This window comes from Amblyomma mixtum, chromosome 5 (genome assembly GCF_055824585.1).
Source record: "Amblyomma mixtum isolate Tamu chromosome 5, ASM5582458v1, whole genome shotgun sequence".
NCBI classification, from domain to species: domain Eukaryota; kingdom Metazoa; phylum Arthropoda; class Arachnida; order Ixodida; family Ixodidae; genus Amblyomma; species Amblyomma mixtum.
Window position 1 is genome coordinate 24,792,396 of NC_143016.1, and position 262,500 is coordinate 25,054,895.

A 262,500-nucleotide genomic window follows, 5' to 3' on the forward strand; every position below is an offset into this window, starting at 1 on the left:
TTAAGCGAACTCCGAGCCATGTGCATAATCACATGACCACATCTGGCGAAGTGGTGGTCAGCGCACCGCGATCGGAGCAGTGGCGCGGTGGCGGACGGAGCAGCGGCAAGTCACGTATTCTTACGTCACAGCCACACCTCCTGCGCTCCACCTGCTGAAGATCAAAGTGTAACACCTGATGACCTTGGCGAAATTGGAGTAGTGGAGCTCTCGCTCCAAAACCGCAGCAGGTTATGTTAATCTGGAGTCCTTCACGACACCGTCCATAATATAGCCCCTTGTCTACTCGACACGTTAACCCCGAGGTATTATTACTATTACCAGACAAAAGATGAAAAAAATGGTGCAGCTTCTTTTTTAGAATCGGAATATTCTTTTTCGCGCGTGACGGAAAAAGCAAGGAAAGGCGAGCGGTGGAGATATAGTTACAAGAAAAAACCAATTACATAAAAGGGCAATGCGTAAATGCATGCGCTCGCTGGCACGTGATAGTGATTACGCCCAGAAAGATGCTACTGCAATGAAATGTAACAGTGATGGAATGATTTCGTTACACCGATTCGCTGAATCGTTCTGCTTATATGCAACGTTCCCTGATTATGAATATCACATTGAGTTTCCAATGGATCCGATAAGGTTTGATTCTTTTGGTATCATTAATATCATTGACAACCTAAAACGGAGTTCATCTCGTGGCCCTGACAATATTAACACTAAAATATTGAAGAACACTAAAGTTTACACCGCTATCATATTATCTAAAATATTCGAACAGTCGATTGAGCTCGGCAGGTTACCAGAAGACTGGAAGATAGCTAAGGTGGTTCCACTCCACAAATCTGGTGACAAACACTCATCAGCTAACTACCGCCCAATATCGTTAACCAGCATTTGCTGCAAAATCATCGAGCATGTCATATATTCTCACTTGGTAAAGTTTCTTGAAAACAACTCATTTTTCACCCCTATGCAACATGGCTTTCGTAAATTTTTTTCTTGCGAAACACAGCTTCTCACTTTAACTAATGACATTCAATGTTTTCTTGACCGCGGTTGTGAAGTCGACTGTATCTTTCTAGATTTTTGTAAAGCATTCGACAAAGTATTCCATAGCTTGCTTCTTTATAAACTCAGCAAACTGAATATTGACCCTAACGTACTAGCGTGGATTAAATCCTTTCTAACGAACCGATCACAATTCGTGCACGCTAACAATCACAACTCTTCGTTAATTGCAGTAACATCTGGTGTGCCGCAGGGATCGGTGCTCGGTCCCTTACTTTTTCTTGTTTATATTAACGATCTACCTTCCAACCTTTTCTGTTCTATGAAACTTTTTGCTGATGACTGTGCTGTTTACCATGTGATTAAGAATTCTAACGACGTTGAATTGCTACAAACTGACCGGGGCGCAGTCTCTATCTGGTGCTCTAAATGGCGAATGACCCTTAATGAAACTAAATGCAAAGTGATGCGCTTCTCACGTCGTAAAATGGCTAATACTCCAGTCTATTCTATTAACAATACATCTTTAGCACCAGTTACACCGTTTAAATATCTTGGTGTGTATCTAACCCCAAACCTCACTTGGAATGATCATGTCAGCCACATTGTCGCCAACTTTAATCGCATGCTGGGATACATAAAAAGAAATTTTTCTCTCGCTTCTTCTTCTGTCAAACTAACACTCTATAAATCTTTGGTGCGTTCTAAGGTAGAATATGCTTCTTCAATTTGGGACCCCCAAACTAAATCATTGATAACAGCTCTTGAAGCTGTACAAAATCGAGCAGCCCGTTTTATTTTTTCAGACTATAATCGTTCACATAGCGTGATACTCATGAAAAATGCATTGTCATTACCACCCCTTGAGACGCGCAGAAAAGTGTCACGACTGAGCCTTTTCTTTAAAATTTTTCACACGAATGAATACCTAAAAAGAGCACTGTTCACTCCACCTACATACATTTCATCACGCGTTGATCATCCGCAGAAGGTCGGCATCCCACTCTGCCGCACTACTGCTTGCTTGGCATCTTTCATTCCCAGGACGTCATCGGAGTGGAACCACCTACCTGCAGCCTTACTTACTACTAACAACATTGAAGAATTTAAAAAACGGTTGCGGGATCATTTTGTCGTAGATTAGATAAAATGGTCATTTTATTTATTTTCACGTTGCTATCCTGTATACAGCGATTTCGCCAATTTTAAACATGCATTTTCGTTATTTTCGCCGCTTACTGTTGCTAACTGTGTTGTCATTGCTTTGTATTATAGCTTGTGTTATGAGTATTTCTAAATGACCTTATGCCTTAACACTACTTTGTATACTTTTGTTTCTCAAACCTAAAGTTTTTTCGCGTTTCATACTTTTTTGCAATATTGTTTACTTGTATTCTCTTAACATCGAAATCTTGTGTAATGATGCTGCTAAATACGCGCGTTAGCTATTGTTTTAAATAACCCGTTGTGTATATATTCTGTACGTATTTGTAAACTGCTCACTGCCTTCTCTAATGCCCTCCAAGGGCCATGAAGGAACCTGAAATAAATAAATAAATAAATAAATAAAAAAATTGATGCCAGTCGCTAGCGAGCGGCTTCGTCACGCTGTTCTCAGACTGCTGGATCTTGAATTCTCTGTCTAGTGGTTTATATCTACTTCTCGCTGTCATACTTCCGGTTCTTGGTGTCTGAGACGAAAGGCTTACGTTTGTTGGCATTTTTTCGTAGAACGCTTGGGCGACGGCACACGTTCAGCATTCACAACAATCCACCTCGGCTACATCGGGTACAGGTGGGTGATGTGGGCCGAGGGACTGGTGAAGGTGAGAAAGGAGGCTATACTGCTAACACAGTAAAAAAGAACAACTGAAAGAGCATGCATCTCCGAGTTGGTTTCGTACCAATGGCGGTGCAACAGAAAAGCTCCGTGTAGAGATGTCTTAGACTAGTCGGTCGTCTCCGAGGCTTCTTTTTATCATTGTTGCATGGAATATTAGGAACTTCTCTTACCCTCCTCGTGCTTTGTTTGATCTCGTCGAATTCAGAGACCTCGGCATAAGTTCTTACGCCCCCATGACTCCCTTACTCCGCCCGCACATCAAAATTCCGGAACCAGTCAGGAGGATGAACTTGTGCAGCATATGCTTCCTGCGTTAAAGGGCATTGTCCTCTGAACACTGACCTCGTTGAACGCGGCGGTTCTGCGTGTTCATCTATCATGCGGATTTTCCAGACGCTAGGCGGTCCTATGAGCACGGAGTTCACACGGAATTCTGGAGTCTTTCTTCGGGTACAGAAATGTTATAGTGAAGTGCATGATCTCATTATCTTTTTTAAGAGACTGCTGAAATATGTCTACCCCCCCCCCCCCAATCGAAAAAAAACACACACAGCATAACAACAAAAAAAAATAATTTTACTGCTCAATGATTTCTCGTTGCTCACACAGGTAGCAATTCACTGACCACGGCACAAACGCCTCCTTGGCGCGAAAGTACGGCTTAACGCGTAAAGTTCATGTTTGAAGCGTGAAAAAGGTTTTTGCGATCGACTGAGAGTCAAGCGCATTTATAACGAACCTGACGGTTACGTGAATTCCGTTCTTTATTTGCGATGTTCGTAGTAAGTGGACTCTCCGTATAACAGCCAAAATACTAAGGCCACTAAAAGTGCCGTTTATCTTTACAAAACTGCGGTATGCGCGCCTACTTAGGCAAAGCACAGCCTGCCGCGGCTCATTCCAGGCTATCTAGGGCGGTCATTTAATCCTCGTCCAGATGTTTGCTGCTAACTATCAAATTTAAAGACGGGGTATAACTAATCGTGGTCGAAGTGTCCACGGGAGGGAGCTGGCGGCAGGTCGGCCACATAAGATTCCTGGCAGTACGGGAGTGCTCGTACTTGGTGTTCAACGTCTTCGTCAGAGTAAACGCTTCGGCGATTTGTGGTCCGCAGGAACGTAGTTATCCGAGGAAATATCTAGCCAGCTATGGATCACGAAGCGTTGCACAAATCTATATGCGTCTGGTCACGTGAGTTTTCGAGCTGCTTCTGTCATTCCAGGGCTCATGCAGCGACTAAAATAGCGCAGCGATCGTGGCAGAGAGTGCATCAGTTGCACTGTGTGCTGTATGACGCTGCCTGGACGTGGTAGCAGCGCAAAAGATGCAGCCAACTGGGCAGGCTATGCATACCACGTGACCAGCATAGCTAGTAAGGCTTTGAAATTCTCAAACCGCTGCTGTTAGTTGATCCACGACCATGGTCAGTAACTTCGCTTTGGACGACTACCCTTTCTCAGCGCACCGCGCTTCTACTTGGGATGCTTTTCCCAGCCGGCGAACAAGCAGGCAATCATTGCCCTAGTGGGCCCTCGACGCGGGCTTTGCCGTCGGTTACATACTGTCTCAAAAATAGTTATAGCATATTGTTACCGTGTTTACGTTACCGTTTACGGTGTTACCAAACGCCGGACTTTCCGGTTAGCGCTGCGCACGACAGTGGCGCCTTTTTTTTCATTTTTGGGTTGACATATTCTTTCCGGGGCGGTGTCGTGAAGGTTGAGAGGCGCTTATTCATCTCCGCACTTACTGGAAGCACGATCTCTTAAACTCCGGGGGCAGTTTATGGCGCCTGCTCGTTCGCTATAACCGGTGGTGCAGCCAAAGTTGTTCGCTGCATCTGTGACGAATTGCCATCGCCATTATGCATATTTTGACGGCAGCACCACACCCGTTCGTAATAAGCGAGACTTCTTTACATATGCAGCCGTTATAACCGGGCTCGGCTACATCCGCTGAATTCTCTTTAGTACACTGGTATCAAGGAAGGCTAGGTAAGGCTGCAAATGTATGGGTAGAAGAAGTAATGACCGATCGCAACCTTTGTCATCTGCTTTGTGGAGAGGTCGTGCAGGCATCCTAAGGAAAAGCGAAGAGTGGGAAAACCGAATGTATCAGCACAAAGTTCTCTCAGAGCCACGTCCAGAAAAGACAGTCGAGCAGTTAGTCGCCTATTAAGCACAGCTGGCAGAAAGGGGCTGTTTGCAGTTATGAAAATAAATGCCCTGAAACAAGTTGGTGGACAATTGGTGCACAACCAATTCACCAGAATCTATCAGGGGCGCAAACAATTCTGTACACGCACAGGTTCCCTTTAATAGCGCCCCCGAAAAAGTTACAAACATCCTATACACTGCAATATACATTCTTCCTAGCTGTATGCTGCACTTGTAAGAATGTTGCAACGCAACATCCCAAAGAAGGTGTTACCAGTTTGTGTCCGTGCAGAAACGAAGCGTTCTCAACGAGACCAAGCGTGTTTTTTTTTTATCGTAGTCTTTTTATCAGAACAAGACAGGTCGATGTCATCATAATAAGCCAAAGTCGTAATTTCTCACTGTACTAGACAGAAGCCACGATTAGCTTTGTTTTTGAAGATACTGAGCTATAGGGGCTCAAGATATGTAAAGGGAATCACAAAAGTGTTATCGAAGAGGTGATTTAAATAAAATATGCTCTGCGATTTAAATAAAATAGCTCTGCGTGTTAGGGAGAGCCAGTGCTCCCACGAGGCTCTCGTTGGGTGGGGGATGGAGGGTTGAAGATTTCTCGCATATTCTCGTACCATGTAGGAAAGGAGAGGGTGACTGGCAAGTCGGTTTCGGGATGACGGTAAGGTGTCTTTCTATACAGGTGCCGATACATGACAGCTTCGTTTCTCAATAGTGCGCGGGAACGTAGAGGCCGCGTGCGGCGGTCACATCGGCGCCCGCGTAAGTGCACTGCGTACGAGAAATTCCCGACTGACTCGAGCTTCAGGGATACCAATTACTCGCGCGACGGGGTCTCCGAAACTGCTCAAGCCTAAAATTTTCGTAGGTGCAAAATCACCGGCTTTTGTCCTTACACCTCATGAGTCGGATTGCAGCGTAGACATAGCCGATTTACATTAGTTTCGAGTTGATTTCATTTTGCGGCTCTGGCCGTAAATTCTTCTTTTTGCCTGTGCACCATAAAGTGGGTACAGTGAGAACGGCTCGCATTAAAGAAATTTTTCCATTTTTTATTTTATATAAGGTTGCGCCATAAAAAGTAAACAGCATAACTAGGCTGATTAAAACCCATTTACGTTTTATTTTTTTCTCCTGAACCCGTTTGAACCCGTTTGAACCGGTTCATTACGATCCGAACCGGTTCGAACCGGAACGGAATGTCACTCTGGGGCCGAACCCGGAATTGAACCCGAAAGGTGTGAACTCGAACCTGAACCAAAGCCAAAAAAATTCAGGTTCGACACCCTGCTGTGAGGTCCTCTTAACCCTGCGGCCCATAATGATAGCGTCATGGTAGGTCGCAGGCGTTTAAACACTATATTTCGTTGTTCCCAAAACTCGTCAGGGAAAATCACGTCACGAAAAAAGAATTCGGCAGTGATACTTAATGAAGACTGCTTACGTGTAAGAATGCGAAAGCATTACTATGCCTGGATGCAATGACGTATTTGCGTGTCTGCGTGACGTATTTGCTTTAGCGGCACACTTCCTTCTGGAACCTCGCCATTTCCTGTTCCATAGAAGAAGACGCACCCAGTATAGCACAAGGAATGCCGTACACTTTTTCCGTCAGCTGCAAACACTTCAGCGTCCGCTATTGTAATCACAAATTAACTTCAATAAAACATGGTGCTGGGCTAGTTGGTAATTCATACTTGGTGGGAAGAAATCGCAAAAAACGACAACTACAGGGGAGGACAAGACACAAAAGACACAAAAGCGTTCTTTTGTGTCTTGTCCTCCCCTGTGGTTGTCGTTTTTTGCGCTGTCTTCCCACCAATCACAAATTACAATTTACCGCAAGTTTCATTTACGACAGGTAGGTAATACCAGCTACGATAGGAAAGGTTAGAAACAGTTCAGCGATCTGAGAGGACAGCCTTTGCTAGATTAGAGCACACTACTTGTATTTAAACTGCGTTGCATGATAGCGGTTGACTGTGAAGAGGCTCGAGTGGCGTACCGACTGCCACCACGATCATCGAAAACGTGGCTGCTGCTCTCGCCCTACAATAAGTATATTAAATTCATGCATAGTTGCCTTTTAAATTGAGGAGAGCCGAGCAAGCTCTGGAAAGGAAACTGGATGGAATAATGTTAAAGGGCTACAGACACGATGTTTTTAAGTGTCCTTTTTTCATAGATGCCACGGATCTAGTAATCATTAAAATGAGCTGAAAACATTAGTGCGCAGCGTGAATAATTGATTCCTAATTATTTGGTGCACGTAGTTTCGGTGTCGGTCGGCGCCAGTGATAAAGTGCCCCTTAACGTCACGGTCGACAGGCGAACCTGGTCTACAACAACACTGTTGACGTCGGCCTCGCAGGCAAGCCCTGGTTGTTCACGTGAAGAACCACTGGATAATCTACAAGAATGCCGTGTCGTCGCAGAAATTGGCGCACGTGCCTACTGGCGTAATTTGGCATGGGTGGAAATGCCGAGCGACTCTTCGAATAACATTCAAAATCGCGGTAAATTACGTTCCACTCAACGCCAGCAAATATAACTTGCTGGACGGCATGTCCGTACGCCCATGAAACAAATCATATCGTTTGTTTGCGTTCAAAATTGTGCGTGTGCACCCCTTAAGAGATGGGCAAAGGTCTGAATTGGCTAGGTGATAGACGCGAGTTAAAGGGATATTGAAGCAAACTTTTGCAGCTGCAGTTTTCGATGCAAGCAAACGTTAGACTGCTAAATGTTTGGTTTTATTTATTGGGGTGTAATATTCGAAAGCAACACAGGCTATGAGGGACGCCGTAGTGAAGGGCTCCGTAAATTTCGACCACCTGGGGTTCTTTAACGTGCGATGAATACGACAAACTATTAGTGGAAAAATGATGCAACTATAATGGACACCTGTGGAAGCTAGAGATGTCTAAGGAAGAAGAATGAAAGTACATTATTTAAGCCATCACTGAAAGCTATCTTGGTTGGCACTTTTGAAAACAGTTTATCACACATTCGTTGCAATAACTAAAAACGAATAAATTAATTTCTTAAAAAAATTACCACACATTGCGGCCTTCAGGTTGTGAAATGCCCTTTTTATGTTTCAATTTTTCCCAATGAGGAAGTACCATTTTTTGTTTTGCTGCTACCTAGGCATTCCAATCCCACAATGGATGTCCAAGAGTAAGAGAAGTACAGTAAGGTGACTGAAGGATACTAAATATTTCCTGCTTTAAACGAAGAGCATATCTTTCGAGAGAAAAAATTTGTGACTGCGGGCATTACGTTTGCGAGATCCGTGGCAAAATCTCCGTGTAATCCGACGTCATCTATTTTCGAGAGCTCTATCGGTTCTTGCGCATAACATGCGCTTGGAAGAGCGGTTGCTGCCTGGTATCAGAAGCGGCCCATCTCTCCTCATCAAATGTACTTACGAACTTACTCCCTCTACTACTTGCTTCAAGTTTTCCGGGCTCCCTTGAGCTTTGCTCGTTGCATTTCTTCACCTCTCAGGGGAGGAGACCAAGCCTCTTGTCGGTCTAAACTTCATTCAAATGAATCATGTCTAAAAAATTTTCGGGGGTTGCCAGAACTCCTCTAACAAGGCCAACTTCTAAGCTCCTTTATTCAAAATCCTCTTTCCTCTTAGCAACCCCCTCAGTAAGGATAACCGCTGCGCTGCCTCCATGCTGAAAACAAAACAAGACAGAGAAGCTGTATGCATGCTTCAAATTATCATTTGAATCTCCTATAAATTTTTTTTTATATCCGCCAACTGAAGTTCTTTAATGCAGCGAAAAAATGAGGCTCACTGTTGCGCCAGAGTTGTGGCTTAGCTAAAATTTTCATTCAACATTTGCAGCCTACTCCTCTGTACGTTGAAATAAAAAAAAGTCTATATGACCTCACTTTGCCGCATTGCTGATACGGTGAAGAGGGGGAGCTGTGACGGTGGCTTCGATTTCCCAAGCCAGCGCCCGTCGTTGCAACAGCTCAGCTCCCGAAAGTGAAAAGCAGTACAAAACAGGGGACGGACATGCGAGATCCTTCACAGCAGCATGCTCGTTACTGAAAGAATGAACTCTGAGACGCAGTAGCGTTATTCATACAAATACAGAACGTAAAGTACGAGAACCGGTGGGCTACATGAGCATCTCTAATAGTATTCTTAGCGGCATTGCAGCGCCTTCAATTTCGGTTATTCGTCATTGGCTTCCGGAGTGCAGCAGTCTTTTGAATAATTTGTATCAGCAGAAATGAGCTTCTGTACTGGCTTGTGCGAAGCACAAGGGTAGAGAGCAAGTTTGACAAAACGAGCGAATGTAAAAAGAATACGTTTTTTTAAAAATAAAAGTTTGTTGAGACGAAAGCCTGATAATTTTTTAAAAGAAAAGTTTGTTGACAAGGAAGCCTGATAAAAGAAAAAATGAGAACGAAGAGCAGTAGCCAGGACTAGTTAGTCGCACGAAATGAGAAATAGGAACAAAGAAGCCAATTAAGACAGCGCTGCTAACCTGCATGCTCTCTCTAAGTTGTGTAGGGTTGCCATCAGGGATATCTAAGGAAAGCTGTGGCATAAAATCTAAAAATATACATTAGTATGAATCAAAACAAAAGTAATCCACTGTTCGAGCACTACCTAAGAGCATCCAGAAGATATAAAAAAAGAGGAAAAATCCAACAGAATTGTAACGCTAGAACAAGTAGAATACAATGGACTTTTAGTGACTGAAGCAGCTCTGCCATTTCTGCTTGAAGGCGTAGTGAAGCCATTAAGAAGCAGGAATCTGGATATTTATTTGTAGAAGGAAGTTAACAACATTTCGCATCAGCAAGGCTGCATGCAGGTCCGCATTAAAAACAGTGGCTTTTTTTTAAATCTGCCGCGGATAAAATATAGGTCGTTATTTCATTCATACAGTTAGCAATAGGCTAATGATGAGAACGTATATTGTTCATGGGCGCATACAAAAGAACATTGAAGGAGGATGCTGCCTGGGCGATTTGGTAATAGTTCATTGTAGGTGACACAGCCGGAAACAGAAGAAATACAAAACAAAACGACAGTGCTCACTACAGCGCTCGTCCGTGTCATCTTCTACTTTGTCTTTCATCTGTTATGAGCTGTACCACCTACAAAGAAATACAAGAGCAATGATATACGGCTAGGTGGATATTAGTGCCCGTATTAAATCTTTTCAACTAAAGGCCGCCGTATTTCCAAACCTCATTGTACCGTTTTTTATTGCGAAAGCAGTGCTAAATTAAAATTAAATTTCGGCGGGTTAAAATTCCTCAAAGTGTCCTCATTTGCTGCACACGCGCAAAATGAAAAATGGAGGACAAAGCCCCAGAGTGCTTGCCAACGTTTCGGCAAGAAGACTTCTCTTCGTCTGGGAAAAGCGCTCATCATTTGCGGTGTATAAAGAGGCCCTTCAATACGAGGAGGAAGGCCTTGGGAGAGGGAGGAAGGTGTGAAGAGAAAAAGATGTTAAAATGGGGAGCGTGAATCTTGTCCATGCATGATGGCTGCTAAAGAGGATTAACCGGTTGACCTGCAAGACTGTGAAAAGAAATAGGCCAGCTTAGCAGGAAATAATCCGGGCGTGTGGAGCGTGGAGATATAGCGTACGTGGGCTTTCATTGAAAGAATTATTCCAAACCTGGAAGATATTGTGACGAAGACGAAGCTGGCAGTGGCGCGGGACAGAGCGCCCGCGCTAGGCCAGCGGCCATTAAATCATCTCATAGCCATCGTTCACCACGCCTCATTCTTCGGCTGTCCGCCACGTTACATTTGGTGTGAGGTGCTGGGATCCCTTCATCGCCATCCTGGTCCCGGAGCTTCGGTGTCCTGGGCCTGCCGTGGACGTCGGCCGTGAGCACCTGGTCAGCGCCGCACGGCCGTGCCCCAGCCCGCCCGACCTGAACCGACCTCGCCGCTCACCCCAGCCTCGTCCCCCGCCCGGACCACACGACACAACGACCCAAGACCTGACGGACCCAAGACCCCACCGACCCAAGACCCCACCACCCAAGACCCCACTGACCCAAGACCCAGACGTGAAGACACCGCCCCCCTGCCCCCGCCGTTCGGTGCGTCCAGAGACCTCGGCCGTCAGCTCCTGGCACTCTACGGCACGGATGCTTCGTGGACCGGGACTCATTCTCTCATCTTTCTCATCGTGGCGGCCAGCACTGCACCATCTTCTACATATTGTTCGATCCTTCACTCAAGACCATCGCCATTTCGTCGTCTGTTCGTCACCGATCGGGACGATCGCTCGGAGGCCCGGGTAGTGTGACGAAGACGAAGCTGGCAGTGGCGCGGGACGGAGCGCCCGCGCTAGGCCAGCGGCCATTAAATCATCTCATAGCCATCGTTCACCATGCTTCATTCTTCGGCTGGCCGCCACGTTACAATATGAGCGCTACTCGCGTAAGCTAGTAGAAAGCGCAAAAAGGAAAAGCCCGAAGTTCAGTATAATTTGAGCAAACGAGCAAAAATTATTCCCTCCTCGCAGTCTTACTGCTACAAAAGAAAGCCATGCAACTTTCTCAGACCTTCAGAACAGAAAAATGAAATCTCTCCTCTGAACTTTCTATATAAAGCCCAAGAATTAGGACTTCAAAGAGAACAGGGCACGAGTCAGAAATTCTACCGGAGAACAAATAAATGGGCGCCAGAATTTGTAAGCATTTTGTGTGCAGTTAAGAGAATCTGCTGGTTTCTAGCATGAAATACTAAAGACATAAACCAACTGAATTCAACGCACAGCCCCTGGCGCTCGCACCAAAGGGGGAGATCGGGTACGGACAGAGTAATCCTTAACCTTCTGTGTTTACCGCTGCTAGGGAATGTGCTGCCGTTAGCTCCTTTTCTTCGGCACGTGGCCGAGGCTGGTCACGTGAGCCGCTAATGTGCTTAGTCACCGCATTGAAGTGCTTCTGTGTTTCATACGGGGCTATGCGTTCAACGTCTCGCTCAGCAATTGCAAGCATTTGGGGGTGTGCCCCGGGATCCACGCCGGTTACCTTGGCCATGACACGCATAGCCGAGAAACTTGAACACGACACGACCGCCCGATTCGTTATATATGCTGATAGTATTACTGTTTGGACTGAGACAGCTGATTACGCCGAGAAATATTCTATGCAGTCTGAACTCCAGGCGACCCTTAATATTGCGAAAGCATTACATGGCTGTGCTGACGCCGGAAGTGTCCGCAAAATGTCTCGCCGGCAGTTGGTGTCATGTGACGTTACCGAGGTTCTCGTTCGCCAATTCTGATAGGGATAGTTGCTATAGCGATGATGATCAGTCATGATGATAGAAAACGATAGTGATAGCGATGATGATGAGATAATAGTGATGATAATTATAGCAACAGTGATAGCCGGTTATAGCAATGATAATGATAGCGATAAAAAAGGTTGTGGGTTCGAGTCCAGCTAAGTTGTGGGTTCGAGCCCCATGAAGGTCAAGGGCACCGAGTCCTGTGAAGGTCGTGGGATATGAAAAAGAGGAGAGAGAAAGACAGGAAAGGGAAAGGCTTTCGCTTTAACGCTCTTGAGCAGACAAGAGCAATGCTGTAATTTTTAGTCTTGAAGACACTGTGACCGAAATTGGCTGGTGAGTAATTACTCCCTTAATACAGACCTACTCCATCTTGGGGGATTCCCCAAAAAGAGGAGAGAGAAAGACAGGAAAGGGAAAGGCTTTCGCTTTAACGCTCTTGAGCAGACAAGAGCAATGCTGTATTTTTAGTCTTGAAGACACTGTGACCGAAATTGGCTGGTGAGTAATTACTCCCTTAATACAGACCTACTCCATCTTGGGGGATTCCCCAAATATCGCACAAAAGACCATAAAACATACATATTAATCGCCGCTTGAGTCCAAGACGTACAAGCGGGCTTGCATGGCCTATGCGTACCGTGTCTGACTCGCAAAGCAAGCGTGGCAGGTTCGAATACCTACTGAAATTCTTGACTTTTTTAAAACGCAAATCACTTACCTCATAAGGCTACATGATTTTACACTTGTGGCGACGTTTAATTTGCATTAGATCTCATGTTTTCAATCACTTTCATTTCCCAGATCCACGTGTGAAGGGTTTCGCTGCAAAGCTCAGACAGGACGACGACGCTTTTTCCGCGGAATGAGGCTCTTAAAGCTATCGCGTTAATAAAGAGAAAAGCCGAAATGAATGCGACTCAACCGTGCGTTTTAATCATTTGGGAGCAACACATACAGGGTCTGTTCTGAAAGTAGTCGGACTCAGTTTTTAAAATAAAATTTATTCATGAGAGTAGTAAAAACGATTAAAATTTTTCAAAGTGGCACCCTTCCGCACCTACACGCTGCTGCTAATGAGTTTTCCAGTTTTCGTACGCCTCCAGGAACGCCTGGAACGGAATGCTGTTTAGCTCCCTCTTCACGGCCTGTTGAACCGCCTCTACCAATCCGTAATGTTTCCTCTTGAGCGTCGATTTTATTTTCGGGAATAGAAAAAAGTCTGGCGGGGCCAAGTTGGGGCTGTAGGGGGGCTGAGGCAGCGTTGCCGTCTTGTGCTGGGCAAGAAATCGGGGTCCTCATTAACATGATGAAGAAGATCCTGGCAGATCGCTTTCCGGTTGGCCTTTTGCTCCTCTGACAACACTCCCGGCACCAACTTCGCGCACACTTTCCTCATGGCTAAGTTTTCTGTCAGGATCTCAAAAACTTGGGTTTGGGGAATGCGCTAGTCATCAGCAATCATTCTGATGCTCATCCTACAATCACTGTTCAGTAAATGTTTCACTCGCTACACATTTTCGTTGGTCTTGCTGGTCGAAAGGCGTCCTGAGCGGTCGTGGTCTTCCACTCTTTTGTTACCTACTCGGAGCATCTTGCGCCACTCAAAAACTACCTGGTCTATCTATGGCAGCATCACCGTAGGCCTCCTTAATCATGTCGTGAGTCTCTTTGCCCGTTTTACCAAGATTTACAGAAAATTTTTTCGCGTATCGCTGATCCGGTAAACGCTCCATGATTTTGCGTGACGAGACGTTTCGACATGGGTTCACAGTACAAGCGACCTGCTCTCTTCAACGGCCGAGAGCCGACTGGCGATATTCCCCAGCATTCCCAATATCCCCCTTCAACGATTCTGCACGCGCAGACCGCCTCTCGTCCGCCCGTTCGCCCAGGAAAAAACCAGTCCTACTACTTTCAGAACAGACCCTGTATAAGTTACTGTTAGTAGCGCGGACATAGCCTCGGAAACAAGTCTCATGCATAACGTTAAAGGTCTACTTTGCACATGTTCTCAGTTGTTTTCAAGAACCAAAGGCAGGCGTTTTCTTTTAATACGCGGTGCTTCGTTCATAACTTCCGATCGAAGGTTCTCTCTTTGTCAGGAACTGTGCGGTCGATGATAACCTTTTTTTACACGAGATCCCGTTGCGTCAGCTTCGATCGCGCAATGCTTCAGCGCAGAACTGCGCTGGAAAATTCTAGCTGCACCAAGACCGAGAAGCCTGTGTCGAAAACGTCGATACCACCGCACTCTAGGGCCGCTTCTTTCCTTATCGCTCAGTCAGTGGCATTTAAACGAGCGACAAAACTGAGCAGGAACCGAAGCTCTTTTGGGGCGTTTCCCAGTAACGATGGCTGCTTCCGGCACTATTTGCGACGCCCATTTATTAAAACTTTTGGAATTCAAAGTCGAACAACTGCAGTTGACACGCCATTTGGCTTCCGATACTTGTGCTGATATTACCCTTTTGGCCTGAAATTCAAAGAAAGGTTTAGGAACGCATGGCGCTAATAGCATCTCAACCAGACGTGAACGCCAACTCTCAAACTTTTCTATGCGTGCATTTGTTGTTTCAGTACTGTACGTACTGTAAGCAGTACGTAACGGCGGGAGGCCGCAGACTGCTCTGTTAGCTTCTAGGCTCTTAAGTGCACGAAATAAATTATCCGCATCGCTGAGATCTCTGGGCACAAAAAGAACGTTCCCCCACAGCCCTTCACAGATGACGCCCGATTTCGTGGCGTCTCACTGTAACCAGTTTTATTCCTTGCGGCGTGGTCGAGGAGGCTACTTAAATTGACGCAGTTACTGCAGCTTTGATTTCCATACAACTGCCTGCGCTGCCTAGCAACAATCACCTAGAAACATTTCAAAAGGACAGAACATACGGAAGTAACACTTCTATTACTTGCCACAGGCTTTCGGATTAGTGTCACTGCATTTTTTTTTAATGCAGAATTAATTTATTGGGCATCCGCTCGCACATTTCGCGTTCACGTCCGGATTCTGAGCATTGTCGCAAGTTCGTGGCTTCAAGGGTGCCTAGGTGCCGCCGTCTCTTTTAAATTTTTGTTTTGCATTACACTATAATGCCTGCCTGCAGTATTGAACGGTTTCATTCCTGAAATAAGCGAATACGCTGCTTTTAGAAAGTATATTTTTTTTTGTCCTGCGAGGACAAAATGCTACACTGAATTTCCGTTCTGCGCCTCCTCATTTGAAGGGCTAAGTAGTGCGCACTTGTCCTCTTCGGCGTGTTGCATTTTTATTTTAATATTTCTTATAATTATATTATACATTTTTGATTTTACAAGTGTACAGTATCCTTTTCGTCATTAGCTCCTGCAGTTATGCCTGCCAGCGCTGCAGAAATATTTAATACGCAAATACACAGCAAGATACACGTTATCAATATCATGCGCCTTACACCTTCGTGCCAATTATTTGCCGGCATTTAGTTTTGTAACAAATGTTCGGACTACGCGACGCTTTCATTCTTTACTTTATCTTTAACACTGCGTCTCGTGTAAGCGGGGCCTCTAAATGGGCAAATTTAAATCCATGACAATTACGCTAGCCATTGGACAGTCTGTATAGCCGACCTATGTTGTGAATGTAACTTCATTAACACATTAAAACAATCACGATTTTTATGGTATTCAGTTTAAATAATCATTTGCAGCGACACGTCTTGAAGAACGCTCAGGTTTCAGGTGGTTTGCCCAAATTTCAACACGAATTTTCTGTAATAAGGGAGTAATTACTCATTGACATCCACCCGAGCGCAGCCATACGGCCACAAAGGAAAGCTATACAGCTTTCACAGAAACTTCGTAGTTAAAGAAAAATTCGTCCTGGTCCGGGGTTCGAACCCGGAACCACCGCCACACCGGAGCAGTCGCTCTACCAATTGAGCTAACCGGGACGGCAAGCTTATGGTAGGGCGAGAGCGAATTGATCTATAACTCGAAGTGGGAACAGTGTTGACCAAATATTTTAGGGGAATCCCCCAAGGTGGAGTAGATTTGTAATAAGGGAGTAATTACTCATTGACATCCACCCGAGCGCAGCCATACGGCCACAAGGAAAGCTATACAGCTTTCACAGAAACTTCGTAGTTAAAGAAAAATTCGTCCTGGTCCGGGGTTCGAACCCGGAACCACCGCCACACCGGAGCAGTCGCTCTACCAATTGAGCTAACCGGGACGGCAAGCTTATGGTAGGGCGAGAGCGAATTGATCTATAACTCGAAGTGGGAACAGTGTTGACCAAATATTTTAGGGGAATCCCCCAAGGTGGAGTAGATTTGTAATAAGGGAGTAATTACAAATCGGGTTGGATGTCAATGAGTAATTACTCCCTTATTACAAATCTACTCCACCTTGGGGGATTCCCCTAAAATATTTGGTCAACACTGTTCCCACTTCGAGTTATAGATCAATTCGCTCTCGCCTTACCATAAGCTTGCCGTCCCGGTTAGCTCAATTGGTAGAGCGACTGCTCCGGTGTGGCGGTGGTTCCGGGTTCGAACCCCGGACCAGGACGAATTTTTCTTTAACTACGAAGTTTCTGTGAAAGCTGTATAGCTTTCCTTTGTGGCCGTATGGCTGCGCTCGGGTGGATGTCAATGAGTAATTACTCCCTTATTACAAATCTACTCCACCTTGGGGGATTCCCCTAAAATATTTGGTCAACGAATTTTCTGCTTTTCTACTCCCAGTCATCTCAGTCACTTAATCATCTCCAAGAACTTGTGTGCGATCTTTGTACCTGTTGGGCGGGTCTTGACCACCGCATGTGCGGGGCGTGAGGGGATCTACAGACCTCTAATGTAGGCAACCTGCAATTAAGTTTGCTACTATATGAGGCGCCACCTAGCTGCCAAGAGTATAAACACAGGCTCGTTTCTCTCTAACGATCGTTTCTTTCCGCGATCCCGAAAATTTTGCAAGTATAATATGACAAAAGCCATTATTTTTTGAATGGGCGTTTTTTTTTGTTTAATCGTGTCGATTCTATGTGGTTGCTTTTTGTTTCTTTGAAATAGATTGGAACGCACTGGGAGAGCAGTTTTGAAAAACAAGGTTTTAAATGGGCGGAAAATATATGCGCTGGTGAGTAGAGGAAGAATTTTCAGTCATATATTCTCTCTCTTAGGTCCCAACCTGAGTGAGCTTGAAATTATGCAGGCTACATTTTCACCAGCGTAGTTGCAAAACAACTTCGGCATATAAAATGGGGCTTTCGCGCTCAGCGCGCGCAGAATGTATAAGATATATTATTAAGCTCCTGGCGGGCAGTAATGAGGTTTGGCAGTTTTAGAGCGCACCCGACGGAAAACAAAGACTGAAAGCACTTTAATGTAAGGCCGATTGCGCTTTTGAGCAGCCATACTTTCGGTCGTATCACGAGGTAGTTTCATTTCTGAGCAATTTGCTACGAGTGTTTCGCGAACATTGTGATATACCCGGTCTCCCTGTTTATCAGAGTTTAAGGAACAAGGAAAATCGACGCAGAAAGGATCGACTACCTTATAGCTCATTAATATGTTAGGGACTCTTACAAAACAGAAGGTTTTGAGACGTCAACTAAGCTTCCGGCATAGGAAACCTTTAATAAAGAGACGCCAAACCTTCCATGATATTTAGCTGAAGGCAGGAAATAGAACTTTGTTTTAAGATGTCTTCGAATAAGATCTTCATTATACGCCTTCGATGGCTTTTATAGGCTTCATTCATTACGTACGACGGCTTTTTTAAGTGTGTTTATTGAAGGAAGTACTCTTCCTGTTTGAAATATTATCTATCCCTTAAATATAAAACACACGCTCGCAGACAAGAAAGGAAAAATATTATTCACTCAATCTTGGCAGTTTCTTACCTGCAGGCCCTAAATATTTTATAAAACAAATTTTATCGGAAGAAAGGAAAATGCGTAATGCCTGAAGCGAAACTCGTGAAGAGTTTGAATATTGGGTCGCAGAAGATTGGATGCCGAGAAAAGATGTAATATAGAGCTTCGTTTATTTTCGCTTCATAAACTACGAGTGAAGAAATATTGTTCAAAAAATGGATGTTTCGCCGGTATACTCTGCTGGCCATAAAATTGCACGAGACATTAAGTTAAATTGTGCAGAACTTAAGGACTTGAAAAATTTTTTTCACCTCATGTTTTCAACAACAGTTCATAGTCATGATCATGCTCTGTCTACCAGCAGAGTGATTTAAAACGGATCGAGCGTCGTAACCTTTATTCTCACTATTTTCAGCATTAACTACGCCACAAGTAAGTAATAAACAAATGCTTGCTACGAAACTCGGTTCTTACAAAATAAACATTTTGCCAGTAGCGGGGCTAGTACGACAGTCTTGTTCAAACGGTCAACTGCGTAGGGCACAGGCTTCTTTGTGGACTGCATGCTTGCTTGGCGAATAGAGGAACACGATTGTGCATTACAGTATCCGAGCTACTTAACCACCTGGTTGCGTCGCCTGTAAAAAGAAGCACACCATTATTTAGTTTGCTGACTGCGCGAGAGCTGTACGCCTGTTCCATAGAACTTTCCCTCTCCATTTCGCGTCCTGTTTTGCTCTGTCTCTGCTGGTGCGGATTGGCAATGAGCATTTTACCGAGCCCCACCGGTCTCTGTAAAAGCAGTCACGGGCATATGTTAAGTGCTGGTATTACCGCATCGCTAGCAAGTAGGGGCTGCCTAAGGTAGGAAAAGTTGCGTTGCGAAAGTGAAAAGTTGAGCATTTGACAGAACGACTGACAGAAAGTAGCTGCAAAGAAAGTTGCTGCCAGAATTACATTGTTGACACGTTAACAACATATCACGGAGGTTTCTGGAAAGGAAATTAACCAAGAGACGAGCCTACTCTTTTTTTATGAGAAAAACATCTCGGGTGGTTGAGGCGGAGAATCTGTGGCTGCGCTGTGGCAGAAGTTTTGAGCAAGGCGTTTACTATGCTGGCAGCGCTCAATGTAAATTAATTAAATTACTCAGAAAGACGTATTATTTAAACTTTAGTGCAAAGGCCAGCTCCACTACTCACTTGTTTTCGTAATTCAGAAAAAAAAAATGGATCGAAACTCCATGAGAGAACTGTGGCACTCTGCCTAGGGCAAACGTAGGGATACATTGAATTTGCAAAAACTATCCGGCATGGCCGCTCAGAAAAGAACATGTAAATGACAGATACCGAAAACGTTATCTGTCTACATCAGTAAAAACCGGGAAGCAGAGTAGAAACTTGCACTGCCGTCCCGCACTTGGCAAAAATGGTAACTTGATAAAGCAGGCCGTTAGAAGGTGTAGAAAAAAATGGTTTTCGTAATAAAGAAAAGGACATAAAGAGCACCATTTACGAAGGGCAGACCTTAAACAGGTTAGTGAGACCCAAGAGAGAGGTTTGCCTAGGAGCCCAAAATATATGGGCCTTCGGTTTCTTGCATGACTTGCTTTCCTTTATAAATCCTAACCCTCTCCGCCTGCTTTCCCCTTCACGGCATGAAAAAGATCACAGTGCAGGCTCCGCGATGTTTATATTGGACCGTAAATGCTCCCCAGTTTCTACTCCTGCAAATGTAATGTCAGTGTTTACGCTCTTGTCACCTGCTAACGGCGTCTCGCACTCATTCGGACGTTACTTATAAGTATTGAAGAGCAATGTTCACCTAACGACCGGGCGCTGACCGGATGCGATGCGTAGAATGGCTTGTACGACGGAGAGAGAATGTTCCCTAGAGGCAATGACAGGTACTGCTCTAACAATACCCTGATAGCAAAGCGTAGGTAGCGGCGTGCCACCGTAAAGACGCTAACAAGGCGACGGAGAAGGCAAGACAAAAACCGAACAAAAATAAGCAAGGAGTTCACTGCCCGGTTTCGTTTTTATGTGCGGAGTTGTTAACGCCGCTGAGGAAAGGATCGCAAACAGGAGCCTTAGCACCACCATTAGGAGTGGACGAACGTTTAAGCATTGGCCACGCACGAAGTTGCCTCACCTCTCCCTTATATATACTCAACCATAAATAGAATGCTTTGAAAAACTGCTGTGTCTTGATGGACTCGTGGGTACACACAAAGCAGGAGTGACAATTGTTAAAGAGACGCCAGCGCTGGAAAGTTTATACCCAGGAGCATCGCTTCACGTGGTGCGCTGGAACAGGTAAAGAAGTTATGAATTTTATAAGAAATATCTTAGCACACGAATACAAGTAAACCTATAAAGCTCATTTGAGTTTCTTTACATTCACAGGAAAAGGAAGGTGTACAAACGCATGATTGAAATTCTGGTCCTTAAAAGGAAGATCCATGTAGATGCCCCTTCCTGGGTGGCTTGCAAAGCACGAACTAAGATTGCCTTTTGTGGAAATTGGTTTGGTTTGGTTTATGGGGTTTAACGTCCCAAAGCGACTGAGGCTATGAGAGACGCCGTAGTGAAGGGCTCCGGAAATTTCGACCACCTGGGGTTCTTTAACGTGCACTGACATCGCACAGTACACGGGCCTCTAGATTTTCTCCTCCAAAGAAATTCCAGCCGCCGCGGCCGGGATCGAACCCGCGTCTTTTGGGACAGCAGCCGAGCACCATAGCCACTGAGCCACCGCGGCGGCTTTTGTGGAAATGCAACGACAAAATATGAGGTAATTAGAAAAAGAGACTACAGGCTATTACGTCAGCCAGGATTGCCAAATTTCAGCGCATGCAGCTCTTCACATGCCTCCGGCCACCGCTGGCTGGTCGCATGTTGGTCTGCGAGCCACCCTCCGGGATCTTTCCGTGGCTGCCACCTTCCGGTTGTCCTTTCCTGCACTTTCTACATGGCATGTCGCGTTTCGCTCTGCTAATGGGACAATCGGCTGCGTCGACAATGCCGACGACTACGTCGACGTCGACTATGACATGAAACACAAGAACGGACGCCTAAGGGCTCTAAAACTACACATCTTTTTTCATAATAGCGCATATAACAACTGATAATCATAAGCATCATCAGCCCGATAGCGTCCACTGCAGGACAAATGCCTCTTCCATCTCTTTCAAATTGACTCAATCCTGTGCCAACTGCGACCACCTTATCCCCGCAAACTTCCTAACCGCATCCGCCCATCTGATTTGAACTGGTCTGCTACGCTTGCCCTTTCATGGTATCCACTCGGTTACCTTGATGCCCATCGGTTATCTTGCCTTCGCATTGCATGCCCTGCGCATTCCCATTTCTTCTTGATTTCGACTAGGATACAGTTGCTTGCGTTTGCTCCCTGAGCCATCCTACTCTCTTCCCGTGTCTTAACATTACACCTATAATTTTGTTTCGATTAGCTCGCTGAACTGTCTCAGCTTATTTTCAAACTTTTTCGCGTGTTCCCACCCCATGGGTGATAACTGGCGATATACATAATTGTTTGTACCTTCTTGAGAGATACTGGTTAGGCGCTATTCATAACCTTACAGTAACTAGCAAATGGACCCTACCATATTCTTATTCTGCTAGTTACTTCGCTCTCAAAGTCCGAGTTGGCGGTTACTTTTGCCCTACGTAATGTAGCCCTTGACAACCTCCAGTGCTTCGCTGCCCATCTTAGATTGTTGTTTCTCTCCAATACTATCGAATGCTAATTGGGATTTTGCCACGTTCCTCAATCATGCTTTACATTTCGTCTGTTCAGTCACTAGGAAGGCAATGTGATGAGAAATTTGTAGATTTCAATGGTATTTTCCACTGCATTTTATCTCCACTGCATTTTATCTCCACCTCTTCCGGATTAAGGTCTCTGAATACTTTGTGTAGACACGTAGTGAATAGTACAAAAGAGATCATATATTCCTGCCTGACACGCCTTGCTGGGTAATCGCTGCACTGCCGCATCATTTCAGCACATTTTTTAACGTTTTAACCCTAACACATAAGTGGTTATCTATTGAACGAATGCGTTCTCTACCTTAGATTTCATTATAATTAACCAGTGTTTGTTCTTTAACCCATGCTACTCGATTTCTGAGCATTAACTTTACCTCTATATTTTTCATTCCCATTGCTGCCTGCGCTGTATTATATCAAATTTCATGCTCTTCGCCAGTCTCGGCCCAATACTTATCAAACTTCTTCCCCATACGTATCACGCCACTCATACATCCTGCCAGCGCTCATCTGTGAGGGCGCGTGGATTATGCCACACATGACCTATTCTCATTGTGCAGGCCACCAACCAGCGTTACCCCGATAGCCGCCTGCGTTAACCGCGACGCTACGAGCAATGAGCATGAAAGCGCAGCGCGAGCCGGGCAGCAGTTGAGAGCCGCGAGTGTAACTTCGTCAGTGACGCAAGCGGCTTTCTGTAGACCGTGCTGCGCTCTCGTGTTTCTGTTAACAAACAGGACTTCTCTACATTGAATACTATGCCCCTGCTCAATTTAGAACCCACTTTCCTTGCTGACCTACCGACTTTGCCAATGATTACTACATCTTTCTTCGCTCCAAGCAGCACTTAATCCATCAAGGAGATTTCCGACACACAAGCAGCGCGTACATAAGAGTCTCCTGGCTACACGCGTGCTGCGTGTAGAAGGACATGGAGTGCTATGACACCAGAGGCGAATGGCACGTGGACGTGTTAACGTAGTGCGCTTAAGAAGACTGTGTGCCTCCAACCCATCCTTCACACTCACCACACGTACACGCTGTGGAACACCCGGATGTCCATATCGTGGAGAAGAGTCTGCAGAACGTTTCAAAGGAGATCTACACGCATAAGTACCACTTCTGCCTAAGATCGCCTAAGAGCTGCCGGCTTCGGCCGGCATTCAGGCGTCCTGGATACTTCTGTCTATGATAGTAGGTGAATAATCATGGAGAAAACATTTGCGTCCCAGTTGTGAAAGTGGTTGTGGGGAAGTGGTTTTTTCGGACAAGAAAATAAATAACTATAGTTCAATGTTGAAATACACAACACATCGTTATCTTCATACACAACACTTTATCTTCATACAAATACACAACACATCGTTAGGCAGTCGGCGGCAACCTTTTGCTGCGAACTGACTGCAATCTTTGTGTACGACAGGTAACTGCTTCTGACGGCCACCTGATACCATTATCCTGCGCATATCGTGGAAGAACTGGACAGCTCGGCGCAGCAAATCAGTCCACTTCGGGACAGCGTGACCGGAAGGACCATCACTGCCAGGCTTCCTGGAGGCGGCACTGCTGCCGCTAGACAGCTATAAAACCGTGGTTCACCTGGTTCACCTTCGCAGTCGGCGGCAACCTTTTGCTGCGAACTGACTGCAATCTTTGTGTACGACAGGTAACTGCTTCCGACGGCCACCTGATACCATTATCCTGCGCATATCGTGGAAGAACTGGACAGCTCGGCGCAGCAAATCAGTCCACTTCGGGACAGCGTGACCGGAAGGACCATCACTGCCAGGCTTCCTGGAGGCGGCACTGCTGCCGCTAGACAGCTATAAAACCGTGGTTCACCTGGTTCACCTTCGCAGTCGGCGGAAACCTTTTGCTGCGAACTGACTGCAATCTTTGTGTACGACAGGTGAGCATTGCTGAAAACTCATCACTAGCCTTTTGTCTCGTTATGCCGCCGACTGCAATCTGTGCAACTTGTACCTTGTCATACCGTGTGCTTTGCTACACCTGCTAATATTATTCTCGGCTGTTCACAATGGAACGTTGTGGGGTTTGTAATGAGGCTCTACGTACAGATGGAAAACGAACTGTTTGCTGCGAATGTAGCATTGGGCACCATCTCGGTGACTGCTCCGGTCTTTCCGAGAATACATTTTCATGCATGGGACCAGGAAAACGTGAAAAATGGCGATGTCGCGTGTGTCGCGGGGAGTCACTTCCCGTGAAATCCAATGATAAGCCAACTGAAGAACCATCGGACGTTTTTAAAAAAGTGGCTGCGTTGGAAGAAAAATTGATGGTTGTTTCTGAACTGAAGATAAGCATAGATAGCCTCCTGGCTCTGCCGGCGCAACTCGAGAAGCTTGTCATGACAATTCAATACCTGCAAACGACAGTTACTGAGGTTCAAACATCAGTAGAATTCTTGGCATCCAAATACGACACGCTCCTTGCGACTTGCAACGATGCCGTGCAGGCAACAAGGACGCTTGAGCAAAAGGTTTCATTTCTAGAAGGGACTATTGACGAACAGGCTTCGATGATTCACCGAATTCAGTGGGAACTCAATGAAAGTGAACAGTACAGCCGTCTGTCCAATCTAGAGATAAGCGGACTGCCAGTTCAGCCACAGGAAGACCTGCGGGCTGAAGTTGCGCAGACGGCTGAAACACTTCAAGTACGTGACTTCAACCAATCTGAGATAGCCTCCTTGCACCGTCTATCATCGAGACAAGTGAAGATTACGGTCGTATTGGTCAGGTTTTCGTCCCCGAGCTTACGGGAGAAATGGCTGCAGGTAAAAAGCAAACTTAGAACGCTAAATGAGTCCCACAAGCTCTCCTCCGTTTTCTTCAATGAAAACTTGACCCGTATGAACAGTGAGCTGTTCTGGAAAGCTCGAATCCGAGGAAAGGAAAAAATCTTTCAAATTTGTCTGGGTCAAGAATGGCAAAGTTTTCGCCAGAAAAGAAGTGGGGGCTTCCGTTATCAAAATCGCGTCTCTTTCAGACATTGACAAAATGACGTAGGGAAATTCACTATTACTGCTATGGCTTCTTTTTCAAGTTTTGACGTCTGTTTCCAATCGTTCTATCCAGTTTCTTTGAGTTCTCTTACAATTCTTTACATTAACATTAGAAGCATTCGAAAACATTGGAATCAATTTCTGGTAATCGCACAAGACCTTTACCAAGTAGTAGACGTATTTCCTTTCACAGAGGTAAATATTGCTGACAATATTACCTGCATGTTAAAGCTTCCGGGTTATACGGAGCATTTCCTTACCCGCCAAATGGGTAAGGGTGGAGGAATTGCTGTTTTCTTCAAGGATTCATTATCGGTTTCCAATATCAACATCTCCATCAACGCTGCAGAGGCAATGGGATTTGAAATTTCGTACAGCAACATTTCGAGTCATCTCCTTATCATATACCGACCACCGTCTGGAAACGTGGCTAATTTTATCACAGCATTGCATGACGTTTGTAAGCAAAGGTTTAGCCAAGGTAACCTATGCATAATGGGTGACTTGAATATTGATCTGTTGAAGCCTGAGAGAGCATCTGCACAAAGCTACCTAAATGCCCTTGCGGATCATGGTATAGAAACGCTACTTTCAGATCCTACTAGAGAAGAGATCGTAAACAACAGTTTGTGTAAAACTTGCATAGACCACGTTAACGTACGCGCGTCGGACTTGTCTTATGTTATGGCAGCTGTCATTCGAAAGAAATTAGCGGATCATTACTTTACACTATGCCACTTTGCTAAGGTCGATTCTGCACAGAAACCTAATGATAGCAGGTGTGTTATGACTATACTAGATTGAAAACTATTTGACAGTAAGGTGTCATCCTTCGACTGGAACTCATTTATATCACGAAATAACAAAGATACCGCCTACGATAACTTTGTTTTGGTTCTTAAAAATTTAAAAGAATCCTGCAAAAAAAGTATCATTGTCAAAAAACGAAATAATAATTGCTTCTGGCTTACAGCTGACATTCTCGCAGCCATTAGATGCAAAGAAGCGCTGTGGTCAAAATGTCGCGCTTCACCAAAAAATGCAAACTTACGAAATGAATTTCGGGCTGCTAGGAACAAAGTAACCGCTCTTCTTCGGTCCTCTAAAAGGCGTTACTATGCTAGCCAGTTTCGCAATTGCCACCATGACGTGGCCAAAACTTGGGCTATCGTGAACGAACTGCGTGGGCGTAAGCGTAGACCGGTCAAGGACGCAATAGAGCATAGTTTTGGTCACTTGACGTCCTCTTTGGCAAATGATTTTAATAACTTTTTTTCTAAAGAACAGCGCATTGCCCGTGCCACATCACGTTCGCCGTTACTTACTGCTTCTGTGATTGACTCAGCATTTCTTCCACACATAACAGAGCCAGATCTTTTCAGCATAATCTCCAGTCTACGGCATAACAAATCGGCTGGAATTGATGGAATATTTATCAGCGACCTTTCCAGAAACTTCCAAAGCTTGAAGTGTGTCCTTCTTTTTATGCTAAATGATATGATTGAAAGTGGCTTCTTACCATGCCCTCTTAAACAAGCGCGTGTTATACCACTTTACAAGGGTGGCAAAAGAAATGATATCTCGAATTATCGCCCAATATCTATCGTGTCGTGCATATCACAAATTTTAGAAAAACACGTCTTATGTACAATGTCAGCATTTTTGCTGAGGCATAACGTGCTTAGCCCACATCAATACGGATTTGTTGCTGGTTCTGGTACCCAAACGTTATTAGAAAAGATGTCGGATTCCGTTCATTCTAGTTTTGATCAAAATGAAGTGGCATTTGGTCTCTTTCTTGATGTCAGGAAGGCATTTAATACTGTTCACCATGATATTCTCTGTGAAAAGTTGTTTTGCTATGGTTTTCGTGGTCCTTTTCAAATGTTACTAAGAAATTATGTGTCTCAGCGATCTCAAATGGTGGAACTTGGACCTGTGCAAAGCAGAATTATAGACTTATATAGTGGTGTTCCCCAGGGATCCATCTTATCACCCCTCTTATTTAATCTCTATGTTAATGACCTCCCCAGCATTATAACTTCATCACAGATTTATCAATATGCAGATGACACCCTCCTCATCTCATCTAATACAGATTTTTCTTGCGCACTCCGTCAACTTCAACAGGACGCTACTAATCTATATGATTGGTTTCAATGTAACCTGATTGATATAAACCCCCAAAAAACTCATCTAGTGTGCTTTAGAAATGCACACAAGCCAATCCCGAAAAACGCTGCGGTTTTTTTGCACAGCTCCAGTTGCACTGCATGTTCTTGCTACCCCATTACATGTGTTCCGTCCGTGAAATACCTTGGCATTTACTTTGACAGTGATTTATCCTGGAACACGCACATGGCACACCTCAGTAAGAAGCTTAGAGGCGTCGCATGCTTGCTCTATGCTCTAAGGGCCTACCTGTCATTTGCCATAAGACGTTTAATTGCACAGTCTTTGGGGTATTCTCTGCTGAGATATGGCATGTGCTGTTTCTTCAACTGTTCTGCAACATGGAAAAATAGGATAAACCGTATTCTCAAGAATATGGCTAAGAGTGTCATCTATTCAATACCCCATAAACAGCAAAGTGTATTCCTTTCTTCAGGTCTGCCTTCCTTTGACATTGTGTTCAAACAAGTCACTGTACTCAGATATTTCTGGAACTCTGAATTTCGGTTCCACAACGTTAAACCAATCCCATTAAGAAAAGTTTCTCGATATATTGTCCCTGCAGTGCGAACTCATTTTGGTATGTCTATGAGGTCATATTATATCCCATGTATATTCAATGAGATGCCTGATAATGTTTTCAACTTGAACACTCGCAGACAGTTACGTGATGCTATTGCCGAGCTTGAACAGCTCTCGTGCATATGTTTTAATGTACACAAAACAAAGAATTGATTTGGTAACACAGGTTGTTGCTGCTGCCGGACGGCACCCTACAAGCCCAATTGAGGCTTTGGCGCGTCCGCGTCTTTTATTGTTTCTTTGGTGTGAATAAAGTATTTATTATTATTATTATTCTATGCATTCAGCAGCCAAAAGAGGCTTCTTGAAAAAACAACAACAAAGTAAACATACAGGTCGAACAATATCCAAGCTATCTCATTGCGCTTCGGAAGCATTCAGCTGCTGGCAGCAACCAACCTTCTGTGCTCGCGGACAATTTCACCGGAGACTGCAAACGCATCAGGTCTTTCCAGGAGGCGGACAAAAGCGACTAATGAGATTTTTTTTTTTTGCCTTCGTCGTGCAGGTCCTCTACATTTTGTTGTTCCTACCAGCACCTCACGAATCACCTCAAGTACTCCCGGGGATGTGCACACAATTTTCTTGATTCAGCGTTTGCTGCTACAGCTTTAAGAGACTCGGGGAAAAAAACAAGGCAGCATTCGGTCTCCGGGATACTGTTTTCTCATTCATCACGGCCTGTTTCACTTGCTGTCCTGCCTAGAGCTAGCACAACAGCGCAAGCCTCCCCTGGATACCGGAAAGGTCAATAGGCCATGTATTTCTAGTGATCCCGCTGTTACCTTCTAGTCTTCAGAGAGTGACTCTTACGGAGTGCAGTTTTACACGGAGGTAAAAGGCGCAAGGAGTAAAATATAAGTAGAATTTTTTTCAGAGCTATTTAGATCTTAGGCATTAACAGTGGACCCCGTGTTGACAAACTGAGGAATTTTGTTGTAATGCGTTAGCAATTAAACCTTCTATTAGCGATTTCGCCGATCTTTCTGTGAAGCCTGTTTGACCTTGAAGTAAGGAGGGGGGGGGGGGGGGGGGGGGAGTCTGCGTCACGGAGTCTGCGTTACATCATGTGCACGTCATGTTTCACATCACTTAGTCCTGTGTCGTCATAGGAGAATCCCAAGTTTGAATCAGAGCGGCAGGAAAAACTGTGCAACTTCTTATCCAAATTTCTTAGAAATAAATGAATCTTTCGCTTGCGGCCAAGTGGCAACAAAGCCGTGAAATGCCGAACTATCAGATTTTGCTATAAAAAAATATTAATAGAGCTCTCCTCACTGTCCCTTTAAGGCGGAGCTAAAGTTCGATTTCATCGGTTTTTCTCTGACACCTGCTCGACCTTGAAAGCCTAGCCTCAAACCTCAAAAGTCGAAATTCTCTCTCAGCTCAGCCCACTTGTTCATGCGGGGTCGCTGCTTCTCACGAGTGTCCTTCTCTTCATACTATGGGCCTGAACTGTCGACACTGGCAGCTTATTCTCCCGGAGACATATATCTCCACCATTTCCTTCCGTCTTCTCTTCGACCCCCCCACCCTTTTCCGTTTTATGTCTGCCTCTGACATTCTCTTCGAAGCGTATCCTTCATACAGCCTCATAACATTATTATAAAACTAAACCTTGGCTCTTTTGGTTGACAAACATTTTGGAAAACCAGTTTTACATATGGGAACGTATCCTGATCTCGCATAATTGAGACCATGGAGGAAAATCGCGGCACACAACTTGAAGGCTGAATGATGTATGATAATACTTCTGAACAATGAAAGCGGTATGCAGTATATGCTCCATAATCATATTTGTTACTGAAATTGAGATCAGCTTTCACAGAAGGTCCATTATTCTTTGAACCTGGGGGCTAATTATTTACAAAGAGCGGAAAGCTGCACTGGTTTTTCTTGGAAATCTGCAAATGCAGCAAAGCGGAACCGCAAAAATAAACAGAGAAAAAAAAACGAAATAACAGCTGCTAGCGTTGTTTTCCAACTACGTTGCGGGGAAGGTATTTTTATAGTGATTTTTTTTTCTTGCGGTAGGGTACTCTGTTGCTCAAACTTGCTTTCAGGCACTATGACGAAACATTCGTTCAGAGCATGCGAGAAAAAAAAAATTTAGAAGCCTCGACTTCGCGTTTTACATCTTATCAAGGCACTCAGCTTAGCCTAACAGGCGTAGGAGGACGCACCGTTGTGTTAGAGACAGTTGCATTTCTCTTAGTAGGTAAGTCAAATACTTGAGCGGCGTGACATGGCAACAAATGTCTTGAGATTTCCGCTATTTGATTTTTTTTTGTGCAGTTATGAAGTTCCGCTCAGAGGACTGAGAAGTGGAGAAGGCTTCTATTAGTTATATGTGTTCGCCTCTTTGGTTGTGATGGCAAGTCTATGGGGTCTAATGCACCCTTGATTTTTTTGCGTTTTTCGCGCGCTCTGTGCTCTTCTCTGCCAGTGCTGTATGTCACCTGCAGAAATGTTACGCTCAGACGGCTTGCGTCGTTAAAGTTTCGCCTTGAGCGGTGAGCTCCAGTCCGTCAGCGGCTTGACGTAACGCGGAATGTTATTTCAAGATTTCTGCGCTGTTGATTCTTTCTTTATTTATGCCTTTACAGCACGTGTCCTGCAGGAACGTTACGCGAAGGCAGCTTTGCTCAGAAAAAATATAAGTAGCTGAAATTAGAGCCTGTTCGTGAAAGTTGTTTTTCCATTTCTCGTCGTCGCATTTCCGCTCCGAGGTGTCCAAGCGTGTAATGCATGACACCCCTAGCAACCCACCTTCATATCGGGAGCTAGTAGACAGGAATTTGTAGCTGGAAACACCTAAAACATAGAATTACCTAACGTAATGCACCTAGTGAATTCTATGCCGATACACTCATCGTTATGAGCCTGCGAAAGTTGCCAGACAGCACACTGCTCTGCGCGAAAACCCTCTTGTACGTTGGAAAGGAAGTACGCAGAGAGAGACAGCCCGAAAGGATGGCTACCAATGTGCAACATGAGATTCCTTGACGAAAGTTGAGGTCGTTTTATTTCGTCATATATACTGAGGTAAATAATTTGATGGCAATGATGTTGATGGAATTTGATGGCGCAAGGTCAGTTTCATCGAAAGAGCATTATGGCACAAGATATATTTTCGTCTACTCAAGGTGGGGAAAGAGATCATTTCTGAATCATTTCACCCCTTGTGTCCAACTCCCGTGGTATACTGTATCTAACGAACTAAAGGTTGTAGGGTCCGCTCGCGGGCCCACTCAAATCCCGCGCCTCTCACCGCGGGTAGCCTCGACAGCCCTTCCTCTCGAGTGGTGAGGCAGGGGGAACAAGGCTACGCGGGGGAGCCTACTTAAGAAAGGCGCGACCGCCTAGGCGCTCTCGACACCTGCCCGAGGACCACCTGACCCTGCTGCCCCAACGACGCCTGACTCCTCTGCCGCGACAGAATGTGAGAGTAAATATCTTTGTTACAAAGACCTGCCTCCAGTCACTGTCTGTCCGTCCTCGCGCAGAGGAATCGCCCACAGATAATGGCGCCCAACGTGGGGCTTTAATTAGCACCGATGTGGACGATTTCTCTGCCGATTTTGAGACGTGCAGACAGACTTGTGGCAGGCGCTCTTTGTTTGGGGGCCACGCTGGACCGCTATAGTAAGGGAGCATGTCAGGCGGAATGTTCGCGGGGTAGCGGCGTGTCCAGTGTTTTAAATTTGTTGGGGGTTTTGTGTTGTTTATGTAGTTTTCGGGAGTTTTCTGTTGTATGTTTCATGTGCTTGTAGATAAATGTTCGTGTGTTGTAGATAGATTTTTTTTTGTATATGAATTCCTTTGTTCGTTTGGTTGCCGTGAGCTGTTAGCCGGTACGACCGGACAGCTGAAGCGGGGTTTCCTGCAACAGTAGCGCGTAGGGTAGATCCTCGCATTCTCCCCGTCAGTTAGAGAAAACCATGCCTCCCAAGAGGGATATTTCAGCCGCGGCCATGGATGCCGCGGCAGCCGGGAGTGAGGCGAGGAATGCGGCAGAGCCCGCGCACATTCCCGACGCGGCGGCTGTAATAGGCCAGGTAACTGAAATGTTTGCCACATTAGCTCGTCAGCTCGGTTCGGTGGCTGGCGCCAACCAAGCCGCTGCGTCGGTATCATCGGCGACAGCATGGCGCCCGCGGATAAATATGCAGGCCCCCTCCTTTTCCGGGTACACGGATGCGAAATCAGACCACGAGTTTTTACAAACTCGAGGACTATCAGAAGGCTCTGGGCGCCCCAGATGACGTGATGCTAGGGCAGGTCCTGCCTGTAGCTCTCGTCGAGAGCGCGGCGCGATGGAGGCGCTGCCAGTCGACCTTAGAGTCGATGGCGGGCTTCAAAGATCGCTTCCGCGCCGAGTTCCTGCCGCCTGACTATGTGCGCCGGATGCTGGAGGAGCTCGCGTTGCGCACCCAATACCCAGAGGAAAGCCTCCTCGAGTACATACGCGCAATGCAGGAGCTATACAAGAGGGCAGATCCGACGGCAACCGACTAAGATCAGGTCGCGCGTCTGGTCAGGCAGTGACATCCACGCTTCCAGCCGTATCTGCGGGGCTGCGGTTTTACAAACCTCGAGGCCTTAGCACAGGATGCCAAGATCATGCAGGCGGATTTACTTGCCGAACTACGCTACCAGCCACCCCCCAGGCCAGCCGAATCGCTAGAACCGGGATGCGCATGAGATGGAGGCCGAGAATATGCGATGAGGGCTCGGCGCGCCGAGGTAATGGCCGTGGAAAGGCAGGCGGAACCCCCTGTTGACCCTCGCGTGCTTGACCCGTACGCGTTCGAGCAGCGGCTACGTGGCGGCCTCATAGGCCGCGCGCCGAGCGAGCGTCAGGAATGCGCGGAGAAAGGGGAGAGTCGTCCCCAACCGCTTCGTGGAACGAGGGGTCCTCCGTCCACGCAGCGGGTGAACGACCGGCTTTGCTGGAATTGCAACCAGCCCGGCCACGTGTCACGCGAGTGCCAAGCTAGGCGTATGCAGGGAAACGCCAGACGCTGGCGTTGATGACTAGTGGCACCGGCCTTTCACCGCCAGCGGGAGAATTTCATGGTGGTCAAGGCGCTACTCAGGAAAAGAACTCCCGCGCCGTGTCGCCTGCTCGCCGCGCTGGCGACGGAGAGGCCTTTGTCCCGCTCGCCTTTAGAGCTCAGGGAGCTGTTCCGCGCTCAAGCCCATTTATGCTAGTGCAGTTAGCGGGTCGATGCTACTGCGCACTCGTAGACACGGCCTCACCGCTGTCACTGGTCGGTGACGAGGTGTTCGAGGCCTGCCAGATAGGTAACATCCGTGTCAGACCGGCCGAAACTCCGTTAAGCTTAGCAGCTGGGGCGGGAAAGGCAAAGGGAGCAGTGCATCTTACGATGAGCTTTGACGGCAGAAAGCGGAGACATCGCTTCGTCTATCTGCCTGGCTTGTCGATACCAGTAATTCTGGGAAGAGATTTCCTCTCGAGCGAAGGCATTGTGCTCTACAGGGGGAGGGGGGGAATGGCTATCGTTACAGCCCGCTCGCCCCCGCTCGCCCCCCTCATTTCCTTCGAAAGCGCACCCTTGCCCGGCTGTCCTGCAAAAAAAGGCGGGTGTGCACGCCTGTGCACAAAAAGGCAGGGGGCTCCCTCGAGATTCTGAAAGACGGTGGCCCGTTAGATGCAATTATTGCGTCTTTCTCAGGACCCAGTTGTCAGCGCCGTAGGCTCGCGGAAACTTTACTCTCGTTTTCGAAGTGCTTCACGGAGAAACCGGGCTGGACCGACCTGCTTCAGCACGAGATTCAAACAGGTGATGCGCGCCCTTTGTGTAACCCGAGGCCGTTAAGTGCGCATAAGAGGCAGCTTCTAGACTGTGGCCTTTGACGAGATGATCGCTACCGGTGCGGTGAGACTGTCACAAAGTCCCTGGGCGTCACAAGTGGTTCTAGCACCAAAGGAAGATCGATCAGTCCGGCTGTGTGTTGATTATCGTAAGCTCAAGTCACTGAAGCCTACGGTTGCGTACCTTTACCAGTCGATCGAGGCTGTGGTGTACGCATTAGGGAACGCGAGACTCTTCACAGTCCTAGATGCAAGCAGAGGGTACCTGCAGATTGAAGTGGCCGGAGGTGACATTGAGAAAACTGCATTCATCTGCCACCGCGGGCTCTTCGAATTCACTCGACTCCAGTTTGCTTTGTCTAACGCCCCGAGCACGTTCATGCGACTGATGGACATCGTGCTGGGTGATGCAAGGTTCAACTACGCCATGGCTTACCTCGACGATGTTGTCATATTCTCACAGTAGTTCGAGGAGCACATTATTCACCTGAATTCTGTTCTCGATAGAATGAGACGTGCCGGTCTAACCATCAATCCAAAGAAAGTGCAGTTGGCATCAAAGAGAGTGAACCTCTTGGGCTTTGTCGTGGATGATGGCACACTGAGACCGAATGATGACAAACTGCAGGCAATTCTGAACTACCCCTGCCCCATGGATGTGAAAAAATTGCAGAGGTTTTTGGGGATGGTTGCGTTCTACAGGCAATTCATCCCGCGCTGTTCGGAGCTTGCAAGGCCGCTGAACCTGCTGTTGCGTAAAGGCTCGAAGTGAATCTGGGGCAAGGAACAGAGTGACGCATTTGTTTCCTTGGCTCGCGCGATACCGGATACCGCTAGTCTGCGCCTCCCAGACCTGAACAAGCAGTTTGTCTTGCAGTTGGTGCTGTTTTTTTGCAGGAACACCAGTGCAAACTGCGCCCTGTCGCGTTCGCTAGTCGCACGCTCACATCGGCGGAGCGGAATTACTCCGTGACCGAAAACGAATGCCTGACGATCATGTTCGCATTGTCCAAGTTCGACATGTACCTAGACGGAGCGGTCTTCCCCGTGCAGACAGATCACCTGGCATTGTCTTGGTTAAAGAGGCTCAAGAACCCCGCAGGCAGACTCGCTAGATGGGCGCTGACGTTGCAACGTTACGCGTACACCATCGAGTACCGCCGGGGTAGCTTGAACAAGGTGGCCGATGCTTTATCGCGCGCACCGTGGAAGGCTGGCGGAAGCGCTTCAGCGGCTCAGCCCAGCACTATAGAAAGCGATGTCACCGCTGTTGGAGAGGAGGAGAGGGCGAACGGGAGTGTCGCGCACGGTTTGGCGAAAGACCAGACGGACAAAGGTCCCGCACGGTGCTGTGAGGGAAGGAAAGCACAGCAGCTCGTGGCGGCAACCGCTCGCCTGCCAAGGAGCGAGGCTGGGGAGTAGCGGTAAGTAGAGAAGAGCTGATCTAGGCCCAGAAAGCAGACGGTCTATGCCAGCGGGTGGTGAAGGAGCTTGCGAGCAGTGCAGCTTGCACTGGGAACGCTTAGGGCAAGTAAGACGCGTATCTGCTGGGCGATGATGGCTTGCTGATCCGCTATATCCCCCAACTTGACGAAGAAGAGGCGATAGCATCCCCTTTCCGAGTCGTGGTCCAGAGAAGGTTGCGGAAAAGGTTCCTGCAGTACTTCCATGACTCAGCGCTGGCAGGCCATGGCAGCGGCAGTAAGACTTACGACAAGTCATGCCGCCTCGCGACCTGGCCAGGCACGAGAAAGGATGTGCTGGGATACGCCCGTACCTGTCCGGTATGCCAGGTAGCCAAGCCTCGGGCGTGCAAGCCCGCTGGCATGATGAAGGCGGTAGTTAGCAACTATCCGTGGCAAGTGGTCGCGTGCGATATCATGGGACCCCTCCCTCGGTCCGAGCGCGGAAACCAATTCATCCTGGTAGTAACGGACCACTATTCCAAGTGCGTTGAGGTTTTCCCCGTTAGGAAGCTTGTGTCGGAACGTATTTGAGAAAAACTGTTGGAGACTTTCACTCGTTTCGGTTTACCTTCCGACCTGATTACAGGGAATACTTCCTATTTCACAAGCAAAGTCTTTGAAGACACTTTTCGGGCGCTTCAAATCCGCCACAGGAGAACGAGTCCTACCACGCTCAGAGTAACATAACCGAGCGGGTGAATTGAAATCTTAAGAGCATGCTGGACGCGACGACCGAGCAGCACAGAGATTGGGACGCGCGGCTGTTCGAACTGGCGTTCGCTACGAGGACAACAGTGAAGAGGTCAGTGAGTATTACACCAGCTTTCTTGAATTTTGGGAGAGATATCGCTTTTCCGCTAGAGAATGCCCTACTCGACGCGGCGGGGCCCGCGCCCTCCCGCTTTCGCAGTACGTGGCAAGGCTCCGGGAGCGCCTGGAGGCAGCGTAGCGCGCGGCTCGCGAACACCTCGATGTCGCGCGCATGGACCAGGCAGATCAGTACAACAAAAATCGCCGTCACGTCGTTTTCAACACGGGCGACTTAGTACTTAAGAGAACTCACCATGCAGCGCGTGGTTTCGCCGCGTCGCTAGCGCATAAGTGGGCTGGACCGTACGAATTGTTACGGCACGGACTACGCCACTCACCTACCAGCTGCAGTTGTTTACAAACGGCGAAACCGCCGGTCCGGTGCATGTCGCGGATTTGAAGGCTTTCCACCTTCGCAAGGACGACGACTGCGAAGCGGTGGAAAATCAGCGCGATGCGGTGATCTCACCCACGGGAGGACGAGCAGGTAGCGGTACTGTTCGCAACCGACGCTACAACCTGAGGGCCAGGTAGCACCCGTGTCTCTCGATTAATAATCACTCGCAATGCTCTCGCCCTCTCAGCATGTATTCTAGGAAGCTCCAGCGGACCGACACCCGTGGCTCGGACTCCGGAAGGCAAGGCAGACTACCATCGAACGGTGGCCGCCACCAAGGTGCGCCAGCCGGCTGGCGGCAGGAGCCGCGCGATTGGCGCCGGTTGCACGGCAGCGGTGGCCCCCAGCGCCAGCCTGACTGCGTGGCCAACCACTGGAGGGCACCTCCCAGTGGTGCAGGCCAGCGCAAGAGGGCCAGGGATCATCCAGCCCAGGGCCCCCCTCAGCACCCAGCCGGCGCTCCGGGCGCCGAGCAGCCGCAACCCAAGCGGCCCAGGGTCCTGCGGCACGTGGCCACCTGGACCACGGTCGCCAACGGAGCAGCCGTCTCTTACTGCGTGAGCTCCAGGTGGCGGGACCAGGCGCAGCCCATTCGCGGCGGTGACCTCCAGGCAGTGCCACAGCCTTACCGCGGCCTGACCCTGGAGGATCGGGACCAGGAGCCACCGGCCGAGTATTACGACGAGGAGCGGGCCGGCCTGTGCTCCCCCTGCGGCACGCTTGTTGTGCACCGGCTCAGCCACGAGGCCGGTGCGCTGCACAAAGCGCGCAAGGAAGCGGCGGAAAAATGCGTGGCGGCTGCTGCAGCCTGCCCCGCTCCGCCACTACGGCCACTGCAGAGGGGCAGCCCGGAGTAGGCGGTCCTCCGCATCCTCCAGACCGGCCGCCCAGAGATGATGTCCCCGGCGGCCGAGGAGCTCTGCAAGACACTGCCGGCAGGGCCCCCAGTGGAGCCGGGCGCCTCGCTCCCTCAGGAGGCAGGTGGTGAGCTGATCCATCCAGCGGTGTGCAGGCCCTCCGGCGAGCTCCCCTCTCCCCTTCGACGAAAGCTTGGACGCCGACTCGGAGGTCTTCGAGCGCCTACTGGTGGACCCCGGGACGGACGTTTGAGGGGGGAGGGGGAGATGTAGGGTCCGCTCGCAGGCCCCCTTAAATCCCGCGCCGCTCCTCGCGGGTAGCCTGGATCACCCTTCCTCCCGAGTGGTGGGGCAGGGGGAACAAGGCTACGCGGAGGAGCCTACTTAAGAAAGGCGCGACCGCCTAGGCGCTCTCTTGACACCTGCCCGAGGACCACCTGACCCGGCTGCCCCCAACGACGCCCGACACCCCTGCCGCGACATAATGTGAGAGTAAATATCTTTGTCACAAAGACCTGCCTCGAGTCACTGTCTGTGCGTCCTCGCGCAGAGGAATCGCCCACAAGGTGAAAAAGCACGCGCCTACTACGGGGTTATAGATAGCAGGCATAAGTGAATTGATGAGAAAAGAATAGGGGCAAAACGCCCGAAGAAAATTTGCCAATAAAAGCCAATCAGAAAGAAAAAATGGCGGACATTTTTAGTCCAGACGGAAAGTAGGTGCGCTAACTATTCAATTCCTGTTCGAGGATTGTTCTTTATGGTTAAGCAGGCTTCAGACTAAGATCAGTGAAATCGGACTTAAGCTCCACCTTAAGCGTATGGCACGATTAAGCTAGCGGGGCAGCCCATGTGGGGATGCGGAAATGGTTCTTCTCTAAATTACAATGACAGATCGCAGGGAGTCCTCATACCACTCCTGGTGCAGAAATGGAGCTGTTAAGCGGTGTGGCACTGCCACCCAGGTTGCTTTTCGCGAGCGACCACTCATGACCAATCACTAATTATACTGCCACCTGCCCTCCGGTGGACAGGTTTGGATGAAGTCAAAAGGTCACGTGACTCAGGTGGCCCGCCTTTCATTCAGGACGTCACCTTTTGAGAATAATGAGATGCAGGAAGAAAAATAACTCCTCTTCTGGAAATAAGGAGCTATGCTTCAGAGGGGCTACGAGCCCAGGAAAAGCAGAGCAACTGTCTCACTCGGGGTAGACGCCTGAATCGTGTCTTGAGGGTAGGGATGAGTTAGCAAATGATCGTAGCTTCACAGTACACCATTAAAGTTGTCTTCAACAAGATTTGCGAGCTAAATTCTTTAATTTAGCACAACCGTACATGTTAATGCAAATATTCGAGAGCGGTGTCTATTATTGAGGACACAATATTTTGTTCAACTTTTAAGATCTAAATTTGCATCCAGATGTACTCCTAGTACAATGTTTTACTCAGGCAACTTTCCTTCTCAAAGGTGCGAATTTCGGCCTAAAGAAGCTTACCGTTGGGGCTTAGATTGTTGCGTGTGACCTGCTGATAAGAAAGCGGGAGGAAACGGATAATTACGCTCCCACAGAAATTTGCTCTGCTGTTTTGCCATGAAAGAAAAGTCTGTGGTATGACTCGGGTAACATTGGGTATCAGTCTCTTTGAACACGAGCTTCTAGGACAAATTTGAGAGGAATGCTATATGGATTTCTAAATATGGCTGCTTGCAGGTTTCATATACGTTTCAGACATGCTCATACCCGTCTTCAAGTGAAGCTAGGAGATCGCGAGGTTTTGGGCCTTAATATGCTTTTAACGGTTTAAATTATGAGCGTACTGCATTAGAAGTGAAATCAATGGCTATATAGCTCTTCGGAACTGGAAGCCTGCCACGCTGGTCATCTTGCTCTGGTGCTCCGCTGCGACCCCGCAAAATCTTCAACAGTGCTTACCCGGCGAACCGTGCCTTCTATCCCAGCGGCGTCCTAGCATGGCGAACTGGCAGGACCCAAGTTTTGACCTGCCGCTCCCAGCGTTCCGGCCTGCAGGCGTCGGCGGGTGGTTCGCCCAACTGGAGGCTGCGATGTACCTGAACGGCATTACCATCCAGCCGTTTAAACACGCAGTCCTTTGCGACATCCTCCCACCCGACCTCCTGCGTCGGCTCACCTACTCTGCCTTCGGCTGCCGGCCATACGATGAGCTGCGTGCGGCCGTCTTGGCTGACTTCGGCGCCTACTATGCTCCGCCGCCACTCTACGACGCAGCGGACCCGTTTTCGCCGCCGCCAGCCTCTGGCCCTGCACCAGCCTCGCTCGGGCCCACTCAGCCTCCATCAGAACCCGGCCCGCCTCAGCAGCCCCTCGCCGCCTCGCCGCCACTCCTGCACAGCGCTTCCAGCCCGGCCGTCCCTCTCGACGCCACACCAGGTGGGATCCGCACGAGCTTCGCCTCGCGTCCTGCTCCCACTACTATCCTACCCGCGTCTCTGGCCCTGCCTCCTTGCGCTTCAGTGGCGTTGTCGCCAGAGCCTCCTGCAGCCAAGGACGACTCTGCGGCAGCAGCCGTGCCGAGGCTTCCGGCATTTCCATCTACCTCGTCACTACCGCCAACAGCTCTGCAGGCCTCTGCTGTGAGGTTGAAGCCGCCGCCCGCTGATGCTAAAGAGCCCTCGACAACGACCAAGCCTGCTTGTCACACTCCCAGCCCCTCAGAAGGTCCGCAGAGCACTAATTCAGGATGAGAAGGCCAACCCGGTGACAGCAGTAACAAGCATGGCGGTTGCCACCAGCCCCACTTTGCCTGCGGTGTCAGCGCTTGCTCTAAAGCCCGACCAGTCCACTGATGTGGGCCCTTCTTGCTCTCCGCCGGTGTTTGCATCTTCAGAGCAGCCTGACCCCGCTAGCTGGGCCGCTACCTCATGCCCATTCCCGCCACCCACAGCCGACCATGCCCACCCGCAAATCAGCACTGGCCAGTCGCTCCGGACTGTCACTCCCGTTTCACCCAAGCACCTGGCATTGAACCGAGCAACTTCTTCCGTCATCACCACAGCTGTCACCGTTGTCTCGTCGGTCACACCTGTGCCAACCCTAGTGGCCGGCCCGCACTGCTCGCGCCCTACATCAGGGGCACCTGAGCCATGTAAGCCAGCCATTGCAACCTACTTGGACGACTTGAAGCTGGCGCTACAGCAGCGACACGACAACACGATAAAGACCACATCGGTCCACGGAGCCGTTTCGGCCGCTCCCTTGCTTGTGACGGCGTACTCTGTGTGCCAGCTTCCCGCCGACATCAGCTGCAATGGTCCAACACCAATGACACTTGTGCCAGCGGGCAGCACTACAGTCGGTGACGGCCCGACCATGGCCTCCTTTGCCCTAATATCCTTTGTCAGCTCGGCACCCTGCATCATTCGCCCGTTGCGCAGCAGCCAGGCTCGTCCACCTGAGCTCGCGCACTCCACCCGACGGCTCTTCCCGGCCCCTGACATGGACTTACCGGACACTCCATCGTGTGACTTTCATCTCTACCCGTCGGCGCGCACATATCGACGTCCCGTCTAGGCGGGGGGCCCTATAGCGCCCGGCGACGCTATAAAGCGCAGGCGCTGAGATCGGCGTTCCCGCGATAGAGGAAAATAAAGAAGGACAGCGCTTGCTCGGAGCGCACGCCCGGCACGGGCTGTTCGGAACTGGAAGCCTGCCACGCTGGTCATCTTGCTCTGGTGCTCCGCTGCGACCCTGCAAAATCTTCAACAGCTATATGTAAACCAGCTCTTGGTTAGCAGTACTTGTAGCTTCTATACATTATCTTTCACTGGTATCAGCGGTGGAGACCACAAAGGTATAAAATTTTACCGATTGCTTAAGCTTGCCGCGATTAAGGTGCTCAGACAAGCACAACATATGTTTTATTCTGTTCAACGAAATTATAATATTGGATTGAGAACAACAGGAAAATTATTACGTCAACCAAGACAAGCAAGTATCATGCTTTAAGGCACCGCGAATAAAAAAAAATCATGTCTAGAAAAGGTTTTTCAATCTTTCATCGTCAGCCGTACGGCTGAAAGGCAATGGTTTTAATATCTAGGCAGAATATTACGTGTCCCAGCGCTATCCAAAATGCTAACATCAAAATAACTGCGGTAAAATGCATCTACCCTGGGATTGTTCAGTAATTAAGTTCTTACCCAAAATCGGCTGCGTTTAGATTGGCGCTTTTATCTTGCTGAAAAATTTTCGAGTAGTCTTCAAACTTTAAGCTAATATTTCCGTGCTTTTAAAATTGTGCGTTTCTAACCTGCGCATTTATGCCCGCAAGCAATCAAGGTGTAATTTTTTTTGGATATCCCTTATAATTGGGAGTAAACTGTGAAATAATGTAAAATATTGCGAACATATCGATAGGAATGGTCTAACCACCCGGTCCTCAACAGAATTTAGCGTTTCAAGTTCCTCTTGCGCGCACCGAGTAGTAGAAGACTGCCACAGATACCAATGGGCTGAGTTTTTGACAATAATTGTGAGGCAGCTTTGGAATTATACAAGATTCTGTTATTAGCATACTGATAGGAATGATTTCATCTCTGATGAGTAGCGAAACCTTCCTTTTAATGTTTGTCCAGCACTCGCACCGAATAGTAAGACTGCCGTAGAAAGCCAATAGGGTGCCTTTTCACAGTAAATAGCAGAAAATTACAGGCATCAGAAGGAGCGGCTGGCGGCTGCATTTATCGCTAAGGAACAAACTTATATTCGTAAACAACTTCCCTCTGAAAACAACGCACCTGTCCAGAATTTCCGGGTTTGCTTCTTTTGCCCGCCGAGGTGCGCTCAGTAACATGCAAAGATGTTTTACCACAATGCGTATTTATACCTACTTGTCGGTTTATGCACTTCCATCCAGTTTCAAAAATATTCCCTGAAATTCAGTCAATTCAACAGCTTGACAGGATTACCATTCGAGTACAGTGCTGAAAAGCCAATACTGGGGTACTGTGCACTGGAAGCGCAAACGCATATAACCATTGCCTAAAAATAATGGATCTACACCTCTTACCCCAACTTTAACCCCCAGAAGAGCAACCCACCTCCAGCCAGCTTGACCTTTCAGTTTCTATCCAATTACAGGCTCTAGTAGGCCGGGAATCTAATTATCCTGCTCTAACTTAGAAGGCCTCCACAGTAGCAGCGCTTAGGCTGCGTATATACTTAATAAATGCCAGGCGAGTGCTGCAAGAAACACGGAATACATTAATGACGAACGGGAACTATTGCCGTATATGTCCCGAGGAGAAGTTCCAACATTCCCAACTGAAAGAAAGAATATGTGATACTGCCTAAAGGAAGAGACAGACCGGTGATTCCAACATAAAAGGTCGACTGGCCTTGGATACTCCTTTGGCTTTACCGTTTGCTCATGCATTGGTTTCAGAAGCATCAGCACGCACGCAATCGCGTTCTCCTGTGGAAGCAACGAAACGAAGCTTCAGCTCGGCACTGTCAACGGAGGTTTTCTTCTCCTGCACGTTAAATGGTGTAAATATTCGCTTTTCATATATTTGGAACAAACTCTTTCAGCCCCTGAATAACAGCACAAGGATGGCAACTAGTAATTTGCCTAGAAGGATTCCAAATGTTGTTTGCCAAAAGGGGCGTCCCTCCTTTCCGTCGTCGCCAGTACAGGCTGTGCCAGTGAAGAGCGTAAATATGGGGGGGGGGGGGGGGGGGGGGGGGTTACGGTACTAGCAATCTGATCTGTTATTCAGTGTTCGCGCTATGAGCTTCCGCAGTTATCAGAGGAGAACCCACACATTTGATCTGCGGCAATGATGTGTGCCTGCGACCATTAGGTTACTTCTGTAGGCAGGCCACCCGCATATTTCATTAGCGTGGTGTGGTTGATATTGCAAGAGGAGACAGCAGCTGTCCACTATAATACATACACTCTGAGGGGCGCAGACACATTCCAATAGGTCGGCTAACATAAAACCTGGGCTTATCAGCTAAAAGAACCATAACTTCCACTCTCTTGCAGATCACATGCACTGCAGGCTTTCATTCAAGTCGTCCTACAGATGAAAAACGAGCAGATTTCTACCCAGGCTCAAAACAGAAAAATCTCTGCCTCTCCCGTAAACGAGAGTAGAGTAAGCATGAAATGTTTACGGGCCTAATGTCATCTCGGTGGACACCCGAACCGCACCGTAAAGGAAGGGAGGAACGCCACCACCCGTTCGGCGCGATGCCTTGCCCTTTGAACGCAGCGCTTCTCCCCCGGATCACGTATGACAACGAAGTGTAACGTGGCATTTATGTGCTTTTTGCACGCGTTATTAGAAATCAGAAATTATAATTCCGTGCATTATCAAACCCACAGCTCCACTGATATCTTGATAAACATTGAGAAGGCACTGGCAGCAGTTATTTTTTGTCTCGTTTGGAGACCAACCGGCGCTTGCATGCCGGTCGCGTAGGAGGGCTTAGAGAGTCTCGTTAAATCTCAAGTCTCGTACGGTGCCCGGATGTTTTCGTTTCAGAGCCCGGATGACTGGAATTCAGTGCCCGGATGAGTGGATTTCAGTGCCCGGATGATGGCTCTCGGTCTCGGCGTGACGTCACCACACTGCCGACAACGGGAGCTAAAAGCATTTCATGCTTAATAAACCATAAATTGTCCTTTTGTAGTAAACCGAGGTCATATTCTTATATTCAGCTTGCTTCCAACTGTAACAAAAATGAAATAAAATAGCTTGCCACTCATCATCCCAGAGATAATAAGCAGCTATATCTGCAGTAATTTCCGCCAGCCACATAAAAGCTGCGTTATCTTTGAACGTAAGCAAAATATTCATTTTGGTCGTTACGTCGGCTCTTTATATGAGACGGAAATCAAAGTCCGCGATCCTCCCGTTGTGCTTTATAGTAGTCGAAATTCTCAATACTGTATTTCTCTCTCTCACTCTCAATACTGCGTATTATTAACAGGATGATTGCAGCGCTGTTGCACTTCTTTATTATTATCATTAGACACACAGTCATTATGAGGGCCAGCAATAGAGCCGGTTCTTGCATGCTAGAATTTCTTGATTAAAGTGTAGGAGCAACGAACCTCGATGTGGTATAGCATTTGCAGCGAGCGCTGAAAACGTGACTTCCTCTGCGGCCATGAGTAAAGTTCTGGATAGTTTATTCTTTCGTTGTGCATGGGTGTGCAATCTAAGACTGGTCAGCTTTCTGATTTAATGTGGTAAAGTCAGAAGGTATGACCGAAAGAAGTTGCAGGTAGATAAAAACACGGCAGGACATTAGCCGAAGACACCAAAGGTTGAGTGGCAAGAACTTCGACGGTGAGCCAACGCTTGTTTTGTTTTTCTTCTTCGGGAATTCTCCCTTCAAGCTGCCCATCCGAATGTGACGAGTCATATGCACTGAAGGGCAAGCCACAAGGCTGTGATGACATTTTGGACAATAAGCGGCACCAAAACGAACCCTTTACTGGGGCTAGCGGTTACCCACAAGGAACAGGTTAACTTGGCGGCTCAAATAGTGGCAAAACGAGTGAAAGTAATAAGTCGAAGAAGATATTAATTATCGCTTTCAGCGTCACTCAGTTTAAATACCGCAGCGAACTTTCGAGATCAGGTTCTTGACGTGCCGACTACAATCTGGAACATCGTAGGAAATGCCATGCATGACCGAGTTTCAGGGCGTTTTGGTCGCATCTCGCGCAGCAATAGCGAAAGTACAAGAAAAAACACACAAAAAGCATCTTAACGAACAGGTTACCAAAAGGTTTTACGCATGTTTCCGCCCAAGGATGTATGCAGATAAAAAATTTACTACAGTAAAGAGTTTAAAATTATCGTTCAAAAAATGTGACCCTTGTTAAGTCCAAAAATTTGTTCATTATTTTTGTTTTTTATTTGTTCTTTAATTAACGTAACCACCCACCGGTTACGCATTCCCCTGCTCTGGTCATTCCCTCCTTCTGCCAAGGTAACCACCATCTCGGTGGTTTCCATGCTAGCCGTGCACAGAAGCGGCCACACGCCAACTACTACTACTAGTACTGCTATTACTACGACACCGACGCGAAACCTTGGAACGGGCACCTGTCAGCTATTGCTGTAAAACTATGAACACAGTGATTCTTACTGCAGCACCTTCATTAGGAATACATTCTTGGCATGACAAAAGCGCTAGACAGCGGAACTACCTGCTGTTTGAACGCGTGATTTAGGCTTTCCGCGCCTCTCAGTATTCCTTACAACCAATTCACTCTGCATGCATTGAAAGTCGCACAGCCGGAACCAATATGTCAGTGTGCGAGAGAGGTCGGCATCTTGTTTTCTCCTGAGCTTTGTTCGATAAACGCGTTTGAAATAAATTTATGCTTCTCTTTACGCGCTTCAAGTTTCTAATTGACGCTATTCGCTCAAGTCCAGAGCTAAAAAATAACACCCATCAATTTTAACTATTTTTTTTTATTTATTTATTTGGTACCTGCATCGAATGGGGGACACTTTCATGGGGGACACTTTCACATTCACAAAAAAGAAAATATGCACTTAACGCGTGAAAAGAGGCTTCATTTGGTACAACATTAACAATATCTGGCGGAAAAGCATTCCATTCAGCACTGTTCTCAGAAAAAAAAACAAATAGCAGAGTACGTCACCGTTAAAAGAGAATTCATAAAATTTTAAACTCTGGTCCGTTGGCTTCGAAACATACAAAGGCGGCTTCAAGTAATTTGTTCCATCTATATTCGCCTTGGAATAGAAAATTTATTAAAACTGTAATCTCAAATTTCATCTTCGAGTTTTAAGGTCTGGCCACTGAAGATTGCTTTTGCTTTCTGACATACTAAGTTTCCTGTCCTAATATCCAAGGACAAAGCCGACTGCCCCGTTTTTTTGAATTTTTTCAGTTGACCAATAAGTTCTTGAGCGTGTGGATACCAGCACACTGACGCATATCGAGTATCGACTTTGAGAAGCTTTGAAAGAAGGCTGAAATTTCTTCTTAACAAACCTAATATACCAACAGCTTTCTTCACAATGTAGTTAACATGCTTCGACCACCTCAGGTCAGCAGTAAAATAAACGCCGAAGTATTTATAATTCTACCATTTGTTCAAGGTGACCTGATTGATAGTGTATGTATAAGATGGGTGGAAGCGCTTCCTCGAAATGGGGACGTGCACACATTTTTTTAGTATTCAGTATCATGTCCCAATTAGTACAAGTCATCTTGCCCAATTAGTACAAGTCAATTAGTACAAGTAGTCAATTAGTCAAGTAGTCAAGTCAGTCAAGTCAGTCAAGTAGTCAGTTAGTACAAGTACAAGTACAAGTCCCAATTAGTACGTCATCTTGCAAGCAGAACCGAAAACTGGGCGAGTTGGTGACCGTTCAACATTATGTACAGCGCGAAAAACTAAGACAGGGGAAGAAACACGCAAACAAACAAGCGCTGACTATCAACTGAAATTTTATTAGGAAAAAGCGTGGTTATAAAGGCTTCAACCCAGCACGCGCAGGCGCACAAAGCATTAAACAACAAAACAACAGAAACAGCAAAACAACAGAAACAGCAAACCAAACCACACGTGCGCATTAGCCTCATTTCACTGCAGCAGTACTATCACTATATTCGAGTTCTACCTGGTATAACGCCACCGAAGGTTTTGCAACGCATGGAATGCGCGATGTGGCGATCAGATACGCCTCTACTATTTCCCGGCACTTCTGATCCCTGTGCCTGAAGACAACGTCAGCACGCCCCAAGTGTTTTGTTGTTTCATGCTTTGTGCGCCTGTGCGTGCTGGGTTGAAGCCTTTATAACCACGAGTTTTCCTAATAAAATTTCAGTTGATAGTCAGCGCTGGTTTGTTTGCGTGTTTCTTCCCCTGTTTTAGTTTTTCGCGCTGTACATAATGTTGAACATCTTGCAAGCTTTGCATGTCAACTGAAGTATCTGTAACTTTAAAAATCACGTATTCGTCTGCGAACATTCCGAACGAAAAAGTAACATCAGCATTAATATCACTTATGCATAACAAAAAAAAAGAAGCGGCCCAGAACAGAGCCCTAGGGGACGCCCGAAGGGACAGGACCATAGTTCGAGGAGCGATTACCAACTAAACACTGCTGTCGTAGGAAAAAGTAATCAGAAATCCACAAGATGACCCTTTAATACAAATTGTAACCGTGCAATTTAAAAACAACATCATGAGCAACAACATCAAATGCCTTCTGGAAGTCCAGAAAAATACAATCAGTAACCTTCTGGTTATCAGTAGCAACTGCTAGATCATATGTAAACTCAACCACCCGTGTAGAGCAGGACAAATCTTGACAAAGCCATGCTGAGCGGGGTTAAGTAAATTATGGTTGACGAGGAGCGACGTAATACAACTGTAAATTACATGCTCCATTGTCTTTCAAGCTACATTTGTTAGAGACGCTGGCCTATAGTTTTCTACAAAATTTCTCGGTCCACTGTTATAGATGGGCACATCGCGAGCCAATTTCCTGTCTATTGGCAGAGTGTCTTCTTCGAAACTTTTCAAATATTCAGTAAATTACAATGACAATATATCATCACATATTTTGATAACTGCTGCTTGCAAGTCATCTGAGCCGCTTGCAACCGTTGGGTTCACATTACACAATCTTGCGAGTACCCGCTATACTAACGATAACTTCTGGCATCAGATCAGCACTTGTTGGAATCTGCAGAACTCGCGAGTGGGATGAAAGAAATACTGGCGAGAAATATTTACTAAAGGTCTCAGCCTTACATGCATCATCTTCAATCAGTACATCACCAGTCTTTATCTTTGGCATAGAACAATCATCTTTCCCGCGACTGCGAACATATTTCCAGAGTTGTTTTGAATCCTGTACCAACCTGTTTCGAAGTGAGGAAAAGTAAGAACGTTTCGCTGTTCCTGCTAGTGATTTAAACTCTAGCTTCAACCTTTTTAGTTCAGCCATATTCCCAGGACAACGCCTTTTCGTGAGTTTATCTTCAGATAGACTCCGTTATTCTTTTGTTTACCGCGTGGTGGTCGTGATATCTTTTATTATTAGAAGATATAGTTTGTGTGGGGATGAACGCGTCTTGTAGCTGTAGAAGTTTTTCTTTTAAAATGGTTCATAACTGTTCAGAACCAAGTTCTCAGCCAAAGTATCGAAAACCAAAAAATATAATTCTATTTCTATGTTAATGCTATTATAATTTCTTTTACTAAATACATTGAGTTTTCGCGCGAGTTTCTTTGCGACTGGCAAGTTACCAATAGATTTGTTAGCTATATTTATATTTTGATCACTTATTTTCGGCAATACCTTAAAGGTCTCTTAAAAAGTGTTGGGTATTACTCAGCAATAAATAAAATATTCCCAGAACCACCATTGCGATACGCATCATGAATGTACTGGTGGAAAGAAAATGAATCAACTAAATAAAAAAACGTCAAGTGCAAGGAATCTTGAGCACTGTCTCTCGGGGAATTGGCTGACCAATCTATGCCAAGGAGGTTGAAGTCCACTTCCAACAAGATAGGATCACCCTCAAAAGTATAGAGAATATCTGCTAGATGCTAAAATTCTGCTCGCGATGAACTTAGTGGACAATAGAATACCTCAACATTTTAAGGCAAAGGCCTTTAATGCCTCATCGTTGTAAGCAGGAGTTGTCGACAGAAATGTCACGCTTTTCACTTGGTCGAAATGGCCGTGACGTCACAGTGCGCGAATTTCAAACGGAGCCAATGGTACTTCGGCTGGTAACCGTGCAACCAATTGAAGGGATGGTATAGTGATACTCCAAGTAAGTTGGACTAAGTTAATGAGTTCATCAACCAATTACCTAATTAACCTTTCTAGTCAGACCAGAAGAATAAATAAAACCGAGTAGGAAATTGTTCGAGTTGGGGAATCGAACCAGGGTCTCCGGAGTGCGAGACGAGCACGGTAACCACTCCGCCATGCCAGCACGATGGTTTGGAATGAACAAAGGCGCATCTAGTGAATACGGTGTCTTCGTTCACTCCCATCTTCCTCCGTTCCCTTACGGCGATGTTCAGGTGTCCACCGAGAGATTCGAGACATACATTTCCTTTCCTTTCCTTTCCTTTCCTTTCCTCAAAAACCAATTTACCGACGAGCAAGGCGTAAAGCCGAACGGGCGATGGCGTTCTGTGGACTCTGGCAGCGTTGCAAGACGCTGTCGCGTTCTACTCTTAGAGGCGAAGCTTAATTTCTTAACTACACATCAGTGACACAAGGAGCAACGCCGCGCTTAAGGCTTTCGCCTCACCGCACTTTAGGTAAACAAAGTGCCCCCCTGAATTTTAGCTCTTTCTATTTGATAATCTTAATTTACAAAACACAGACTCCGTGATAAGCAGAAGATTTCACCAATGCAAATGATATTTCCGTAGCACTGAGAATGAACGCACCCCCTCTCCCCTCCTGTGCAACGATCACGACAAAAACACTGATATCCGGGAGGGAAAACCTCAGAATTCAATACAGACGATTCGAACCATGACAGCTCCAAAAGGAATTGATGCATTAATAGAGTGAACAAGAAGACAAATTTCATCAATTTTGTTCTTAATGCTGTCGCAGTTGATGAGCAGTAAATTCAGCAGCCTTGTTTTCGGGTCCAAACCTAGCGACCACAGCTGGACCACACCCCATGACTCGCTATCACACCGATAACGTTTTCCGTATAAGTGCAGGGTATCAAACTTTAGCAAGGGTTTCTTTCCTTCCTGTTTGCTCCTGTCTGCGCAATCCCACATCTGTCTCTTTTTGCATACTGGACGTGAAAATCTTCAGATACGCTGTAAGAGGTGTCCTTCCGCTCATGCGCACTTGAGAGCACCGACTTCCGTACCTTGAAAGAGCAAAATTTCGAAAAGGCCAGCCGATCTTTGCCAGCTTCAAATTTGCTGGTGAGCGCTTTGAATTCCCAGTGAGCGAAATGAAAGTTCGGAGGCGCGTAGATTAAGAACAAGTTCTTCTGTTTTGGTTGCGGTTTTGTTCTCAGAGTACTCGACGCCACAAAAATATCAAGTTATTCCGCCTTCGTCTGTTTTTTAAATTTTCAATTTCAGCGCTTCATGATCTTGGCGCTGAACTGAAGAAGAAGGTAAGGCTTTGTTCATGACATCCATTTTTGCAACGTGTTTTTTAAGAGAACATAGCTACTCTTTCAAGACTGGTATAGTTTCGCTTCTACTGATGTTAATTTCGACATCACGTTTTTCTGGCCTTCGAGTAATTGAGTCAACTGTTAAGAGGGACCTGGGTTCAGTTCAACATCGCCGCAACACACCAGCAAAAGTAAAAAATAGAACGCAGGATTTCGAACAAAGATAGCTGCCACCTAACATGAACATTCCGCCACGGCACACTTTTTCGATGTGATGACACAATCAAGAACAACGTGTGGGGTGGAACCGGCAGCAGGAAAGCTGGGCGGCTAAGAGAATGATGAAGAAAACCAACCTGCATCAACAGCAGAACAGTCGAGATATGCATCACCGTGTCGCTGGTTCCACGCCCCGTTGGTGTAACGCCGGTTCCACGCCCCGTTTGTGTAGCGTCGCTTCGCAGCATTTGCAGCCGCAGATCGTTGACGACCAGTGCGCATTGTTGCAAACACAACGTTAAAAAAAAGTTCCTATGTGTCCGTTGCTGGGCACACTTGATTGTCGAACTTGAAAAAAAAAAAAAAGGACGCAGATTTCATCCTTAAGCCGGCACACGTCGTCCGCGAATGTAGGCTCTGAAGACGCTCTTTCAGTGATTTGGTAGGCAGAAAAAACCTGCATTAATAGCAGAACAGTTGAGATGGGCATCGCCTTGCCGGTACAGATAACCGCTGGTCCTTAAGGGTAACAGAGTGGATTCCAAGAGAAAGCAAGCGCAGCAGGGGGCGGCAGAAAGTCAGATGGGCGGATGAGATTAAGAAGTTTGCGGGCACACGGTTGGCGCAGCTGGCTAAGGACAGGGTTAATTGGAAAGACTTGGGAGAGGCCTTTTCTCTGCAGTGCGTGTAGTCAGACTGATGATGATGTCGCTGGTTGCCCGCCCCTAATTTTTGATAAATAATTCCACTGTTACGAAGAGAAATGGACTTCTATTTCATCAGGAAGGTCGCAAATAAACCTGTTCAAGTAGAAATTTCACGAGATGGACCAATTATTTCTTTCTTTTTTTGCATTCATTATCTTGCCGTGCATGACAGTCAAGTTATGGACAGTCAAGTTAGCGCTCATTGACTGCAGAGAAACATGGCCACACTCTACTGAAGAAAACATCAGATGAAGTAAGCCCCCCAAAAGCGTCAATACTGATTACAGTATTGCGCATGATATCATTAAGTATTTGCGACGACTCTGCGACTGTTTAAGTTCCCAGAAACTGATGCCGGCTAAGCTTCGTATACTGAAATCTCATCATTATCATCATCATCAGCCTGACTACGCCCACTGCAGGGCAAAGGCATCTCCCATGTCTCTCCAATTAATCCTGTCCTTTGCCATCTGCGACCACCGTGTCCCCGCAAACTCCCGAATCTCATCCGCCCATCTAACTTTCCGCCCCCTGCCACGCTTGCCTTTTCTTGGAATCCACTCTGTTCCAGTTCCAGGCTGTAGTTCCAGTGCTGCCCAGTTCATCTTTTTGATGGCAAACTTCACCCATGTTTTTTTCATCACGATTATTATCGCCACCGATGCCAGCATTGTCTTCTCTGCCACGCTGGCTCTGAATAAGATCATGATTCATTCATACTGGAGAGCTCCACTCCGATCAGCCATGTTCGCTAAGAAATGTTAACAAACTTTCAGTGACTGCAGCTGCTGAAATTCGGCTGGACATCTCACCTGTAGACTTTTAATCTGCAGGTTAAAATTTTATACATTTATATGGTGTATAAAATATGAAACGCTTTATGAAAATATAGTCAAAGATTAGTTCCGGGAGCTGTTAGTGAGTATATGTTCACTATGCCGCGCACGCTTGGATGGGAACATGAAAAATTTTGACTAAGAGCTACCTTAAGGTTCGAACAAATTAAAATGCGCAGTAGGATCAAGTGCAAATTGTTCGAGGCGACGCTATGTGGTAAAAGGAAGAGCGGGCCTCATTTTATGAAGCAGCACAATGGCGTAGAATGCAAAGGAAATACGTGAATAAAAATGCATGAATCACTTATACAGTACACAACTCTGTACACAACATGTTAAAGGACTCCCAAAGGTTATTTATTTAAATTTGACAATCTGCTGAGAACAAAGAGGTACTACTAAGAAAATAATATATCACAAAAACTTTTAAAGACGATTTCTATTGGCGAAGTTTACCAATGCGCGAATCTCTCATTCCTTTTCTTTTTTTTCGCTTTTCTGCGTAGGCCCATTACTGTCGGCTTAGGTGCGCGACGGTCCGGACTCTGCTGGCCATTTCTCTTTGCTCTGCGACCCCATTTGGAACTTGCTGTTCATAACGCTCAAAAAATTCGGTCTATGGTTGCTGTTTAGTAGCCGAAAGAAAAAAAATCGCTTATAGAAATCCCACTGAGGACGAGATTTCAAATACTCGTGGATGCAGGAGATGAAAGTAAATTTCGGGCCGACATTCTTAGCTTTTTCTTTTTGAACATTGATCAATAATTTTTTATTATTCATATATTTATATTTGACCCAGGTGTCCCTAACAAACAACTGCAGTGGTTTCTTGAAAACGTGCAAAAACTGCTGCAGACTTCCTATGTGGCAAACTCCATGGTGGATCAGTAGTTACAGCCTTCAGCAGTACAGCACTTCCATACAATTACAGTGCCTGGACTTATATGGAGGCTTTAAGCAGAAACGACTTTTAATGTGACACTTAAGGGAATTGGAGCATCCCAGGTGGTCAAAAAACTTTAGTGAAGCTCTCATGACACCGTAAGTGCATCAATGCGAAAGCATTGACTGGCGCAACCGCGGCTCTCGTCGCCTGGTGTTTAATGGCAGGTGCATGTGACTTCACCACTCGTACAGGAAGTCGTCAGTAAGTTTCGGTTTCGGATCAGTGGAGGCTCGTGTTGGCTTGCTATGGCCTGTTCCGGATTCTGTTTGACTATGGACTTCCAGATTCAACTGTGTACTTTTCTGGATTTTCTGGATTGGATTATGGACTCCTGATATGAATTGGCCAATATTTCGATACGTATGACCTGTTTAGGCAGTTTAGGCAATGTATGGGTTGTTATGTGGCTATTGTTGGATTGGCTGTGAATCTGTCTTGTCGGACGAACGCCACTGATGAGTCAAGAAATACTTTCGCACTAAAGTGAATCCAAAGCCCTCGAGTACAGTACACGTGTTAACTTGCTGTTTTGCTGTGGCACTAAACAGCCATATAATGAGTGCTCTCTTTCTGCGTACTGTAACTTGTACCAATTCCTTATACAGGCAATTAATTTTAGATCGTTAGCTTTTATTAGCTGGTTCCTCAGTTTCGCGCCATCGTCGCCATCGGCGGCCACAATGCCGCCTGCCACTTTCCACCTGCCTCGGTTGGCAGGTTGTCAAAGTGGATAGAGGGATGGAGAGGATGGGATGGCATAGGAGAGAGGATGGAGGGAAAGAGGGAGGTAGGCGACGGGTGGCCAAGCGGCTTGAGCATCTGCCTCGACGGCGGGAGGTGGCTGGTTGGAATACAACTGAAACCCACTGCAGAATATCAATGCTGTCCTGCGCAAGTTCCAATTTACCTCCGACTGTTTGATTTTCCTAGAAAATAAGATAGAACCAGTCTGCGCAAAAGCATTTGCTGTTACACCAGAGCTAACGCTCAAACATTCGCGTTGGATACTCGTAACTATCCAGTGATTTTTCTGTTCGCATCACGACAGACGAGGCACTGATGTTGATGCTGTCAAAGAAAACAGTTTATTATTACTACTCCATTCTACACGACGTTTGTTTTAAAGAGCTATATTACAGGAATACTTCCAGCGCCTTAGCACCACATGAAATTCGGAACGGAGGGATTCCCCCATCGCATGAGATATTGGCACAACATTTATGAGCAAATTCTGGAAAGTTACAAACACTATATGCGATGAGCAGAACGAGTGTAACAATGTGTTCAACACTAGTGAAAGCCATCGGCGTGAATTCAGATTTACGCCACACAACACTTTCACGCGGGCATATCACTTTTTCCCAGAATAAAGCTACCTTTGCCGCTCTTTCACCCAGGTGGCCTACAGGAAAGGAGTTCCAATCGATGGAAGCAAAAAAGGGTCTAAAAACAGTATCAAAAATAAACTTGAACTTTTAACGTGCATGCTCTATCCTACCTTACTTCAGCCACATCGAATCAGCCATGACCTGCTTTACCGAATTTTTGTGATCTTCTCTTCTACAAGAATGCATGAGCGAACAGTCGCGCTGGGAAAAAAGCAGCGAGAAGAGGACAAGGACTGAATAAGAGGGACAGACACAGCGCTGTGTGTGCGTGTGTCTTTCTCTGTCCTCGTCTTTTTTTCCGCTTCGTTTTTTTTCTTCTGTATCATGAAATAAACAAGCTCAAGTATCTACCCTTCTTAACAGTCGTTCTTACCGCTGACCCCTTGTGCTGCATGTTGAATTTATAAGTTAAATTAATAGTTGGTGAAAATATACTTAAATACAGGGTTATTTCAATTTTTTAAAAGGCAGGTGATTTTAACTAGGAGACTTCGAACTTCTAGTAAGAATTAAAATCAATGCTTTTGTCATTACTGCGGGACTTTCTCATGAAAGATACAGCTCGAAATGCAAGCATCTGGAAGTCATAACGTAAAAACAATAGTTGCTTTAAGGCAGAGTACGATGTCAGTTCAGAGATAAAGGGGATCAAGTTGCAGTTGTTTCGCCGACCATATTGAACGAAACTGACGGCATGCCTTAAACGCTGACTCTTTACCAAGCATTTCTCTTTCGTGTTTTATGCTCCATTATGCGACCACTTCCAATAAAACCCGACCACTTCCAATAAAACCCGACCCTATCCTTGTACTATGCACTATCAGGTGTGTTTACACCGGCAGCATGGCACCAGGCAGAAACGGCACGGCGCAGACCATCACGATGTGTGGGCGCTAGAAGACCTGTCACGGCTGTTTATGAATTGCTCCTGTTGCGGTTTTCAAATTGCGTGGGTATAAGCTAGTCCTATTATGTACGAACCGCACAAGATATGCCTATATTCGGACACGTTAGTTAGGCCTGAAACATTTCGGGCTATTTTTTTAAGGCAATTTGGCGATGCAACGCAATAATTGCTGACATAACTGTTGAACACATACTCGGCTTGATATATGCGGAGTCCATCAATGACTATGAGGCGCTGCTCTGCGATGCACAGAGTTACAGGTCCTGTTCTAAACTGTGATACAAAGGAAGGCTCTGCAGGTTGATGACGTAAAGTGATGTTTAAAAATCAAGTAAATCGCAGTGGTACCTATGTGATGCGGATTGAGCTATTCACATTTCACTATTCAGCTCTAATCAAGAGACCTGACTTCCGTATGAAGAAAGTACAAATCTCGAAATAAAAAGTGGCGGTAGCATCGAGGCACGCAAGAACTACTCGCTCGACACAATAGAAGATTTCACGACGTCTTCGTCATCTCGACTTACGCTTGTCAGCACGCCCAGCGACACCCCGTACCGTTATATACTATAGCATGACTAGGCTCAGTGAAACAAGCTGATTTTATCCCCATAAAACATCACACAAGGCCTTTTTTTCAATATTTCTATAATGACATCATAAACAAGTTAACTAGGCCATTAAGAAAGACGAGAACGTAAAAGTCTTTATTATTGCATGTCCTTAACAAAAAAAAAAACGAGGGCCTCGACGAGACTAAAAGGCAGCAATCGTTGTCCTAATACTGCGTTTAACGCTTTGTGGACGAAGGTTGACGTCGTATAACATTGTTTATAGTGTTCCTCCGATAGCTACATTCCATTGTCTCCATGCGCCTTCAACTTGTTTCCAGAAGAAAGCATTGCCAGCACGAGTGCCTCACGGTGGAAGTAAGCAGGAGTGCTAGGCTGCTCGCGCTTATATACTATGAGGTTTTGCCCTTGTGATTGTGCAAGTCTCGACTTTTTCTTCACCCATGCGTTTCCATATTTATAAGGCTAACGGAATTGTGCACAGTCCCGAAGTCTAATGCTACCTGTTGGAAGTTGGAATGATTCAGAAATCACTTCACTTTTCCATGGCTCAGGGTCGAAAAACAGAGCAAATCCGGCACCTACAGCAGAACTAATGTTGGAATAAAGTTACTTCTTTTCAACGAGAATTAAGTTCCAGTGGAATGCTTCATTTTGAGCTCCAACCCAAAAACTAACGCAACATTGAATTGCCATTCTTTGAGGCTCTGTTTCATCCTTCTAACAACTGCCGCTAGAAGGCCTCCAAAGGAGCTGTTCAGCGATTGTAAATTTAAAGACAAGTGCGGGCTACCGCATAAAACCGCTATACCTGTTTCTATGCAGCGACTATAAATCTTGCGAGCGAGTAGATGTAAAAGCTTTATCTGGTGTGTCACCACTGTAAAGTTAAACGTTTTCTGAGAAGCCCATCCAGTAATCGGCATTTGACACCTGACCAACGTCTCAAATCTGTGACGACCGCAACCCACGCTGCTGTCTTGGTGTTTTCGTATTTTAAAGCTTCGTTTGCCAATGGAACAAATAGACCAGTTCTGTGCTATTGTTATTCGCTCGGGCCGTCTGGAAGCACGCGTTGTATAGCTGTCTATTACGACGTGCTGCGTCGATCATTGCAGGTAACATAGATATAAAAATCTGGAGATAAAACTAGAGATAAAAAAAAAACAGGGGAGTGGGAGGAGAACAGATTCGACAGCTGCTCAATATTGGGCCCCTTGCACCTGTTTATGCAATGAAATGAAAGAAAACAGAAATTAATTGCACTGGTTAGCACAGTGAATTATTACCGAGCGTTAACTTCTATGGAGACTGGAATTCCCGTCAGCGTGCTTACATTGATTTCGAGCAGAAGGAAAATGCCTCTTCAGCAACTACAGTTAAACAAAAGATATGCTCTGAAGCCAAAGCAAGATGCATGATCTGTAATCAGTTCATTCCGTTTTGTAAATGGTAGTTGCTCTTAAATTCTTAATTGTGATTTTAGCGCCCTCACGTAATTAAACTTCATGCCTTTGTTGTGTATCTTGTACTGTTGCTTGCGATAAGGTCATTGTCCTAGCTAACGCACTGGTACGCAACATTTTAACTTCAAAACAGTTATAGTTCGCTTAGAGCTGGGTTGCTGACACAGGTGCATCGCATACTCTCTTGCTTAATAATAAATTTTAGCGGTAAACACAACCTTGCTTAAAACGAATTGATCGGCAGACTAATGTACTGTTAGCCTAGTACATTAGAAAATATCGTTGAATTTTCGCTTGTCCTTCAGCGAGGCTAAACTGACAGAAACACCCCTGAAGATCAATCAATTCTATCATAAATGAGCACGTTGCACCTGACAGGTCTCAGATATAAACAAGCACACTTCCGACATCAACCAAAATCAACATGTCAACACCGTAGAAACATGTAACGAATACCGCGAACGTTTATAAGAGCTGGAATGATTCGTTTTTAACACCTCTGAATTGTGTTGAAGAATGCACAATAATGAACTTAGTTTTTTATGCTCAAGACATGACGGATCTTAAACGTCGACGAACACTTTGTGCTTCGCGCACATTCACCCTGGTACACCACACAAGCTATACACACAGCGTAGTTCGAGACTGCCAGTTGTACTGGTACAATTTCGGCGATCTTCTCCTTTATAGTCCACGGTATGGAAAGAACTTCAAGGAAGGATTGCCTTCAACAAGTACACAACACAGCAATACCAACAGCACAACAACAGCTGTTCATAGGCTGCATGGGTCTCTGCGGACAGCACTCCTTCCAGTATGGCAATTGCGATCGTGGCAGGGACCACTGTTCTGTAGCACCGTGACAGCACTATTCCCGTGGCTCCTGGTCGAGTAGCTCCTGGCCTTCCAGAGAACGGAGCAGTCACCGGTGTCTTCGGTAGTTGTCGTATAAGCACCGCGAAGAGGTGGTGATGGACGGGAACTGCAATATATTTGGCGTTCTTGCTCTTGCGCAGTGGCATCATGAGGGACACACAGTAGACAACGTTTATTGATGTCGCTTATAGGTTCAGCGACCGTCCTGTTCGACGGTGGCTCGCGGCTGGCAGGGCGGGATGCCTGCATTGGCGTTTGCGTCTTGGCGTACTGTGGACAGCATCCTCCTTGCACCTTCCGCAACCAACAGCAAGCCTGCGCGAAGTAGTGAGGAAAACGCATGTTCAGTCTAAAATCAGGCTTTACGGAACACACTAGGTCAGCTTTCGTTTTTGGAAGACGCAAGAATGTTCTTGCATCAGTGACACTGCTTCCGCATATAAAGTGAAATAGCGTGAAGAAAGGGACGGAAGTAATATGACACACGGTGGCGCTGTAAACCATCTTTCTTGCCTTCGGGTGAAAAAAATATAAACGGGGTATAGGGACACAGCAAGGTAAACAAAAAAATAAAGTAGGCAAAATTATCTCATTAACTTCAGGTATTTGTACCAAGACATCCAGAAAGATACGCCAGAGCGTTATCGAACAGATTAACTGATATAAACCTTATTAATGCGGCAGCATTACTAGGCTATGTCGGTGGGGTCGTGTCCGCAAAATTTGTCGGCAGCAGTTGGGGGCGACTCAGAAGAAGTAGCGTCAAACGAATAGTTGTAATCGAAAGAGGATGATGTGAGGACGCTGGCCACAAGAAAAATTTCGAAATGGGATGAATAATTAATTAATTAGAGCCAAAAATGTTCAAAAAGCGGGCGAGGTAGTGCAAAAGAGGCGCTAAATTTGAAAATGCCGGAAATGTGGGACCCCGTGACCGGAAGTGTGGGCAAGGCAACGCGTGGCGCCAAATTTGAAAGTCCGGAATGAATACTGAGATGAAAGGAGGGAAAATGTGCAGTTAATCGAAATCCAATAAATAATAATTGATTACAGAAAGCGTGGAGAGTGAATTAAGGTAATTCAATTAAGAATGAAGTTGTATTAACCTGGTTTAAGTGTGAATTAATGTACATTAATGTGAATTAATTGCAGATTGATTGCTAATTAAGGTAAAATAAAAATAAAATAATTGTGAACGAAGGGTAATTAAGGGACCAATTAAAAAACTAGAATTGAGGAGGCGCCATTGTTTTCGCATTACTCAAATGTAGGTCACCGCAGTGATCTCAAATTTTATACTTATAACTGATTATGCTGCAGTCCTGGCAAATATTACAGGTTGTCTACGTTTTGGAACGCATGGGATGAAATTTCCCGAATTGTAGAGCGCAGCCACAATTTCTTGCAATAAATTTCTATGTGGCTTTTGTTTTTCGCTCTCATACAAAGACATACTTCTGCAATCAAGTGTTCACATAGACATCAGTCTGTTTCGCCAAAATACACATCCCGAAAGGCTAGATACACAAAGGTGAGGTCATACACAACCTGCTGCAACAATCGGCATATTTTCGGGTACAATTTTTTTAGAAAAATAGTTACTGTTGAAAAGATGACGAGGAATAATGTTTATTTTTAGTCATATATTTAATAGGGGTCGGTGAACACGGGTGCTTGCTGCGCCAGGGCTCGTTGGTAAATTGGAGGTTACGGAAAAAAAGAGTTTATTGAGGGCGTGGATTTTATGGCACGAGCGCTTCGCATTGAAGATTCCGATGAAATGAAGACTCCACCACACTGCACTCGTGTCGTGTGCTGCGCATCCCTTTTGCAGCTAACGAATACATTTTTCGCGCTGTTACTGTTCATCACGCATCAAGTCCAACTAGCACACCAAAATGCTTTAACAGATTCATTGAAACATTTCCTTTTTAAAAGCCCTCAAGAAGGTTCCCATATATATGAGAAGCATTGAAAGGCACTGCGCCAAACTCCAAAAGAGGATGCTGTGTACTGGCCTGTCCCAAGATGCGTTTGAAGCTCTTGGTGTAGCTGCCGTAGACGAGCGGGTTGACGCACGAGTTGGACACGGCGAACATGAAGAGCGACGACTGCAGGTAGTCGTTGACGCCCTCTGCGCCGCTGGGGTCGATCTGGTACCAAAGCACCATGGTCACGTACGGCGTCCAGCACAGGAAGAAAGCCAGCACGATGACGATGGTCAGCCGCAACGTTCGGTTGCGGGCCCGCAGCATGTGGCGCATGTCGGAGCGCCTTAGCCGCAAGCGGCCAGGCGTGCAATCACCGCCGCCTTGAGCCTCGCTGCCATCCTCACCTGCACAGAAGCACAGTTGTGACGTTCCATATCGCTCTTAAGCATGTGGGGCGGGGCTAGAGGCGCACTGAGAGGTTCCTTGTCACTAATGATCACCGTCCAGATCTCGATTTCGTCAGATCTCGATTCTATGCCGTCAATTGCAGCGACGGCACAACAGAGTGACCAGACCTTTCCTCAGGTGACAAACTGAAAATGGTTACCGCTCTCATGAAAAAAGGGGGGTCCAGTAGTGTTACTAGAACGCTAATTGTTTGGTGGTTAAACCAAAGGTACTGGATAATGGTTAACAAATTTCTAGGCGCCAAAGCAGGGCTGCGGAATTCTAGGCACATTGTAGTGAAGGCCTTCGGAATACTTTTCACCACCATCCCTATCTCGATACGGATGGCTTGGATAAGGCGAAAAAAAAATGGCTGAGGCTTAACTTGGTTAAGCCTGGAGAATGCGAAGCATCATCGTGTCGCGTAATTTGGAGGCGCACAACCACAGCGACGGCGCGAGGTGGGCCCCCGTTTCTTTACTGTCATGACGTCATCGTGTCACGTGGTGTGACGTCATGTATCACGTGATTTGGAGGCGCACAACCACAGCGACGGCGCGGGGTGGGCCCCCGTTTCTCTACTGTCGTGACGTCGTCGTGTCACGTGGTGTAACGTCATGTATCACGTGATTTGGAGGCGCATAACCACGGTGAAGGGCTTAAGTGGTAGCTAAAGTAGTATGTTTTGCATAAAAGTTACAGCAGAGGCTACAGTTTCTAATAATTGATTTTTTTTTCATTCTATTTTGTTCTCTGCTATTAGACGCTGCTCTCCCTGACGCAGGCAAAAGGGAGAGACGTCACGCTTGCCGAGACAGAAAAGGAAACGCCCGTGATGCCATTTATTTGCATTAACGCGTCCCAAGCCCACGTCGCGCTGGCGGGCCGGCCCCGACAGTGATGAACGATCATGCAACATGACGACGTGTTTGACGCGCATGACGAGCTTTACTGGCGCTAATCCCGGCTCAGCATACAAACTGGGCGTAGTTTGCGCGACGAATTGGCGCACCGTAGTCCGTGTTACTCATGCATGTTGGATGCTGCGTCATTAGGGTGGCCAGCGGAGGCATCACGAGCAGACTGGCTGCGCAAATGGTCGGCCCTTTGCTTTTCCACCTGGTGTTGCTTTAGTCGCATCGACGACGTCAGGGCCACATGAAATAGAGAATGGAATGGATCGTTACAAAACACGACCCCTCCTTTGAAAGGCGTATAAATCTTGGGAATCCATTTCTGCACAAATTTGGGGCTAGCTACTAAAACGTAGCGAGGGTTACATAGCGTTCGAAGACGAAGACACACGAGAGAGACACGGTTTTGGTTTTTGTGCGCTGTGCAAAAACATCGGAGGCAATGGAATGTTCGCCTTCCCCTTTGTCGTGCGTCGCATTTTGACACCGAATTAATATCGATCGTAGAGGATGGTTACTCGACTGGACGAAGATGACGGCCGGTGCAGTTGTAAACTTAGTTTTTTGGGTGTTTTTCGCAGCTTCGCAAATAGCGTGAGCCAGTGCGTCAACATTTACGTGACACTCATGTCACTGTAGATTTGTTTACTACCAGACAGTTGAAAAAATAATTTAGTGCGAATACCATTTCCGCAATTCGGCCTATTAATGCTTCACATCCCTCGAGATCACCCGGAATTAATCACTTTTGAAACTTTTTATCCTTGCATCAGGCACCGCTATAGTTGATCACAGCCGTCACGGCACGGCAACGTTTGCTAAGCAAAGGAACTGCGCTCAAAAAACGTTTTCAGCTTCACAGCTGCATTAGGTTGCCATTTTTTCCTCAGTGTAAGAGATCACCTTCAGAAACCTTCCGTCATGATTCTTTGTTTTCCAAGACATTTTGAGTGACTTTCGTTTGCATAAGTTCGGCTTAAGAATGCTTACTTGATTAAGCGATGCTTATCGCTTCTTTGCTTCTGCGACGTGTTTGAGAGGAATTTTGGATCATTACCAAAAAGCAGACATTTAAGACAGCTTTATGCTGCATTAGGCATCTTTTGAGCATTCTTGTTTTTAACTTATTTTAGCTTCTTTTCCCCCAACAGTTTTTTATTCAACGCTATTCTCCTACATACCCGGAATGACTCATTTGGTTGCATGCATGAGCGCAAGTAAAGAATTCAACATCTTCTTTCAGACCCGCAGCAGCAAAAAGTGAGAGGCTTTTTCCTGGAACTTTTCCTTGCACTATAAGAATGATAACACATTGTCACGACACATTATCCCGTGTTGTTGCTGCTGTATTATTCATCGTGGCACACCCGGTAATGTTCTATCGGCTTAAAGGGCACTCGATGTTATAACCCTGTTCAAATATGTATTGCTCCTATCCCTGCATCGCCCAAGAAGGCTGATAGCTAGGAGCCTTTTTTCTGTCTTCCCTGCTAGCCGTCTCTATCCCTAGTAGGCAAAAAGCTTTAGGGCCCAGGTGTAATTGGGCATTGTCTATCTGTATGGCGACACTTTCTCTCATATGCGACTGGGATAAAAGAGCAGCATCTATGCGTATTCACCCTTGAACGCCATAGCTGGCGCAGGGGAGTCAAAAACGATTTTCAAAGCAGCTCGCATGCAACTGCAGTTCCAGGCTGGCTCATTCCGGTGACATCGACTAACGGTACAGCCTGGCGCACAATGTTGGCAATACAGGGCCATCATGCTTCGTTCTAACACACGAAAAGCTCTGAGACATTAACCATTAATTCGGTGATGCCAGGCGTGGTTGCTACTTCAGTGTAAGGGAACCTTGCGACAGGGTAGAATGAGGCCTAGTTCCGCATTGGTAGGACGAACGTTTCTAACCTGTTGGGCTTGACCTATAGTGAAGACCAGTTGGTGGTGTTGTTTGGGAAGCGATTCTGAATTTAAGAAGAAACGGCATGACCCATAGTTTAATCTTGTTCTTTGTGCTATTTTGACACATGCCTACGAGAGCACGTACCTTAGAGCTGCTGGTTGGATTTCCAACAACTTCAGAGAGAAGAAAGCTTTTACATCGCAACTATTAATGCCGCGTTGGCTGGTTAAGGGTCGGCGTCCTCTGTGAGGATGTAGCAAGTTACGTGACCCTACCTTTGTTATCTTTGGGTGGAGCGCGTGCTCACCCATGATCACGTGATCGCCGAACCTCTTCCCCAGGTTCAGAGCCTCCCCCCGCATGTAGGCAGTACCTTGCATCTCGCTCATCATGGAACGTTCGCTGTCACTGGCTTGGGTGCGCGACAATGCCGACAAACGCTCAGAACAACCGGTGGGACGCTCTGCGCGCGTCTTTGTAAGAGTTAAACCCTAATAAAAGGTTTGGTACAGCGGCTGCACACCTGGACGGTACCGCGAAAGAAGGAATTAAGAAAGAGATGAAAGAGGCTCAATTACGATACTCGGCAATGCGCAATTAAAGCGAAGATGAGTTAAACTCTCAAGACAATTACGACACTGTGTAAACGTCACAGTAAACGCGCCGCCCGTGCAGAAGCGCAACATGGTAGCGATCAAAATCCAGCTCTGAAGGCTACTTCAATTCCTTTGGTTTGCTTGTAAAGACACATACGCTCCAACGCAGAAATCACCTGCAAGTGATGCGCTGTAATAACGCAGTACCGGTATCATTCCTATTCCGTGAGGCATCATGCCACACCAGTCAATAATGGGAACTTCCCTTGAGCTTTGTGAAATATATTTGGGGGCGCTGCAACCTAGAGTTTCTGGAGAGTTCCAAAAATCCATGCACACAGACATACGAAACAAACGTAGCTGGCGGAGTTCTATGCTACATTGCGTCACTTGCCTAACAGCTCTCTATTATTTTTACGCTCGCAACTCATTTCGAAGATAAATAGTAAGGGCACAGGTGAACGCCGTGAGAACTGGCTGGTACACTTCACCGATGAGAACAACCTTTTCGTGATCCTCGCCCTACTGAGACGTTCCAAATGAGCCGCTTGTAAGGAATTATGAGAATATGGAGTCGATAACGTATAAAAATATATGGAAATGCATATCTTGTCTGCACAATGTCCACAAGCATTCCACATAATGTTTGTTCGATTTTCATACAGCCTATATGACGTCATAAGGAGTCCGTTAGTTTCCATATATGCTTCTACATAGTCCATACATGCTTCCAAATAGTCCTTATCACCTCCATATGCTCCATACTGACTCCATAAAATTTCTTTTGGGAACATAGCACTCGTCATGTGGAAACTTGCAGTAGGGCGGCCATTTTTATTGAGTTTTATTGGCGGTACGTCAAATGCTTTAAAACCCTAGATGTCCACCCGAAGAGCAACAATGGACAGTGGGAAATGTCGAAAAGTGAATTCATTGATTCAGATAGCACACTTCATCTTTGATGATCACCAAGCACATAAATCTCGTCTAAAACTGTTAATCGCTTCAAGAGGATGCTCAAAAGCCAGCCTCACATGGAGCTTAAAATCCCCGAACAACGCGCAGATATTCTCCTAAAGAATATCCACTGTGCAACGTAGGCCAAGATGCCTGAGAAAAACTACGTGGATTGAAAATACATCATGCGCGCAGTAATGAAAAGCTTTGAATTCCAACGAAACGCAAATTTCTATAGTTCTTTCAAAATTAGATAGACGAACTGTTAAAGTGCATTGATATGAATGAAGCGTACAAGGAAAAATGAAAAATGACAACGCTTTTTCTGAAACAAAAACTTTCAAAAAATAAGAATTTTTTAATTAAAGTGCGCGAACCTTTGTCACTTCTTTCGTTCTGCATTTTTCATGATTACATCTTTCGAAGGATCACGTAGAGCCAAGTTTGAGCGGCAAAAATTGGCGAAGTTTTAATTTCAACACATCCGGTCGGTTACAAAGCTAAACCACATCAGCTTAAAAATAACGTTCCAGCAGGTATTCTTCAAAACAGCTTCGTCACAGTAGCTTCTACGCAAAGTGAACGGAGCGATTCTTGGCAGTCCCTGCGCCTGACAGTAGTTTTCGCGAACTGAACGTAGCTTCTCGAAAGTTTTGAAATGTGGCCTAGTTGGCAGTTTTTCTCATGCGAAACTAAATATTCCGGCAGCCTGGCAAGTTACGCAGCAAGGCGAGTTACCTTCCAACTTACAGTGCGGCATTGGCGAATAAAGCAAATCTGCTGTGCTGCTCCTGTCCCCTGCTCTGGTCCTGTTACTCTCGCTATTCCCGTTATCCACGTAACAACGTTCCGATGGGAAAGGATATTATTGGCAAACCGTAACGGCAGGCCGCTGCGTTGTTTCGGCTGCAGTAATACATAAAAATTCGGAGAGGGAAGTTCCTGCAATGCCTGAAGGGAATGCAAGCAAATACAGCAGGTATTTTGAAGGTTCGCGGCCAATGCGGTACCTTAATCATAAAAGTAATAGTTCTTAGGAAAAAAACAGTAAAGAAAAAAATATGCATGCTAATTTGGCTGTCGTAACGAAGTGGGCAGTGGAACGCGCTAGTTCATTTGTTGTCTTATGTAATGTTTAAAAAAAAGAAACACTCCTCAGAATTTTCAGAAGAGAGAAAATATAGCAGCGGGATGACGCGCAAAGCTTGACTGTCATTTCTAAGAGCGGTAATAATTACAAACTCAATAGGGACTGTAAGGAAAAGAACAATAAACATTTTTAAGCTCATTCGTGTGTAACAATTTCGAATACGGGCATGCAATAATAGATCCTTTCTATCCTGCTAAAACCCATCTGAGTAACTTTTCCTCTCTTTCTTGATCGATTTATGTAGGTTTAATGCAATCCTTTGTCGAGCCTGCCCAGTCACGAACACCAGCCACAAGGCTTATGCCGACTAATTATGTATAATCTGTACACTTATGTATAAGCTCATTATTTTATTTTAGGATAGAATTGTTGCTTTACAAGAATAATATCACTCAAAAAAAGAAGCATTTCTGATTCTATCGTGATAAAATATTTGTGTGCGCATTCACACCTACTGCATCAAAAAGCGATGAAGAATGGAGGTGACATGAAACGATGGAGACGTCCAGAAACTGAAGAGATGTGAATGTGCTGCATAAAATAAGAATAACGCGACAGTCGTTATACACGTGTTTCTAGGCATTACGCTTTCTCTCCCGTAAAGTGAATCATCAAATGCGAAGCTAGCAAACGCGTTGACAGCTGCGGGAGTGCAGCGTACCTTGTCCCTCCTTGGACTGGCGCTGGATCTCCCAGAAGATGCGGCTGTAGCAGAGTACGATGGCAGCCAGCGGCACGCCGTACAGCGCCAGCAAACAGAGCAGGTTGTAGACCTTCTCGTGCGCCGGCGAAGGGAACGAGGCGAACGTCACGCACTGGTAGAAGCCCGGCCTCCCTGGGTGCTCCATCACGTGGAAGATGAACGCCTGCGATCAAACAGGCGTCGCTCGCATAAGCGCTGGAAGGCTCATTCTCACAGCCACGTGTGTGAATGCTCCAACAAAAGGAATGCGCGCTAGCGTGCTTTGCTGCCCCTACTTCACTTAAATAGTTTCCTTCTTGCTTAAAAAGTGCACATTACAGTAGTTTCCGGACCCGAGGCTTCTATACGTACTGTGTCATGAACGGTTATTTAACAATAACCAGTCCTCTGGGATGTTATTGAACATCAACGGCATGCAAGGCAGCTGTCCGCAGGATGTGAAGTGCATGCATATAACCCCACAGAGGCGGTTTGTTCGTGGTTATTAGTCTAAGTGCAATGTTTCCAGCAGCGAAAAGCCTTTCTCTCTTTAGTTAGGTCGCAGGGCTCAAAATATTCAGAAAAGAAGAACTCGAAAGCTGACTCAAGCCAGGGACGCGCTGCCCCTGCTAGCCACATAGAGTTAGTGCTGCTTTAATGTGAGCAACTAAACGAGTTACGGAGGACAGTGTAAAGGGAGCAAAGGGGATGAGGAACGAACAGCGACCGATTCTTCTCGGTAGCTTCAAATCGTGGAAGGAGAAAGCAGAAGGAACAGCAGGAAAAGAGATGTGATGAAATATGCACGAGCTGCGCGCCCGAACGAATATCGTCGGACGTTGTCCGGCCATGTTCCCCTTTTCCGCCACGTGTCTGTTTTTCGAAAGGGTACGCAGGCTTCCGCGGAAATTTCTGCTAGGCATTCACTATAAGTGTCGCTTAGGGGCAGCAACTGATGCAATGAACAATATTTAATGGGCACTTGTTTACTTAATGGCCGTACGCAGAAGAATTTGTTTTGGAACAAGTACTCGTCCGAAAGTGATAAAAAATGATCCTGTAAAATGTCAATATAGGCCGACTCGCGGTCCAATCTTGTGAGGCCTTGAGCTGCACGTACGCTGGCATCAGTTCAGGTCTTTTAATTTCTCTTCTTTCTCAGTTCTCTGCAGCTGTTTCTATCCTTTATTAATCCGAAAGTATTAGATGGACATGTCGCGTCATCAAAATTGTCCGCACGATTGTGTCGTCTAATAAACATAAATGGGTAAAAATCTGATTTTGTTAGAGTGCGTGCCGAGATCTTTGTTTGTGAAATGTTTGTTCATGAGGTGTAATTAGTTAATTAATTGCACGCGAAAGCTACACCTAGGTGTCCAAATAGCCATGGACGTCGATATAGTATATGGACGTCAGAATGGCCACGGACGTCGTTATAGTACGTGGACGTTTTGCTTTTGCATTGCTCCAATGTGGGTCGCCGCAGTGATCACAAAGTTTTTTTTTTATATTATGCGCGTTACTACGTAGCAGGTCTTTGTTTCAACAGGTCATTCGGTGAATACCTAAACACTGTTCTTTAATTTCTTTATTTCGACTGAAAGAAGTATTTTGCGAAGATTTTGAGCAAAATTCCAAGAAAGTTATATATCGAAGAAGGCAAGCATTAGATAGACGTCTGTGAAGGTTCATCACGTTTTCTCTTATAATGTGTCTGCTTTGGTTTCGTCCTTGACCCGGTTATCTCTTTAGCAGTACCATAATTTCGATCATGCAGCACACAAATTCACCATGCGGCTCAGCTGGTAAGTTGTTCATCGAAATAGGCTCGCGGGTTGAAATGCAAAAGCGTCCATGTGATGTTCGATGTCAGAGCTCGTTAAAGAAGCTGAGAACTTTGTACAGTGCCCTCCCTGTTGGAAGTGCCACAAAGTGATAGCTAACAATTCGGGCATTATGACTTAAAATGATAAAAGCATTAAAAGAGTTGGGAACGATTTCTGCCTACATTTCTTCCCCTAAAGAGATAACAGAGAGGCAATAAGCTTGCGCTTTATCAACTGTTTTTGGATTGGAACGAATCAAGGTCCATAAAAAAGCTTTTCCTTCCATCTCCTCATGTACAAAATATGAAAAACAAATTCAAAACTTGCTGCAGCCAACTGCTACATTGTGAGCAGCCGCTTTTATAATTAGTGGCTGTAAAGCGCCGATTCACGGAGTGTGTTCCATGTCGATATACCCTTAGGTCTTTCCGAAATAGCTGTATAATTCTCAATGTTCTTTGTTATTCTGTTTTTGTTTTCTCTAAGATGTAGTGCATATATTGTCAGCAGTTGTGATTTTCTACCCACTCCTGTATGAGCCTGTGAAGGCTTACATCATCAATAAAAATAAAAAGGCATATCAAGTGCTAAACGTGAATACCCAGAACGGAGCAGAGCAAATCGCCGTTCTAGTCCTTAGATCTGCTGTGCGGCTGAAGGGCACTGAATCGCTTAGCGAGAAGCTTTGCTGCCGCCACTTTATCAGACCACTAATGATGGTGCGACATTAAGTGAAAATGGTTTCATGGTGGTTCCCTCCTCGTGGTTATCTGCCTTAATAATGCAAACCTTTGTAACCGCTTGATCGTTGTCTCTCTAAGTACTGCGGCTTCTTACCTGCTAAAACATGTAGAAAAAACTGCAATCGGTACATGTGAAATCGAGTGAACATATAAAACGTAAAGCACTCTGCGCGAGCATTGTTCTATTCAGGCATCAAAGTCCTATAGGCCGCCTCATTAACCCTTGTTCTCACAGGTTATTCTATACGTTCTCACAAAAACAGCCACCACATGTTCATCAGAAACAGGAGCTGATAAAACAATGCACCACTGGGTCGACACGGTAACAGGGCCTCCAACCCGTTCACTGCGAAACCAGTACTCTCGATGAAATTTTGACATTTTTGTCTCTAATTAGTTAACTAATTACTCTAGAGTCATCAAACGTGGCTCCTAGGTTTATTTTTTTCTGCTCTATCTGATGCAACAATTTATTGTTTCATATCATTTTTAGTTCCCAAGCTAACATGAGCTAAACGCTGCCAAAGGTGTGACCCTCTGGTAACGGACGGCTATATGAGCCATTAAATGCTTTCGCCTTAAAAACCTCTCTGCGGACTGCTGCGGGTGAATCTTCTCCGGAAGGCTTCGTGTACGCGTATCTTAGCATTTCAGGCGTTTATGATAACGTATCTGCGAAAAATGGCGCGATCGCGGCGATGCATACAATGTGGTGAACGCCTTGAATGTTTGAGCTCAGCTCTTCGCTCTGTTACGTGCGGAGACGCTAGGGGGCAGCCGGTGTTTGCCAGACGTGCGGCGCTTTGGCTCCGTCATTTTTTGGCAGGAGCCACGGCTCAAGTCATCGGACCCCATCAATTTTGTTCCCATTGGATTTGGCAAGTTCATCGGCATCTGTGGACACCAATTTCATCTAGGTGGGCCCACTTGTACAAATTTTAGAGCGGTTTTTCCTACCCGCCTCCGGCGCCGACGCTAAGCCTAACAGCTGCGCCGGCGTTCGGCTGCAAGGGAGCCGCTTTCGGCAAGATGGCAGAAACGCTTCTGCAACGCGGCTATGACCCGGACGCCATGTCTTGGTCGACCGTTCCCGTCACTGTGGAACCCAAATCGGCGCCCGCGGACCCGATCCGCAATGCATCTCTCCTCCGTCTACTTGAGCGCCGCTCCAGACGAGAGACCAAGGTAGAGGCGAACGCCACGCCAACCACCGGCAAGGCTGCTGCTACCCGCCAAGCTGGCCGCAAACCCGTGACCAAATGGAGGCCCAAGCCTCTACCAAAATTCAACCAAGACGACTTTGTCATCGTCATCAAGCCCGGAAATCATTGGCCATACGGGACGCCTTTGAATACGGCGAACTCGGTGCAGCGTTCGGCGCTTTCCTCGGGGCGCCTAACGCGGCCGAGTTGAGCCTCCTCCAATGCAAGGAGCAAAATTTCATCCTAGCTACCACCCGGAACGCTCACGTCGCAGACCGTCTGCTAGGCGAGTTTTCCATCAAATCGACCAAAGGAGATGTGCCTCTCGCCGGCCATCTGAAAGAACATCAAGAGGACGTCTGCTATGGGGTCATTACGGTGGCCAACCAAGAGACGTCTGAGTCTCTCCAACCTTGCGTGCAGTGGAGGAGCGGCACTTTACTAGATATCCGCAAGTTCGGCTCCTCAAACAAGGCCAGGCTTACCTTTGCCGGCACGATGAGGCCTCGATACGTGCACTACAACTCCGAGATTGTCACAGTGCAGCCATATTTCCGCACTATTCCGGCCTGCAGCTTGTGTGGAACTGTCGGCCATCGGGTGGACTCTTGCCCCAACCCAACCCAAGACACGTGTGGCTTGTGTGGACAGCAGGCACCCGTAAAAGAGGGGGTGCGGACCCCTCACGAGTGTCAGCCAAAATGTGCGGTTTGTGGTGGTGGCCATGCCACGAACTCGCGGGACTGCACTGCAAAATATCGCCATACCAAGCCAGCCGCCCCTAAGGGCGGGAAATCCAGCGGGACGGGCAGGCAGCCACGTCACCCAAGCAGCATCGGCAGCGATGCTTCAAATCGGCAGACGCCTACCAGCGGGAAGGACGCCAAGAGCTGTCAAGTGCCACCAACGCCCCCACACGGCGGCCAGGAGAAGCAAGCCCGCTCCCAAGACAACAATGGCGCGACCGGCTCCTGGGCCAACGCCGTCAAAAATGGCAAACAGGTGAGCGGTTCAGGCAGGGTTGCCTCCTCCTCCCACCTCCTCTCCCCTCCCCCTCGCTCGGCGGCTGACGCTGAGCTCCACAACATTGTAGCTTCTCTCCGGGCACAAAACGAGATGCTACTTGCCAAAATTGAAGCCTTAGAGGCTAAAACAACTCCCCCTCCCCCTAGTAACTCCGACACGGACGCTATGGAGAGCGAGACGGCGGCGACGCCGGCTCTGGAACCTTCCCTTGCCGAACTCGAAGCCCGTCTAAATTCCAAATTTGACTCCCTGTTGGAGACAGCGATGGAACGCCTCATCGCTAGAGTCATGGAGGCTATCCCCTCTATGATCGCTCAACACGTCGCGACTAACACCCGCCTTTCTCGCAGAGCCGGTCCTCTTAAGGACGTATCTGGTCGGCCCTCCAGATTGTCCCGCCGAATAAATGACCTTGACGATGACGAAGACAGCTGCCCCCCTCTAGGTGCTGAGCTTCAGCCCCTGGTATCTGGCTCGGGGGCAGCCTCACTTCCACCTCTCACCTCTAAATCTGAGCATGGCGGGACACCCCCGGTGTAGGCGCTCCCCCCTTTCCAAATCGGCTTCCCCCATTACGATTACTCAGTGGAACTGTCGGGGGCTCCGGTCCCGTTCCAAGCGGGCCGACCTACGACTTTTCCTTTCAACCTTTGAGCATTTGCCAGCCGTGGTTGCCCTCCAAGAGCCAGGGAAAGGCGCCGCACTAACAAATTATACGACGTTCCAGCAGGACCCCTCGTCTTGTCTATTAGTCCATAGAAATTATACAGCCAACCAGGTCGACTTAGACATACAACTTGAATACTCCTATGTAATGGTGACCCTCCTCCCACTGCGCAAGCAGGATGCACCGCTACACATACTCAATGTATACTGCAATCCGAAATTGCCGAATGTATCATTCGCGGACCTCTTTAGCCGCGCGCTGAGAGTTGCGGGTCGGAACCCCCTCCTGATTGTGGGCGATTTCAACGCTCCCGCTCGGATGTGGGGTTACTGTCGTGAAGAGAAGCGGGGACGCAAGTTGGCGGAGCTTGCGTCAACGCTGGGCCTCACTCTTCACACTGACCCAGTCCACCCAACTCGTATCGGCAACTCCGTGACTAGGGATACCTGTCCGGACTTGACCTTCACCCGCAACATTCAGTATGCAGACTGGGTCAACACCGAGGAAACCCTCGGCAGCGACCACTGCCTCCTGAACACAATGATTAGGACCCATCCTTTCGCACGACCAACAACGCAAGCCCGACTCCCAGATTGGACCAAGTTCAGGCAAAATTATAACACTACCACACCCATACATGAGCAAGGCTACCAGTCTTGGTCACAACATTTGGTCTCTTGCCTTCGCTCCTCCGAAACTCAAATTCAACTCTCAGAGGCGGTCTCGGATGTGGACAACCACCTGCTCCACCTCTGGGAGGCCCGGCATTGCCTCGTCCGTCGGTGGCGCCGGCAAAAGCACAACCGAAAACTTAAAGCTCGCATCGCCGAGCTCACTCAACGAGCGGCTGAGTATGCGGCCCAACTCGCCGACTCCAACTGGGTGCCCGATGCAATACGGCCGCGCGGCAAATGTCCAGCCGGAACACGTGGCGGCTCTTTCGCGCCCTAATTGACCCAACGCAAACACGCATGGAAACTCAAAAACACCTCCAAAGAGCAATACACAGCTTTCAGGGCAACACAACTCAATTGGCGTACAAGCTCCGGGACCAGTACTTGTGCACCACACAGGACCCCCACGGGCCGGCGTACTCTTATGCAGGTTCTGAGAACGTTGAGCTGGATCAACCGTTCCAGCTCCACGACCTGAGGGCGGCCCTGGCAAAAATGAAACGCGGCACCGCTCCGGGTCGGGACAAAATTACAGTCAAATTGTTAGCCAACCTCCCCGACCTGGCATACCTGTCTTTATTGAATTACATTAACTCAATCTGGCTTGGGGAAGTGCCACTCCCCATCGAGTGGAAGACCGCCCTGGTCACCTTCATTCCTAAAGCTGGCAAGGCCATCAACACGGACAACCTCCGCCCCATCTCTCTGACTTCCTGTGTGGGCAAACTCATGGAGACGATGGTATGTGACAGGTTGTCCGAGTTCATGGAATCCAAACACCTTTTCGCAGACACCATGTTCGGGTTTCGCCCACAAAGATCTGCACAGGATGTCCTGCTACAACTAAATCGGGATGTCCTCGACCCCGTCGAATGCCCTCACAATGACAAGGTCGTACTCGCCTTGGATTTGAAGGGTGCATTCGACAACGTTACCCACGAGATCATTCTCACCCACCTCTCTCAAACTAACTGCGGCAAAAACGCCTTTCAATACATTCGGCAATTTTTAACCGACAGACAATCTTACATTCGAGTCCAGGATAAAGAACATGGCCCTTTTCATTTAGGAACCAGGGGTACACCCCAGGGCGCGGTGCTGTCTCCCCTGTTGTTCAATTTGGCTATGATGCGCCTACCGGCCCAGCTGGGCGCTGTCGCCGGTGTGCAGCATGCGCTGTACGCCGATGACATCACCCTGTGGGCTACACAGGGTTCCCTTGGAGACATTGAGGCCAACCTGCAGGAAGCGGCGACCATAGTGGACCGTTATGCTCGCCGCTGCGGCCTCCAATGCTCCACCCAAAAGTCTGAATTTGTGCACATACGCCCCTCACCAAAGTGCACAGCCAAAATTTCATTGTCTCTTGAGACAGGTCCAATTCCTGAAAATATCGAAGTCCGGGTACTGGGGCTCTTCATACATCAAAACAGACGGTCAGAAACAACATTGACCAAACTCCGTCAGGTGGGGGACCAGGTGGGCCGCTTGGTCCGCCGGGTTTCTAACAAGCGCGGGGGGTTACGATGTAAGGACGCCTTGCGGCTGGCGCATGCATTTGTAACCAGTCGAATTCTATATTCGACTCCATACCTCCACCTGCGGAAGCAAGACGAGGATTCACTCGAAGTCATCCTCCGCAAAATTATGAAGCGAGCTCTGGGCCTCCCCGTGAACACCTCCAACAAGCGCCTCCTGGGGCTGGGCATGGTGAACACATTTCGGGAGCTCCGGGAAGCCCACTTGACCAACCAATACACACGTCTCTCAAAGACATCGTCGGGTCGCCGCCTGCTTGCCCGACTGCACATCCAACACACCACTCTTATGGAAGAGCGCGTACGTATTCCATCCCAGTGGAGATGCGCCCTCCACGTGCGCCCTCTTCCCGCGAACATGAACCGTGAAGACCATAATGGCCGGCGCCTGGCGCGGGCGGAAGCCCTGGCCCGCCACTATGGATCGAAACCCGGCGTATTCTACGTGGATGCCTCCGGCCCCCACCACGGGGGATGGTACACGGCCGCAGTCATCCACCAATCCAAAACAGTGAACGGCCTTACTTTCCGAGCCCGTGACATAACACACGCGGAGGAGGTCGCCATTGCGTTGGCTGCATCTGATTCCAATTCAAAAACAATTATTTCCGACTCGCGAGGGGCATGTCGGAACGTCGAGCAGGGCTGGGTACCATATCTAGCCTACCGCATTCTCCAAAACAGCGTCTACACCGGGGACCCCGCGCACCGGCGTATCGTTTGGGCTCCTGCTCACATGGGCCTTGAGGGAAATGAGGCAGCTGACGCCGCCGCCCGCGCGCTCTCTCACCGGACATTCCCCTCCGACCCCGACGATCAGGAACTCGAATTCACTCCCGCTTACTCCTTTAAAGACATTGTTTTACATTATCAATCTGGCCATGGTCTTTATCCCCGCCCGTGTAAAGGTCTCTAAAAGGCGGAGGAGCGGCTTTTGCTTCGCCTGTATACCAATACTTTGCTGTGCCCGGCAGCTCTCAAACACTTCGACCCTTCTTTCTCGGGCAGCTGTCCGCACTGTGCGGAGAAGTCTTCGGACATTTACCACATGGTGTGGGCCTGCCCCTCCAACCCTGCTATCCCCCCTCACCCCAACCCAACCCGGGAGGACTGGGAGGCGACCCTGCTCGGCTGCTCTGACCTGCAGGCCCAACGGGCCTTGGTCGCGCGAGCCCGGGCGGCGGCCGACGCCACTGGGTCCCGAACTAGGGACCTCCACCTAGTACTTGTAAGGGCTGGCCCCCTCTGGGTCATCTCATGCAATACCTCCAGTAGTGCATGTGTAAATAAATGTTTTCCACCACCACCACCTGTTACGTGCTTCTCTGGCACGCAACAGCCGACAACGAGGAGTTGAAAACGGGTGATATGCTCTGAAAGAGGCAGCTAAAGAACACGAAGTTCGAAAGCACACAACGGCTGCTGCCGTAGAACCTTCCAGAGGAGTAAAAGTCGTGCTCACCTTTGTATTCTTTTTTCTCAGTATCGTTTTTTTTTGGCTTCTTACTTAAATTGCGAAACCAATTTACTCGCCACTGTTTTGTTCATTTTGATGGTGTTTGTTTCCTCGCGCTCCTAAACATTCCTGGTTTTTCGATGTGACGCCAGATCGTTCCCGTGGCTATATTGATACCAATTTTTCCATCTAATTTGACACAAATCCGACGTTTTCCCGACCATTCTGTGACAATTTTCACTATGCCGTGACGACTTCCGGTGAATAGGACGTCACACCGTTCCCGTGGCTGTATCGACGTCCACGTTATTTCGACGCAGTTTCGACATTTTTCCTGTAATTAATTCATTAATTAAACTACAGTCATCAAACATGGCCTCTAGATTCATTTTTTCCTCCTCTATCTGAAGCAACCATTGCTTTTCTTCTATATTTTTTTTAGTTCCCGAGTTAAACGCGTGTGACACGCTTTGCTAACGGGGGCCAGTACGAGCGATTAAAGGCTTTCGCCTTGAAATTTTGTTCAAAAGATTATGCTAAAGCGCGGGTGCGTCGCAGTTTTAGCTATCTACTGCCCCGAGAAAAGTAAAAAGTGTGAGTTTTTTTTTCATTGTACCGACTACGGTACTTTAGCCAAATCAGCTTTAATGCGAATAGCCTGATTATGAGATTTAGGAACATTAGCTTTATTGCAAATGATTTAGTTCTCACATAGGATGCTTTCAAGAATATTTTCACACCTATGACAATAATTCAAGCCAATCTGTATGATAATGGCCCCTTTTTTGAGTGGTTATAAGGAAGGCCTACGAATGAAATCAAATTTAGAATAGAATCAACCATGAGCTCTGAAGTAGACTCATCAAGAGAACCGTGTGTGGATGGAACGTCGCAAGTAGACGGTAGATGGCTTGCATTTCCCAATACTATGCAATTTACTGAACACCCCTTTGCTGCAGTTGGAGGAAAGACTCAGAGACATGCATTGTGGCAAACTCTCGCGTCTTTAAAGTTCATTAATGTTCACTGTTTAGTGCAACGAAGAAAGTTTCCTACTTTTTACCTGGTTCCTTCCGTGGGTCTTGCTTGCACAATGAAGGTAAATGGCCCCCCGGCATTTACACTGCCTCTCCAAGTTTCTTATTCTGTTCGTAAGTGGCACGCTGCCTTCAGGCATACTGCGAGCACATTAAGTTGCAGTCCGCGTAATGTTACGTAGTTGCTTGAGATGCGAACCGATGGTTTCCTAATCAAATAGAGAGCTCATGCACGACTGCTCGCTAAACGTATCACGCTTTGCGTAGCCTTCAGCATTACCAAGCAAGCAGCGGCACTAAAGGACTCGAAACTGGTGCACTGACAATTTGTTTTAGTTTCTCTTGAACGCATTGTTGCGTAACGCCTAGCAGTGCGCTTCCGGCCACTTTTACTTTGTGTAGAACTGCACGGAAATTGCTTGAACCACAATGAGGTCAACCGCTTCCTTAACCTGGCACCGAGGAGTCCTTCCCCGGGGAACTTAATTATGCGTGGCCACGACGCTAACACCCGAGGCCATCAGAGGCGGTCGGGTGCGCAGAGCCCCGCTAGAAGCAGCGAAAGAAGAAACGACACTGGTGGTCTTAACGGGGAGGCCCACTAACAACCGCAAACATGCCGTCAGCGGTACTCTTCGCAGGGGACCAATTTGACCTCAACGTACTTTTGTGGTGGGTCCGGCATTAACGACGGACATTTAGAGGTTGCGTGCGGTAATTTCGGAAAGAAAAAATATACTATGCCCCGCTAATTACCTCTGGTGGTTACAATTGTCCTTTCTTGCGTCACTTTGTTTCTGGCCTATTTTTACACTGTTGTTGCCCATCGCGGGGACTGAAATGAAAACTTCACTGAAGAGACCTGGAAGCATGTACTTCCGAATCTTTATTTTTCTTGTGCACTGGCTGCATATAGGGTCTGATAACGGTAGAGGCCGCTGTGTTTGCAGTATTTCTTCATGCATTGTAGCGGCTGCATTTTTGTGGTTTTTATGAGAAAGATGAGAAAGAGACGTCCAGAACTCGCCTCGTAAATAACACGAAGGAACAAGCCCAACAGGTTCCAGCAAGACCCATCGACTCACCTGCACACACTTCGTAAGTATATGGCTCCCACTGACCAAGCATGCGTTTCTTGGAATTCAGCAATCTACGTATGAAACTAAGGCTCTAGATGGTATACATTTATGGACAGCTAAACACGCCACTGTTTCGATTAGTCATCCGCGCAACCATCTAGTATTAGCTTCGCTTTAATTGCTTTCAGTGCGTTCAAAGCAAACTACGAGACAATAAATGCGATTTTCTCCTGAAAGCTTTCGTCCAAGTAAGCAAATCACAAGAAATGCGGCAGAACCGGCAGCGCCCTTTCGTCGCCAGCACCAACTAGCTGCACCGGAGAGCTTTGTTCGCCAACAGACTCCCGGCAACAGATAACGTAAGTACAGAACTCCGGCGCTAGCCTTGCGACACAATGGCCGAACACTAAACAGAGGCAACGGCGTTAACACGCTCCGAAACCCTCTGTCGCAGGGCCGAGCTTTTGTTGTGGCACTGCCTAGCGCAATGCGGCATTCAAGGCATTCTTCTGTCGAGTTCGCAGCTGCTGCAGTCGCTGCCGTGAGGCGGAAGTTTCAAACGAGATTCTGCGCGGTTGAGTGTTCAGCTCAGGACACTAAACGCTTTCTGCATTTTATATCGCCCTACGGCTAAAAGCCCAGTTTGAGCGCGGCGCTGATTACAGCTAGTTGCCTTCATGGCCGCGGGCAGCAATGAAAATGGGCACTGATGCATGAGTGAAAATTGGGAGAAACTTTGGGCAAGATCGCGCTCACTGAAGATTCGCAGCAAGGGATCGCAGTTACGCTGAATGTAAACGTACAGGAGAGTATGTCTTCGCTTTATGAACACCTTTTCTTCCTATCACTGTTATTTGCTAAAACACATTTATGTGAGTTTATTAACATGTACGTACACCTCCCGTCAAAAGTATACAGCCCTAGGGGTTTGCTTCGAAGCTGTTTTGCGTTACTCCATGGCGCATCAAGCAGTCCAAACCTTGAGAGCATTGAGGACGCAGCACCATTCCTCTTTCCATACATTATGGTCACTGAGGATGCTTAACGAGACATGCTGCAGGCCTCACAAGGAAACCGCTTTTGCTGTATAGTTTTGACGGGGGGTGTACATGTTGTGTTAATTCGCGCCTTCCTGCGTTACTGTCCGTGTGTTTCAAAAACAGAAAGAAAACTGTAATGTGTTTTACTTTTGCAGAGACGCACCATGTCGCAAGGACGGGGTCCTTTTTTAGTGGCTTTCATGAATAGCTGGGAAATCTCTCCCCTGTCTCTCTCTCTATGAGTAAAAGCGCGAAATGCAGTGGAGGCTCGTGGCCTAGTCCACTCAAGGACCAATTTGGAAAGGCTTGTAGCGCATTGCAGCTATTCTCCATGTGCCATCCCACGTGTACCGGCCGTTCAGAGGCAGTATGTGCAAATACTTCGGCGAGCACAAGCTTTCAGCCGCTGACGACGGCTTCTGTCGAACGCTGACGCACAGTTTCCATCGGGATTCTAGAGTGTAAACAACTATGCATTGACAACGAGGAGAAATTGGGACACGAGTACTCATACACGACACAATACAAACGTACACTGCAGACACACGTATACATGCTTGTGTCTCCACTTGCCCTGGTTTTATTTTTTATGGGGGTTGTTTAATTTTCTACAGTCCTGAACCAACTACTTCCGCCAGAATAACCTGTGTCTGCTGCTTTTGCTGGCACTTGAGTTGGAAAACAACATCAACATAAAAAAAAATAACTTGCCGAAACTACAGTGGCTTCATCTCATATAAGCGTCAGGTCTCATTGAAATCGCAGCGCTTCATGCTCATTGCAAAGTTCCGGGACTACTGTCAGTGCATAGTTGTTTCTTTAGCCACTTTTTCCCCTCGTAAATAATCGGAAATTAACGAGGCACTAACACTAGTTGACTTTCATCGATCTCTTCATGTTATATTTCGGTGCACTGGCATTATATCAAACCATGGAAACTGAAAGCGCCTCTATACATGCGCAGGAGCTTGCTCATTGCTTGTGCTTACTTTGGCTACAGGTTGCGCATGCTTGAGGTCACATTCAGTTAAGAATTCGTTTCCATGTCTGCAAGACTAGTAGTCCTCAGATGCGAAGGTCTTTGCACCGTGGCCTCCCTGCTCGATCGCACAGGTAGCCATTCGAGTACTGCTGTTCAGTGTACTTGAAGTTTACGGCCGTCTGGGAAAGTGTGTAATGTTCGCTCTCATACGTGACATTCTGCTTTATGTTCTCTTATCTGCCGCTATTTTCCTAAACTTCTGTATTTTCACCTTCTTCTCCCTCCGCAAGATTGCCAACTGCACTACAGTCTTCTTAACAACCTCGCGATTTCTGTCGCTGCTGCTTTCCTTTGTCATTTTCATATTTGTGGCTTTAAGGCAAAACATAGTGAGAACGCAGACGCGAACGCAGTTTCAAGAAAAGAAAACATGCATGCACGCACATGTTAGTTTTATTTAGATTGCTTTGTGGGAGCTTTCAGAAAAGTTGACAACACTGTAACGAGGGCGCAGTCGTATATATTTGGGGCTGTAGGAGAAAGCAGCTAGAACACAAGTATTTTCTTTCATTGAAACTCCAACTGTGCATGTTATTTTGGCAATATAGCGCCGACTTGCATGAAATTCACTATATGGTGCACATATGGGGTGCACCATGCACATATGTGGTGCACATATGTGGTTCACTATATGTGGTGCACATTTTCCCACTAGTGCACCAACATAAAAGTGGTCTGATACAGTTTTACAAAGAAGTTTTCAAAAGCAGCAGCCTTTGAAACAGTGTAACGTTAAGCGACTGCGACATGGTCTCGTGAAAAATGCCGCCCGGAGGCATTGAAAAGGGTGGCTATTAAACACGGCTTTAAGGCAGCCGCTGCTGCATAATAGCAACGTGGAGATGACAAAGGGGCTCTGCTGCTCCTCGCAGGGCTGCTATGGCGTAAGATGAAAGGAGACCGCAGGCATGCTCGAAAACTGCAGCGTAGATAGCCCTCTTAATCATTTTCATACGACGTATATCCAAAGCTCGGCAGCTTGGAGCAGAATTTCAAAACAATTTCAAAACAGCGAGCGAGTCAACCCTTTCAACACGTATCAGCTGTGTTTACGCTAATCCTAGAAGTGAGGCAGGCTTTCCTTATCTGGCGGTTCTCTACAACAGGTCTTGACAGGAAAGTTTCACAACCTATTCAGACGTTTTCAATTTGATTGAAATCAGACACAATAAACAAAGTTTTTTCTTTCAGTTTTCCTTATCTCTTTTAATGTTAGTTTACCATAACGATTTTTTGTCTTCCTCTTTTGCATCTCCTTCGGTGGTATTTATTCAACGTCATTCGTATCTTGCTTCATTCCTTCGCACCCTCTTTCTACCCTTTATCGCTTTTACCTCCCGGCATTCTCACTCTTTTTTGGGACGTATGCTATCTGCAATCTCGTATTTTGATACACGCATTTTGGTCTTTCTGATACACACTCACGTCGCTAATATAATTTTCTTTTTATCGCCATTAGACTGATCTAGCGCAATATTTCCTGCATTGTCCGCAGTTCCTTTCGTTAAAGCAACCCACTTTCTCTCATGTCCTTCTTGACACACTTAATCGCACGAGTGCTGAGATCGAATGTGACAAAAACTGAGCTTCTGCATTTATGAAAAACCGCGATAAGGACTGTGAACACCGCGATAACAGATCTGAAGGAACATCGGAGGCAATAGCAAGACGTTACACTCTTGTGCGTGCTGCTTTGCTAATGCAGCGCTCATTCACGTGTCTTGGAAGCCGTGATTCCTGCCAGGTGCAATAATTTGAATTTGATAATCACAACAAGGTGTAAAGAGCTTAAAAATGAGTAACCTTTATTAGAATACCCTGATCTCTAATTCGCCCAACATAAGGAAACACAAAGTATTATGATATTTATTGTTTCGACATAAAAATAAAGAGGAAAAACCCTGATAGCTTACCAAGAAACGTTTAAAGATTAGAAGACCTCGCACAGCAGTCACTTTCACCGCAGAAAGAGATGCCGACGCGCTTAAGCGTGCGCGTGTCCGCTGTGGTTGGAAGTGCCAGTATGGGAAGCGAAAGCGAGAAGAAAACAGAGTACATGAGCTGTTCTGTTCGAGCTTACAGACTACGCCCAGAGGAAGGAAGACGAGGTAGCAAGAGACTGAGATTAGGGACAGCGTGAAATTTCATTACCGCCAGGCGGAAATCTCCCGCACTGTCATTACGGGACATCACGCTTTACGCCACTCCGTGAAACCTCATAAAGAACAAGACGAGAGCCCATTTTAAAGTACAGTCTACCAAGAGAGTCGAGTTTTAATGTGCACAGTCGTCGAAACAGGAAACGGGCTGTAGTCGGCTTATCGAGCTTCCCTCTCGATCTTCGTCCGTGTTTCTTTTGCGCTGCCCCTTTTCATGATGGATCACCGACTAGCTCGCACCGAGACATTATTCCCGGCAGAAAGGCCCGAGATAGACACTCGTAAAAGCTGAAAGCTGTTTCTAATTCTCTGTCTTCAATATTTCTGGAAAAAAAAACGCAGTCATTATTACATGTACACATTAAAAACGTTCCCCAAACCCATAATTATAAATACATCTACAATTACACTCAACTAGATTGAAATATTTTTAAAAGCTTTTCAACTGCTCATATTGATTTCTAAGATGTGCGTGAATAAAATATCTGCGTTCTTCTATCGCAGTGCTATCGTTGTAAGAACAAGCTGAAGTGTCAAGGATAAGGCGGGCGGATGGACTGTTTTATGCTATCCTCCCCTGATCATGGCAAAGACTTTTGTTTCTCTCAAAGCTTCATAACACTCAGTAGATCTCTTTTTCTCGTGCTTCTTAGATACTAACAGAAACATGTCACCTCCCTGTGGCAGTTGGGGTGCCAGGCAGGGCTGCTATTTCTTGAACGAAGCTTTCGTTTCCCGCTGCTCTGTTTCCGAATCACTGCAGAAGATTAGTCTGCGCGCGTCCTTCACCCAGACCTCCAGGTACGAACTATACACACCAAACTGCAACAGGTTACTGACAAGCTTCTGCTCTTTATTTAAAGAAAGATGCACGGAAACGCTTTTGCAACTGTATAGTATTTCTCAATTTTTGTAAATCAGTCATACTTGAAAATTTACTGATTTTTCCTTCTCCACCAAAGTTATGTGTTCTCCTCTATAATCGCTCCTAAACGCGCACAGCTTCCTCAGTTCAGCTACTGATATTGTGCTCATAGCAGATTGCATGACTTATATAATATTCCTGTAACTCGGCTGACATGTTATAGTACGCTTCTGACCTCTTTTTTGCACTTCAATGTTTAAATTTATTTCACTGAAAAGGTGTTTTATTTTAAATGACTATAGAGACCAAATTTTTGCTTGCATATTGTCTTCTTTCAAGCGATGTTTTAGATATTGATGTATATTGAGCACCCCGTGGTATTTGTCAGCGACCGCTAAACAATCTACAATTGACTTTGTTCTTGAGCTGCTTAAGTTTTGGTTTCAACTGCCAAACGATGGCTAGGACGTGTAGTTGTTTAGGTCATGTGAGGAATGAAAAATTAACTGTATAATTGCTGATAGGTCGTTTTTTTGTCATTCCCCGTCTTGAAAGTGTCTGTCTGAAGTGTTGTAGCGAATTAAAACTACGTATCAATGACTATATTAGTGTTTTTCAGTGAATCACGCAGCCTAAACACCGACTATACGTCACAGCCATCGTTCGATTGTTGAAGTAGAGACCGAAACAGCAGACGAGAAGAAATTCAATTATAAATTATTTAGCGGTCGTAGGCGAATACCACGCGGTAATCATGTATTGTAATATCTAGCGCATCATTTTGAAGAAGAAAACACGCAATAAATTTCGGCGTCCTTAGTCCTTCAAACTTTTAAAGTAAGGTATAATTTTTAACTCTAATAATACTGTGCCTCATTTTCTATTACAAAAAGTACCATATTTCATCGTAATAATAGATTTGAGGTGGGTTCTTAAGAGGATAAACGAGTAAACTACTAGCTGGTTGGGTTTCCGTCTTGAAACAAGCAAAGTAAATATATAGGGCAGCCATTCTGTGTGTCATTATTCTTGCTGCTGAGCTTGTAATGCTTGTAAGTGAAAATATAGACAAAGTGGACACCTCACACACATACACAAAAAATTATCCGCTTGCTTGACCATGTCGAAACAAACGACCGTAAGTATCTCATACGGAAGGCTCTTTACAGCGCACTTCGCGATATATTTATAGATGCCCGTTTCGTGTCATTACTTTTTCTTTACCTGGTGTCTTCCAAGAAGGTTTGGTTTGGTTTGTTTTGGTTTGGTTTGGTTTATTGGGGTTTATCGTCCCAAAGCAACTCAGGCTATGGGGACGCCGTAGTGGAGGGCTCCAGAAATTTCGACCACCTGGGGTTCTTTAACGTGCACTGTCATCGCACAGCACACGGGCCTAGAAGGAAGCTTCTATTTGTTTTCTTACCAGTTTCATTTCTCAAAATATTAGTTCCCGACGGGTGTTTCCAAAAGATAGCACTTGTTGTTGTTTTCTTTTAACTTTACGCAACGTTTCTGAAAAAGACCACTCTTCTGGCGCTCTCATGATTCAAGCTGCCAATTTCAACTTCTAGCGACTTTTAATCGCCTTTCGCAAGCCTTGAACGGCGACTGCCTTTTCCTCCAGCAGATACGATGTGAACGCCATCAGCTGAAATCGCTAGGGAACCATTACTTTCGCCTTCCAGGTGCTATGAGTGCTTTATAGCTGTTCCGGCCGGCAGCCGAGGTGATCACGAAAAATCAGGGGGAGGAGGGTGGGGGGTATCGGCGTTTACACAGACGAGAGCAGATGCCATTCCAGCTTTCTGTGCCTATGCGCCCCGGTGGTTTCGTCCCATAGTGTTCGGTGGCTGATAAACACAGGCAACTCACTGTATCCTGCTTTCTGTGATTCCACCATGACCTACTGTGCTACGTTATTCCGTCGTTGAGAATGTGGCGTATTAAAATATATTTATATATTTTACACTCCCCTCCCCAATTGCTCTGTTTAAAGGGTAAATGTATATTTATTTATTTACAGAATACCTGCGTCGCCTCGAAGTCATTATCGCAGGGGAGACAGTTTCAAAACAACGTATTCATTTTCACACAACAAGCAACAAGAACATTAAGCGAAGTTAACATCAAAGTAAAACAAAACAATAAGTGAACATTATTAAAGGTAACAGAAATCTTGAACAATAGTAGGAAAAGATTAGATTGTCAGGAATACAGTCGACAGTAAAAATCGCGATTATCAAAGACTGAAACACACTCTTCCGGCAGCAAGTTCCAGTCTTTCACAGTCTGTGGAAAGAATGATTTAGAAAAACTGTTTGTGTTAGTATTGTATTCGCGCAACTTCTTGGAGTGGTCGTGCCGAGTCGAGACGTAAGTTGGTTCCAAAAGGTAGTTACGGCTATCAATTCCTGTTTGATTATAGAAGATGCGGTGGAAGAATTTAAGTCTCAAATTTTTTCTTCTGATGTTTAACGGTTCTCAGCCCAGCAGTGATTTTATCTCAGTGATACTTTGGAAGGGATACAGGGAAGATATGCATTCCCTGTACTCTTATCACTCTGGTGAATACGCACTTAAGCATGGGTAATTATTTAAGCTTTCCTTCAGCAAGCATACGAGCCAAATTTCAGTTCTGTACTTCACCTCTCTATGTAACGTCGTCGACAAAGTGCGAAGCTGGGCACAGCTTCTTAGAGAAGTGAGGTATGTTCAACGCTGTTTTCTATACATTCGATGTTCGTTTTGGTTAAAACACTATTGGAGGAAAAAAGCATTTCATTATTATTAAGTTTGCGCATTAAAGCGGTGTACAGATAAACTGTTAACAGATTGGAATCGCCGTTTAGTTCACGGGTAAAGTCAGTCCTCTACTGGCAGCTAGTGTTTTCCCAACCAGTCGTTTCCTTAGCCAAGTGTTCAACCAAGGAGACTTAGGTTTTCACTTCTGTAGATTGTTTGAAACAAATTCTTTTCAAATAAAATAAATATCGTACAGTACAGAGCGAAGGAGTTATACCATGTTTTGTTTTGATGTAGAACACGTGCGGCAGTATTTTGTGGCGAGTTGCAACCTAACCCCCGAGACAAAATTCCTAAATCATTCAGTACGCACCGGCATCTGCTCGCACAAAGTCACTTGGCAACTTTTCAGTCATAAAAAGCTGACAGGCCAGTTGGGTATGTGTTTTGTCTAATATCTTAATTCCACTAATCTGGTTAGGTAAAATTTTAATTTGACTAATCTGGTTAGGGGACCTAATTATATGGTTAAAGAATACGCACCACAAATGTGACAGGACAAAAACTGCGGCGCAAGTGCTATCTGCGGCATGAAAAAGCTTTGATGATATAACCAGCTTCTGTAGGCACTTTAAAGCAGCCCATTGGACACTTACTGAAATCAATTCAGGTGTTAGTGAGATCTATGAAAGAGACAAGAGAGCACATCCAATGGTATAGCAGTCACCATACTATCTTTTTGGGCCCGCGTTATTTGCCTTCTTTCATGTACAAAGGAAAGCAGCTGTTATTGGTATGTCACTGCATAGAAATTTCGTCAAAAAACAGGCCATCGTAGCTGTACCGTATAAAACAGAAATCTGCACAAAAGGCTCTTCAATTTCGTTGATATTCGTTACGACTGTATGGTCCGTCAACAGCGAAAGTGTGCTGTTTATCTCACATCGCATTTGCCTGCGAAATTACTCGCTGTTGCGGATATTCTTTAAGCGGTTTTCTCAAAGAAGTCGGTCCCACAAGTCCAACAATACGAAAATTTTAATGCTCCGTCGTCATTTTCTTAACTCCCTAATTTTTCTTTGAACTCCGTAAACGTTTCGCCGAAAAGAACGCATGCTTTAAAGCTGTGTGCCTTTGCACTAAAGCTACAGAGCCACTATTGGTACTCTCATTGGAGAAATGACACCTTTTTTTTTTTTTTGCCATCACAGCTCCGCCTCCAATGCCATAGCAACAGGGCTTAGCCATATCATTGATGTTTCCGTATCTGATTCCCGAAGCCTGTTTCATCTCGAAGTTTCTCCCCGAAGCGGTTTCCTATGAATTAGTGTTATCCTCAACGCTACTGCCTTGGTACCAGCGAATGGGGGCCTGTTTCTCTTCTCTTGTAGCAACAGCGACGGGGGCAGAACGTTTTCGTGCCTCGATGCGCTCCTCTGGTGCGCCAATTCATTACTGAAATGGCTCTTCCTGACGTTATTTTCTCGTGTACGAAACTCTTGAACAAAAGAAAAAAGTTCTTCCGGAGTTCTCGAAAGATCAGCAGAATACCCGAGGAAGTTCAAGCGGGTCTAACATTTTCTTACTTTCCGAAGGCGCGCGCAGTCTTGTCTTGGTCGGTGCCCTTGTCCTGGTCTTAAGAAAAGATTTTACGTATACAGAATGACCAAGTAGGCAGTGCACATTGATAATGCAGTGATTTTGTGATTTAACTAGCTTTAAGCCTATCAGCAAATGCCACTGCGGTGTGGTTGGACTTCTAATCGAGCCGTAATGTTAAAATTTCACGCGCTGCCGAATCCCTATTTCCGTTTAGCTTTTTTTTTTCTTCTTCCTGCTGTGCTTCGCTCATGAGGTGTAGAAAGCTGGGAAAATGTTATGTCCGCTGTTCTACATCGTCCTTTTGGCGACATAATTTCTGCCTTGAAGCACCAATACATAGAACTGGTGCTAGGAAGCGAAAAATGGATGCACGAGTAAAAGCGCCCCAGGATGGCACTAAAAGTGCGTCGTGGAAACGTGGATATGAAGCTGTCGTCAGAACGCAACAGTGCGCTGGTCTTCTAGCTAGCGCACACCTATAGTGGCCTTTTTTCCGGCGTTACGTCATAATCTTGTTCATCTCAGCCAGCAAGCTAGATAGTTTGAACTTAAAAACAGTGGGTTTTAACTAGAAACAATACTGCGCTCGCAAAACTTTTTGTACCAAGAAATGCAGCCAGTTCGTGAAGTCGCTAGGGTGACAAGGGAAATGAAAATCTTGCATAATTTGAAGCTAGGGACCGCAATGTTGTTGTAACCTTAATGATATAATACTGAGGACTGGTAAAGGTGGCATAGAGGATTTTGAGGGCAGCATATAAGAATGGTAAGGCTGAGATCTGGGCGAGTTGGTATGCATTCATACGGTATGTGTTATGTTTTTGTTTTTGTATATATACCCTTCCGTCCTTCAATAAACCCAGTTGATAGTCAGCGCTTGTCTTGTTGTTGTCCCGCCTTTTTTGCGCTGTTCACCAGTATGTATATAAGAATGGCGATTCCATGTTTGGAGGAATTCCGAAGTTTGCTTTTATTGCGGAAAATTGCTCAAAATGCACGCAACATTCACTTCTGAAATTGGGGAATTTTTAAACTTCATGGGTGAGGAGGCAATAATTGCATGTTAGCGCGGCTCATAACGGAACCAATAATGCCAAGACTTATTTAACGCGGGTGATTAAGAAGTCTAGGGATCAAGCGGTGGCCCTTATGCAGTGAAGCGAGCGGCGGCGGTGATGATGTTTGACCTATACCGCTTCTCTTTCGCGAGCTACGAAAAAAACTTGTTCAACAAATAGAACCTATGCAACCTTCAGTGCCCCGAAAATATTTGTACTTTCAAGGGATCCTGTGATGCGAGCAAGCAGGGCCTGTAAACATAAGTGTGGGGCTTGGTGATTGTTTACCAGCGGCTCGTCCACCACCGAATGCCTACCGCGTTAGACAATCAGGCACCAAGAGAAAATGGCCGATATTAACATAACCCTTCAATTAAGACGTTCGCTAATGATGAGCAACCTGCATTGGCTGTTCGTACGCAGCACGATTTGGGGGCTTCGATTCCAGACCCTGGTTTCTTCGAATTATAAAGTCATTTCGCGTCGGTACTCGCATGAACATTACACTGTGTAATCATGGAGGACAGGGTTAATTGGAAAAACAAGGGAGACGCCTATTGCTCTGCAGTGGGCGTCGTCAGGCTTACGATGGTAGTGATGATTAGTGTTTTGTTCAAACAAAACAGTGTATCGGTAAAGAAGGTTGGGCTCGTATGTTCATCCACAAACCCACATATTGTGCAGCGAATGATCTTCCCTGAAAGCCGGAGAGCCGTTGTTGTGTTGTCATTACAGCGGAGCTTGCAGGTAATCATTTATTTAAGCATCCTCAGAAAATATTATGAACTTTATTCGATACGTCTCAATAAGGCTAGTGCATTAATCTGCCTGAAAACTTTCTTTTTTCATGGTGACAAAGGTCCGAGTATACTGAGTAGAACTTATTAATACACCCAAAACTGCAACAACTCTTTTTTTTTTCGATGCAGTTACAAAAGCTTCCCTTAGCGAGCCCCTTACCAAAGAGTAATGGACGACTTTCGGAGAAAAAGAAGAGGTCCCGTAGTCTTTAGTGCATTCAGTGCAAAGCTAATTACGCTTACAGAATGCAAACATTAAAAAAAAAACATTTGGGTACCCCTCACTAGATACAGTGAATTGGGATTTTTGGCCAATATACATGCTTTCAAAATGCTCAGCTTGAAGCGCCATCGTCGTTAAAGCGCAGTAGTAAGGAATCGTCGGTACCTGCTTTAATTTTGTTTAAGAGCTTGCGAAAGCTGTCTTATATGTAGGGTTGTTCGTTTTCGGATAAAACCCGATTTTACCCGATTTTTGCACCCCGAACGTTTTCCTAAAATATCGGGTAAAACCCGATTTTTCCCGATTTCTGAAACAATTGTGCCCACGGAATTGCTGTGCCTCCAGTTGGCGCGCAGGCGAGAGGCGGCCAAGGCGGCCGACAGACAGACAAGACAGCGCCAAAATCTCCACAAAATGGGACTGCACTTTGAAACGGAACGTCTCAGACAAAGAACAAAACCAGTTAACATTGTGGAAACTGGGAGCCGCGTACTCGATCCGTTCCAGAAGCGGCTCCTGAGTCAGTCGTTTGATGACTACCGACCGCTCTTTATTTCCGTGATGGCTGATGTAGGCTTGCTTCGCGAGACGTTTAACCAGTACTTGCTGGAAGCAAGCCCCACAAATGAAGGTGTTCAAGTTATGGTCTATTGAAACGACGCAACTGTGCGTTACCCAAGGCTAGCAAATGCAGCGTTGTCATTGTTGTGCCTAGCTAATGGCAGCTGTGACGTTGAGCGAACGTTCTCTGAGCTAAGGTACCTACAGAGATCAGACAGAACTCGGATGGAAACGAGATGTTGGGCATGCAGATGATTATGTATGTTAATAAGGACGTGTAGAACGTCGATGACCAGCCCTCGTGAATAAAATGTTTCTTTTCTCAAAACTAACCGTTGCCTCTCACTGCAAATAATAATTAATTACCAAATAAACGCTCAATTTTGCAATACCTCCTTGAATGCAGCCCAAAATATAGCCCTAATTGTTACCCACCGGTTACAGCAAATCGAACAAATTAATAGTTTGCAAATTTAACCCGATAAAACACGAGTTTCGGAGTTTTTCCACGAAAAACCTGATTTCTGCCCTATTGTCAAGCCGAAAAGTAACGCCCGATTTTTACCCCCCGAATTTGAAAAAATACAAAACCCGAAAACGAATAACCCTACTTATATGTAATATTCATGTGACTACTTCTGTGGGCAGTCCGCCCGACAACACTTGCTCTCTTAGGCGCTGTGGACACAATTATTGGTTTTGTCTAGAAAGGAGGCCGATGAAGACGAAATTGACTAATCGTTTACTCTTTTTCATTATATGTAATTCGAAAGTTTGCGCAACCTTCATTGAAGATTCCAACTCCATCATTGCAAGTAGATTCAGCGTAGCGTTACGCTTCTCTGGCTTGCACGGGAGTTAACCTAGTCGTGGCATCAAAAAGCTGATGAACAAGCAGGGTAAAAAAAAAAAACGCGTGTGCATAGGTCACGCTTACGGAAAGGATAGAAATGGATACAGATTGCTCGATAGAAGCCAGAGCAAGGAGAGGAAGAACACTTTACTGGAGTAAATTGGACACGACCAACTGACACAAGAAGGAGACAGGACACGAGTTGATCGCAAATCTTGTTTAGAAACATCACCTAGAAGGTTTCATGCAAAAGCTGTATCGGCAAAGAAACACGTTTACCTAAGCCTTTTTTTCCTCACTATACGGAAGACCGGTCGGAGAAGATGAAGGCAGATGTGAGCGACTTCGCATCACTGTTACTGCTGGCCTCAATATTTATGATCGCATAAATATATATAGCATATGCATTTTGATGCTTGGTTTTCCCCTACAAGGAGCAATGGTCGCAATAACACATATTTCTAACTTACATTCTGGGGTGATGCACGGTCGTGTCACTTCGTGAGACAAACCGATTCGTAGTGAGAGCACAGACCGACCGGCCATGTTTGCTTTCGAGCAGCTGACATTTTGTTTTTATTTCTGCCTTTCTAGTTTTTCGAGAAAGAAAGCCGGAATAAATGCAAAACTGAATCCACTCTCCTCCGAAACTCTCGAACAAGCTCAGCTGGCTCCGTGTTATCTGAATGTTCTTGGTCTGCGTCGCTTTTCAGCACCAGCAGCGCTCGTCAGCTCAGTCGGCAGCGTCGACGAACGTGTGCATGACCAAGTAGCAGAATATGGCAATCTCAGCTCCAACGTTCCGATGCTACTGCCATAGGCAGAGGCAACTATTGAGTGCCTTTTTACTGCATGCTTAGACGGAGGCAGTGGCAAGATGATGTGCTGACTCGACCTAAGAAGGGGGTCGTGCCGCATTGAGCGAAGGTCCAGTAGCACTTGTGCAGACTGGAAGCAATTCTCTTTCTGCAAATTTAGTCCGGGGGTGAAAACAATCACCAAAATGTCGGAAATGTCGCATAACGGTCAGGATTGATTTCAAGAAAGCAAATGTTGCATTCTATTTTGTTCAGGAAAGAAATTAAGCCTGGATTTGAACAATACATGTAAGGTAATTGCGTCGTACGTATTGATACTTATTGCGCGCTAAAAAAAAGAACTGTGCTCAAAAAGATGAAGGACAAAAGTAAGAAAGTGCAGTGGTTCGGGCACTCACGGGCAGATGTTTTTAATGAAAAATTTACCAGGATTAAAAAAAAATAAAGAGCGAATGCTATTTGCCGTCGCGGGTCGGCAAGGAAGAAATCGTCAGGGATTCGAGAAGCATAGATGCGATGTGTCTAAATTCCCTCCAATGCGACGTGATCGACAGTTGGAGAACGCCGTTCATTTTTTTTTTTCATTTAAGGTAAGCATGTGTTTGGCTTCATCGTGCGAAAATACATGCGCTCTCGAATACATGAAGGCAAAGCAACCCCTACAGTGCATGTATCTAGTCTATAAAGCCAAATTTTGTCGAGCTACAGCGGTGACGGTAATTGCGTTTTCGAAATTCTAAAAACTGATTTGGCTATTACTAACTACCGGCTACAAATATCCAGTTGCAACTAGGCTCCTAACTGTGCTAGTTGAAGAGGTAAATGTTAAAAATTAGTTAACCAGCTTACCACTTAAGACGGTTCACCGGTTTTCTAGCGTCATAAACACTGGTAAAACTGTGCCGCAAACGTCATATTTTTGCCCCAAAAAGCCTGTTTTTTAAATTTTTGTGGAAGTTGACCCCCTAAATTACACCCTACATTAAATGTTTATAGTACAATAGTACAATAATTCGGTGGCTGCCAGAAAGTGCACATATTTTAGCCCAAACTGGTGCAGCTAATAGCCAAAATTGTTTTTATTTAGTTTCACTTTTAATCACTCTAAACTGCATAGATGATGTGCTGGAGGAAGTCGTGAGAGAGAATTCTTTGGGCGGGGGGGGGGGGGGGGGGGGGAGCTTTCTTTATTATACTCTTCTTTAATATACTTATACCAAGGCTATTTAGAAAGATATATTGCAATATAGTTGTTCTCTTCATTGGGTTTGTCTTGATGATATTTGTAACTGCTGGAACATCGTTGCAACACGAACCTGCCCTGCGTTGAAAAGACCCTTTCACACAAATTCCAGCTTGCCGCATGTTTGGTGTGCAATCGGATAAAAACGTCGCCGCATTCACATCGCCTACGTCATCTAAATACGTCCCTAGTCTGCATGTACGTGTATACACACATACGCACAGACTAGTGACGTATTTACACGCCGTAGGCGATGTGAATGCGAAGATGTTCTTTCTTTCTTCCGACTGTGTATGTGTGTGCACACGCGCACGCACGCACGCACGCACGCACGCACGCACGCACGCACGCACGCACGCACGCACGCACGCACGCACACATCTCGCAAGCTTGTTAGCCGCCCAGTCGTCGAGCACGAATGCCCGTCGGCGAGGAGTAATTTCCCAGAAACTGTCTTAGAGAAGAGCCTCCATTTCGCCATAAATGGCTCCACCAAGCTTGAGTGCCGTGATGAGACGCGCAGCTTAGACTCTCTAGGTTCCCGTTAGCCATTTCCTTCGTCACTCGCGGCCTTATACGTGGCTGCAATTCCAAAGCATCTTTAGGCCATATGTCGCCTGAGGGTAGCCTCGTCTCAGCGGCCACGGGGAGCTGTTGCTCTTTTCGTTCTTTAACGCTTCCCGCGATGGCCTTCATGACGGCAGGACTATCAACAACGCCGCAGACTTCACAGTCCAAGAAACAGCGACCATTCCACAGTCCACCCGCATGGATGGAGGGTGTTCCCGTACAAGCCAAGCTTCTATTTTTATTTTTGTATGTTAAATGCTGCTTTTAAATGCGAAAAAGAAGAAAAACAAAAAGTTTGCTCAATTACACTTTTTGACAACTAACTGCAGAGAAAAGCGCTGCACTGAACTTTTTGTTTTCCTTGGGTGAACTGTTATCAGTATTCTCGAACAGCACAATGGCTTCAAACTATTTGTTTGTTTCTATAATTTTTATTTTGCCAGCCCAGTTGCATGTGCACCTAGGATTTATATCGTCTGAAGCTGCGTTCAATCAAAAATGCATTCCAGCCCCGGATCATAGCCTTTTTTCTAAAAATGTCCTTGGATCGTCACCTCACTGGAACGTTAACATCCAATGCAACACGATTAGAAGCATAAAACTTTGTTGTTCTCATAACAAAGGCGAATCCGAATAACACCAAAGTAATGTTATACCGGCTACATAATTTATCATAATGTTAGGCGGAAAGATCGTTACGTGACAAGTCTATCCACACTAACATTTTTTGAGCCGATTCTTGGCATGATACGAGCATTCATATCAGATGAGAGGCTGCCAAATATAGAAAGACTTCAGCTGCCCCATCTGCTTTGCATGCCATACGGACAGCAAAAAAGGTGCAAAAGTAACTTTTCAAAGTCTTTGAAACAGGTCTTGAAGATGCTTAGGCACTTGCGAACAGAAACGCCGAACACTGCTTTGGTGCGCTCGACCCACAGTGAGAACTTCAGTTAGGATATGGAGCATATAGACGCTCCAATGTGCACTGAAACCGCAAGCAACTCAAGAGTCGACGCCGCTCAAAAATAAGATCACAAAACAAGTTTTCACTGTCCTCATGCTTTCGTCTTCATGTAGAAGAATCACTCCTTGCCAGATTAGTTTTGGCTTTATATTTATGAGAGTTTAACGTCCCAAAGCGACTGAGGCTATGAGGGACGCCGTAGTGAAGGGCTCCGGAAATTTTCACCACCTGGGGTTCTTGAACATGCACTGACATCGCACAGTACACGGGCCTCTAAAATTTCGCCTCCATCGAAATTCGACCGCAGCGGATGGAATCGAACCCGTCTCTTTCAGGCCAGCAGCCGAGTGCCTTAACCACTGAGCCACCACGGCGGCCCCCTTGCCAGGTTAAAAGCTCTGTCCGCTTGCATTGCATTAGTTTGAACAAAAGGCAAGAGGAGTGCCAGTTAGTGCTCACAATCGAGTGCGCTGGCAAGTCTTTATGAGCAGAAAGAAAGGCTTTATCACGATAAGAAAGTGCAAACAAAAGAAATGTCTCCTCCGCGACACTAAATAAGGCATGAAGCTATTAATAGTTTAAATTTTTAATTTTTGTCACTGCCTTTCCTGTTCTCAGCAGTGTGTTGGAACTCTCTTTTGACTTAGCTCTTTAACTCGCCCCAGTGTTCAACTTGTTCGGGAGCTTCAGTGAATGCTGTCTTCTTGCACGAAAAGGAGCGAAGATTGGTTTGTACAACGTACACTTGTTGCTGTACTCGTTAGTATAGCCCATGCAGTTGCGCGAGGTGAGCTCAGTATTCAGAGCACAAACTCTAAATCTTACTCGAGATAGTATGATCGCATTGAGCCGTTCACAAAATGAAGCACCATCCGCGTTGAGATGTTTTGGCAGGCCAGTTACTTCGGCAGCATCATGAAATTAAGAGAACGAAACGAAGCTCACACAACAGGAGGAACAGGAGAAAGGTCACAGCGCTGTCATGCAAGGACAGAGTTCCTAGCCAGCGCTGCTAAAAGCCGGATGTCGGCGCTCACTAAGCAACTAAAAAAGCAAGTATAATTGTGACCAAGCTTTAACTATGTCCCGTCACATGTTCTGTGTGCGAGCCGGTTCACCCGGTAAGCTTCACTGGAGCAATCCTAGTGCTCGCAGAGAGGAACTTAAGCACGCTCTCAACGAAAATGCCTTTCGCACTCATATTCGATAACGCACTGATGGGCACTGCGCGGGTTGTCACAGGACACGAACCCAAAAGCGAACGGTAGCTGAAATCCGACTAAAGCAGGCAGAGGCTATGCTCTCTTCTCGGATTCCCCGCTCCAGCCACACTTCCGCTCTTTTCTGGCGAAAGTCGAGTGCTCAGACGCCGCCTTATTGGGTGGCACGATGTTCGCCTTTTGTCGTTGCTTCTTTGCCAAGCCTCGCGTCGTTCCCCTTCCGGTTCTTGAGTGGTTCGGTGCCGGTACTCTTTCGGGCTTTCGAAAGCATGCGCCCGCTCCCATTTTGCTTCTTGTTACATTCGTCCTCCTTATGTCAAGGAGGACGTCCTCCTTATGTCAAGCCTCCCCCTACCCCTCCCTCCTCCCCAAGTGACCTCTGGAATTCTTCCCAACAGCCCCTGATCCCCAGGCATCAAGTCGCATTTCTTTCTTGAGGAAAAGAGCTCTAGCTGAGCAGCCCCCACCACGAAATCTTATCTCAATGTCGTCTTCCTCGCATGATGACAGCAGACAGAGGCGTTGTATGCTGGACTTAAAACAACAGTTAGCGACGTAAAGTGTACAACAACGTGCCACTTGGCTTCTTGATCCCACCAATCACGAAATTTTCTACATGGCCCATGTATTAAATTCGATTGCCTTGGGCCTTAAGGGTAAATGTCTTATGGATAAGGACCTTTAGGGCGAATGCCTTCAGGGTAATTACCTTCAGAGTAATGTATATAGAAGGCATTTAAGTCAAATGCCTTTAGCACGCAAGGGCCTTAAGTGCCACCATAACTACTGATGCTGCATGATATTCCATTCCTATCCAGGCTAAACATTCTGCTTGTTTTTCTGATTTTTCAGTTCCACTCTTCTATCAAGGTTGCTGTCTAGAAGGTAGGTATCGCACAACTCGGTGTGCGCGTAGTGATGACGTCACAAGTTTACATGACCTCTTCCGACGAATGATTAATTTAACTGGCACCTGCCACGGTGGGCAGGCTGCACAAAAACGGGTGGGCTGGTGGCCATCCTCCACGGTGGGGATGCTCAGAAAATTTTTGACACCGAAAATCTTGTCGGGGTGGAGGGGCGGTGATTGGCGCTACAACTCTAATGCTATCAGACTAAGGTGCAAGATATAATAGTCCAAGAGAATACGCACTAAAACAAGCAATGCATTTCAGTGTTTCTGAAGTTAATGACGACAACGCCTAGGCGACAAATCCTATTTTCCTCTCCAAGCTCGCGCCTCCGTCTGGTAAGCTCCGCGAAGTGGCCGCTGGGAGTAGCGAGCTTTCGAAGTGGAATTTCGCAACTGGCATAATTGAAGCGCTGTGGATGTGCAGCCTTACATTCCTCAGCGTCTTGTTCTTCGATCCCATCACTCATTTTTACTTCGCAATGGCCATTATGTCCTCCACTTGGATTATTATTTGTACTTTCAATGCTCAATATAACCTGCGCCACATATTGGCGACTTTCACGACCTAGAGGGAGTGCCTGACTTGATCCAATTTGGCGGCGTAATGCCGGACTGCAGTCTGCAATGTCACTAATATGTGTACTTGTGATGTGTAATGACGCTTGTTTTAAAATATCGTGACAAACTCAACCTTTTTTTGTTGGTGGGGATAACCTCGTAGAAGCCAGTCTATTTTCTATATAGACTAACAGAATAAGCGGGAAACAAGGAAGCCATCGCTCTCTGGGGTTTGAAAACCGCTGCCGTGAATGTGACAGAGGGTCGATGCGGGCATTGGCGAAAACTCATAAGCAATAACATCACTGATTAAGACATGTACAGCGGGTGAGTGACAAAATCAGAATATCAGTTACGCAAGCCTCACATTTTTCAATATGTATGGCGCTTCGCTAAAAACAAGCAAGAAAAGTCACGCATTTATTGTCCTTCGAATTTAGATGAAAAAGCTCCGCCCTTTTGCGTTATTGAGGCGATAGCGTGAAGGCTTCGTTCGCCTGAAAATCCGGTGTCGGCGTTGCGAGCGAAAAATCACAAGCATGGATTTGGCAGGTGGTCCCCAGAGAGGAGCAACCTAGGAGGCAGTTGGGTCACCTAGGTCACGTGACCTTGCGACGTCATCACAACCTGCCAACCAGATAGGGAGAAAATTGTCCTCCGCCACTCCTTGCAGTTAATGATTGGTCGCTTGGGAAAGTTGAGAATGACCTTGCACCTACACGGGAATTACTACATTACGCTATCACGTCATATCCTTAAGTGTCCTCTTCAATTATTTTCTAAATCATTTATTTTATTAACATCGGCTACTTAAAAAGTGCATGCAATTCCAATCGTGCGTCCAGGTCGGAAGCTAGAACAATGAGTCCGGTGTTTTTCGGGCAGTTCTTTTTCGGAGCAGTAAAATGCGCTTTCTGTTCTCGGTTTGTTCGTTTGCAATGCATGCAAAACATACAGTGAAGCATACAGTGACGGTGTTCTGACTGCCACTTCAAACCAAGCAAAGTGGGAAGTGAGGTGCCAGAGGAGGCGCTGAACGAGCCAAGCGAACGTGCTGGCCGGTACCGCGACAGCGGGGCTAAAGCTGAGAGCGCACCAGTAGCAGACCCTGCAGGAGTGCTTACTACGACCTCCGGGTGTTGCGAGCTCACGTTTGAAGGGAACTGTGCATTCCCAAAGGACTAAAGTGTAAACTTGATTGTGTTGTCGAAGGAGAGGACAGTGTGGAAAGGTCGGAAACAAAAACAATGAAAAGGCGTTTTAGAAGACAGCAGGGGCAACGGCTCAGACGTCCCAATGTGTTTTCTTTCGGGAAACAAAAGGATACGAGCAACGTCGTCCTTCCCGTGGGACGGACATAGCTACGAACCTTGGAATGCAGCGGCTGTGATGTCTGAAAATAAGGGGAAATGCTCGTCGGTGCATTCCAAGCAGAGGATAGCTCGGGGACGCCTCAAGTAAAGAGGCTGAAAAGTTATTTCAGTGAAGTGAAGGAACTTTGCTCAGACGCGGCGGCAGTATACAGCCCGACCGAGAGAATAGAGCACTGATACGCCCCTTAGGGAAATCAGCACATCGTGGCCATCGCGTGGTTCCAGCAAAGATAAAATAGCTAAAAGAAGCTGGTAAGACGTGAGTCACTTTCCCAAACAGGAAACCGTTCTCTGGGTCAGCACCAGTGCAGACGTGCGCTGTGGAGGACGAGCAGATTGCTATGCGAGGGGCACTCACCGCACCGCCAACCTCACAGCGAGCAAATGAAGTACAGTCACTTTGCTCCCGACAAGGGGGCTATTTGTACGAGCGGCCAGGTTGCACCTGCGTTGTGCGCAGTTCGACGCTGGCAAGGGTCAAAACAAGAATCTCCGGGCAGTACCCGCCTTCCTTCGCTGCGCGCCAGAAAGGTTTGGTTTGGTTTGGTTTATTGGGGTTTAACGTCCCAAAGCAACTCAGGCTATGAGGGACGCCGTAGTGGAGGGCTCCGGAAATTTCGACCACCTGGGGTTCTTTAACGTGCGCTGACATCGCACAGTACACGGGCCTCTAGAATTTCTCCTCCAAAGAAATTCTAGCCGCCGCGGCCGGGATCGAACTCGCGTCTTTCGGGTCAGCAGCTGAGCACCATAACCGCTGAGCCACCGCGGCGGCGCGCCAGAAAGGGTACGGAGAAACCTCCGCAGAATTCTTCAAGACCGTGAAAGAAAAACCGCGCTCCCTTTAAATAATTCCCACCAAGCCGACGAAACAGCAAGATGCCTTGCGGCGATTTCCCGTTGATGCGAGACGTTTGAACGAAGGCCTTCTTTCTGATACTGGAATGGTCTTTCGCGTCGTCTGAATCAGTTCCGAGATATGAAGGAAAGCACCGTGTAACGACGTACGGGGAATTCTGTCTGAATTCAAAACATCAAGGAAGATACGAGACTAGTGCTGATTACATTACCCGCAACCGAATGGTGTGATAATTTCTTTGTGTTATCGAGTTCCCCTCTTCAACTCTTTCTATTGACTGTGCAGTATTACTCTACTTACTGTGAGTGATAGTGCTTAGCGATGCTGCCAGTTCTGAGATTCTACAAGTCCGCTGGACCGTTAGCGAATGCGCTCTCTCCGAGTGTGAAGTGAATGTCTTTCAGCTTCACTTTCTTGCTCGGCGACACGTGTTTGCTATTCTGAAAAATATTCAAAAGCAAATTGCACAAATATCATGCCTGCACATTCTTCCTGTAGAGGTAGTGTTGCAAAGTGCGTGGCTGCCCCCGCCTTCCATTAGGTTGCCCGTTAAGGACGCATCCAAATTCCGGAACCCGTCGCGAAGCGAAGCCCATCCCGTGGAAGGTCCTCCTGGCGACCCTAGCTGGTCACCTGTGGACAATCTCCCGCAGTGGGCTTTTCGATAGCAGTTCGATAGCATTCGATGTCAGGTTGATAGCGTTCCTGGGCAATTTCAACGTTATCCCGCAGGCGACAAATATATCCTCCTCCTCTGAGAGATAACTGCCTTGCTCATCAAGGATTACTTGTCTTACACGATGGAAAGAGAAGGAGATATTGCGGAAGTTGGAAAGAGAAAGCGAAGAGTAAAGGTGATAGCGGATACTCCGGTGAGGCAGTAAGCCTGCGCCGCGCTGCCTCAGCCGCAGCAAGCCCGCTGGCGAAACGAACGGAAAGCGCCTAATTCTTCGGCATTCGGAGCGGGACACGATCCTCCTGTGTTCGCTTGAAAAGCATATAAAATACACCCTGTGGCATGGCCTGACTGGAGGGGCGGTGGTGCATCATAGCCCGCGCCACCATCCGTTTAGTCCGGCCTTGCCAGTAAGCCGACTACGCTTTACTACGCTTTTCAGACGTGCCCAGAAGCGCTTTGCAATGAGGTCAGTGCTTTATTGCATCTTAAGGGCCCCACTGAGTCTTGTATGGAACCTTTTTATGTTGAACCTTAAAGAGAGCTTTCTATATGACTTGCAGCGTCATTGCATACAACCTACCGAGCCGACATCTTTAGTTCGATACCATGCGGACGTATATTTTGGACGAAAATCAGCGTTGAAATTTGGGCAGAATTTTTTTTCTTACCATTTTTTTCTCAGCGCAAGAGGTTTCAAGCTTTTATTGGTTTAGCTGGTCACAATGCACAAGTTTAAAGTCATACTTCAGAATGGACGCCGAGAGAAAGAGACCTGTATAAGGAAATTTCTGTGATGACTGATGATTACCACATTCTCGGCGAATACCTCCAGCATATACGCGTGTGAACCTCTGAGAATGGCAACCACGGAACGAACTCGAGGACAAGTTTACGTAGCTATGCACTAGAAGCGACGAGAGAGGGTGGGGTGAATTCTACAAGAGCGCTCTTCTCTGACACTCATGGGCCAAGCACATAAGTCCGAAACACGTCGCATCCCGCATTTAGCTTTCAGCGTTTGTCTCCAGGAAGCAATGCACTGGAACCTGTATTTCAACGGCGCAGGCGCACAAAAGCAAAGTTTATCGTTCAATCTGCAAGACGCCTGCCGGGTAGTACAGCCGGCTGACATTGCTTCGAATGTGCGCGCACGGTGAGGAAAAGGCCTTTAAAATAAAAGATTAGGGTGCCATGTGCAAGAAAGTGCTGAATCCTAACTTCACCTACCGTCTCTTTATCACGAGCTTCACTCCCTGCCTTCGTAATAAAGATAGATTGAGCTGAGCCCCCGCGCAAAAGTACTTGTGATCCTGGCTTGGCTCAGGCAGCGCCGTGCACACTTAGAACTTCCTATTGAAAACGGCACCCGGAAATTCGAAGCCCGGGTGTGAATTGTGTGCGAGCTGCTATGGCGACAACAAAAAACCAGAGAGGAGTTCAGACTCAGTATATAGATGTCGAACATGGCGTAAAGGCTGAACCCTAAAGTATATTTCTGGTCGAGGAAGGTTTTTAAGAAGAGATAGGTTCCACTGCCGAATAAACTCTACTCATACAGCTGCTGCACTCTCTTCCAGCAGTTGTTTGTTCTTTTATAAAAGCTGCTTACTTCGTCTAAATTGCCCACAAAAATATATACCAGCGTCACCGCTTTCTTCAGCACTCCTCTTGAGGGCGAATGGTGTTGGAGGGTAAGTATACACTCTCCACATGCAAATATACCAATCGCGGTTTGCTGCGTCTTGCATGTCTAAAATATTGTACAGTAACTGATTCCGCTTGCTCTAAAAAGCGACACCTACGTTTTTAGCGGCAGGAAGATAAGGACGTACCTCAGCAGACGCCCTCATTAAGTACAATTTTGCGACTTCTAGCACTTGCGAATACAACTTCGAAGAGTATTCTCTCTTAGTTAATTCACATCCTGAGCCACGATTATAGATACAGTGACAAGTTAAAAAGAATAATTTTGTGGCTATGTTTGTAGGGAGTCGCATTCATATAATTCATTTCTCGTAACAGCAACCTTACGAAGGAATAGGGCTGTGAATGAGCGTCCGACGTTTCGGCTCAACCAAAATATTTCCGATAAATTCCCGTGCATCCCAACTATTTCCTTCGAAATGTTACATGAAATGTTTAACACTGCTGTGCAATTCCGGTGTAAATATCACGTACGTAAAAGCAATTCAAGCTTCCCAGTGATGTTCAAAGTTAAGCATATGTATTCGTTTAGATACGAGAGTGGTGGCGAATGGATAACGTGTCAGGCCAAGCAACTAAAATCTGCGGTTAGGTTCCCTGCTCACAGGCTGTCTTTTCTTCTTTTCATTGGAACCTTCCATGGAAGCATGCGTTACTCCCAAGATACCCCCTTGCTTAGCAGCACTGCGGCCAGTCTCGAAAATGTAGTGAAATATAGAAGAAGCATTCACTTTTTCAAAACGAATAGCTGAACCTCGTCTACTTGAAGTTAGGTACGACAGATACAAAATGTCAGCGCTTCCTTTTTGTATGAAGCTAAGTAAATAAAACAGTACTAACTCCAAACTTCAAGTTTCAATTCTTGGAATGTAGAGGTTTTAGCTTCTGGGCTGACTGTGTGTGTTACAATTTAGAACGTGTGAAATTAATTGCACTATTCCCCGTTTTATTTTCCTTTCAAATTTTATTTTGTGACTATTAAGATGGCTGCTTAATTTTTTTATTGCGAAAGCAATACTACTGTCACTTTCAGCTCCTCGAGTGGCGAGGCCGCGTTAGCTACCATTCACCTTTAGCTTGACCTCTTCTATGGCGTCATACCACCTGCCGCAAAAACCAGGGGCCCAACTTGTGCCGTCGCGAGGTGAGGTCGCGCTTGGTAGCTGCTGCCTAACTGCTGCGCCCGCCGCGCGCGGCGCGCCTAGCGGTGTGACGTCACAGCTGCAAGAGCAGGGCTCCAACTTGTGCCGTCGCGAGGCGAGGCCGCGCTTGGTAGCTGCTGCCTAACTCTGGCGCGCGTTTCAGCGCTCTTCATCACACACCGGCATAACGGTAATCTACACACGACCACTTCAGCATTGGATTGGATCGGATTGGATTGAATTTGATTGAATTGGATTGGCTTACATTGGATTGGATTGCATTGGATTGGATTGGATTTCAATGGATTGGATTGCATTGGATTGTGTAACCGATGCATCACCTCAAGTCTAACCACAAGCACCACCACCAGCTGAACCATGGCGTAGCTACGGATATTGCTTTCGCAATTACTGGGCTTAACCAAGCTAAGCCAAAGCCATTTTTTCTAAATAAATATGAACACTGCACTAGCTTTCCTTCATGCACGCGCGCTTCCTGAGATACCTGAGGGCTGCAGAGAAGTTAAACGCACCAATAGCTTAAGGGATTGCTTGAGTATTCTGGCCGAGGCATGCGCATGTCGGGAAAACAGATCGCTGGGAGGATCATTTGTTCTTCAGTAGATTACAATATGCTCGAAGGGCCGCCCTTTAAACACAAGCCCTGAAAGAACCGATATCGTTCTCTAGTAGACTTCCTGCTCCTGCTGGAATAACGCAGGCTATCACAAAATTTTGCTTTTCGGTACCAACCAGAAGCGCCTCTGTCTTCAGTCAGGGTTACTAAAAATAAGTTGCAACAGGGCGGAAAGCTGAGCTAGTTGGACCATCGTTGTTGGAGTTACCGTCCGCGTTCAGCGAAAGGGTTGTTAAATTTTGCGTCAGCACACTCGAAGATCATCAAGGATGGTATCGCGGTTTCGTGTTTAAAGTCGGCTGCATCAAAGTCTTGCCACCATCGCATGAAAGAAATTGTCGAGTATCAGGCGGAAAGACTGGTTAACGGCGGATGTCCACGTTACGTGATCAGCAGAGCCAGCGAGAAGGTTATTCGCTGGGTAAAAGGCCAGGGGAAAAACGACAAGAAAGAAGAACACAGCAAACCCGTGATAGTACCGTATGTGCATCGAATTTCACATCGGATTTAGAACGTTTCTGGCAGGTATGGCATTCGTGTTATGTTTTCGGCGCCCAAAAAGCTGTCATCGATATGCCGTGCGATTGAAGCTAAGACGGAGCAGGGCGGAAAGAAAAGAAATGGAGGTTGTGCTGTGAGACATATTTCACTGTACGTCGCGTGCAAAGTGGGCACAGTGTACAAAATCCCCCTGTCGTGCGGAAAAGTGTACTTAGGCCAGAGTGGTCGATGTTTGAATGAGCGGTTGATAGAGCATGCCGGAAATATGGAAAAAAGTGACACTTCAAACAATATGGTTATTCATTGTCGTAACTGCAGCAACCGCAAGAAGAAATGTTCTCCCATCTTTTCCAAAACGTGTGTTCTTTTTCGTCACCGAGAGCGTGTAACGCGGGAGGCAGTTGAAGCCTATCATATCGCAGAAATGGGGCATACATGTGTTAGTGACCCTTCGGTTGTCTTGTCTGGTAAAGAGAAGTTTTTTGAAAGAGTGATTGAAAATCGCGAGTTAATCTTTTCCTGCACATCGGTCGGCATGTGGCGTGCGATTACTCTAGGTTTGTTTTGGTTTTTGTTCCATATATAGAAGCTTCTGAATAAGAATTCTTCTAGTTGCGAGTAAGCGCTGTGTCCCCTCTGTGTCTTTGTTTGTTAGCTCCTGGATTTTTCATAATGAGGGTTACTAAAATTTTGGCTGTTTTTGTAGGTGATCACTTCGACCTGCGACGATGAGCTTTCAATGAATAATGCAAGTAAGAGAAAAGAGCATCAGTGAAGTCTTCGAAGACCCACCAGTATGGCTATTTGCATCTAACTTAGTGGAGAAGCTGCATCAATATCAAGAAAAAGAAAACAATAAAGCTTTTTTATTTTCTTTCGGGGCTGTACGAACTTTCCGTACGTATACCCAGTTGGGTGCTCTAATAAATTACCAAAGTTTACAATACAGTCGTGCAGTACCTGCTATTAAGGATGTTATTACGAGGTTTTCAGCTAATGCGATCTGTAACTAAGGAAAGAACGAAGAAAGACTAGATAAGAAGAAAATTGTCTTTTGTCGTTAGCTACTTACTGTTTCTTGAAGAGCGTGACTCTTAAGCCTTCGTATAGCAAGCATGAGCCAAGAAGCTCTCTGTGTCCTTCTTTATCGATTGACAGCACCTTATCGAAGCAGGACGCCTCTGCCTTCCGACTGCGTTTCTTATGTCTGAACAAAACAGACGTCAACAAGCTTGAAGAGTTCGCTGCCCCTCTATTAGTCCTTCACGAGGGAACGAACCGAAGAACCGAAGCAATAAGATTCGGCAGAAGAACAAAGACCGAAGTGAAAGGAGCGTTAACTCGACCGGTCGATTGAGCCTGGTGTTTCTCCGAACAGCTCCGCCAAGAACGACATGTGCATCTTCGTCCTTCTCCGTGTAGCTGAAGGCAATTTGCCTCGACGGTGCGTTTATTACGTTCTCTTTCGGACATCTCTTGCACCCGTTATTCGTCAACCTTAATGGCGACACCGCAATAAGGCGGATTGTTGCGAAAACACATCCGACGCCGCAGCCAACGCCAGCAAAATGACCGCAATCACCAGTTCTTTGTGCCGCGAGTTTCGAGGAGGCTGACATGCTATTAGCGCTATTAGTTATTGCTTCTTTTTGTGGGTATCTCGCGCTCAAAAAGTAAGGAGAAAATAAGAAGCGCGCCTCTTCTTACGCGGCCGTCCCCAACTTAGTTAAGGATGCCCGCTTAGTAACATGTGAGGCCCTTATTTCCCTTTCTCTGATCCAGATGGCGCCCTTTTTTCCATCTGCTCAAGGCACAGGACTGACCATGGAGAAGATCGAGAGCTACGGAAGGCACAAACCATTGTCTTTACCATTCCCACGCGTCCCTACCTCTACCACTTACGACTCGATCCGACTTGCACAAACGGTCTGTACATAGACCCCAATTTAGACCACAGTCTTTTTGTTTGTCCTATCGCTACTCAATCCCCTCATTACTCTCAGTCTTCCCCTGTCTCTGGGGGTGTCTGGCTGCAGTCTTCCGCTCCGGTGACTCAACTGACCTTGGTGCGCCAAGCCTACAACCCCCTGGGCACCTAATGTGCTGCAGAAGTGAAGTGTAATACTACTTCTACTGCTGCGTAATGGCCTCACGCAACGACGCACGAAAAACCGCTCACCGTCCAAGTTGAAGCAAATTTCGCCACCTGGAGGCACTGATGGTCAACTAGCAGCGTTTCGCAAACGGCTAGTCAGAAACTGAAATCATCCTCCAATAAATCTCCTAAACATAGCTCCAACATGCCGCACTACTAAAGGATTAAGAGGCGCTTGCGTGAAATTATTTCTTGCATCCAAAAGTTCTCAGGTGCCGGGGTCTTCTAGAAACTTCCCACGTGTACGTAAAGCCGGTGGCTTAGAAACACGAGGTACGCCTTTGAAGGTACATCTCGTCGCTATGAACTCAGTCAGATTAGTCCGCACTTGAGTTGTTGCTTGAGTTATCCAGTTTCCCGTTTAACCTGATTGCTTGCTCTTTTAATCGTTGGGAAACGCAGAACTGACGTGCTGGGTTTAAGGGCATGCACCTGCCTGTAGCAAGGTTCTCAAATACGCTTCGTCGGACAGTTTAGGGAAGCATGTACACTTTAGTAGATAAGCCCTTTCCCATCACTGCAAACTCTGTAAGCCAACAACAGCATTAACGCGAATCGAGTTGTTCGTCAGTCTTCTGCATAAAATTTTTTTCAGACCCCAGTAAGGCGTTAGAGACGCCCTTCATGCTGATTACATTTTCGCTGTCGTTTCGCAAGTCGGACGAGAAAGCTGCCACTACCAATGAGCTGGTGTTATAACACACGTAAAACTGATTGTGGAACTCAAAGACGACACAAGCATAGCTTGAGTTCGAGCGAGATACATGATGCCCTCGCTCTCTCAAGCTAATTTGGTTTCTCGTAACACGGAGAAGCCCGCTGTTGCGAGCTTTTATGCGTCAAGGGTATAAGCCACCTCGCAAAACTTTGAGCTTTGCCATCAGACTTGAGACGCGGAGGGCATTTGAAAAGAAGGCGTGGGATTATTCTGACGGTATTCTCTTCAGGCTGAAGTAATGCTGTCACAGAAGTGGCGGCATCCTGTAAATGACTTACGTTTATATAAAACTGATGCGTCCGCTTTTCTTTAAACATAGTCTGTCCATGTAGCCTGTATGTGTTTCTGGCAGGGCACGACTACATGCACGCTGTTTCAGTAGACAGACAACCACCTCGCATTGCACAAGCGGGGATGTACAGCTGCAACGAAAAAAGATTAGCACAAGCGACTCATGACGGGAGCGGAAAAATTGCGAGACGCGGCGCTATTGTAGCCGTACGAGCAGATAGCGAGAGTGCCTGGCACATTCCACTTTACAGAGTGGGGGTGGCCGACAGAAAGCAGCCCATCCGAAAGCAGGCACTGCCACAGTGCGTCCCCACTTTTGACAGTGCTTCCCTAGCACATTCTTCAAGGAAAACGGTGATAAAGATAACGTTGCTCGCCACACCAGCGCAAAAAAAAATAAAAAAAAATAAAAGCGAGATTATGTGCTTAGCCGCCTTAGCACATGGTTTGGCTGATAAGACATGCATCTAAAGGCGTTCGTTTAAGATGTTGCATTTCTGATGGGCGAATGTCTAGGTGGGCTGCTTTCTGCCGGCCACCCCCGCTTCAGGAAATGGAATGTTCCTGGCACTCTCGTTATCGGTGCACTCGGCAACAATAGCGCCGCGTGTCCCGATTTTTTCGCTCCGGTCGATTCACTTGTGCTATTCTTTTTCCGTTGCAGCTGTACGTACTGCTTGTTTTGTGTATATTTTACTTTTTCCCGGCTGAGGGTCATCCCTACTACTGCCAAAGTCTTGAGCTGCTTTTGTGCATTCTTAAATTTTTCTCGTCTGTAGGGTGACCATCAGTAGGACGGAAGCTGTGGGCGTACGTCTCTGCATTTTTGGTTGTGTTTTACTTTTTGAAGCTCCAAGGTCACCGAATCTAGAGTCGAAGCCTAGGGCTTCTTCTTAGGTAACCAATAATTTTTCGTCCTCTAAGATGGCAGCCATGCAGTGTCAAAGTGTAGGTGCCTACGTGCTTCCTGTTTTGTGTGTGAACAACTGGTGCGCTTTTTGGTGTTTGATTTTTTGACACCGACTCTGGTGGTGGTGGAAACTTTTATTGCCAGTGATGTAAATCGTGGGGGCGAAGCCCCGTACATGGCACTTGGATGCCTCCTCAATGTGAGGAGGAGGCACCCTTACAACGCGAAGGATAGCCCCTGGAGCGCAATCCTTCTGTGAGCGCTGGAGATGATCCGGCGCTGGTCTTGAGCGGACGAGCTGGTCAGAAGAGACTCCCAGTAAGACTCCGCCGCGGTTGGTGATGGGGGATGAGGGAAGGTGGGGCATGTGAGGAGGGTGTGTAAGAAGTCTCCTGGTTTGCCGCAAAGTTTGCATGATGACGGGAATTGGTCTGGGTATCGGGCATGCAGCAGTATTGGGTATGGAGCAGTTCGGGTTTGTAGTTGTCGCCAATGTGCAGCCTGCGGTATGGTGAGGGATGGAGCTGGGGGTGCGTATTCCCTTCGTTTGTCTCGGTAGTACGAGAGAATATCACGGAATGAGAGCAGGCGCTCTGAGGCTCGTAGAGGGGGCTCGACTCCTGCCCGGAATGTGAGACCTCGGGCTAGGGAATGAGCCTCCTCGTTGCCAGGGAGGCCAGCATGTGCTGGCGTCCAGATGAGGGTGATGAGGCGCCGGGGCTGCCAGAAACGTAGTAAACGAGCAGCGGTGCTGGATATGTAGCCCTTAGCATAATTTAAAATTGCAGATTTGGAATCGGAGATAATTTTTGTGGTAGATGTAGAAATGAGAGCAAGCGCGATGGCTGCCTCTTCTGCCTCTGTGGTCGAATTGGTAATGATTGAGCTGGAGGTTAGAAGCTTTGCATCATTGTCGGCTACCGCCAGGGCCATACGGGAGCCTGTCGTATATTCCGCTGCGTCCACGTAGACCACCTCATGGTCCTCGCTATACTGTTTGTGAAGGGCCCGAGCCCTTGCTACTCTGCGTTCCCTGTCTCGCTCAGGGTGCATGTTCTTGGGGATGGGGGTTACTTTGAGGTTAGAGCGGAGGGTAGCAGAAATGGGGACCCCCTCGGTAGGCTCTGTAATTGGGGTCAGGCTCAACTGGGACAATAAAGTACGACCAGCCTCTGAGCTGGATAGACGGGATAGTTGTGCCATAAAGGTAGCTTCTTTTAGCTCCTCAAAGGTGTTGTGTACACCTAGTTTGAGAAGTCGGTCGTTGGATGTGCTGGGGGGAAGACGTAGAGCCGTTCTCGTGCAACTACGTAGGAGCGCATTAACCCGGCTCTCTCCTTCTGTTTGAGGGGTAAGTATGGAAGGGCATATGTTGTGCGGCTTATGATGTAAGCCTGGGTGAGGCGAGTCGTGTTTCGCTCGCGGAGGCCAGCCCTGCGGTTCGCTATGCGGCGAATCAATCGAGTGGTGTGTTGAGCGTGTGTTTGAAGTGTCTTTATGACTTCTCCGTGCGCACCGTGGGATTGGAGAACCAGTCTTAGCACGCGGATTTTGTGTACTAGTGGGATGGGATGGGTACCTAGGGCGAGGGAGATGGGTGCATTGACACCGACTCTGTGCGCGCCGTGAGTGCCTCACCCACTAGCGCCCGAGGCCTTTAAAAAGGGGCCGTATGGGCACGAACTTCAGTCCGTTCGTCGGTGGAAAAGCCGTCGCCGCGTACTCCCGGGACTCCGAGCAGCGCTGCACCGCGTCCTCGAAACCGCAAGCTGCTCAGGAAGGACCGTCGCCTTTGGGGGCCGCCCTGCATGCGTGTTTGTGGATGGACTGCCGCCGCGCTCCCCGGTTAACTGTATGTTCGTTCCCCTTCTAAACTTTCATCTGTAGCTAACTGGACTCTCGCGTTTGTTCTGACCTGTGTGGACAAGTATTTATTCCAATGTATAACTTAATTCAGTGTGTATTTAATGCGATGTGTTTTCTAATATTTGTTTCGTAGGATGTACATAACGCCTCTGTGAAAGGTCGTATTCTTCTTATGGAACTTATCAACGTTGTTTTGTTGTTGTTACCTCTTAACACGCCTCTGTCTCATTCACTACGTTTGCTTACCGGCTACGCCGGGCATCGAACGGCCACCCCATCATTGTCATGACTCGGCGATGACCTCGCGTAATCACCGAACCCGTGACAAATGCATATATGCTTAGTCCTTGGACATATAACAAGAAAAGAATGACGCCACAAAATTTGGAGTCATCATTAGCCAAAACTCTGTGGCTCTTCGAAAATTCAGCCTTCAGTCACCGTTTTCTTAAACTGCTTCAATAGGACGCTCAATTGCCTGTCTCCTTAGTAGGCTGAGCATAGCGGGGAATAGGAGAAATGCACCGCCTTACAAAGGTAGAAGACGTGACCTTTGCAGCAGAAAAGACAGAGCTAGTTACGATGAGGGTGCCGCGAAGAACTGGATAAGTTACACGAACAAAACGAGGAGCGTTTCTTGTTAATTGGCAGTGTGTAAAGAAACAAAAATCAACAGCGCATGGCTCACGAAAGTGAATGAAACTATAGCAGCGTTCCTTACATTAGACATTACATTAGATTTGTTTAGGGCAAGGTCATTTAGGACGAACAAAAACTACGTAAACAATTCTGGAACCTATCGCGCATCGCTCAGCACTATCAAGTCGATCTGCTGTTCGATCGATCGAGTCGATCGGTTGTTCTGCTGATGCATTTTCCAAGACTTCTTTACTTGGAGACCAATAGTAACTTCGGACACAATTTTGGCAAGATGATGGAGATACCGCAGACGCCGCCGTCAAAGGCATATCTCCCGTGAATAAAAACTTTTGAATTCCCGAGGACCGAATAAGTGATAGTCATGTTTGTGCCAAGCATGTCATCAAATCGTGCGTCTCTATCGCCATCCTGTTTGCATCAACACCGAAGACACAAGCTCCAAACGAACCACTCCTTGTCTACATGTTCAATTAGGACAGGCTAGATAGGAGGAAAGCAAGGAAAAGGGGAGACAGGGGGATAACCAGGGGTTCAACCCGAAGTCGAAGGGGGAAAGAAGAGGGACAAAGTAATGACCAAGTACATCAACTGACGACGTACTTGCGGCAAAGTCACAACCTACCGCAAGAGCCCGAAGCCTTTCGAACCTGGTCAATGGCTAGAGCTTACGATCGATGTAGCCATCGTCCGAAGATGCAGCTCACCAACAGCTGGCGAGGACTGAAGGTAGTTTACATGTGCATGAATTCAGCGATTTGCAAGGCAGTCGTTTTAACTGGGTTGTGTTAAGGGCCCGTGTCTCAGAAAAGCCGGCGTCCTTGGTCATGTGACCGTGCAAGCCAGATTGTGAGGAAACTGCCTACCATTGCAGGTGGCGTTTATAGTAATAATTTACTGCAACAGGTTGCTCACACGAGAGTCTCAAAAAACCCTACCGATCGCAGCGTCTACGATCGCACGGCAGCGGCGCATCGTTTAACCGGTGCACCACTGCGCCAAGAGGGGTATGGAGACTCCCGGGGATCTATGATTGTACAGTACAGAGTGACCAATTCCGCATATATGGACGTTAGCCCATGAAAAATATCGCATTGTACCTTGAAGGCGGAGCTTAAGTGTGCCCTCCAATTTTTCCGCAGACTGGCTGAAATGGCAAGACAGATGCCCGACGAAAGCCGAACAAGAATTATGACTATTAATTTAGAACTACATATTTTGCTTTTGAGGAGTACAAATCAGCCCAAATTCGTTAAAAGCGAAATTATGCTTGATAATATATGCACAGAATCTGTGGACAATTGCTGAGCTCCAATGTGGTGTAGTGTGGTGCAAATGTCCGGGGATCACTGAGCATGGCTACTTTCTGCTTGGGGTTCCAAGTCGTCATTCTGCACGGATATCTGCTTAATCGGCACTGCAGTAGATGTTTGAACGAGATTGTTAGCGTTAATTTCAAAACTGGCAGAAGCAGATGGAATCACAGTGGTACACAAAATAGCGTGTTCTATCAAATGAAAGACGAGGACGTGCAACATGTTAATGAAATCGCATGCTCAGAAAAAGCCGGTGAAAGCTTTCCCAAACAGCTCATTCATTAGCAGCGGAGCTTAATAACGACCACGTTAATTCCTTTCCTCGCAGTGACAAGCTCTCTATTATAGCACGTCACCTAGCACGCCCGAAAGTAACTGGGCCGAAAGTTCTGAAGCACACTCGTTTTTCTTTCTCAAATAAGTGTCTGTTGACAGTGTCCGGAGAAAGTGCCATTTGGCCTAAACTTTTTCGTGCATAACCTAAATCGAGTTTTTTTTATTCATTTTGATGTAAGGGTCTTGAAATCGCATGGATTATAAAGCAGTTACTGGCTGATTAAGATTATAAAACAAAATGGCATGCATGCGCCGCGTATTTTTCAGGAAAGGCGTTGCTTGATCTTTCCGTTCTAAAAGAAAGAACCTGCTTTAACGTTGCACAAAGACAGTAACCGTGCATCAGCGATCAACTTTTGTCTCACTTTAAGACAGCTAGGCACCATTTATCACCGGACGTCATTTCAGTGGAAAGCGGACTGCGATTTGGAAGCAACCCCCCCCCCCCTCCCCCCCCCCCCCTTTTCATTTCCGCAACGCGCTGGGAGGAGTCGCTGCATGGAAGTTCTGGTGTTCTCCTCGACTAGCTTTTAGGCCATCGAACCCCACTTACGCTGGAGCTGCTGGTGGCAGGATATGAGCGAAGTCTGTGTGAGCTGCTAAAGGCAATATCGGCGAAAAGGCCTCTTAATAGAAACAGGCTCTTCAAACCAGAGCTTTGATCAGCTTCTTCGGTGGTAATGACCGTATCGGTCATTGTCTATGAGGCCTTTGTGCGTGTGCGGCCTCTTGCAGGCGCATGCATGCATACCCCCGCTCACTTCTTTTCAACATGTTCAATATTTCTTCACGTCAATGAGAAAGCACATGCGATATATTATACCGCCCTAGACAATGTTGAATTACGAGAGTATGAACAAAAAAATGGTACAGATTTACTTGAGTTTACAAGGGCGCATCATGCTGGCCGCGTTGTCTACTCTTAACCTATTAAATTAATGGCTTCAGTAAACCCCCGGTCATTATTCAACACAATAGTGGAGAGGCGTACTACGCATTACTTGTTCCGTAGTCTTGCGAGAACAATGGCTATCATGCGCAGGTGCGCAGCGTACAAGATTTCAGAGTACGGACTATGTCAGAATAAACAACTACTCCAGAATTAAACTTCGTCTGGGCCTTAATAGCTGCGTATGCTTTTCTTCCTTCGCCCACGCATGACACGTGCTGCGAAGTGATGAAACCATAACCTTGTCGGCGAAACTCGACAACACGAGCCGTTATTTATGTACGCTGTCATAAAAACGCATGAAATGGCTTGCGCTTTAGTGAAAGCGCTGCTTCACGGTTGTTATTTTAATGCGATGCCGTTAAGGCTGCCGTTTTGCAGCAAATCCGGTGTCCACGCCGTCGGCTTTTTGAGTGAAAACTCCCCTGAGAAGCAACCTAGATTTGGTGTTGGTTCTTTTCTTTTTATGGGGGGGGGGGGGGGGGGGGGGCAGTTAGAGTCTCAAAGCGACTCAGGTTATGAGAGACGCCGTAGTGAAGAGCTCCGGAAGTTTCGGCCACTTGGGGTTCTTTAGCGTGCACTGACATCGCACAGTACACGGGCCACGAGAATTTCGCCTCCATCGAAATTCGACTGCCGGGACCGGGATCGAACCTGTGTCTTTCGGGTCAGCAGCCGAGCGCCATAGCCACTGAGCCACCGCGGCGGCGCAACGTAAGTCATTGAGCGTGCGTCATCACAGCATGCCCGCCGCATTGTGAGCAAACTGACCAGCGTGACACGTGGCAGTTTAAAATGATTGGTCGCAAGGTGGACAGACCTCAGTCTCACAAGCCACATCGATGGCAGCACCTGCCATCGCAGGGCCATCGTTTAACCACTGCACCACAGCGCCAGGAGTGGTATGAAAACTCCCGGGATCTATAAAAGTAAAGTCGAGAATGACTAATCCTCATGCATGGACGTCAGTCCCTTAAAGCTATCGCGTCATACCCTTGAGACAGAGCTTAAGTGTCCGCTCCAATTTTTATTTCGCGTGCTCTTTGGAAGTTAACTGCGAGATCGCGCTCACCCAAATGAGCTACTTGATGGTTAAAGCACCTCCGCCGCTTGTTTTCAGTCTGAGCACAATTAACCAAACGTCATTTCTGCCTATGTCGACTAAAACACAAGGACTTGACATTACACGAATAGAACTATCAAAATAGGATTCTGAGAAAGAGTGCTGACATTCAGAGCTCCTAGCATGTTGTGTTAAGCATTCCCTGTGGCCACATTTCGCGAGGTGCGAATTTAATTGCCGAATTTTGTTGATTCTTGTTAGCTTAGTGAAAGATCACCTTTGGGACACTAATCTGACCTTCAATAAAGTCTTTTTCACTCTTTCTTTCTGTCTAATTTGTTAAGCAATTCCGTGGATGCCGCTACAATCCTGCGAGACTTTTCAGAGACTTCTGAGGATTGAGAGCCCGGAGACAGCGGACTCTACGCGATCTTGAGTGCAGACATCAGAAAATGATAGGTCAGGTGCCCGGCCTCAAAGCGCTCGTGGTTAAACGAGGAGCCGTAGCTCGCTTTGTCGGCAAGAAAAGCGCTAATTGCGTCCTCGTACTTGAAGAGAGATATTGAAGACCCCACAAAGAAGCATTACATGTATATGATGAGAATAACAATTTTAAATGAAATAAATGAGAATCGCTATTCGTTGCAATTTGAATTTGCAGAATATTCGTTAAAGAGAAAATTTATACAAGTTAGTACGTACGAGCGCTAGAGAAAATATAATGCTCCGAGTCCTATCGGAACGTATCCGAGCTCTATAAAAGGAATGGAACCATTTATGGAGGTTGCTAGAGCTGCTGTTTTGGCTTAAGTGTGTGCATTCATAATTATATGACATTTTGAACAATTTTGTTTTCCTATTTTGAAGTCCTGCTTTCGTTCAAATACTTTATTTAGCAGCCAACAGTGTTCAGAAGCTTCCTGTAGGTGTATTGCTTTATGAAAGCAGGGAATTGTTATGGCATCTTTTGACTTCTTTGACCATCACCTGGTCAACCTGGTCAACTTCCTTGGCAATCCCCACTGTCATGCATGTGACACCTACCCTGCCAATACTCATGCATATCGGTCCTGTTTACGTGCCAGCCAGTCACCGCACTACCTCCCATGAAAATTAATAATACCCCCCCCCCCACCCCCCGCCAACTCCAGCCCCAGGAGCCTTATTCCTGGTAGGAGTATGCCACCCATCCAGCAAAACTACGACCAATGCCGCTTCCTGTGCTCTACAGTATCCACGTGTTGGGCAACCATCATAACGCACTCCACTGCAGCCTCAACCTACCCATTTAGAACAGCCACCTGGAGATGGGACGCAAGTAAAAAATGTTTTATATCACTCATTGCACTAAGACCCTATTCTTTCGTTCTGTGTTGCTTCGTCAGAAAGTACGAGAGATCATTTTTATGCGACATTAATGAGATGCTCTCTCGTTTACAACCGGTCGTTCTTTAAGCCCCGTCGTAACCTTTCTTGGTTTTCATCGTTATTTATGGTCGGCCGTGAATAACAATTTCTCGTGAGAACAGAATGCTTGTCCCAAGCTAGAAGCCTCGCTGCGCCTCACAGAAAAGCTGCAGTTGGTGCATACGTGACATAATTACTGAAACACATCTTAGAGAGGTCATTAATGAATCATGGCTGAATGATGCCTCGCCTAATCAGCTTAGAAGAAGAATTTAAAAGAAGAAAAATGATGTTCACGCCAGATTCAAAGAACAACCTAACTTATTTTGATATAAAACGCGCTCGCGGATTCGGAAACTTTCAACTTCTTTTACCCGCAAGTTTGTACCAGCGCACAAGCTAGTAAACGTGCTCTGAAAAGTGTATGAACCTAGGTAAGTATAAACATTTTAAAGTTTTTGTTGCTCAAAACTTCAAAACCCACATATCTTTTCTGCTAGCATCAAAGCTCTGAAGAAGCTCATGTTTTCTAGCCGCTATCTGCATTTTATATGAACGCGAGCATATTGGTATCATGAACTCAGGCCAAGCGAATTCTTGACGTCTTTCCTACTTACTCTTTCTGAACCACTTAACCATAATGTCTTTCAGTCACGTTTGTGCAGTGCTCTCGAAGAATATTGTGCGCACTAGCAGCAACTCAGTTCCAGCACTCAGAAACACACGGAGAGCTATGGAAACACTCTAAAGGCGGGTACTCTTAAGGTAGCGGACGATGAGTCGCACGAGGCCTTTTTATGGGGGGATACATGCTAAAGAAAGACAGAAACGAAGTCAGTCATATTGCTGTCATCTCTGATGCCACAAGTTTCGAAGCAATGTAAAATATTGCGCACTCACAGTCATAAGTTTATGGAAGGATATTTGAGCAAAAATCTAATTTAATCACAATCTTTGTATGCGGCATAAAATAGTCTATGCAGCCTAATGGTCAGTGTGCAAATCACAAAATGCGTCAATAAATCTCAAGCTATGTGTCCTAGGTGAGTTGAAAATTAATTTATTCCACAAATTTACCTTATGTAAATTTATGACAGCGGGCGCACAGGCAGAACTCCGTATATGCTCTTAGCAACGTCTCCAGCGTTTCGTTTCTCACATGCAGTAAATGGTCTTTTTGACATAGCTCACGATACAACCAACTCTATCCGCATACCACTAACAAGAGCTGACGCAGCAAGGCACCTTCAACTACTCACCCGAAGCGTGACTCTACAGTCGTGGTCTACCCCTGGAGGTTGGGCACCCCGCTCGCACCACTTCGACCGCTTGCTTCAACTTCATATACCGTTATGCCTCCCCCGAGGTGATACTACGCTGTTGTGTCGCCTGTGGCTGGCAGTGGCGTTCACAAACGCCTATTTCAATTTCATCGAAATGGCAGACTCTCCAGCGTGTGAGCAGTGCGGCTGCGATGAAACGATCGGGCACCTCCTCTGTGACTGCCCTCGTTTTGAGAGAGAACACAGTTTCCTGACTGCTACTCTCTATCGCTTGGACTTGCGTCCTCTAAGAGAGTCCAAGGTTCTGGGGCCTTGGACACAACCTTCCTCACAAAGGAAAGCGGTGAAAGCGCTCCTGATAATCTTTAAGATTCGGGGTTTTATTCCCGTCTATGATCTTCAAGTTGTCAGTGCGCGCCCTCTGTCCCCTTGACATAGTGGTCGATGGACACTTGGCAGACTCATTTCTTTGGCGTTCTTTTTCCTTTTTCCCCTTTGTTCCCCTCCCCAAGTGTAGGGTAGCCTACTGGTCATCGCCTGGTTAACCTCCCTGCCTTTCCGTCCATTTCTCTCTCTCTCTCTCTTGACATCGCTTTTTGTCTAAGTAAAGCGAATGCAACACAGGCAGCTATACAAATGAAATAAAATAGGAAACTTGCTATAAGATGACAAAAAAAAAACATTTCCAATTCTAGAAAAAGTGGTTACCGCCCGCTTTCATCCGGCGCAATCCAAGCTTTTATCGAATATTAGTATAACAACCCACTGGGAACGATGCAGACTTGTCAGGTAACGGCTTCGATCCGTTATTCCTGCCATTGTACGGTGATCATTATGGTCGCTATGACCCACTTATCGGAAGCATCTTTGAAGGAGAAAAAGCAGAGAGGTGTCATTTGTGTGGGCAATGTCGGGAGAAGTACTTTGAGGCCTCATGGCTTGCAGAATGTTTGGCATTGAGTTAGACGGGCTTTAAAGAACCGGATATTTTAGACGCCAAATGGGATCTGTACGTTTTTCGTACGTCTTTTGTTACTGTGGGCTAGAATAAGGACGGAAGCAGAGGCTCGAATTCGTGCATTAAGTGGTAGGTTTTACTCAATAATTTTTGGCCTGCCTACTAAAGGGTTGGTTGTATTTGTCCAAACCCTTTCTTCTCTCTCTGTAACATTATTTCCAATTTACTTCATACTAGCCTCCTATGAAGCCAAAATGGCATTCGAAAGGGTTTTAGTGTGGTTTCTGTACAGTACTGTTGTAGCCTCCCCACTGACTCCATTTATTCCCCAACAAAGTTCCTTGTGTCGAGTGAACGGTATAGACAACACCGAACATGAAAGAGGCGGGAAAGGATCCTTTACCGGTGAGCGGCACAACATTAGTTGGTAGTTCCACCAGGAACGAGCATCCGTAGCAAGAGAAAGCCGTCGCTAAAGCCTAGGTTAGTTTTTTTTATTTTATGCAAAGGATAGTGGACGAAGCAATAGAAGTGGGGAAAAAATGCACAGCCGAATAGCAGGACACGCTGCTGCCCTTTTGAATGTTGGTGTTCTATTTCATGCTTATGGGACCAATTACGTCTCCCTTGTAGCGTCGAGAAGAAGGAAGCTTCACTGATGCTGCATATAGACTGGTTGCCGTAGCGTAATAGCCCTGAACTATTGCTCGCTAATGGTTCTTGGTTCCGAGCACTCTAAATGCCACAAATGACCAATCCGTATGAGCAGTCGGGTAACATTTCTGAGAACAAAATAAACGGCCCTAAAGGTTTCTGGTGGCAATTTCCTAATATTTCCAGAGTTAATTTCTACATTTCGATTTTCTTATATGTTCTATAGGCATTTTTCGCTGCCAGGTTTTTCTTGTGACAAGAGCATGTTCTATGTGGACGGCTCCATACAGTTTTCATATTTGCCATGTTTGCTGCTTCACTCACGTCTTGTTTTTTATGCACTGTATATTGCTGCATTATCATTTAATTTATACTTGTAACACTCCAATGTTTGTTAAGTTTGCCTGTGCATTTGATCTCTGTGTAAACTGTTTATATGTGTGCAACTGTTCATTCACTTTTTCTGCAATCTGATGCACTTCAAATTATTATTTCTCTTTTGTGTATCGAGTGAAAACCACAATGTTTATGTAAAATGCACCCGATTGTATCTTATAGAAAGATGAACACGGGCAGAGGCCTCTTCAGGCTGTGTTAGCCTTTAGTCCCGATCTCTGCCACAGGAAATGTCCTCGAAAAAAAAGTTTTCAGGTAGAGTTGGTTTGAAATATATTCGCATCTTGAAGGCCAAAGACGAAAGCAAATAGCAGTGCTAATTCTCTGCGACGCAGTGTATGGTCGAAGAGCACGAGAAAGCAGCTCGAAAAGGCGAGAGTAAGGTCAAAGGTGGAAAGGCCAAAGGCCATAAATACTTATTTTGCCTTCCTGGCTGCCATTTTTTCATCCCTCAGCAAAAATTGAAAAATAGTAATTTTCTGTAAGCATAGACCTTTACTTCTTGTCCATTGTGTCTGAGTATTTATATTTTTGCTATTCTCTTAATGAGTCTTCATATATTTCCTTTCAGCACACGCTGACATACGAGCTGGTGAAAGAGCTTCGAACGAAATGTAAGCTCATCGCCGAGCTTCTCTTGCGGCATGACATAACAGCGCGGCAAAGGGGCACAAATAAACCAAGAAAGGCGTCAAAAAAGCTGTTTGAAACTAACGATTTACTCTCAGAGCAGCCTTTTAGCTGGCTCTGGTGGTTTTTCCTAAAATTCCTAAATTACCATGAATAAAAAAATGTTTAACAATGGACATCATTGTCGTGACAGGTACACTACAATGAGTCTTAAAAAAACTATCAACGAGAAGTAGCGAGCCCTTAGTTAGTTATTTCTTATTAATTGCTTAATAAGACGTGGCAGACATGCTTTGAGATCGGGGACTCAAGTCACGTCGGAGTGTGACTGATCACGCATCACATAGTTATATTCGTTTAGCATCCCACCGTGTGAAGAATAAAAGCATGCTTTCTTGCGCCACTTACCTACGAAGACGAGACCAATACACCTGCGTATTATTGTTTGTTACCACTTATTACTTTTTGTCATCGTCATCAACCTGACTACGCCCACTGCGGTGCAAATGCCTCTCCCATGTCTCTCCATTTAACCCTGCCCTTTGCGGCACTCTACATCCACCCAAATTTTCAAGAGCGTATAGTAGTTATCTCATGGTGGACCAAGCCACGCCCTTCTACTTTACCTCAAATGGATTGCACCATGAGGGCTACACAATTTTGTGCCCTTGCATTTTTTACAACCGACTCTTCAGTTATCTCGCGTGTTCTAAAATTTACCAAGAATTCTGATTTTTTATAATTTACAATTAACTCTGGTGTACTAAGCCAGTACTGTCATAGCAACTGAGAACTCCGCCTTTTATGCTTGATCTCAGTGTTCTTGCTGCCAATGTAATTCCTTCCTGCTTTTTTTTATCTTAAGACTGCTTACTTTCTGGCGCTCAGTGTTTCATCGTGAGAAATTCATTGTTCTCAGGAATCAAATGCGGTGCTCCAGCCGAGCGAAGCGGGTAGCTGGACGGGTCGGTATTTCTGCTGATACGGCTTCTTTTGACTGCTCTAGTGCTGTGCCCCTACAACTTAGTTTTAGCCTAAAGAAAAAGCGTAGTGGACAACGGCGTGCGATGATCAGTAACATTATTATCACCGTTCGCTACCCTTCATGAATCAGTTCCCTACCCTTCATGAATGACATCTCCTGCTGTACTCGTGAGTTACTGCGCTAGGCCAAATTTCCTAGTTATGTAACCTCAGCAGTTGAAACACACAACGAAGAAAAGCTGACATTGCGATCCCGTAGCGTTGTCGTTTATTCTCACTCCCACTTCAACTCGCACGCCGACTCGCCTGAAAGTACGACAGCAACATATCGTGTAGCATGGCGGGCGCGTAGCTCCTCGAAAAGAAAACCGCCAAAAGAGAGTGCGACTCCATGCTCTTGCCATCAAAGTGCACCCCCCTTGATGACGTAAAAACGCGGATATAAACCAAAGCTCGCTAAGAAAACGTACAGCCGATAAAAGCTTATACTTTTTTTTGGTAACCATTGCCGCACGTGTGCGAGGTAATAAAAAGGGAATTGCGCGATAAGATAAGAGTGCGGATGCCTTCCCATAGGAGTCGTTACCGCCATGTGCGGAAGCGAAACGAAGTCGTGACTGTGCGACGCGGCATTTGCTGCTGCAGGATATGTCGAAATATGCCTCCTGGCCTCTAGCTTTTGGGATGTATCAGTTTCGTGTTCAGAAACAACAACAGCAAAAAAAGTTGCATGCGGTGGTTCAAAAAAAAAAAGCGAACATTCAAGTAAGGCCACTGAGACAGAACACACATAGGAAAGCGCCAATTTGGCTTCGAGGGTATACGAGAGTCGTGGCAATGCAAATAGGTAGTTTGGTTTTCGAAAGCAGCATTTCGTGTCGTGCACGTAAGCCATTCGTTTTCTCATGAGCATGCCGTACTGGGACGCCTCAATGGCGTCTTTGCTCATGCTCCTCTATACGCATTATAAAGTGAACTAGATAAGAGTTCGTTAACAGGAAGTTTGCTAATTGTACCCCTGCAGCTTTAAAGTGTGGGAAGATGACCGCACTTACAGGGCGACCATGTAAAGGAAAAATTGATGAAGGCACTTAAGGTCCCGCCTCAAGGGTATGACGAGGTAGCGTTAATGAATTAATGCCCATTTTTGCGGAATCGGGCTTTCTGTACTTTACATTCATATATCCCTGGGAGTCCTCACACCACCATGGCGGGGTGACGATGGCTAGTGGATCGGGCTTTACGCGAAGCACTAGCCCGTGGACTCCTGGACCAGTAGGGGACCACCCTGGAAGATTTTTTTTTGTGTGTGTGTAATAAAATTGTTTCCATCCATCCAAGCGGTTAGGCGATGCGCCACTTCCCTGCGACGGCAGGTGTTGCCAACGGCGGAGCTTGTGTGAACCAGATTGCTCTTCCTTATCATTATTTTAACTGCAACCTGGGTGGCCACTAGGCGGCCTGGGTGGCCACCCTACGACGACTCATTTTTCGCTCACAACGCCGGCGACCACGACGACGGATTTTCTGAAGAACAGGAGCCTTAATGATATTGTTTTAATAATTTTAGTACAGATCATGAATGGCATAAAGTAAACAAATTAAACCATATTGTAATTTTTGTGCGAGATCAATGCAAGACCGATCGAGTTTTTTTGGGGCGGTCACTGAATACACATCCGCAGTTTGACTTGTTCCCGGCACTCAATTTTCTGCACCACTAATGCTTGTACTGATTCACTTATGGCTGTGCATCCTTTCAGATGGTAGGCCGCATAAACGTATCGACTTTCAGATTGCAGCCTTAAGGCGCGTTCCTGCGTTGAACGGCGTGCCTAGGGGCCGGCCTTGGTGCAATCGAGCAACGACCGCATCGAAGGATAAACGAGGGCGAATGCAGAGCGCGTAGGAGGCTTAAAGACGCCGATAGCGAAGAGAGACCAAGGAGGAAAAAGGCAGCGAGAAGGAAAGTCATGCGGTGAAAAGAAAAAGAAGGCAAAGATTGTTCTGGAGCACGCTCGAAGGCTCGGCGTCCCGCTAGCGATTCTGAGCTCACGGCCCTGGTCCTCTCCCCGCGACTTTGGTGAAGCGGCGGGCGCGGGCCTACGGGTCGAAATGGTTCCAGCCATTTCGAGAAGTAAGGAGGAAAGAGACGCAACTTCACGTGAGCTACTGCATCTACTCTCTTTCTGGGCGCCGCCGCCCGCTTCCAGAAATTTCGTTCTTTGTTTTTCGACAGCGCTATACAGATCGTGCACACGCTTCACCGGCTTGGTTAATGTGCTGCCGCCTACGGCGCGCGGCGATCATCTCTCCCCTCTTTCCGCCAGTCTTTCTGAATGGATTTCTTGTCTAAATGATAATGCAGAAGGGCAGCTGTGCCGGCCGTTGACCATGGCATTCTGCCGCGCCGTTTTGAACAGCTTGTGCGAAATGGTCCTCCTCCTGCTTACGACCGTTTTTACTCGGAGATGAGTGACATTTTGTGTGAAATGGTCTAGCGTAAGAGCAAATAGTGTGTGTTACGTGAGCACCTAAGGGCACGATTGATGACCGATGTCTTGAAATTGAAGTAATCTGGTTTGGTTTTGGTTTTGTGGGGTTTAACGTCCCAAAGCGACTAAGGCTATGAGAGACGCCGTAGTGAAGGGCTCCGGAAATTTCGACCACCTGGGGTTCTTTAACGTGCACTGACATCGCACAGCACACGGGCCTCTAGAATTTCTCCTCCAAAGAAATTCTAGCCGCCGCGGCCGGGATCGAACCCGCGTCTTTCGGGCCAGCAGCCGAGCACCATAGCCACTGAGCCACCGCGGCGGCACGAAGTAATCTGGAGGAGTGGAGGGGAGGCGGTGAATTAGTGACTGAATTGTGCTGCGTAGCCTATTGAATCCCTAGAAACTGCAATAGCCCTCTGTCAGGGCTATTGCATATAATGCTATTTCTGAAGAATGACATCAACCTGAGTTGACATCTTTGCTTGCGTCCTTGTCACGTGACTAAAGCTGTAATGTCACTTGGAAATGTTTCCAGTAAGGAAGAATCCACGAGGAGAGGCGAAGCTATAAGCTCAGCGGCAGCGGGCCTGGCGTCGATATTACTCGGGTTAAGCTCTGATCGAGGTTGAGCTGATCTGCTCTGTTCGCGCCCCAGATGGAAGTTGACGAAGACGACGATGTGCAATGTACAGTACGGTCCATTGTTAAAGGGAACATGCGATCGCGTGGCCTCGATATGCGGCGTGAGGCGCACGCGCGGAAAAACCAGCCGCTGTGCTTACTGCGCATGCGTCTTGTACCGACAATTCCCGCAAGTTCTCGGCGGCAGCGCGCCGCGAAGCGCGGAGGCTACGCGATCGCATGTTCCCTTTAACAGTGGGTCGTACTGTACAGCAAAGTGCCCTCGTGCAATGGCCAGTGATGCTGAGCTGTTCGCGCAGCCGCGGGTTTGAAACACAGTCACGGCAATACTATTTTCTCTTTGCATAGGTTATTGCTACGCGAGGTTTTGACAACGTCATTTTCAAGGTCAAGTTTCACGTTAACTCAGTGGACCGGTTAGACCTCGTGAAGTATTGCTTATTACGGCGGTTTATGCTGGCTGGATTTCAATTGTGCTTTCTCGGTTAATAGTTTTGTGATTTATGGCGCTGCATAAATTTAAAATTTGATTTATGTGCCTCACGAGTGACCCGCTTTGCAGGCCAGAACATGCGAATCCTGGCGTCTTTCACGGGAGGCGTCTGCTTGGCCAACGCGTACTTCAGGATCTTATCCTTCTCAGGCAGCTTGGTGATCAAGCGCCCGAACCTTGGGTTTCGCACGCGCCTTACGTTTGTCCTTGACCAGCGAATTCTGGAAGCACAGAAGGCGTCTGCACACCTCCTGTGATGTCAGCGCACTTTGGTCGGTTGAGCTTGCCATGCCGCGCTATGTCATGCCATACCATGCCATACCATACGGTACCAACCATACCATACCATACCATACCATACCATACCATACCATACCATACCATACCATACCATACCATACCATACCATAACATACCATAACATACCATACTATACCATGCCGTACCATACTAAACCATAACACACCATAAAAAAACGTACCGTATAATATTACATATATCATATGTCATATAGTATATCATATCATAGCATATCGTATATCATATGTCAGATCAGGTCATATCTTATCGTCCCCGCCGCAGTGTCTAAGTAATTAGGGCGCTACAATGCTGAGCCTGAGGTTCGAACCCAGCCGCGGCGTCTACGCTTCTACCGAGGTGAAACACAAGGGGCCGTTGTACTGTGCGGTGTGTGTGCACGTTAAGGAACCCCAGGGATGTAATAGCACGCCTCCCGTTACGGTTTCCTTCATAGCCGATGTCACTTGGGGGCGTTGAACCTTATATATCATACTTTATGGACCATACCACACCGTACAGTATCATACCTTACCGTACCGTACAGTACCGTACCATACTGTACCATACAATACCACATAATATACCATACCATACCATGCCGTACCGTACCGTACTATACCATATCGTACCGTACCTGTGTTTCCTCATGCTGCATGTGTTTCATGTGTTTTGCGTGTGGATGACACGCAAAATCGTGAAGCGTTATACATTCTTTTTTTATAGCCGCCGCGGTGGCTCAGCGGTTATGGTGCTCGGCTGCTGACCCGAAAGACGCGGGTTCGATCCCGGCCGCGGCGGCTGGAATTTCTTTGGTGGAGAAATTCTAGAGGCCCGTGTACTGTGCGATGTCAGTGCACGTTAAAGAACCCCAGGTGGTCCAAATTTCCGGAGCCCTTCACTACGGCGTCTCTCATAGCCTCAGTCGATTTGGGACGTTAAACCCCAATAAACCAAACCAAACCAAACCATTCTTTTTTTAGAAAGAGGACACTCCATGTGTCGATGGATCTGTACTAACAAGCCCGGAGTGCGGCCTGATCTCGGTGAAAAGAACCGACAACGCACTTCCTCACAAGAGCAGGATTTGGCCACCCTGGTGTAGTACTTGGCTGCAACCTTGTATGAACAGCCCAACCAACCCTCGGCCCTCAGTCCCCAGTGGCTGCGGAGGAGATGACCGGGGTGGCGGTCAGACCTGTGACGCAGCGGACGGTGCTAAGAATCATTGACTCCGGACAGGCCGCCATTGGAAAGTGAACCTAGCAACGTTTACAGCAAGAACTTTAGGTGGGCTGATGATGATGATGGTGATGCATGTGTTTCCTCTGCTGCTGCCATTGTACTGGGAATGAGGGCCTTTCAAGCTGCTTTATGCAGCTTTTGCCTCAGTTTCCACCATTTTCTTTAAATGGGAAATCAATCAATCAATCAATCAATCAATCAATCAATCAATCAATCAATCAATCAATCAATCAATCAATCAATCAATCAATCAATCAATCAATCAATCAATCAATCAATCAAGCCATACCGTGAATTTAAACCGCAAGACTCGACAATTGATAATCCCTAAAGAAATAAGCCTAGGACACGCAGTAGCTTGAGGCGTTAAAATTATTAAGAAAAAGAGCATCTTCCACCATTTTTCCTATTAATTGGAACGAGCAATTTGATTTGAAAATTTGGCAGGCTGGACATAGGAACGTTTCAGCCTATATCTACGCGGATGCTCCTCTGCGTGGTTTCATATTCGCGCATGAGGTAGAAGGCATCTAGGCAACTATAGGGCGGTTGGTACGGGTACGAATGTCCTGACTCTTTATTTTACTTCTTACTGTGATTATCATCTAACTCTGTAGATTATTTTACTCCAATATGAATTTTGCATTTGATGGAAAAGAAACAAATGCTTTTATTTTCCTTGGCTGACACCCTTTAACCATATTGCCTTTCTGTGCGCTCTTTCCAACCTGTTGGGCGTCTGTTTCCTGTTACTATTCTAAGAGTACTAAATTGATGTCAATGAACAATTTTTTTTCTGTTATGATTTCTCGTTTTTGGAGGACTAAGATTAGCACCCACACTTTTCATATTTTGTTTTCAGTTACTTTTCCAAGTAGGGAAGGGAGAATGCTCGTTATTTTTTGTTAGCGTTCGCGAAAAATTTCTTTCGAAACGACATTTGAGTAGGTGTGCGGCGATTGCAGTCTCTGAGCCTCAATAAATATTTTCTTGTTCTCTTCTTGTGAGCATCCGCTCCAATCAGGACACTACTTTTTTCCTGTTATCTCACACCACATATTCCCTCGGAACCAGTAGCGAAAACCTGCTGAGAGGAAAGAAGAAGAGGGCGACATTGGCCCAAACGAATGATCTAGGGTTGCACTTCATGGAGTTCACACTTGACGCGCGACATGAAAGCAAAAGTCCCTCCGGTATTTTTTATTCGCTTGCACGTGTTCCTACACGATCTAGAGAAAAAAATGCAAACGCATCAAGAAAATGCGTCCAAGTGAAGCAGTGACGGCCATTACCTCTGCCGTCTATCCATCGACGCTTGCACTTACGTCTTCCTATTACGCACAAGAGATTGGCTCTACAGATTGGGCCCTGCATTCAGGCTGTTCTAAAGAAGTAAGGCAAAGAGCTGACGTTGCATTAAGGCAGCGGGTTTTAGCTCTCATAAAATAAAATAGACATTGATGAGCTACTCGTACATGTAAAGGCATGTTGTAATCACCTACGCCTCCACATGTCACGGTGACAGCGTCAGGAAGACAGTGAGGATAATAGGAACCGTCCTACGGATACCCTCCTATACACGTCCCTGGTCGTATTTCATTACGAAACCGAGATGGCTTTCGCATCGTTCTTCTAGTTTTTTTTTTGTGACAACAGTTTTGTTTTCGCATATAAAGAAATAACCAGAAAAAAAGGGGCTGCGCTGCCGAGATGAAGGTGATTCACATTTAAAACGTATTGCTCAATCGGCATATAATTCACATTAATTCACGTCACCATTTTTCAATCTCGTCGGCTGCCCGCCATGGTAGTACATGCGGGTTTAAAAAGCCAAGATCTTCCACCCCATCCCCGTCGTAAGGCTTCCCGTCAGATAAGTTTTGAGCACTGTACGTGACAGTGCACTGCAAAGTATATACACATACATATATATGCGAAATTGAGAAACGCTTTATTAAGGTAAGCATTTATTTCGAGCCAACTTATCGGACAGAGTCTGTCCTTGAAAAAGGACAGGCTCTGTTCGAAACGTCGACTCGCAATAAATGTTTACCTAAATGAAGCGTTACTCAATTTCGCATTTTAACTCTAGCCCACCAAATAAAACTTTCTCGCGTGCTAATTTTCAACTTTAAAGCTTCATTTTGCTACAGCACCAACCTTCACGCAACAGGTGTACATTCCAAGAGTTGCTAGCCGGGTAAGTTGCTGAATATGCAGTGCTGATTGCACTGCTGAGATATCATGCGTGAACATGAGACGAAGAAAACAGCGTCCTTCCAGCTTTCAGCTTTGTTCTGAGCTTTTTTCGCGCAGAACTGCTTTCTACTTTACGAAGCCGCTTAAGAAATCCATTTCAGCATATGTAGTCCGCCAAGGTGCTTTAGTCACGGAAAAACGTAGTCATTCCCCTTGATACCATTCCGGAGACGAAGTTCGTTTTTTTTTTTCATCTTGTTGCAGAACAGTGCTAACCGGGCGCAGGAAACCTTATGAAAGACTTAGCGTAAACTCCTTTTTTTTTTACGTTCCTTCTCTTAGTGTGGCATACGCAAGGCTGCTTTCCTTGGTTTCCCCACACAATACGCCTCGCCCGCACGTGTGAAAGTTCGCACACCCACGCACGCATACTGAGCACGACGAGCCCCGAAAAGCTTCTTTCTATAGAAAATAGAGAGACGCTCGAGTTGTATGAATAGCTTGGAGGTGATGAAACTTATTTTAACATTTGTTTATATACGCTTCTATTTTAACCCAGGGGAGGAAAAGCAGATTCTTCTACGTTATAACTTCCAAAAGTTTATTCGTCTTTATAACTGCACACGTCTACCAAGAAGGCTCAAGTATAAGGTGGCTTGCTATTTTTCACAAGCCACCTACTTGTTCTTTTCTGTGTTTTATAGCATGAGCCAGTTCTTATGTATAGCCAAATATTCTCGGCAGCTCAGTGTTCCAGGCACGAACGTTGCGGTTAGGAAATACAGCCTTGGACGATAACTAGCCTCCGGCTTCATAAGAGGCATTTCCAAGCGTAGGAGTGGAATATATTATCGTACAACGGTTTTATGGAGCGGAAACTTATTTTTTCCAAAGCGCGGCTGCAGTCATCTGTCGCCGTGAGCGATTTTAATTTGCTCTATATCTGTTTCACTAAAAGAAACCCAGCTAGCATTACAGAGTTATAGCATATCGTTGCATTTTGCTAAGCTAAGCTCGGCTAAGATAAGCTGAAAACCGTCCTAAGGCTGTACGAACTGCTCACGGGCAGCCATTTCTAGGGTGCGGGTACTTTCGGGGATCTCTTCTAGCGAAAAGACAGCGAAACCACGCAAACTGTTTGTAGACGCACAGCTATTCATATAATATAGCGGCATGCTGCCCACCCAATTTGGATCAAATACAGTGCCACCATCGCATTGTTCGGCGTGATATCTCGCTCTAATTGGTAGGCATACGTCAAGGTATAAGTGACAATTAGCCCATGTTGCTGAGATCAATTGGTGGATTTCAAGCTTTTAAGACTAACTATGCCTTGTACATAGTCGTCATTGCAAATACAATTTAGTTCTTCAGCTTTGTGTCAGTTTCAACATTTTTGTCTATTTTCACTTTCATTTGTTGAAAAAAAAAACTGTCTGGTAATGCACTTTACATTTCACAAATATCCGCCGAAAAAGTTTCTTGTACCCCGGCGCGAAAGAGTGAGCGCTCGCTACAGCGGCATGGCCCCAGGCCTAACTAAATGTGCCGTGCTTCCGCTATGGCGTGGTTTACAGTAGGGTTTGCAACGCAGTGAGCGCTACGTGTGTAGGCTTACTGCATACGGCCAACTAAGTGCTTAATGACAACGGTATTGCCAGGGAAGGCAACGTGGCTAGCTTCACTGGCGCATTTGGAAAGCAGCTGAGCCGATCGTTAGCTGAAGCTTAGTATGCACTATCGGCCATAAACGATTGCGGGATGCATGTTCTCCAAAAAAAAAATTGTTATTGTACTAGCTTGCGATCCAGCCACCTGGTAATATTAAGCTGATGAAGCATACACGTTCGCGCACACATCCAGACATTTCAGGCAATTGGCATGTGTGACTGTATAGGAATAAATTTTTCTGGCACACCCGCATCCCGTAAACATTTGAGGCCCATAATCCCTATTTATATGCATAGATTTAGATTTTTGAAGCGAATCGAGTATCTCACTGCATATAAAGCAGATACATACTGTGTTACTGCAACTGAAGTCCGAACGGCGTTTTCACTGCATAAGGATGCTTTGCAATGCGTGCGTAATATATGTTTGCAAAAAGTGACTGGGCATTTGCCATTACCATCACTATTCTTTGCTTTGGGAGACAGGCTATGCTGAAACGTCGTTTGGTGTTTTAGAAGCGCTAAACGGAAAGTCCGGCGCCGGGTAAAGCGGTCAGAGATAACGGGAGCATGGTAACGAATACTGGCACTGACATGTATTCGAAAGTTGAATATCTGGATATAACTGCTTATAAATCAACTCTTTCTTTAAAACTGAAGCTCTTCTTAGAAGTATAGAAGTATCAGGATTAGCGCTCTTAATACCGCTCCATTGCTCTTTTGTATTTCGGGAACCAAACATATAGACGAAAAAGTTATTGGGACGTTTATCGCACCTTAATAGTGGAATGCGACAACGTTGCAAGAAATGTTGCGGCTGCATGTTTAAGTGTCTGCGTACCATACGCACAATGTCGTCACTAGCACCGTATCTTTATTTGCAGACATATAATCATGCACTGAGTGAGTGCGTCGAGAACCTGTTTCAACCTACTTGTCTCAGCCTTTCCAGGTGGCGCGCTTCTACCTTGTTTTTCACTTCAGAATTTTCGTGCCGCAGTTGGAAGGTGTCAAGTACATTTCCCACCTGCCACGATGGGAAGGTTGCGATGACACCAAGAGGTCACGTGAGCCCTTTCAACCAATCAGGGACTTTTGTGACCGACGCAGGCACCTTCTATGCCCGGAGTGCACCTGACAGACAGGTAGAGGCAGACGAAAGCGGACTGTACTATTAACGCAGTAAGACGATTTGATAGAGGGAACCCGACAAATATTTCTCTTGCAATAAACTGTTCCAGCCGGCATCCCTGCTGCTCTTGTGAGACGGAATTTATAATATTGAGAAGACGGCTGCGAGTACAAATGTGAACTTACGACGACGGCGTGTATTTGCATTGAAAAGCCAAAAATCATTGAATGTAAGAAGCTATATAAAGTGAGGATCCGTTTTATTAGCCAGTAGTTATAGAGTGGGGCTGCGAATCTGGCGCAACATGTATGTATGCTTAGTGGCAAGTTGGTCCTCCGGCCGGCGGCAGTGGCTGTTCATCTAACGATTACGGAAGTGCTTGAACCTCGAACTAGGCATACTGTCAAGTGACTTCCGAAGTTTTGCAGGAATGACTATTTGGTGAGTCGTTAGGGCGGAGGCGAGTATAACGCAGCCGAAAAATTCAAACAAAACATTTCTCAATTTGCGAAACGTTTTGTGCAGGTAGAGCTGTGCCGAAAGAGGTACACCCTTTATTCACCTTGGTGATGATTACCGAAACCGCCAACCTCTTGAGATAAAGCGGCGGCTTTAACCACAGAGAAAAAAAGCTTGGGTTTTTCAGTCGGAAACCCTTCAACACTTAACGTTAACAACTGACGCTCGTTATAGTTTATTAATGAGAGAATAACTTTTCAAAAAGTTATTAAATCACTGTATTATTTCTCGGAATTTCGCGCTTACGAAAATATTTGCGATGCTTATGTGGTACTTCGGGTGACTGAATTTTAATTGTCGAAAGAAAGAAGAAAAAGTATAACCTGCATCGCGATTCCTGCAGACAAAACTCACTTGGTAATTTTTATCTTTTCGTGCAATATTATTTAAAGCCATGCTTTGCGCTTTATGTTCACAACGGCAGTCGTTACCGCAGATGATAATGATGATATGGCGGATTTTCGTATGTACACCCACATACCACGCCACACGCATGCAAGCGTGAAGACACATTGAACACAAGCATAAAAAAATACAAGGATTTTCTTTTAGCGATACAATCACACGAAGAAATTACAACTTTACCTAAGTATGTTTAAACTAGCGAAATTTCGGCAACTCGCTGTTAAATTTATTCATTTTTTTATTGACACCGCTGGTCAAGATGTTGACTCAAGGAGGAGGTGTTGTCCCAAGCACAGTGACAGGTCAATCACAATGAAAAAAACAGAAAACAACTACAACTCAAGAAAAGGATGCAGCCTGTAGCCATATTACTCATCATCTATTGAATGTTACTGAATTTCTTTAGCACAATAGTCACAACAAAAAAGAAAGGTTGAATTAAAGAACACAAGCGGGAAAACTGCTTCTCAAGCGACAATAGAACGCAGAACAAAAATAATCACAAAATGTAGGCATTCCACATGCAAAACTGAAAGTACCTGCAAACACTTCTTAAGGTTGCAGTAATTCAAGGCAAAAGTATTTTTTTGATTCTCGTGCGAAGGTCCTTGATTGTAACAACTCGACAGGGATAAAATTTTATTCGTTTATAGTACGCGGTAAAAGCTTTATGGGAGATTTTGTTTTACAAAATATTGACGAAAGGTAAAATTTGTGCCGATGTATTGCATTTCCGCCACTAAGAGGCTTTAATTAATAAGACAAATGCTCCTACGCGCAGTTCTACGTAAAGTTTTACGCCGGCTATCTTTACGTTTGTGCTAAATTCTACTGATTTTGTTCTTATGCATTAGCAAAGACTGGAAATCGTCTATTTTATGGTTTCCAAAGATAAATTGGACGGCCTTCGTTTGGACACGCTCCAATTTCATATCCTTTTTAGTTTAAGAGTCAAAGACCACTGGAACATATTCCAATTTTTCATCGCAGGAAAATATTATATAATTAATTTGGTATACACAGGTGCCTTTTTAAGTTTCCTTTTCAAAGACCATACTTTCCGCAAAGCTGCTGTGCATATAAGCTAAAGGGGTTGACGAAGAGAAGGTGTTAGTGAGTGTCACACTTCAATTTTCGGATTTTCAACACAAGTTATTATTGTGTTTCCTTTTTTTTCCTTCCCTTTTTTTCGTGTTACTGGTAAACAGGCTCTTTAGTGTACACTTATTTCTTGCCCAAAATTTTATACGGATCCTAAATAGCGATAACCGATTATTGAAAACATTCGTGATTTTCATAAAAATTACGCAATCATCCACAATTATTCGTATGCACAGCATCTCATATTTCTACTGGTACATAAACTCGAACCACAAAAAAGCGTGAATAATAGACAAAGGAATTGATCGTGCAAAAGTAGATTGCTTGCGCAGAGATAGTTTCTCACTAATGAACACAAGCAAACATAGCGGCCACCTGCACAGTGACTTTATCAGGAACTACTTTGTTGCTGGGGCTCCATAAATTTTAATTCCTGGGTCCGTTTTGCGGCACCTCGCTATTTACGCGCGGTCACTGCACAACCACGTTACGGGTCCCGCGTGTCTGCGTCACTGCGTCTCTGTGTCTCTAACTCGCCGTTCTGCTACCAATAGCATGGAGGCTGTACGCCTTGCAGCAGCTTGAAAATAGTGGGTAGAAAAGCACTGCTAAGGTCTCGCTTGCGTCAGAGGCATCCAGGCGGCCACGTATGTGCTAATCTTCACTCTGAAAGAATGATTTATGTGTCGCAAATGACGTAATGCCATGCAAGCGTTCTCACAGCGATAACGACGTAACGCCCACCGGACTGCTAGACACGGTAAGAAAGCTAGCGCCAAAAAATACTGGCGACATGCAAAGCCGTCAGCGGCTTTCAACTTCAAAAACCAGGGCTGAAGGGTCCTCTGATAAGTGCATCATTTACTATATACCTTCATCCTTACTCCCCTCATCGATCATCATCTCTTAACAAAAATATAAAAATAACAAGCCTATGCACAGCTTTCTGTCGAAACCTTTTGCAAAGTTCGTTCTTTTTCCCGTAGTTCACAGCGTAGAATAACGAAGAAGGCAAGCGAAAGGTAAGACTAAAAATGTGGCACTTTCGATGCAAGGTTTCAATGAAACAGTGCATGTAAAGGGTTGCTCAAAAGTTCTCAAGGCATAGGGTCTGCTTTTGAGCCGGGTCTGCTTATACAACCCAAGCTAAAAGTCTCTTTAGGGTGAGGAGGAGTTTCCTCCTCCTCTCTGAGAACCTTGGTAGCTTCATGGTAGCTCTGCTCAGAAGCAAGTCTTGTGGGTTGAGAACTTTTGATCAGCTTTCACATGGGGCCCTGGTGACGTTGCAACAGGCCATGCCGACAGTACTCTATCCACAAACACCGCCTGACGCTCCTGAATAGTGAATGGCGGCTTGCACCTGCTTGTGGAACCTCCTATAAGAATGCAAAAAGGCCTAAAGTAACTTAGCTAAACTAATAGTTAGACTCTGGTGTTCACCGCCGTAGTCGCTCAGGTGGTTATGGTGCTCGGCTGCTGACCCAAAAGACGCGGGTTCGATCCCGGCCACGGCGGTCGAATTTCGATGGAGGCGAAATTCTGGAGGCCCGTGTACTGTGCGATGTCAGTGCACGTTAAGAACCCCAGGTGGTCGAAATTTCCGGAGTCCTTCACTACGGCGTCTCTCATAGCCTGAGTAGCTATGGGACGTTAAACCTCATAACCAAACTCTTCTGTTCAAAGCGAACTTCACTGTCGTCAGGTAATACCTTAGTCATGTTTCGAGCAGCGCACGCCAAAACTGGTCGCCGGCGTCACGTACACAGCCGATTTATTTTATTTTCTGTGGCGCACATTTAAACAATGCCATGATTGCACAATACTATTATAGCCGCCGTAGGAGAGGGGAATGTGATAGACTGAACACTTCTTCCATGGTATAAAGGGGGTCTTACAATTGAACGTAAATCATGCAGGCATCTTCTATTGACCAACAATCTGTTTCTCGGATAGGTTGACCTGGTAGGCAAACTATTTATTTGTACATACTGTCAATACCATCCGGAATTTTAACAGGAAGGGCATGAGTTGAACAATCGTAATAAAACTAAGCAGAATAATGCAAGTTAGCATTGCCCACACAGCGCCGTGGGAATAAGGTGTTTAGAATATAACTTACAATTAGATGTAATAGAGTACTAACTTTCAATCACACATAGCAACATTGAAAAAGGAAGTAACGAAAAGAAAACAAGCACTGGATGCAAAGGGCTCGGCATACTGGAAAAAAATGAGTACAGTGGAATATGACAAAGCGGGGACGCCTTGGGAGCGGTAGTATCTGCGTCTTGCATATGTAAGCGTGTTAAAAAACCTTCGTTGTCACCTGCTATCTTTCCTTTTACTTTTTGTGCTTGGTTCGTTATTTATTTACAATACTGCCAGTCCCAGCAGGGACCATAGCAGGTGGGCGAACAGAAATGACAAACATGATAAAAATTTGAGAAGTGCACTCTGGAATTAAATAAAAAAGTGAATACAAATCAAACACAGGTGAACAGAAAGGAACAAGCAAAATAAAAGAAAAGGTAAAAATTAGCAAGGAAAAAGAAAAATACATGTCTAGGAGTCGGATGGAGCATTGCCATAAGGAATTCAATTAGAGCACATGGGAACACAGCAGCGGAAAAAATAAGAGACTTTCTTCACGATTAATTAACAATCTAATGAAGTGATGAAAGACGGTTGAGTATGTCAGTGAAACTGCTTTATTCGTTAATTGATAAGGATTCTATCCGTGACGTGAACTGAGATAATGTGGTTGCAGTTATGATTGAGCGATCAAGGCGATTCCATTCTCTGATCACGAGAAGAAAGTACGAATACATGAACGTGTCGTTATGGCATGAGTATTCTGTTATCGCGCGTGCGTGTTTATGCCTCGACGGGCGTGATTGCGAGAAAGATATGTATTTTGATACGTCTATCTTGTAGTAGTTGTGCATCAGGTGAAATAAAAATTTTAGTCTTGCTTGTTGCGCTCTTGATGATAGCGTCGCTAAACCCGAAATAGCCGCGAGGTTAGTTGGTGAATCTGTGCGCTTATATTTGTTGTGTATAAACCGCAATGCTTTACGCTGTACTTTTTCTAGTTTTGTTACATTAGTCACTGAATGGGGGAACCAAACTGTGTTAGCGTATTCTAAAACTGGTCGAACGAAAGTAGTATATGCGAGAAGCTTTGTCGATGTGGGTGCAAGGCGCAGACATCTTCGAAGAAAAAATAGTTTGCGTAATGCTTTCGAGGTTATGCTAGCAATGTGCGCGTCCCATCTGAGGTCAGAAGTTAGTGTGATACTTAAGTACTTATGCTGGTGAACTTTCGTCAGTATTCTGCCATTAACAAAGTACGGAAAATCGTAAGGCTGCCTTTTTCTTGTTACCGTCATGCAAACAGATTTAGTCGTGTTTACCGTCATTTGCCATGTTTTGCACCATTCGGTTATTTTGTTCAATGAATCGCTGAGTGAAATGTGGTCTTCGTAGCTGTTAATTGTTTTATAGATAATGCAGTCATCGGCGAAGAGTTTGATGTTAGAATCGATATTGTTGGTTATGTCGTTGATGAAAATTAAAAATAACAGTGGCCCCAACACGGATCCTTGAGGTACACCTGATATGACGGGTACTGTCGCAGATTCCATGTTCTGAAACAGTACGAATTGTGTCCGGTTTGATAAGTCTTCTGAAATCCAATCTAAAATTTCCCCATCCCCGATGGCACCCCGTAACTTTGCTATTAATTTGTTATGACAGACGCGATCGAATGCTTTAGAAAAGTCCAATAATATAATGTCAGTCTGGCTACAGTTATTGATGGCGAATGCAAGGTCATGCACAACCTCTGTAAGCTGTGTGACGGTTGATAGCCCATGCCGGAATCCATGTTGATTTGATGATAACAGATTGTGAGTATCAAGGAAGTTTGTTAGGTGTTTAAGGATGACATGCTCGAGCAACTTGCAAGCCGTGCTGGTGAGAGATATTGGTCTATAATTCGATGGTAATGTGGTGTCTCCTGTTTAGTGTATTGGTATAATTTTTGCCTTCTTCCAGTCGTCGGGTAAAGTTGATGACGAGAGAGATTTACGAAATATCAGACCCAAGTATCTGCTGCACCCTTCTGCGTATCGTTTCAAGAAATCGTTTGGGATATTGTCTGGTCCGGGTGATTTTTTAGGGTCAAGCGTGAGTAATAGATTAAAAATGCCCGCATCTGATATGATTAAAGGGTCAATGCGTGATGTCTGATTGCCGTAAAAGTCCGGGAGATTACCGACATCTTTTGTGAAACTTGAGTGAAAAAACGTGTTGTATGCATTAGCATTGTTAGCTCTATCCTCAGGAGACAAGTCGGATAACGGGTTTTTAGTTGGGCGGAAATGGTTCCAAAATCTATGCGGGTTGTTTGTCCGAAAGTTAGGCAGTGTTACATTAAAATAGTGTTTCTTGGCCTGTTTGCCTATCTCTCTGAACTTTGCGATTGCGCACGCTAGTTTTGTAGTTTTAGAAGGACATGAACCATGATTTTTGATAGAAATACGCAACCTTTTCACATGACGTTTGGCGTGTATGACATCCCTTGTTACCCATGGACTGTTTCTTTGTGGACGCTTGGTTTTTAGTGGAACATGATTAGTTATGCAGTGTGAAACCATAGTCTTAAAATGAAGCCAAACCCTGTTAATATTGATTGAGGGGTCGGAGACCATTTCACTGAATGCTTCAAATTCATGTGCGAGGTAGGTTAATATGCTGGCATCATCAGCCTTATCGAAGTTCAGTGTCGTCTTGACATCAGATCGTTTTTGTATTGAGCAGTCTAGAGGTAACAAACATAATGGTATGTTGTGAACAGAGATGCCTTCGATGATTTCTGTCTGCGCTTGGTGTACTGGAAAGTGATCACTGATTAGTATAAGATCGAGAATATTGTTTGCTGATCCTTGCTTGCGCGTTGGTTCTAGGATAATTTGGTGGAGATTAAAGGAGAGCATTAAGTCAAAAAGAGCTTCTGAAGATGATGATGTGTGTTGCATAGTTATCCAGTCCACGTCCGGAAGGTTAAAGTCACCCATGAGAATGATTCTAGTGCTGCAAGCATATTGTTGAAGCAAGTCATGAATGACAGAAATGCACTCATCTCCTGAAGAGGGGCTCCTATACAGACAGCCTACACAGACAGTAGTATTGTTGCAGAGAAGTCTGCAGAATACGCTTTCAGCACCTGACACATCTGGGAGCGTAACAAACGGCAGGGTTTTCTTTATCAAGAGAGCGACACCACCGCCACGGGAGTCTCGGTCTTTCCGAATGACTGAGTAGTTGGGTGGTGCGATTTCATGACTCGAAATTTCTGGTGAAAGCCAAGTCTCCGTGACGGCGACAATATCAGGTTCCCGATAAATTAATAGGTTTTCTAAAGATTCTACTTTGTTTACTATGCTCCTTGTGTTTACATTTATGATGGTCAGTGCTTTAATCGCGCTCTTCCGCGTGTCGTTCGTGGGCTCCTTTTTTTGACTGTCTCCTCCTGCTCTTCGTTTTTTTTCAGCGGAACTTGCTCGTTCGTTTCGTCATCCCAAACAAAGGCACAGCTGTTTATAAATAATTTGTCGAAGGCAAGCGAAACTTTGTCCCCTTTTTGTCGATTTACTTTGGCACTGTTCCACAGTTTATTTCTGATTTCTCGAATTCTCGGAGAGAAATCTTCCCCAATGGCATACTTCGTGTCTTTAAGTTTAAAACCTTGCTTCAGTATTGCCGACTTGTTACGGGCATCCAGTAGTTTAAAAATTACCGGTCTAGTCTTATTAGCCTGCGGCCTGCCTAACCGGTGAATACGTTCAAAGGCAACTGGATCGAGCTTTAGGGTATCTTGAATGATACTTTTGTTGACAGCCTGCTCCAGAGTTTCGGTTGATTCTTCTTCATCTTCTGGTAGCCCATAAACAATTAAGTTGGATCTCCTGCTCCTGTTCTCAAGATCATCTATTTTTTTCCAGTATTTCTATTACGTGATTCATTCATATCTCTTCTATAGTTAATGAGCCAAGAGATAGCGCTGGTTATTTGTTGCCGATTTTGTTTTCTCTTGTTCACTTGTGATTGTTTCAAATGAGACCGAAAGAACCACCTGTCGTCGAATCTCAATATCTGCTCTCCTGGAGAAGCCCTCCTTTAGACCCGGTGGACCACATTTTAAACAGAAAGTAGATTGAGGTTGAAAGTAACCTCGCCCGCTCCACTAAAGTACCGCGGGTACAATTTAAACAATCAAAGAAGGCAGTAGCACGACAAAAAAAAAAAGACAATAAATACATGCTATGGCACAAGCTTAAAATATACTTCAACTTTTAACCGCCGCCTCTGTGTACTTGTACTGCTCTAGGATCATTCAGGTACGCTAGGTAAGCTCAGTATAAACTGCGCGTGCTTACTGACCATTTACAATACGTTGCCTTATTTTCTTAACGACGTCAGGAAAAAAATGACACTCCCCGAAGCAGATGCTAGAGAGCAAGCTAATAACCAACTCATCCTTAATTTCTATGAGATGATCTACGCAGACAGCTTTATGAAGTTGGGGCGATGTTTAGATACCGCCTCTTGCTGCACTGCAGCTTATGAAAGCCCAAAGCTTTTCACGCTGATATTCATGACTTGTGGGCTCTCGTCTCGTTCGTTGTCCGGAATGGCCAGCCTTCGTGCGACGACCAAGCATGCGTAACTCTTACGTAAGAGAAGTTTGCGGCTGAATGGCGGACATCTTCGCAAGGAGACCGGCAAACTGGCTGGAGATATGTCCGCCCGGCTTTCTCGGAGTCCGCGAGTGCTGTATCTGATTCTTACCGCCGACTTCTGCAAGATAGCTGCAATAGCAACTTAGGGCCAGGCGCTGACGTCCTACATGAAGACGCCGATGAGCACGTGACATTATGTGCACGAAGTGCCACATGGACGCAACCCCGACTCTGGTGGAGCACATGTCGTGGGATTGCTCAGGTCACAACGATATCTTAAAAAGCCCTCTCGAGCCCTACGCGTCACCCGTCATTGCCGGCAATGGACTGCCCCGAGGAACAGCGCGTTAACCTGATTCATGCTTCTGCACGTCCCTCTGGGAATGTATATAAGAAGTGGGCACTGACCGTCAATGGTAACTTCCCTTCCCCCGTTCCTATTAGTTGCCCTACATCTCAGCCACTTTTTATTAGGGCTATTCATAAACTGATTCCGAGCTCCTACGCTGATGAACGAGACTCCCGTTGCCGTTATTATGTTTCGTACAAGTTTATTGATTACGGCTCCGACACGGTATGGCACTGCGGCCATATTCTTCTATACGTGGGCTCTGAAGACGAAGGAGCGTTATTTACCCAGCCAGGCATGGAAGCAGACCGAAGGGAAAGCAAGTCAGCTTGCGTAACTTCGCGTGGGTTCCCTTCGCAAAGCATTTCTCTTGTGTCCGAAAGCCTTGAGGTCGAAACGAGGACAATACAGATTGCCGACGCTACGGTATTTAGGACAGGGATCACTTTAGAAGCCATAGTTGGCTCTTATTGTGTAAAGAAAGGGGCATCATTCAGCGGATTTCGATAATGTGTGGTGTCCTGGCATCTCTGCCTTGCGCAAGGTCTTTCACGCTCCTCTGGGTGAAGTAAACCTCGCTTGAGGGCCTGCTTGTGCTATGTTATGCGAGAAGTTTGGAAAGCCGGAAAAGAGGAGCACGATTTTTTCGCTAGACTGCTTTGCAGCTTGCAAGACCTGTCCAGAACATGCTATTGCATGGTCCGAAAAGTATTAAGGGGCTATGTAATATAATCATTGTTACACCGCACACAATGTAAGTGAATTTGATAACAAGAAAAAAATACTGAGTTGGATTTCACCGTCATTTTTTCGTTCCGGTACTGCGTGCCCTTCTTGTAGTTGACGGCCTTTTGGAGTGTGGTGGTGGGTGTGTGGAGCTTGTGAAGGGTGTAGTTGCGCGATGGGGGCTGCCATGTGTGCGCGCACCGGACGATTCCTCCAGAAGACGGAAACGCGGACAGGCGCGCACACAGGCGCGCACACACGCGCGCTACACACGCGCCACACACGAGCGCATACACTCCGCATACACGCGCGCACGCACGCGCGCACAGACCATGGATTTTATGGCGAGAGAAGTACGTACTGCAAACGCACCTTCCCCATGCCTACCCAAACCATTCAGTTTGAACGACGTCACGAAATGGTCAATTCTGTACATTCCGGGAAGCATCTGTACAAGGGACACTATTCAATATGTTTAAAAAGGAACTGCACTTCAGTTTCGCACTCAGTTTTCTCGGCAGCTATACGAGGAATTATTTTTAAACTTCACGTGAAACCTGCTACCGAGAACCGATCCCGAAGAGCGTGGCGTCCAAGGTGGCTACTCTTCGTCTCGCACCAACACTGCACAGCAACAGCGGTATTTTTTCGGTCCCGCAGCATCGACAAGTGACATTGCTGATACAAGCGGCGGCTTTGTGAAAAGTTGACGCCAATTTCTCTGGTCCCAGTTAGAACCGGTATCGCAGTTCCGCAGCTGCCTATCTGCCACTTTGGTATTGGCCTTTGCCGAAGACACTGGCTACTTTACGATCCTCTCTGAAGGTGCCAGGAATGTTCTGGACGCTTCCTTGTCACCAGAAGTGATACAGGTCGCGTTTTCTTCAAAGCGACCTATGGTTGATCGTGTGACTTCACTCCGGAGTAGCCCATTGCGCTCCATGCGAGCAATCGACTTTTTACTGATCGGAAAGTTTTGCCTAAAGAGTTTTGTATCTTTGAATACTCGTTTGAGACTTAGTTGTGCATTTGAAGTACATTCTATAAATTTATTTTAGATATATTGATTACGCGGGTGAATTTTCGTGCGTCTGAAATTTTCTCAATCGAGGATTTTTTCTGTTCGTATTTATTACATATCATTTTTCATCATGCTATTATAACAGAGCTATATTACGTACACTATAACATGCTCCAATTCAACAAAATGTTAAAATTTGCCGGAGAAAATTTCGTTTATCCAAATCACCGCTGTAAGAATTCAGGAAAGTGGGATCCCTGTAAGAACTCGCACAAGGAACCAATGCTCCGTTCAAGGTTACATAAATAGCCCGTTGTTGCGCTGACTCTGTTAAAACCGTGGAACATAACTGGTTTTGCAACTCGCTTAACAGTGTTATAGACCAATATTTATAATGAAGCCGTGGTTGGCTGGGGGTGCGCTTTATGACCAGTCACAGGGACTGCAATAATCTACAATCAGAATGAAATGAAACGCGAACAAGATAACTGAAACTTATACTGCTAAGTTGGAACATATTACACTAGGAGGCAGAATACTAGAGCTGTTTATTTTCGCATGCAAGACTTAATGACGGCTATTCGGAAGTGCTAATAGGCTGCGCCTGCATTGGATTTCTAGCTGATAGTTTTTTTTTATCTCTTTTGCTCACGTTTCAGTTGTTTCGTTCGCCTTTCATTTGACGCTGATGACACGTACTATTTCTACGCCAAAAATAGCATGATGCCATGCTGCATGAGATACAGTGTATATATTACTGCCCAGTTTACATTTCTGTCGGTGTCGGTGTTGTAAGCGAAAAATCTGCAGCCTAAGCGGTACACCTAGGTCGAGTGACCTTGTGGCATAATAATAACCTGCCCACCAGATTGTGAGCAAACTGACCACCGTGGCAGGTGGCAACTAAATTAACGACTGGTTGCACGAGCAGATCAGACTTTAACGCAGCCCCACCGCTGGCAGCACCTGCCACCGCAGGGTAGCGACGCATCGCTCAACCGCTGCACCACTGCACCAGGAGGGATATGAGGACTCCCGTGGATCTATGATGGTAGAGCATTAAATGGCCTATTCCGCACATGTGGCGTCACACCCTTATGATAAAGCTTAAATGTCCCCTCCAATTTTATTTTTTATTTTGATAAGGCCAATAAAAACTCATACTACCCCTCCACTATGAATTCCAGTGACCTACGAAATTTCGCAGTTGCTTCACAAGGCCGAAACTATTTTAACGTCAAGTTAACCCTCTCGGAAACCTCATACCAAGGGCCTGCTGGAGCACTCGTCAGTTTTCGGAAATAAAACGCAGTGGTCTACTGCCCAGCGCGAACATCCCCAGTCGAAGCTCTGTGTAGATATGAACTCGCCTTGCAGAAATCTTCCAGCAACTGCACCATCTCATAATACCTTGAATCCCAAAACTGCCGAGTAAATATAACCGCCGTATCCTCGCAATTTCAAGTCTGCCGGCTCTCCCCTCTTTTCCATCGTTCTCTTCTTTGTCTCATACTCGTAAATTTATTTTTATTCTTTTTTATTGACTGTCTATTCAAATTTTGCTTTTGCTGGTCCAGACGCAGCCAGGTTTTCTTCCACGAAAAGGCATAAACCGGCTGATGCCTTCGGAAAGAAAAACTGCACTTCAAGATATTCCTGTCTCGTCGATGGAAAACTGTTTTCATATCCAAATATTAAACTTTTCTGACAGCAGCATCGTCTACGCAAAGAAACATCAAGGTAACCGCATTAAGTAGGCAGCAATGAACATATCTGAAAGAAGATTCTCCGTTCGCCCGATAACAGGAAGACGTCAATAAGATGAATGTAAAACTAAATTATGCAGGTCTGTCTGTCGAATAAAATCTGCCGAATAAAACCAAGACAAAGAGGAAGCATAGAGCGGACAGGACCAGACCGCATACTTCACCGTTTCCCTTCTCGCTAGATCACCCCCAGAGTACGTACAGGAGACCACAAAAGACACACCCCTTTCCATCACTCTACATCACCCACCTAATGCCCCCTATCCTCCTCCAGCTGGCTGTAGAGTTTCACCTCCTGCCCCCCCCCCCCCCCCCCCCCCAATAATTAGCCTCGATCGTTTCTCCTGGGAGGCAGTCCTTCTTGCCAAAGGGCCTGCCGACCACCCTCCGTCTGATTAGGAGAGAATTCTTGCGCTGCTGATAAAATAAAGTTTTTTCTTCCTCCTCCTGTCTTGACGCTTCGCCATCGCTGGGTTAATTTCGACCCTGTCCTCTCAAGCCTCAGGAGAGCCAAGATGTCCGACAGTCTGCCTTGCTGAGATTACGAGACTCTATGAGTTGCCTTCTCATTGCGTTAACTGTGGATATTTTTTTTAATTGTGTAACATAAATTACCCCTGAAGATTTAGCGTGTAAAGGTTTCTTGCAGAGTTTTGTAGGAAGTAGATAATGCATGGTTTCAAAACCAAGCGCCTTAGCCGGGGAGAAAAGAAATATATCTTAGAAAACGCAATACGAGGAAGCTTCTGGGCGGCACCAATAAAGCAGCGTGAACACTGGGGAAAGACACATCGTCGCAGCTTAAGTCGACAAGCAATATATCGAAGTGACTTCAGGCTTTATTGACCCCATTCCTGCGCTTCGCTAAATCCTACGAAATAAGCCTTTCTGCGTCATTGGGCCGCTGACCTCGTTGATGGCGACGAAACCACGAAGGGAGTAGAGCGATCAATTGTTCCCGTAAATCGACTGACTTTCCTGTGGTGTCTTTTTTCAATTATTTAATATCGTTGACAATCAGGGCGCAACTCCTTCACAGAAAGTAGGACAGCAGAACAAGGAGGAATGCCATACGAAAGCGGGAAATGGTTCACAAGCATTATGCCACCGTTTAGGGCCAATTTAGAAAAAATGCGGCACATTATTGGTGTAAAAGGCACGGGGGCAGAATATAGGGTACAAGCCTCAGAGTTGCGTTGGATGTTCTTACTAGCCAACTTTATTATTACTCCTTGCGGCTCAAGCAGCTAACACCTCTCTACGCCTGCAAAAAGAAAAGATACTAAAAAAACACCTAAAACATTTGGTTCAATTATTCCGGTAAATCTGAATTCAGAACTGTTCACCTTGCTCACCCCCAAGTAGCCCTTAGCAAGCCTGCACCGTTTCAGACATAGTGGTTTTAATGGACAGTTTCTGTCTTTTCTTGGCGTCATATCCCCCGAGCTGATACGTGCCGTTTGGAAAAGGTACAAAGCAACGCAGACTTCGCATTGAATGCAACAGCGTACTCGTACAACAGGGATGCTTTTTCGTGCTTCTGAGTACTCCAACTGTATGGCTCGTATTCCATGCCAAGCGTTTCTCATCATGAAACGCGTGCATCAGGAAGAGGTACTCCTTTGTCCATTATAAAAAAAAAACGCTCAATCTCGGTCTTTTCGGAGTTAAATCCAGTACCGCAATCATCTGCCACCGGTACCATATTTATTATGGAAGAAAATGGGGTGACTTATCTTTACGCATACGTGAGCGCATCAAATGAGGAAGTAAAGAACAGACACAAACAGATCGAGCCCTGGAAAATTGCCAAATAGTGAGCAAGCTTTTATTAATGCGGAAATTTTACAAAATTCTAGGCACCATGCCCGCAGACAATAATAAACTGCTGACACATCAGTGATGCTTCAAGTTTATATGCATTTATATATATCATTATGTGGGAGCACCTGGCCCTTGCGGGAAGGCCATTAAGTATTAACAAATGTAAATACATGGAAATGAATTTTTCAATATAAAAATATCGCACCTAAATGGAATAAATAAAACACTTATAAATATAGACATAATGCGTACATCAACTCAACTTGCACTAGCAAAAATAACAGAAAGGAGGGAGAAAATGCAGCTGACCAAATCATACAAAATGAAAGAGTTAATTCAACGAAAACGGCCGTACTGCATTTTCAAGAAGGAATTAGATAAATAGAACCATTATTAAGCAATTTGGTTAATGAAAGTATTGTTAAATGTGCTAGATCGACCATTACATGCGGTTATTGATTTAGGGTGGCGAAAATTTTCCCTGCACAACAGACAAAACTGGCCTTTCCACAGTCACTTCAACAGAGTAAAGAAAAAGTACTGCTCAAAAGAATTATGAAGAATACAATTCAAATAAAGAATACTCAAAAGGAACTACTCTGTTAGGCTCGTTTGTTCAAAGGGAGAAAGTATAGTCTTATGTATCGATTTCTCCGCTGACGAAGTCAAAATGCGCAACAGTGTTAAAGTTCGTTTCTCAACCCTACCTTTTTTCTATACTTGCAAGATTTGTCGAAATCTAGAGCTCAGCCATCGTGTTAGTTTTTTATCCCAGCAGTCATAACTCCAGCAGGGCGAAAACTTGTTTAATAGGATTCGAGCGTGGATGTTTCTATGATGCAGCCGGAAAATTCGTTACTCAGGTATTCAGCAATTTCCTGATCACGTTGCTCGGCAGCGTCAGCATTGTTCTTGTGGTCGATTGGGGTGCTCTCGTTGTTGATTATGTATAGGAACATTGCCATTAATTGCCACTCTTGCGCTAATACAGCAGTCACAGACAACTAAGACGACGGAATTAGTTCCTTGCAGATATTGTCCTCCTTTTCACACAGAGCTGCGCCTGCACGCGTCCTTAAATGCTTCTGGGAGGGGATGCTGGAAGGGGATGACCCGTTAGCTGCTCAGAATCAAATACTTTGTTTTCCTCGAGAGATAGATAGGGTGCTATTGATTTTGCTGCTTTCGCTATTCACTGACCGGTTGCCTTTTGTTACTTCTCTCTCGTGCTGCGAGAAGGTACAAAGCGATTTCTCTTGTGCAAAAGTTTCTACTTGATGTTTACTTTTACCGTCTTACCACTATTATTGGTGCGCAATGTGCACGCGTCACAAGAAAAAATCATGAAATTTTATCAGAAAGAACCAAGCAACCTTCACACGAATCAGATTAATTAGTTGTTTTTAAATTTTGATAGCACTGGTGTAAGGCATAACTGCAATGTTTCTCCTTATGTTTATATGGCATTAACCTCCCTTTATATTTTGCTGAGATTTGAATAAAAATAGAAAGTAAGAGCAAAACATAAGAGGGTTCAAACGCAGCTAAAACGAGTAGACATGTAGTATAGCATGTGTTTAGCCTGGTTGTCTCATGATTTTGCTTTGCTGGGTCGTCGGCACGTCTGCCGACGATGTTAGACTCAGGGTATGCTCTGATCGAGGCTAATGCGAACTGTCCGCGCCGCAGATGGAAGTTGAAGAAGACGACGATGTGCAACACACATCTCAAGAGTGAGTTGCAGTTTAGCACTGGGCGTGATCGGCTGTGGCGGTAGCATAGTGCCCTCATGCAGTGTCCAGCGAAGCTGATCTATTCGCGCCACCGCGGTTCGAAACCCAGTCAAGAGAATTTTTATTTTATTTCTGCGTGGGCTGTTGCTATGCTATGTTTTGCCAAGGTCACCCGCTAAGTTAAGCATCACACAAACTCGGTGAGCCGGTCACACTTCGACGAGTAGTGCTTTCGCACCGAAAGTGATAGGCGAGAATAAAACAGTAGAAGAACTGAGGACTGGGAGAGTTGGTGGCGACCCATCGTATTAAAAACCAGCCTAAGAAATACAGACAGAGGACGAGACGAGACAAACTGAAAGCGCTGAACTTACAATCGAATTTTAATGAGAAAGTAAGCAGTTATTTTATACACTCAAACACACATGCGTAAAGGCGTATTGTCAAACAAAGATGCACTGCGACCACCCACATGCGATAAAACCGATAAAAACTGATGAAGAAAGAAGGAACAGGAAAACCACTTCCAAGGCACGCGCGCAATTATATCAACCCCGCTACTCATAGTGAAGCATGCTCATTTTCCTGCATGACAAGTTAACCGCGGTTTTGCTCACGCAGAACTTATAGCAAAACATACTACGTATCTACCAATTTTTTAAGCAGTTTGATCACAATCAATCTAATATCGTGAAACTCCTAGAATACTGCGCATATAAATTGCTGGGACAGAGAAAAGTATGCCAAAACTTGCAAATAAAATTTTCAGCTTAGGATACAAGATCCAATAAGAGGCGATCTAGTGACGAAGTTTGATGCTCTCTTTGCCTTTATGGCGTAAGAGGCAGATATGTCTGTAATGTACTGTCGAATAACGGTGGAGCCATATTTTGCTTGCTTCCCTTGAAAGAAGCAATAATTTAGCACGCAGCTACAGATTACAGCCCCTCCAAAACGACCTTCTGTATACACTGAGTGAGGGTTAGTGCAAACCAAGACGACGTACAAAGAAAAGATACACACACCACAGACGCTAACTTCAAACCGAAAGATTCCCAGACGATCAAGACGAACTTGACATGAGCCACATGCGCCGGTTAGTCCCCTCATGTCACGTTCGCCTTGGTCGTCTGGGCATCAGTCGGAAATTAGCGCCTGTGATGTGTGAATCTGTTTTTTATCCGTCGTCTTGGTTTGTGCTTCCCCTCATGCCATGGATAACCGATACGAACTTGACCAAGTTTTCGCCCTTCTCTTCTATATACAGGCTGGCTGAGGTAACACATTGATTCCTATTATACGAAGGATCAATGACTGGTTCTGACAAGCAGCAGTCGGTGCTACACTTGAGGTAAGATGTCGGCAGCTACTCAGGGATGCTTTCAAGAAGCGTAAAATAAAAAGGCCTTTGGGCTAATTGAGAATAATGGGACTTGAAGCGCAGAATCTTGTCCGCCATAAAGCTGTCGCGCATTTTTTCTGGTTTGGCATTGTTATTTTTGAGCGTACTCTCGCTTAATTTCGACGTGCTGCGTGAATGCCAGTCGCTAGACAGCGTCCCTTCCAGAGATGCTTGACTTCTCACTTTTATGTAAGTTAACTGGTAGTATACTGGGCTAGCCTATGTCAAGAAATGCTTTATTCCAACCACTAGTAGGGATATTGGTAAGGGGCTTCGAGGCCTAGCGTCACGCTCCCTTTATCGAAGTGAAAAATGTCGCTTTACTGCGCATCCGGCTGCCTCCTTCAGCACTCCCTCGTCCCTTGAAGCTCCGTCGTATCCGGTGCAATTTAAACGGTGGTTCTAAGCGACTCACACGCAATCTTATTCTTTCTGTACTAATATACCTAATAGTCTAGTCTGTGGCTGCGAAGACGCCGTAAAGCACTACGTAACTCGGCCTGGCAATGCTAGGAGAGCCGGCTTATTTCTACGGAATAGGCACAGTCGGCTTATGCGACAGAAGAGAGAGACGAAGTAATTTAATGAAAGGAAAAGTGACAGAAAACGATTGTTCAGCATCAAGCCCGCTACACGCCACCTCGTGAAGTGACACCGACTACTGACGTTACGCTACAAAAATTCTTGAAGTGTCTCCTGTTTCTTTTTCAATGGATCTGGCTCTTCCCAATGCCCCTCACCGTGTGCTGCAGTTTTTACAGGCGGCTGTGAGTATTCTATGCTTCGTTCTTTCACTTCATGATTTCTCGCCATTTTCACTTCCCCCTTGAAGGCAGAAAACTTGATGGTTTTCTCTTAGCCTACCTGCGTTTCCGGCTGTGGAGGCCTGCAGCGCAGAAGCCTGTAGCGTTCTTTCTCAAGTCCGCTCAATTTTTTTCATCCGTTCTTAGAAGCAGAGAAACCTTAAGTAAGTGTTCTTCCTAGGTGTTGCGAAAACTTGCAAAGAAGTGATGTAGGCCATGAATGCACTGCCACTTCCTTTTTTCGCAGTTATTGCAAGCTAAGTGACTTAGCGACGAAAATTAAATTAGTCCAGCACAATGTTGCACTATCGATACGAGCAAAGATGAAATTTCCTTGTAAACATAACCTCCCTTATTTTACAAAGATACACGAAGGCGTCAACCATGCAAGCGCTAACTTTAAGTCTAGCGCAATGCATTCAGGCGAGTAATCACGGTTATGTCGTTGTGAAAAACCCGTTTCTTTTTTTGTCTGCGTCTCCTACGCCCCTATGGGTTTCTTTGCCAAAACCTGCTGATATGAAACCTAAAGGAAAAATTCGAGGGGACGCTTAAGCGACAAGCTTAAGAGTAGGGCACGATAGCTTAATGCGGTAATGCCTATAGATGCAGAATTGATCATTCTCTACTTAACATTAATAGATCCCTGCAAATCCTCATCACTCCCCTCCCCCCCCCCCCCCCCCCCCCCTCCCGGCGAAGTGGTGCAAGGGTTAAGCAATGCACCACTGCCCTGCGATGGCAGGCGCTGCAGCGACCGGTGGGGCTTGTGCGACCCAGGCTGCCCTTCCCGAGCAACCTCTAGTGACCGATCATTAATTTAGCTCGCAGCTGCTACGGTGGGCAGCTTGCTCACAATCCGGTGGGAAGGTTTCGATAAGGCCGCAAGGTCACGTGACCTAGGAGGTACATCCGCCTCCTAGGTTGCTTATCTGGAGATTTTTCGTGGATTTTTCGCTCCTCACGGTCAACGACGCCTACGACGTCGAGGGCGCGGACGTCGAATTTTCTGCGACACGAGCAGCGTAGCGCTTTCGCGTTAAAAGTGTCCTCCTCAAACTCTTGGAAAGTCAACAGCTCGATAGTGCGTTCTAAATGCTGCACCAGGCCTCAGAATAATCAATAAATGCCTGAAGCCTAGCGCTGCCGCTCTTGCAACTCTTCCAACGACACCTAAACACCTGTGCAAGCCAGTCATTAAAACCAGCGCAGGAGAGCGCTGTGAGGCATTTAGCACGCAAGAAGGCGAGCATACTCTAACACTATTTTCCTGATTTGTTTATAGTTAGGCCCTAAAGCCTGTTTGCCTTGCAGACTAATGGGCAAATGGTTTTACCGACCTCGTAATTGGAGTAAAAAAAAATAAAAACGTAAGGGTTGTTGCAAGGATTGGTAGAAAGTCTACCCCATGAATTTCTTTGTTAGCGCAATCTTCGCACTTGGAGCAACCGCGCTCTTCTAACGCTTCGCGAGTCTCCCATTATTTATGTGTTGGCTTCGATTAACGCTCTGTTTAGAATTCGCTTATCTGCGCCTGTAGGAACGCCGATGTAACCAGACAAAAGTTCCTCGAAACAGACTGAAGCTTCTAACTCGTTTGCAATGGAAATAAACGTAGCTTAAAGCTTAACGAGCGTTTTTCAGCTAGCCTATGCGGCGGTGGAAAAAACACACTGTCATGGCGACCAAGGAGAGCGAGGCCGACGCTGTGCGGCTAAGGAGACGGGAGAGACTCGAGTCGTCGGACCCCGAGGTTGTAGCCTGGCAGCTAGCCCTCCAGGCAAGGAAGAACGAGTGGCGCAGGGCCAACAGAGACGCGAAGACACAGGAGCAGAAAGAAGAGCGCATCGTCAGGCGCAGACGCCAGGACTTGGAGCGGAATCAGCGGAATGCCCTGGCCCTACCACGACGATAAGGAAAACAACTAGACGTAACCAGGGATGTATCCTACCTCACGCTACGTATATCCTGGCATAGCTGAGCTAAGCCACTGCCAATTTTTCATTCTCCAGTTACTGAGAGGCTGCCACAGTTGTTTTCATCGTCCTCTTGAATTACATCAATGTTTAATTTGAACCACTATCGTTGCGTAAATATTTCATCCGCTTCAATAAAACATGGTGCTGGGCTAGTTGGTAATTCATACTTGTTTTTTTTTTCGCTGTCTTCCTACCAAGTATTTCATCCACTATATGCAGGATTGCTGCACTAACAACTGATTTCTTTTTTTTATTCAGCATAGCGGATAGACGATAGAATACATATGTATTCGACACGGGGTCAGATTATGCGGTCTTGTGAGTTATACAAAAGCATGCAAGAATAGTAGCCTGGGGCGGATACGAATGCTTCCGTCTATTATACCGATGCACGAGTATTTTTTACGCATGGCTTTTCCGTCTGCCTTAATGAAAGAATAAAGTGTTTGGGATTCATATTAAAGTGAACATTGTACTCTACCAGAAGAAACTCGGGAGTCATCGCTGATGCGAGCTTTGAGAACGCGCCATGTTCTCTGATGCCCAGTTAGAGAGCAGCCCTGCAGATATATAAACCACGTATAAAACTTTATAGTAATGAGAAGGAATACCCTACTTCGTCCGTAACTCTGTCGTCCAAAAATTTTATGCCATTAGAGTCCGGCCTATGGGGGAGCTTTAGAATTTTGTTTTGGCGAAAAGAATTCAGGGGTGTGAAGAAGGCAGGTTTAATCTATATTGTATACGTTATACGGTATTCGCTGTCTAGACTGATGATGAAGATGATTTTTTATGGCGCATGAGCATCTTTGGCCAAAAAGCACCATGGCGCAAGGTTGTTTCTTTTACTCGAGGTGGAGTCAGAGACCCATTTCCCAAGCATTTCACCCTGATTAAGCCAATAACCAGGCCAGGGGAAGCTTGTACCCATTGTATCACCGGTGGGCACCCGGCGGCGCTGGGTATCAAACCCTGTACCTCCCGCATGTGAGGCGGATGCTCAATTATTAGGTCACCGCTGTGGTTAGCTGCCTAGATTAAGCATTTGTTCGAGTCTTATTGGGTGATGACGTTATCACCATTCAAATAGATTTTGCGCTTCATATCAAGGGAAATATATGGCCTCCAATCGGGGTGGCAGACATTTTTTAACATGAAAATATTCACGCTTGTTAGAAAACAATACCAAAAACAAAATTCCGCCGATCACTTTTCACGCTTTGCTTCCCGAAGCCCAGGACACGCAGCAACATTACTACGCATTAAAGCATGAAGACGCCTTATACTTAAAACAACGCGTCTATGTAAGCCAAGTGAAAAGACGACGCTATATGGCTCAGTGGCGCCCAGGGATATTGAAAAGTCAACTTGACGCGGCCTGTCGTGTCACGTTCTCGTTCAGACTTTTCTCAATTTTGCATTGCGTCAAATATCAGGAACTCGAACCAAAGGTAGAAATAGAAAAAAAAATTAGTATGGGAGCTACGGGATTCGAAAGCTGTAATCGAACTTCATGTCAAATAAGCTAACATAGCAGAGTCCGCGCATGGTGACAGCTGGTGTTCGTGCCAGCAATGCACACACTGCACCTCTTCCGAAGTGGGCATGTGTCAATAGGCGCCAAAAAAAAAAAAACAGTTCGGACAGTCGTTACATGCTTGACTACATTTCGGTGGCTTACAAAGGGAAACAGTCAACTCATGGTACGAATTTGTGCAGCAATTCTGTAGGAAAAAAAAAAAAACTAAGAGTGTCAATGGTTCAATTTATTTTCCTCTGTGCAAAAAAAAAAAAATTAAAAGCGCCCTTACCACAAGCGGCCCCGAATCTACGCACTCCGCTCAACTAGAATGGGTTGCAGCAAAGAAATATAAAGACGTCATTCTGTCGCGAGGACGTTGTTAAGCTGTCACAGACCGGCGCTTCTCTAAAGGTCATGCTGTCTGCTCTACTGACAGTCTAGAGATAACTTAGAAAATCCAAAGGCTGTGCAATTGGAAGAAGCCACTTTGTGATCTCCTTCTTTTTGATCCCTTCAGAGAAGAGAATAAAGAGAAAGGAAGAAAGTTCTGAGGATTTAGGAAGGTGGAGAAGGGTATCCTTTGTGCTGGCGGGCTTTCAGATAGGCAGGGTCAAGGGGCGAGTGTGCTTGTCATCGAAAACAGCTCTGGTCTCGCCTTTGGACGGGTCTGGCTGGCCATGGGAACTGGTTTCGACACGTCTATAAAAACGCAGCATAAAGGCAGGCTCTTCACCAGGAACAATCATTATCAGCGCACTGGTAGCGCTGTTTTGTGTGATACCTACAACGCCCGCGAACCATGTTAATATCTCGTTTGGCAGAACAAATTCACTACGACAGATTTCAACACCACGTAAGCGGTGAAGATTTCGAGCGAAATCTAATTTCCAAGCGGGAGAACTGAACAAGCAGAGAAAGAAAAAAGATTAAGAAATCTCCCGCTACGAAGCTGTAAGCGTAATAAAAAGGATAAAGGAGCAGATTGCGAAACCTAGTTGTTCCTGAACAGCCCGCATGTTGTTGAGACATCCCTATTCGCGGCAGGAAGTAAGACGTGTTTGCAACGACTTCATCTTGTCACGATCTTCTTCTCCACGTGGCAGTCTTCAAGAGGTACCACCCGAGGCTCGATCCAAGAAATCGGATCCTATCTTTTCTCCTCTGTCTCAATCTGAAACATTACGCACCTTGTTTTCGTCTTCGCTCCCTGCGTTTATTTACGCAACACATTTGCGCTGCTCACTCCCCTCCGTCTCTATACTTCCGCCACTGACATGAATGCTCTTGACCTAAAAACGTTAGGGCTTTACTAACTATTTAAGTATCCATATATTATGCAAACTACCTGACCCAATTCGACAGTGCGCCCCTACGACTGCCAACTTAAATAAGGAGTCTGAAAAGAACAGCGAAAAAACGTGCAATATGAATTGCTCAGTCGTTTAAAACACCGACGCCTCAGTTTCGCAGAGACAAGCTCATGTTCCAAGAAAAGCTAGGGTAAGTGTCTGGCTATTCGACGAGGATGCGATGCAAAAGCGTTCACAAGGAAACAGTCTTCATTGCAACACAATAAAATGCAGACTTTATATTGCGCATGTGCGTAGGGCGACATTATTTTTTTGTTGTTTTATTAGCGACGAAAGTAATATATGTATACTGTGCAGTAAGCTTTCATGGGAGAGATTGTAGTAGTCGTGGAAAAGCAGTGATAGGCAGGAAGAGTCGCAGTATAGTAGGGAGATTTAAACCAAGACGGAGCCTATCGGACAACCTTTTCATCAAGCTCCTTACCAACCTTTCCTTAAATTGTGAAGCAGTCAAATACAAGCGCTTTTAGTGCCATGTTTGCATTTACTTTTTTCCTATTTTCTTGTGAAAAGCGGTCTTCCTGCCCGCCCAAAATGTTGAAACTTTCTTGCCGTTTGCTAGAGCTGTAAGCCTTTTTAATACTTAAGTTCTTTTCCAAAGAACATTAGGAGGCCTGGGAGCACTCCTATAGTATCGAAAACATTTTTCTCGTTTTTGACTATGGAAAACACAGATTTTGTGATACATTACCATCCACGGCCATGCAGGGCGAGGTTGAAAACGTTCTATAGCTCTATTCGCGCGGCAGGACTTTCCAGAAATAACATCTTGAAGTTCGTCTTTCTCCAGCTGCTTTAGTTTACTTCATAGTGCTATTTTCAACGTACACAGTTATCTTCACTGGGTCAAATACGTTTCTTCTTGAATGTTTAAGGTTTCTTACCCACTTCTCGCTCGTGCCTTGCTTTTTTGAGATATCTGCCTCTTTTTCAGATTTGCAGCGCTGTTCTGAAAAAGTAACATGACTTACAACGAAGTTTTTGTGGTCGAGATGGCGTTGAGTATTTGCGGTATTTGCATACGTTTTCAAAAAAGAGGAATTACATTCAGAATTTCCAAGTAGCTTCTTAGTTTGCTTTGTGATTAGCTGACGTTTTGACTGTGGTCTTGAGCAATAGATCAGGCTTTTTGCTAGCACCCTGTTGCATCACGAGTTTTGTAACATCATTGTTGATGCTAAATAAAATAAATTTGAATTTGAAATTTGAAATTGAATTTGAATCAGTGCAGTGGCGCAATGGCGGATGAGCCCCCGCGAGCCCTCAAGCGTGCACCATCCCGCATGTACGCGCGCACAAAGCACATTGGACATTCAGTAGGAGCATCTTTTCGGGTACGGTCCTGAATCGCAACAGGGATGGTCTATGTACACCTATCACAGAAGGACTCGGCTGAACAAAATATCACATCTTTTTTTGCTTCTCCTGTTAACCCCTGCACGAAAAGAAACGGGCGTGAGTTCTGTCATGCTTTCAGCTGCACCGTGCAAAAGAACAAAAAATTCATACTTGGAAGGTAAGCTTTTTTCGAGCAATACTCTCGAGCGCCGAGGTTGCGGAACGGTGGTGGCTGCAACGCAATAGACGGCAGGGTCGCGTCAATGTTTTCTTGACTGATATTCTCTTAAGGACTGTCCGTCGTGTTTGCCGATCTTTTAAGAGCATTAAGACGACCCGTTTGCAGAAAGCTGAAGCACTCTTTTTTTAACAAGAATTGCTATGACTGCTCTGCCTTTTTTCCACCAATTTATTTTGAAACAAAGCTGGTGCCGCTAAGCTGCCTGGCTCGCACTCCGAACTGGTAGTATACATCTCTTTGCTTGACTTCGGAAATTATTTTCCTTCATTTTGTTTTCGTGAGAGCATCTGGAAGCACTATGCACTCTCAATGTTGGCAAGAATCAGCGCGAGAAAAAAAAAAAATTGGAGCCATTGCAAGTGCTTCCATATTTTCCCGCGTCATTTTCTGCTCCTCTGTCAGGTTTCCTTTCCATCTATTCACCTTTCACAATAAAAATACCTTGGTTGCCTCACACGCTGCAGCCATCATTCAAAGGAATTATAAAATTCACCTCAGGGAAGAGCTGACGTAACACAGTACATGCAAGTAAAGCACAGATAAGCTATCAGGAAAGAAAACTGACGCCATTGTAAAGCACGTGCCGAGTTTCCGGGGGAAATTCTCTTTTCTCAACAGCAAAAGCTTTCATGCGGCAATTTTTAGAACTCTGACCATGTTATTTTTCTTTACTGATCGACTCAAGAATATTTCAGTCTGAATGATGAATGCCAACATGGGGTTTCACCGTACCGAGACTCGCATTGTGCGCAGGTGGGTCAGGAAGCTTGACATCCGATCTCCATGTTGATCCATGGCTTGTACGCAACTTGATCGAATAGAGTAATGACACAGATGGGATTTCTTTTAGCGTAGTACTGTTCAAATGTACATGTCGCATTTCGTGCCCCGTACATACTGTCACACTAAGTGAAATATGACAAGACACACTGAAAGGGCAGAGCAGTATAGTCGTCTGAACTTTTATGCGCAAGGAAAATAAAAGGGTAAACAAGCTATGAAGCTTCTACTATGAATACAGGTTACCCAGTACGACAACATATATATTCATCCAAAAGCTCCGCATGGAAATGCACACGAATGCGAGATTCCATTTGTTGGCGTATACAAAAGGAGCATAAAAATGTGTTGCTCAAGCACATTCAGTAAAATTCAAACGGTAAAATTACGCTGAATTTTAAAAAAAAAGGTTATGCTATCATTCACTCAGCCAACACAACACAGTTGTTTGAATAAGAAATAGTTTTCCACGCAAAAACTGGAAATGTATGCAAGCATGTCTCTGAAGAATAGACAGTGTTACCGAATGTCTAAAAATAAAAAAATTCTACACTGGTGATCAGAATTTTGCAATTGTAAAGAGGAAGATCATCAGCAGTCAGAGCAGCAGAACCGAGGCCAGGCGCGAGACGAGAAGACGACGATCGGCAGCTGAAGCAGCAGAGCCGACGCGCGGCGCGAGACGAGAGCGTGAACTGTTCCGGGTCCGGACCTGTCCTTGCTCGCTCTAACCGGCCTTCACAACTGTCAATAAAGGCCGTTACATCTTGGTGGAGGTGCGGGATTCCGTCCTGGAGCTACGCAACCGGACCATCGCTACCCCCATGCCTGCCAACGCCAACCAGCCAGCCGGCTCTTCGCCGGCACCCGTTGCTTGGCATGGTGCGCTCCGCCAGCGCGACCCGGCCGTCTTCAGCGGCACGGACGACAACGACGTGGAGGACTGGCTGTCATCTTACGACAGGGTGAGCGCTCATAACCGATGGGACGACAGTATGAAGCTTACCAACGTAATCTTCTACCTGACCGGCGTTGCCCACCTTTGGTTCCAAAACCACGAATCGGACTTCACCACTTGGACCGAATTCAAAACCAGCTTCTCTGACATCTTCGGCCGTCCGGCGGTACGCAAACTTCGCGCCGAGCAGCGTCTTCGCGTTCGTGCACAGCAGAGCGGTGAATCATACACTAGCTACATCGAAGACGTCGTCAATCTCTGCAAGCGTGTCAATGCGTCCATGGCAGAGACCGATAAAGTTAAACACGTCCTTAAAGGAATCGAAGACGACGCTTTCAATATGCTTGTGGGCAAGAACGTCACCTCTGTTACCGATATATTCGACCACTGCCAAAGCTACGATGAGCTTCGCCGACGGCGCGTTTTCACTCGGCAGCCGTCTCCACAGACAGACACAGTTACTAGCATCAGCATGACGACAGAAGACAGCTCGCTACTGCTCCAGATCAAGCAGTTTGTCCGTGAGGAGGTTGCGCGGCAGCTGTCGCTTCTTCCTGCTGTTCCGAGTCCTTCTAACCTAACTCCGACACTTCAGCACGTCATTCGGGAGCAAGTGTCCGAAGCCCTGCCATCGGTTTCCTCTTCGCCTCCCGTCGCTGCGCCACTTACCAACGCCGAAGCCGTCAGACGTCCCCGGCCAGAAACGTTCGTTTCGTACCAGCATCAACCGCAGTCGACACCATTTCGTCCTGCCCGGCCACCACCGCAACGTTTCCGTCCATGGCGGACACCGGACAACTTCCCCATTTGTTATGCCTGTGGCATTCCTGGTCACGTGATGCGTCACTGCCGCCGCCGAGTGTTGTCCCCTGCTGCCGATCCCGACCCTCGAGGTTACGCCTACGCCCCTCCCCAGCCTTTTCACCGCACTATGCCTTCTGAGACCACTGCTTCCTCCGATCTCAGCCCGTCTATTCGCCGCCGTTCTCCATCTCCGCGTCGCCGCTCGGTTTCCCCGATGCGCCGTCGTCCCTCTTCCCCTTCGGAAAATTAGTGCCCGCAGTTCCGGAGGCAAGAACTGCGTGCTCGTCGCCAAGCTCAAGACCTCGACTTTCTCCGACAAATTTGATCGCGGTTTCTGTGGAGGGCACCGATGCTTTCGCGCTTGTTGACACCGGTGCTGCTGTATCTGTACTCAGTGAGAAATTGTGCCGCCAGTTACGAAAAGTGATGACTCCGCTATATGGTTTTATGCTTCGCGCCGCTAATTCGCAAATTATCGCGCCTTTCGGGGCAGAGCAGCAGAACCGAGGCGAGGCGCGAGACGAGAAGACGACGATCGGCAGCTGAAGCAGCAGAGCCGACGCGCGGCGCGAGACGAGAGCGTGAACTGTTCCGGGTCCGGACCTGTCCTTGCTCGCTCTAACCGGCCTTCACAACTGTCAATAAAGGCCGTTACACAATAGGAAAAAAGAAACAACTTGAAGATGTGGATTCCAAGAGAGCGCAAGCGTAGCAGGGGGCGGCAGAAAGTTACGTGGGCGGGTGACATTAAGAAGTCTGCGAGGATACGGCGGCCGCCGCTGGCAAATGACAGGGTTAATTGGACAGACATGGGAGACGCCTCTGTCCTGCAGTGGGCGTAGTCAGGCTGATGATGATAATGAAAAAATGGTGCTTCAAAGCTCAGAAGACAAAGGGCATGCAAAATATTTCACCTGCAACAACCATGTTCCCGCCGTCCACGTGAGCAGTGTATCATAAGCAAGCAAAATAAAGATCTATAGATGAAGTGTATAGCTTAGGGCTAACCTTAAAATTAAATAAAGGCCTGCAAATCTTAAGGTAGGATTCACTTAAAATTGCTGAACGGAAAAAAGGCACAGACTGCCGAGCATCAGTGGCGTTCTATTCGGGGATTTTCTCTTCTCAAGGAATTTGAGATGCAAAACTTAACGAAAAGATTGATTTGGTTCTGTTTGGTTTATGGGGTTTAACGTCCCCAAGCGACTCAGGCATGAGAGACGCCGCAGTGAAGGGCTCCGGAAATTTCGACCACCTGGGGTTCTTCAACGTGAACTAACATCGCACAGTACACGGGCCTCTAGATTTTCGTCTCTATCGAAATTCAACCTCCGCGGCCGCTTTCGAACCCGCCTCTTTCGGGTCAGCAGCCGAGCACCATAACTACTGAGCCACCGCGGCGGAACTTAGTGAAAAGAGAATTAATTTTGACGCATATTAGGAAATTTGAAGAACTAAAATTAAACTGCCTCACTATTTCAAAAATTGCCGTAGTTTTCAAGCTGCAGCAGGGAAAGAGGTACCCATATCTATTTTTTTTTGTCTGAGAGAATTTTTATTTACAGCACTGAACTTCATTGCCGAGCGTTAAATGTCGGAAAGGTGGTTTATAAATTAACCGTCATTCTTAGAACAAACCCAGAGGTGTTCGTAATGACCGTAGATGACCATAAAAGCCGAATGGGTTCGCATTTTCTCCTTCAAGCTTCCTGTCTAAGGCATCAGCATAACACGCGGAGCAAATCCCTGTTCAACCTAAACTTTCCGGGCGAGAGGGTTCTGTACGCTTTCCATTACGCTTTCTTTCTTCTTTTTCTAAAAGGATTTCATTCTCGGGCCGCGCTGAGTATGAACTCAGACTGCGGTCCAGTGAAGGCAGCAGAGCATAACGAATGAGCGCCAGCAACTCGCTAAATCCCAATTTGAGCATCACGGCCCCCGCCTTGTCTTGGGTAAACTATGCAGCCACTTCGGGGGCGGGACAGATTAGGACTCAGACGCACCGGCTTATTCCGGCTTTCTTGAAAAAGCACGCCCCCATACTTGAACCTTTATCTTCATGTACGAAAGAATGCCTAGTTGGCCTGAGTCACCGACATTGTCTGAATAGTGCGCAGCTGGAAGCTACTTTACAAAAGCTCTGCCCGAGTCTGCCATGCTACCCACATGCCCCAAGCGATTTCATTCTATTGCAGACCAAGTACCTCGGGACCAAGTGTAAAAAAAAAAAAACGCAACTTCAGGCTAAGGGTGGCTTTAGCCAGGCGACCATAGTGCAAGAAGAAAGCGTGCCCTTAGAAGGCAGAGAGAAAGTGCATCACTCCTTGAAATCGAGTTCATTCAGTGTCGTCAATAAGCCGGATGATGGCAGTGCAATACCATTTAATTAAAGAAAGCCGGTTTTGCTCAAGACTTTATTTGAACTCGGCACTGCAGCTTCATTATGAGAAGACCCCGCGGATCCAAGTGTTTTTTGGCGATTGATTTCTGCCGTGATGAAAATTAAATGAACACAACTAACCTAAGAAGAGATAAAAGTTTAATCCGGGGAATCAAAGCCTTACTATATTTTTCTTTTTTGATGGCTTATGGAGTTTGTTTTGAAGGTTGTCGCTGCGAAATTTGACCACTTGAAGGGCCCTTCAACTTCAGTTCAAGAAATCAGTTGCATTCTTTCAGTTTTTTTTCGTTATTCCAAGTCAGTGTGCTTTACAAGAAGAGCATTAAAACCTTGTATCAGACTGCGGTTTACAAGAAATATTAAAAAAAAAATCAAATTGTGGACTTTACTTCAGCAATCAATTGGTCGGTTTTGAAGGGCGAGGTATGGAGAACAGTTCTGTGGTTATTTCAGTTAATTGTCGGTTTTTTTAACATTATTTAAACCCTGATTGCGCATACACACTCACTTCTGCATTTAAGATGAACACGTCCGGGCATAATCCACTTGCAGTTTCAAGCTTTGGAGGATGTAGCTCACCATGCTGAAAACCGCCAATCGTAATGGAGAAAGCAGAACATTTTCTCTGAACGCCCTGAAAAAGTGGCAAAAAATATAAGCACCTTTCTTTCCACAAAGAAACATGCGGATAGCTGTGTGAAGGTCTAGCCATACCAAAGGAGAAAATAATCACAGGGCAGTTGCGATAGTGTAACGCGCATATCTGCCGCCTGCCAACTCTGGCAGATGGTGCTGCTGAGTGGCACCAATCACAACGGCACGAAATTCAGAAACGAGCTAAGAATAGTGAACGCTCAAAAGCACAGCAACATAAATTGAAGTATCTGAGAGAAATCAGCGGCATTCTAATAGAAAAAGAAATTCTGTGGACCAAAAATTTTTTTTAGCTCCTGCGTGCATATACATTTATTTCTTCCCCAGCATTCATTGTTGCCCGTCGAGAGCAGTTAGTGAACGAGCACATTCGTTCTGAGTGTACCCTTTTCATGAACATTTCGTGTTCGTGTTCGTAGGGGAATGCTCAGACGTAGTAGCTTCTATGGGATGTTTCCTAACTTACTTATTGATCTAGCCTCCGTCGCGAAAGAGTGAAGGCCAATGACCCTGCTCTCACAAAGGCAAATGGAGCGTCTGCTTGTTGAAGATAAATGGTAAAAATAAGTGTAAAAAGCCAGCCCAAAGCCTTTACATGGCGAATAGAAAGAGCCAATAGATGGCCGCATTTATCTTCGACACCATCCGAAACTCCGTTCCTTGCGCGCAGCTTACCAGACACAACGCTCACAGAGAGATGGTTGCAAATGGTTTGAATCCTCGTGTTTGCAAGGCGGCAGCATTTGTCTCACGGCTACACGCGCCATAGAACGCGTCGGCAACCGTTTCACGCTTCGGCTTGCCATTTCTCTTTCTTTATTTATTTCGCTCTTCTCAGAGTTTTGCAATACAGGCAACGGCCCATTAATTTCTGCGAGGAGCAGGCTGAGCCTTCGCTTGCATTTCAGAGCACCCGCTCTCTCCAGTCTTTTACTTTGCATTCCAGTATTACGAATACGTCGCTTGTTGGAAACTGGCGAGATAGCTGGCGAAGAAAAGACCTTATACGATCTAGATGAATTCATACCTTCATCTACATGTTGTTCATTCCTCGCTAGTCCGGTCTCTTATCGACATGGTTGGGCATCGTAATTTAGATAAGGTGGTCTAAAGAGTGACAATTTCATTATTTGCTCTACGGAATATCTCACATTCACTCCACCCCTCCACATGCTTCGCTGACATTGGAGAAAGCTGCGACCAGACATTGATTTTTGTTGTAATGCAAAAATGTGACAAGCATGTTCTTCTGTTCCTTTTCTTTAAAAAAAATTCTCATGCTTAAGCGGGAGAAAATTTACCTCGAATAAAGCGCATCTATTACGAGGCCATCCGGGGAGTAAGATAAACGTCGTTAGGTGCGGAGTTAAGTTAGTCTTAAGGCTGCACGTCATAGCCTGTAACCTTGACAATAAAAGGTCTCTCCGTTCTCCCAGAATTAGGACTCTAAAGGGCGCTCCTTCGTAAATGAGGCCACGCGCCTTTCACGCGATTAGTATTTCTTCTCTGATTTCCTCTCCAGGGGTGCGTACAAGGCTATTTATTGAGTTTTACCTATTTGAGCCCTGCTTTTCAGTGCCAATCCGTAGCTCAACAGAAATCCAGCTTTGATCGTATTAGTAGCGTTGCCAAAGATAAAAAAGATCTAGTGAAACACGCCACCCTCTTTGCAACCTTTTCCTTAACGTGCATCAGGCCCAATCTTCCCTTATACCAGTTTCGATGTATTCTGTCGCCAATGCGAAGGAAAACACTGGAGGCTATTTATAGCGAAAAGTTTCGGAAACTCAATCTTATGATGCTGCAGCAAGCAAAAAATAGCCAAGGGTAGTAATGCGTGGCAACTCTCTCTGTCTGCCGTCGAAGTGGTCCATCACTTCAGCGCCTTGCGTCGGGTACCTCTATTTCGCGCTCCGCCACACCTAATCCGTTCTTTCGAAGTTTCAGCTCTCATTACGAGCAGAGCTAAAATTTACCGCCTTGCCATTCTAACGGGCGTTTTTTTTTTCGGGATTTGAGTTAGCCCAGACGAGCATTGCTAAATCTTTAAGCCGGCGAGCGCGGTGTACAGGGATGACGTATGTGCTGCAGATCTCAAAAGAACTGGGGTAATCATGCACCATCTTTCGTGCACACTTTTACTCTGGTGAAAAAAAAAAAACAATTAATTACAGTACTGCCTACTGTGCAAATTTATTCCTCTCCATGGCGCAAAGAAATACGGAGGTCACAGCATCAAATCACAGCGCATTCCTTTGCAGCAAAAAGCAAAGGAGGTTGTAGATAAGCATGTCTGTCATAGAATAGTGCGAGAGGTAAGAATTCCACTGCCGCAGCTTCAGAGCAAAGAGAGGCAACTAGATAACATCAGCAAAGCAAGAATTGAAACGAGAGTCCCCGTTGTTCAAAACGATTCCTCTCATAATTCATGCTTTCGCCTCTGTACCATTAGTACACCTGCCATGTGTGACGTCATTGCTCACAGTAAATAACTAAAGCCATTCGCCGCCTCGGATTTCAAAAGCGGTGCTTAGCAAAGGCAATAAAAAAAATTGATGATTCGTTTTTGGCATCGTTCGCGAACATGGCCCTAGGTATTAAGAGATCGAGATTTGGACAAGAGTTAGTCTCATCGGAAGCAGCTACGCACCAAGCAAATTTGACCTAACCTTCTTTTTAGCTTGTGAGCGCATTATTATAAGCTTTGGCACCCTCGACGCGCTTTTTTCAATCTTTTGTTTTGGTTAAAGCCATGGGATGCGTCCATATGTGTGATACTTCCTGGGGCGCTATGCCGGAAGGCCCGAGTTTGGCGCTCGCCCGAGTTTCATCCGAGTTTGCGATGACGGCAGTCAGTGAACGAAGATAGCGCGGAACGTGCGCAGGCAGCGGACAATAAAATGTAGAGATAAAGCCGCGTAAAGGCGATACAAGCGCACCCTGCGCACCTGTTTCACACTTCAAACACAATACACTGCGCAATACCAGGCCGCAGCGCTACCTGAAGTTATCAGCGCCATATCAGCAATCGCGAAATCGTGACTTCTCTGCCATCTATCTGCACACTCGCCGCTAGCTGTTTGACACGCCTTTTCGGGCACGTCAAAGGCGTGTCTTCTCTTTCAGGCTCTATCTGTCTCTCCATTTCCGAAGACGAACAGTGCGCACTAGGTGCACTCTTGTATCAACCTTTTCTCTTGTCTCGAATACGTTAAAAGGCAACAGATAATATTATGAACATTTTGTTCATTTCCAAATGTATTTTAAAATCTGAATCCAATAAAGCGTTGTTGAAAAGCATAGCTTTAGGAAATTGACAAAGATTTGACACTTTCTGCCGCTAGAGGCGATAGTGAGGCCATTGCTTGCAGCGTGGCTTGCAAACGAACTAGAGCGGCAGCCCACCGTGTCGAAAACGAGAGAGCTCCTGCGCACGCCACCGGTAGCGGGCCCCTCACCAGTGTATGCCAAAATGTGCGGTTTGTGGTGGTGGCCATGCCACGAACTCGCGGGACTGCAGTGCTAAATATCGGCATACCAAGCCAGCCGCCCCTCAGGACGGGAAATCCAGCGTGACGGGCAGGCAGCCACATCACCCTGGTAGCGTCGGCAGCGACGCTTCAAAACGACAGACGCCTACCAGCGGGAAGGACGTCAAGGGCTGTCAAGTGCCACCCTCGCCCCCACACGGCGGCCAGGCGAAGCAAGCCCGCTCCCAAGACAAGAGTGGCGCGGCCGGTTCCTGGGCCAACGCTGTCAAAAATGGCAAACAGGTGAGCGGTTCAGGCAGGGTTGCCTCCTCCTCCCACCCCCTCTCCCCTCCCCCTCGCTCGGCGGCTGACGCTGAGCTCCACAACCTTGTAGCTTCTCTCCGGGCACAAAACGAGATGCTACTTGCCAAAATTGAAGCCTTAGAAGCTAAAACAACTCCCCCTCCCCCTAGTACCCCCGACACGGACGCTATGGAGAGCGAGACGGCGGTGGCGCCGGCTCTGGAACCTTCCCTTGCCGAACTCGAAGCCCGTCTTAATGCCAAATTTGACACCCTGTTGGAAACTGCGATGGAACGCCTCATCGCTAGAGTCATGGAGGCCATCCCCTCTATGATCGCTCAACACGTCGCGACTAACACCCGCCTTTCTCGAAGAACCGGTCCTCTTAAGGACGTATCTGGTCGGCCCTCCAGATTGTCACGCCGAGTAAATGACCTTGACGATGACGAAGATAGCTGCCCCCTTCCAGTTGCTGAGCTTCAGCCCCTGGTATCTGGCTCGGGGGCAACCTCACTTCCACCTCTCACCTCTAAATCTGAGCATGGCGGGACACCACCGGTGTAGGCGCTCCCCTCTTTCCAAATCGGCTTCCCGCATTACGATTACTCAATGGAACTGTCGGGGGCTCCGGTCCCGTTCCAAGCGGGCCGACCTCCGACTTTTCCTTTCAACCTTTCAGCATTTGCCTGCCGTAGTTGCCCTCCAAGAGCCAGGGAAAGGCGCCGTACTAACAAATTATACGACGTTCCAGCAGGATCCCTCGTCTTGTCTATTAGTCCATAGAAATTATACAGCCAACCAGGTCGACTTAGACATTCAACTTGAATACTCCTATGTAATGGTGACCCTCCTCCCACTCCGCAAACAGGACCCACCGCTACACATACTCAATGTATACTGCAATCCGAAATTGCCGAATGTATCATTTGCGGACCTCTTTAGCCGCGCACTGAGAGTTGCGGGTCGAGACCCCCTCCTGATTGTGGGCGATTTCAACGCTCCCGCTCGGATGTGGGGTTACTGCCGTGAAGAGAAGCGGGGACGCAAGTTGGCGGAGCTTGCGTCAACGCTGGGCCTCACTCTTCACACTGACCCAGTCCACCCAACTCGTATAGGCAACTCCGTGACTAGGGATACATGTCCGGACTTGACCTTCACCCGCAACATTCAAAATGCAGACTGGGTCAACACCGAGGAAACCCTCGGCAGCGACCACTGCCTCCTGAATACTACGATTAGGACCCTTCCTTTCGCGCGACCAACAACACAAGCCCGACTCCCAGATTGGACCTAGTTCAGGCAGAATTATAACAATGTCACACCCATACATGAGCAGGGCTACCAGTCTTGGTCACAACAATTGGTATCTGGCCTTCGCTCCTCCGAAACTCAAATTCAGCTCTCAGAGGCGGTCTCGGATGTGGACAACCACCTGCTCCATCTCTGGGAGGCCCGGCATTGCCTCGTCCGTCGGTGGCGCCGGCAAAAGCACAACCGGAAACTTAAAGCTCGCATCGCCGAGCTCACTCAACGAGCGGCTGAGTATGCGGCCCAACTCGCCGACTCCAACTGGGTGGCCCGATGTAATACGGCCGCGCGGCAAATGTCCAGCCGGAACACGTGGCGACTCTTTCGCGCCCTAATTGACCCAACGCAAACACGCACGGAAACTCAAAAACACCTCCAAAGAGCAATACACAGCTTTCAGGGCAACACAACTCAATTGGCGCACAAGCTCCGGGACCAGTACTTGTGCACCACCCAGGACTCCCGCGGGCCGGCGTACTCTTATGCAGGTTCTGAGAACGTTGAGCTGGATCAACCGTTCCAGCTCCACGACCTGAAGGCGGCCCTGGCAAAAATGAAACGCGGCACCGCTCCGGGTCGGGACAAAATTGCAGTCAAATTGTTAGCCAACCTCCCCGACCCAGCATACATGTCTTTATTGAATTACATTAACTCAATCTGGCTTGGGGAAGTGCCACTACCCATCGAGTGGAAGACCGCCCTGGTCACCTTCATTCCTAAAGCTGGCAAGGCCATCAACACGGACAACCTCCGCCCCATCTCTCTGACTTCCTGTGTGGGCAAACTCATGGAGACGATGGTACGTGACAGGTTGTCCGAGTTCATGGAATCCAAACATCTTTTCGCAGACACCATGTTCGGATTTCGCCCACACAGATCTGCACAAGATGTCCTGCTACAACTCAATCGGGCTGTCCTCGACCCCGTGGAATGCCCTCACAATGACAAGGTCGTACTCGCCTTGGATTTGAAGGGTGCATTCGACAACGTTACCCACGAGATCATTCTCACCCACCTCTCTCAAACTAACTGCGGCAGAAATGCCTTTCAATACATTCGGCAATTTTTAACCGACAGACAATCTTACATTCGGATCCAGGATAAAGAACATGGCCCTTTTCATTTAGGAACCAGGGGTACACCCCAGGGCGCGGTGCTCTCTCCTCTCTTATTCAATTTGGCTATGATGCGCCTACCGGCCCAGCTGGATGCTGTCGCCGGTATGCAGCATGTGCTGTATGCTGATGACATCACCCTGTGGGCCACGCACGGTTCCCTTGCAGACATTGAGGCTAACCTGCAGGAGGCGGCGACCATAGTGGACCGTTATGCTCGCCGCTGCGGCCTCCAATGCTCCACCCAAAAGTCTGAATTTGTGCACATACGCCCCTCACCAAAGTGCACAGCCAAAATTTCATTGTCTCTTGAGACAGGTCCAATCCCTGAAAATATCGAAGTCCGGGTACTGGGGCTCTTTATACATCAAGACAGACGGTCAGAAACAACATTGGCCAAACTCCGTCAGGTGTGGGACCAGGTGGGCCGCTTGGTCCGCCGCGTTTCTAACAAGCTCGGGGGGTTACGATGTAAGGACGCCTTGCGGCTGGCGCATGCATTTGTAACCAGTCGAATTCTATATTCGACTCCATACCTCCACCTGCGGAAGCAAGACGAGGATTCACTCGAAGTCATCCTCCGCAAAATTATTAAGCGGGCTCTAGGCCTCCCCGTGACCACCTCCAACAAGCGCCTCCTGGGCCTAGGCATGGTGAACACATTTCGGGAGCTCCGGGAAGCCCACTTGACTAACCAATACACACGTCTCTCGAAGACATCGTCGGGTCGCCGCCTCCTTGCCCGGCTACACATCCAACATACCACTCTCATGGAAGAGCGCGTACGTATTCCATCCCAGTGGAGATGCGCCCTCCACGTGCGCCCTCTTCCCGCGAACATGAACCGTGAGGACCATAATGGCCGGAACCTGGCGCGGGCGGAAGCCCTGGCTCGCCACTATGGATCGAAATCCGGCGTATTCTACGTGGATGCCTCAGGCCCCCACCATGGGGGATGGTACACAGCCGCAGTCGTCCACCAATCCAAAACAGTGAACGGCAGTGAACGACATAACACACGCGGAGGAGGTCGCCATTGCGTTGGCTGCATCTGATTCCAATTCAAAAACAATTATTTCCGACTCGCGAGGGGCATGTCGGAACGTCGAGCAGGGCTGGGTACCGTATCTAGCCTACCGCATTCTTCAAAACAGCGTCTACACCGGTGACCCCGCGCACCGGCGTATCGTTTGGGCTCCCGCTCACATGGGCCTTGAGAGAAATGAGGCAGCTGACGCCGCCGCCCGCGCGCTCTCTCACCGGACATTCCCCTCCGACCCTGACGATCAGGAACTCGAATTTATTCCAGCTTACACCTTCAAAGACATCGTTTTACTCTATCAATCTGGCCATGGTCTTTATCCCCGTCCGTGTAAAGGTCTGTCAAAGGCGGAGGAGCGGCTTCTGCTCCGCCTGTATACTAATACTTTGCTGTGCCCGGCAGCTCTGAAACACTTCGACCCTTCTTTCTCGGGCAGCTGTCCGCACTGTGCGGAGAAGTCTTCGGACATCTACCACATGGTGTGGGCCTGCCCCTCCAACCCTGCTATCCCCCCTCACCCCAACCCAACCCGGGAGGACTGGGAGGCGACCCTGCTCGGCTGCTCTGACCTGCAGGCCCAACGGGCCTTGGTCGCGCGAGCCTGGGCGGCGGCCGATGCCACTGGGGTCCCGAACTAGGGACCTCCACCTAGTATTTGTAAGGGCTGGCCCCCTCTGGGTCAGCTCATGCATAACCTCCTGTATTATACCTGTACATAAATGTTTTCCACCACCACCACCGGTAGCGCTGCCTTCGACTGGAAAGACTGGGCAACTACTACACGCTGAATCTGTCTTATTTTTCGGCCATTGCGATAATATATTTTATTGTGTCGCATATCAAAGTATAACAGTCATGCATCTTCTGGCTTGCATAATAAACAAAAGCAAAAAGCTGAACTTCACTGCACCCCCGCGTCACTGCTGCTCTCTGCAGCGACTTCAGGTGGAGCTCTCCGCTGCTACGGCCGCTGCCGCACCCCGCTATGGCCAACCATGGCTTTTAGTACGCTCTTGGCGAGTCTCAGCGGTAGAAATTGGCCGTGCGAGCGGCTGTGATGCGGTGTGAGAAAAAAAAAAGCTGTATTCAATGATTCATTACGTATGCCTGTTGTGTGTGACGCCTCTTTAGTGCACTGCGGATGCGAAGAGCGTGCTACCCAGCGACACAACTCATCCTATGTCATCAGACGCTGACTAAAAGCTGCGAAGGGGGTGGCGCGCGTATCTGCGTAGTATTTCTTAACGTCGCGCACTTCAAGGTTTTGCGGACTGGTTTGGTCACTAGCGTCGATCGCCGTTGTATACCGCAGGGACATCGCATTAATATCATTCGGGCAGGTGAGGGATCCTGTTTGTAATAACTTATAACAGAGAAAGGTGTTACGGTTGTGAAGTACGCAGTGCTTGCGTGCTGGAAATTACAAACACTTTATTGCACTGGGTCTGGAGCAGCGATCGTTTGTCGATCCCAGATGTGTTTGACACATTGATGCTGAGCTTTATCACCGATAAAAGGACGGCCAAACGAAACACCTGTGGTGCGATGTTGTTGGAGTAGGACGTGCTCCAAGCACCGGTTCGTCGTCGTGCTCCATGTTTGACGCCTTGCAAGCAGGTGTGACGCGCCTTCAGCGTTGTGCTGTGTCTTACGTGGTTGCAACAGGCTATAGTGTTGTGCAATCTTGGTATGCGAGCGAAGAAATCGACGGCTTTCGCCACTTTGCGTGTCCTTCGCAGAGGTGCTTAGATTTATCAGCGATGACGTCCGTTTTGCCTGTTATATTTCGATGGTCAACATCGTCGATGTCTGTCAGCAATCAGCGCAGCCGCGCAGCATACCTGTAGCCGGCAGGGATGTTAGGAGTGGTCCACCCATAGCGCGTACGTCTATAATTTATATACGGCACGCCGGGGGCGTGACCAATGGTTTTCATTGACAGGTGAACTCGGAGCTAAACTCGTGAACGGTGAAGTGCCCCGAATTCATCTCGGGACTGTCATGGCGTCAGCAGCAGCAGCTTGGGTAATCGCTTCCTCTGACGGCAAATGTCAGTACGGCCGGCTGGACACGCGTTTACTGCCTTGGCCGACGACGAATTCCAGCGACATTTTTGCCTCTCCAAAAAATCGGTACGATGGTTGTGTAAATAGTTAGGCGACGACCCACGCCTGCGGAGAGTGCGTACCGGGCTTCATTCGCTTTCGGTCGAAGAGCAAGTCCTCTGCGCCCTCCGGTTCTTCGCGACCGGGAGCTTCCAGGGCAGCGTCGGCGCAGACCGCTTTATTGGACACCAATAAAGCACTGTGAACCGCTGTGTGAGGGACGTCTCCGACGCGCTTATCGACGCGGCTGTGCAGAAGCGGTGGCTCGCTTTGCCCACGACTGCGGCCGAGCGTGCGTATGTTGAGGAGCGTTTCCTTCTGCGCGGCGGCATCACAGACGTCGTGGGATGCGTCCACGGGACCTACATTGGCGTAAAGGCCCCTTCGAAGTCCAGCCCTGACATGGTGAAGGCCAACTATTTCACGAGGGAGGTACATTATGCATTGAACATTGCAATCAGTAAAAAATAATTGTTCTCGCCAAGTCCTTTGGGCTACTCTACAGCACAGTGCCAAAGTCGGTCCCAGACTCTTTTGGCGAAGACTGGATCAGCTGCTAACCGGTTCCACAGAACAATTCATAACATGCCAGGTACCTCAAGAAAGGCCCACAAAAAAAAAAGTGGGCTCCTCGGCAACGGCGAAATCGAAAGTTGCAGATGGCCACTTGTTAATCGGGTCACTGCAGAGCACTCACCACTGTGCTAATTAATTAAATCCGACGAATGAATGTCTTCTTTCGTACAAACCTCTCACTTGCATCTGAAAATTATAGTCACAATGCTGCAGAATCGGGAAGATAACCGCCACTACTGACCAAAAGCCGGTGCGAGCTCATTGACAACGAATTTCGGACAACTCACATTAACGGGGTATGCATGAAATGAACAGATGCATGCAGTTCATTTCAGAACACGGCATAATATTCAAGCGATTCTGAACAAAACGAGTTTTCTCATTCAAGTCACGCGAAATTCAACTTGCGATGAAAAAAAAAAATGTGAGATAAAAAAGTCACCATGCGGGATTTGAACCCACGCGCTCTCATTGCCTGTCGACTCTCCGGAGCGACGCGTTAGACCACACGGCCACAGAACAGCGCGGAGTGAAACACCGCTCTCTATTTTTTTTTGCGGACTACTTCCGTAGCCTTCACAGCGTTGCAAATGTACCTCGTCGCCATTGGCGGTCAGCTGATGGCGGGCGTTGGTAGCGTTCCCTCGCGGTACAAAGCAAAATTTAATAACGCATAAATCACTCCAAAGCGCTTTAAATCGAAATCTTGCATACTATAAAATGCTTATAAAGGTGTATTAAGTGCATTATAAAATTCAACAAACCTCGTTTGTCTAATTGCACACGCAGTGCTCTTGGTGGAGCGACACACAAAAGAAAAGTGCACCGGCGGTTGGCTCACGTGATCCGTTCTTTGTAGACCGCCCAAGAAGCCGATGAGGTGGCGCCGATGTGATGATAAAGCACGGAATATATCCAGATAACCCAATGAAGTTTGAGGCGTGACGAGGGCGGGATTTTGTCTTGCTACCATTAGTTCACTCACCTGAGGGCGTCGCCAGAGCTCGGGAAGATTCCGAGTTTCAGCAAACTCGGGCCTTCCAGCATAGCGCCCCTGCAGTGGTTGCACGTTCGTTTCGTAATTCTGGCTGTAAAAATAGCTGAGGCAACCGGCACCCAGAAATGGAACCATCTTTAAGAAGAAGCTCAAGAACCCTGCTAATCTGCAAATTACGAGCGAAAATGCAGCCCGTCAGATTTAAGAAGCAGAACACTTTGCTTTCTCAGTGTTCCGCTCCAAAGACCTAGTGTGCTTGCCATGAAATTATGCACATGTGAGGCCTGTTTAACATCATCATCAACTCTGTTATCTTTACGTGTGGTTTGGGTTTCCTAATCCTCTACGCATTTCCACCATGAATAGCCCGAGTGGAGTGTTAGGGCGATTAAAACCACTTGCAGTACGGCTCATAGATTCTCTTGGTCAAGATTTTGCGCAACGAGGGAGCCTAGATACACCACTTCAGGGCACTGCGTGGGAACCGAAGAATGGCGTCGCAAATTGATGGTATTATATCCAACGCTTTCTCTGTCTCTAAAACTTGACCGCAGAGTGTCAGCCTTAAGGTGTGCCAGTTAATCATGGGTCTAATTTGGATTCCTGTTCGCCACTTAGAATCGCTCATGATTTAACGGCACCTTGAGTATTGCACACTACATTTGTCTACAAAGTTCCTGTGCACGAACCAGACACGAGCTCCTGGGACGTGTGAGGAGCTCAGAGAATTTGGATGCTTGTTAGTTGATCTCAGCTGCAGCTTCTGCAGCATTGCCAAGTTTTAACGAGACAAAATGCAGAGACCCCGCTTGCTGCGTTAATAGAATAGTAAATCGTCCGTCACTATGCCGACATGGTTGCGCAGACTGCCTAATTAGAAACTTCCCTGAAGCGGCCCGACATCACCGTTGCTGGCAGATTACTGTGCTTGTTTAAATCTTGCGTCATTCTCTTCTGCAAGCAGCTCTGAGATTGCAAGCAGCTTTCAGTGATTTTAGGGCACTAAAGTTACAACGTGTTCTTTAAATCAAGGCCGAGAGTGAACTTACTGAAACGTCTCTAAAGTTCCTGGTGTTTGAATCTGCAGGTTTTCCCTGGACAACAACTTGTGCTTGCAAGAAAAAAAAAATCTCTTTCAAGACTAACGTCTCCCTGGCTGATTTCACTTACTTGAGATTTTTGTTTTGTTTGTTTCAAGAACAGCGGCTCCGGCAGGCGGAGTTGCAATTCTGGCCACACCAACTGCATGCGGCTAAGGTATCTAAATAAATAAAAAAAATTACGAGGAACTTTAGCGGCTAAAGTGGTGAAAGGCGAAAGCCTGAGTGCTGCATTCTGCTACGAGATTGTTCACTGCACATTTTGTTCGTGCATTAATTAACTGCCAATTAATGACGCTTAAGCTTCGCCTTTAGGAGTGGAACGCGACAGCGTGTTGTAGCGCTGCCACGGAGGCAATAAAGAAAAAAAAAGTCCAAGGAACGCCACCATCCGTTCGGCACGATGTGTTGCCCTTTGAACGCAACGCTTTTTGAGGAAAGGAAATGGGGCTGTAATTCTCCGTCATCTCGGTGGACACCTGAGCCGCACCGTACAGGAAGGGAAGAAGTGTGAGTGAAAGAAGACAAAGAGGAGCCGTAATGAAGAAAATGAAAATTGTATTTGAGGAAAGGAAATTACGCATTAACTGTCACATATCTCAGTAGACACTAGGCGAAAATTGTATTTTAGGAAAGGAAGTTGCGCAGTAACTGTCTCACATATTTCGGTAGACACCCGTCAAAATTCGCGCGCGGTGACGTCACGACAATTTGGATCAATCTAAAACGCGGACAAATACGCCTTGCTCGTCGGTAAATTGCTTTTTGAGGAAAGGAAATGTATCTGTCTCTCATATCTCGGTGGACACCTAAACTTCGCCGTAACGGGAAGGGAGGAAGATGGGAGTGAACGAAGACACCGTATTAACTAGACGCACCTTTGTTCATTTCAAACCATCGAGCTGGCATGGATTGTCATGAGCCAAAGCCAGGCAATAAAGAAAAAAAAACAGCTGGCATGGCGGAGTGGTAGCGTGCTCGACTCGCACTCCGGAGACCGGGGATCGATTCCCAAGCTCGGCCAATTTCTTACTCGGTTTTATTTATTTATCTGGTCTGACTATAAATGTTAATTAGACTAATTCGTGAAGTAAGCAATTAACTAAACTAAGTCAAACTTACTTGTAGCATCACTATAGGATCCCTTTAATTGGTTGCATGGTTAGTAGCCAAAGTACAATTGGCCCCATTTGAAATTTGCGCACTGTGACGTCACGACCGTTTCGACCAATTGAAAAGCGTGACATTTCTGTCGACAGCTCCTGCTTACAACGATGAGGCATTAAAGGCTTCCGCCTTAAAACTCAATCCTCATGTTTCGCGTTGTCCTCTAGCAAAGACAGGGGGAGCCGACCTGCTTTCGTCAGGCTCGATTCTTACTGAACTTTCCGTTTGTACGAAAAAAAGTGGTACGGAAATTTTCTGTATGTTTTTTATTTTACATTTTCTTCAGACTCTTCACTCCATCTTTGCCTACTTTGCTCGCTTGGCATTTCTACAGTCATCGCAATGGAATCTCAGTAGACAATGGCGCAGGGCAAGTAGTGGGACTAATTTGTTTTGGTAGGTTTCGTTGTTTTCGTTTAGGAGACAACAAAAAGCGTAGACGCCGAGCAAACAGTCGCTTGAGCTCCTCGCACGCCTCAGGTTTTCAAGCAAATAAGAACCTGTATTGCATGTAGAAAAGCTTGTTAAGGTTGATGCTTTTAACTGTACTCTTTGGAAGCCGGGAACACCGCCGCGCTGCAGCCACACCATTTCAATCAACTTTACGATCAGAAAAGAGCCTTCTGAGAATTTAAACCAACACATGCAGGTAAGTGACATCCTAGTCGAAATCAAAAGGAAGAAATATTCTTGGGCAAGGCATATAATGAGAAGGCAGATAACCGTCGGTCTTTATGGGTAACGGAGCGGATACCAAGAGAATGCAAGCGCAGCAGGGGGCGGCAGAAAGTTAGGTGGGCGGATGAGATTAAGAAGCTTGCAGGGGTACGGTGGCCGCAGCTGGCAAAGGACAGGGTTAATTGGAGAGACATGGGAGACGCCTTTGCCCTGCAGTGGGCGTAGTCAGGCTGATGATGACGATGGTAATGCATAATGTTTTGCCTGCCAAAACTGTGCCTACGACCAAGAGGCATGCCATGCCGGAGGGCTTCAGATTAAGTTATGCTCGCATGAAGCCTTCGTACGCAGCAGCTTAGTAATCCTAGGTAATGAGAGTTTTTGTAGGGATTGTCAAGCAGGCGGATCAGGCTGTCTCGCTTCCTTTGAATCCGCAGCATCGCCAACTTCCACCAGGCTGGGCGCAAACTCTTAAAGTTTGCTTAAAGTGGTGAAGGCTAACGGGTTCGCGAGCGAGAACGCATGAACTTTGTAAGCCGGCGAAAAAAAAAATGAACTCGAAACCAGTTCAGCATCGCGTAAACTAGCTCCGGAACCTACGCAAACTTAGGTGGACACGGATAGTTAGTCAGTCGCGTTTTCCAAACACAAACAGGCATGAGAGACTCTCTCGCTTGAGATGCAATGCAGCGAATTCTGGCGATGTAAAGTTAAGTGCTTGCGGCTGTTGCTGGCCTCGGTAGAATGCGCGTCAGCAGCTCCACGCCGATTTATTCTTCGTTTTTTCTCAACATAGCAGCCTCAGTGACGCGAGCTCTCACCAGCACCTGGCGAGTGCTTGCACGGATCAACACGTTTAACAGTAAACCAGCTGTTTTATTCATTTCTGGATGGCGGAAAGAGTGAGTGATTCCATTCTCACGAGTTGTCTTTGCCAACCCCGCTTCTAAGTGAGCAGTGCTTAGGCTTACTTGTTTTTTTATTTTCATCCCAGTATCGTTCTTTATTGCAAACTTACCGCCTCCAAACAAGGCCTGCCTTTGGTTCGTCTACACCGGAAGCTATTGTACGGGACAAAAATGGCGTAAAACTATCCACATTGCATGTACATGGTGCTCCAATCTGGCAACTTCAGTTGTAATTATCTCAGCAATGAATCCTTATCATTCAACTCGGTCAAAACACTGTCTGTGCTTCCAAAGGGTAATCTGCAGAAGTGCAGCTTATTGTTTCCTTTATTATGCCAATTTAATATTCCAGACAACGAGCGTTCTTCTATTTCGCCACCATCGCAATGCTGCATCAGTGGCGGAGCTCGAATCCACAACATCGTATTTAGTAGCAGAACACGCAGGACACGGAGCGACAGCGTCGAGTAGAGGTTCCGAAGGCTCAGGGACGGGCGCATAACCCAGGGAACCCAGACACGGCCGTTCTGCGCAAGTACTGCACAATGCATCCGCCGCTGGCGGCCGTCAAAGATTGAGGCTTCACACATACCTCGGGTTTTTCAGCTTTGCTAGTGAAGAAGTGCTTTCGTGCTAAAAGAGGAACGCAGTGAGAAGAATGTACACGGAATTATGCATGCCGTACATCGTCGCCACATAGTAGCCCAACTTGGCGCTGTTCAAAAAGTGGCCACGGAAAAACAGGCTGGAGAAGCTGGTTAAGCGGAGAGACCGTGAGGGAGACGGTTTTTCTCACGGAAAAGTTTAGGCCTCGTGAAAAGCAGCTCTTCCGTTGAAAGTTCGGCGAGTTAGAATGAAGCCAAACAGTCCTGGAAGGACGAAAACAACGCGGAAGAAGAAAATGCTGCTGGAATACGAAACGAAAGCCTGGTCGCACGAGAAGTAAAGGGGACAAGTGGCCAGAAAGGAAGAAAAGAACACCTCAAGGTCAAAGAGAAAATGACGAAGAGAAGCAAATAATCTGCATGTCCGCGTGGTGTGTGTGATCGGTTTCCGTTCGGAAAAGACGTGTGTACTAACGACTTAATCCATTAGGCTTCTCCGACTCGCCATTAATTTTTTTTCTTTCGCACTAGCGTATCCGTAAACATGACAGCTTCTAACGTATGAGCGAGATCTCCTCAACCTTAATAATGACGTTCAGTTTGGGCTTGCTCCACTGCGGCCCTTTTCTGCGGCTCCTGGCAGCGAGCCAGAGATCCTGATGCAGTGTTTTCTGTGGCGCGTGCAGTGAAGAACTACAACACTGTGTTTCTTTCTGTGCCCAGCCATTCAGTGTCTTTTTTTTCGTGCATCGTTAACTAGTCTTCATGTTAGACCTTCGCTTTATTTCCTTGAACTCGCCTAGTTGAAGGTCGTTTCCAGGAAGACGAGTTACTTATCATGTAGTTTGCTTTATTCGCTACTCTCAGGTTAGAAGCTCGGAGGTTTTTCTACCGGATTTGTTCCTTCTACTTCATTTAAGCATGAGGTAAACAGTCTGAGCTCCTGTACTTCGAGCAATATCGCCCCAACATTATTCTGACGCTTGTGGTGCTTGCCAAAATGCTTCCTACCGAACAGCATGCAGATTAGGCCGCGCTTCCTTTCAGAAATTCTGTGCAATGCACTTGAAGTTGACGCTGTAGTTTGTTCACTCCAAAGGCAGTGCCGGCGAAAGAACTGTGCCTCACTACCGCTGCGCGCTTTCTTTTTCAGTGTTATAAACGCCTCTTCTTTCAATGCATTCAGCTCAACCAAACTGATTTAGTCGCAGTAATAGAATCTGTCATTCCAAGGGTGCTCACATTTCGGATTACTTCGTTGCACGTAAGAGCAGTATTTCTTTCGGCCAACGTTGACATGTTTAACATCGCGTGGAACTGGGTTCGCCCATGTGTAGACTGCGACGATGACGCCTACCATCCTTCATAGGGAGTGACAAGCGTTGCCAGCCAAGCCATGTGGCTAACTGTGCTCTAGATGAAGTGAAAGTGTTGAGAGCTTACAATGTGTACTAAGCTAAAGTTCAGAAAAATACGCAAATCAGCTCCGCAATGACGTTATTTATCAACCGCAAGCGTGCTCCTAAAACACACGGGGTATTTCAGATGACTTAAGCTTAAAAACGCGACAGCGTCGTGTATAGTTATAGGCAGTCTTTTTGTGAAGGTCCGTATTTTTTGGTTTGTGAAATGTGTAGTAGAAAACAAAAATAATTTAAGTCATTAGCTAATGAATAGTTACACCTTAAGAAATAACCTAACTTTTTCACTGTTAAATTTAGTGAAATATTTATATACAAATTTTTTCAGCAAATTGATAAATGACCATTTGCGCTGTTTTCTTCTAATTAGCATTAGCATGTTTCGTTTCTTTCCAGCTTACAGAAAAACCAGCGAGATTTTAAAACTGTCACACGACTATGCGCTGCCGCATCGCGATGTTAGCACCCTCAAATGTGCCCCCTTTAAAAGAAACTGATTACAAAAAACTGAAAATTGTGGGTACTTTCTTCAACCCCTCCACGCATGGGGTCAGTACATAGCGCAAGAGTGGGCTTCCTTACATGTCCCACTGCGTGGTTCGAGCACCGAGCCGTAAGGGGTCCGGTCTGCTCTTGCCGCGCTCGTGCGCTGTGAATCCAAGAGAAGTAGCACGTTTGCAGCACACGTATTTATTGTGCAGACAACTACGATACACACATACACAAGCACTGCATGCGGCACTCCTTCAACCCGTGCGCACCTGGCATCCACCGCCACCCGACAGCGGGCCGCAGACGATGCGCGCGCAGACCGGTGCGGCGGGAAAACTCTAGTGAGAGCCGCGGCTGACTCGGGTCAGCGGCGGCGGTTACTCGGCGGATTTCGCCGGGCGCTCGCAGGTTCCGCAAGGGTGGGGCGCGAGGCTCTCGGCTTGAGATCTTCGGGACATGTGCGACAGGGTAAGCGAATGCCCGTCAGCAAAGGCCTCGGGGACAGCGAATATCGGTCGCTCACGTACCTTGCCGCTTGCGTCGGTCCGTGTCCCGCCCTCGTCGCACGCCCGCCACCAACTTCCCCTCGCTCCCGCAACCGGCTACCGAACAGCACAACTTCGCCCCTACGTCACACCCCGCAGCCCAATCAGCGGACCACGTAGCAATGATGGCGATTCTTGGTGAGAATTGCAAACACAGTAAACAAGGGGGAAAAAAAAGAAAATAATAATAAAACAAAAAACAAAAAAAGAACGGCTGAGCATGGTGGCGGTTGCCACCGCCCCGTTTCAAAGGGGGCGCTCCTATCCATCCATCCATCCATCCATACGTCACGGATGAAAAGCTGCTGAGAAAATCGAGTGCCGCCAAGCAATACCTCGCGCAAAAAGACCGCGCAATGTGCAACGCATTCTTGGCTTAACCAAGCTAAGCCTGGGCATTTTTTTTAGTCATTGCGGTATTGCGTAAGTGTTTTCCTTCAATTGGAGTGCATTTTAGTGTGCTGGCATCTCCACGTGAGAGTACTGAGTCATCTGACAACTTTAGTATCTCGCGGGCTTTACTGCAGCTCGAAGAACGAAGCACGCTAAAGCTTATATTAAAAAAGAACAACACAGATGGGCATAAATTGTGTAGCTCTGCAACTGTTAAATTGAAAATTTTGTGGTAAGGACAAGAACTAAAATTAAGCTTATTTGTTTTTGCTCATTACCAAATCAGGCGCCTTAACAAAGTAATGTGACCAGAACAATAACTATATCCTGGACCAGTCGTTTCTTAGCAGATCGCGTTGTCGTTGTGATACCTTGGCTCAAGTTACCTGAAACTCGCTGCAGATGTAGTTGGGAAAATAAGGTGAGTGCTAGTTACCTCCAAGGGGCGCGCAGTATGAATAAATACTGAAATCGCTCTGCGAGCGATGCTTTCGTCTACATTGCAAACTAAGCTTTAGAACAGGGTAATCGTGTTCTCCTTTTACGTGCTGAAAGCTTAGTCAGTTCGACCCCGTTATAATCAGCCGTCCTTCGTAGCCTTAATGATGCTGCGTGTCTTTACAGTGATGTAGATTGTAGATTAAATTAGGTGTGGTGTTACCAATATTAGACAGTCCTGTATACGGCCAAGTCCGTTGTGAATATTCATAGGCTCTGACTCTCTGATTATGTCCGAAAAAATAATACTGTATGTAAAATAAAAACAGCATTGATCTATTTGAGGAAATCACAGTGATATGGATTTTTTTATCTTCTCTCAGCGTAACACCGTATATTCATTTTATTGAAATGACACTGATTATGACGCTAGGTCGCTTTATGGCCACCAACCTTCGGTTTTATTTTCACTTATGTTTTAAGTTTCGGAAGGATAGAATAATTAGTATAGTAGCTTGAGAGGCTAATGTTATTTTACATCTGCACGTTTCGGTGTTTATTCCAGTCTACTGCACAGAGATTTATTTTTTATTTCTGCAATAACAGCTGTGATTTTTAGCGTTTTATTCCTGGGCCTTTGTTGTATCTGGAGTGATGCATGAAAAATGTAAAAGCTGTTTTCTTCCACCCGGATAACCCCATTTTTTTCAAATGCAAAGATTAGTGCAGACTAATAAAAGCTGTGAAGCTGGAAGCCCACTTCACCGAAATACTTGACATCGAAACAAAACACGCTCGTCTTAAGCGCGGTATTTAACAGGAGAAATTAAGGCCATCCTCTCGTCTTATAAAAGCGAAGTCTCGTTCCAAAGCGAGAAGTGGTACAGGAATAATGACGAGATGGGCGTGATAATTTTGACTAGCATGTTTAAAATTTTTGGTTGTGCCTTTCAGTCGCACTAGTTGTATTCATGCCAGCTGTCTCGGTGTGTCGGGCAAAAAATGTAATCTTCTTAAGTGCTCATCGCCGAGATAAAACGATTACAAACCTGGGAAGACATAGAAGCGTTGAGTGGGTCAATATTTGAATCCCTAAAATGAGGTTTCTTTAAGTTAAGCACCAACACCCGTGGAATGGCTTAATTTTTATGGGCTTCGCGTGCAAAAAAAAAAACAAAAAAACAACGATATCACGAAAGGTCTCGCGAACAGTCTGTTATTGACAGCACTTCCTGTTTTTACATTTGCGATTCAAAAGACCGGATGAGGAAAATTTATCGAAGAACAAGAAGAGGGAGTTAATAAAAATGGAAGAACGTGATTTCTCTCTTTCTTCATTTTTTTTTTAAGGAAAAAGTACTAAAAATATAGTCCGTAAGCTTACCGAAGTACACGAAGACGCTATAGTTTTCGCCAACACGGAGAGTGAAGTCGCAAAATTGGGCACAAAACAGGTTAAGCTGGCTTCAATACAAGCTGATTTCTTAATCCTAGGCTAGAGCCAAAAAAAGAAAAAGAAAACACTGAGACAACACAAATGCGCCACAAGATGTTTCATCTCGTTGAAAACAGGGCTTTCTGAACCTAAGAGGATTAGAATATTTCGTTCATTGGTATCTAGAGGATTATTTGAAGAGGTGGGCCACCCATCACGCAGAAAGTTCCAGCGCTTTATCCGCGCATGTTCTCGTATGCCGTGTTGTTGGTGCAAAGAAATGAGCTCTGCCTTACTTGCTTCGCACTGATCCCTGCTGACTGAAGGCGGCACATGGAGGTTAATCAAACGGGGAACAGTACAAGAGGAAGGGCTGGAAAGCATCCCAGCCTCCGAGCTACATTTTTTCTAGGACTGTTCTTCAATTTAATGAAATACCTAAACAGTGATTCTTGCTATGTGCGCACTTCCCGGATTACGCACCAGTGCCACAAACTATACGCTGTCACAAGCCGCTTGTTGCACACAATTAATGAACCACAAAAGGGCTGGATTGCTTAGCGTTCTTTCGTTTTGGTGTATATTTCTGCTCATATGTAGCTCATAGCACGGTTTTCACGAAAACAAACCTACAGAGCTAGCCGTAGCTTTAGATCTAAAAGAAAACCTCCTGCAAAATTGTGAGCCCAGCCTTGTATCTTGTTGTTTTCGTGCATTATACAGAGGCTTTTGATCAAATTAATTAAAATTTGTGCTGTCAAAGCCTTCCCGAAGGCTACAGGAATGACGGCAGGTGCGCAATTCCCAACGATCGCTGCTTATTTAGGAAGCGCGCGGCTTAAGCATACAGTGTTCTTGCGAGGATTCATTGTTATTTTGTGGGACAGACCATGCACTAATGGCGGTAGCACTACCTTCAAGCTTACATTATCGTTGGGAGCGCCGCAGTGGCTCAGCATTCCTTCCCAAAATACGCATACAAGTTAAGCTGAGTACTCTAGCTCTATCCGGTCGACCGTGGCCACTTAAGGTGGTGGGCTCGATTGCCGTCCCATAGGAAGCAATTTATGACCCTCTATGCTTGTGCGAATAATGGCCATGAATTTCCTTATTTTTCAGTTTCATGCCTGAATAGGAAAATTTGTCAAGTATCCTGTTGTCTTATTTTTAATTCCTTTTCGGTTGCCCCAACCTATTCTTTGTCTAGACTATTGCATTGGAAACCTCAGAAAACAAGTACAACTTCAAAGTACTACACACAACGTGGCCAAAAGACATAAGAATGGTGCACAGCATTTTCGAAGGCATATATATCGATCACATCATTATGTAATTCAATTCTACACCACCAAAGCTCAGTCAGAGAGGTTTCTCCCTTTTCCTGATCGGAAGTAGCAGTGCCATGTCATCTCCAACTGTAGTCTCAATCACAGATGAAGCTTTTTTTGATATGATATACCGACGCGACTAGTATTAGCTAAAACATGCATCGTAACCATACCATTCTACGGAATCAGACTGTAGGTTGCTTCCGTGAAATTCCAGTTTCTGATTTCATGAAACTACGCTTGGTTACGAACGCTGTGGCTGTGTGTTCTTCGGCTCGCTTTCAATCTGACTTGACCCTAGAAATGTCTGCACAGTTACTTTGACCGTGTTATTTGCATTAACCGCACACGTCATAGAATGGAAGTTTGCTGAACAAGCTCCTCTCAATTTATCACCTCCGAAATATTCTGTTTGCCGTCGGTTGTTTCTTTCAATGAAGAAGGTACAATACTTCCCAGGTTTCCCTAGCAATACTGGCGACAGCGCCTGTAGAGCATCGCTTGCCCGCAAGAATCCATTACGAAATTTATTCCCACTGGAAACCCTCGCTGTTGGCCGGACTTGCAGTACGTGCAAAACACTTGGAGTTTGGAGTCTATTTACGCTTTTGAAACTCGTCTAGAACAGCAGTGGCGACGTCAGCATTCTGTTATTTCTGCACTGACGATGCAACTTCAGCGAAACGCTGTTGAAACCGCGTCAGGCATCTTTATAGCATTTTTGTGGCTCTTTTTCCTTCGGCGTATTGGGTGAAAGTGGGTCGTGTTGTGTCCGGTTTTATGGCGCATAGGCAGCTAAGGCCATCATGCGCGAAGCTCAAGGTATAGGGTGAAAGGGGGGAGGGAGGGGTTCGGTATTGTTAGCTCCTACGCTCAAACACTACGTCAACGTGCTTTGCATAAAGAAGAAGCCACTGAACGATAAAAGCTGATTTGGTATTTTGTGTGACTGCGTCTACTCTTGGAAACGACCTTGGAGCTCGATATACAGATTACTTTTCCTTGGAAATCTTACAAGTGACTGTGCATTTTTGTCGTAATGGCCCTGTACTGTATTGTACCCTTCAAATATTCCACTTCAGCTCATCGGTTGAAGAATATGTTCGTCAGATGAGCCTCAGAAAATATTAAGGCGGAAGCCTTTAATGTCTCATCGTTGTAAGCAGCAGTTGTCGACAGAAAATGTCACGCTTTTCAGTTGGTGGAAACGGTCGTGACGTTACAGTGCGCGAATTTCAAACGGGGCCAATTGTACTTTGGCTAGTAACCATGCAACCAATTGAAGGGATCGTATAGTGATGCTCCAAGTAAGTGGGACTGAGCTTAGTTAATTGATTAATTACCCAATTAGCCTAATTAGCGTTACTAGTCAGGCCATATAAGAAAATAAAACCGATTAAGAAATTGGTCGAGCTCAGGAATCGAACCCCGGTCTTCGGCGTGAGAAACGAGCATGCTATCCACTCCGCCATGCCAGCTCGATGGTTTGGAATGAACAAAGGCGCGTCTAGTGAATACGGTGTCTTCACTCACTCTCATCCTCCTCCATTTCCTTCCGGTGAGGTTTAGGTGTCCACCGACAAATGAGAGACAGATACATTTCCTTTCCTCAAAAACCAATTTACCGACGAGCGAGGCGTAGAACCGAATGGGCGATGGCGTTCTATGGACTCCTTGGCAGCGTTGCAAGACACTGTCGCGTTCCACTCTTAGGGGCGAAGCTTAACATCTTAAGCACACATCAGTGACCACACTTTAGGTCAAAAAAGTGCCCCCCTGAATTTTGTGAGACAGTTACTGCGTAATTTCCTTTCCTCAAATACAATTTGCATTTTCTTCATTACGGCTCCTCTTTATCTATCTTCTTTCACTTCCAATTCCTCCCTTCCTCTACGGTGCGGTTCAGGTGTCCACCGAGATGACAGAGAATTACTGCGCCATTTCCTTTCCTCAAAAAGCGTTGCGTTCAAAGGGTAAGGCATCGCGCCGAACGGGTGGTGGCGTTCCGTGGACTCCCTGGCAGCGCTACAACGCGCTGTCGCGTTCCACTCCTAAAGGCGAAGCCTAATTGTCATTAATTAGCAGTTAATTAGTATTCAGGCATTAATCAGTAATTAACCATTAATTAGTGATTTGTCATCACTTAGTAATTAGTACTCAATTATATGTGACGCCACCAGTGCCACAGAAACAGCGAAGGTGGTGCTGAAAACGCTTCCGCCTATACCCACTTTCTACAGTCAAAGTGCCCCCTGAATTTTTTATCTATCTGTTGATTGCAAAGTGGAGCAATCACCGGTAAACATGGCAAACTTAAAAAACACTGAGAGAGCGCAACTCAGGACACCGCCCGTTTTCGTGAATGCTCTTGCTCTCTGGAATTCTTAAAGACAACCGCCTAGACAAACAAAAGAAAGAAAGACGTAATAGACAGTTTCATCCATACTTATTGCAAAAACAATTTACAGTCACTGACCAAGTCCAACAACGTGTCATATTTTTGCCAAAGGACCAAGTCTGATAACGCGGCTTCCGCTTGAATCATCCTTCAAGCAATCTACGACCGGGACCACGGCCGCAGGGCAGGAAGCATGCCACAGATCTAAACCCAGTCATTACGTCACAAACTTCGCATTTAAAATGTCATCTGCTTGTCGTGTCCCACTAGTCGTGATCAAGAAACCCGTATGAGTTCAGAAGAGTTTTTCTCTGTTCTCTGACTTGGTCACTCCTACTATGCCTGACCAGACGAATTTTCTTCGAATATTCTGCAATACGCAATGTGGTCAGCCGAAGCAGTTTGCTTTGGCCTCCTGCATCAGTTCTGAGCAAAATGAAGTGTAGGAGTTCACTAAATATAGCAGTCTGCCTGTGCCAAGTTTTCATGTTACTGCGAAAGCCACAAGTCGCCTGCTTGCGGCTAAGTCACACAAATGAAGGATTCGTAGCACTATATGCACCTTTGAAAAATTGCTATATGAATGAAATTGCCTTATTACACTGCTGTATATAGGGCAAGTGAACTACAGATTGCACACATTTATTCAAAGGGTTGAGCATGGGGATCTATATAACTGCATCTTTTCGCAGCTTAGTGTGAACCCGTAACATTTGCTGGAAAAAATAAGTGTATTATAAAATTTAACAACTTTGACTTGAAGCAACTTTTCTAGTATTTTGTAAAGAAAGGGTAGAATAGAGAATAGAGCTTACTATAATCTTTTCACAACGAGAACAGAGAAGAGCTTACTCTACACTCGATAGTGCTTGCGGCGCGTCGCTTGCCGACGTCAATTCATAAAAAATTTATTCACATTGGCAATAATTACGGTTGGCCAAGCTTCAAGTACATGTAAGGCACTGAAAATCAGTGTATTTTTACTTTTTCAACATTTCTTCAAAAGCAGAGCCGATGTCAGCACTCTGTTATTTCTCCCCTTATCATGTCATTTCAGCGAAGCGCTGTTGCAACGCCGTCAGGCAACATCGAAGTATTTTTGTCGCTGCTTTTACGCCATCATGTTTTCATAAAGAAGACGACACTCAATAATAAAAGCACATTCTGTATTTTTTCTGACTGCATGCACCCTTTGGAAAGACCCTCTCTAAGCTCGATTTTCCGTTTGGTTTATCTAGGGAGCCTTAAAGGCGATTGCACATTTCTATAAAATGAATGACCATTTATTGTATGCCCCCTTAAAATTTCTCTTTCGTTCATCGATTCAAGGCGCGGTCCATCAGGTGAGCCTGAGAGCACAATCAGAGAGAAAAAAAAATTGGAGAACAGGCAAAGCTCCGCCTTAAGGTTGTGACCCTACGGCGTAATGGGTTAGTTCCCATACATTCAGGAGGTTATTCTCTGCTTGATATTCTTGGATCGCTGAGAGTCCTAGTACCCCTCCTGTCGCTGTGATGCAGTGATGAAGCGATGCGCCACTGCCCTGCGAAAGCCAGCGTTACCAGCGGTTCGCTGATCTTCCTGAGTGACCAATGATTAATTTAAATACCACCTGCCACGGTGGGCAGTTTGCTCACTATCCGGTGGCCAGGTTGCGATGACGCCACATGGTCACGTGACCTAGGTGGCCCACCTGCCTCCTAGTAAAACTCTTGTGTGGGCTAGCTGGTACATGAGAATTACAAAGGAAGGCAGACCGACAGACGAAGACCGGTCCTGCCGTTTCGTGTCTCTCCTTTGATGATGATGATGATGATGATGTCCTCAGGCTTATTATTCGCCTGTCATGCCGTCTTCTTCTGCCTCCTATGACTCTGGGGACCACCTGCCAGAAAGGAATATTAATTTTTTTTCCGGAGCCCTCCACTATAGCACCCTTTCCTTCCCCTCTTTTCCAGCCTTTCGGCTGAAATCACAGTGTAGTAATTAGGAAGAGCCCATCAGGATTTTTTTAAATGTTTTATTCTTCTCCGCTAATGTCTTTATCCACTCAGAGTCGTACTCGTGATGTTTCGCTCACAAGCACGACAACGCCGACGTAGGATTTTCTGGCGACCTGGACTTTAACGCAATCGGGTTAAAATCTCTTTTGTCTTCAAAACAAGGGCGCACAATCACCTGTAAGCTTGGTAAACTTCAAACGCCGCAAAAGCGCAGCTCTAGTAAAAAAAGAAGAAACGGAAGACTCTGTTGAGGGTATCATTCGTGCTTCGTGTTCTGCGACGGGAGTGTTTGCTGCGCTCTGCTGCACTGTTTCTGAGTAAAACAATTTGCAGAAGTTCACTAAATATATTGGGCACCTAAACGCATACTTCATGGTAGTAACGGACGCCACAAGGTGCCTGGCTATAGCTGCATACAAAGGAGGACCACGCAGAACTATTATCGCATTTGAAAAAATTGTTATACTAATGAATTTTGCATAATTATATCACCGAAAACACAAGTCAGCTGGAGATTGCACAAAATGCTCCAACTTGTTGTACACTGGGCGCAAGAACATAACAGTAGTATTTCGCAGCCTAGTTTCAGCCCTGAACATTGTGTTGGGAAGAAACTAATGTTTAATTTTTCCAAATGGCTAATGTAAGAGGGTTGCAAAACTAGCTTGGTCCATTGAAAGTTACTGCTTAAGCTTCTAAAAAATATGCATTCTCCTCGACATCATCATCAGCGGCAGCATACCATCACAGTCCTCATATCGCCCCGTTTAAGCCATCATCACGAGTACTAGAACTTGAGCATACATCTCTAGCTGCCAGTCGTGCCAAGGACCATCGACTTTTGTACGACGAGTAAACACGTGCTTTGTGGTCGTCAGCGCTTATAAAATGGCTTCTTCAGAGACTCGCGCCTTGTTCAGAAATGGGATTGTTTAATCCGACAGGACTCTTAGCACGGGAAATATCTCTCTCAAGGACCTCTTTTTTGCATGTTTGTAACATAGGACAAAATATTCATCACGGTCGGCAGTATCCAACCACACTCGACATTGTCTCTCATATTTGCGCAAATAGAGCGCTCCGCACCAAGTGACTTTTCGCTTTCGAAGGAAGAAAGGCAGTGAGAAATGGGGAGCTTCTTCAATTGCTCCGATTCCGGCGTCCTTTGCCTAGCTGCACTCGGGCCACGATCAAATCAGTTCGTAAAGAAAGTTAATGGGTTTGTTCGACTTGGTCCTCAAACACACGCGGTGGCTCTCTCTTTCCTAGCAAAGCTGCAGGGGAATAGATGAGTGCGCCCACCTTTTCAGACGTCTTGGCCTACTTAGCTAATGAACTCCTCTGGTCAGCCCGCTCAAGTATTGCGCGCGTGGGCTCAAACCTGCGCGATCTCGCTGCACACCGGTCTGCACAGCTTCAACACGAGGCAATATCCGCTCTGTTTACGGAGCACTCGAGTCGCTGTAAAAGTTACCGTACAGCCTTGGCGCACAATCTGGAAGTGAAAAACAGCCTTTTTTGCTCCCACACTAAGGCTTAGACTGTGCTGTTTTATTTCCGGCTGTGGAAGGCTGCTGGGACGAAATTCATGTTTCGATCGACTTGCATGCCCAGTAAACTGACGCGGTGTCTACATAGACGAACGGCTATCAGTGCGTTGCTAGCCTTAATATATGCAGCTGAGAACAGGTAATGTGCATATCCTAAGGTGTTGCTAGCTGGAAGAAGGTAAAGTGAAGCTGGCTTAGTTTAGTTTATGAGATTTAAGGTCCCAAAGCGACTCGGGTTATAAGAGACGCTGTAGTGGAGGGCTCCGGATAATTTAGACCACCTCGAGTTCTTTAATGTGTACAGATATGGCACAGCACACAGGCCTCTAGCATTTTGCCCCCATCAGAATGCGACCGCCCCCGCTGAACCCGCGCCATTTGGGTCAGCAGTCGAGCCCCATAACCACTGAGCCCCCGCAGTGGCAGTAAAATGAAGCGTTATGTTGGAAATAGATTTTCGTCCAAAAAAACGAACAGCGTCGACATCTGTCATGAGTACATGAAGGGTATTCGTGCGTGGGAGGTGGGCCGTCATATGCTGGCAAACGAAGGTGAGCATCTATGTAAATAAGCGGCAGAAACTCTGTGGCAGCTCTTCAAGGTTCTATGGTATCGAAAATTAGTATTCAGTCTTTAAAAGTGATCTTGAAAAAAAAAATTGCCAAAGTCTGTGCATGTTCTCGGCTCAAATTGTTGGATTTTCAAATGAAGTAAACTTTGAGTGCAATGCAGTCACGAAAAAATTTTGAAGACGACCCCATACGAGAGCTCACATTCCGGGTGTTCGTGGATTGGGAGGGAAAACTGGATCTACCACTAGAACCTGCAGCAGGTAGAGCAGGCGGCAGGTATGAAGTGTTTTGTTATCATGGGTGCAGTGTAATCTTGCTTCTAGGTTAGAGATTAGCTTATCTATTGCGTTTTCTATATATTGAGATCCTCTTCGAGTTTAGTATATCCTGGGAAGACTGCAGTCTTGCATGAAATCAATAAGCATTGCGTTTTGACGAGTCGGTTCTTCATGCTTTCAGAAATATTTGCGCACACACAGGATAGGACACGAACGGGGAAAGACACCTATTTTGGGACACACATTTGTGTGTGCCCCTTTCATGTATTGTCTTTTGTGCGCGTAAATACTTCCTAAAGCGCGAGATGCATTGACACGCTTTGACCGTCGCCGCTGTGCTAGCCGTAAACACGCTCGAGCTGGCTTCTTCAACAAGCACGACATTCCTCACTACGGCATTCCATTTCGCTTCACAGAAGAAGCATTACGACGGGCCTTCTAGGAAGAAATTGGGAAACGGAGCTTTAAAGTCAAACGTGCCGTGAGCCTTTCGATCAATGTAACGTTTGGAGAGAGGTACAATCATGTCATTTCACATTCACGCAGTGTGCAGTTGCCCTGAAAAGTTACGATGCACTCAGCGAAAATTGTGGGACCGTGTCGTCACAAAGAGCAAGAACGTCTGGCCTTAATAAAGTATGCCGTAAAAACAGCCCTGTCAAATACACGGCACCTATTTCTCACTTTGTCTCTTTTCCGTTAGAAGCAGCAGTGCTTAACACTGCGCAGCGTAAAGTGGTAAGCGGATGCAGATGCATTAAGGCAAGTCCATCATTCAACTACTTAGTTATGGAGCTCTTCATGCTCTCTGGGCACGACGAACTGGGGCACGGAAAACAACCTGAATTCGTTTCCGGTTCGCAACGATCCACATAAAAATGTTGGAATGAAAACCATGGGGCATGTCCAGCTTCTGAGATCTAACGAATGCGTGTAGTCATTCCTTAAGAATATGCCAACCGCCATGGCACTCATAAAGGCTTGTGCTGTGTTTTTGTGGTGCCTTAGAGATCTCTGCTTTGTTCCTCTTTGAGAAAGCCCTTCAATTTTCAGAGTTTTTCGGGGCATTGTGTTGTACAGTTTACAAATTTATTTCCTTTCGCCGTATAATAAAACAGTATCTGCAAGTTTGAACTGATAGAGGGCGTGTGCTATGCATACTATTTTTAGTTTTTTTTAGCTTCTCTTATGTAGCCACTACCCCATCAAGTCCCAGCTTTTGTTCGGATATGACGCAACCGAAAGCGTCAGGAAAAATGGTTTTCTCAACGCTCTCACAAATGGAATACAAAGGACGTAAAATTGCCCTGTACTCGCCCTTTAGCCCCGCCGCCAGCCCTAAAAGACTGTCGACTGTTGGAAACCTTTAAAAAATATGTGTTCTCAATACGAAAATTTACGAAATGTTTATGACGCGATTAGGGTCCAGTGCTGATATATACGGCCGCCTATTTTGGGCAACCGCTATCAAGGGAGCGGTATAATAAGGCTTTTAAGTTAGCCTTCATACGCTACTTTAGAACGTGTGCGAGGAGTTTGCATGTCTGAGTTCGAGTGTAGTGTCAACTTGGTACAAAGTTACAACTTGGTACAAGAGTAATTTTGGACCCGTCCCCGTTGTCACCAGAGAAGGATCCGAATACTAAAAAGAATTGCGTTCGCCATACGCACCATGTGCCGGCGTTAATTCATTAATTCAGCATCCGTTTACCTTGATAGATTACTAGTTTGTTCGGCAGCGATTTAGCTGGCTTGCACTCTACAGGAGCACGTTGTAGATTTAGGCATCATTTCGAGGCGTTTGAATGCATTTGGTTTATGAAACATTTTGATTTACATTAAATACGCAATATATAGTTACAAGAAATCACCTTTCCCTACCATCTCCCAAAAGTTGTGCAACAACAGCAAATAGTTTAGAGTGTTCTATTTGATCGGCTTTCAAGAGCTTTCCTGTTAGCTGGCAATATATGTAAGAAAGAAGACAGCAAACAGGCCAAAAGAATATGAATGCCTGAGGAGAGCAGCGGGGGTAGTTGGTTTCCGTCTACCTACATGAAAAAAGCAAAGATTGCGCTTACATTTTTATACATCCTTGTACGCATGCGCTGCTCCTCTTGAAAAAAAAAAATACAAAAACGTGAACAGCTATGCGTGCGCGCACTTTTTACTATGTTACAGTCATCTCGAGTAGCGTTGCTGCGAACGGTTTTGACGGAGCGCGAAAACGGGAAAAGGAACAGCTCAAACGCTCTACAAACGCATACGAATGAAGCTGCTCTCCGGTAAACCGGCTTAATCCTACGGATGGCAAGGGACTCCCATCTCAGTTGAATGGCATGGCGTCTGGCTGTGCGACGAACAGAGGCGATGCCTCCTGGATCCCGGAAGCTCATTCTGTAGCCTTCGGGCTGCGGTATGCATCGCTGTATTGCTCACTCACGTGCAACTGTTATAAAAATATCAGGGGCCTTTGGAAGCTTCACTTGGTTTCGCCGGTGTTCTCCGGGATCAACCTGCTACCTGTCCATCACGCTGGTGAAAAGGTTTCCGGAAGAAAAAAAAAATTGTACCCACTTACTACGGGCGTTTTTTGTCTTTTTATTTGTTTTTTTTTTTAGATTCCAATTTTGATAACCAGGCTTGTTTTATGAATCCGACTAGATTGATCGGGTCAGGCGAGGGCTTTCCGATTCGCAGATGCATTGCTCTCGAGTTGAGGCAGTGATGATAGTGTTCGTTCCCCGCTTCGACGAACGTGGTGTGAGCATGCAAATACAAAATAAAATGAGGTACGCAAGGTCGTGGCGGGTGGCCGCTGTTTAATTTGCACTATGGATATAGCACTGAACGATGCAACCATTTCATCACCACCACCAATAAGGTTATGTGCTTGGTGGCAGAAATGTGCCTCCCGATGCTCTTAAAGCATTGCAGTTCTGCGCCACATGCGGCCAAATATTCCGATAAACTTCCTCCTCTCATCTCTTCTCTGTTGACGCTTCCATTCATTTTGAGTAACCTCGTAACACAATATCGCCGAACTTTTTGCGAGTGTCTGCTATTACGTGCTGTTAATGTGATATCTTCGCTCTAAAAGAATTAAAAGCCGGATAGAAAATGGGATTCACCAGCGAATCACGCAAGCCTGCCCACTGGGACTAGGAGGGTTTGAGCCGAACCTTTCTCATGTGCCCCACTTGACGCATTTACATTTACAAATTTGACAACCTTATCTTGTCTCGCTGGCGAGCTTAACCCGATTTCGTGACTTCATGTGATGATTTCATGTCTTAAGACTGGCACAATATATCAGTACTCACCGTTAACAGCTGCTGGCACCAAAGGCGCGGGTTAGATCCCGGCCGCGGCGGTCAAATTTCGATGAAGGCGAAATTCTAGAGGCCCGTGTACTGCGCGATGTCAGTGCACGTTAAAAAAACCCCTGGTGGTCAAAATTTCCGAAGCCGCTCACTACGGCGTCTCTCACAGCCTGAGTTGCTTTGAAGCGTTAAACTCACATAAACCATAAGCCATCTCTGTTAACAGAAGCTGTTAGACAATCGCCTGCGTTCGCATTAAGCTATCCGCAGTTTTTATCCTCGAGTGGGCGTCTACACTGGGCCATCTGTGCTGCTGTTTTTTTTAATTGAAAACCTAATTTGTTTTATAGGTAATAATAGATCCAATTACTTTCTTCGTACAGGGGGAATGAAAAACAACTTGGGGTCCTATTTTCTTTAGTGTAATCTAAACTGCAGCGGCAAACAGTGTTGAAGGTCGCCTGCGGTAGCAAGGAATTTTAACGTACAGTACTACCAGTTAGTAGGCGCCCCAATTCTTTTGCTCTTGGAAAGCACGAGCTACTTCATTACGGCTTCTGGCACGAAATTACTCGTGGCAAGCGCCATCCCGCCGTTAATTGCTTAAGCGTACCTCCTCTCGAAACAAATCTCGAGTTTTTCCACTAATCAGAGAGAGCGCTCTTGAGCCTAATAAGTTCTTCGGCCTTCATGATTAACTTAAGGTTCTCTCTCTTTCGGCACTAAAGGCATCTCTGGATCGCTGATCCCCTCTTAGGGAATGTTAATGAGAAAACTTGCCCCAGTTTGGCGGAGTTCCAGAGGCCTTCAGACTATTTATCTCCCCAATCGCCTTTGTTCACTTTGTAATACTTGTAGCAATGTTCGTGGAAGCGTGATGAGGAGTAACGAGACTTTCCGCCTATTCATATTACATGCCGTAATGCCATGTCAGGTAGAAAATGGCGGTGTTTAGCAAAGCAAAACCCAAAGCTGACAGAGCCGTTATTACTTTGTGTCTTTTCTAGAGTTAACGCTTGTTTTCCGTTTATTACTAAGATCACAGCAGTTGCTGTACACTGTTACAAAACGCTCACACCCCACCCCCCTCCCCAACCCTCTTTTTTTTAATTAGCGTAATACATAGTATTCATGAAAAAGCTAAATAGAGTATTAATACGAATCGAATTTGACCTACTTTAGGATATCGCCGCTCCCATGCCTCAAATGAACACTGTGGCTACTCAGAAAACGGGACGATACCAGCGTGGTCATTGCCAGTCGTGATGTTCCTGGCAAACGTACAATTGTACAGAACGTTATTACTTTATTACTCTCGAATGAGACTGCAGAAAGGGAAAGAAAAATAACGCGCGGTCTGGACACTCTAGCGCAGTACACTTATTTCAAATGCGGTCACTTGCATTTTCAGAAACGGTCGGTTGGGTTGGGTTGGGTTGGGTTGGGTTGGGGTGGGTTGGGTTGGGTTGGGTTTGGGTTTGGGTTTGGTTTGGTTTGGTTTGGTTTGGTTTGGTTTGGTTGGGTTGGGTTGGGTTGGGTTGGGTTGGGTTGGGTTGGGTTGGGTTGGGTTGGGTTGGGTTGGGTTGGGTTGGGTTGGGTTGGGTTGGGTTGGGTTGGGTTGGGTTGGGTTGGGTTGGGTTGGGTTGGGTCCGGTCCGGTCCGGTCCGGTCCGGTCCGGTCCGGTCCGGTCCGGTCCGGTCCGGTCGGTAGGTCGGTCGGTCGGTTTATGAGGTTTAACGTCCCAAAGCGACTGAGACTATGAGAGACGGCGTAGTGAACGGCTCCGGAAATTTCGACCACCTGGGGTTCTTTAGCGTGCACTGACATCACACAGTACACGGGCCTCTAGAATTTCGCTCCCATCGAAATTCGACCGCCGTGTCCGGGATCGAACCCGCGTCTTTCGGGCCAGCAGCCGAGCACCACAACCACTGAGAAACCGCGGCGGCTGTATTTAAATAAATGAGACCTAATGAAATTCGAGATCGAAAACACTTCTTAAGTCAACGGCTGCAGAGAATTTTATTTTTCCGTACTTCGAAACCAGTTGGCAGCGAGAAACGAACCTTGCATGAAATCACGTTTCTTCTTTCGGGACAACATAGAGAGCTAATTATAACAATTCTATTCGTCCATATCGCTGTCACCCGCTGAGAGGCCCCTTTTTTGCGCCTTCATTACGCCGCGCACAATTTTACTTTATCGGTAAGCCGCACTGATCTTTTTCAGTGGAAGAGCCCAGGCTGCTGACGGCGCGAACAGATCAGCTTCAGTAGCCACTGCACAAAAGGACTATGCTATCGCCGGAGCCGTTCATGTCTCTGGACACTCTAGCGCAGTACACTTATTTCAAATGTGGTCACTTGTATTTTCAGAAACTGTCGGTTTGGTTTGGTTTGGTTGGGTTGGGTTGGGTTGGGGTGGCTTAGCTTAACACACACTAACACACACTTAACACACACTAGCGCCGCGCATTGCAGATCGTCGTGTTCATCAACTTTCATCTGTAGCGCGAACAGATCAGGTCAGCTTAACTTCGATCAGAGCTTAATGTGAGTCTAATATCGTCGCCAGACGTGCCGAGGACCCAGCAAAACAAAACCATGAGCCAACCAGGATAAACACTTGTTTTCACGCGTCTGCTTGGTTAAGCTACGTTAACACCTGGCTAATTCTTTTTTATTGCGAAAGCAATACTACTTGCACTTTCACGCCTTTGCCGTGCCGCGGCGGTGACCACTATCGTGCCGCGGCGGTGACCACCATTAACCTTCATTTGACCTTGACTACATAAGATTGGATTAGATTGGATTGGATTAGATTAGATTGTATAACCGATGCATCACCACAAGAACCACCACCAGCTACACTACCAGCTGTACCATGGCGTAGGTACGGATATTGCTTTCGCAATTATCGGGCTTAACCAAGCTAAGCCACAGTGAATTTTTTTCTCTTAGGCGCCCGTTCCTGCAATCTGAGTCATCCTCGGCGTCGGCGTTGCCGGCGTAACCCATTGTCCAGGTAGCAGAGCGAAACGCCACCAGGAAGGTGGCTGCCGAGGGAAGATCCTGGAGGGTGGCTAACACCTTAGTGCGCTAGTGCGCCACCTGCCAGCGTTGGAAAGTGGCGTGTGCAGAGCTACGCTCAAATCTAGCTATTACTGACTATCGTAACCGCCTATCTTTTTTTTTCTTTTTCAGAACACAGGCAGGCATAGCAAGGTATCGAGAATAGACCTCCACAGTTATACATAAAAATCATCGTTCTAGTTCACAAAAGCAAAAAAATATTTTTAATTCGTGTCTAAAGCTGTGTACAAAAAATTGGCGCAGAGCAGTGGAGTTTATTTGGAGATAATTGACAGATCGCGGAAACGCAAAGCGGAAAGGCCTGAATGAGGAGACGATAACTATTTCAGAGCACAAGTGCCTCAGCAAGGACCATTTCTGCAGGAATATTTCTTCCTCCTCAGGGGCAACAATGTATATGAGGTCACATTTCTCGTCATGCCTCTAACAAAATTTCGCAGCCTCAAATCCATCAAGAATTTGCAACACGCAGTACCCAACGTCATACGCACTGCCACATTCCAGCTATCGCGGACAGCGTCAGCAACGTTTCGTCATTCTGGCTGTTTCATGACGTTGCGCTATCTCGAGTCATGGTTATGGTCATTTTGAAAAATTTGCAAAGTGGCCTGATAACCAGCGTCCGCCGCATGTGTGGGCTGCCACACAGGCTCCAAATGTTCTCTCAATGAAAACTATATGAGATTTCCTATGAGGATATTTTTTTTAGGGCTGCTTGAAGCACAGGAATGCCGGAAGATGTGAACTTTGTATTTGGCTTGGCTGCTGCTTGTCCGAAACCGTACAGGCTCGGCTAAAAAATGATAGCTGCGCGTTCCTGGATTCTTACTCTCAGATATATCTAAATGTCAGGTTCACAGATGAAACTTCAAGGTTTGCTGAGACAGAACGGGGGCCAGCCAGTTAGCCTGAGGCATCGCGACAACTGAAAGCATTTGGAGAGGGTTTCGTCCCCCAATAGACGCAATCCAGCTGATGATGTCTATGATGATGTGACGACGTACGCGATCATGATGGGGGTGGTGGTGATGATTCGCTCACCCATGTTACCCGGAATGAGCGCTTGGCAATTATTTGCATCTGATGTTAACAGTGCTCAACGCGCGAAAATAAGGAAGGTAAAGGGAAGTTTTCTACTCCACAATTCCGACGGTGATCATTCTGCTTAGCATTTTTTCGTTTTTTTTTTTTTTTTAGCTAACACGCTGGCTCTTCCTTCTCCCCCGGGACTCTTTCGCCGTACGACCACCGTCTCTTTTCCAAGTCATCTGCAGGCGCTGCATCTCAGCTAGGGACTGTTTGGCGGCGTTGAGCGGATACAGCAAATCCTTTTCCACGAACCGCGGCTGAAACGAGGGAAGTTCATTTCCCGCGAAAATGTAAAGCACCAAACTGCAATCTACAACAGTGCGAGCCCAAAGAGCGACTGAAGCCCTTGCGGGCACAAAAAGAACACGCTGCATCGAAGTACAGACGCTCAGCAAGGCGGCCCCTGGGTGATAAAACCCCCGGTGTGCCTGGGCCAGCGTCAGCGGAGCCATGATGTAAGCCTGGTCTCTAAGATGCTTCGCGCAATATCCCGGGAAGGCCGACACGAGAAGCGCTGGCGCTGTTTGTAAATTGCAGCGTAAGTCTTGGCAGACGTTCCCTCTTGGTGACAGGGCCCGTATCGACCGTTGTTTACAAGGCCTTCTACAACTCACCACGCTGCAGTTTACTATACTGTTATTTACCGCGTATAGCGTTACTTCATGTGTGCTGCGCGCCATGTTTCCTATCTGTGCTCACGCGACGCATTACTCAAGCAGAAGAACCGGTGTTTCAGTTTTTTTGCTTCCAAAAATATCTGGTAAGCTCGACAGATCTGCCTTGTAATTTGCTAGCTCCCTGTGCGCTTTAGCACATGTTACTATACTGGGTCTTTCAGCTATGAAGTTCTGCAATATTTAAAAGTAGGCCTCTTGAGTTATAAGAACGCTCTTTTCGGCATAGCAATGTCAGCATGGTAGTGATTTTAATGTTTTTTTTTTAGGAAAGGGCGCAGTAATTGCCTTAGTTCTCGATGTACAGCATAAACGCGCGTTGAGGGATGGTGGGAAAGTTGGATTGAAAGAAGAGAAAGAGAAAAGGTGGCATAGTGGAGGGCTCTGGAATAATTTCGAACAGCCTGGGATCATTAACGCGCAGTGATCTCGCACAGCACACGGGTCTCTTTTGGTTTTCAGAGTATAGCTAAGACGTGCTAAGTAGTGGGCTGGTTAACTTATATTGAACAGTTAATTTTTAAAAATGCTAGGTCTTACTGATCACGTTTCGAGATTTCGTGGGGTCTGCTACCACCCTGACCGCCATCTGTGACAGCAACTAGAAAACAGCACATATCGCATTGAGACTTGTAGCGCCATCTACAGTAGCATTGTAGAAACAACCACCTACCGCATGCCAATGATTGGCGTCATGGTCCAATAGGGTGGACAGACTTAGAACTATGCGAGTATGAGTGTTATGGAAAAAGGCAGTTCATCTAACCAACCAGGTGAGGAATTTGATGAAGATGCCAGTGAAGACGTTAAGCAGCGATCTGTGTCATAGTTGTTTGCAATATGTACAAGTGAAATGTTTGTCAGTGTGTTTATCATATGGAGAAATAAGCGTACAAAACTCGTATTCCTAATGGTGTACCTCCCTTTAATCTCATTCATATCTATTCTAGTAAACCAAGCAGCTACCGCTCGTTACTTCAACGTCTTCCAGACGGTGGCGGTTTCTTTTTTTTGACTATTACTTTTAGGCTACTTAATTATTAAAGGAAACAAAATATAGAAAGTACTAAAAGAGAACTGCAGAAATGACAAAATAGTGGTAGAATTCGTGGAAGAAAAATAAAGAACTAAAGCTGTGCGTCTCTCTCGCAGTGAGTTTTATGTAAATGTTCCTTTTTTGAAACATTGGAATTTTCTGAAATTTGTGAATATTACTGCGTAGCACGTCTTCGGCAGCATTCCAAAGCGCTTTATACGTGCTTTACTAGAATCGCGCTGCAGAGCACGCCAGGATGGACCTGCGCACCGTCTTCGGGCTCCCACCTTCGGGCCACGGGTGGTGCCTGAAAGGCGTCTTAGCGGCTACTGAGCCGGGGTACCCGGATTCGAACCCGACCGCGGCATCCGCGTTCCGATGGAGGCAAAACAACGGAAAAGGCGCCCATGGCCTGTGCCATGTGAGTGCACGTTAAAGATCTCCAGGTGGTCGAAATTAGTCCGGAGACCTCCACTACGGCACCTCTTCTTCCCTTTCTTCTTTCACTACCAACTTCCTCCCTACCCTCACGACTCGGTTGAAGTGTCAATGGAGAAATGAGACAGATACTGCGCGATAATTTTCTTAACTCAAAAACCACAAATTTTTTAAGCGTTTGGGGCGCGCCATGACCACGCGTCCCTTCCGATGAGGGCTCTGATTGCATGAAGCGAGGTGCTTACAACATGTAGGCACCCCCCCCCATCACGCACCCCACCTGACGACGACGAAGGAAACGTGGAGCCCATGCAGATGGTTGTCACGTGGTCGTAAAGCGCAGCCATGGGTGGGTCATCGTGGAGCGTTCGTAACATAGCCACGCTGTAAAAGACGTTGCTCAAATGGTTTCCTGACGTACCAGGGCTTCTGGAGCGCTTAATGCGATAAAGCTCGCATGGTGAAAGCATTGCAAGCAGCTATAAGGTAGCCATCAGCTAGGAAGAATATAAAAACTGTTTCAGACGACATTAGCATTCCGTATATGAAAAACACCAATGTTCCAAAATGAAACGTGGAAGAAAACATGCGTAGCCAATGTAAATGCGGGCTAAATGTTTTTTCCACGCTTACTTTACATAGCACGTGTGAACTGTCAATAAAAATTTGTGTCCTTTCGGCGTTTATAAGGTTTAAGCTTCCTTCAGGGAAAGGAGATGGTGACTGATGTGTCTGCCGCCCCCTTTCTCTGAACAATGGCAGTGGGCCAGAAAGAAGGTTAAAAATCGGTTTCTTGTTCCCATTCAGCCAACCCCAAAGAAGATGGTGAGTCGATGCCGAAGCGTCGCTTCCCTCATGAGCCTTTTTTCAAAATGTCTATTAGTACTGTAGCACTATAACGCCAATCTCAGATTTCACCAATTCCTGTGGCGGTCGAATTTCGATGGAGGCAAAATTCTAGAGGCCCGTGTACTGCGCGATGTCAGTTGCACGTGAAAGAACCCCAGGCGGTCGAAATTTCCGGAGCCCTTCACTACTGCCTCCCTCATAGCCTGAGTCACTTTGGGACGTTAAACCCCCATAAACCAAAAGACTTTGCCGATGTTTATGCCGAAGCCTCTCTTCTTAACCTAGGTGGCTGGTGCGTCACCTAGGTCACGTGACGCTGTAAATTCATCACAACCTGCCCTGGCGGATTGTCAGCAAACTGTCCCTCGTGCTAGCTGGCTGTTCATATAATGACTGAGCTGGAGTGGTTGCTCAGGCATAGCAACTTGGTTCGCTCAAGCCCCCTCGGTGGCAATACCTGTCATCGCAGGGCAGTGGCGCATCGCTTAACCGCTGAACCACTGTGCCGGGAGTGGTATGAGGGCTTCCAGGGATCTATGAATGCAAAGTACAGAATGACCAATTCTGCATACATGGGTTACACCTACTAACGCTATCACGTTATACCCTTAAGGCGGAGCTTAATTGTCCCTTCCAGGTTGAGTGCCCTAGCACGGAGGCCCCCAGTCACCGAGTTCGCTGATATTTATTTATTTATTTATTTATTCGAAATACCCCCAAAAGGCCCTCATGAGGGTATTACATGGGGGGGGGGGGGGGGGGGGGAGTAAGTACAAAGCATTGTTATAAGGTTAAAAATACTGCACTAAAATAAAATAGAAATCACAAAATATTAATCATAAATAGGCATTCACAGAAAGGGTCGCAACAATGCACATAACAGCAAAATTTGAGAATAAATAACAGCACCGCTAGAAAAAGAAAAAGACGACACTGGAAAAAGTGCGCTGAAGTACAAAACAAAAAATATAAAATAAAAACAATAAAAAGAAGACAAGGCCGAAGAAAGAACGCTGAAAAAAATACCTTTTTAGTTGCTGAAACATGAGTGCATAAGATGTTGGAATTTATTTAGATCAGATTCTGTGCCAATTTCTGATGGCAAAGCGTTCCATTCGGTTATTGTGCGTGGTAAAAAAGAATAGGCATAATGGAATGACTGGCAGTTAATGTGTTTAACTTTGTAAGGACGATCGCGACGTGGAAAGATAACTGGCGGTGGCTGAAAGAATTCATCATGAAGGGAACGATGGTGATAAAGCTTGTGGAAGAGTGATAGACGGGAAATTTTTCGGCGCAGTGCTAAGTTATCTAACTCGGCTTTAGTCTTCAATGAGGTGACGCTGGTGTAACATGAATAATCAGAAAAGATGAATCGCGCAGCACGGTTTTGCAGGGCTTCGATGTTACTGATGATATAATTCTGATGAGGATCCCAAATGGCAGACGCGTATTCGAGTTTCGGACGCATTAATGTGGTGTACGCTAGTTTTTTTACATGTGTCGCGGCCTCTTTTAAATTATGTTTGAGAAGTCCGAAAGTACGGTTAGCGGAGGCAAGAGTGAGATTAATATGATGATTCCATGACAAGTCGGATTGAAGGTTAATGCCAAGATACTTGTAACTTGTGGTGAATTCTACACTATTGTTATCAAGAAAGTAGGCGGTAGGAATACGTGGCTTGTTGGTGAAAGACATGAGCTTAGTTTTGGAAAGATTTAAAGGCATTAACCAATTAGAGCACCATGTGCTTATCGCTTCAAGATCAGACTGCAGTGGCTGGCTTTCAGTTTTACAGGTTATACATCGATAAAGCACACAATCGTCAGCAAATAGTCTGATTCTGGACGTCACGCAATTGGGTAAGTCATTAATATAGATGAGGAAAAGTAAAGGTCCCAGTACACTGCCTTGTGGAACTCCAGACATAACATTAGCGTAACATGAGTTAGAGTTGTTAACTGATGTGAACTGGATTCTAGATGAGAGAAAATCTGCTGTCCATGCAATAATATTAGGGTGAATGTTCAGTTGGGTTCTGTGAAGCCTGCTTGAATTTGAAAACCGAGACTCGAAGCGAAACTGAAACCGAAGTGAAAACCCAAATGCTAGCCTGCCTGAGTCACATTTTGCCTAACCATGCTAAATTGGCCCTCATTTTTTTCTCCCTCAACAAGCTACATTGCGCTCGGGAGAGGTTTTCGGAAATGGCGCTAAACGAAGGGTGCACAAAGCAGTATAACAAAATGGTTACAAAAATAATGATAGCCTCGTCATTGAATCCCGGTGAATACGCATAAAAGAAAAATACAAAAAAAATTGCCTTAGTGCCAAACTCTTTTGAGCGGCAGAGCGGCAGACGAGAGTTTTGTATACGGCGAACAAATATCAAGGAAAATACACGAAGGTTTTAGCGCTGGTCGTTTTTTTTTTCCATTGTCCTTGTGCTAGGCCAGTAAAAACTCATGCGCTTGTGCTGAATAGCATCCCAGTCATTCGATCTGTGCTTATTCCTTTCTTTGTAATATCTGCAAAACGCCAAACATTATCGTTTTTCGTTGGGGAGAAGCGTATGCATTTTCATTTCTACCCACCTTTTTTATTGTACGCTGCGAGTACAATACAAAATATAATTGCCTTCCCATTGTGAACTCGAACGTGCTGTAGGAAATGATTCTTTGTAATTTGCCCAAAATAATTAGATGACGCATCAGTATTGTTGACTAGAGTGTGCATGTCACTGGCATCTAAAAGCAATAATTGAAATGCAAATGAGAGAAAGGTTAATGAAATACTGCCTTTGCATAGCAGTATCAAGGTTGTATTGCCAGAAGAGAGCGCATGAACAAAAACAAGCACTGCATTTTTTACGAACTGCGCTTTAAAAGCAGCAGCGAGCCTATCGCGCAAGAAGAAAGAGCGTTCTTGAAATGCAAATGTGTTCTCAGAAAGCTTTCCGTGCCACAAACAGCTCCCTCAGTGGCGCGTGAAGAGCGGGAGTGGGAACAGGTGTCTGTTCCGGAGTGGTAACCAATTACGCTGCCACATTCGCAATTTCTCCTCGGTGCGGGAAGAAAGAAGCTCGGCGCCTTCCTTGCGTGCATTCAGCATGCATGGAGGAGAGCAGGGGGTTCCTTATATAGCTGTTGACATTCTTCAAGGCACAGACATCCCTGCACACCTTCAGATGGTGGGAATGAAGGGTGAAAGGAAACGCGGTAACCGAACGCCCGAGCAAAGCATACGCAGCGGTGCTGCTGTCAACATTATTTATGAATTCCGGCCGAAGCGTACGTCCCGCCTGAAAGCCGGAAGCGCCTCCGTAGCTAGTAGCGAAGCAATGTGCACGAAAACCACCGATGGCGCACGGCTGGTCGATCGAAGGTGCCATTCGCACGTTCCCAGCCAGCAGTAAACGAAAGGACGATTGGGAAACCGCCGTTAGTGACCAAACTGTTTCGCAGCGCCTTGCTGGCCTGTTGTCCTGCAAATATCGTTTTTTTGTTTCTTTTGCGGCACTGAAAATCCCGTTCAGTCTGATGCATTTTCGATGCAATTGAACGCGGTAAAGGCTGGATCACGATTTGGTGAAAGGCGACGGCGAGCTGTCTTCTGCAATGTCGGCCTTATGCTCGCGCAGACGCCAGTCGATTTTTAAGAGCGTAATGGACATAGGAAAGCATTTTCTGGCTTCAGGCGCTGTTTCCTCGGTTATCTTGTGAAGGGTGGAATGGGCGGCGAACTCCTACTGACGTCGCTTCCTTGCCCTTATATTTCACGACAACCTTTCGTTCTATTTGCGTATTCGGGAAAGTCGACAAAGTAGCCGACAAGGTAGCCTGTGCACAGTCCTTCTACTGAATAAAAAGCGCCCATGTTTCGAAAGTTATTGAGCAAGGTTGGAAAAAGCTAAGCAAGGTTGGGCAAGTTGAGAATTTGCAGACGACAGTACGTACGGTCGAAGAGGCTGAAAGTTCGTGCTGTTGACCGTACGGAGCGTTAGGGCGAGAAAATTGCTTCTGGCGTACACATTTCCTTATTTGCAGATGACTGCATGTTTTTCAGGATGTTACATGCACTAATCGGCAAATAGACCTCAATATTACGTTAGCATCTTTAGCATGGTGCCATAAATGTGGCCTGTTTTGTAACGCAGAGAAAACAATGTTATTCCACATGAAACGTAGAATCCATTTGCTCATTCATATAAACTAAGAGCATTACCATTACTTGAAGTCACTTGCTATAAATATCTAGGCATGATCTCATTAGCAATTTCTGCGGAATTTTCATATGAAAGACACCTCCGCATTCGCATTTCGCGAGTTTTGCTTTTTAAGGAATAAACTTTTGAAAGCCTGCCTTGGTGTTGAAGCACTCTGACGACAGATTGACGTCTTCCTGTACCAATAGATTACTGCATTCTAACGACGAAAGGGTTACTTTCACTGAAAATGCACCTCTGATAAGCTAGAAAAGGTCAAAAAACGACATGCAGCTGTCGCTATCACCGGCTGACTTCGCAAGCATATTGCGGCCCGTTTACAATTTTTTTGGGGGGTGAGCGTGCGGGTAACGTATGCTTGGCTATAATGACATTCACCAAAAAGACGTTTATCACCGAGCACTTTCCGCTTTAGACCTACGAGTTAGAACAGAGCGGCGGAAAAAATTTTAAAATTCTCAGCAATAGCTACGTATATTGGTGCCGAACGAACGTCAACATATGAAGAGAGCCATAGAATGGATTTTCACCGGGAACGGAAGTTGAGTAGAGTTGTTCTCAGCGTTCCTTTGAGCAAATTGCTTATCGCTATCACACCCCCAGGCTCCCAGTATGTATATATCATAAGGGATCAGCATAATAATGTCATTATTGTGCAATTCTAAAGAGTCCGAAGAACAGCTGTAATGATTTATTATAGTTTACTCTATTAGATTCCCCTTCAGAGCTAATTCAATAGGACGGTATCCAAATCCTAGAGGTAGGGAGAAAACAAAGAAGAAAAACGTATTTTGCGACAGTGTTACGAGCCACGAATGTATCCCCTGCGGATACCCTCTGGCAAACAGTTCCCGCTGCAAAAAGTTTGGTTTATGGTTTATTGGGGTTTAAAGTCCCAAAGCGACTCGGTCTATGAGGGACGCCGTAGTTAAGGGCTCCGGAAATTTCGACCAATTGGGGTTCTTTAGCGTGCACTGCAGTGCATCCCATGAAGCCTTGACATCACGCAGTATTAAACCGATTGCTTCAGTGGGAGTTTACCCTGTGTTAGCAGTCAGTCGTGTTTGCACGATAAAAACTGAAATTCTCTTGCACAACGGTAAAGACCGTCACTATTTCGAAGCAGACGCTGAATACCTCGTCGCGTATAAATAAATTGGTTCAGATGAAATGAAAGGCACAGTAACTTTAGCACTTCTGGGTGGACACCCCAACCGCGCCGTGAGGGCAGAAAGGAAGGTGGCGTGAAAGAAGAAAGAGTGAAAGAGTTGTTGCCATATAGGAGGTTTCGAGAATAATTTCGGCTACCTGGGGATCTTTACCGTGCACTGACATCACACAGCTCATGGACGCCTTTTGCAGTTCACCTCTGTCGAAACGCGGTCGCCCGGCTGGTCACCAACCCGGGTACTCGGGCTCAGTAGCCTTGCGCCCTAACCACCGAGCCATGGCGGCCGATGCATGTGGCGCGCACTGCGCACATGACAGCAGCACCCAGTGTTCCCGGTGTCTATCAGCATATTTATTTCAGCACTAGTTATAAATGCGAACGTCCCTTCAGAATCGCGTAGTCGGCGTCTAGTGTCTATAGAGGAGATGGGACTACCAGGAAGAAGGGACAGTTGTGGCACAAAGTGGTACATAGAAGGGGCGAGCACAAGTTCAGGCCTCGCTCCTGGTAGTGATTTCGTCCCCGTCAAGTGGCTCGTGTGCTCGCATCAAGACACCCGCTAAACGCCTCGAAACGCCTCTAAAAAACAAGTCCTCTGTCGCTTTCGAACCTAGGGTGGCTTCGCCTCCAACATAACGATTCCCAAACAATTCGTCGTCGACGCCGCATCAGGCGAATTCAGCTTTGAAATCAATTCAATACAGTCGATATCACGAAGCACACGCATCAGCCTGATCTTCAGTTGGCAGTGTCGTGTAAACACGGCTACAGGCATAATCATGATCTAAAAAAGGAAACTGAGCAGAGTCGCGCATCCGCTTCGTGTGTCCCGGGGAACAATGGGTTTGCCAAGGACGCCATGCGACGCGTGCTGTGACTGCGGTGCTGTGGACAAACTGGAGCGCATGCTACTGCTCTGTTGCCCTTTCGCAAAACTGCGTTGCGTGATGTTCGCCGCCTACACGGCGCTGGGAACCACCCTGGCCCATTTCAAGGTGCTCCTGTGTCCGCACAGAAGTGCGCGCAACCACGACTGAACAATGGTGAGCCTCCCACTTGCTCATCGCCAGGTAGAGCGCACGTGAACGCTCTGTGTGTGCGTGACTCAGCACGGAACAAGCACAGGTCGTTCGCGAAGTTGAAACTAACGCTCTCCACGCCCCACTATTTCACTACAACTCTGGATGGCGTGACGCAGGTCATTGTCCCAGTGGTAGGGTGAGACTTTATTCATGCAAAACACTTAAGTGCCTAAGACGTTGATCACCTGCTGCACGGGCAAGTGCTCTTCGTCTTCACCGTCAGCTCCAAGCTAGTCCAGCTATCTCGGCAGTGTGGGAGGGGGTGGGAAAGAAACCCGATTGCAGAGCAACCGGGGCAGAAAATAAGCAGTGGGAGATCTTGGAATATGACGTAAGGTAGTTGGGACATGAAGCACCGCGACGGAATTCGTACGGATAAAGCCTTCAGTGTGTGACAAGTGTGCAGAGTTGTGCCGCTCCAAGGATGGGACCTTCCCGCGTAGAAAGACTAGGATGAGGGTCAGGGGATTATGATCAAGGCGGAGAACGACGTAATACTTTGATGGTGGCGCGAAGGGACAATCTCGGCCCGCCCTCCGAGTGCCTGGTCCAAGGGATCAACAAGGCGAAGATAAGAGCTTCATGGGTGAGCTGGTTAGCCAGCTCACGTAGGTCAATCCCCGAGTGCCCACGGATCCAACGGAGAAATACGGGGCAGTGTTGCAGCGATGCAAGTGCGGCCTCGAGTTCCGTGGACAGGTGTGGTGGGAGTGGTTGTGATTGAATGGCACGAATGGCTGTCTGAAAGTCAGTGTAGATGGTATAGTTAGGCACAGATGAGAGTGAATGAAAGTACTTAGTGGCGTGAATTGTCGAGAGGAGCTCGATCGAAAGAAAGTAGGGTGTAGGAACGGGATGCTAGTGTGAGTGTATATGTATCAGCAGCGCGAAAACAATCAACAAAAAGATGCAGATAGGACAGAGCACTGAACTTCCAACTTTGTTTGAAGAAGCTGAAACCCGCACTTATAGACACACCACATCAACCACTCACCAGGGGGAATAATCAAGGTATCGCGACAGTAAGAGCGCGCGAACGGAATGGGAATCACACGTTGTCCAGGACATCAAAAGATAAAAGGAGCATCATTGCTAAAACCACACTAGACAATGACTTACATGAAATAAAGCACAAATGATAAGTGGAAAAGAGATACAGAGGTTAGAAGCCTCCGGCGGGAAGAGATTAGGAAAAGGTTCTGTCTGGAGGGGGGGAATAGTAGACCGGTTGAGAAGCCAGCGCCCAAAACCTGTACTGGAGATGCGAGCCACTTGTCAATCGCGGTAAAAAGAAAGGGGAGTGCGATGATGATGGAAGAGACCAGTGGCATAAAGTTTGTCGGTGGTGGTAGTTATGGGGAAGTGGAGGGCAGCCTCACAGAGCTCATGGAGAGCGGTGGCAAGGGTATTGGTCTGGGTCTGGGTGAAGGAGACATAAGATATGAAGTAAAGAAAGATGTTAAGAACCATCGCATGAGCCAGTCGACAGGCGTACGCTTCCCGCAGGCCTGTCGCCTTTCGACACGGACCGCCTTCCGACACGGCGAAGTAGGTGAGTGACAGAGTGACAGGTACAAACAGTCATATGGGGAGACCGGACGTTCTTGGCGGCATTCAGAGGCATGCCAAGAACGCGGCACTGAAAAACTTTGGGGACTGGGACACCGATAAGGGCAGAAGAGTTCAGCGAGTTGAGAGATTGTTGATGGGCAGAATGGCTTAGAAGAAGTAGTTCGGATTGTCAGACGCGGGGAAAAGCCTGTTGGTCAAGAAAGGAGGAGATGAGATCCAGTCTCTTCTGGAGGGTGTTTTACATATGTCCAAAACTAGTGTCATCGGCATAAGAGATGTGATGAAGATCTGGAATGGACAGCAACTGAACGTGATTTAATAGCTAACCATGACTCCATCATCACCAAATAATTAACGACCATTCTCAATATGATGAGAATGCCAGCGCTGGCATTGATAATCACAGTTCAAGAGAGGTTAAACACACTTATCGCTGGCATTCGCAGCAGCTTTATGGGATGGCCATCGGATATTATTTTTTCTGCCACAATATACAGAATGTCTAAAGGACATCTCCATACTAAGCCATAACCGTGAGTTCTAGAACACACCTAGAGCCGGTCCATGCATGAACATTGAGAGCATTTTATGCAGGCATTGATGGTCGACCTTTCGCCGAAAGGCTGTAAGGGATATGAAAGGGTGAAAGAATTTGTTCTAGCCCGGCCGTTGGGCAGCAAAAAACCTCCCCGAAAGAATCATTTCAGTGACTAGTGCAAAGTGATGAAAAAGATTAAGCACAGATTTTTTCTTTTACATTATTACCAATGTAGAGGCAGAGCGAAGTGAGGATGAGGTAAAGACAAATTATAGGCAAAGTAAACAGAACAGGCAGGTATGTAGGATAGTCAGTTGAACAGACAGGATGAAGGGGAACTGACAGGACTTCGGTACGTTTGTTTTGAAATTCGGTTTTGTAAGAATGCAAAGTGATAACAAAAGGCGGAATATGCGAAACTGCTATGGTTTTGGAAACGTATTTTGACTATCACGTGCATTTCAACTTCGGCCGAGGTGCATCGTATTTGACCCAGAAAGTTACATTCACGCTTTTCTTCCTGAAGGTGTCTAAAAAAATTAGTGGCTATCAGATTAAAACAAACTGCAATGTAATAATACCCAAAAAACAACAATGAGAATCGTCGCACCGACCAAGAACGTTAATGATATGTGAGTAAAAAAAAAGTCGACGAAGTAGTAGTTGCTGCCCTTTGTCCAAGATATTTCGAGCTACGCGAATATGCGATTGTGCAAATTGTAATAAAAATCATATTTCTTACAAAATATGTTCATTGCCTTTTAAGACGGGGGCAAAGCAATTAGCTAACTATACCAATTTACTCGCAGCTCAGTATGCGTGCAGGCGAAACAGGCGTGTGCTAGAAGCAAAAAAAAATGGAAGGAATGTGATTAAACATAAAAATACGAAGTCGCGTCGTCTGAGCACTTGTCGGTCAAACAGTGGGTGTACTACCTCCTTTTCCTGTCATTAAAATTTCTTTTTTTTTTACTCTCGAATGTTGCAGCAGGTTGCCATGGGCAGTAGAGGAAGTAAATAAATACACACTGCGCCTACTGAGTGAACGCTGAGTCCATATTACAATTGTCCTACAATCTGACACACGTCGGCCCATCTAAGTTATGTTCGATTTACTCTTGGTTTGTTTGTTTGTTTTCCTTATGGCGCCAACTTTTGGTTTGTTTTCTGATACCTTGACGTTCATTGTACGAGACCCGAGCACATAGAGAACACTTTAAGTTCGTTCAGCTATTGTCTTCAGCCTTTCTTAAGCAGCCCCATCTTCTGGGTTGCATGATCGAACAAAATAGAAATGTTTCCTTCCTGCGTTGCGTTCTCTATAGCTGCCGATAACGAACGCAGCAGCCCGTGCTGAAAAGCAGGATGACCGGAACGGGCCAGTCACCGCGCCCTAACACCCGGCAGTCGCGAAATCGATGCGGCGCGGTGACAGGAATACGAGGCCGCGGTGTCGTAAGGAGAAACCACTGCTGCTCGCATCGTCTAGCGTGTCCTTGTATGTGCTCGCACAAGGGGAAATGGCGCTTTAGTGCATCGGGGTGCCCTCATCCTCGTCGTCTTTCGCATCAAGCGAACAGGAGATGGGACACGCTTCAGTGGACACGACCCACGATATCAGATCCGGTTGCACCAGCGAGCATTGCTTAGGAGAACGTAAAGGAAAGCTAAACTCCTACTTCAGTAATATGATGTTAACTTGTGGATTCCTGAGCCTCTTATTTATTTTAACAAATCGGTCGCATTTACAGCAGAAAGCAGGGTTACTTTGTAATTAAAAGAGCGTGACAATTACAAGCGCAAAACGTCCAATATAAAGCATAAAGAATGGATAGCCTACTTTGCAATTAATCCAGCAAGACATAATTGACAGCGCGAAGCAACATGAACCAAAGAACTAAAAAGGCATAAGCAGGCGTACGACGTGTTGCATTATTTTTTTTTCTTCATGACGTTTTGTGCTGGTTGTTATGTCTGGCGGAACATTGACAGTTTCAGAGCACCCGTTTTAGTTGCCCTACTGTATGATGGAAATGGTAAACAATATTTTGCTCTGTTCTTAGTTCTGGCATCGGATTCGAACAGCTGTTCAAATTTGTTCTTCTACTGTTCATCATTTGAAAAGGGTAGTCCTTCGGATTATCACAGTTGGAAGTGTGATGGTGCCCAACTAGTACGAAAAACAACTGATCTTCATTAATTATGCGTACCTTCGACAGAAACAAAATTCTGCGTGTTAAAGTGTCTTTTGCAAACGCGGCTTGTGACGAAGCTGTAAGCTCTTTGGCGACACCTATAAACCCAAGGATTTCCGCGCTGGGCTTTTAAATTCACATCTAAAGAAATGGGAGCAGTTGAGATTACCGTACGTAACGGAGGCAAATGCGGGTTTTAAAATGAGAACACATTAACAGCACCTTGTTGACAGTTCTTTATCGTTCTCGCTGTTCCAACAAAGTCTCCTCTTCTAAGAGCTAAACGAAACTGTCTTGAGAGCCTCGTTTCTAGTGCAAGACGCCGGCGACCGTTTTCTGACCATGCGGTATTAATAAAACTTCGGTTGGGCCTAGTTGGTAAATGTTACTGTTAAGGTTAAGGTTGCGTAAACGCGGGACGAACCTCAATGAAGAGGCACAGGGACACACAAGCGCCTGTGTGTGTCTCTGTGTCTCTTCATTGTGGCTCGTCCGTGTTTGCGCAACCTTCACCTTGACGCCGCATTAGCAACGAGCATTTACCAATGCAGGCAGGCTTCGCCGGCGATCAACTTCCTCTTACCTACACAGCAACGCATTACGACAAATGATTTATTCCCGTGTTTGCGCAACTTTCACCTTGACGCCGCATTAGCAACGAGCATTTACCGATGCAGGCAGGCTTCGCCGGCGATCAACTTCCTCTTACCTACACAGCAACGCATTACGACAAATGATTTATTCCCGTGTTTGCGCAACCTTCACCTTGACGCCGCATTAGCAACGAGCATTTATCAATGCAGGCAGGCTTCGCCGGCGATCAACTTCCTCTTACCTACACAGCAACGCATTACGGCAAATGATTTATTCCCGTGTTTGCGCAACCTTCACCTTGACGCCGCATTAGCAACGAGCATTTACCAATGCAGGCAGGCTTCGCCGGCGATCAACTTCCTCTTACCTACACAGCAACGCATTACGGCAAATGATTTATTCCCGTGTTTGCGCAACTTTCACCTTGACGCCGCATTAGCAACGAGCATTTACCGATGCAGGCAGGCTTCGCCGGCGATCAACTTCCTCTTACCTACACAGCAACGCATTACGACAAATGATTTATTCCCGTGTTTGCGCAACCTTCACCTTGACGCCGCATTAGCAACGAGCATTTACCAATGCAGGCAGGCTTCGCCGGCGATCAACTTCCTCTTACCTACACAGCAACGCATTACGGCAAATGATTTATTCCCGTGTTTGCGCAACCTTCACCTTGACGCCGCATTAGCAACGAGCATTTACCAATGCAGGCAGGCTTCGCCGGCGATCAACTTCCTCTTACCTACACAGCAACGCATTACGGCAAATGATTATTTATACGTTAACAAATAAACGGCTGGATAGCAGAAAATACTATAGTCTGCGGCGTGCTGTCGGTTGCAGCTGCTTCGCAGGTTACCGAGCCGGTTTGGAGTCGCTTAATGCTGGTGATCAGCGCCCAGTTTTGGTTAATATCGAATGGTGCAGCAGATGCGCTAATTTTTTATTGCGAAAGCAATACTAGTTGCACTTTCAGCCCGTCGCGTAGCGAGGCCGGTAGCTACCAATTAGCATATTCGATTGGATTGGATTGGATTGAATTGGATTGCATTGCATTGCATAACCGATGCATCACCACAAGTCTAACCACAAGCACCACCACCAGCTACACTACCAGCTGAACCATGACGTAGCTACGGATATTGCTTTCGCAATTACCGGGCTTAACCAAGCTAAGCCACAGCCATTTTTCAACTGGAACTCTCTACGGGCTATGCCAGTGTTGACAACGGCCACTGGGGTCCATGGTCGTGCCTGGCACAAATCACCGCTCGCCTGCACCTTCATCCCGCCAAGCTATTGTTTTGCGCATGCTCAGACCTAGAGGATGAAGCATTTTGAAGAGATCGCTCGATCAGAGTTTGGTGCCTCCCATTGTCTGTTTCGCAATAATAGGGAATCTCAGTATCTTTGTCTTCTTTCTTTTCTGAATTACTTAGGCACCTTCGTGACCTGCATTCTTTTCTCAATGACGATGAAAACCAACCAGCTGTGGCTACTCCGAGGATTTCATTCCGGTTTCCGCCACCCCTCAGGGCAGTATCGAGACAGAGGCATAATTTCAACGGCCTGGCACCAAGCTGGCGCGTAGGTTGGATCGACGTCCATGCGAAAAGATTCCGGAACCGCGGGCTACAGTATTACGTAAAAAAAGTAATCTAAAGCGGTTGTTCGCAGAAAATGCTCTACATAAAAGTTTGTCCATTCTACATACTGCTCGGGACGACACCTCTTGTCTTCTACCAAGGATGGCTGGGAACGCAAAGCAGCGAGGCTGCTTACGCGTTACACAGTTTCTGCGTTCGGACGCTTCACAAAATAAACTGTGCCGTGATTTAGCAGTATATAGCGCTTTCTCCTGACGCGCCCTAGCCACTCAGGACAGGCTTGCTGCTCGAGTGAGCCTCTGGAGACTTGACGACACATGAAGTGCACAGATGAGCACCCCGTCTTTCTTCCTTCAACAGTTTGTGTTTCTCCTCCTCTTCTTGTGATCCCGTTTTCTTTTGTCGTGTTCGAAAAGTCGCCAATACCTACTGCGACTTTTGTCAGACCGCAACATCTTTATTACGCCTCTGTTTTTTTTTTTTCTATTTGTACTTGCTAGGATCGAAAAACTCAACTGTCAACTGAGCACGCGTTCATAGTGTTAGTTATGAGAGCTCCAGAGGACAGTGACTTGATAGCCACTATAGAAAGATTATATAGCTTCCAATCCCTTGCGTAATAATAGCGCACTGTTCCCTTGTGAACGCCTATTGTCGCTCTAATTTTTTGCCCAAAAAATGACGCTCCAGCAAGCTCAACAAAAAGTGTTACTCCCGTCCAACTTACAAAACTGAAAGGTCATTCCAATGCGCATGCACCCACAAATCATAAAATCCGCGAATCATACCAAAGAAAAAAGTGAGAAAAGAATGAACACGTGTTTCAAAGTTTCGTTATCCTTCAAAATAGCAAAAGTACATTGCTTTTTGAAGAACGGAAACCTCACTCTCGTAAGACACCTCGGAGACGCTGTTGGGGAATGGATGGAGTACAGCGGTGTCGTCCGAGAGGGCTTCGGATTAATTTCGACCATCTGGGATTTTTTAACATACACTGACATGACACAGCACACAGGCATGTTTTGCATTTCGCCTCCATCGAAACGCAATCGCCGCGACTGGGATGGAGAACACACGGGTGCCTTTAGCGCGCGTATGCTCTACAATGTCAAACCACGTTAAAGATCCCGATGTGATCGAAATTATTCTGGAGGACTCCACTACGGAACCGCTTTCTCTCTTTCTTACATCACTGCCTCCTTCAACGCTTCCCTCGTGAAGCAGTTCAGGCGTCCACCGATAAGTGACGAAGTAAATCATCCGAAAAATCATTTCTTTTCTTGAGAAGAGTAAGGATAGCGCGGTTAAACGACGTTCGCGAACTGTATACGCTTTCTTTGCAAGCTTTCTGATACACTCACTATCGTGCCAGCTGATGTACGCGCGCTTTTAACAATCACTCCTAAAGTTAGTAGCTTTTGAATAAAGTAAATGACGCAGTAACTGCTTCACTTCTAGATAGAACACCTCAACCGCGCCGTAAGGAAGAGAGGAAGGTGGGAGTGGAAGAAGAAAGTGAGAAAGAGGTGCCGTAGTGGAGGTCTCCGGAATAATTTTGATCAACTGAGGATCTTTAACGCGCACTGAGATCGCACAGCACACGGGCGCTTTTGCGTTTCGCCTCCATATAAACGCGGCCGCCGCGACCGGGATCGAACCCGGGAACTGCGGCTCAGTTACTGAGCACCCTAACCACACATCCACTACGGCGGGCACTCAATCCTGCGAGAGACACTACAACGCGTGAAACAGAATGGTTTTTAAAGGCCTGATGCATCCTCCTCTATCCTCCTCTGCAGCTTTCATTTTGCACTGCGCGTTTCGGGCTACAGTGGTCGTTTCTTGCAGCATCTTCGACTATAATATGCCTGAGATCCTTGAATAGAGATCCACAAATGAGAGAAAAAAAAAACTGTTCCCAAAAATGATGTGTCTTCTTTTTAAATGTCGAAAAATTTGCGATAGGGGAAGTTTTGGAACCAAGCGATTTAAGCTGGGTAAAAAGCGAGCAATGCTTTCTTTATTTTTTTACATTTTTCGCAATAGTTTAACTTTTTCCCATCTTCACTGCAACGCCGATGATATTTCGCTCGGAAATGCGACGATATTGCGCTCGGAAATTCGTCAACGGCCTACCATTTCGTCGTCTTACGTATATTCTACCTGTCCAGTGCGACTAAAAACATTAAAACTAAACAGGGTGTCACACCTCACTACGGCCATTAAAACTTCTGCCGTTGAAAGCGTGACAACGAAGGGAATAAACCAGGCCTTATACGTGAGGACAGACCGCGAAAGGCCATTGAATTCGTCGGCACGGCTTGCTGGTGTTGCCTTGCGGGGCTCGCTTTTCCCAGCCGTAAAAAAAAAACAATAAGAGCAAAAGGCGAGAAGAGGGCAGGAGAATGCTCTCTCGCGGGTGTCGTCACGATCGCGCGTAACTATGATACTCTGCTACGCATTTTACTGCGCGACATATATCACCCGCGGCACTATTTTTATGTATCCGAGGGACCGCATCCCCTGGGATCCTAGTGTGCGCACTGCTCTCAAAAGAAAGAAAGAAGATAACAACCGAGCAGCAAACAATTTGCGGACTGAGAGGAACGCTTAATGGTCAATTCTGGGACCTAGCGTGAAGGGCATGTGCGTGTTAGGAAAAAGAAAACAGTTCGGTGTTTCATTTCTGCGTCGATGCGGCAGAGGACACGATATTTGTGCACTTAAGAGTATGCCTTCTCGCAACGAACGCATGACGCTCACTTTCAGTTAATCGTATGATAACGCCAATGCGGAGCCATTAAAAATGTCAGTGGGCAGTTCTTTACATTCGTGATCAGTAGGGTTTTCACGTACTTAAATCGCGTAGACATGTGAAAGCAACTGTTTAGCCTGGTTGGCTCATGGTTTTGCTTTTATGGGTCGTTGGCACGTCTGGCGATGGTATTAGAGTCACTTTAAACTCTGATCGAGGTTAAATTGCTCTGATCTGTTTGGTCCGCAGATGGAACTTGATGGAGGCGACGACGTGTAGTTCAAAGCGCGAGAGTGTGTTGCAGTTTAACATAAGGTGTACTGCGGCTGGTGTGCTGTGTACGAAGATAGGAGAATGTGTGTCTGCATTGTGGAATAGTATGTGTCTACGTGCGTATGTGTCTACATAGCTCATCGGCATTGATTTCCATGCAATAAAGAAGAAAAGTGTGGCGATAGCCTAGTACTCTCTCGCAGCGAACTGTGAAGCTCATCTGTTCACGCCGCCGCCGGCTCGACTCGTAATCGTGGATATTTATTTGATTTCTTTTAACTTAGCATGCCGCCTCTGTTGCTAGGCAACGGCGAAAGTAAGATCGAGAGAAGATTCATGGTCGGGGTTGGAAAGCGTATGAGTTTTTTCACACTTATAACGGGTTAAAAAGCTAAGGTTAGCAACACAAAGAGCTTTGCAAAAATATAAAATAAAACGGAGCAACTCGCTTGCTTTAACACTGCGTCTTTTCTAAACCATAACCACGAAGTATAAACTTGTTAATAGCAATGATCGTACTGAAATGAATGAAAAATGTTTATTAGAAGCCTTCTGTGGCGGTTGGGGTGGAGCACCTAGTACAGGGCCCCAACGGAGACTGCAGTAACTCTCTCCCGGCCCCCAGGCATAGCTGGTCTTCCAGCTTTGAGTAAGGTTTTAGTTGGACAAAGCCTCCTTCCACTTCTTGTGCGATGGGTCTTGTGCAGTGAATAAACGTGGTAATTATCATCGTCTTCAGTTTTGTTGAGTGGCCAGTGCAGAGCACTCCTCAAATATGGCCTCGGAAAAAGATCGAAGTCAGCGGAATCATATGTTTTACGGACACCTTGTCTCAGCAAAAATGGTGCTAAATAACGCGTGCCACTGAAAACACGGCCTAAATCGCACTAGTGGGAAACACTTCTCTCAGCCAATGTTCTTTATTGAGCTATCACTTTTTTTGCCGTGCTATCAGCCCACTACCATAGGCCACTGAAAAATCTAATCCGAATGCGAATGGTGCTTTCGTTATTTGTGCAGATTTCTTGCTCTGTAAAAGAGGTGAAAGAAAACAAGGGGAATATTTTGTTGTTATTGCTGTTTTATTGTTATTGTTGTTACTGCGTGTGTGCGTGTGTGTGTTACAGACACACACGCACGCACGCACCCGCACCCACACGCACCCACACGCACCCACACGCACACGCACACGCGCGCACACACACACACACACACACACACACACACACACACACACACACACACACACACACACACACACACACACACACACACACACACACACACACACACACACACACACACACACATGCACACACGCACGCGCACGCGCACGCGCACACGCACACGCACACGCACACGCACACACAGTCGTGGCCTAGTGGTCTGGGCGTCCGCTTCGGCTGCGGGAGGTGGTTGGTTCGAAACCCACCGCCGGACACCCACCGGTAAAAATGGGTACAAGCCACCCCCGGCCCGGCGCCCGGCTTCTTCAGGGGTGTGCGCTTGGAGGAGGCTCCGCAAACACCGCTGCGCCCTTTCGGGGGCAACCCAGTTTGGAGCACTCAGCCTGCAAATGTGGTTCGTGTTTCACTGCAAAGTGAGGAGTTCCGACTCAAAACTCGTACGCTCTAACCAGCGTGTCTCAAGACAAACACTGTAAGCGATCCTTCGTTCCGAAGAGAAAACTTCAGAGTATCACAGCTGACTAGACATGCCGGCTTTTCCGGCTGTCTGACTTGCGAGAAAAAAAAAGGGGCCACAAGTAGGGCTTCTACCGCACGATGCGGATTTAGGGTTGCTTGACGGGGGAACTTATCTCTCATCCGTCAAGGCGACTATTTGGTCTACGACCCTTTTCCCAAGCACCTCACCCTAGAAGAGCCGAGCACCAGGCCAGGGGAAATCTTGTACCCATTACAGAAACCGGTGGGTACCCGGCGGCACTGGAGATCGAACCCAGCACCTCCCGAATGCGAGGCGGATGCTCTACCACAAGGTCACGCACACGCACACGCACGCACAGGCACGCACAGGCACGCACAGGCACGCACGCACGCACGGACGCACGCACGCACGCACGCACAACTTTGACGACGCTTAAACTATCCTTAAGTGTAGAGTGCTATTAGTGATCTCTACCGCGCAAGTATTCCTTCACTCTGATTGACAGATCGCTGGGAGTTCTGATACCACTACTGGCGCAGTGGTGCAGCGGTTAAGCGATGCGCCGCTGCCTCGGAAGGTGGCTGCTTGAAACATAGCCACCGGGGGACAGGTGCGGGAGCTGGCCCACCTGCTTTTTCGTGACACCGACGGATAGAAGCTGACATTTCTCGTGGACGGGACCTGTAATGTTATCGCATTAAAACACTGTAGTAATTTGACATTATTTTAAACTGGGGAAAACAGCGAAATTTAACGACATTGTTCTTTGCAGCATTTTATCATTTCTTGAGTTTTTTAAATACTTTATTTCTTCCCTTTCTAACACTTTCTTTATCATTCAACAAATTTTTTAAAACGTGCAATAATATAGGAAAGGCTAACTAAGGCCTCACAATAAGACCTCTTTTATCATAAAACCCGTTTTCATGGGTGGCGTCAGCAAGGCCCACTACTCTCTTTTCTTTCCTGATATCCTTCTCAGAACTATTTCGCCATTTTTAGCTTTCGCTTCATGCCGTTCAGTCCCTCACATATTTCAAGTGGCAAACCTTTTTTCGCAAATGACAAGAATGAGCTTTTTCTAAAAAAAAAAGTTCCTTTTTTTAGCCTTTATTACACACCAAGTTAAAACACTCTGTATACTCTACTTTGCATGCAATCGATTGAAATGCACCATTCACTAGTTGGATGGTAAAAATTAATATAAATGAGAAATGCACGAAGGAGGATTCATCGGCAGGGTCCCCGAGGGATGCTTGATAAGAGTGACCTCGCGCGTTTCGTGAGCGATCTATAGGTATCTTCTTTGGCACCTTCCACACGGCACCCCTGATTTGTTGTCTTGAAAAACGACCCCTATCTGCCCTATTTTGCAGCCGTTCGAGGGTCGACCAATGCAGAGGAGAAAACCTGATGGTGGTCCTTTATCGCTGACATTTCGAATACTGCTCAAACCTACTAAAGCGCATATAGATAGAAACGAAGGAAAAGAGGTCGGCCAGAATAATAGGGGCAATATGTTAAAACAGAAACATCACCAGTAAAGCCCTCAGAAAGGGTTTCGAGTAACTAATACTGACAGCTAAGGTATGGAAGCCATTACTCAGAGCAACGACAGTGGTTTAACGTGTCATTTCCGCCGTGGAGAAAAGGCTTCATTTAAGCTCTCTTAATGTAGGTTTCGTAAATAGGATAAACACAATATTGGTTTCAAGTGCTTACAGAGGAAGTCGAGGACAGAAGTTTGTTTAGCGTAAGCATTTAGTGCGCGTTCAAGCGGATTCATTAGAAACATGCAAAAAGACCCATGACTCGAGACCCATATTCTTTAACTTTGGCTGGTCTGCAATGACTTTTGGTGCGCACTATTTACTTTACAAACCACAGCCTTCACATGCTTTAGACATTTATACGGGAGAGTCTGTGCACGTCTTGTGCAGTAGAGTTGAATTTTTGTGAATCATACAGTGCATGTTTACTTTAGTTATGTCTGGTTGACCTTAGTTTAACACCACTGCCCCGGACTCGGTCCCGCGCTTTCTGAATCGATACGGCCCACTCACAGAAACGCATGCACATGCCTAACTCTTTTTAGCCGGCAGACAAAGCAATCATCCATTCTAACTGGCAGCGTGGTTATCACGCTTTTGTGAGGCTATTCAGCTTTTTGTTTTGAAAGTCACTCGTCTACTACTACAACGAAGCCCAATCCCCGAAGCCTTTATATGATCCTCCAAACGTATTAAACTAAGAAAGCGCCGGTTTTCCTCGGATTCGTGTTTCTACGGCTAGTAACAAATAAAAAAATACTGCATGAAAAGCCTAACATGCATCGAACTCCTACAAATGCACACTACGCGACGTGCTTCCTCAGGCAGGTGTTTCTCTGAAACGCCTTACTCAAACCTCGAGAACAAAAAATCCTTGCCTTGCGAATGTGTCTGAAAAAATGTAGGGCAGGACGCAGAATTGTCACTTCAACCCTCGAAGTAAATTCTTCTTTTTACGCTTCCCCTTTCCATAAATTTCGCAGCTTGGGGTTAGCTTTTCTGGAGTCCGAAAAATAGGCTTTACGAAGCCATTCATCATTCAGAAAAGCAGACTCACAATAAATACGCATGCACATGCACGCACAGACAACGAAACGTGCGCTGATTTGTTTTGTTATAGACAGTAGTGGCCCCCTTCCTGTAAGGGCTGCGTCAAACGGGTTAAAGCTGGTTTGAAATATGTTTTTCGTGAATCCTTCCCGGTCCTCGTTCGACACTATATAGGGTGGCTCATCTGAGTTCGGAGGGTCAGACGGATCCGAATAGCCTTGGCGCTGCCTGAGAAAGCGCAACCGCCCTTATTCGCGGTGTGTATTTTTCGCTACCTGCTTTACTCTCGCTGATACATAATGTTTTCTTTCTGAAGGCTGCCGCCGTTTTCAACTACTTGTCTCTTACAAGGAAATATTTCAGGCTTTGAGAATATTGCACCGAGCCAGATTTACGGTGCAGGGCTAGGCTTCGTAACTTGCCACAAACTTTGCGTTTGGATTTTAAAGTCAAAACTAAAATTTGCATCACCCCGTATGATATCTTCCTGAGACTCGAACTAAAAATTGTGCCAAAGATATTTTTCAAGCTTTCTTTTGTTTGATAACGTAGGTCCCATAAACATGATTGAAATATATTTCACTGTTTCGAACGTTTCGCTGTGAACTGAGAAATGTCGCATATAAAAATTTTGAAATTCCCGATGCAGAAAGGAAAATTTCTGCCCCTATTAACTCAAACTTATGCTTATATGTGCTGATGCCACTAATATGGTTGCTAATAAGTGCTTAGAAGTGCATTACGTTCTTTAGAAAGGCAAGTCAATCCACTTGCTTTTTCGACGCAACCGCAAAATGTGCTGCGCTGACTGTCACATTTTTAAGAGGTCCGACATAAAAAAGAAATGATACGACTTTCATCATAGTCGCTACGTAGAAGCTGGGATGCTTCTAAAATGCCTTATTGCATGGGCTTCGTGCATGGTAATCAGTTGATCAAAGTATTCGACAAGTTTGCCATCACCGTGTCCTTGGAGATTCTAAATCTTCTTTAAAGGTATAAATGTGTAGCAGAAGCACTTCCTGCTCGTCCTTGTTTTTGATAAATTGAGACTTAAACGAGAATGTGCAGGTGATATGCATCAAACTACGTTGCATTGTATAGGTGCTTACCTTTTATCATACCAACGATTCCTCCATAAGAACAGCTCGAAACATTAGCAAACATATCACCTTGCAAAAAGCAGAACATTGTAAAGATTATATTCATGTACAATTATAAACTCTACCGCCTTTATAAACCCGAATTCGTAAAATGTAATCACTTCATAACAGGTTTAACAATGTTACTGAAAACTTCTCTTATAACGTGTGTAAGCTTCAAGCACTGGAATTTGACCAAATGCACAAAAAGAAATTGTCGGGCACAAAATGTTAAAATTTTTGTTTCCTATTATTCTAGATCAGATATTAAAGAAATAAAAACTCGCAGTAAGAACTTCTAATTAAGTGTGTATAGTGGTGTGCCATGATGTCTTGTTTTTCGTTTGTGTTCTAAAAGTTTTGCTTGCCTTTTCGCTCGATGTAGTATCACTTATTTAAGCGTGCTTATACGTATTTGCACGGTCTTTGAGGCAGGCAGGCCTTGTGTTCTGAGAAGGTCAGGGCTGCTCAAGCTGTTCTCGAAGCTTTTTCTTGACCTCATCGCATCATTATTTTTCAGCGCAATAAAAATTCAACTGCAATGAATTTCATGTCTTAAACTACTTTTTTAGTGGGGTTGAAGTTCGCTCTACACAGCATGAACACGAGCTGACCACAGGACACGCGCGCTCATCTGTGTTCCTGTTATCTGTGCGTAGTGTAGACTTCCTGCCAAAAAATTCCCTAACTTGCCCGGCGGGAAATCCCACTCGATTTTATGTCCCTAGTTGCGCCAAAACAAGAACAAGCTACGTAGATCATGCAGGCCAAGACTCTCTTATACGGTGACGCTACTTACTGCCACTGAATAACATGTCACTGAATTGCTTCTATGCATAAAAATTCTACTTATAATGATAAATTCGGACTGCGCTAACCACCTATTATCTCTTTAATTTATCATTTCCCGCATTCCTCTTCTCCAGTGCACCAATCAGACCATCCTTCTGGCTAACATCCTTGTCTTCCCTCTTCCTCTCTATCTCTCTCTGTGCTTATCGTGCAAGCTTCAAGGAGAAAATCTGTAAGAGCAAAAAATCCTTGCGCAAATAAAATAAATAGCTTTATATTTCGTGATTCCCCTCAGTATTTATTAGAAACACAAAACAGGGCAGTGTTCTAATGATTGGGCGAGAGAGCAAATGCCTTACGAACGAGCCTGAGTGTAAAAATTGAGCATATGGCAGGCAAAAGGCTATACTATGCAAAAGCCGCTGCCATTGTCCACTCATTCATAACGCAAGATTTGTTTGCAGAGCGAAAAGACAACAGAAATGAAAAATTGTTTTCTTTCCAAACCCGGAAAGGCGACGTATGCGCGCGCAAAGATGCCGTTCATTTCACTTATGGATAAAAAATCTGCTTTCTTGAAGGAATTTATGCAAGATTTTCAGTCGGCTCGTTATGGTATGTTTTTTTCCTCTTGAGTGCTTCTACTTTGCGGTTTTATAGCTTTTGCCTATTTATATTTACTTTATTTTCCGCTCTTCTTGGGCGGTGGTAATAAACGGTGCTTATATCGGCTATAAAATTGAGTAGATAGGTCATGAATGCATTTTTGTCTGAGCGTCCTCGCATTAAAAACCTGTTATAAGTTCCAGCATGACATCATCTCAGACCAACCAGCCCAAAAAGTGTGGCTTTCTAACGCATTCTTCAACACCCTTCTCCTCCCCTCCCACGTCAAAAAAAAAAACGAAAAAAAAACACACAACGCGCAGATATTTCTCGCACTGAAGTGTGGCGTCGCCAGACGAGAAGCTTTCCGACAAACATAGCAAGGCCAACAAACCGCACAGAATTATTGCAGGCTGCATCCGACTATATAAGCCGCAGTTGTTAAGCCTGCTTGCCTGCGCCTAGAGCTCACGCTCGGTCACCGCTTGTCATCGTTATTGCTGCTCCCGTCCGGGACTTTTTTCAGCGGCTCCGTATAGCGTAAGCGTGGCGTGAAAGGTTCTCATCACTGGCTGCACGCTTTATAGCACCAGAAAGGATGAAGAGGGGAGGAGGTGCGCAAGGTCGACCCCCACTGTGTTGGCTGCGACTAGCTTTACGATGATGGCCACCGAGGCCCTCCACCCTCGATTCCATGGGCATGAGAAGTTATTTCTATTTTTATCTCTGGCTGGCTCAAATTATGGCCACGAAATGACGCAACATGACCACAGCTCTTGAGCAGGGATAGACAATGACGTTAAACCAACTGGCCCTTGAAATCCAGCTGGTGCTTTGCTGCAGTGTCATTAGGTATTGTGACAAACGATTGGTGGTTTACGAACAAAAAGCAATGAGAATTTTCGTGGTTTCAGCACTTTGTAAATTCTTCCCATGGTCTCAAAATTGGACAGAACGCCCACTGTGCAGCCGTACACAATATGTAGTCAAATGCATTACTGTTATTTTCTCTAGACGAACTACCTTGCTAGGAATTTCGATCGACAGTACACTTAAGCTGAAGTCTGCCAAATGATCTTCACGGCTAAACTTCGTAATTTGTGCCTTTGTTTGAAGCTCTGTTACGGTCCTTACCGCCTTCGATTTCTACATGAGATGCAGTAGACTGATTGACATGTGTTCCTCCTTCTCTCGGTATAATGTTAAAATAACTTGGAAAAAAAAGGGAAAAGAAAACTGGTGACGATGCGCTCAGTTACAAGAATTTAGTGACCTCAGTGCTGTATTGCTATCCCAATAATGCTTTGTTTACTTTATATTTTGACCTGTAATAATGAGAAAGTGCACAAACATGTGGTATAGAGAAATTAAAATGACAAACTGATTTTACTTAGAGTATCCCGTATCATAGATGGAGTGCGAGCAGCAAAATTCATTATATTCCTGGCAATATTTCCAAAGCACTTTATTTTTGATGTAAAAAAATGCATGACCTGAAAAGGCCGTCTTACATGTCGTCCATTTGTATACTGTACATGCTCAACAAAGGCTACAATACTGTTAGCAACAAGAAAACAGCGTTTCGTTATCACTCATCGCCTCCGAGACGTCCGTGTTTTATCTGGCCTGCATTAGAATTTATATCCCTAACATCAATCCCTCTTAATGACCTCTTTATGAGCTAAGGAAAACGCTTGTGAGGGCTGACGCAAAGTTCAAGCCAGTACGAAACAAATAGCTGCCGTTTTTTTTTTTTTTTTACGTAGTATGTCATATTCACGTCTCTGTGTCACCTGTTGACTGTGTCACTCCAGGGTTGATTGGCTGCTCTCTTTTTACGTTTATTACTTACTTGTTGCATCTCCTCCGCCTTGCATCTGCATGCCCTCAGACATAAGAATAGTGCTGCGACAGGCGATCCTGCAGCTAGCGCATCCTGCGTGCTACGACGTGCATGCTACAAGATACAAGACAAGCCGTCTCTCCCATTGTGTCTATTCGGCCTTGCATTGCTGCAGTTATTACTGACGGCATTGTGCGTCGGTCTCCGGGCAACATTGTACAGTGAGCGGAAAAAACGATGCTCGGATGCTTTCGTGGCCGTCGCAGTTGGTACTGCATTTAATTCAGTGTGTGGCGGTGCGCGGTTTAAGTGATATAGCAGCCAGTAACGTAAAAGAGTGACAGGCCTGAGGAAACAGCTAAAAAAAAACAATGTTAGGGTGCGCTATCCAAAGTCTTTCGCTTCGAGTTCACCTCATCGGCATCTAATGGGAATCGATAGCTTCGGACGCTGAACCAAAACATTGTTTCAGATTTATTAATAATCCGAGTTATTTCACACGCGTTGTTTCAACGAATATCCGTTCATGAGGATGAAGTGCCACTGATGCCTATAAGTAGTCAGGTTGCTTATAATGGGCGAAAGTCGCGTTTATATTCAACCTCTTATAATGCACATAACACATAAACCTTGAATGTTTTCTTTCTTTGCGCTCTTAGAGGGATGTGCATGAAGTTCGGCACTTCTGCTTAACTAAAACATGAAATATTTCTGAGTCTAGTGAATATGCTGTGTACTGTCGGAAGCTAATATTGTCGACTAGGCTAACCACTCCAGCGTCAGTTGTAATTCATTGCTGCACCATTTTCTGGCAGCGTTTGTTCCTGAGACACGTCATGAGTTGACTGTTTTTATCTAGAGGCATGTCAAGTCCGCCGTTTCGATCCTTGGTGCTCCTGCTAGGCGAAGACCCCAAAAGGGATTGCAAGAGCAGGGACAGACGCAGAGCCACGTGATATACATCCCTACTGCCCTCAGAAGTACCTACTTCATTAAAAGCAATTTCGAGCTGTTCAGAAGTGCAAGAAACATACGACCATATTAAATCAGTAAAAAACTCGAATAAGGGACAGCAGCCTGAAAATATTTTAATGTATCCACAGCGCGTACGGAGATCGAAACAAGGGATTCGAACAACAAGAAAAGTAGGGGAAAACTTTTTTTGTGTACCAGTTAAAATCATGAGCCCATTAATTATCGCTCAGCCGCATTAATTGAAAGAAACGATATACACCTAAGGTCAATGCAGCCGATGCTCGCGGCTTTATGAGATACTGTTCTTGATCGTTTTTTTTCCTCCTAATTACGAGACAGCAATTAGCGTCCAAGAAACGGTATGCATGCACACTGAGATGACCTAAGGGACACCGTCTTGTCTCAATAAAAATCCTGCAAGCGTTCGACTACAGCGTAGAAAATTTCTATTCGCAAAGTTCTCTCTGTTTTTCAGGCGCCAGGCAACTCACGCAATGACGCTTGGGGTCTGTCCTAACCCGTTACCGCGCAAATATGTAAGCAAGAGATTTTATTGAAAAGATTTTACAGGCAAACTCTTACAACGCTTTCCGAGCATGCTGGCGGACTACTTGCGGAGCAAACGACGCTTATCAGCGCGCGTGGATCGCCCATGCACTCTAAACGTTAATACGCCTATATGGGAGTAAAAAAAGAGAATAAGCTGACCCCTAGAGCACACCCTTTTTTAAAAATTCAGGGGCACTTTGACTGTCTAAAGCAACGTTGGTCGAAAGTGCGTAGAGGCGAAAGCGTTTTCCGCACCACTTTGCCTATGTGACACTGGTGACGTCACACATAATTGATGACGAAGTAATGACAAATTACTAATTAGTGGCTAATTACTGATTATTGACCAAATACTAATTAACTGCTAATTAATGACTCTTAAGCTTTGTCTTTAGGAGTGGAACGCGACAGCGTGTTGTAGTGCTGCCAGGCAGTCTCGGAACGCCACCACCGGTTCGGCGCGATGCCTTGCCCTTTGAACGCAACGCTTTTTGAGGAAAGGAAATGGTGCAGTAATTCTCTGTCATCTCGGTGGACACCCGAATCGCACCGCACAGGAATGGAGGAAGTGGGAGTGAAAAAAGAAAGAGAAAGAGGGCCCGTAATGAAGAAACTGAAAATTGTATTTGAGGAAAGGAAATTAAGCAGTAACTGTCTCGCATATCTCGGTGGACACCCGTGAAAACGCGGACACATCTGCCGACACGGCTGCCGACAGGGCTGCCGACAGGGCTGCCGACACGGCTGCTAACGACAGCATGAGGCATTAAAGGCTTTCACCTTAATAAAAGCGTACGCTAGAGGCCAACTTTACTCCCTTTTTGCTCTTTTCCGTCTAGAGTATTGAGTGATTCGGGGCGCTGCTGCGGAGTGGCGTCCCTTTGGCCAAAAATTCTACTGTGTCCAAATCAGCCAGAACTCGGAGCAAAGCTCATAGACAATTTCAAGAACGGAGGCTGGAAGATTGCACGGATGGAGGTAAGACTCCTTGCTCTTTCTAACAAAGTGCACATCAATGCGCACTCAGCGCGAAGGCTCCTTATTAATTTCTCTCAGCAGCTTGTTAGGCAAGTTTGTTGCGCTAATTAGCGCATTAGCGCGGTCGAACAATATTCGGCAAATACAAGCAACCTAAATTCGACACAGTCAATCAAAAAATTTTAAAATTATAGAATTTTGAATGGCGCAAAGGAACAAACAAAGAAAGACACGGAGACAGAAAAAGCGACTTTCTGTCTCCGTGTCTTCCTGTGTTTGTTCCTTTGCGCCATTCAAAATTTTATGATGAACAAAGTAGCCCAACATCGAGTACTCCTGAAATCAGGCGCAACCATATTGCTTTCAAGAACGATAACTGTAGTTCTTGCCTTTCAGTGTGATTTATGCCGCTGAAAGGATTGATCTAGAAAATTAGTTCCACGTCCGATCATTTTTTCAAATACGGTTGTGTTAAACCGTGCCCTCAAGGCGATGTTAAAGATGGTGCGACACTTACGGATTGTAATAAGGTTTCACTTCCTTCTTCTTTGTCTTATATTTTCTGCTGCGGAACAATCATATTACTGCAAGAAAACGCACAACTATGACGAAAATGGGGCGGCGGAAAGGAGCAGAATGGGAAATTTTGTGTTTGTGCAACTCCCAGCAGCGATTAAATCCTGTCATCGCCATTTCTCACGCCACTTTTCTATCTTCTCCATCTTGCTGCCGCGCAACAGTACGAACGTTTTACGATTTAAGCTACGCGTCCTCGCTCAATTCATTAGTGGTAATAAGCCGACAGACGGTCCGAGCACGCTGCTAATTAGATCCTCGTTAGCGCAGGCTCCGCACCCACGTAATTCGCCGCTGCCGCACTGAAGAGTTGGCTTTCTCCTGATGAACCAAATAACGACTTCTCCCTGAGTGAGGGCCACAGGCAGCCAGCATTTTGACGGGGATTGATTGCCAAACGACCCGAAAAACGAATCTCCTCCTATGTTTTTTGAAAAACTTCTCTGTACTTCGCTTTGCTACAATATGAAGGGAACTAATAACCTGTGCACTTTCGCCATCCAGCTTTACTTAATCATAGCAGTTCTGATTACGGTCCTCTTAATCGTGACCACTTATTGCTGAACATCCTTTGTAAGTGACGTCTATATTTTACTCAAACAACGAAATAAATAGGACGGATAAAATAAAGTGCTTCGCGTAACCATAAATCTCTTCGTTATGACGGCCCTCATCCGCGCACTGAAGAAATTAATCTAGCGATTTGCAAAAATTTATCGAGCTCCCTCTTTAGCGGAGCAAGTGCTAATCAGTTACGAAACATGCATTCCGCTGCAACACGAAGGGCTAAAACCTGTTCGTTGTAGAAACAGATTGTTTCGAGACAATCAAATAATCCTGCGACTTTTCAAGTACCTTTACTTCGCTTCTACGGGGCATAAAAATTTCCCGATGGGTGGAGCGGAGCCGTTTCTGCTTTGTCTTTTCTCTTCTGTCGCTTCTTTATCCTAGCGGCCCACGCAAGTATCCCCTTTGATCCAACCGAAGATTTTGTGCACCAAGGTTGAAGTCCTTCAACACTTTATGGCTATTGGATTTGGCGACTTAGGCGCGTGCATGCTAGACTGGTTTTCTACTTTTGCCATAGTTCCGCGACACAAATGTTTTTTTCTTCGAGTGCTGTCGGCTTTGATATGATTTTGTTTCTTTTAGGTTCACTGTTTTTGTTTCCTTGTGAATTTGCTTTCTGTTTGCTTGTACAGCACGCGCTTGTAGACAGACGAAAATTTTCAGCATTGCCAGCATTCGCTGATGTCACTACTGCCTCATCTATACGAGCGACCTCCTTCAGGCAGAATAGCACTGGAGTCACCGTTGTCGTATGTCATAACCGAAAAGTCTTGCATAAACTGCTGTTCAAAAGCATAGTTGCTCAGGATGGTCTCAGCGAGTTGCCTCGTATGAAGAGGGAACTTACAGAAGATCAGATTCCGTAACGCCATCGCTTTCACCTCTCCACTTCGGGACAATACATTAAATTCTGGAGGCATATCCAGGAGAGTTATTCTAGAATGATAAAATTTCGCTATGCCTTTATCGGTTGCCTTACTCCTTTTATCAGGTTTCAGTGCACGAACCCTGATGAAGAAACATCTCATTGCATAACCCTGCGATCTACTGCAATATTTGTGTGTGCGTGTATGCAAGCATATCAAGGGAAGAGATATAGCAATACGTAATTTCTACAAACACGCTCAACTGCACTTTAGGGTGGTAGCTGCACCGACGTAAAGTGCGATATTAAATATCTCAAACTTTTCTTTTTCCCTGCAAACACTCATCGGTTTAAGACTGCCTTGCGAGGCTAGGGCCGGTTCTGTGAGCCTTGCTGTCTATCTTTAGTTATTCCATGCGTGATCTTTGACGTCTGCTGACAGTTCCACCAGGTAGATGCTTTGGTGTCCGGTTGCAGTAAGCGCCCTGTCCGTGTTCCTTCTTCGTTCGTCCTGTCCTCTCTTGCGCCTTGTATCCTCGAGTCATGCACCAACTCTCCCAACAGTCGATTCTTCTCAAAGTTTCTCTACGGCTTTCTCCAATTCTTGTTTGCCTGTGAGGTCCTTTTTATTTAAAAATCTGTCTCCGTTTATTGCCTACGCGTGCCTACCTCTTATTGTCTTCATGTTCTTTGTGCGCATTGCAGATTCTTGTGGAAAGTTTATTTGTGGAATTTTGACGTACTGGCAGTTGTTATATCTTCGGCTGTCATGTAATGTTGCCCACTCTGCTCTCGGGCAGGAGTATTGTGTAAATAATAATAAAATAATAATAAATAGCAGTTTATTCGTGTACTACTATCTTTAGATTGATCATATTTTTGGTCCCGGATTTCTGATTTTTTATAGTATTCGTAAGGTGCTTTGAATTCACACTTGTGATTCTATTATTTAGGAAACATTTGTGTGCTATAAGTCATTCATTCAGTTTACTGAGTTCCAAGCAGCCAAGCGAGGAACATCGCCCAATGAAATTTCAAGTTACATTCAAAACTATTCTTTCATTAATCTATCAGTAATTACGTAGGAAGGGAACTGAATTTTTGTTTCTGGCGCCTTTTTAGCTGGTTGAAGGCCGCCGTGTTAGTTCAGGAGCGGCAAAAACCTGCGCAAACGTTGCTCTGCTACCCATTTCGGCCCTGTCATCCTTATATGAGAACATGTTTTGTCAAGAGTTTTATTAATGGGAGTAAAAAAAAAATCAAAAGTGAATTCGGTACGAAAAGCTTCTTTTTTTGGCACCGCTGAATTTCACTTTTTTCGTACTTTTATTTCAGATAAAAAACGAGGACGTAGGTGGTGCACGGCCGAAATTAAAGACGCCATAGGATGTCCATGTTCTGAGGTGCTTTGTTCCTTGACTGCTCACTTTGGCATGCTGAGCATTTTTTGCAATATTTTTTCCAGTTACTGTAGACGACAACCTAACTAAAATATTTTTGCATTGATAATAATGATAAGTGCAATGCAGATGCTGTTACACGCCGTTATATTAGGGGGTCAGGGCTTGTTGGTTAGCCTTAGGCACGAGTGCAGCTGGCAAAGGTCCGTTCATAAAACTGTATAGCTTTCTGTGTTCGCGGAACTAAAATTTGCAAAAGGCATAGAATTAGTAGAATATGCACAGGTAGAGAAAAAAGCTGAAGTAAAGGAGGAGATTCGCTCGTAACCTTTGTCTCTACCAGTTCTTGTCTCATTTGGTGCGAGCGCCACGTGATTCTCGTTAAGCAATATTTGCGGCTACCTTCATGATTACATTATTGCAACTGGTCGCTTGCCCTATTAACTCGATATAAAATTCCACCGCATGTCCCAAAAGTATAGTTTGTTTTATTCCTGGTATTTTTACATTGTATATATTGCCGCGAATATTTGTAGCGTTTGTTTGTTGTGTTTATTTGTTCATGCTTCAAGGCTGTCGGCACGCCGCTTTATCGCTTTGTTTGGGACGCAAGACGCGCCTAGATTTATCTCGATTGATCGCATCCGGACGGAGCCGGTTCTAGTTTGCGCCAGAATGTTCTAGTAACTTCTAAAGCTCTATCCCGAAGTTTCGCTATCAGCTTTAAAAAGAGCACGGCCGACAGCGGCGGTCATTCTGTTCGACGACCGCCGAGCACGCTTGTTGCTACGCCGCCGCCGAGTGATTCAGTTCTTTGCGGGCGCAAGTCAGCCCGAATAAAGAGTTTCGTTTCGAAGACATTCTCGCTGTTTTCCTGTTCACCGTACTGCAGTCACCACTACGTGACATCTTGGCGAGAGGTACGGGGATCGATACCCCGCACCTCCACCAGATGTCACGTAGTGTTGACTGCAGTATTTTTATATTGCATAACACTTTTTCAAAAGAACATTATAAAGAAATGATAACACTCCTGCGACACTCGAAAGCATGCACGGTTCCTCCCTAACCCCATTTCAGCAACATAGCGAATTTAGGCTTCAATTGATTGAAATAGGGTACCTGTAATTAGCTTTCACACACTCATGCTTTGTCACCGTTAAGGAAAAGTGGCACAATGCGCACGCATCTACTGGGCTGACGTTCAATCATCCTGGTACGAAATAAATCTAAAAAATGCATTCTTGTGTCAACCCAGAAGAGCAATGATAAAAGTTTGAACGGCGACTATGTGGCTGTTCCTGGTCATGTTTGACATCGCACCGCGATGGTTCTTTCTATTCTTAGAAACCGCAGCACGTGAACGCTGGTAACAACATAAGCAGAAAGGCGGGACGAAAATTGCAAAACTCTTAGACGTAGTCGCATAAAAATAATGCGGTAATCGCGCACACCCGCCCAAAGCGAAAGTCATTTCTCCTGATTTTTTTTTTTCGAAAAAAATCGCACAAGTTTTCGCCGGTTATAGGGGTGAATGGGCAACACAGCGGTCCACTGGAACAGCTGAAAATTCCAGGATTTTCACCGATGCCATTTTTACACTTAGCTTCTCGGAGCAAGTATGAATAAAGGAGAGTAGTCTGAACTCTCCTGTGTCTTTCATTTTTTTTTTAAATCATAATCGCTGCCCAAGGCGTACCGTTTACATAAAAGCGAACGAAAGCTGCTGGGTTCGGCTTTCGTAACTGCATGTGGCCTGAAGTGAGCTCTTTCACATAATTTGACTGCATGCTATAAGTCCTTTTCTAAAATCGCCTCATCACCTCTGCCATTGCTTGGCGGAATGGTTAGTGTTTATAAAAGGGGGGGGGGGGGGGGGGGGGGGGGGGCAACTCCTGGTTCAATCGTAAGACGTGCGCAGTCTCACAATGAAAAAATGCACTTCTTTGCATATTCAGGCATTCGATACGCAAAGCCCATTAAAAATCATGAAGTACGGTCTAAACCAAGCGGAATCACTTACGGATGAGTGTATCAGCTTTATATTTCTGCGAATCAATAAACAAAAAAGCTTCCTTCTACCAGAACTCTCCGAACCAGCTTTATTTCTTGTGATCGCCGATACATAATTGTGATGAAAAACCTGCACGCCAGAGCTGCATAAAAAGCAAGGGCTTGTCGCAAGGAGACCGTAAGTGCTATTGACATCGTCTCCCAAACCATTAAGAAAAAAAAATAGCATTTGTACAAGAAACATGCACCTCACGCAGCAAACGCAACTTCACAGGAAGCTCTTCAACACATATGCAACCTACCTGCGGCAGGCTACAAATGAGGCTTGTGTTCCAGGCGATGATGAGCATTATCCTGCCCCGACGGTGCCCGCTGTGCACCTTAAGCGGGTGCAACACGGCGAAGTAGCGGTCCACACTAATGCACACCAGCACAGCGGAAGACAAGTACGGGCCGAACGCGCGGAGCATCTGCATCAGTTTGCACATAGCGTTTCCCGCGGCCCACTGCACTGTGAGCCTCCAGGCCACCTCGAGGGGTATCATCACGAAAGTCACGAGAAGATCGGCGATGGCCAAGTGCAGGATCATGAGCTTGATACGGGACTTGCGATGTCGCTTGTTGAGCAGGCTGATGAACACAGGAACGTTGCCCGCTCCGGCTAATACGAAGAGAATGCAATATATGATCACCTGCACCAGAGACTGCGTGCTGAACGTCAGTTCTTCGCCCAAAACGAGAGGTACGGAAGAAGCGTTCTGGCTGCTGTCATCTTGCTGCAGCCAGAGTTCGCTTTCTGGCTGGCTGGAGTTCTCAGCCAGCATTTCGTGCCGACTCAGCGAAGCAGCAGAGCTCCGCATTCGGGTAATCAACTCACCGGTGTCCTTCACTCTACTTTAAATTTATCATCCGGGCCTCAATATCTACGGGGTCACTGTCGAGAACGAATACGCATAATTTGTGCTCAGCGCACTTCTGGAACCACACAGAGGGGCCTGATTCATTGTTCACCTCGCACGCACGACACTTGGAAACGCCACGTGTTGCGCACAAGCTCTTTCGCTGTTGGTGTTCACGCCACGTTTCTTCGGCCGTCGTCGGGAGCACGAAAGACACGAATTCCCGGGGACAGGAATTTTTATCGCCTGAACAGCACCACTTCCTTCTTCATTGAGTACTGATTGTGCCACATAAAGTAGAAGAGGATGTTCCGCTTGGCACACAGTCCACAAAAATAACACATTAGAACGAAATCTTCAATCTCTCCTTTTTAAAGATACAAGACGTAAAACACACAGCACCAATCAACTAAAGTTGTTTCACGGCTGAAACCGTCTCCTTGCGACTTTTTCGTTCCCAAGCGTTTAGAACAACCGTGGTATCACTGACGCACATTCACCGCTGTTTCCAAGTGCACATACGATAAGATATCCGAGGAACGAAAGCCGCGATTCATCCGCCGAGGTACGTTGAAACGTGCACGCTACTTGATCCACGCATCCAGTCCCGAGGCCAGCTGTCGCCGCGCGCTCTCTGTTCCAACTGAGCGCTGGGGTCCCAACCGGGAACGCGCTGGCGCTTGGGAGCGCCATCGACCGAAACGCGCGCGCGCACCTCCCGACCAATCGCGAGCGGCGGCGCGGATTCGAAAGATGCGAAACGCCTTTTTCTAGCGGGACGCTGGCATAACGATCGCGGAAATAAGCGCAGCCCTCCTTAAGTTACGCACGACATCTGCCCCGGGAGAAGACGGCATTAAAAATAAGGCACTCAGAAACCTAGACGACGCTTCCATCACAGCCCTCACGGACTTTGCGAACGAGTGTTGGAGGGAGGGAAAACTCCCAGCGGCTTGGAAACATGACATCGTTAAATTCATCCCAAAACCGGGAAAACAGCTCGCGCTTGAAAACCTCAGACCTATTTCGCCTACTTCTTCCATAGGAAAACTGTTAGAGCACGTCATACTAGACAGACTCCAGCCCCACATGCAGAATGAGAATTTATATCCACACACTATGGTCGGCTTTTGACCACATTTATCAACACAGGATACCATGCTCATACTAGCAAACAAAGTCCTATCTCAGGAGCAAGAAAGGAGCCCCAGGGCAATCCTAGCTCTAGATTTAACGAAAGCGTTTGATAACGTCAAACACAAAGCAATAATAGAATCTCTTTCAGCGCTGAATGTTGCCGAAAGAGCGTTTAACTGCACCAAGGACTTTCTCTCTGATAGAACGGTTAAAATTCAAATTGGCGCAATCAAATCCGACACCTTTAGTTTAGGAGACAGAGGTACGCAGCAAGGATCGGTCCTCTCCCCTTTCTTATCAATATAACCCTCATCAAAATGGCACACGCAATCGCAAAACTCCCAGACCTAGAACACTCTTTGTACGCGGACGATATCATCCTTTGGACCACCAAGGGGAGTATCGGCATTATACAAGATACGCCGCAACAAGCGGCAGATGTAGTAGTAGAGGAGGCACAAGCCGCGGGACTCGCGTGTTCCCCTAAAAAATTTGAAGTCCTCATCCAACACCGAAAGCGTCATAGAAAGAATAAAGCGCCTGAGATCAAAATCTACGCGGAAGGGGCAGCCATCCCAGGAGTGGAAACACTAAGAATCCTGGGAATGCCCATACAGTCAAACCAGAATAACGACACAATAATTAAGAAACTGAGAAACCCCGCCAACCCAATCTCCCTCCTCATGAGACGCATCGCGAATAGGCGAGGAGGAGTTAAAGAAGCCGAGGCCAGGAAACTAATACAAGCCTTCGTTTTTAGCAGAGTCATCTACTCTACACCATACGTCACCGTCACAGTTAGAGAAAGAGACGACCTGGATTCTCTAATTAGAGAGTCCTACAAAATTGCGCTCAACCTCCGTCGTCATACTCCAAATGAAAAACTACTACAGTTATGAATTCTAACACCTTAGCGGAAATGATGAAAGCACACCTCACCGCACAATACGAGAGACTATCAGGCACTGAAACGGGACTTTTCATCCTCAAGAAAGCAGGAATAAAATACGAAGGAATCCGTACAAACACTTTGCCAATTCCAAGATACGTGCACGAACACTTAATAGACCGTCCTCTGCCCAAAAACCATGCATCCACACTACGATACCGACAGAAGAAAGGCTAGGGCACAAAAACTTCATGAAAGATGTTCAGTTCAGAAAGACACGGCGCATGTGGACGTGGCAGAACATGCGGACAGAGACGCCTTTTTTCTGGCAGTTGTCGATCATCGAGGTTCTCCTCTTGCATCGGCGACAATCGATAAAACAAAATTTCCGGAGGAGGCCGAAGAAGCTGCCATAACTTTAGCCATTACCTCCACCACTGCCAAATACATAATCAGCGACTCTAAAGCCGCAATTCAAAATTTTGCAAAAGGAAGAGCACACTCCGCAGCCATCAAAATCTGACAAAAAATCTCCAATACCTGCCAGATAATATTGATCTGAGTCCCCGCCCATTCGGACCATCCTGGCAACGAGGCAGCGCACAAATTTTCCCGAGGATTCATGGTTAACCGGGAGGTGCGCTACCCTGAGATCAGGTCGACCAAGAAGCGAGTGACAACCTACAAAGAAATTACTGCCCACTTCAAGAAAGAAAGACAAATCTTCCCAGACCCACATAGATCTCTAAGTACAACACAACAAGTCAGTTGGCGACAGCTCCAAACACATGCTTTCTTTAATCCGTACATGTACTCCACGTGGTTCCCAGAGGAGTTCAGCCCCGTCTTTCCTCTCTGTGGGCACCTAAGGCAGACACACCGCACATCCTATACTCATGTAATCAAGACAATCCATCGCAGAGTCTGCAGCTCTCTACTCAATCTCAGTGGGAGGCCGCGCTGCTCAGCTCGAACTAGGTTCAACTCCGAGTCTCAGAGCGGGCCCAAGAGGTCGCAGAACGAAATCGTCGGTCGGCCACCTGGCGTCCGGCCTAGAAGAGGAGCCCACCGCGGGGAGGGGAACATCACCCCAATCCGCGCCTAAGACCTCTTCTTTAATAAAGTTTACCTCCTCTTCCTAGCGGGATACTCACTGCTCGCAAAGAACAGTTTGTCACTCCTTATGTATTTGTGGCAGAACGCCAATGTCAGGAGTGGCCGTTACTCAAATTGCGCATGCAAAAAAAGGTATCCTTGCTCACTCGTAAAACATGAAAGGCACTCAACAATTTATGACACAAATGGCTGGGTAGCAGAAATTTATAATGATTTGCTTATTGAGATTAAGCCGCCGTTTTAGTTCGTTCACAATATAAAGCTGGAAAGGTAAAAGTTTTTCATTGAAGGAATAAACAGGCCTAAACGTTTTTCCATTTCTTCGCGAATCCGCATCAAGCTCTCTTCACAGCGGGTTCGATCCCGGCCGCGGCGGTTGAATTTCGATGAAGACATAATTCTAGTGGCCCGTGTTCTGTGTGATGTCAGTGCTCTTTAAAGAACCCCAGATGGTCGAAATTTCCGTAGTCCTTCACTACGGCATCCCTCACAGCCAGAGTCGCTTTGGCACGCTAAGCCCTCATAAACCCTAAACATCTTCTCTTCCCTCTTCTTTTAGGAGCAGGCGGGTGTTGCGTGTCTTCTGGTGGAAGTTCCCCTGCCTGTTCCTTCTTATTATGCTGTCTCTCTCTTCCTGTCAGCAAACGAAATAAAAAAGAAGAAAACAACAGTACAATTATCTCTAGTTGCTTAATGTGTGAACAGGTAATAGAGCAAATTAGCAGTGATGGTTCTAAGTTCACACGTTGACTCCGATCGGGACAGAGCGGGACGTGCACTGCATCTGGTCATGTGGCGGCGCGAACCTTTTTGTTAAGCAGCTGTGCTAATGTGTCCAGAGAACTTTCCTCGAAACAGTACTTTCGTTTTCTGGAAGGCATAGCGGGGAAACACTCTTTCATGTTAACTCGAGATGTGAGTCTGGTCATGCTTCAAACCCTGGCGTTCAAGCAAGACGCACACTCGTGCACGCACGCACACACACACGTACAACACACGCTCAAAGTGTTCGCAGAGCATGGATGAAACCAGAGTCCTGCAAGGTGGTGCACAGCACGATAGGACGGAACATAATTTATAATCAAGTTGTGGTGTCCCCGAAATGTGTGCAAAGTTTTGAGAAATCAACGGGGCTTTTCAATGAGAGTTTGCATGCAAATGGCATGCGCGAAGTCGTGAGCTCGCGTTGCAAGCTAACCTTTGCCTGCAAGGCTGTCCTTTCGTTTACGGCGTTACGACGCAAGACGAGTTCTCGTGAAATGATCTGAGCATGTTATCGGCTGGTTGCAGAACGTGCGTTTCGCCAAACCTTTTATCACCTGCCTGCAACCCTCCCCGAACTCGTTAACCTTGGCACGGATTCGCCTCGAAACCACTCCACTAATAAAGGCGACGCATTAAAAAACAGTGTTTCTGCCGGTAGCAAAAAAAAATAAACGCTCTTTTGCGACAAACAGAAAAAATCGTGGAGGTCATGTCAGTAAAGTTTCGCCGCCTCCCCTACATGAGGGTTTACTCTACTAATGGTGTCACGCAACCTCTTCGACATTGGTCAGTTAAAGAAGGAAATACGAAGAATTGCAGAGTGCTTCAAAAGGAGCAATAGAAAATTGCACATAAAAAAAAGCAGTAAAAACAACCAGCTCGCAATATGCGCAGTTTTAGGCCCAAGAAATAGCGTAAAAGGAAAGGCCTTTTTATCGGTGTCGTTTTCTTTCTTTGTCTTGTTTCTTTCTTTGTGTCATACATTGCGGATGAGTGGGAGGGAGTCACGACACTATGGTCCACACCCTGAGTGAATGGGAACCACCCACGGAGGCCCTAAGCCGTCCATTCTATGCAGAGCCTTGGTTAAAAACCGTCAGCCACTGGGTTCGCTTTTAAAGAGCGTAATCGGGCGCAAGGAGTGTCCTCCAACTTCGAAAACTACAGAGTAGTCACGAGAAGGATCATGGCCCCCTCCACGAACCTGATACTTCAGATCTAGTGGATGTTCCTAATTAAACTGCTCAAAAGCAAATCCTCCGGCCCGAAATGTACATATGTTTTCACTCTCCCCACTCGCTCTCCGCCCTCTCTTCAACCTTTCGCTGCGTACTTCCTGTCTCCATTTTCAACTCCATGACATCAGACGGTCAGAGGTCCCCAGGCCCATCTTCTTTTAGCACCACCAGACTCATTCGCCCACTACTGAGAGCTCCCTAAACTGGAGACCCGTAGAAATAAACTTTTTTCCGCCTCCTTTCTCCAGCACCTCCTTTTCCTTTAAAATGAAGCTTTTTAAAATGAAGCTATTTCTTCTCTACGCTTCAGTTCGTGCGCTTGTGGCGCGTTCTGGCACACAAAGGCACAAGTTTCCTTAAAGAGGAAGGACAACTCCGCAGAGTTGGCAGTGACAACTCTGGGCATGTGTCACAAGCCCAGACACCTCGACGTTTCCCAGTACTAGAGCGAAGTAAAATACGGTGACTTTCCCTATACTCGACACTTCGTTGCCTCCACATGGTTGCCGGAGGCGTGTCTTCACGATACACGCCCTTCCGCTGCCTCTCCCCTCTAGTCCTCTATGGTCTTTTGTTCCTTCTCCATCTGTCCTGCTCTTTCGGCGAAGCAACTAACTATGTTGCCAGTTCCAGTGGGACGTCAATTCAGGGCCTGATCACCGTTTTGTAAAATCTTTATATCTTTAATAAATTACTGAAATTAAAAATTGAGAACTGCTGACAGTGCGGATTAAACATGTTCCAGATATTCTACGCCACTTTGTGTGCGATAAAGGAACTCATTCCCTTCTTGCCCTATGCGAAAGAAAAAAGCAAACTACAAGGAAGGTGCACAGTATGCTTGCCGGTTTGCCGTGAGTGCGGATGTGAAGAAAATATCAGGTCCACACGTGACGCCCTCTGGAGTCCTCCGTGCTCCATGACTAAAGCATGGGTTCAATGATGCCTCATATCGAAGTTCACAAAAAGCGAAGTGTCAGTCATTTTTCGGGAGAGGTATGGACGAGACTTTGTTTGCGCGTCGCGAATGACAAATCGTGCATCGTTCGTGCAGTGTACATACCCCCTCTGCTGCTGCTGTTACAGCGCCACTTCTGTGGGGCCCTTCTCAGGAAATTTGCAAAATGTCGCAGTCCGACTCGCTCTCACTGGGCTTCGGCTGACGCTGTCTGCTGCAGAATTCATTTTTTTAAAGAGAAACCTCTGGCAGATTCGGAGTTCCTGCATTTAATGCATGAGTCAAGCCCATGATCATCATCATAATCTCCACCAGCCTTGTTACCGGCATTGCAGGGCAAATGTCTTTCTCATATCTCTCCGATTAACCCGGTCAAAAGCCAGCTACCTTATTCGCGCAAACTTCCTTATCTCATCGACCCACCTAACTTTCTGCCAATTCTTGCTATCATTTCACTCTCTCGGAATCCACTCCATAGCTCTTAACGACCATCGGTTATCTCCCCTTCACATTACATGACCTGTCAATGCCCATTTCTTATTCTGTTTCGACAACGATGTCATTACGTTCAGTTTTATCTTTAGCCTCCTCTGCTCTCTTTCTATCTCTTAACGCTCCATTATCATTTCCCTTTTCATCCTCAATACAAGCTGAACTCTTTTCGTGAGTCTTCTACTATTTTCATTTTTTTTTATTTCACTGTCGTTGCCCAGATCTGCGGTCACTACCTGCCCTAAGCAGATGCATTCGTTTGCTATTTCCAGCGCCTGACTACCTATCGTAAACTGCAGTTTCCTTCCGAGACTATTGAGCATTGTTTTAGTTTTTCTGTGAGCCCGTGAGTCCCTTACAATGTCGGTCCACGAAAAACCGAGCGAGGCGAAACGAATAGACCAGGAGCGGCAGAAGGACATATAGAGCAGAGCATGAGAAAGCAAGCACGCCCCGACTCAGGTGCTCTGGTTGACGCACTCACTTCCCGGGCCCCTGGCGATGACCTTACCGATTCGGATCTGGACAACGAACCCCTTTTGAAATTTAACGATATAGTCAATCACTACCAAGACTCTCACCGCAAGTACCCGACCCCCCTCAAGGGGCTGGGAAAAGCAGGTGAGCGTCTTCTGATAAGACTTTTTACAAATACATTGCTGTGCCCGGCAGTCATGAAACACTTCGACCCCTCTTTTTCTGGCCTCTGCCCATACTGTACGGAGGTGGCTGACACCTACCATATGGTGTGGGCATGCCAGAAAAATTCTTCCCTCACCCCCCACCCCAACCCAACCCGAGAGGACTAGGAGGCGGCCCTGCTTGGCTGCCACGACCTTCCGGCCCAACAGGCCATGGTCCGGCGTGCCCGAGCGGCGGTAGAGTCAAATGGGGTCCCGGAATAGGGACCCCACCTAGTATTGTGAGGGAGGTGGCGCACTAGGGGCCACCTCCCAAACTACCTCTCTATGTGTAACTTGTAATAAATGCTTTTCACCACCACCTACGCGCTGCCGGCACCTGTGCTCTTGCCGATCTGGCAGCGACGATGATGATGATGGCGGTGATGGTGTGGGGATCCTGATGAAAGTGGAAGAGATGGTGATGATATTGATAGAGTCATCGATGTCGTTCAGTACCTTCTTTCCTAATATTTTATTTTTCTACCCACTGGTGTGCTAGAACCTATTTTTCCACAAGGATATGTTTAATAGCGCTTTGTGTTTCAACTCGCGTTCGCCGATTTTTTGTCTTTTTGCGCTACTGGTCAGAAGTTATATTAGTTAACCTCTACTATCTGGTTAAGCCTTTTGTGCGTAAGCAGCGCAGATGGAGTTCCTTACTTTAAAACCTTTTCGTCAGGTTTAACCTACTAAAGGGGCTCTAAACGGCTATTTTTGCGCTTCCTATCTTGTCCTAATAAAAACTTTAAAAGTCGCGAAAATGTGACGTGATTATAAATTACCTCTTGCGATAGTGATGCGAATTTTACGATGAAACCAGACTCGATTCATTTCTTCAATTCATAACGAGACTTCAAGGCACGGATAACTTTTAATTTTTTCAGATTTTCACTCGAAACATGCCGACATTAAAAATCGAGCACTAGGGTTAAATTTATTACGAAATAACACTCGCCTGAACGCTCCGCGCTCGTCGCCTCCATAGCAGTCGGTCCTCGCGCAAATGCGTGATCTTTGAGGAAGCGCTATAATCGCTCCCCCTAGCTCTCTTATCATCTCCGCCGTTTCCTTTTGGGGGCTCCGGTTGATTCTGCGGTTCGGTCATAAAACAAAAAGAAGGAAAGAGTCACTGCGGCCCCAAGGTCATTTTTTTTTTGGCTGCAGTGATGAAAAGGGAGCCGCAGCGGATGCTGGTATCACACATTACCACCTCATTTGTCTCCCGTCCTACTCTTTTTCCGTTTCTCGACTGTTCAGGAACTCACCAAGGAAGTTAGGGTGAGGCAGTTAAGGAACCCACATCCAATTTCTTCCTTTCGTTTCGGGTCAAACAACCACTACTATTACTCGAGGAACACAACAATGCGGCACTGGAAATTTATCAAGTTCAGTTGCCATAGGGGCCAAAATGCGCCGTCGGTCATAAAATTCGCCGATTGGCTGGAGGGAAGCAATGTCACAAGGCCGGATCATTTCTATTGGCTGTAAGAAACCGACGTCACCAGAAGGAAACATTCCAATTTGCTTGAGAGAAGTGACGTCACCAGACTGAAAGTGCCGTACCGTCTCGGAAAGGTGCATAATGTTAATGCATAATGGCACTAGGTGCCGCTGCGAATTGTTTTTAAAGCATCTGTTTCTAAGGCCGGGGCTCGTTACCGGCTTGCTCTGCGACCGCTCAACCTCACTCAACATCTCAAAAGGAACGAGATATGCGTGTCTCACGTAAGCAAAGAGTGGGAGCATCTGAGACTGCGAAACACATTCGGTACACAACACAGACAACAGCATGATGGATGGTCGCTGATGCCCCTAAAAAAGCAATGTAACAGCATAAAACACATCTTTTCGATGACAAGAAGACATAAACCAAGAATACGCTCTCTAAAAGCACTCCAACCCAGAAGCGTGCCTTACTGTAATTTTTTTCCTCAAAAGTATTTACATCTCTTTAAAGCATTCTCAAAAAGCGCACAAACGCTAGAATTATTTAACAAGAGTACACAGCTTCCAAAAACCCTGTCTATTAAAGCATATTTGCTCAAGCCTAACCTTAACAAAAACTATGGTAACGCTATCAATCGCCGCACGCTTTGAGCGGTTGTCCCTGCACGAACCAAGCGCTCAAAAGAGCGCATTCAGTTTCGTGAAAGACAGACAGCACCATTTAGGGCCGCAGCCAATTTAAGCAAGGGTGCAGGTACGGGTTAAGTCACCCGATTCCAAGGAAGGCTGCAAAGAAGCTTGCGAAACAATCATTTCCGCCTGTAGGCGTAATGGGCTACTACGTTTCAGCGACTGAACTGTCACATGAGCTATAGTGGCCTGTTCCTCGTGTTAATCGCTCGGGTTCGTCATGGCGTGCGCAAAGGCCTTTAATTCGCACTCCCGCTGACATCTGGGACGTGGACTACTTGGAGGAAAATAGGCCAACTGGTGATGGAAACAGGAGCTACGAATGCTGTAGAGCCTTTCTGACCTCGTTACCACGTAAACAGCGTCTACGACTTGACTGCGCCTCTGCACGCTGCTGACAGGAACGACATCATCGCATAGCTAAGCTGCTTGCTGACCGTGTTATCTCTCACGTCCATAATACTGCAAGACTGTTAGACATAGGGGACTGTAAGAGTTAGTTCATTGCTGCACTGCAGTGTCATTTGTGTCGTGTGTGTTTCCTTAAAACGCTTTCTGTTTCACACAGAAAAAGTAAGTACTTGCTAATGCAGTTTGGGATCAGTTGTACGGTATTTTATAGACTAAAACCATTAACTCCGTAGAACATTTTATACAGCGAATTCGGTATAAGTTAGTAAGTAAGTAAAAAAAGTTTTTTTTAGGCCAAAATTTACAAAAAATTCTGCCCTGGGTGAGTAGGCTAAAGGCAGATTCCCGCCTGACGAGGCCATCCCATCCTTGACAGCAGAGGCAACTATTTACAGGATTTGAAAACTCTTGTAAAATGTACATACAAACTAATCGTAAAAGTGAAATTATTGACAATCCATTTAAACCATGTATGTAGAACATATTTGCAAGAGACACAAAGATGCAATAAGTTGAAAGGCAAACAAAGAAAATGCCAGCTTGTGTACATCATAAATAAAATAAATCAGAGAAAATAAGAAATAGCGTAATAGCATTCGCACATTAAAAATAATATTTTCATTTGTAAAAAAAAAATGGGATACATATGATGCATGGAAATTCCACCTATACCTCCATAAGGTACATAAGTTTCATTGTTTTCTTCATTTTTGTTGTGACGGATTGGCCAATAGTATTTCAGAGATGACAGGATATTGATTCAGAAGTCTTTGAATTTGCGTGCACAACCTGTGGTTTCTGTACTTCGAACGTGATCTGGGTATTTGCACTGTATCTTGTCTAAGTTCATAGGGGGTACATTTGTTACAGTATTTAGCCTCAAATGTTGACCTGCCAAACATATATACTGGCGCATTATTTCGAAGGATATGTTATATTTCATTAGCATACTAATATCCAGTATACCGTAAGTCTTCAAATGTGGGGAGCAATTTTCTATTTTCGGAATGATTCCAATAGCGCGTATTGAACGGTTTTGGACATACAAGAAAGCAGTATGTTAAGCGCGAATGGAAGAGGGCGCGTTAAATTTGTGTTTTACCGATATTGGAAAGTAGTATCGTAACCTATTTAATATTCCAACAACACGACAGAGTTCAATTCTGAGAGCACCTATGTGGTTGTCCCAGAGTAGGTTTTCATGGAGGGTAACACCCAGAAAGCGATTTGTCGTGGCTTCATTGATAACTCTATTTCGAAATTTTAAATTGAAGTCGTTTGCTCTTTTGCTACCTTTAGATTTGAAAATCAGGTATTTCGTTTTATTTATGTTTAGGTTTAACTTACATGAATTTAACCACGAATCTAAATGGCGAAGCCATTCATTTGCTCTTTTAAAAACGGAGCACTCGTAGTAACCTGAAAAAAAAAATACGTTTGTGTCATCTGCATATAATACGATTTCAGAGCAGCCTGAGATGTTTACAATGTCGTTTATATAGAGTAAAAATAATGTTGGGCCTAGAATATATCCCTGTGGAACTCCGTATTTAATAGAATCTTGGTTAGATTTGGTATCATTTATTTTTGTATATTGTTTCCTGCAAGATAAATAACTTTTTAGGAGCATGTGTTCTGTACCTCGGATTCCGTGAAACGAAAGCTTTGTTAGTAGTATGTCATGTTGGACAGAATCGAAGGCTTTCTTGAAGTCCAGAAATACCCCCAAGGTAAGCTTTCGTTTTTCCATGTTTTCAAGGATTTTTTCTTTGATGTAGAGTAATACAGTTTCAATTGTTTTGTTCTTCCTAAAACCGAACAGCTCGTTTCTAATTAAGCTATGTAGGGATAGAAAAGCGGTTATTCTTTTGTTTATTATGTGCTCGGGGATTTTGTAAATCACCGAAAGAACTGAAATTGGCCTATAGCTGTTCAAGTCATCTACAGAGCCACCTTTGTGAATAGCTGAAACGCGTGCGATCTTCATTTGATCGGGGAATATCCCTGTTTGGTGTATACAATTGCATATATGCGTGAAAACAGGAGTTATCAGAGCAGCTACGGCTTTGAGGGGAGCAGCTTTAATATCGTCAAGGCATGCTGTGCACTTTTCCTTCAATGACATGATTATGTGAAAAACATCTTCTGGAGAAGTTTGGGCGAGAAATATTGTTTGAGGGCATTGCAATGTTATGTATTGTTCACATGGAGTTGTAGTAGGAGAAACATTTGGGGTTCCAGCTTCTAAAAAGTGGGCATTGAAAAGATTTGCAACGTTCTGGTCAGTTAATCTTTTTTAGGGGAACAAAACTTTTCTTTCAGGTCTTGCTGGTGTAATTATTTTCCGTATAGTTTTCCGGATCAATAGCGTATTACCAACAATACTTGAGAATTTTTTTTCATAGTATTGGCATTTAGCTTTCTTGATATCGGCATTTAGTTTGTTACGCTTTTTTAAATATCGTAAAGTCATTTTGATCCCTTGTACTTAAAAATACTTGAAAGAGCTTGTTTTTCTGTTTGATTCTTTCATACAGATCATAAGTTATAAATGGCTTCCTGATCTTTCTAATCTCCTTTTGACTTTTAAGTGGGAAGCTGTTGTTTTACGCAGTTATAAAAATGGAAAAAAAAAATGTCGTATGCTGTGTTTGGGTCTAGTTCTTTTTTCACTAATTCCCAGTCACAGGCGAAAGCTGCTCTATGAAAGCACTTGTATTTTTCTGTGAGTATGACCGCGATAGAAAAACATGTGACGTGGTATATGTCACTTTGCAAGGAAGTATGCAAAATATTGGTAAGTGGTCACTCACGGCACATATTATGGTCCCGGATTGAACTTGTTCTGGAGGAAAGCTTGTAATGCAGAGGTCAATATTGGTATCAGTTTCAGCTGTTTTCCTTGTAGGTGAATGTATAGTGTTCGTGCATGCATAGGATTAGAAGATTTCTTGGAACTTGACATAAATTGCATTGTCCAGTGAGGAATTTATATTTAAATCTCCAATAAGCACGGTTTGCATTTCAATTTGAACACTAATATGAAGCAGCTGTTCTGTAAAATTAAAAAACTCGGGCACCGATCCCGAAGGTGACCGATATTCAAGAGTAAACTATGTGCCATAACACTGCAGAGCTAAGCACTCAATGTTTTCATTTATAGCACTATATTCAGGTATTGTTTTAAATTGATGAGTGGAACGTACATCAAAAGGATGCCACCGCCCCGTTTTTTCTTTTGAAACGCAGGTAGACACCCATACCCTGGTAGTAGGGGACATTTCTCATGTGATGTAAACCATGTCTCGCTAAATGGGATCAAGTAAAAATCGTGGTTTAAATCGGACAGGAACAAAGTTAATTCATCAAACTTATTTCTTAGGTTTCTGGCATTCAGATAAAACACAGAGAACTGCTGGCGTTCCGCTAGTTTGATATCAGGAAAAAATTGTGCGGTCATTTTGTTTTTCATGAAACTTAAGGCATCTTTCCTTTATTCTTTTTGAGTGAGGTCATCTTCCCGGCGAATGAAGATAGCAGAGTCCCCCGTTTTCTTACGAATGAGCACCTTGCCGTTCGCATGCCACACGTAGGCGTAACCAGATTTCTTAGACCATTCTTTTGTAGCCGTTAACAGACCCCGTGTGAGTCGAATTATGTTTTCACAGATGAAATGGTTTCTGTCGTCATTTAGAACCTTCTTTTTTGACAGCCATGCATCACGAAAGGATTGCTGCACAAAGCGAATGATCACGGGTCGTATCTTCCCTAGCTTGGCAGGCATTCTATGTACGAGGTCTGTTAGAAAAGTATCCGACCTTATTTTTTTTTTTTGCGAACACCTAATGGATATGAAACAAGCGCGCGCATCAGCCGACCTTGAACATTCGTGCGCATGCTCGAATTTTTTCTCGCCTGCCGATAGCGTCAGTCATTGGGACGCAGAGTTCGAGTGAGGTAGTGCGCAGTGCTCTCGTCGGTTTTTTATTGCAAGCAAAACGGCGGAGCGACTGGAGCAGCGCTACTGCATCAAATCTTACCAGAAAGTGGGCGACAGCTAAATGGATTCCATTCGGAAGATTCAGCACAGTTACCCCAACTACATGATCACCATCACCACTGGTGACGAGTCTTTGGTGTACGGGTACGACCCGGAAACCAAATCCCAGTCGTCACAGTGGAATCATTCCACGTCACCAAGATATCAAAGAAGGCCCGCCAAGTGCGCAGCAACGTTAAAGTGATGCTGACTGCTTTCTTTGACACCCCTGTATGGTACGTCATGAGTACGCACCACAGGTTCAAAGAATCACCAAAGAGCACTACATAGATCCTCGTCGCTTACTAGATGCTGTGCGGCGCACCAAAATAGAATACCAAAATACCAAATTGTTTTTTTGGTATTTTGGTTTCGCCTTCGTGATTGTGATTGTGACCATGAAGTTTCCTGTTTTTGCACCCTTTATGTACCTTTTGCACCCTCAGCACTCTTCAGATGTATCGCCCTCTAAGGTTTATCTTGACCATATCATGTACGTTTCTTCTTTTTGATTTACTTCACGAGATGGGCATATATGTTATGTGTTCTTCCATTAAAGTTTTAGTTGCGAAAAAGCGCTCGTGTTGTGTCTTCACTCCTACTTTGTCCTCGTTTTTGGCGCTAAACTTCATCATGAATCTTCAGTTATGCCAGTTTTTTTTCTTCGACCAAAGGTCGGATACTTTTCTAACAGACCTCGTATGGCGGTAATGTCGTCTTTTGTCATAGCTCGAACTTCCAGTTTTTCAGCAATCTCATTTACTTTGCTTATCAAATCTTCGCCCTGACTTTCAGCCAACCCGTGGAGCCCTAAGTTTAGGCGACGACTGCGCCATTCTAAATCATCAAGGTCCTGTCTCAGTTTGTCGACATTATTGTCCACGTTGGTGGCTTCCAGCCGTTCAACTTGCTTTGTTAGCAGTTTAGTTGTTTTTTCTTGAGCCGTGAGGCGGTTTAAATGAGTTTAAGTTAAATGGGTTTAAGGCCAATAACCTTCCGATTGTTGTAGAAATGCTCGGCCTACCCTTCCAGGGTATTCTGCAGGTATAAAAATTGCATTCCTTAACTAGATTATTTGAAGCTTCTCCTACAAAAAAGTTATGAACTCCAATATATCAATTGTATTTCCTTTATTGATTTCTTCATAAAGATTGCATATAAAATTTCACGATAATATGTTAACAGGAACCACCGCTTTCTCACCAAAATATCTGGCGCAACTCTGAGCAACCTGTGTGAAGAAAACGAGGGCGCGAATGTGCTACTTCCAGCCAGCGTTTAACGGTTCCTCGTCGCTTATTTTCTAGAACTGTTACGAGAAGAATAGGAAGACATCAGTGGGATAAAAAGATCTATTACTCTATTTGGGCCCTTAAAGGTTTGCCTGTGCCGAAAGCATACTCTTTAAACGTTGCTTTATGGCGAATAATTTGCTGATTTCTGGTTTGTCGCGAGCTCATCCTGTTACGCATTTGCGCCAGATTATACAGGTCCAAAAATACACTAACACTCATTCTAATTAAAAGCTTTCACGTTTTTTCTGACACACAATGTGTGGCAGAGGCTGAAAAAAGTCTGAAGGCTAAAGTATACATGATTTGGCACAAAACGACGCGATAACTGCGGTACAAAGCCCGAACTTGAACAAGAGTAATAAAGCGGAAAACGTCAACGCACTTATCTATTCACCATTTCCACTTTCAAATAGACTTATTTAGAAATGGTACGCCACCGTTCTATATGCTTCCGCCGACACAGCTTTCCCTTTTCTTCATATTACACCCTCTTTTTCGCTCACATGATGGGGCCTATGATGCTTTCTATGGATGAGCGCAATTACCCCTAATGAAAACAAGTATTTTTGTCAAAACAGTGTCCGCGGAGTTAGTATTCACAGCTTCCTGCATTGAAGTTTGTGCTTGAAGACACATCTTCGCTATCTTCTACCATCAACTGCTGCACTGGTGACCACGACAGTGATGACTAAGGCTCTATGTACAGGTGCCGTCAAAAGTAAATGGAAAGCAATATTAACGAAAAAATTTAATCATTGCCCCCTCAATTCATGCATCCTTGAATACATATGTGCAGCCTAATTGTGATAGTGCGAATTGCAATGTGCATCAACAAATATGAACCATTATGCTTTGGATTTAAAGAAATTAATTTTTTTTTGAGAAAGTTGCCTTCCATTTACTTTTGACGGCGACTGTACATTTTAGTGAGGGACTGTCGTTGATCATAAGAGTAACGATGATCAGAAGGAAAGTGGTAAAAGCCAACGGCTGTCTCACTTTGTTCTTCGAGCTGGAAGAAAATAAACGGGGAACAAAGCCGAACAGACAGTCGCGAAAACGTCCAAATGCGAAGTACTCGTAACAAGGAGAATGCGAGTGCAGTTCTATCGTTAAACAGATTCTCTTTACTACAAGTGCAATCGGCAGCTTTGTTTAAGCAAGAACAATTGCTGTGGCGAGACTGCTTACAAATAAATCTCTTCAAGTTGGTTTTACAAAAAAACTAGGGCTATTTGCACAAACTGAACGGAATGGCCATTGTCGACATTCGCGGCATACGTTTTCTGAAATTTGAGCGGCACTAAGAAATTTTCGGAATTATTTTACAGAACGGCTGCCTTAGCTGGCGCAATCTAAAGGTTATAATTTTTTTATTCCATTATCGTTTGGGCGTAACAGGTGAAGCGGTAGTTATTATGTGGGAGCACAGAAGCGTCACTAGAGAAAAAAGAGCTGACGAATGTTAAGCGTCCAGAAAAACCCTGACTGGCTATCGGGTAGGAATATCAGTGACGTCAGCAGAGCAGAAAACACCCATTGGTTGGCGATAACAGACGTCACAAGACCGAACGTCACGTCGCCAGATCAATTTCGTCTATGTGAAGACTCCACTTGCAAGCCGTGGTGGGTGGTGTATGGTAAGAACACTATTAGGCAAGGGCAACCTGTGTCGCTGAAGCCACACCATTCACTTCTGGCAAAGCTGTCAAGAGCTTCGGATGCTATAGCATGGACAACACATTATGAAATTTGGTGTCCCTACGCTTCTTTTTTTTTCCAATTTCTTTACATAGTGTGATAATTCGTTGTATTCTGGTCGTGACTTCTGTAAACTGGTTAAGTAGCACTTCCGCTAAGTAGTATCCGCTAAGTAACACTTGAAACAAAGAAACCGTTTGGTATAGTGCCACAGGTATGTGTGCTTAATGCCTCCCGAAAGCACAAAAAAGTAGTAAAGTTCCTAGCTCCCGTCACCGCTACTATGGGTCACAGTTAAAGTAACACGCAGTTAAAGTAAGAGCCACACGCAGTTAAAGTAACACATGAGCAATACGATCACATTCAAGAGAAGGCGCAATATTATTTTTAAAAAAACCTCCTCCTTCACCCTATCACTAAAAGAGTACGCATCGATCGACCTCTAATATTCGTTATGCAACCTAAAGTCGGATCATATAAAGCGCCTTTGTGAGGCAATCCGGTACACAAGGTGACAATAAGGTACACTATCTTTATGAAAAAAGAACCTGTCGTAAACCAACTCATTGCAAACACGCATGCATAGTGATCTGCTCAAGAAGGCTGTAGAGGCATTTCTGGCGCTTTGTGACTTTCTCTCCTAGCCTCCTGCGCAGCAACAAAGTCTAGGCGATTTCAACAAAACAACTGCCAAGCTGCACCAGTTTCTACCGCGTTGAGAGCCCTCAAACATTCAACGTTGCGCTGCTCTGACTCTGGACGTTCGCCATGGCAACCAACTAGCAATTAAGTCAGGCATCCACGTTGCCTGGCATCGATCCAGTGGATTAGACCCCCATGAAGGTCGCACCCTTTCTCCTTGACCTCGATTGCCGAGATCCTATTTTGCTCTTCGATCTCCTTTGTCGAGGTTTCAACCTGCCGGGGATGGTGTCGTCACAATGCTGAGACGAGACAGAACTGGGCGACGCACCACGCTTCACGGCCGTACTTACACTATGCAGATCCGCACCAGAGCTATCATCGGGTGTGGCAGACCAGACTGCAATTCAGGATGCTGTATGGCGTATCTGCTAGCGGTAACCGTGGCAGCCAGTTCAGCCGCGCAGTAACTCGGTGTCCAGTAGGCAGGACTATAGGTCATTACAGCCGACCATACAGACATGTCCAGTAGGCAGGACTATAGGTCATTACAGCCGACAATACAGACGTAAAATGGATAGCCCTATACACGGTGCTGGGGTATGCCGGTAGCATTTTTATGATAAGTATCCCTTTTGGACCAATTATAGCATGGTGATTTTGCTGTTCTGCGCTTTTGCAACAGGCTGAGGTAAGCTTCAAAACAATTGCATAATAGTTTAAAACGCGCTTTTATTCACGTGGTAAGTGTTGAACTGTGTGTCCCTACCGCACGGTTCTCCCAACCGCAAGTAATTTCACATTATGTCTATTTCCATAAACGATATACAAAGGAATAACGGGAGGTTTCAGGAGAGGACGAAAATCAATGTTTTCCTGCTTTTTTAGTGCATGAGTTAGCGTGGTTTGTAGTAACTGGCTGCTGCACATTACGATCGCTTCGACAAGAGTCCGGTGACATCACGCAGTAAGGATGTCCGGTCAAGGATGCGATCGGACATTTTATTTCATATTAACGCATACTTCATAGAGCATGTCACCTATATCATTTACCACCTCCACTGCCTTGATGTAGTAATTAGGCATTAAGAAGATATTAACACTCAAGAACAGATATCATTAGTAGCAGTTAAAACATTTCTCTACCTGCGGTATTAACGACCATGGTAAGGAGCTACAGCCAGGGAACTAAAGGTAGTAACAACAGCAGTTAGAGCCTTTTAGGTACTCTTGTTCTCTAGCAGTGCGGCTCAAGAAACGAGAGGCTTTTGCGAACCCTGCTGGCAAGAGCGCAGCCTGTGTTCAAGTCATTTGGTTAAATTATTATGTGCGACCAGCTGCCCGTAAAGTAAAAACAATAATGTAAAACATTTCCTCTTTTCCTGCTGAACCAGCGCTGAAAGGACCTGCATCATGATGGTCAAACGGTACTTGTACAGCATCAAGATGAGGCTGTGTCGCAAGTTAGGTTAATGGACATGGCACAGTGTCGTGTTTCTTGCTCCAAACACGCCTCCTGTCCGCCTCATTACTTGAAGGCATTCATTTCAGAGACCGTTGCGCCGTTTTTTTTTTTTCGTGCTGCTTCATGTCGGCCTGTGTAATGCGAGAGCACTATATATCCTCTTCCGGCACTATGCTCTCTCACTCTCACTCTCAAATCAAGCGAACTGCCACCGCAGAAACTTCCGGATTGCCCGATGTGCTCTGAGCCCATCGAAAGCCTTCAACTTGTACCGCCCCACTCTTTGTACCTTTCTGCATTGATCCATTTCCAGTATTTTTCATGCCACGAAGAGCAACGCAGTCGAGGCCCACTTTCGCGGCATTCCCTTGGAGGACCATGCTGTTGTCAGTCCTAAGCTAACCATCATCCCTTCCCCCGAATGCAGGGTAGCGAACCGGTTTCTTCCTCGCGTTAAATTCCCCATATTATCTTGTCCTCTCCCTCCTCCTCTTCCCAGCTGTCCATTTATGTCTACCTGCATTTCGCCTTCTCCGAAGGTCGAGTTATATCTTCCTCAAGAGTGGCAAGTTCATGGCCTGTTCTCACGTGTCCCACTGGGAGATATTCATGTGTTCAAGATGCTGCCAAGCTCTGTTTTGTTGTTGTGTCGCTATTGAGTTTTTCCAGCTACATATCACCGCTTTCCGATTTAAGTCACGTAAATTGAAACGCATTGACCTTTAAACGCACACCTTGTTTGTTTGTGTGTTTGTTTGTTTGCCGTTTGTCCCCCAGTTATCCCATTGCGTCCGTAGTTCTTCTATTTTGAACTCAGTACTTTTTTTTTTATTAAAGGTGCTTTTTGCAAAAAAAACTGTATTCTACTTTACTCGCATACAAAGTGAAAAAAAAAAAATAGAACTACCATTTATTTTCTTTTTTTCTGTAAGTAAACATTACCTACTACAATGCGATGCAGGACTGGTAAGTGCAATGCGTCCCTTTGTTTGTATCTTTGCGCAGGTATATATTTGTGCAATGTAACCCATTCCGTCCCCGCCTACATAAATATGTGGGTGAGCAAAGAAAACCTATTTTAGATCTAGGGCTAGAATGCACGCGTTTCGCCCAAGTCCACTCGTTTGGGAGTTTTTAGAACGTAAAACCGCCTCGCTAGTTCGCAGAACACTTAGAGAAATGGCTCTCATCGCTTCATCAAAAGGGCGAACGCTTAATACCTCCCTGGTGGCATTGAATTGCGAGAAGTGTGCCTTTGCTTGTGTTCGACTATATACAGACAACTACTTCTGCATATTTTTTTATGCCAAAGTCTTAGTTTCCGGTAATATTACCTATCTATGACCTCTGTTGTGGCGGAGGCTTCCTCATTATAAGGACTATCAATCCATCTATCAATTCAATTCATTTTCGTTGATTAAGAATTTCATTTCATGATGTTCCGGCACTTGATACGCCAGCTTACCTCAATGCACAGTGATTGCATAAAGAAAGTAGAGGTTCCCGCTGAGTATGGTCACGGGCCTAAATGGGTTAAAAGATAAAGTACACCGAACTGTGCTGAGCAGTTCTCGTTAACAGAGAATATGACACAGCTACACATTAATCAGAAGGCAGGTATGGAGCATGCTGTCACACCGACCTGCTACTACACGCGCATGCGGACTTGCAAACGGAAGCAATCTGTGCACATAAATATTCGGTTTCTTGGTTTGGATCAACCGACATGATAGCGGCCTGCCCCGGCGATAGCTGCGGCTAACCAGCGCCCCAGCTATAAAGAGGAACCAGGAAAAGGAATCGAATTCGATTGATGTCCTTCCACTATTGCAGTCCAATACGTCAAGCTTACACAAGTCATCCATAGGAAAACACCAAAAGTACAGTTTAATTCCAGCCTCTTGGATATGGCATTTTAAAAAAGGTTTCCATGAGCACAAGGCAATTAACTTCAAACGAGAGTTAGACAAGTAATGGACTGTCGTTGTGGCAGCGTCCATAAGTGCTACCAGCCTTACGAAGACCCTAAGGTGACTGCCGTTTCTGTGGCGCCTTTCCAAAGCATCGAAACAAAAGGATATTCGACTATAATCAGTAAGAATTCCACTCCAGCGACAGAGAAACAAACACCAATAATAGGGCCACACATAGGTCATTTTTTTTTCTTTTTTTTTGTCATGGTTCTGGCGCGCGCCTAGGCGGAAGTCATGGAAGTTCTTAGGGACCACTTAACATCATTAGGTGATAGCACTGTTCGTGCCAGCCTACTGCTCCGGTGTGTTCCACGGAGGCGGACTCAAAATCACCTTGCTGGTGGCCATAAAATTGTAGATCTCAATCCAACACCGTTAATCGCATTGCGGAATTTGCTCATTTCGGCTCTCCCTTTTCCGCTCTCCACCCTGGCCTGATGAGTTCACGCTGCTCAAGCCCGTCAGTGAGGGACAGGTCGCCGCTGATGACCCAAATCACAACGAAATACGCAAATAAACAGTGGTGTCGCACGTACACGGCACGGCGCACAGGCTGAAGCTGGTTCGGTATGCAAGTTCTCTTTCTGTCCCAGGAAGCTCGGCTAAATCCCCTTGAGTTTACAAGAAAGGGAGGAAACGCGCCACTGCAAAGTTAGTCGACATTTAGAACAAGTATGCTCCACGAGTAACAGTCGCTCTTACCTTGCGGTAAAGAAGTACACATTGGATAAACGGAGAGATGCTTAAACATATCATTCTGGAAGAATTTCTCGTCTCTATTGAAACACCGATTCAGTAGTGTAGGCACACATTTCGCTTTGTGCAAAATCTTGTTTTATATGGCCAGAGAGCGCCACTCTGCTACTGAGGCACCGAGTCAGGTCGCACGGGAGGAAGCCTTTGCATGTTACGTCAAGAAATATGGCGACACGTGCGTACGAATACTACCCTGAGTCTTCATGATAGAGCTTTCGCTCATCAAAAACTCATAATTAAAGATTACCTGTTTCCCGTTTTCCCGATCCGAACTTGAAATTCGCGATTACTGCATATATATTCTTATTTTGTTTAATATATTGTTCACTTGATTGTTCCACGTTGAATTTGTCTCTCATCTTTCGTAGTGTTTGCGTGCTGTGTTTCCTTTTTTCAGTATGGAAAGAAACTCTAGCAGCGACATGTGCCGACTCGGCGTTTCTCGGAATCCGAGTAAGCGCTCGTGTTGGCGGCGCTATATTCAAGCACCAATTTACAGATAACACGCCTTCGTTGTCGCAGGCAGTCGGGCATTTCGCAGAACCCATCGCACGTCATCTCAGTCCTTCAGAAACTACCTAATCGCGTCTAGAAAGCGTAGGCCAGATAATACACTCGGCACGTGGAGAAAATAAAGTTACAGTGCATGTTTATGCTGTTGCGAAAATACCAAGCGCAGTGATCCTCAGCGCACATTAAACGGTCGCCTGCTGGCCATGGTTATAGCCGTGGAAACGAACAAATGTGCTTCCAAAAGGGCACAACGCGAGCTTTAGTGAACGAGTATTAGTGAACTCTGGTGCCAAATACTTTAAAAGAATTTGGAGTTTTTCGTTCACGGATTATATATATGGACTGTCTGTTTGGAAATCTAAGTACCAAAATTTTCTCAAACGCAAAAATCAATTTTGAATTGCACAAATGCATGTGAGCTCTGTGATAATGAGCCGTTTTTTTTATGTGTTGCGTCGTGCGTGTGCGTGCGTGTGCCTCCATGTGCGCGCGTCTGCGCGCGTGTGCGTGCATGTTTGCGTGTGTGTGTGGGTGTAGGTGAGTGTGGGCGCGCGTGTCCGCGTGTGTGGGCGCGCATGTGTGCGTGCCTGCGTAGTGAGAACAGAGTGTTACCATGGAGAGGTATTGGAGTATTTTTAGCCTATACACTAGGCACGACATCCATTTGCGTAAGTACAAACTTTGTGCGTGTTATGTGTGATATGTGCACTGTGTGCGGAGACTGTTTTCTTACAGGAACTCCATAGTTTGCGCTTTATTTGTACAGAATTGTGATAACGTTCGGTTTTTTTAAACGTGAGAGCGCTGAAGGCCTCGTTGCCCAGGAAACGCGGCATCAGCGTTGTCGGCGTTGTGAGCGAAAAAACACAGGCGTGGCTCCGGCAGGTGGTCCCCAGAGAGCAACCTAGGAGGAAAGTGGATCACCTAGGTCACGTGACCTTGCGGCTTCATCCCAACCTGCCCACCGCATAGTGAGCAAACTGTCCGCCATGGCAGGTGACAGATTAATGAATGGTCGCTACGGAAGAGCAACCTGGGCCACACAAGGCCCACCATTGGGAGCACCTGCCATCGCTGGGCAGTAGCACATCGTTTAAGCACCGCACCACTGTGCCAGGAGGGGTATGAGGACTCCACGACGCCGACGACGACACCGGCTTTTCTGCGATACAGGGTTCTTAACGCTATCGCGTTAAATCATGTCTGTGGGAGTTTCCAACGCAAAATGCACGCCTGCTTGCTGGAGGCCGAATATATCCCCTGCGTTCATTATTTTACTGCACCGTGCTCGCGTATTACTGTGTGCCAGTAGGTTTTGCACTTCGCTTGTCGCCTCTCGATTTGTTTTCTCTTTTAAAGCATTTATGTGCAAAAGTGAGGGTCTATCAATTGTTGAGCGTAATTTGTTGCTAAATCCTTTAAAGGAACAGCGCAAACACGTGGGCGTAAAAACATGGCGCAGGGTGCCCAGCGCTCTGTCTGTGTCCTCTTTTTCACGGCCACGGCTTTGCACTATTCCGATAATGCTAAACCAACCTGCCCAGCTTCCACTTTATGAACGTCACGGTTCGGTTTGGTTTGTTGGGGTTTAACGTCCCAAAGCGACTGAGGCTATGAGAGACGCCGTAGTGAAGGGCTCCGGAAATGTCGACCACCTGGGGTTCTTTAACGTGCACTGACATCGCACAGCAAACGGGCCGCTAGAATTTCGCCTTCATCGAAATTCAGCCGCCGCAGCCGGGATCGAACCCGCGTCTTTCGGGTCAGCAGCCGACCGCCATAACCACTGAGCCACCGCGGCGGGGCTAATGGACGCCTGCGTACCAAACAGGACGAACGGCCACTGAGCGCTGGTGCTAAAGCAGACGCAAGGAAGACAAAAGATCGAGAAAAAAAAACAATAAATGAGAGGAAGGGTGTAGAGGTCAGCCGGATAAACACGGTTTCGCCTTGTTATCGCATGCGGAGTGAAGGGAAGGAGAAATTAACAATAAGAAGAAACAGTGATTAAAGGAAGAAATGATTTTCTATGTTGTGCATTGTGTTTGCGGCCTTTGTTGGTAGTACGAAAGAGGTCACCTACAAAGACATTTGTCTGTGCGACATGCTTATATATATTCAATACAAATACATTAGGGACGGGCGTTCGAACTGCTTTTCCACAAAGGAACTGGAAGAGCACCTTCACAGTGGCGTCATGGCTTGATCCAGGCGCCCAAAAACAGGGGTTATGGGAGAAGGAAAGGGGTCCATGCGAGAGAAGCTTCCTGCAAAGCGGGAGCAGACTCAGAAAATGTGACGAAGGCAAAAATACGGCTGCGATGTTTCGCTGAAGGAACGGTCAGTGCTGCTCTCACCTCCGCTCATTGGCGATACCTTCGCGAGACAACCGCATGAGACCGGGCCTCACGCGATGAATTATGTCTCCTTGGTCTGACTGTTATAGAAGCGGAATCCAGAACCGCAACACTTTCATCCCGTCAAATGATCCACCACACAGGGCTGGGATCACTCCAATAGAATTTTCGGTAATCACTATAAGTAGAACGTGGTGAGGATTCAACGCCAGCTCCTGAGTAGTTACTCTCATAGATCACCAAAGCATACAAAGCGAAAAGCCGTCTGCGTGATCAGTATGCTAGCCACTATGCATCACTGGGCACTCGCAGCAATCTCGACTGAATATATACTAAAGCAAATATGCTTGTTATGCCTGTACTGCAGCACCGTGGATTGAGGCACCCGGTCTCATAAAAAAAAAACACGAGCTGCAGGCACACATTTCGCGGCCGCACAGGCAACCGTCCACGAAATCTTCCTGGTGAGGGCAGGTATCCCTCAGTTTAACGCTGAACGCAATTTAAAGTTGCTGCAATTAGAGAATTAAGGTGTACTAGGGTCACTGTAAAATGTGGTAGCCAGTTTAGGCGCCACCCTTCCTTCCGTATACAACACTTTGGAGTTTTTTTCCTTGAACAAACCACGCTCGTTTCATTCTCCACTTGACTTTCTCTTCCTCCCACATATGAGCTATTTTTAGAGCTTGCTTTCCACCGTTTATCTTGTACTACTCCCATTAGCCGCAAGAGCGGAGAAGCACGCAGTGGCCCAAGATCGAGTTTTTGTAAGTTAACAGCCCAAAATATAGCTTGTGTGAATAGTTAGCCTGTAGGTTCAGGAAAACTCGTTTACACATTTGTACCCATCAGGCCGACTAAGGTAGTACGAGTGTGAATAAAAAAAAAGAATTACGTAATCAGGAGTCGGGGAATCTTAAACTATTAATTCATTATAACACAGAACCCAGGTCTTTCCTATGCATAAAACTGACCACTCATAGCTCATAGATTTCCATATTTCTCGCACGTTCATTCTGCTTGTGTTTTCTTTGCCTCTAAGGTCTCCTCTTTTCGAGCCGCAGTCTGTGCGTCTATTTACTCTTCTGCCGGCCTCATTTTCGCCTCCTTTCTCAGCAGTCTTTGGTTCTCTTACACCGACCCCCTTCTTTCTAGACTGCTTCATTCAAACTGAGCCGACGACTAAGGTCCCTTAGAGCACCAAGAGCTAATTTTCTCGAGGTCCTAGTTCTAGAGCATGAAGTTGTCTTCTCTCTTCTTTGCGACTTCTCCAGTTTCTCTCCTCCACTTGACCTCCTCCTTCTGCAGTCTATCCGTCCGGTTACTAATGCAATTTTGAATCTTCTACCTGAGCGTCAAGTTGGGATACGCAACAACGTGAGGTTGTGCCGCATTCATGACTCTGTTTTTGTTATTGGGTTTGCCACCTCAAAACTCCTCTTTCTCTTGCCTCTGATATTCAAGATGTTGGCTCAAGGTAGTTTACATACCCCTTAGTTGTTTTCTTTAGTTCCTCTGCAAATACTCTTTTCGATTGTATGCCGAAACTTCCCAGAATTTCTACCATCGGCATTCGCTTATAGGTGGATGCAGCATTCGACAAACAAGTTTGCTCTCTGACCTAGGGTCATGTACAGTCCAATCCACCTCTTATGATCCAACCCTCTAGTTATAACTGGGTGCTTAGTCCACCAGCAAAACTAGCTCTCGTGTACTCAACAAGGAAAAGCGGGCTAGTCTGAATTCGTCCAAGGATTTACGCATCCCGCTGTATCACTGAAAGAGTTCAGACGCGCTGAGAGAAAATAACCGCAGGAGTAGATTTACAACGAATTTCAGGTTTTATTGTTTACACAGTCTGTCTGCTTCTGCTACCACCTGGGAACAGTTTTTAGAGACAAAAGCTGCCAGCGCAATAGTACAAGCCGTGTGCCCGAAAAGGAATCTTGTATTAAGACATTGCTGGCATAAAGATCGTGTAAATATATCTCCAAATGAAGATAAACAGTATGATTTATATGTGGACTTTTCACCATTATTTACTTCGATCTCACCTATGTACCCAACTGCTTGTTGGTACGCACAAGCATTAAGACGGTCCTATGCTTCCCCAAGGCAGCCGGAACGCCAGAGCAATCCTGACTGTGCACCCTACGTCCCTGTGACCGCCCGTCGCCCTTCTATTCATTCCTCTAATCGCCGAGGTGGCTTAGCGGCTATGGCGTTTCGCTGAGAAGCACGACATTGCGGGTCCGAACGCGACTGCTGCGCCGGAATTTCAACGGCGGCGGTATGCAGAAAGGTTCCTATTTGAAGATTTCTGTGCATGTGAGTGAAACAATGGAAATAATAATGGAAACGATCAACTCAACGAGACTAGTAGATTAGCTTTCTTTAACACTATCAGCCTTTTTGCTGCGCTAACAGATGTCTTTAACGCTGAGACAATTGCAAATCAAATTATCGATTTAGTCTCTAAACGCAGTCCAACGGGAGAACTTCTACGTCCTTTAAGCATGACGAATAGCCTCTCACTCTCGGCGAATCAGAAGAGCCACTCATGAGGCGAGAAATATGGCCATATTTCGCTGTAAACAATAAGCATGAAACCACCAGCACCGACGGGTTCGAAGTGGTGCAGATGAGGACATCTCATGGGAATGGAACCTGTCGCCGTTTACGCAATTAAAGACTGCTTTAAGAAGGTTGTTCACAGTTCAACGAGGAGAACCTTACGGAATTTGTGATGGCCCTGAGGATTGGAGTCAATAATCACAAGGGGAAGCTGCGTATGTCACACGGCGAAGAAGAAATCAGAGGGAAGTTCCTGTGGCGTCTAACAATCGCAGGGTCTTGCATCCCACGAACCGGATGCCTCGAATCTGAAGTTACCCATCCCTTCAGTAGTGTTCGGGAAATGCCTCTCGCGAAGTCTCCCCGTATACATTTCAGGTACGATCCAACTCTCGTTTACCTTATGCCGGACTAATTGGATTGGATTGGAAAAATATTTATTTCGTCAAAAAGAGCTGAGTGATCGGAGGGCCGAATTATGTGGCCGCTAGTCCATGACTCTTGGCGACCTGGTTCGGCCATTCTATGGGCCGGATTTGCGTCTTGGGTCTGAGTTGGCCAGCACAGCCTACCACCGGACTAAATTTTTTCTGCCTTGGCTAGGAAGGCTATTGCTTTATTTGTGAAATTTTTAAGACTTCACAACTATATCTATGACAAAAAAAAAAGAAAAGTCAAGGAACATTCTAATTCATGAGTTTGCGCGCAAACTGGAGGAAACTGGCGACTCAGCTGGTCGAAGAAAAAAACGACACTGCTTGATCCGCTCACCAGACGACCCCTGAAAACCATGAATGGCACTGATTGCCTGCACATCCAAGGGTGCAGCGTACAACGGCTGCACACAAACCGAGTTTATCAGAAGCCTACCTTGGCGGCCGGCCTCAAAGCCTCACATGTCTGGCACGTAATAATTCATTGTCTGTGAAATCTATATCGTTTTCACGTCGATTTTTGCATCTCCGCTAGCCCAAACGAAGGATACAAAATCGGATGATAAACATGCTAACTTTTCTACAACCCCGTCGTCCGTTCTGTTATGTATTCTTTCGCAGCCACCCTGTGTCTTCCGTTCTTTGACTTGGCGGCGTGTTTGTAGAAGCTTGGTTTCATTCGTCTGGTTTTTGTGGTGCTCACTTCTTTTCGTTATTGGTCGTTATTTTATTTATTTATTTACAGAATACCTGCGTCGCCTCGAAGGCATTACTGCAGGGGAGACAGTTTCAAAACAACGCATTCATTTTCACACAAAAAGCAACAAGAACATTAAGCGAAGTTAACATCAAAGTATTGGTCGACAAACTGTCAATGGCTCCCGATTTGTATCTCCAACCGATAACGTCCAGGTCAACAAGAAACGGGCACACTGAATCGTTAAAACCTTACTTTGCCAGAACTAACATTTTCAAATTTTCTTTTTTTTTACCCGCACCATTACCGAGTGGTATCAGCTACCACCATCATCAATAATTGACATTGACGCCTTAGAACAGGCCGCTCATTGAAATGTTTTTGTTTCATGACTTGCCTTGTACTTTTGTTTTGTGCTTTTTGTAATGTTCTTATTGTGCGCCTCTTGCCAGGGCCGTTTACTGGGCCTTCAGTATGCTCTAAATAAATAAATAAAGTTATTGTAAACAGGGCGGTCCGAACGAGGTAGTTGTTTCCAGACTTCCAAAGGGTAAAACTATAAGCAGCGATCGTAGTACCCTTTGCGGCATGCGCTGCAGGTTCTTATTTGGATGGAAGCCCGAGGCACCCAAGGATTCCTTGGAGATTGTGGACTTAAACTGCATTCC

At 46.1% G+C, this 262,500-nt stretch overlaps 1 protein-coding gene across 1 annotated transcript; it reads right to left on the reverse strand.

The window, feature by feature from the left end:
• Positions 1-54,108: 54,108 nt before the first annotated feature.
• LOC149341546 (adipokinetic hormone/corazonin-related peptide receptor variant I-like) lies at positions 54,109-234,186 on the reverse strand. The gene is made up of 4 exons (XM_089543640.1): positions 232,965-234,186; positions 66,756-66,960; positions 60,215-60,531; positions 54,109-58,511 (listed from the first exon to the last, which is right to left on the reverse strand). Exons 1-4 carry the CDS (start codon positions 233,520-233,522, stop codon positions 58,095-58,097), a joined length of 1,497 nt encoding a protein of 498 aa, XP_089399766.1. The 5' UTR covers positions 233,523-234,186; the 3' UTR covers positions 54,109-58,094.
• Between the last annotated feature and the right edge of the window lie 28,314 nt (positions 234,187-262,500).

Excerpts from the sequence above, each read along its gene's own strand:
- LOC149341546 (XM_089543640.1), bottom strand. The coding sequence starts at position 233,522 with ATGCGGAGCTCTGCTGCTTCGCTGAGTCGGCACGAAATGCTGGCTGAG. Across the intron at positions 66,961-232,964 it reads TCATTTGTAGCCTGCCGCAG|GCGTTCATCTTCCACGTGAT; the intron begins GTAGGTTGCATA and ends GTTTGATCGCAG. Across the intron at positions 58,512-60,214 it reads TCAAACGCATCTTGGGACAG|GCTTGCTGTTGGTTGCGGAA; the intron begins GCCAGTACACAG and ends TACTTCGCGCAG.